The 288358-nt window shown below is 43.0% G+C and overlaps 1 protein-coding gene across 1 annotated transcript; it reads right to left on the reverse strand.

Annotated features, from left to right (window-relative positions):
- Positions 1–60959: 60959 nt before the first annotated feature.
- On the reverse strand, positions 60960–209361 carry LOC126355535 (translation initiation factor IF-2-like). The gene is made up of 4 exons (XM_050005881.1): positions 209266–209361; positions 123087–123480; positions 62265–62273; positions 60960–61417 (listed from the first exon to the last, which is right to left on the reverse strand). The coding sequence occupies exons 1-4, from the start codon at positions 209359–209361 to the stop codon at positions 60960–60962; spliced, it is 957 nt and encodes a 318-aa protein (XP_049861838.1).
- Positions 209362–288358: the final 78997 nt, after the last annotated feature.

Below are 288358 nucleotides of genomic sequence, written 5' to 3' on the forward strand. Positions count from 1 at the left end.
CGTCGGTTATCTATTGCCAAAGCCCATTAAAGCCAAATTTCGCCCCACTATTCTAACGGACACGTTGGTCGTTCGTCCTACATTGATTTCTGTCGGTATTTGACGCATTGTTGCTTGCCTGTTAGCACTGAGAACTCTACGCATACGCCGTTGCTCTCAGTTGTAAAGTGAAGGCCGTCGGCCATTGCGTTACCCGTGGTGAGAGATAATGCATGAAATTTGGTATTCTCGGTAAACTCTCAACACCGTGGATCTAGGAATACTGAATTCACGAACGATTTCCGAAATGGACTGTCCAATGAGTCTACCACACCGCGTTCAAAGTCTGGTAATTCACGTCGTGCGGCCATAATCACACTGGAAAGCCTTTAACGTGAGTCACCTGAGTACGAACGACAGATTCTCCAATGCATTTCCCATGTACCTCTTGTGTGCGCGATACCACCGCCATCTGTATATGTGTATATCACTATCCCATGTCTTTTATCACCTCAGCGTTTTTTTCTCTAAGCTTGTAGCTTACGGATGATCAAGCAAAATTACTGGCAGGTTCCATTAACCGGCCAGTAAGTTAAGATTCTTAATAAAACGACGGAAATGGACATCTTGGCCGAATGATTTAAATTGATACTCGAATATATTCGTGCCTATGTGAATAATGGTGTGAGTTCATTTGGCTATTGGGTGTGTCTAAGGCTACTGGAAGTTTTCGAGTGGAGGTCGGAACACGCCATGCACGTGCAACTTATCGAAGTACTTTAAGAAAGATTGGATCATTTGCGACGTGAGTGACGTGGTGCATCGTACCAAAAAATCACACTAATAGTACCCTGTAACGCAATGACTAGAGACAAATGATCCTGAGACGGACTCAAGACAACAGTGGGCAAGAAAAAGGAAGAAGAAAGGAAGATTAGAGTTGAACGTCGACAGCAAGGTCATTAGAGAAGGAGCACAAGGGAAGGGAATCGGCAGTGCCCTTTCCAAAGGACGTGGCAAGAAGAGATCGTCGGATGATGCTAGAAGGGCCACACCACTAGATGATACTAAGATTGTGCGATTGGCTTGTGGCCGTTAACGTTGCGGTTACCTGCTCTGGCCGTTTACGTAAATTCAAGCAGTGTATTTTCCTAATCGTGTAGTAGCTGTCCAGCACGGTGTGTAGTTTGACAGCTCAATGTATAATTGGTTGTGGGCGCCAATACTTTCTATGCTGCTCCATTGAACTGCCTGTTGTGTGCTGGTCGGGCGGAGTGGTAGTTATCTTGTCGGTGGGTCCGTTGACTGTCTGTCGGTTGGGTTGTCGACGGATCGAGAATGGTTGGGCTGACTGCCTGTCTCACCTAAGCAAGCGTTTTCTTATTTGTTCATGTTCTTTGTATTACTATGGATTCTAGCAGATTTTTAAATTAAGATTGTTTTTCCCTTAAGGCGTAAAATTGTTTTGGCCTTCAAAAAAATGTTAAGATATGTGTGATATCTTATGGAGCGTAACTGCTAAGGTCATCAGTCCCTGAGCTTACACACTACTTAACCTAAAGTATCCTAAGGACAAACATACACACCCATACCCAAGGGAGGACTCGAACGCCCGCCGGGACCAGCCGCACAGTCCATGACTGCAGCGCCTGAGACCACTCGGCTAATCTCACACGGATTTGGGCCTTCAACCTAATTTACTGAACTGTTTTAAGGTAAGGCCTTGGCTGTTTAAAAATTTATTTTGGTTTGAATCTTAAGTGACGGGCCTTCAGCCGATTTTTAAATTAAAGTTGTTTCGCTCTTAATGTGTCCGATTGTTTGGGCCTTCAGCCTAATTGAAAGAACTGATTTATGATAAGGCCTTCTGCCTTTTACATTTCTGATTTTGGTTTGAGTCTTTAGTTACTAGATTTTAGCCGATTTTAAATTAAAGTGGTCTTGCCCTAAACGCATGAGATTGTGTTGCAACTTTCAGCTGGTAATTAAGTTCCAAAATTTAATGCTGTGGGTTTTTTTAATTCTTGGCTATTGTAATGTTTGGTCAAATAAATAAAGTTGTATGTTCAAGTGTACCTGACAGCCGCTTATTTTGGCCCCTTTCCACAGTTTAGACTACCTGTCCTGGCCTGCGGGTTTAGCAGGGCGTCTCATCGACTACTATTTCTTCTACTGTCGTATCATAAGACAAGTCCTCCCCTCGTACAGACTTTAGTGTGCTCAGTCAACCTGCCCACTTACTCATATACGTGTAACAAAACTTGAAACACGAGAAATCACTTGGGAATTAGATACATTTATGGTTAATGCGAAGCTTTGCTGTTCTAACACGTGCCTCAGGGAGAATAGTTAACTATTTTGCAACATTTCAGTGTTGTTGTTGTTGTGGTCTTCAGTCCTGAGACTTGTTTGGTGCAGCTCCATCTGTGCAAGAGTCTTCATCTCCCAGTACCTACTGCAGCCTACATCCTTCTTAATCTGCTTAGTGTATTCATCTCTTGGTCTCCCTCTACGATTTTTACCCTCCACACTGGCCTCCAGTACTAAATTGGTGATCCTTTGATGCCTCAGAACATGTCCTACCAGCCGATCGCTTCTTCTGGTCAAGTTGTGCCACAAACACCTCTTCTCCCCTATTCTATTAAATACCTCCTCATTAGTTATGTGATCTACCCATCTAATTTTCAGCATTCTTCTGTAGCAGCACATCTCTAAAGCTCCTATTCCCTTCTTCTCTAAACTATATATCGTGCATGTTTCACTTCCATACATGGTTACACTCCATACAAATACTTTCAGAAACGGCTTCCTGACACAAAAATCAATGCTCGAAGTTAACAAAATTCTCTTCTTCAGAAACGCTTTCCTTGGCATTGCCAGTCTATATTTTATATCCTCTCTACTTCGACCATCATCAATTATTTTTCTCTACAAATAGCAAAACTCCTTTACTACTTTAAGTGTCTCATTTGCTAATATAATTCCCTCTGCATCCCCCGACTTAATCCGACTACATTCCATTGTCCTTTCAAGACACTGTCCATTACGCTCAACTGCTCTTCCAAGTCATTTGCTGTCTCTGACAGAATTACAATGCCATCGGTGAACCTCAAAGTTTTTATTTCTTCTATGCTTGCTCAATATACAGATTGAATAGCATCCGGGAGAGGCTACAACCCTGTCTCACTCCCTTCCCAACCACTGCTTCCCTTTCATGTCCCTCGACTCTTATAACTGCCATCTGGTTTCTGTACAAATTGTAAATAGCTATTTCGCTCCCTGTATTTTACCCCTGCCACCTACAGAATATGAAAGAGAGTATTCCTGTCAACATTGTCAAAAGCTTTCTCTAAGTCTACAAATGCTAGAAACGTAGGTTTGCCTTTCCTTAATCTTTCTTCTAAGATAAGTCGTAAGGTCAGTATTGTCTCACGTGATCCAACATTTCAACAGAATCAGAACAGATCTTCCCCGAGGTCGGCTTCTTCCAGTTTTTGCATTCGTCTGTAAAGAATTCGCGTTAGTATTTTGCAGCTGTGACTTATTAAACTGATAGTTCGGTAAATTTCACATCTGTCAACACCTGCTTTCTTTGGGGTTGGAATTATTATTTTCTTCTTGAAGTCTGAGGGTATTTCGCCAGTCTCATACATTTTGCTCACCAGATGGTAGAGTTTTGTCAGGACTGGCTCTCTCAAGGCTATCACTACTTCTAATGGAATTTTGTCTACTCGCGGGGCTTTGTTTCGACTTAGGTCTTTCAGTGCTTTGTCAAACTCTTCACGCAGTATCATATCTCCTATTTCATCTTCATCTTCCATTTCCATAATATTGTCCGCAAGAACATCGCTTCTATATCGACTCTCTGTATCCTTCTTCCTCCTTTCTGCTTTCCCTTCTTTTCTTCGAACTGGGTTTCCATCTGAGCTCTTGATATTCATGCAAGTGGTTCTTTTTTCTCCAAAGGTCCCTCTAATTTTCATGTAGGCAGTATCTATCTTACCCCTCGTGAGATAAGCCCCTACATCCTTACATTTGTCTTCTAGCCATCACTGCTTAGCCATTTTGCACTTCCTGTCGATCTCATTTTTGAGACGTTTGTATTCCTTTTTGCCTGCTTCATTTACTGCATTTTTGTATTTTCTCCTTTCATCAATTAAATTCAGTATCTCTTCTGTTACCCAAGGATTTCTACCTACTTGATCCTCTGCTGCCTTCACTATTTAATTCCTCAAAGCTACCCATTCTTCTTCTACTGTATTTCTTTCCCCCGTTCCTGTCAATTCTTCCCTTATGCTCTCCCTGAAACTCTCTACAATTTCTGGTTCTTTCAGACTATCCAGGTCCCATCTCCTTAATTTAGCACCTTTTTGTAGTTTCTTCAGTTTTAATCTACAGTTCATAACCAATAGATTGTGGTCAGAATCCACATCTGCCCCCGGAAATGTCTTACAATTTAAAATCTGGTTCCTAAATCTCTGTCTTACCGTTATATAATCTATCTGATACCTTCTAGTATCTCCATGGTTCTTCCATGTATACAACCTTCTTTCATGATTCTTGAACCAAGTGTTAGCTATGATTAAGTTATGCTCTGTGCAAAATTGTACCAGGCGGCTTCCTCTTGCATTTCTTACCCCCAATCCATATTCACCTACTACGTTTCCTTCTCTTCCTTTTCCTACTGTCGAATTCCAGTCACCCATGACTATTAAATTTTCGTCTCCCTTCACTACCTGAATAATTCCTTTTATATCATCATACATTTCATCAATTTCGTCATCATCTGCAGAGCTAGTTAGCATGTAAGCTACTATTACTGTAGTAGGCGTAGGCTTCATGTTATCTTGGCCACAATAATGCGTTCACTATGCTGTTTGTCTCCCCATGAACCATGGACCTTGCCGTTGGTGGAGAGTCTTGCGTGCCTCAGCGATAGAGATGGCCGTACCGCAGGTGCAACCACAACGGAGGGGTTATCTGTTGAGAGGCCAGACAAACATGTGGTTCCTCAAGAGGGGCAGCAGCCTTTTCAGTAGTTGCAGGGGCAACAGTCTGCATGATTGACTGATCTGGCCTTGCAACATTAACCAAAACGGCCTTGCTGTGCTGGTACTGCGAACGGCTGAAAGCAAGGGGAAACTACAGCCGTAATTTTTCCCGAGGACATGCAGCTTTACTGTATGATTAAATGATGATGGCGTCCTCGCGGGTAAAATATTCCGGAGGTAAAATAGTCCCCCATTCGGATCTCCGGGCGGGGACTACTCAGGAGGACGTCGTTATCAGGAGAAAGAAAACTGGCGTTCTACGGATCGGAGCGTGGAATGTCAGACCCCTTAATCGGGCAGGTAGGTTAGAAAATTTAAAAAAAGGAAATGGATAGGTTAAAGTTAGATATAGTGGGAATTAGTGAAGTTCGGTGGCGAGATGAACAAGACTTTTGGTCAGGTGAATACAGGGATATAAATACAAAATCAAATAGGGGTAATGCAGGAGTAGGTTTAATAATGAATAAAAAAATAGGAGTGCGGGTAAGCTACTACAAACAGCATAGTGAACGCATTATTGTGGCCAAGATAGACACAAAGCCCATGGCTACTACAGTAGTACAAGTTTATGCGCCAACTAGCTCTGCAGATGATGAGGAAATGATGAAATGTATGATGATATAAAAGGAATTATTCAGGTAGTGAAGGGAGACGAAAATTTAATAGTCATGGGTGACTGGAATTCGTCAGTAGGAAAAGGGAGAGAAGGAAACATAGTAGGTGATTATAGATTGGGGGTAAGAAATGAAAGAGGAAGCCGCCTGGTAGAATTTTGCACAGAGCATAACTTAATCATAGCTAACACTTGGTTCAAGAATCATGAAAGAAGGTTGTATACATGGAAGAATCCTGGAGATATTAAAAGGTATCAGATAGATCATATAATGGTAAGACAGAGATTTAGAAATCAGGTTTTAAATTGTAGGAAATTTCCAGGGGCAGATGTGGACTCTGACCACAATCTATTGGTTATGACCTGTAGGTTAAAACTGAAGAAACTGCAAAAAGGTGGGAATTTAAGGACATGGGATCTGGATAAGCTGAAAGAACCAGAGGTTGTACAGAGTTTGAAGGAGAGTATAAGGGAACAATTGACAGGAATGGGGGAAAGAAACACAGTAGAAAAAGAATGGGTAGCTCTGAGGGATGAAGTAGTGAAGGCAGCAGAGGATAAAGTAGGTAAAAATAGGAGGGCTGCTAGAAATCCTCAGGTAACAGAAGAAATATTGATTTTAATTGATGAAAGGAGAAAATATAAAAATGCAGTAAATGAAGCAGGCAAAAAGGAATACAAACGTCTCAAAAATGAGATCGACAGGAAGTGCAAAATGGCTAAGCAGGGATAGCTAGAGGACAAATGTAAGGATGTAGAAGCTTATTTTACTAGGGGTAAGATAGATACTGCCTACAGGAACATTAAAGAGACCTTTGGAGAGAAGAGAACCACGTGTATGACTATCAAGAGCTCAGATGGCAACCCAGTTCCAAGCAAAGAAGGGAAGGCAGAAAGGTGGAAGGAGTATATAGAAGGTTTATACAAGGGCGATGTACTTGAGGACAATATTATGGAAATGGAAGAGGATGTAGATGAAGACGAAATGAGAGATGTGATACTGCGTGAAGAGTTTGACAGAGCACTGAAAGACCTGAGTTGAAACAGGGCCCCCGGAGTAGACAACATTCCATTAGAGCTAGTGACGGCCTTGGGAGAGCCAGTCCTGACAAAACTCTACCATCTGGTGAGTAAGATGTATGAGACAGGCGAAATACCCTCAGACTTCAAGACGAATATAATAATTCCAATCCCAAAGAAAGCAGGTGCTGACAGATGTGAAATTTACCAAACTATCAGTTTAATAAGTCACAGCTGCAAAATACTAACGCGAATTCTTTACAGACGAATGGAAAAACTGGTAGATGCGGACCTTGGGGAGGATGAGTTTGGATTCCGTAGTAATATTGGAACACGTGAGGCAATACTGACCTTACGACTTATCTTAGAAGAAAGATTAAGAAAAGGCAAACCTACGTTTCTAGCATTTGTAGACTTAGAGAAAGCTTTTGACAATGTTGACTGGAATACTCTCTTTCAAATTCTGAAGGTGGCAGGGGTAAAATACAGGGAGCGAAACGCTATTTACAATTTGTACAGAAACCAGATGGCAGTCATAAGAGTCGAGGGGCATGAGAGGGAAGCAGTGGTTGGGAAAGGAGTGAGACAGGGTTGTAGCCTCTCCCCGATGTTATTCAATCTGTATATTGAGCAAGCAGTAAAGGAAACAAAAGAAAAATTTGGAGTAGGTATTAAAGTTCATGGAGAAGAAGTAAAAACTTTGAGGTTCGCCGATGACATTGTAATTCTGTCAGAGACCTCAAAGGACTTGGAAGAGCAGTTGAACGGAATGGACAGTGTCTTGAAAGAAGGATATAAGATGAACATCAACAACAGCAAAACGAGGATAATGGAATGTAGTCAAATTAAATCAGGTGATGCTGAGGGAAATAGATCAGCAAATGAGACACTTAAAGTAGTAAAGGAGTTTTGCTATTTGGGGAGCAAAATAACTGATGATGGTCGAAGTACAGAGAATATAAAATGTAGACTGGCAATGACAAGAAAAACGTTTATGAAGAAGAGAAATTTGTTAACATCGAATATAGATTTATGTATCAGGAAAGTCGTTTCTGAAAGTATTTGTATGGAGTGTAGCCATGTATGGAAGTGAAACATGGACGATAACTAGTTTGGACAAGAAGAGAATAGAAGCTTTCGAAATGTGGTGCTACAGAAGAATGCCAAGATTAGATGGGTAGATCACACAACTAACGAGGAGGTATTGAACAGGATTGGGGAGAAGAGAAGTTTGTGGCACAACTTGACTAGAAGAAGGTATCGGTTGGTGGGACATGTTCTGAGGCATCAAGGGATCACAAATTTAGCATTGGAGGGCAGCGTGGAGGGTAAAAGTCGTAGAGGGAGACCAAGAGATGAATACACTATCTAAACATTCATGGTGGTTTCTGATTGTTCTATATCGTGTCTCCCTACCACTTTCGCGCAACGACGCTCTGAGCGTGTTTTTTAGGGAATTAACTAGTTTGAACCTGGGACCTGTTGCTGGTAAGGAGACGCCAGACCACACATGACATGAAGAATTCAGAAGAGTTCAGTGAGACTAGCGATGATATAACCAAATACTAAATGATCTCAGCGTCAGCTCCACTGCACTCCCTGTAAAAGAATCTTAATACTAACTAAATTTAGTGGAAAGGGTTCAAGGCTTTCCTGTTTTTAGTTAGCTGGTAAAATAACGTCGAAAAAGCAGTTAAGTTTACCATTGGAAATTTTACTCTACTCACAAAACATCGTTTATAAATTGCACTATTGATAAAAGGAAATGTTTTAATACTGGATGGTAATAACCAACTGCGTTCAACAAAAATGTGAACGAATATCCCCTAAATGGGTTTCCAAGTTCTACAATCGATCGAAGGATGACCTATGGCATATCACATCTATAATCTTGGTTTAATTTAAGTTTCACAAAAGAGAAAACTATCAAAATGGTCTACAGTGACCCTCAATTATCTTTAATTACTTATCTAACTTGTAGTAAATTACAGTGGCTGATGTGGCTTCTCAATAACTATAAAATAGAAAAATCATCGCGTTTCACATCTTTACTTCAAGTGGCAAATGTGAACACCATGAGTTTTAATTAACGATCGACACTAGTATTACGCAAAAAGGGGTTGTAACAGATGAGACTTCTGCAGTTCTGAGTGAAGCCTTATGCGCTCAAAAATGCGGCATCGCGTGCGTTCATTACCTTGTCGGTGTTTAGGCAGCGTCAGGGCGGCAGCGGCCGGCGCAGCAGCCATCCAGCTCGCCGTCTCGGAACCAACTCTCTCTAACTTCTCCTTACCGAATTTGGTTTAAAAAAACTATCTGGCTGTGTTTTCATCTGACCAATCAGGGTCTCAATGTTAACCTTAAGCTCCGCCTACAAAAATTCTGTCTATCCAATGAGAAACGTTATACTTTTCGTGGTGGGGCAATGTTTTTAAAGTTTGCAACGTAACAGAGACGCTAAAAAGTCTCACGCTAAAACCTGCAGCTAGCGTGGTCCTTTTAGCGTTATCGTAAGATCTATACTGCTCTTCTGGTGGACTCTATCTTTTAACATGGGCTGGGGAGTGATCCTAATGTAACAGACACTCGAAAAGGCTCACGCTAAAACTTGCGGGTGGTAGTGGCCCTTTTGTGTTATCGTAAGATCTATACTGTTTTTCTGGAGGGCTCTAGCTTTTAACATGGGCTGGGGGTTGTCATTGACATACCTGAGACGCGAAAAAAGCCTCACGCTAAAACGTGCGGGTTGTATAGTCGTACAGGTAGGCTCGCGGCGTAGGTGGCCAGCCCCTCCCTTATCTAGCTTAACACGGTTCTGCTCTCGGCTTCTGTCCTCGTTTCTTCCCTCGGAACTACGTCTGCCTCAGGGTGGGAAGGTACGACATGCATTTAGGCATTCTTGTGTTAGGCTGTGGTATTCCATTTGCTCACTCGTTACTCGTATTACTTTGGTTAATTTAATGTCACGATTTATTCCGAGCTATGTGACATACTACTGGATTTGCTTATCATGTCAGGGTTTTCATGTAAGGTGTTGGATTTGCCTGACACCTTACATATCACCACCCTTCGAACTTAATTTTAGCACTGAATTTGGCAATGATTGAATCGTTGTCTAAGTCAGTCAAAAATTTTCTAATTTATCTAAATTTTGTTGCGTATTGTTCAGCCACGTTATTCTGTTCTATGCTAGTTTGTATTACTAATTTATATCTTTATATTCTTCCACATTATAATTAAAAATGACAAGAGAAGAATATTTTAATGCTATTATTAATGTTTAATTAATTTCTTTCTTTATTTAAGTGTGAAGTTTTTTTTAAGAAGTTTGTTTTCGAAAGTGAGGAGTCTTTCACATCGATTTTCTTAGAAATTTTTTTTATAAATGTAGTAATTGAGTAAAATCTATTCCTAACACATTTTCTAAATATCATGTGCAAGTAAAATGTTTTTGTTTCGAGACACTCATTTCAACATTGTTACACTAACAAATAAGAATTATTTCCTAGAATTGCTTTGACAAAGAAATACATGCACAAGTATTCAAATATTATCCTAACAAATGGTACAAATGTTAAAAAAAATTGCTTTGACAAAGAAATATACATACACACGTATTGAGGTATTATCCTAATAAATGGTACAAATGTTAAAGAAAGGGAAAACATCCAACAAGATAATTTTTTATTCTTTGTTTTTATAAGGAGAAACTAAGTAAAATATAGTTATTCTTTCATTTTTATGAGGAGAAAATAAGTGGAATATTGTTTCTTTATATACTGTCCATTTCAGAACTAATGACTTGTTTTTATCGACAGTCTATTTTTTACTTAAGTCCATAGTCAATGACTGTTATTTTGTAGTTTATTAGCTGTCTGGTGTGCTTAACGTATTTAGTTTTTCACACGTTTCTTTTGCACAATTCCTACATCATATAATTTGATTTCACACGTTCACACAATCCTATGAATGTTCAAGCATGAGGTTGGCGAATGTTTTTGCACGAAGGTGATGGACTTGAGCGGGATGGATCTAGGCAAGTATTTGATGTACAGCTTCGTTCGTCGTTCCTTGTTGGCATTGCAAGTGTGTGTTGCTGTTGTGGAGGTCCCACAATGGAATGGAGCTGTGAGTGCAGAATCTCGTGGTTTACTGGCTTTGTATGCGTGAAAGTCATCGTTATGTGTCGCTGAATGCGGTCGTTTTTCGTTGTAATACTTCGCAGACGACTAGTTTACAATAGGATAGGGATTTGGGAAGGTATGTCGTCTATTCTTCACCCATCTTCTTTCTTGGTCTCAATCTTGCGAATCTTCAACTTCTGTTCTTCCTGCTTTTTCTCTGCTTCTTACTTGCTTCTTGGTTCTTCTCTGGGCAGGATATGGAAATATTTGTTGATAACTAGTCGCTTTGAAGCTCTCCTCCTAGTAAAAGTTTGATAAATTGTTTGGGCGCGTCATTTTTACATTGTGGAAGTTCTTCTTCAGTTTCGTGCATCAGCGTGCTGTTTAATAGCAGTAGTGTGAATTTTACGCATATTTTTTTCCACCGGTGGCTTGCCCAAGCGGTCTTCTCGTCGGGCCGTTTTTTGCTCGCTCCGCTGTATCTGGGCTCGGAGACCCTTGCGGCGTTCGCCGTCCAAGCGCCGCCCCGCCGCGTCTCAGCAGGGGTCTGTCACTGTGCGGCTCGGTGTTCCCTCCGAGCAGGGTTCCTCCTAGCGGGCATATTTATTGCCCACTTTCGCTACAAGGGCATTCTATTACTTTCGCTGTCCTTTTCCTTCTCTCGACGCTCCTGCTATGTAGGAATCGTGTCTTGCTAATTACGTCCTTTTCTTTCTTGATACATCTCGCGTTGCAACTTGTGGGTCGTTGCATCTCTTCCTTGCTGGAGTTTTTACAATGGTTCTTACAAAAAGTTTTACTTATAATCATCTAACATATATCTACTATCTACTTGTTTTGCGCCTACTTAAAAAGCTTTACAAATTTCGGCGCCCTTTCCATGTTACAATTCTAAGATATTCGGAGTCTTAACGTCTACTCAAGAATCCTCAAATTCGTTTTTTATTTTGTGTAGTGTCGTGGTGTATAGCATTTTAGTATTTCATGCTGTTAGACTACCTACGCTTTATCCCTTCACCTTAATCTATGGTACTATTGGTGTTATTATTGAAACTACTGTCTTTTTCCCACCTTCCTCTCTCTTCATTCTTCTTTCTCCTGACGATCTTATCTGCAACATAATCTTGAAATATTGTGCTGATTATTTACCAGTAATAAAATTAATCTTCAAACTTTTTTATATGGCTCACATGGTGAAATCCTAAGGTTTTGCCCGTTTTTGGGTTCATTAGTTCCACAGCATTATCATGAGCAATTCGGCTAATTATGACAGGTCCTTTGTATGCAGCGTAAAACTTATGTATTTTGTGTTTCTGTTTGCTGGAGAGATGGTGTGTTTTTACAAATACTTTCTGGCCTACTGAGAATGTTCTTTTAATTGCTGTTCTACCTCCTCTTTCTTTTCTTTTAACGGCTGACTTTCTGATGTTGGAGAGTGCTGTTGCTATGATTTGTTTGTGCTGTCTACGTGGTACAATAGGAAATCTAACATTTTCTCTGGTTATGTTTGGGGGTTCAATATTTTTAAGTACAGTAACTGCCACCCATGAACCATGGACCTTGCCGTTGGTGGGGAGGCTTGCATGCCTCAGCAATACAGATGGCCGTACCGTAGGTGCAACCACAACGGAGGGGTATCTGTTGAGAGGCCAGACAAACATGTGGTTCCTCAAGAGGGGCAGCAGCCTTTTCAGTAGTTGCAGGGGCAACAGTCTGCATGATTGACTGATCTGGCCTTGCAACATTAACCAAAACGGCCTAGCTGTGCTGGTACTGCGAACGGCTGAAAGCAAGGGGAAACTACAGCCGTAATTTATCCCGAGGACATGCAGCTTTACTGTATGATTAAATGATGATGACGTCCTCTTGGGTAAAATATTCCGGAGGTAAAACAGTCCCCCATTCGGATCTCCGGGCGGGGACTACTCAGGAGGACGTCGTTATCAGGAGAAAGAATGAAGCAGATTGCACAGGATAGAGTAGCATGGAGAGCTGCATCAAACCAGTCTCAGGACTGAAGACAACAACAACAACTGGAGGTAGTAGTGTAGTGCTATGTGGCATTTAATTTATTACTTCTTGAAAATCTTGAAGGTATATAATCCAAGTGTTGTGTCTTTTGCCTGCATATAAGCGACATAAAGTGCCTATGTCCTTCATAGATCGTTCTGCTGGATTTACGCTAGGTTTGTACTTAGATATGTAGACGGGTTTTATTTTGTGTTGTTTTAACGTGTTCTGCCATTGCACTGATTTGTATTGTGGGCCATTATCGGAAATTATTCGTTCCACTCGACCTACTTGTCTGAGAAAATCTTGTCTAAATGCTTTACTTATTGCAAGACCTGTTGCCCGTTTTAATGGTGTCAAGGTAACATATTTAGAAGTAAGTTCCAAAACGACAAATATGAAAATATATCCATTTTTGTGCGTGGGAGGGGCCCCATCAGATATGTTGCAGCTATTTGTTTTAATCTTTTAGGAATTATTGGAAACATAGGTGGTTTGGTTTGGAAAGTGACGTGTTTAGCCCTCATACATTTTTTGCATTTGACTAATACTGTTCTAATTCGTCTTTCCATATTAGGAAAATGGCTTGTTTGTTTTATTTTTAAAAAGCATTTCTTTGGTCCAAAGTGGCCATTACTTAAATATGTATACCATATGTACTTATTAATTAGTTCATCTGGGATATAAATTAGCCATTCATTCGTTGCAACATTTCGTCTAAAAAATAAAACATTGTTTTTTACGAGATAATGCTGTCGAATGTCTGGAAAATCCTTACTTCTCCCCTTGTGTTTGATTCCTAGTATTTCGGGATCCTTGTCCTGTTCTTTGCCCATGTTTTTCAATGCTGTCGTAATGTAGTTTTCGAAAGGTATTTGTTTCATATAGTACATTGTAAACTGGTCTTCTGCTGCTTCCAAACCTATGTTTTTGGATGCACCCTGTGGACATCGTGATAAAGCATCTGCTAATACATTCGCTGGACCTGGTATGTGTGTAATAGTGAAGTCAAATTCTTGTAGTATTAACATCCATCTGGCTAACCTCCCATGAGTTAGTTTGGCGGATAACAGATATTCTAATGCTTTGTGGTCAGTATATACTGTTGTTTTTCTTCCGAATAGGAAATATCGAAAACGTTGGAAGCCCCATACAATGGCCAATGCTTCCAGCTCCGTGACTGAATAGTTTTTCTCGCTTTTTGTGAGTACCCGACTGGCAAAGGCAATTGTTTTATATGATCTTAGCCCTGCCTGTTCGTATTCTTGGAATAACACAACTCCTAACCCTGTTTTCCCGCTATCAGTGGCCATACAAAAATTTTGTGTTAGATCAGGATGTGCTAAAATCGGTGCTGTTGTTAGTGCGTTTTTCACTTTTAAAAATTCTTCATTGGCCTGTTGATCCCATACCCATGGCGTGTTTTTTCCAGTCAGTGCACAAAGGCGTGGTGTTGCGAGAGAGTCGATCCAAATAAATTTTTTATAGAATCCGGTGAGACCTAGAAATCCTCTGAGAGTTTTCTTATTATATGGAGTACAGAATTCTTTGATTGCCGTTAGTTTTTCTGGGTCAGGCATTATCCCTTTCTCGGAAATTATGTGTCCTAGAAATTTGACCTCTCGCCTTCCAAATTTGGATTTTGTTATATTTACTGTGACCCCATGCTCTTTCATGACCTGTAAAAACTGATTTAATGTGTCGTTGTGATGTTCCCAAGAGGGTTCTGCTATAATCACATCATCAACATAACAAGTAATTTTTTGTAAAATTTCAGGACTGAGTATAGTATTAAATCCCCTAATAAACGCTGCTGATGATATGTTTAAACCAAATGGCAATCGTTTAAACTGGTAACATCTACCGAATACGATGAATGCTGTAAATTTTCTACATTCTGGGGCCAATTCTATTTGCCAGAAACTACTCCGTAAATCAATTGATGAAAATATCTTAGCACCGTGGAAGTTTTGTATCAATTCCTCTAATTTTTTTGGGCGATCTGTCTCAGTGATTATGATTGTGTTGATCTGTCTGGAATCAAGCACTAACCTGATGCTCCCATCTGGTTTTTGTACAATATGGAGCTGGCTGTTATATGTGGAGATTGTATAGGGTGGCACTCTAAATGGTTTGTGCTGTTTTACTTCAAACTTGTACTGAAAGTGTTTAATACTGCCAGTCTTAGGTAAAAATACCTCTGCTTTATCTTGTAAAATATCCTCTAATTCTCTTTTACTGTGTTCCGAAATACCTTGGACTTCTTGCAATTTTTCGTCGATTTCTTTATGGACTTCTAACATGAGTTGAGGCGATTCCCCCTTTTGTGCATACCATTCTAATTCTTCATCCTCTTTATCTCGCATCATTCTTAATTGTTTGTTTATAACTGTTATTTCTTCTAATTTTAGCTTTTGCTCAAAGAGAAGTGTGACATTCCCGAATGTTACGCTACCTTTCCCAATATCTATAATCGCTCGTCTCTCATTTAAAAAATCTGCACCTATAATCAAATCTACATTTAGTTTAGGTATAATGACGAAGTTGGCTTCGATCTTTTGACCTTGGCACGAAAGAGTTAACCTTGTTTGTCTCGTAACTTCCGCAGCATTGTTTCTAATAGGACCTCTTACTTTAATCTTACGTGTTTTCAGAACTGGCAATTTCTCATTGGCATTACACTGCATGAATAAATTTTCTGAGATCGCAGTCAGTTCACTTCCGCTATCAATTACAATATTGACTGGGATATGCTTTACCATGGCCTTCACAATTGGTTGAATTTGTAAGGGTTGGTTCTGTTCTTCTTCCTCTTGCATCAACGAATCCTCCACTGAATCATACATGAGTCTTTTTAGGAATTTCCCTTGTGAATTCGAACTTTCTGTAGGATAAGCTTTGATTTCTACTTCTCTCTCTTTTATTTCCTCTTCTCTATTTCTTCCTTCATTTACGCTATCTTCTACATCCTCTACTTTTTCCTCATCCTCGTCTACCTTCTCCTTCTTCGTCGCTACTTCCACATAATCGCATCTAAATGCACTAATTATCGCTTCATAACTTCCTTCATTATATACGTTGGGTTGTGTGCCCACTCGTAACTTATTTTCAACTTCTGTCGACTGCGCATTATCCTCATTGAATTCGCTTTCCCTGGTTTTCATCTCAAATAGCTCTGCAATACTCATTACTTCGTCCTTTCCTCCTACATTCGTTGTGCATGCCTCTGGTAATTCATCTTCCTCGTCAGTATTCTCCCAATTAATTTCGTCCCAACACGATATTGTTGTTTTCTTGTCTTCGTTTTCATCTGGTCCCTGCGGATTTGTTTCTTCCTTCTCATCTTCTCGTGATAAGATTTTTTCTTCTCTGTTCAAGGTGCTGCAATTGTCCTGGGTCGGTGCGTCATTCTCTTTGGCGTGGGCGCTTAGTTGTCATTCCGAACGTTTATCGAGTTTTGGTGGTCTTACCTCAACCTCTTCTATCTGTATTCGCTTTTCTTGTTCAGCTTGTTGATAGTGGTTTCTTTGTTGATAATTTGTCGGTCTATTTGTTCTCCAGTACCTGTTCCGGTTGTCGTAATTCTATCTGTAATAGTTGTTGCCGTTCCTGGGTGAATTATAGTTATTGCCATATTCTCTTCTAAATCCATAACCGGTTCTTTGTTGAAATCTATTGTCGTTTCTTGGTGCGAAGTTATCACGTGGTTCGTAATTGTTATTTCTTCGTACTGTGTCTTGTGGATTCCACTGCTTTTTGCTTTCGTTTTCACGTGCGCTTCGTCTTTTTCTTGCGTCATCTTCCGAAAATATGAACTCTAGTTCCCTAAGAATACCTTTAAATTCTTCGACGTCATCGCCTCCGCGACCTACTAATGATTGCTGGTATTTCAATGGTAGCTTCATCGCGCATAATTTAATCAACTCTCCGTCACTGTATGGTACATCTAAGCATTGATTTTTGTTTGCCATTACTTCGAAAAATTTCACGGGACTCTTCTCTCCTGAATTTTCAAAATATGGGTTCTGTAATAATTCGTACTTCACTCTGTTCTGTGCTTCGCTGGACCAATATCGTGAGAGAAACTTCTCTCTGAAATCTTCGTACGATCGGCATGTCGCTGCAACATTCTGCATGGTTTCTGCGACTGTTCCTGACATGTGTGCACATATAAAGTCTAATTTGTGTGCTAGCGTCCAGTGTTCTGGTAATCCTACTCGTAATTGATCAATGAAAGTTCGTGGATGTAATGAGTTTCCTTCTCGAAAGTGTTGAAATTTTCTGACTGTGAGGAAATGGTCGTTGTCGTACTTCGTCATAGTTCCGTATGAAATTCGCGATTCTTCGCCACTTTTGTTTCTGATCATTTCTCTCGTCTTTCCTTCCGGTTGTGGTAAATCCATTGGATATTGTCCACTGTAACTTTCGCCTACCCGCGGTGCTGTCTGTCTGATTTCACATATGCTACTTTCCGCTTGTGATTGGAATCGCAAATGCATAATGTCTTCCTTAATTACTTGTTTTTCCTGTGCTGTTACAGATATGGATGTGTTTGCAGACTCTGTACTTGTTCGATCCTGTTCACTACGCTCTTCAATGGTTTGCAACTCTGTTCGCAATTTCTGAAATTGTCGCTTCGTTTGCGCTTCTATTTTGACTATGCGGTTATCATATCTTTTCAGCGCTGCTTTTGTGATATGTTTGTGTAACACACTGTTTTCAACAATTTCACGCGCTGTACCAGATGCTTGTCTAGTAATTACGTTTATCTGTTTCTTTAGTTTCTTGACTTCTCCGTGGGTGTTGTTACGTAATGTTTTGATCTCGTCCTCAGTGTCATTACGCAATGTTTGTACGTCCGCTTGTACCTTGTCAATGTCTGTTCTCAATTGATTATGACCTGTTATTAAGTTTCCTATCACTTCTCGAGATTCTTTTGCCTCGTCTTCAATATGACTTAGGTGTAACTGATTTTTTTTGTTTTGTTCTTTAATCTCACGCATTTGTCTCGTGGTTTCTGCATTGTGAATTTGAATTTGGTTCGCTATGTCTTTATTTTGCCTTGTCATGGTTTCCGTAATTTGTTGTAATAATTCAGTCAGATTGGTGGGTCCTATTGCCTTTTCTTCCGACGTCCTACGCTCTGTGTTTTCGCCCAAGTGTTGGTTCGCAACCGATTGCATTGACCTCTGCTGTGACACGTTTCTACTCGCATTCCTTCTACTCTGTGGTGAGGGAGCTCTGATTACTTGTACTATGGGTTCTACGTATTCAAGACGCAAGTTAGAATCCACATCGCCTGTCTCTCTACTTTCCTGCTCCTCTGTCGTATGCTGACCTAGATTTTCTGTGCCTTGGCGTACATTATCCTCGTTATGGTTCGTTATCTGTCCTACTTCTCGCGATACTGCATCGTCTGTTGTACTGTCCTCTATTCTCTGTCGATTTTCATACTGGGTCTCTACCTCAATTCGGTCAAGGTCTCGATTTGCCATTGCTAATCTTTCCGAATCCCTTATCTTCTGTTTTAAAAGCAGTTCACGCGCCCTACTTCGCGTCAACATGCGCTCATACGATCTCACACGTTTCATAACCTTTTTGTTCACACGACTTGACACTCCATTCACTTACTTGTTGGGTCAGAACCAACTTGTCAACGATGTATCCGCCACCTGTGCGCTTGCATTGGAGAGAAAACTTAATTCTAACAATTTTCAAAATTCATAACTTAATTATGCTATTGTCTCTGCTAGACTAATTTCTGTTTAATACTTTTACTATGTATCGCTGCAGCACCTGTTTTCGACTATGTATAACTCTAGGATTTTTTTTTTACGAAAATTTTTCAGCAGGATATTTTTCTGACCTAGTTAGGCATGTGGCCGACCTTCAACCATGGTATTTTACCATCCTGGAAGGGTCGCCATTTTCTAAACATTCATGGTGGTGTCTGTTTGTACTATATCGTGTCTCCCTACCACTTTCGGGCAACGACGCTCTGAGCGTGTTTTTTAGGGAATTAACTAGTTTGAACCTGGGACCTGTTGCTGGTAAGGAGACGCCAGACCACACATGACATGTAGAATTCAGAAGAGTTCAGTGAGACTAGCGATGATATAACCAAATACTAAATGATCTCAGCGTCAGCTCCACTGCACTCCCTGTAAAAGAATCTTAATACTAACTAAATTTAGTGGAAAGGGTTCAAGGCTTTCCTATTTTTAGTTAGCTGGTAAAATAACGTCGAAAAAGCAGTTAAGTTTACCATTGGAAATTTTACTCTACTCACAAAACATCGTTTATAAATTGCACTATTGATAAAAGGAAATGTTTTAATACTGGATGGTAAAAACCAACTGCGTTCAACAAAAATGTGAACGAATATTCCCTAAATGGGTTTCCAAGGTCTACAATCGATCGAAGGATGACCTATGCCATATCACATCTATAATCTTGGTTTAATTTAAGTTTCACAAAAGAGAAAACTATCAAAATGGTCTACAGTGACCCTCAATTATCTTTAATTACTTATCTAACTTGTAGTAAATTACAGTGGCTGATGTGGCTTCTCAATAACTATAAAATAGAAAAATCATCGCGTTTCACATCTTTACTTCAAGTGGCAAATGTGAACACCATGAGTTTTAATTAACGATCGACACTAGTATTACGCAAAAAGGGGTTGTAACAGATGAGACTTCTGCAGTTCTGAGTGAAGCCTTATGCGCTCAAAAATACGGCATCGCGTGCGTTCATTACCTTGTCGGTGTTTAGGCAGCGTCAGGGCGGCAGCGGCCGGCGCAGCAGCCATCCAGCTCGCCGTCTCGGAACCAACTCTCTCTAACTTCTCCTTACTACAATTTACCGAATTTGGTTTAAAAAAACTATCTGGCTGTGTTTTCATCTGACCAATCAGGGTCTCAATGTTAACCTTAAGCTCCGCCTACAAAAATTCTGTCTATCCAATGAGAAACGTTATACTTTTCGTGGTGGGGCAATGTTTTTAAAGTTTGCAACGTAACAGAGACGCTAAAAAGTCTCACGCTAAAACCTGCAGCTAGCGTGGTCCTTTTAGCGTTATCGTAAGATCTATACTGCTCTTCTGGTGGACTCTATCTTTTAACATGGGCTGGGGAGTGATCCTAATGTAACAGACACGCGAAAAGGCTCACGCTAAAACTTGCGGGTGGTAGTGGCCCTTTTTGTGTTATCGTAAGATCTATACTGTTTTTCTGGAGGGCTCTACCGACAACTTACAACTAAGCAGATTCAGAAGGATGTAGGTTGCAGTAGGTACTGGGAGATGAAGAGGCTTGCACAGTATAGAGTGGCATGGAGAGCTGCATCAAACCAGTCTCAGGACTGAAGACAACAACAACAACATGCTGTTTGTAGTAGCTTACCCGCACTGCCTTTTTTTTTATTCATTGTTAAGCCTACTCCTGCATTACCCCCATTTGATTTTGTATTTATAACCCTGTATTCACCCGACCAAAAGTTTTGTTCCTCTCGCCACCGAACTTCACTAATTCCCACTATATCTAACTTTAACCTATCCATTTTTCTTTTGAAATTTTCTAACCTACCTGCCCGATTAAGGGATCTGACACTCCACGCTCAGATCCGTAAAACGCCAGTTTTCATTCTCCTGATAACGACATCCTCTTGAGTAGTACCCGCCCGGAGATCCGAATGGGGGACTATTTTACCTCCGGAATATTTTACCTAAGAGGACGCCATCATCATTTAATCATACAGTAAAGCTGCATGCCCTCGGGAAAATTTACGGCCGTAGTTTCCCCTTGCTTTCAGCCGTTCGCAGTACCAGCACAGCAAGGCCGTTTTGGTTATAGTTACGAGGCCAGGTCAGTCAATCATCCAGACTGTTGCCCCTGCAGCTACTGAAAAGGCTGCTGCCCCTCTTCAGGAACGACACGTTTGTGTGGCCTCTCAACAGATACCCCTCTGCTGTGGTTGCACCTACGTTTCGGCTATCTGTATCGTTGAGGCACGCAAGCCTCCCCACCAATGGCAAGGTCCATGGTTCATGGGGGGGGGGGGGGGGGGGGGGAACATTTCAGTACCAAGCAATATTGCTTGTTTTAAGGAGAACCTTAGAACACAAAATTGGCGGAAAGTAGCCAGGTAAATTCAATCTTGGACTATCTGAAGTTCCTGGTTCGAGTGTGTGCTAGATTTCAGGGTGTGTTATACCATTTGTGCTCGACTGTACCGCTGTACGTGGCGATGACAGGGTTATTTCAGTAAGGGCACTTACTTTGAGTAGGATGACATGGGACATTTAAAGAAGGATGGAAGGAAGGAAAAAGGAAGGAAGGAAGGATGGGTGTCAGGGAGGACGGAAGTAAGGCAGGATGGATGTAATAGAGTATGGAAACAAGAAAGGGTGAAAGTAAGGAATGGGGATTTGAGATTAGGCGTTAATGTCATTAGAGTTAGTCATTAGAGAAAGTGCGCAAACTTGTGTTTCTAAGAGAGGGGAAGGAAACCAATCGTGTCCTTTTCAAATGACACATCCGATCATTTGCCTTTAGAGATTTAGGTAAAACAAGAAAAATCTTGTAAAATACAAACTCGGACTCGCTGTGTGATCTACTCTTGCCTGCTGGGGATGCATTATGTGGAAATAGACTGGTCAGCCTGGAACTGATGGCTTGGTCTTTTCCTAATATGTCTAAAATTGTTAATGATCGGAGCCTACGCAGATATTTTCCAGCACCTATTGTTATACGCTTCTGAAAAGTTATGGCAAGAAGCAGCATATTAGTGGGAGCAGGAACTGGCAAATGAAAATGCCAGCAGTCTTTTCCAGGGACTAAATGGGCTGAATGACTTGAGACTTTCAGAAGATAGAAATCAAGGGGAGCTGGAAACCGAGGAGTTCGTCGGGAACTCTCCGGGGTGTACGAGGCAAGTCGTGAGTCCTCAAGCACTATATTTAAAGTCAATGTTGTGAACAGCTGATTTCTGTATACTGTGTTTTTATGGGACACCTCCAAAAACATATGTTTTTCATATTAGGTGCATTATGCTGCCACCTACTGTCAGGTACTCAGTAGTCATTAAACATTGTGAGAGAGCAGAATGGGGCGCTCCGCTGAACTCACGGACTTCCAACGTGGTCATGTGATTGGGTATCACTTGTGATACGTCTGTACGCGAGATTTCCACACTGCTAAACATCACTAGGCCCAGTGTTTCCGATGTGATAGTGAATTGGAAACGTGAAGGGACACGTACAGCACAAACGCGTACAAGCCGATCTCGTCTGTTGACTGACCCAGACCGCCGAAAGTTGAAGAGGGTCGTAATCTGTAATAGGCAGACATCTATCCACACCATCACACAGGAATTCCTAACTGGATCAGGATCCACTGCAAGTACTACGACAGTTATGCGGGAGGTGAGAAAACTTGGATCTCATGGTCGAGCGGGTGTTCATAACCCGCACACCACGCCGGTAAATGCCAAACGACGCCTCGCTTAGTGTAAGGAGTATAAACATTGGACGATTGAACAGAGTAAAAAAGTTGTGTGGATTGACGAAACACGGTATACAATGTGGCGATCAGATGTCAGGGTGTGGGTATGGCGAATGCCCGGTGAACGTCATCTGCCAGCCTGTGTAGTGCCAACAGTAAAATTCGGAGGCGGTGGTGTTATGTTTTTCATGGTGGGAGCTTGCACCTGTTGTTTTGCGTGGCACTACCATAGCACAGGCCTACATTGGTGTTTTAAGCGCCTTCGTGCATCCCAGTGCTGAAGAGCAATTCGGGGATGGCGATTGCGTCTTTCAACACGATCGAGCACCTGCTCATAATGCACGGCCTGTGGCGGAGTGGTTACACGACAGTAACATACCTCTAATGGAGTGACCTGCACAGAGTCCTGACCTGAATGCTACACAATACCTTTGTGATGTTTTCAAACGCCGACTTCGTGGCAGGCCTCACCGACCGACATCGATGCCTCTTCTCATTGCAGCACTCCGTGAAGAATGGGCTGCCATTCCTCAAGAAACCTTCCAAAACCTGATTGAACGTATGCCTGTGAGAGTGGAAGCTGTCGTCAAGGCTAAAGGTGGGCCAACACCATACTGAATTCCAGCACTGGCGATGGAGGGTGCCACGAACTTGTAAGTACATTTTCAGTCAGGTGTCCGGATACTTTTGATTCCATAGTGTATGTCACATCGCTATGATAGAATTACTAATGGTTTCTTAAACATACTGTCTCTTTGTAACACACGAGTAAAGGATTACGTGGACGATTAATGAGAAGAATGACAGACCGCGCTCACGACTCGAACATGCTCTTTTGCAATTGTGTTCCAAACGATAACATGACATTATAAGGGCTGTGCTGAGACATATATTTCGTAAGTTAAGCAAATTCAGCATTTAGATATAAATGTAACTTGATTTCCTCCCTGGCAGTCTAACTTCCATTTAATGTATATGGATGAAATCTTTAAACAATTACTTAACAAGACAATGCTAAAAAAAGTATTGAAATTAAATTTAAACACGCGTTATCTCTGAATAAAATACTCTGTAAGACGAAAAACACGTACTACGGTGGAAGCATTCGAATGGGACGGAAATCAGTACATGTAATATACATCTACAGGTAAACAAACAATTACAATTAGAGAAAAATTGGATGTTTTATTCACGAGAAAGATCTTCACAAATTCAGCAAGTAAACAACCTAGTCCACCTCTGGCCCTTACGCAAGCAGTTTTTCAGCTTGGCATTGACTGACAGAGTTGTTGGATGTCCTCCTGAGAGATATCGTGCCAAATTCTATCCAACTGGTGCGTTATATTGTCAGAATCCCGAGATGGTTGGAGGGCCCTGCCTATAATGCTCCAAATGTTTTCAACTGGGGACAGACCCGGCGACCTTGCTGGCCAATGTAGGATTCGCCAAGCATGAAGACGAGCAGTAGAAGCTCTGTCATTACGTGGGAGAGCATTATCTTGCTGAAATGTAAGCCCAGGTTGGCTTGCCACGAAGGGCAACAAAAGGGGGCGTAGAATATCGTCGACGTACTTCTGTGCTCTAAGTGTGCCGCCGATGACAGGCGAAAGGGCCTTGCTACGAAAAGAAGTGCCCCCCCCCCCCCCCAGACCCTCACTCCTGGATGTCGGGCCATAGGACGGGCGGGACTCGGGTTGGTATCGCACTGCTATCCGGGGTGGCTCCACACACGTCTTCACTACTCTTCGGGGCTGCGTTCGAAGTGGGATCGTCAGTGAAGACAATTAGACTCTAGTCAATGAGATTCCAAGCCGAAGACGAATCTGGAGACACCCAGGACAATGGTGGAATACCAACTTGACTGTCGCCCGCCATACGGCCATGCAGCCATGCTGAATGCTGCTCATCGGCGACGGAGGCTCGTATTTGCATGCCAGTAGCGCTACTGGATGTCCAGTCAGTGGCGACAGCTGTTATTTCCAGATGAATCATGTCTTATGTTTTATCAGACAGATGGCTGTTGACGTGTACGGCGTCAAACGTCTAAAAACAAACACCCTGGGACCAAGAGGGAGCGTCAGGAGCCGTGGCAATCTCTGGGTGATCTTGTAATTCTCGAAGGCCCAATGGATCAAAACAAGTAGGTATCTATACTTGGGGACCATGTTTACTCCTACATCAGTTTGTTTTTTCCTCTCCGCCATTGCATCTAGCAGCAGGACAAAGCAATGTGTCACATAGCTCGCAGTGTACGTACGTGGTTCATATAGCACTTGATGAGTTTATTATCTCCCTTGGTGATTAAGGTCCGCGGATTTAAACCCAAACGAGAATCGGTGGGACCACTAAGAACGGACTGTCGGCGTCATTGATCCTCAATCGAAAAACGTTAACGCATCTAGCCATGACACTGGATCGACATGACTCCACATTCCTCTCGGCACCTTCCAGAACATCATTGACTCTTCCTGCACGTCAACACTGCAAAATGCGCTTATTCAGGCTTCACAGGTGGTTACATACACTAATGGCCACTGAAATTGCTACTCCAAGAAGAAATGCAGATGATAAGCGGGTATTCATTGGACAAATATATTATACTAGAACTGACATGTGATTACATTTTCACGCAGTTTGGGTCCATAGATCCTAAGAAATCAGTACCCAGAACAACCACCTCTGGCCGTAATAAAGGCCTTGATTCGCCTTTGCATTGAGTCAAACAGAGCTTGGATGGTGTGTACAGGAAGAGCTGTCCATGCAGCTTCAACACGATACCACAGTTCATCAAGAGTAGTGACTGGCGTATTGTAACGAGCCAGTTGCTCGGCCACCATTGACCAGACGTTTTCAATTGGTGAGAGATCTAGAAAATGTGCCGGCCAGGGCAGCAGTCAAACATTTTCTGTACCCAGAAAAGCCGGTACAGGACCTGCAATATACGGTCGTGCATTATCCTGCTGAAATGTAGGGTTTCGCAGGGATCGAATGAAGGGTAGAGCCACGGGTCGCAACACACCAGAAATGTAGCGTCCACTGTTCAATGTGCCGTCAATACGAACAAGAGGTGACTGAGACGTGTAACCAATGACACCCCATACCGTAGCGCCGGGTGATCCGCCAGTATGGCGATGACGAATACACGCTTCCAATGTGCGTTCACCACTATGTCGCCAAACGCGGATGCGACCATCATGATGCTGCAAACAGAACCTGGATTTATCTGAAAAAATGACGTTTTGCCATTCGTGCACCCAGGTTCGTCGTTGAATACACCATCGCAGGCGTTCCTGTCTGTGATGCAGCGTCAAGGGTAACCGCAGCCACGGTCTCCGAGCTGATAATCCATGCTGCTGCAAACGTCGTCGAACTGTTCGTGCAAATGGTTGTTGTGTTGCAAACGTCCCCATCTGTTGACTCAGGGATCGAGAAGTGGCTGCACGACCCGTTACAGCCATGCAGGTAAGATGCCTGTCATCTCGACTGATAGTGATACGAGGCCGTTGGGATCCAGCACGGCGTTCCGTATTACCCTCTTAAACCCACCGATTCCATGTTCTGCTAACAGTCATTGGATCTCGACCAACGCGAGCAACAATGTCGCGATACTATAAACCGGAATTGCGATAGGCTACCATCCGACCTTAATCAAAGTCGGAAACGTGATGGTACGCATTTCTCCTCCTTACACGACGCATCACAACAACGTTTCACCAGGCAACGCCGGTCAACTGCTGTTCGTGTATGAGAAATCGGTTGGAAACTTTCCTCATGTCAGCACGTTGTAGGTGTCGCCACCGGCGCGCACCATATTTGAATGCTCTGAAAAACTAATCATTTGCATATCACAGCATCTTCTTCGCGTCTGTAGCTCGTCATCTTTTTGGTGTAGCAATTTTAATGGCCATTAGTGTAAATGTGACTGGACAGTTTATTTGTTTCAACATTGTGGCTGACCAAGAGTCTTTTCTACATTCCATGGTGAGATTGCTGTGGACACTCCAGAGACGATAAGAGCCGTGTTCACGGGGTTCCACTCTTGCCTTTCTCGCTAAACAAACAGCCGGGGCTCCCTGTCGCACCTCAGCCGCTACGTTAAATCACTCGGTCTGAATCCCAGAGAAAATGTGTGGAACATTTTGGAACAGCCGATGAAAAGTACTAATCATCGTCTCCGCTACCTCGTAGCCGTACGGGATGTATCATTACTGAGTAGCTTCAGCTGGATAAGACATACCTGAAGAAACTCGTTGACTTTCTCCCCGAATTATCGAGACTCGAGGCTGTGTTATACGGTATTAATGTGTTGTTACATACTGGTGGCCAATTTTTTGTCCTGTATATAAGTTAATTGGCAAGTCTAGTCAATGTAATAAACTACTGCTGTTGAACAAAAGAATTTAATGTACAGTATTCTGGTGGACTGTTTAAAACACACTGAGGTAACAAAAGTCATGCATACCTCCTAATATCGTGTCGGACGTGCTTTTGCTCGGCGTCTTGCAGCAACTCGACATGGCTTGGACACAACAAGTTGCTGGAAATCCGCGCAGAAATATTAAGCCACGTTGCGTTTATAGCCGTCCATAACTGCGAAAGCATTGCCGGTGGCGGATTTTGTCACAAACTGACCTCTCAATTATATCCCATAAACGTTCGATGAAGTTCATGTCGGGCGATCTGGGTTGTCAAATCATTCGCTCGAACAGTCCAAAATGCTCTTCAAACCAGTCGCGAGTAGTTCTAGCCCGGTGACATGGCACACTGTCATCTAAAAGAATTTCGTCGTTGTTTGGGAACATGAAGCCTACGGCAAGAAAGGAAGAATGAATTGACTGTTGGTGTTATTAACGATCATCCTCCTTTACCTCCTGTGAATTGCTGCAGATGACGTGTCACTGAGCACATTTGTTCTGTGCATGCAGTACACATGAGGTGCCTAGTTGTTTCCACTGCACTGTGTGGAATACGAAGGTTCTGTTATAGTTCACTAACATGCTGTCTTCAAGTTGATATCGCTAGCATAGAAAACAGCACTCAGGTCGTAGGTCCTGTATCTTGAGGCTGAAACTGACTTTTAGCGAGGTTCTGTTCTGAAATAATGTATCACTTCTTTGGGATGCCACTCGTGTATTTTAATATAGGCACACGAGAAGACTACATGATCTTAATACAACACCTTCTGGTACAGTAAAGTACATGATCAAACACAATGTTTACGAAAATGTATCTTTACACCATTTGTGGCACGTGTCTGTGCCTCATGGCTACCAGAGTTAATCTTTTAATACTGAATACTGACAAACACACCTTGCGACAGACAACATGTCTGTTCTTCTCGGCTGCCTAATCCAGAGTGACGAACAATAACTTAAATAAAAATTAGAAACACATCCTACGAAATACAACATGTCTTTTCTTCTCGACTGCCTTATCCAAAGTGATGAACAGCAAGAAACACTTCCCGCGCCATACCAGAAAAGGCGTGACCCGAAGCGCTTCGTCTGCAATTTCTTCAGTCTTTTGTTTTTGATTTATATTTTTTAAATAACTCTAAAATGACTGATTGATAGTCAGCTGTTGCGAGATATTTATATTAAAAAGTATTTTATATTAAAAAGTAGTTTAACTACTAATAATAACTATACTTTAACGTTTTGGCGCCCTTGCTCCGAACACAGCAGCCAATCACAGAGCAGTGGCATTATGCAGGCGGTCTTTCTCACGGGAATGGTACTGAATCTAACAACCGAATCCAACAACTGCCACAGGTACTTCACACCACATTTCATCATTGAGAACCTCGAGAGAGACAGTCCTGCCAAACTTTACCATTTGGCGAGGAAGATGTATGAGACAGGCGAAATACCCTCAGACTTCAGGAAGAATATAATAATACCAATCCCAAAGGAAGCAGGTGTTGACAGATGTGAAAATTACCGAACTATCAGTTCAACAACCCACAGCTGCAAAATACTAAAGCGAATTCCTTACAGACGAATGGAAAAACTAGTAGAAGCCGACCTCGGGGAAGATCAGTTTGAATTACTTAGAAATATTGGAAACGTGAGGCAATACTGACTCTACGACTTATCTTAGAAGCTAGAAAAGACAAACTTGCGTTTCTAGCATTTGTAGACTTAGAGAAAGCTTTTGACAATGTTGACTGGAATACTCTCCTTCAAATTCTGAAGGTGTCAGCGGTAAAATACAGGGAGCGAAAGGCTATTTACAATTTGTACAGAAACCAGATGGCAGTTATAAGAGTCGACGGACATGAAAGGGAAGCAGTGGTTGGGAAGGGAGTGAGACAGGGTTGTAGGCTCTCTCCGATGCTATTCAATCTGTATATTGAGCAAGCAGTGAAGGAAACAAAAGAAAAATTCGGAGTAGGTATTAAAATCCATGGAGAAGAAGTAAAAACTTTGAGGTTAGCCGATGACATTATAATTCGGTCAGAGACACCAAAGGACTTGGAAGAGCAGTTGAACGGAATGGATAGTGTCTTGAAAGGAGGACATAAGATGAACATCAACAAAAGCAAAAAGAGCGTAATAGAATGTAGTCGAATTAAGTCGGGTGATGCTGAGGGAATTAGATTAGGAAATGAGACACTTAAAGTAGTAAAGGAGTTTTGTTATTTGGGGAGGAAAATAACTGATGATGGTCGAAGTAGAGAGGATATAAAATGTAGACTGCAATGGCAAGAAAAGCGTTTCTGAAGAAGAGAAATTTGCTAACATCGAGTATAGACTTAAGTGTCAGGAAGTCGTTTCTGAAAGTATTTGTATGGAGTGTAGCCATGTATGGAAGTGAAACATGGACGATAGTTTGGTCAAGAAGAGAATAGAAGCTTTCAAAATGTGGTGCTACAGAAGAATGCTGAAGATTAGATGGCTAGATCACATAACTAATGACGAGGTATTGAATAGGATTGGGGAGACGTTTGTGGCGCAACTTGACTAGAAGAAGGGATCGGTTGGTAGGACATGTTCTGAGGCATCAAGGGATCACCAATTTAGTGCTGGAGGGCAGCGTGGAGGGTAAAAATCGTAGAGAGAGACCAAGCGATGAATACACAAAGCAGATTCAAAAGGATGTAGGTTGCAGTAGGCACTGGGAGATGAAGAAGCTTGCACAGGATAGAGTAGCATGGAGAGCTGCATCAAACCAGTCTCAGGACTGAAGACCACAACAACAACAACAACAACAAATTACTTCTTGGATCTCCACTGCTCTGGGAACAACTTCCTGGAGTCTAGTATGATGGCTGACTAATTCAGAAATATTACAACCCATCAATGGCTGCAAAAGCTGTCCACGTAGCCTAGCATAACCATTTCCAGGTTAGGTTAGGTTAGTGTTGTTTAACGTTCCGTCGACAACGAGGTCATTAGAGACGAATCACAAGCTCGGGTTAGGGAAGGATGGGGAAGGAAATCGGCCGTGCCCTTTCAAAGGAACCATCCCAGCATTTGCCTGAAACGATTCAGGAAAATAACGGAAAACCTAAATCAGGATGGCTGGAGACGGGATTGAACCGTCGTCCTCCCGAATGCGAGTCCAGTGTGCTAACCAATGCGCCACCTCGCTCGGTGACCATTTCCCGTCAGTCACCGGTTCAGTTGGACCAGAGGACACAGCGCATTTCATGTAAACATAGCCCACACAATTATGGAGCTACCACCAGTTTTCAGAGTATCTGGTTGACAGATTGAGTCCATGGCTCTAACCCTACCATTAGCTCTTAGCAAATGAAATCGGGACTCGTCGGACCAGACCGCGGTCGTCTAGGGTCAAATCGGCATGGTCACGAGGCAAAGGCACTTGCGTCGATCGTCCTCTGCCATAGCCCGTTAACGCCAAATTTCGCCGCATCGTCCAAAGGGATACTTTCGTCGTACGTCTGAATATGATTTCTGCTGTTATTTCGCTCAGTTAGCGCTGAGAACTCTACGCAAACGCCGCTGCGCTCGGTCGTTACGTGAAGGCCGTCGGCCACTTTGTTATCCGTGGTGAGATGTGATGCCTGAAATTTAGTTTTCTCGGCACACTCTTGACACTGTTATTACCTTGTGTTCTGCCTTACGGCAGGTCTTCTCGTGGGAGAGGCCTCGACAGAGAGCTCCACTGCATGAGCGTCTAGGGAAGTGATTCGAGTGGTGGTTTCCCGTTGCCTTCCACTGGTGATGATGAAATGATAGTGAGGACAACACAACACCCAGTCCCTGAGCGGAGAAAATCTCCGACCCAGCCGGGAATCGAACCCGCGCCCCTTGACGTGACAGACCGCCGCGCTGAACGCTCAGCTATCGGGGCGGCCTCTCGACACTGCAGATCCCGGAAAAATGAACTGCCTGACATCTTCCGAAATGGAATATCTCAAGCGTCTAGCTCCAACTACTATTCGGCCTTCAAAGTTCGTTAATTCCCATCGTGCGCCCATAATCACGTCGGAAATCTTTGTACACGAATAACCTGGGTACAAATGACGGCTCCACCAAAGCAGTGCCCTCTTATATGTTGTGGGAGCGACACTACCGCCATTTGTTTACGTGCCTATCGCTGTCCCATGACTTCAGGGTAGTTCTGTAGTGCGTGTTTGAATGGGACGTCGGAAGACTCCCAGGTGTGAGCAGACGGACGCGGGCGTTGCCGCGGAGCGGCTGCCGGCCCAGACTGCCTGCTTTTTGCCGGCCGGTGACTCACGCATCTTCTCGCGAACGGATTGCGCAGTGCCTTGCCCCGCCACTCCTTCCCCGCCACGCCCCCTTCGCCTCCAGCAGCGGCCGAGCACGTGCGTTGGCGGTGGCGGCGTTGCGTGATGCCAGACACGCGCGCCGCTTCCGACCGTCTTTCCTAACCTTCCCGCTGACTGACGGCGCCAACACGTCGCTTGTAGTTGTGCCGTGTTTACAAGAAAACAGCACCACTTGGCAGCTACTCAATCATTCTTGGTTCACTCGAATCTTCCACTGTCATATCTGTAGAAGTAACAGAAATCCATTTTCCTTGCACTATCCTCAATCAAGAACAGCGGTAAGATGTAACTGGATTCTTTTGTATTTCAAAAATAGCTATAGATAAGATCAGAGGATGGAAGCTACTGCGCCGCGCGGGATTAGCCGAGCGGTCTTAGGCGCTGCAGGCCCATATAAACAAGTACTCATCAGCGTTTAATTTCTTCTTCTTTCTAGTACTCAAAACAAATGGCATGCTTGGAACTAGAGTACCATAAGGCTGTTTAGCCAACAGGCCTGTAGTCTCCGATATACTCCATGTCTTCCAAGTCATAATATTGGCATCTGGAAAAGCTTCAAGGCCACCATAATCTGCTTGATTGCCCCAGACAACAGCAAGTGTAAGCCAAGTACTACCTCCAAACACTGCCTGTACATCACAGGTAAAGTTCAGATGCAGTCCACGAAATACATTGGGGCCTCCTATTAACTGCTGCTTATTAAATTGACCATCAAGGTCAATATCAATAGCCTTCAAGCTGCGATACACAGCTACACTGCATGGGTGTGTGTGGTTCTCCTTAGGATAATTTAGGTTAAGTACTGTGTAAGCTTAGAGACTGATGACTGAAAGTATCATTGATAAGATTGTTCTAAATTAATTATTCAGCTAACCTGCATCTGACTGCGTCTGTGAACTTGTTTCTTGCACTCCTCCATTTTGCCAGAAATGCAACATGTATTTGACTCAGCAATAAAATTTAAGAGAATAATGCCGTTTGTGCAATGGCATTAAGATGGTACTGGAAGATTAACTTTTGGCCCTGATGTTTACTTGGTGCTTTCACTGGTGGGTAAGTTTACTCTACTACTCATTTTCATATTAAATTTAAGCAAAAGATTTAGATTATGATTCAGGCTGTTAGATTTAAACACAATGTTGATCTCAATATATATATTTGTTCATAACAAAACTTACCGCAGCACGAAACACTCTTACAAAAAATTTTACCAAACGCTTACTGTGTCAAACTTTGGACATACAAATCCTAACTCTGAATATTATCTAACAAAACAAATTTGAAATCATTATATACCTTCTCTTACTTACGTGCTAAAGTTTGGTCTGGGGCAGCGATCGCGACCTACCTTACAGCTGTCACAACACGTCTGCTTCCTACGGGCACCTAGCTGCGACTCCTCGGTTTTTTTTTACTGCAAGCGCCCGGCTCTCTTAACCATCAAAGAACCTGCTACTCAAAGATATTATACTTGTTCCACCTTACGGTTGGCAACTACCCACTATATTCTGGAGCTGCCCTGATCAGTCCTTAGCACATACGTCTCATGACCTTAGCAGTTATGTCCCATAAGATTTCACACACATTTGAACATTTGGAAGCTACTGGTCTTTCAGTTAAATTAATTGGATAAATATTTCATGTCTCTGTGTATCCAGCAACCTTTAGTTTAGGACAGAATAATGAATCAATGAAATATTTTTAAGGCGACTGCCAACAGATGTGAAGTGTTTCACAGAATTCATGACACGCAGCTGTATTGACGTTCTTTATCATCACTACTCTTTCTGTTGTTAACCATCCTCACACTTTTGTAAACTTCTAGCCTGACGGTGAACTTGCCTACAGTGCACGTAGAACGCCGACCAACACAGACAGGTATCAAGCCGATTTTTCGAAGCAGCAATAGAATAAAAGATGCTCTTGGCTCAACGAAAGATACAGCTGACAAGCAACATGTTGCTGGAGATTACGAAATTGGGTGCTTGTGTGGTCTAGCGTGTATTGACAAGATGGTGCGGTCAGCATATGGCTATCTGAACATGAAAGGTGTATTTGACTAAGACAACACACCAAGTCAGCGGTAGCAGAACACGAGAAGTCAGTGTACTGGCGGAACAGCCTTTTACCGTCAGGAGGAAGATTAGAGACGCGGTAGAAATAGCCAAGCGGCCCTCCAAAGTGAACAGAGAGGACGGGTACACACTTCTGGCGTCTTGCCTGCCAGCAGTAACACCACTACTAAACTGCAACTCATGCGATGCAAGACACACAGGCACTCGGGAGACCACAGCGGCTGCAGGTACACAGAGTACCGGCATGCCTCAGCCGGCACTAGGCAGCAAGTAAACAGCTCTACGTCGCAGTTGCCACACGTTTCTCATTCACCTATTTCCACCAGTGGCAAGTAATTAAGAAAACAGCAACCAAGAACGTCTGTTTCCACCAATGAAAAGAAATAATGCAAACAGCAACAAAGGACGACGAACACCCCTCGTCAATACCCTATCAGATTACAAAAACAGCTTCTTCCTCCAGTACATTGGGTGAATCACCTAAAACTTGCACCGGAGAGCCGGCCGGTGTGGCCGAGAGGTTCTAGCCGCTACAGTCTGGAACCGCGCGACCGCTCCGGTCGCAGGTTCGAATACTGCCTCGGGCATAGATGTGTGTGATGTCCTTAGGTTAGTTAGGTTTAAGTAGTTCTAAGTTCTAGTGGAATGATGACCTTAGAAGTTAAGTCCCATAGTGCTCAGAACCATTTGAACCATTTTTTTTTTTCCACCGGAGATATTGCGGAATTGGGTAGTGCTGCGGATGTGCGGTTCACGTGAATGAGTTGGTAGTCAGAGACAGATTGTGATAATACTGGGCGGATGTATTTTTTGTGCAAAAGTACACTTTTCTTTTCTAAACAGAGCAATGCCTGTTAGAAGTATGGTAAATTAGAATGTCAGTGACGTTTGTTGCATTTTTCTAGTGCGAGTCGTTTACGAGATTTCGCATTTTGAAACGTTTTCCACATCGGCAGCTGTTTACTCCAATCAACCTGCGTAGTTGCTAGATACGATGTTATGTTTGCTTACAGTGTGCTTGTGCGTTCCTTGAGTGCATTGCTACTCGCTGGTCAGTTGGTGTGTGACATTCAAAGCAATAGCTCGTGAGTAAACGAGGGGATTTACCAATGCAGAAAAAGCCGCCATGCTCATGGTGTAGGGTGAGTGTAGGACGAACGCAGATCGTTGTTGTACGACATATGTGGCAAGATATCCCAATAGACGTCAACCATATCGGCAATTGTTTATCAACGTCTTCAACCAGTTGCCTGAAAGTGATGGTGTCACACCTAGACAACGTAACAGAAGGAAACAAGTGACTACAGAAGAGGAGGAAAATAATGTTATTGCAACTGTTGCAGTTCATCCGCACGTGAGCGCATACGAAATCGCAAAAGGAAGTGGCATGAGTCAGGCAAGCGTCCCACGCATTCTCCATCGACAAAGGTTCCATCCTTATCATATCTCTCTCCATCAACAGCTACGTGGAAACGATTGTGGGAATCGTGTTGATTTCTTACATGGGCATTAAGACAGGATACTCCGGATGTATCATGTATCTTGTTTAGTGATGAAGCCACACTTTTCAATCACGGCCAGGTAAACCGCCGAAACGTACAACTGTTGGCTTGTTGACGATCCCTGTCGGGTTCATCAGGTGGAACTTCAGCGTTCAAGGAGTGTAAACGTTTGGTGTGGGATAGTGAACCATCAGTTCATAGGTCCATTTTTCATAGGAGGAACACTGAGTGCCCACGAATGTCGCAATCTCCTAACAGACCGTCTTCCATGGAAACTACAAGAAATTCCTTTTCAGTCTAAGAGGAACCTGTGGTACCTATATGATTGCTGTCTACTCTATGCTGCTTGTCTTCACGAATTGTTTGCAAATCGTCGCATTGAACGCAGAGGACCTGTATCTTGGGCGACCGCTTTCTCCGGATTTGACGCTTGAAGAATTTTTTTCTGTGGGTAAAGCTGAAAGACGCTGTCTACAAGGACATACGAAGTACACCTGACGATACTCAACGATGTATTATAGCAGCCTGTGCGGATATCTCCGCTGAAATGCTAGTACGCGTGCAGCAAGCGTTGCATATCAGACTTGAAGTGCGTATTGCCGTTGCCGGTGGTTATTTTGAACAGAACCTGTAATGGTGAACCGTCTCGTTAACAGTCAGAATCCACATAACTAGTGTTCTTTAGTTTATGTTATCACAGGTACTGTACAAGTGGCGACGGGGAAACTTTTCAGAATACGGTAGCTCGTAAACGACTCGCACTAGAATTCAGTAACACACCACTGACTTTCTAATTTACCATAATTTTACTTTGTTAATGTCAATAGGTATTGTTCCATTTTAAAAAGTGGTTGCTTGCACAAAAATATACTTTCTAAGTATTATTACAATCTGTTTATTGGGTAACAGTACGAGTCCCTAACTACCAGTCTATTCTGTGAAAACTGCACGTCAATAGTACTTTCATTTCCGCATTAATTGCGGTGCAAGTTTTAGATGATTCACTCGGCATACGAACGAAAGTTTCTGTCATTCAGCAATTAGCAAAGACACAGCAAGGAAGGTTATTTGCAACAGTGGAGAATTTACATATAGGCAGTGAGGTCGCATACCTAGAAGAATTTTATTGACTGCGACAACTCGAATTTAGGTTTGAACACTACAGTGCCTCATTAGGCAATGTACAGTAGGAGGTGTTACGCCACTGCGTTCCCCCAAGCTTCGCTTTCTGAACTGGTTTTCTACGTGGCCAGTTACAAGAGGACCTACTACTTAACATGGACTCCATAACAACTAAGTTATACACTGCTGGCCGCCCAAAATACGACACCCTGGAGGAAGCATCCAAATCAGGTAAAATTAGCAGCATGCGTTTGCTGCGCCGAGAGATGCGTCTGATTAGCATTTCAGCGTAGGCACACATCACGGCAGCCAACAGCGCCATTGCCAAACACTCTATAAAGGAGGAACGGACGGCCGTGTGGACGTACTGGAATTGTTCTTCCGTGCGGTTGTTTCCCGTAATCAGCTTCAGTATGCCTCGTAGAAGACAGCGAGCGTCTTTCGAGTACGTTTCGGAGTTCGACCGAGGGAGAGTGGTTGCCTATAGAGATTGCGGAATATCCTGCAGAGAAAACTGGTGATCGTGTCGGATGGCATCAAGCAACTGTTATGCGGATCTTTAATCGCTGGATGCAGAAGGGAAAGATGGACCAACGAGACCGACTGCACCACCTCGTTGTATCACCACAAGTGACGACGGAAATATTGTGCGCATGGCAGTAATGGATTTCTCTGCCAGATCACAATCCATACCACAAAAAAATCGGTCTGTTGCGCAACAAGCAGTGTCCGCACTTGCCAGGAGAGTAGACCGTCGGCAAGGCGTCCATTGTTGTTACCGCTGAGTCAACCCCATAGGCTTTCGCACCGGCAATGGTCTGATGAACGACGGACATGGACAAGCAAATGGAACGAAATTGTTCTTACCGATGAATCCCGATTCCGCCTGCGCCGCGACGATGATCGGGTTAGGATCTGGGGACATCGTGTTGAGAGACTGTTGAACTGTTGCCTCATACATCGCCATAGTGGTCCTGCGCCTGGTATTATGATTTGGGGTGGTATTGGATTCCCCTCCTGAATCCTTCCTAGTACGATTTGTTGGTGTACTAACCTAACCAACCAGCGTGAAATGTTGAAGCCTGTTGTCTTCACTCATCTTCGGAGCCTGCTGACGGCCACATTTGCAACGGGATAATGCGCGTCCTCACGTGGCACGCAGTACCTAAGACTTCTTCGTCACCCATCGAGTTGCATTGGTGCCTTCGCCTCCCTGTTCTTTCAGTATCTCGCATGTCCCAAACGTCCGGTCGATGATTACGGGACTAGGACACACACTCGTTGCTACATCCGATTAACTTTGGCATATGGTTCAAATGGCTCTGAGCACTATGGGACTTAACATCTGAGGTCATCAGTTTCCTAGAATTATAACTAATTAAACCTAACTAACCTAAGGACATTACACACATCCATGCCCGAGGCAGGATTCGAACCTGCGACCTTAGCAGCAGGGTGTTTCCAGACTGAAGCTCCTAGAACCGCTCGTCCACAGCGGCTAGCCAACTTTGGCAATACGAGGAAGCAGCATGGAGTGCTATAACCCAGCAACGCATCCAGTTGGTTCAAATGGTTCAAATGGCTCTGAGCACTATGGAACTTAACATCTATGGTCATCAGTCGTCTAGAACTTAGAACTACTTAAACCTAACTAACCTAAGGACATCACACAACACCCAGCCATCATGAGGCAGAGAAAATCCCTGACCCCGCCGAGAATCGAACCCGGGAACCCGGGCGTGGGAAGCGAGAACGCTACCGCACGACCACGAACTGCGGACAAGGCATCCAGTACCTCTGTGATTCAATGACGAGGTGCCTAGCAGCCGTTATACCCGGCAATGGCGGAAACACTCATTACTGACTTCGTCATCGTCCTCATTCCACAAGGAGCTGTATTTTCAGTCATGTGATCTTTATACAACGTGTTATATCCCGAATCAGTTCGGCTGTGATACCTCCGGTACTTCTTGGTGTTGCATTTTGGATGGCCAGCAGCATATAACATATAAGCCATTCATTTTAAAGTGACCACCGTGTAAGTTCGACATCAACGTGGAACAACCAATCACAGACTGTTGGTGGCAGCACTGGTAATGCAGGGTGAAAAAGGCGGCTCGGGGGCTACGCGGAAAACAACGCAGTCGTAATGCGGAAATTTATCTGACGTCTAAAAGGACATGACCAATGGCTATCCGGCCAAAGGTGGAAGCTAAGTTTGTAAACTGCTCGCGTGCAGCCGTGGTCAAAGTAAACTGTCTGTTGCAAAATAGCGTTATCCAAAAGCGTCGCCGAGGCAATTGTGTTGCACCGCGGGCTATGGACAGCATTAGTGGAAGACGGCTGCGGAGATGTGCACAGGCGAATAGTCATGCAACAGTTACGCAAATAACCGCCTAGATGAACCAAGAGGCTACCAACAGTGTCTCCCCAACGACCGTTCAGCGAACGTCATGTGCCCGGATTGTGCGCCTGTGCTGACTGCTGTTCATCGACGACGAAGGCTGTAATTTGCACGCCAGTACCAAAACTGGACGTCCACTGAGTGGTGACAGGTGGCCTTTGCAGATGAGTCGTGTTTTATGTTCCATCGGACAGATGGTCATTGACGTGCGCCGTGTGAAACGTCAGAAAGCAAATACCCAGCAACAATCGCCGCAAGGATTCAGGCCGTAGGAGGAAGCATTATAGGAATGTTTTCGTGACATTCCCTTGGTGGTCTAGCGGTTATGGAAGGTCGACTGACACAATTGAGCATCCATCTTTGTGGACAACATCCAGTTCTACAAGTATTTTGCTATTCCTCGGCGGATAGCATCTGCCAGCAGGAGAAAGCAATGTGTCACACACCTCACAGTATATGTGCTTGGTTCGAAGCGCATGTGGATGAGTTAACCGTACTCTCCAAGCCACCGAACTCCCCAGATTAAAACTCAATCGAGAATCTGTAGGATCACCTCGATCGGGGTGTTCGTGCCATGGGTCCTTAACTGAGAAACCTAGTGCAGCTGGCCATGGCGCTGGAGTCAGCTTGTATCCACTTCCCTATCGCTACCTTCCAGAACTTCACTGATTCTTCTGCTGCACTCCTCGCAGCGGTCAGCGCTGCAAAAGGAGGTTATTCAGGCTTCTGACGGGTGGTCACATTAATGTGACTGGATAGAAGGCCCTAAATGACTTCCAATTTTGACTGTCCCGCCTAATTTGTTTAACAAGATAATTAACTACATTACTGCACTGTTCGGGTACCATCACCAGTGAGCTGAATACGATAAGGCAAATGCGCCGTTTGCCTGACACTTGTCGGCTCCATGTAGAGTCTGGAAGAGGTGCGGCGTGGAACGGCAGCCTGGGTGGAGTTGGGATTCCAGGCTGCGCTCGCGTGCTTTGTTACGGTAAGGCTAAACTGGTTCCCGGTTTGTAAACACGGCTCGGAAGGCGGGCCGACCGCCAGCGTGGCTGCCGCTGGGACCTGATTATCGCCGTAGCGTGTCCATCTCTATTGGGAGCGACGCGGGGCGCACACGGAAGTGATAACGGCGCATACCCTCAGCAGCGACCGGGCGCGCTTCTCCTGAGGAATTTCAGTGGCCCGTCCGTCGTCCAAACGTACTGCAGGGACGCAACTCTACTAACTTGAGATTTGTTTTCGTGCGAGTTTCTAACTTACCGCGTATCTCTTCATATCGTAAAATACGACCCATTAAACATTCTTCGCATTATCCATCTTTTTGATTTGGAGCTCCTTGATTTGTCCTTGACTGCAATTAAAATTTTTGGATGTGAGGTGCGCCATTTATGCAGAACACCTTTTTTCTCAGTACCCAAAAATGTTTCGGCACCACTGTGCCATCATCAGTGGGTTTTCGTTTTTATTTATTCTTTGCATTTGGTGTGCATGAATTTTCTGGATCACTTTTGTGTTAATTACTACACGTAGCTTGTCATTTTTCGCGTGGCGAGCACTTCCATTCTCCACATCATGCTGAGATGTTGTGACGTATACGTAACTATAACAAGTATTATCCACAAATAACGTAGTAAAACACTTTTTCACTACACCAGGACACAGTGTGATGGTGGTTTTATTTATTTATTTATTTTTTTAAACCACTATCACACTGTGTTCTAGTGTAGTGAAAAAGTGTTTTACTACGTTATTTGTGGAAAATACTTGTTATAGTTACGTATACATCGCAACATCTCAGCATGATGCGGAGAATGGAAGTGCTTGCCACACGAAAACATGACAAGCTACGTGTACTAATTAATACAAAAGTGATACAGAAAATTCATGCACACCAAATGTAAAGAATAAATAAAAACTAAAACCCACTGATGATGGCGCAGTGGTGCCGAAACATGTTTGGGTACTGAGAAAAACGGTGTTTTCCATAACTGGCGGACCTCACATCCAAAAATTCTACACATTGTTACATTTGATCAATTACAAGCTCTGATGGCTACTTAAGAAAAGTATTCCTTTCGTGAAACTTCCTGACAGATTAAAACTGTGTGCAGGACCGAGACTCGAACTCGGGACCTTTCCCTTTCGCGGGAAAGTGCTATACCATCTGAGCTACACAGGAACGACTTACGCCCCGTCCTCACAGCTTTACTTCTGCCAGTACCTCGTCTCGTACCTTACAATCTTTACAGAAGCTCTCCTGCGAGTCTCGCTCCGGCACACAGCTTTAATCTGCCAGGAAGTTTCACATCAGCGCACACTCCGCTGCAGAGTGGAAATCTCATTCCATTCCTATCGTTGTTGCCTGTTCTTCAGTCCGAAGATTGGTTTACGTACCTCTTTACGGTACTCCATACCATGCAAACCATTTCATCTCTGCATAAATACTGCAACCTACATCCATTTGAGCCTGCTTACTATATTCAAGCCTCAGTCATACTCTACAATTTTTCTCCCCCAATTTCCTTCCATTATCACACTCACAGTTGGCCTTAGGATGTCTTCTATCAACCGATCTCTTTTTTTAGCCATGTTGTGCCGTAATTTGTTTCGCCACTGTTCGACTCAGTAGCTCCTCATTAGTTATCCGTTCTATCCATCTAATCTTCAGCAATGTTCTGTAGAACCACATATCAAAAGCTTATACACTGAGGGAACGAAAGTCAAGGGACAGCGATATGTACTTTAATTTTCTTTTGTCTTGGTTCTCGCGCTATAACGCAGCTCTTTTTAAGTCAGTGTTAGCTGAAATCTTTTTTTCAAAAATTTCGTTTACTGTAACTGTTTTTCTTTGCAACATTATCAGAAAAATGAGTCTCTGACTCCCTATAAAGAGGATACAGCTTTGGTTTGTGATTTATTGGAATCTCATCACAGCATTAACTTCAGTTCCGAAGGTCCATTTAAAACGCAAAGCACTTCGATGAAGACGAGAAATAGCAGATGATTGTGGTAACTGAAAAGTCTGACATAATGAACTGTTTCCAAAAATGAGATTCAAGTCAACTTTCTGTGAACGGAACATCAATGCCACTCGGCGACTTTATGAGGTACGAAAACATTCCTTCCTTTATAGCCCAGATCGATATTGCAATCTACAGATGTGGCAGGTGGTTGGCCGGTTTGATTCCTGGAGAAGAAAGAAACTTTATCCCTGCTTATTGGCCCAGCGGAAGTGAGGCGGTAAACCTTCCTGTCATCCTGCCTTGTGCCAAGTTCCTGTCCTAATTACAAAGTTCTCTGCAGTATATCGTAGCGTGAGGGCACGTGGCACTGTTGATCGTGACTTGTACTTCGGATGGGGACTTTCAAAGTACCACGAACCCTGCACGTCTGGCGTATACTGTGGATCAGTACCGAGCTTCAATATCTCCCTTTCCGTCATCCTCATAACCCTAGTGTGTAGTCGAGTGATTTACAAACTTTTGTTTTTTTAAATTTTATTTTATTTATTCATTTAATTTTTTTGACAAGGGGCACATTGATTTCTTTGTTGTTAGCACGGACCGCAATGTTCAAGAAAAATAAACTGTCAATCTAAAAACAAACTTTAATCAAAACTTTTGATGTCAAAAAGTAAAGTGCGTTAACAATACTATACTATACTACTATATAAGACAACAAGTGTCTGGCGCAGTTGTTATATTGGTTAATGCTGCTACGATGGCAGGTTATCAAGATATAAGTGAGATTGAACGTGGTGTTATGCACGACGCACGACGATAGCACAAAGCATGTCCGAGGTAGTGATGAAATGGGGATGCCGGCCGCTAAGTCCCCTAGTGCTTAGAGCCATGTGAACCATTTGAAATGGGGATTTTCCCGTACGACCATTTCACGAGTGTACCGTGAATATCAGGAATCCGGTAAAACATCAAATCTGCGACATCGCTGCGGCCGGAAAAAGTTACTGCAAGAACGGGACCAACGACGACTGAAGAGAATCCTTCAAACGTCGCAGAAGTGCAACTCTTCCACAAATTGCTGCAGATTTCAATGCTGAGCCATCAACAAGTGTTAGCGTGCGAACCATTCAACGAAACACCATAGATATGGGCTTTCGGAACCGAAGCCCCCACTGGTTTAAACTTGATGACTGCACGACACAAAGTTTTATACCTCGCCTGGGAGCATCGACAACGACATTGGACTGTTGATGACTGGAAACATGTTGCCTGGTCGGACTAATCTGGTATTAAATTGTATTGTACGGATGGACGTGTAAGCAAGGGACTGTTCAAGCTGGTGGATGTTCTGTAATGGTATGGGGCGTGTGCAGTTGGAGTGATATGGGACCCCTGATACGTCTAGATAGGACTTTGACAGGTGACACATACGTAAGCATCCTGTCTGATCACCTGCATCAATTCATGTCCATTGTGCATTCCGTCGGATTTGGGCAATTCAAGCAGGACAATGCAACACCCCGCACGTACAGAATTGCTACATAGTGGCTCCAGAAACGCTCCCCAGACAAGAACATTATTGGGCATATCCATGATGCCTCGCAGCGTGCTGTTCAGAAGAGACCACCACCCCCTTGTACTCTTACGGAGTTATGGACAGCCGTGCAGTGCTCGTGTTGTCAATTCCCTCCAGCACTGCTTCGGACAGTAGTCGAGTCCGTGGCTCGTAGTGTTGCGGCACTTCTGCGTGCTCGCGGGGCCCCTACACGATATTACGTAGGTATATCAGTTTCTTTGGCTCGTTAATGTACATTTGCAACGTATTCTATTTTTAAGAAACACACCGCCTTTTCACTATTTAATTGTTTAGAACCTGGGTTTCGGCCTTTCGGCCTTTTATGCCATTTTCGAGTATTTGGTGAAAGCAAAAGTTCCGTACAGTAAGACCACATAAAATTTTAAAAGATGTAAAATATCTCAAACTGTGAATGAAAATTTTTGTATAATTACGAAATACACTCCCGGAAATGGAAAAAAGAACACATTGACACCGGTGTGTCAGACCCACCATACTTGCTCCGGACACTGCGAGAGGGCTGTACAAGCAATGATCACACGCACGGCACAGCGGACACACCAAGAACCGCGGTGTTGGCCGTCGAATGGCGCTAGCTGCGCAGCATTTGTGCACCGCCGCCGTCAGTGTCAGCCAGTTTGCCTTGGCATACGCAGCTCCATCGCAGTCTTTAACACTGGTAGCATGCCCGGACAGCGTGGACGTGAACCGTATGTGCAGTTGACGGACTTTGAGCGAGGGTGTATAGTGGGCATGCGGGAGGCCGGGTGGACGTACCGCCGAATTGCTCAACACGTGCGGCGTGAGGTCTCCACAGTACATCGATGTTGTCGCCAGTGGTCGGCGGAAGGTGCACGTGCCCGTCGACCTGGGACTGGACCGCAGCGACGCACGGATGCACGCCAAGACCGTAGGATCCTACGCAGTGCCGTAGGGGACCGCACCGCCACTTCCCAGCAAATTAGGGACACTGTTGCTCCTGGGGTATCGGCGAGGACCATTCGCAACCGTCTCCATGAAGCTGGGCTACGGTCCCGCACACCGTTAGGCCGTCTTCCGCTCACGCCCCAACATCGTGCAGCCCGCCTCCAGTGGTGTCGCGACAGGCGTGAATGGAGGGACGAATGGAGACGTGTCGTCTTCAGCGATGAGAGTCGCTTCTGCCTTGGTGCCAATGATGGTCGTATGCGTGTTTGGCGCCGTGCAGGTGAGCGCCAAAATCAGGACTGCATACGACCGAGGCACACAGGGCCAACACCCGGCATCATGGTGTGGGGAGCGATCTCCTACACTGGCCGTTCACCTCTGGTGATCGTCGAGGGGACACTGAATAGTGCACGATACATCCAAACCGTCATCGAACCCATCGTTCTACCATTCCTAGACCGGCAAGGGAACTTGCTGTTCCAACAGGACAATGTACGTCCGCATGTATCCCGTGCCACCCAACGTGCTTTAGAAGGTGTAAGTCAACTACCCTGTCCAGCAAGATCTCCGCATCTGTCCCCCACTGAGCATGTTTGGGACTGGATGAAGCGTCGTCTCACGCGGTCTGCACGTCCAGCACGAACGCTGGTCCAACTGAGGCGCCAGGTGGAAATGTCATGGCAAGCCATTCCACAGGACTACATCCAGCATCTCTACGATCGTCTCCATGGGAGAATAGCAGCCTGCATTGCTGCGAAAGGTGGATATACACTGTACTAGTGCCGACATCGTGCATGCTCTGTTGCCTGTGTCTATGTGCCTGTGGTTCTGTCAGTGTGATCATGTGATGTATCTGACCCCAGGAATGTGTCAATAAAGTTTCCCCTTCCTGGGACAATGAATTCACGGTGTTCTTATTTCAATTTCCAGGAGTGTATGTACTTACATTTTATGTGTTTAACGTATATTGCAGAACACTTAACATGCTGTCAAGCTCAAAGTTTGTCATAAATTAAGAAAAATATTGGGTACCTACGAAATTCCTGACGTAAAATTACCATTAGTAAATAATCGTGGGAACACGTGTTATTTAGTAAAAACAGGCTTGTGTTGGTGAACAAAAGATGAACATATGTTCTTAAAACGTAATGATAATGAAATCAGAGAGTATGAGTAATAGAACAGCTGAATATTACAATGACGAAGTGTCATAGATGTATGACTGTTGATGTTAAATATCTTTGGACTATATATAATTATTTTTGGGGTGGCACTGTGCACCATCATCTCTGCAAGAAACATGTGTACATCAGGTCGTCAACAACTACAAGTGAACCTACATGGGGAACTAAAGTCTAAAAGGAACAAAACCAAATCAAAGACAGAGAATCACATAAAGAATATAGTAAGTGCCATTAATAATACAAAATACGAAACTTGACAATAGGAGTTGAAAACATCTGGGCGGAGAGATAAATGGATGCTGGCTGAAGGGGGTGGGAGAGATACAGGAATACACATTGTTAAGCCAAGACTTACGGAATTAAGATAATTAAGACGGTTAACGGTGTAATTAAGAGAGAGAGATGGGTTTGGAATCAAATAGAGGGAGGCGGGAGGCGGCAATGTCAAAGAACAATAGTGAGATGGAGAAGGGGGAAAGCAGCATTAGAAGTGGGTGTATGTAGGGGATGGGGAAGGAGGCTGAATAAAGTGAAAGCAATGTTATGAGTACATATTTGATTAAATGTTGAAGCAGATAAAATCAAAATGAGAGTTTGAGGTGTGAGAAAGTTGGAATGGGGGATGCTGGGGGTGGGGGAGCAGAAAACTTCAACAGACCTACCCATTGGCGAGTGGCTGAAGACTCAAAGTTGGGAGGTGAGGTGAGGGATGGGGGGATGGTGACAAGAGACTGTGATATATAAAGACAAAGAAAGCATTGAGGAACATGGGGGTGGGAGGGCTGCTAGATGGGGAAAGATATCGCTCCATTAGATTAGGTTGATATACTATTGTTGGCAATGAGGAGAACAGAGTATGAGAGAGTAGGAGAAAGACCAGAAGACCAGGTATGGTGGGAGGGGGATTTGGGAGGGGGTTAGGGTGTGGGATGGGTGGGGGTCTAAGGTGGGTAGAGAAGATGAGACTGCAGTCACAATCCAGCATTTATGAAATATAGTAAAAGTAGGAAGATATATAGTAATCATCATATGCTTCTGGAAATATGAAATTGTACTATACTTGTATAAAATAGAGTAGTTACCCCTTAGTAGGAAAATGCACTAATGAAAGTCGCTTTGGTGTTACACAGCATAAATAGATAAGTGTATGTGTACAACATAGCTTAATCACAATAGATACAGATCTTATTTATTACAAGGATGTTATCTAATCACCAGGGGATGACAGGGTTTCCAGAATGTTCAACAAACCTTGACTTCACTTAGAGACTATTTATATACAACTTGTTGCATGTTTGGGCTATGGATGTAAGAATTATAGTGAATTGGAGGGCTAGGAAACATAATATTAGAAGTAGGTATTAGAGGAGGGGGTACTGAATAGGGGGTAAAAAAAATTGTGGGGAATATGACACATGGGGGACGAAGGAAGGCGCGGGGAGCGGGGGGGGGGGGGGGGGGGGGGGGGGGAAAGGATAAACAGGAATAGAGGAATTGGTACTGTAACTGCACCACAGCTCATTGGTAATTTACCAGGTGAGTAGTGGAGCACCGCTCTCGTTAACAATGGATTACAAATTTAAATCGGATAAAACTTTGAAATTTTAAAACTTCCACAGACCGTATTTTAACTCTTACGGACCACTGGTGGTGAGCGGACGATTGATGTAGACATTCAGTAACACTGTTGTGCGTACTTGACTGGCAAACTGGTAAACTATACTTTCACGAGTGTGCTGCACTTCGATACTTAGGGGAACAAGTCGGCGCCGGAGATTTAAAATAGTACACATTTATTCAGTCGTGACATGACTACATTAACTTGCCGCTGCGCCAGCACCTGTGAACGTGACAATGTGCGAGCAGCGTGACGCAATGGGCTGGGGTATGGTATGCAGCGACGTTCTGTTTAAGTAGAATAAAATGTTAGTCGATGAAATATTACAGTCAGAAAATTTAAGTTTCCAGAAAATTCATGGTGAGCTTTCCAAAAACTTAGGAATACAAGTATACAACCGGAAACTTCTGCTCCGCCGAGCAGCCAGCGCACACTCCGCTTCAGAGTGAAAATCTCATTCTGGAAACATCCCCCAGGCTGCGGCTAAGCCATGTCGCCGCAATATCCTTTCTTTCGGGAGTGCTAGTTCTGCATGGTTCGCAGGAGAGCTTCTGTAAAGTTTGGAAGGTAGGAGACGAGGTACTGGCAGAAGTAAAGCTGTGAGTAGCGGGCGTGAGTCGTGCTTCGGTACCTCAGATGGTAGAGCATTTGCCCGCGAAAGGCAAAGGTCCCGAGTTCGAGTCTCGGTCGGGCACACAGTTTTAATCTGCCAGGAAGTTTCATATCAGCGCACACTCCGCTGCAGAGTGAAAATCTCATTCTGTATAGTGCAACTGTTTGAACGTTGCAGTTGATAACAGCTGAAGACATGACGTCACGAAGGCTACCGACTTGTGTCGATATGTATCGAGCGGGATCAAGGAGTAAAAGTAGCACGTCCACCCGGGACAGACGTTAGCTCCAGTTTTTTTATATTAACTCTTGTTGTTTTCTTGTTTTGATTGTAAGAAATTGTATATTCAATTTCAGAACAGTATTTTGTAAAAAAAGAAAGTCTTATCATTTCAGGTCTTATCACAAGTTGTCAAAAATGCTTCTTGTGATATTTACGGCTGTGGAAAGGGGGGCGAATGGGGATTGCATATTTGGATAGATGCGTTTAGGTTCAAATGGCTCTGAGCACTATGGGACTTACCTTCTGAGGTCATCAGTCCCCTACAACTTAGAACTACTTAAACCTAACTAACCTACGGACATCAGACACATCCCTGCCCGAGGCAGGATTCGAACCTGCGACCGTAGCGGTCGCGTGGTTCCAGACTGTAACGCCTAGAACTGCACGGCCACCTCGGTCGGCGGTGCGTTTAGGCACCTAGTACGTAAGCACTGCACAAAATTTTCGTACGCTTTCCGATCCATGCTATAAAAACCGCTTGGCAGCACTAACGCATTTCGGTCAGTTTACTATCGTTGTTGTTTTAAGTCGACAAAACATTTTAAAAACTTTTACTAGTTTTCGTTCTTCAACAGATGGGATGTTAGGATTTTTGTAGGCTTCTATTGGGTTGTTTTACTATTAGAATATATCAGCTACTGATCATAAACTTCATGTGCAATTACAACATTGCGTCACTATCCGCAGCTTGAACAATTTTCAATGCAGGTGTTTTGCCGTTTCCTCCCGTGGCCTTGTCGTTAGTTAGCAGACTATCTCGCGCGTTTATGGGGTAGATTTAAAGTAACCGAGAGAGAGCAAGAAACATAAAAAAATAACAAAAAATAATGATTTGCACTCCTCCAAAAATGTTAAGTACCGTTTGCCGTGCATGTCACAATGGCTCTGCAGACTATTTATACAGATACGTGTCGGCAAAAATACCCTGGATTTTATAACTTTTTTGTTGTTAGTAGAGGTTATTCACGCGCAAACGAGTAGCATGCAGCTTACATTTTTCGTTTTCTTTATCAATACCCTGCTTCTATTTTCGCCCATTTATTTTCTTTCATTTTCACTGAATGGGCCTCGTCAGATAACTGCCACTGTAAAGTCGCGTTGCGATATGACACCTTCCCGCAACCGCAGCTCGTGAAAATTCGGGAACAGGAGCAGTACAGTATAATTACGCGTTGGACAAAAACCATACGGTCTCGTACAGAGGGCCTGAGTTTAGTTTATGCCTTGGGTTGGCTTTTAGCCCGGCCGCCTCACGCCATCAGGACTGGATTGTTACGTGGTCCTGCCTTTAATGACTGCCTGTGAGCGCTCCAACAGACCAAAATAAGCAGTTACAGGGATGTACCAGAACACTTTGCGGACAATTCGGAAGCTTAACGGCTAAACCACGTCTCCCACTGATGAAGATACGTCCCTTGTGCAGTAAGAGAGTAGTTAGGTCCTAATTAACACAATTATTTTTAGCTATCTGTAGATACCACTGGGTAAAGAAGAGTTACTGGTGGTCATTACATAGGTTTTTGTAGTGATCGCCAACAAAGAGAGAGGCGAGAAAAGTAGTGTAGTGAAATTGACTTACCTGTTAATTAAAAAGTCGGATATATTGTTGATTATTCGCTGTTAGTCTGATATTTACTACGTATTTTGAGATATTTATTTGTTTGTTGTTTCTGAGTTACAGTCATCGAGACGGAAACATTCTTTTGACTGTGTTTTTGACAATAAGACAAGAAAGCTCATTACATTTTCTAATTCACCTAAAGTACAGCACAATTTCTTTCTTTTGTTTCCGTCATCCTCCCAATGCCATATCCTAAATCTTACGTATCCATAGTTAAGCCTGGAGAAGAATACTGTACAGCACAGAAATCACCAAGTTTCGCCCAGCAAGTCTTTTATAGACAGAAGCGAAGGTACTGAAAAAAAGTTTAATAAACCGAATAATGCATTTCATCTACTCCAGAGATCTTGTACATAAAAATCAATGCCATTTCGCCACACAAACCTGAACGACTGATACGTTAATGCCACTCAAAAAATTCGCAAATAGCAGTCTCACAGCCAAAATATGCGCAATCATGCTGAGTTTCGATGTACAAGGAACCTCGACGCAACTTAGTGGTCCAGTATTTTAAAAAAAACTTTACGAATCTGGAAATCTATACAACTTATCACGCAGCTATTTTAGCTACAGAACCACAACATTAACGGTCAACCACCTTCTAAAATAGAGAATAGCAACCAAACAATGATCACAGCGATCTTGTTACCTTACTCAGGGAATTACCTCTCGTAATTGCTTTTGCGGACGATTTAATTCTTCTAACTAAAGGAAAAAGAAAACACTCTTGAAATTGAGAACATCTGCAAAATAGAAAAAAATGCAACAAATCGCGACTGAGGACGCTAAGAAAAAACTCAGATTCGACAGAAATAAAAAGTTACTCCCATGACAAGGAAAAGGCGATACTACTCATCAAGGTTTAGCATTTACCTTAGGAACAAATAACTTGTACAGACAGATAATCTAAAATTTCTTGGAAGAACCACTGGAACGACAATACAACCGCACTAAAATTAACAGAGAACAACGTTAATCAATGTAAAGACTGTGAAAGCTTACAGTAGGACCTCAGATGAAGGGCTATGTCTTTTATCGAGCCTCACGTCCACTACTACTAAGGCACATGAAATGGCTACAGTCAAATTTAAAGACTTCAGACAGACGATAGATACCGCCCTAGAGTCACACGCAGCAGACTTTTCAAGAACAACTGAGAAGGATTAAAATAAGAACCAGTGTTTTGAGGTACACACACACGGAAACAAATCAGGCTGCAGGATGGGTGCAGGATTAGCATTAACAATCAATTACAGCTCAGATTGGATAACGAATGCTCAAATAATTAAGTAGAACCATTTGCCATTCTAAATGGGATTGATTAAATGAACAATCTACCGAATGTTGATAGACTTGCAGCAATCCGCAGTGACAAGAGGATAAAATCAGAAGAATCATAAACTATTGATTGAAGAAAGGCGATACACAACTGGCAAGTAGATTTCAGATGGCTTAAAGCTCATACAAGGGTGTAGGGCAGTGAACTTGCTGATGACTTAGCTAAGAGAGCACCTTGCGGAAAACACTAAGGCAGGAAATTGAATGGTAACGAAATGAAAACGAGGGAAATACAAAACCGAATATTCCTGCGATCCGCCAGCATTTAACGTTGAGGCTATCACTATCATCCAACTTTACAGCCACCTAACAGGCCATGGAAAACCGAAAGCCCAATCTAAAAGGCTCAAAACTACTGAAGACGCGCTGTGGACGTGTAATGTAGGAGATTAAACAATTGACCACTTGCTTTGAGCCTGCAGAAAGTTAAGGAAGGGGACTTTCTCAGACAGGAAATGATTGAAAAAGAAGGACGATAGCTCATCAATAAATGAGACTTAGCTCATAAATTCACAACAGATTTTTACAACTTTTATAACTCAATAAGTTTCAAAGTCTTATTACAAAGTTTGGTATCAGTTATAGCTTTACACACCCTGAAAAACCTGGATGTATGAGAGAAGGCCAAAATATTTGTAATCATAAATATGAACGTGACATTTCGGTAAATTGTTAAGTCCTGGTACATTCTAATTTAATATTGGCTAAGAATTATACCTGATGTAAACAATGAGTTCTATTATCTTCATTAATCTAAAATACTACGTATTGTATTTTGAGTTGGCCTTCGCACACGTAACACAGTGACGTGGGGCATATTAAATAAATGTATAAATAAGAAACGTACTACAACCGATGTCCTCTGCAAGGTAATCTACTCTTCGTATACCTTTTTCTACCCAAAATTTTGCCACCATGTAACTCCCGTACGAATTCCTCTCAGATATTCCCGGCATTCGCCAGTTCAATTTTTTTCTTCTGCACGTATTTATGGCTTATCCTAGGAAAACGACTCACGCATAAACCATAAAACTACGCACCACGAGCACCTACGTCAGCACAGTTTCCTCAGTTTTGAAATCGAAACCGAATGACTAAAAAAGGGCTTCAGCTCCATTAAGATATATCCAGGTCCAATGCCGACTTACGCTTTTGGTCACAATAACCGGACAAGAACAGACCTGGAAGAAATACAGCGGGAACCGATATGGTATCCCTCATCCGAAATCACCTGTTGAAACATAGATTGAAACTTGAAAATTGAGTCAGTGGGCTAGCAGATATTGAGCACCGGCAAGAAAATCAACTTTGTAATCTGAATCGGAATTTTCCCAACAGCAACAGATTACTCGCTAAAGGAATAGTAGCCGCAGACATTAATTACATACCACTCACATTGGCAGGAAGATCTGGAAAGGTCCACAAGTCTCAGACAAAATTAATTGACAGTAAGGTAATAGGGGTGGATTATAAAAGAACTGAAATCAAAATATGCGAACGATTTTACCCCGGATTATGACGACTCGCAAACATCGAAGAACAGATCGACGCACGCAAGTTTGCATGCATAAAATGAGGGATTTCTGGCAGCGTTACAAGGTCAAGTCATCGCGACTAGGACCCAGGAAGCGTGCTGATCGAAAGTATATGACAGCAATCTTTACAAGTAGATGGAAAACTCTGAAAAACATAGATTAGTTTGAAAAGGTACGATGCGCCCGTTAAAATAATTCGATTCCGTGACTATTGTAGGAAGTGAAAACAAAATTTACTGTAATCGCGGCGTAATACCGATGAAACAATCCGCTATAATGGACCTGCCATAGCGAGGATCAGTGACCTGAGCAGGTCATCTTTCTCAAAGCCATCACTGTATACAACAACAAGAATTTGAAAACGAGCTTCCATAAGAAGATGGTCAAATGCAGGGATCTGGCAGATGAGGTAAAAGTCACAGGGAAACACAAGTCTGCACAGATCGTTCCAGTGACAGTATTGTTTACCAGTATTATACCAAAACGCACTATGATGACCCTTCAGGACCTAAGGTAGCCTTCTCTCCGTGGACAACTGCAGAAGGCAGCAGTGTTGAACACGTGAAAATCAGTTGGTCGGGTTCTCTGGGAACGTAGTTAACTTTGCGAAAACTTGCTGCTTAGGCCGTTATCATCACACCAGTACCGGGTAAAAATGAGTTTGCCCTTGAGTAATGATAACACTAGCAGTTCGAATAATAATTGTATCCCCGGTACGTCCAACCACGGTAATAATTTTAAAAATTAGAGAAAATGCGTGTCTTAGTTGCAGCGCGACCTTCTCCGTTCCCGCCGTGCTTGAGGCCATACGCGACATTACCTACTAATAATAACACTAGAGGGCTTAGCAGCCTGCCCGTAGCGCCCAAACGTGTAGACATCCAGACGCCGTATTAACAGTCATGGTCCGGTTACCTCGCCGAAGGCCGAATTGTTTATCAGCTGGAAACAGGCGCGCGCGCGCGCGCGCGCGCGCGCGCTCACACACACACACACACACACACACACACACACACACACACACACACACAAATTTAAACGTAAAAAAAAATACACACAGGCGCAGAATGAGACGTGGCTGAAAGGTTCCGTAAGGGACGTCTGGACGTCCCTTTCCTTAAATTGACCCCTTATTTATTGTAATTGTAAAAAGTATAAAATCAGGGTTCAAAATGTTTACTTTAAAACTTGATTAACTCTTATTGAATTAATAGCAAATTATTCCATTTAAAAACGATACAAGTCATTAAAATGCATAGAATGCTCAGAGGACTGGTTCAGTGGCGACATGATCGTTACAGGCGAAGTACATTAACGGACGGAGGAGTCTCAAACAAATTATATGGCTAGTATGGTTTATTCTGGTGATACCTGTAAAAAAACTGTTCTTTTTTCCCTAACAAACAAAAAAATATTACGCTCTGAATACTCTGAATTGGGCCTACATTCCAACTTTGTGAATGAGTTAAGTTCCCTTCTGCCTCTTGACTTCACAAATGTTGGCCAGTAAGATCCTGCATTCTGAAAAAAAATACGTCGTTTAGTAGCGAAAATAGTGACTTTTGATCCTTTTTTGGGCCTTTCCCGGTTTTTGGGCGTTTGTTGTCCAAGCCTGAGTATATGAAATGTGGTTCTATAAAATCAGTCAATGGAAGTATTCATTTTAGTCACAGTATGAAATATAGGAATTCGTAGGGACAGTCTCTATCGATGCTTTTATGACTCTCTGTTTCATAAGGAGACCTGATCATGTGAGATGTACCTAAGACACCTATCTGTTCATTATAATCTTGTACAGCTTCCAGTGCCCTCGCTTCAATGTTTGTTTCATATATGTGGGTCTTGCATACACTGCACACTTCATTTCCATGATAATTGAAAGAAAGAGAACTGCGCAATTGTCCACCCATATTCCATTACCTGAAGAGATGCAGTTTGAACATTTTCATCATTGTCCTCCTCTTCCTTATCAGCAATTAGGTCAGGCTCTGAAACATTTTGCAAAGTACTAGCCTAGCACACGTCTGAAGAGTTGGTGCATTATTATTCGGCAGGGTACTACGCATCATTTCATCTTACAAAGTTCACTAATGTTTTGCAAGTCATACATCAGTTCTGTTGTTTCGTTATAAAATAAAATGCCGTATTATCCTCAGCAAAGATACGTTTTTATTTGTAAAAGATACTGCAAGCAGAAAAAACTATAAATATCAGAGTAAAGCAACCACAGGTCTACGTAATATCAATTTATGGGGTCACTGCGCTATAAAGCCTGACGGTCCTGCTAAGTCTCAATCATATTTTACCTTGTAACTGAATACTACAAGGTTGTATTGTATTGTATGTTAACAGGGGACCCTTGTGTTAACGTGCCACAGCAATGCCTCTGCGACGTGCATGGCGTCGTCGCTGGCGGCGCAGTGTACCTGTGTATCGCAGCTTGAAGGCTATTGATATTGACCTTGCTGGTCAATTTAATAAGCAGCAGTTAATTGGAGGCCCCAATGTGTTTCGTGGACTGCATCTGAACTTTACCTGTGATGTACAGGCAGTGTTTGGAGGTAGTACATGGCTCACACTTGCTGTTGTGTGGGGTAATCAAGCAGATTATGGTGGCCTTGAAGCTTTTCCTGATGCAAACATTCTCACTTGGAAGACACCGCCGTGCAGTGATCCATAACCCTGCGACGACTAGTGCAGTCCACGTTATCCCATCGCCGCCCCATACCGAACCACTCTTTGAGGGTTATTGTGCGGTTCGGCCCCCGGTGAACCCCCCCCCCCCCCCCCAGGGAACATCCCACACCAGACGAGTGTAACCCCTCTGTTTGCGTGATAGAGTAATGGTGGTGTACGCGGACATGGAGAACTTGTTTGCGCAGCAATCGCCGACATAGTGTAGCTGAGGCGGAATAAGGGGAACCGGCCCGCATTCGCCGAAGAAGATGGAATACTGCCTAAAAACCATCGACAGACTAGCCGGCTCACCGGACCTCGACACAAGTCCAGGCGCTCCTTTCTAGTCCGGAAAGCCGTGCGTTAGACCGTACGGCTAACCAGGCGGGCTATATTACAAGGTTACTCTATTGATATTTTATCAAAATTAATAATTATCACTCACCTCATTTCAGATATGAGTCTTACTTTTATTTACTTAACCTTGCAGCGCTGTTTCACACACCGAGTAGCTACCTGCAGTAGAGCTGTTCAAATGTCAGGCTGATACACACGCTTCGGAGAGGCTCGCAAGCTCTATTGACATCCAGCATAGGAAGCACAGACTGTATGAAATGTGACCATTCGGCCCTTACACGACTACTGTGCTTTTGAGTTGCATAATTCCACACACAATCTACGGCGAATCCGAAGTCTCCCACGTAAATACAGAGTTAAAAGGGCCCTACGGAGTGCATCTGATGAAGAAGTGCCAAAAAAGACTCATCAAATTGTCGGAGGTAGCAAAATAAAGAGTGTAAGGTACTGAATGTTCTATTTAAGATGGTTTATTGCACATAAATCTTTCAACAGAATGATGTCACGGACCTGTTTCTCAGTGCAACAACATAGTGTGAAATAAGTATTCATGTATTTGTGACACTGGTGACGCTTCATGACTCAGAGATTTCATTGTGTATCAGAAGTGTGTTTGGAGCGCTTGGATTTGTAGGCTGAGCAGAAAAAAGAATGTGGTAAAGCGCCAGAATACAGGTTCAGAGGTCTCAAGGTCGATCTTTGATCAAACATATGATTTTTTTAGTCTGCTAGTTATCACTTCTTTACTTATGGCAATGTTCGTTAATGACAAAGGAACGAGCTACACCGTGCTACCGAGTCCACATCAAACTGCAGGGCTCCTATAGCCAACTGGGTAAGCAAATTCGAAGGCCGGAGGAAAGCAAAAGTGGAGTATCGTCCAGAGATCGCGGTGCCACATCAGAGTCGACAACACATATCGATACCACGGGCATTAGCGAGGTCTCGTTGCAATCTACAACGACGTATGAGAGGCACTCCTGAAGGACACGCTTCCCTTCTCAGCAACAACAGCGCCCTCACACAGAGGTCGATATAGTGTCGAGTTATCAAGAGCTCAGCCCCAGTCAGTTACTTCAGTTTCAGCAGTCAACATCATCTAATAGGACATTGTTAGTAGCAATCTCAGTGGAACATATAGTTGTGTTAATGTCGAACATTGTACTTCAATAAACAGTCTCTGATTGTATTCATCAAGTGATACTTTCATAGTCACTGACAGTTGAAAATATTCTATGCTGTCCTATGGCAAAGAAGTGTCTCAGATTAATTAAATCTTTTTATTTATTTAAATAATTTGGTAAACTAATATTGCATATGTTGTAGTTACAATGATCCATCTCCTAGAGGAATCAATCAACCGGCAGTTGTGGCCTAACGATTATAGCACAAAAAGCATACAGCCTTAATTAGGATAATGCCTAGGTATGCACAGCCATGCTGAAACCAACAACCGAGATTATGACAGTTTTAATCTTTTAGCGTTTCTCCAGTCGTGTAACTGTAATATTGTACTGCTGACGCAGTTTGTGATTTGCTACATCTGCTAGTGCTTAATCGTATTTGTCCACGCGCAACATGTTTCAAACGTATCCTTTCTTGAAAACACTAAAAAACGTATTTTCAGCGTACCGTTAAGAAAGAATTGAGTGGCGAACCTCACACAGTTTAAGGTATGGCGTATGCTGGAGGAAACGTGGTCAACTTTAGAATTTCAAATGCAAGCATAGGCCAAGCTTTGTACTGTGGAATAGGACTTCCGAAACAGTTTGGAAGATAGTTGTGCTGGATCGTGGAATCATCGGAACAATATTCCTGGTGTCGACTTCTTAGAAAACGCCTAATGAGAAGAGCATAAATGTGAGATAATGAGTATGCTCAAAAATTCGTTTTCCAATTAGCAGCGAGGGAGAAAGGTTCATCTCGCAGGCGCTATGACGTTTCCAAAGGGATTATTAAACGCGCTTTATCAGAGATAGCTTGGGCCTCCGTTATAATTGAAAAATGTCTGCATCAGTAGGTCTGCAACACTAGTTGCAACTTATGGTAACCGGAAAACTTCAAAGGCCACTTTATTGCTTTTTTTTAGCGATCTTCGCTTGTAAAGTTTTCTTCAGTTACCATACATTGCATACCGGCCCATGTCAGGAATATATGTAGTTATAACTTTGTACTGGACGGCTGAAGCTGGAATGAGGAATTGAATACAGTACGGCGTTTCTTAATAAGGAAACACAGCCGATAGGAAAGAGGAAATAAAAGTAGGGAAAGAGTTTTTATGGAATTTCCAGTTCGTTCTTCTTGGTTTGTATTAAAAACTGAAATGCACAGTAATAAAATTCCGTGGTCGTATTAATTTTTGTTTTGTTGTGAGCCAGTTTCGGCTTTCTCCTTTCTAGGTCTTTGTCAGACAAAAAGAGAGACCGAACAAACAGTCCACACAAAAGAAGCGAGAGCTTTCAGTGGCTCAAAGACTATTATTTCCAAAAGTATGTTATATTTACAGACGGAAATGGGACTGAATGTGGGGCGCTGCCTCAAATGGCTCTGAGCACTATGGGACTTAACATCTGGGGTCATCAGTCCCCTAGAACTTAGAACTACTTAAACCTAACTAACCTAAGGACATCACACAACACCCAGGCATCACGAGGCAGAGAAAATCTCTGACCACGCCAGGAATAGAACCCGGGAACCCGGGCGTGGGAAGCGAGAACGCTACCGCACGACCACGAGATGCGCTGTTGACCTGCAAACCCCCTCTGCAACCGACCGGCAGCCTGGCGCTAGTATTTCCTTTTGTCTCCACTTCGGCGACTTGTGCGTCTTAGTGATGAACATGAATTGATGGTGGTGGTGGTTAGTGTTTAACGTCCCGTCGACAACGAGGTCATTAGAGACGGAGCGCAAGCTCGGGTTAGGCAAGAATTGGGAAGGAAATCGTCCGTGCCATCTCAAAGGAACCATCCCGGCATTTGCCTGAAACGATTTAGGGAAATCACGGAAAACCTAAATCAGGATGGCCGGAGACGGGATTGAACCGTCGTCCTCCCGAATGCGAGTCCAGTGTGCCAACCACTGCGCCACCTCGCTCGGTAACATGAATTGAAATTATATATTAGGATATTTCAATTTGGCCTGTGTGATAAACAGTAAACACTACGTAATGATACAATGAATGTTTTACTCTAAATATATGAATATAAATCCGTACATCCAATGTGTGATTGACCTTAAATCGCTAAACTATGCCCGAACTAATGTTTAAACATACACAAAAAGGTACTACCACCATATTCAAAGATTAAAACAGTATGAATGACAACGGAGGAACAGTACCCGATGTGAGTACTGCCCCAGGCTACTTAAAGTACTTGGACAAAAGGTTGGTGAATGCGATGGTCTGGGAAAGAGGGAGGGGTGTGGAGGCAGAAGGGGGGAGAAGAAGGCTACGCAGAGTGACGAGCGAGAAACACGTAATTTACGACAAGGATATCACCTGAATGTAAACCGCGGCTTCAGTTATTGTGATCGTTTCTCAGTTTTGGCTACTGGTAAATTGATACCAGTACCTATGAGTTTAATTTGTACACCACAGGTATGTTCTTTCAAACAGTTGGTTTATACTCAGGTGTATTTGTGGTTTTTGTTTTCTATTCACTGATCGCTATGTGAAATTATTAACTTCCAGCACCACAGTTGATCACTATGTGACTGAAAATCGATTTTGCTATCAATAAAGCATCAATATTACGGCCAACGCTGACCTTCCTTTTAATTTTCCTAGAATAGTCAACCAAATTGTTGCTTCCTCCTACACATATCTTGCGAAAAGACCATCAAGATACAATTAGAGACATTCGAGTCCACACGGAGGCTTCGCAACAGTTCTTCTTGCGAACCATACGCGACTGTAACAGGGAAAGGCGGAAGTGATACTGGTGCAGAATGTACCCTCCGCCATACATCGAAAGCTGGCTTGTGCAGTACAGACGTAGATGTAGAAGCATTGCTCCGTCGAAAGTAGCCAATTTGTGTCAAGGTGTACTATACAACTTGATGGCATTTCAGCAGCTTGCTTATTTCCAGGAGCATTTCCTCATTTTTACAGACGGAACATCGACTCTGACAACTACAAGTCAGGAAAATTGTCATCAGTACATTATGACTAGAGGACAAATGTAAGGATGTAGAGGCTTACCTCACTAGGGGTAAGATAGATACTGCCTACAGGAAAATTAAAGAGACCTTTGGAGAACAGAGAACCACTTGCATGAATATCAAGAACTCAGATGGAAACCCAGTTCTAAGCAAAGAAGGGAAAGCAGAAAGGCGGAAGGAGTATATAGAGGGTCTATACAAGGGCGATGTACTTGAGGGCAATATTATGGAAATGGAAGAGGATGTAGATGAAGACGAAATGGGAGATACGATACTGCGTGAAGAGTTTGACAGAGCACTGAAAGACCTGAGTCGAAACAAGGCCCCCCAGAGTAGACAACATTCCATTAGAACTACTGATAGCCTTGGAAGAGCCAGTCCTGACAAAACTCTACCATCTGGTGAGCAAGATGTATGAGACAGGCGAAATACCATCAGACTTCAAGAAGAATATGATAATTCCAATCCCAAAGAAAGCAGGTGTTGACAGATGTGAAAATTACAGAATTATCAGTTTAATAAGTCACAGCTGCAAACACTAACGCGAATTCTTTACAGACGTATAAAAAAGATAGTAGAAGCCGACCTCGAGGAAGATCAGTTTGGATTCCATAGAAATGATGGAAGACAGGAGGCAATACTGACCCTACGGCTTATCTCAGAAGAAAGATTAAGGAAAGGCAAACCTACGTTTCTAGAATTTGTAGACTTAGAGAAAGCTTTTGACAATGTTGATTTGAATACTCTCTTTGAAATTCTGAAGGTGGCAGGGGTAAAATACAGGGAGCGAAAGGCTATTTACAACTTGTACAGAAAGCAGATGGCAGTTATAAGAGTCGAGGGGCACGAAAGGGAAGCAGTGGTTGGGAAGGGAGTGAGACAGAGTTGTAGCGTATCCCCAATGTTATTCAATCTGTATATTGAGCAAGAAATAAAGGAAACAAAAGAGAAGTTCGGAGTAGGTACTAAAATCCATGGAGAAGAAATAAAAACTTTGAGGGTCGCCGATGACATTGTAATTCTGTCAGAGACAGGAAAGGACTTGGAAGAGCAGTTGAACGGAATGGACAGTGTCTTGAGAGGAGTATATAAGATGAACATCAACAAAAGCAAAACGAGGATAATGGAATGTAGTCAAATTAAATCGGGTGATGCTGAGGGAATTAGATTAAGAAATGAGACACTTAAAGTAGTAAAGGAATTTTGCTACTTGGGGAGCAAAATAACTGATGATGGTCGAAGTAGAGAGGATATAAAATGTAGACTGGCAATGGCAAGGAAAGCGTTTCTGAAGAAGAAAAATTTGTTAACATCGAGTATAGATTTAAATGTCAGGAAGTCGTTTCTGAAAGTATTTGTATGGAGTGTAGCCATGTATGGAAGTGAAACGTGGGTGATAAATAGTTTGGACGAAAAGAGAATAGAAGCTTTCGAAATGAGATGCTACAGATGGATGCTGAAAATTAGATCGGTAGATCACATAACTAATGAAGAGGTATTGAATAGAATTGGGGAAAAGAGGAGCTTGTGGCACAACGTCACTAGAAGAAAGGATCGGTTGGTAGGACATGTTCTGAGGCATCGAGGGATCACCGAGGGTTCCCCAATTTAGTTTTGGAGGGCAGCGTGGAGGGTAAAAATCGTAGAGGGAGACCAAGAGATGAATACACTAAGCAGATTTAGAAGGATGTAGGCTGCAGTAGGTACTAGGAGATGAAGAAGCTTGCACAGGGTAGAGTAGCATGGAGAGCTGCATCAAACCAGTCTCAGGACTGAAAACTACAACAATAAAAACATTATGGTGAAGCTCAATTTGGTTTCGTCGGTAAGCGGTGATTACTAATCCTGTGGATGCGCTCTGGTAAACATAGCGTCGCATTACGGGATGTTGCGCGCGGCAGCTGGAAGCGACCCGCCGCGTACTGCGCCGGCTGGCCGTCAACAGTCGAAGCGCGCGCCAGCTGCCGGCAGCTCGGGACCGGCGTAGGCGGCGCTCTGCGCATGCGCGTGACGTCGGTCGCCGCCTGCTGGTGGGGATACGCCGCGCTCTCGGCGGGGGGGAGGGGAGAAGCCAGCCGGGGTCGTCGACCCCGGCGCGCTCGCGTCCTTTGGAACTGGGTCACCGCAGCTGCGGCCCGCTGACGTCAGCGGACGTTGACCCCGCGGCCGCAGCCGATGTGGGTCAAGATTTGCCATTGAACCGGGCGGCCGTCGACCCCGGCGAGCCGAGGCGAGCAGCGGCGCTCGCCTCTGCAGGCGCAGGCCGCGCCGCAGCGCCAGCGCCGAGCCTCGCGGCCGCGGCGGCGCATCGCGGTCACGCATCTGCCGCAGACCCACATCGCCGACCCGGGCCGCCGGAAGCAAGTGTCGCCGTGCACTACGGCGAGAATGTGCTCCTGTAAAAACAGTCCATACCCACACACCCTAGGATTACAGCGTCAGTGCAGACATCAATATTTCGAAAAACTCATCTAACCATAAACTTCTCTTTCCTCGTTATTTTGTTACACGAGTAGATCGCAGTTCGCAGTTACATAACATGTTTCAACTAGACCTATAATACAGTAGGTTCTAGATATTAACCCTGAAATACTACGCCTGCGCACACTACCTGAGAAAACAATACTTGGGAACTGAATACTCTAAGTGTCAAAATAATTAAAATAATTACTCCAATGGTCGAAATTCATATTTTATTGCTATGAAATTATTGATAACAATTCAACGAATCGTGAAGTAAGTTTTCACATGATTTACATACAATTAGCGCATAAAGGTACTTTACCTGCACTGTACTTAACTCTGTTATGCTTTTCACTCTTCACTGTTGTCTTCCGTACTTCTCCCTCAGACAAACAAAAAAGAAAAAAAAAGAAAAACATCCTGCACTAACAGTGTTTTCATTTTGGATGGTTTGTTTGGGTTGTAACTTGAGGCTGTTTTCCCAAGATATTCCATTACCAACTATTACATCCCATTCAACATGATCATCATAATGTTACCTATCTTCTTTTCCTTTATTATGTCCACATTCCTCTCCGCCTTAATTATCACTTTCATCTTCAAAGTAACGTAGTCTGAGATTCTCCTTGTCCCATAATTTTTCCTTGTGATTTTCAACAAATTTACGATCTCGTAGTACACTCCAGGTGAAAAATAGACCCACAACTTGTTTCATTATTGAAAAAAATGGTTCCAGGTCAACAAATTTGCTCTATAAATTACAGAGAACCTATTACTCACCTTTTTGACCTGTATAATTTACAATTATTACACCTATTATTAGTGACATTTTTTTTTATTTTCGTACCGAGCAACTGGTATCACGTAATAACTTCAGTTTTTCTGCTTTCTTTGTTGCTGTTTTCTGTTTTACCGGTGGTCCCCCATTTTCTCCCAAGTTAGCTTTTATTTTCTTCTGCCCATGTTGTTCTCCATTTCTTATTTTTTCTGCTTTTAAGCCTTCTAAATTTAATATGCTGTTATTATTGTTTTAATTACAATTGCAACTCGAGCAGCGTTTTATATTTCTATAAAACTTCATGAAAACAGAAATATGGAAAAAATCTAGTAACATTATACTGTGGCAGGTGGTGTCGCAACAAAGCTGATATTGTAAAACACAATCTATTTTACCTTCTACTGGATATGTCTCTACCTCCTCAAACATAAGCTGAAAGATCAAATCACAAAATGCTGCCACCTATTAGGAATATTTAAAAGGAAAATTAGTGCCACCGTATTCCCGGGTTACAACTTCGAAGACTGCCTTAAGAACTACACACCTATTCAAGTTTATAAACATGTGCCATGTAAGTTCGTGCCTTGCTCTCGTAGTCAGTGACACGTTACTTTTGTAACATACGGAAATACAGATCTGAATACGACTATATCTAGCCAAAACCGGCAATCATATGGTACTGGTTAGTGATCAACACAGCGAATAATGGTAGCGCCAAAACTTAAAAGTCGGCCGCTTTGGCCGAGCGGTTCTAGACGCTCGAGTCCGGAACCTCGCTGCTACTTCGGTCGTAGGTTCGAATCCTGCCTTGTGCATGGATGTGTGTGATGTCCTTAGGTTAGTTAGGTTTAAGTAGTTCTAAGTTCTAGGGGACCGATGACCTCAGATGTTAAGTCCTATAGCGCTTAGAGCCATTTGAACCATTTTAGAAAACTTAAAAAGTGGTTGAGGTTTGTCTCTAAAAGCCATTATGTCATTGTTCACGGATTGCAAAGATGTTGTTCGTGGCACGCTATTAATCCAGCGTAGATCAGTGTCATTTTTTCATAGAAAAGAACGCTCAGGTAAAACAACGTATTTTCGCTGACATGAACTAATTGGTTGCGGAGAAACTACAAGTTTTTTCTTGATGTGCAACTGAAATATTCCATATGCTAGTTCAACCACCCAAGTTTAGAGGTGTAAGTGCATTCTGAGTAGGTCTACTATATACAAGAAGTATACGGGGACCGGAAATCTGTGGAAAGGTCGGGACATTCAGTATGAAGTGGTGATGTAAACAAGAGGACGATGGTGACATAGGATACGAAAGATTTGCTACCATGGAGTGCCAAATAGACGAGTGGTGGTCTGTACATGGTACCAAATAAATTATGAAGTAGTTTCACAATTTACGTCACAGTTTCCCGTGATTTCGAGAAATTTGTGACTCGAATATTGGGATGGTTCCTTCAGACCGTACTCGATAACCTGAGGTAGTGCTTCGCCTCTGGCGACGCAGCTGTGGATGTGAGGACACACGTCGACAGGAAATACAGACGAAATGTCGCTTGAGTGTTGATAACAAAATTACAAAGGAATTAGACAATATCCACTCATATTCATGAGAATGGTGGATTAACGTAGGCCCGTTGTAAGTAGGCTCTTTAGGTTTTCTTATTGGTAACGCAATGTAGCGCTCTATATGATAAATCACTTGCTGTGCTGTGCGCAGTCTGTGGGTAGTTTGCTTTGTTGTCTGCCATTGTAGTGTTGGGCAGATGGATGTGAACAGCGCGTAGCGTTGCGCAGTTGGAGGTGAGCCGCCAGCAGTGGTGGATGTGGGGAGAGAAATGGCGGAGTTTTGAAATTTGTAAGACGGGATGTCATGAACTGCTATAAATATTATGACTTTTGATGATATTAAGGTAAATACATTGTTTGTTCTCTATTAAAATCTTTCATTTTCTAACTATCCCTATCAGTAGTTAGTGCCTTCCGTAGTTTGAATCTTTTATTTAGCTGGCAGTAGTGGCGCTCGCTGTATTGCAGTAGTTCGAGTAACCAAGATTTTTGTGAGGTAAGTGATTTGTGAAACGTATAGGTTAATGTTAGTCAGGGCCATTTTTTTGTAGGGATTTTTGAAAGTCAGATTGCGTTGCGCTAAAAATATTGTGTGTCAGTTTAAGCACAGTCATGTATAATTTTTCTAAGGGGACGTTTTACCGTTATCTTACCAAGGTGGTAGTCTCTGCACAAGACTGTCGTCATATAAGGACAATGCTTCGAAGCTGACAATTGGAGCCCGAATAAGAGTCAAAAAATAAAATAAAATTGTTGCGAAAGATTTTTTAATGTTGCAAGACATACGCGTAATTTCAGAAAATAAGCGGAAGTAACATTAGGGTTTCACGTTCCGTACATCATTAGAAACGGAAAAGAATTATTGATTGGTCAAGGTATGATAGAAGTCGACAGTCGCCTTTTTTTTAAAAAAAACTATTCTTACTCAGCTCAAAATAATTTGCGGAATATACCTAAATTTCAGTTTGGATGGTCGGATGGTCATTAGAAACCCACACCCCCACGTATGCAGGCCAAGTGCACTAAAAACGCGCTTTCGAAACCGTGGACGCTACAGATGGAGAACGTGACTAAATGAACGTGCCCTTACTAAAGAAATCAAATTAGCATACTCTGCAGTGACTGATTTTAGTGACGGGCTTCTGTGTTTGGATGACCGCACCTGGACTTGAACAGGGTTACTCTCCAACAGGACTACAGCCTTTTGAATGGTACCACATCACATGGTACTAACGAGTACTGGTGTAAAAGTACGGATGTTTCTCCGAAGTTAGTGAGTTAACTGTATTGGCTGTTCTTAGTTTGTTCGAAGAATAAGTTATGTAACCGAAGCAAAGGTAAACTTGATACCACCACTTTAAACTGAACAGGAACACCCAGAAGGAAAGATGATGTCAGTATGAATATGTTAACAGCCTTCTCCATATACACAATTAAAACCTGATACCCGTCAGAAGACTGTACAAAGTCTGTCTTGTGTACATACAAAAGGATCTGCAATGGCAGGCGGAATTGCAGGTACAGGAGTAGACAGCCAACTCTTTCACTTCTACCATAATTTGAAAGTTATTACAGCAACTCTAATGATGCTTAGGTCACAAATGTTTCCCTACACCAACTTCGTGTTTTGAGAAACGAGTTTCAGAAGTTAATGATGCTGAGTGATTTAGTGTCAGCTTCTCAAGCTATGTCTTCTTGCTATCACCTAAATATGCTGGCCGTCGCCAAAATTACATCTACTTCATAACTATTAACGAAAGACGGAAAAGAAGTAATTTTTAATCACTATTGTCCGATGTTGAAATTCATCGCAGTTTGGCTACAGACCAAATAGTCTCAAAGATACTTCACTATAAGTACCAAAAACTTTCAGCAGCGTCATACTGCTCTATACATGAAAATTTTCGTAAAAATTGTAGCGAATGTGTTAACGCTGCAGAAGGAAAATAAGAAGTGGAAGGACTTGTTACATAACAGGTAAATCATTCCAGCGCATTTTCGGTAGAAAAGAGCGACAGCTGAATCCTGGCATCGAAGTAGTCTGTACTCGTTATCGAAACGTGTAACATATCATAAAAAAGACACTCTTATGAACATTCATCATTTGACAAATTGTGAAAAATTACAGCAGTACAAAACAACTTAGACTGGAATATTGTTCAGGAAAACTCGGGAAAATGAGAGCATTAAGTAAACAAAGAAATAATATTTAAGAAACAACTGCAAGCTGCTCCGTAACAAACTGGATGATGGAATTATTCACAAAACATTTTCGCCGTTAGATACTGAACTCTTATACGTACGATGGCGATGTAGTGCATTACATTCAAAATGTCTCTCAAAGGATGATATTGATGTCGAGTGTTTCAAGTCTGTGGCTTCCTTGATTCTGCACGTTCAGGCATCGGATTTCATTCTCTTACTTCTTTTGATTTTTGTATCTGTATGCAATGGCAAACATACAATGTTACATGTAACGTGTAATCGTCATATTCATATCGCTTCTAGTGTCAGTTGTATTTACCGAATCCCACGGACGCGTCGAGGAATCACTGTAATTACGGCACTATCATGTGAACAATATAGCCGAAAACCTGTGTCCTCATAACATTATATTTTGAAGAAATGGACATTAATCTCTATTCCAAGATAGGAAGACACTGATCCATAGCAACGGCATTACTTGATTGACTCTGCAGTTGCAGACCGGTCAGCTGGTGCCAGGAGAAGAAACATTCTGCACCCGTTATTAATCAGTTTGTTGTTGGTTCACAGTGTTAATCCCTAGTCTCTGTTGTTTGCTTGTATCTAATAATGAGCCCTATAAAACTTGTAACACCATAGCTCTAGTACTCCAATGATTTATTTTGGTTTTTGTTTAATTTAATATTGCATCGTTAAGCTTCTGTAAATGTTTTTGATTGAATAGATGTCACAAAATTGTATACTCTTTTCTTTGTTTAAAACTTTGATGTCATGATTCGATTCTATGCAATATAGTGTATCTGTCATTTGAATTCTTTGTTTCATTTGGAGGGAACAAAACTTACTGTATATGATTGTATTTTTGTGTGAATAATTTTTGATAGAAATGTCAATATGTGCAAATGTTTTGTTTTATTTAATGTATTTGATTATTGTTATGTATACTGCTGATCCTCACTTAGGGTTCTTAGTTCTTTAGTATATAAAAGCTGTAGTGGTTCCCCTCGGGAACGGAACTGTGTAGCGCGGGCAAATTGTGGTTGGCCCATGTAGAAAAGGTGGAACAAGAGTCAGTCGTGGACGAGCCACCAGTCGGGGACGAGCTACCAAATTGTGCACTGCCATGTAAATGTTACATATTGTGCTGGTTCCGAGAGAGGTTTTTTTCTGCTACTTTCCAATGCCTCGGATGGATGGATAAATAGCTGGAACTATTCTGGAATTTGCATCTATCATCGCCACCAAGAAATGACTGAGTCCAGCAATTCTACCTGTAATTCCACCTACCGACATGCAATCGCCACCACATTGCGCAATCACTGTAATGGAGCACTATAGCAATGTACAGTGAAGGATCAGCTTAATGGGTGTGTTAGTGTGCTCAAATATAGGGTCATTTATAACTGCGTTTATGTACCTACCTTGATTTTTCTCCTTATCATAACACCTCTCAGGTTCCTCTCCGTTTGAACTAAAGTGATTTCCGAGTGTCCCTAATGAAAGAACATTACAGACCAGTGTTTTTGCTAATTAATGCCTCTTGAACATAAAAAAGAAAGTTAATGAAAGTAATTTTTCTAATAAAACTGCTTATTAATGTGTTGTTGCCAACTTCAAATTAAAAGTTCTGAAGACTGAGGCTTATAAAGTTTTCTTTAGTAAATGATCACATTACTGCCTGTTGTAAATCGCAGAAGGTGAGTTAGTATCTTACGTATATGTTAATTTTGTGTCTCAATGTAGTAAAAGTGGAAAACTGCAGTGTGGAACGTTATATACTCAAGTTTGCTAAGTGTTTGTCTCTCCTGTGTTTTAGAAGTGCTTATTAATAATGTAACAGGATCCACAGTTTGTCTATTGGTTTAATGCTGGGTAACAAATAACGGAAAGACCACTAATTAAGAAAACCTTAATTTCTTTAATCAAATGATAGTGAGGAGCAACCTTTAAGTGGATTAAAATTAACTTTCATTTTAAATAGTAACGTACTTAACTGAGAGAGACTTAACCTATATCCAGTTAATGATTCTGCAGTTAATAGTAATAATAACGTTATAAAGACCATTCAGTTTGTGTAAGCCCTGAAAGTAATAGTGTGTTTCGGTATCTGTTATAATTTTGCAAATAGTTTGTGCTGCTTTAACTGTTAGTTTCAATCTTACCGTACACATATGTATGTGTCAAGAGTTCACTGCACTCGCTTGTGACAAAGTATAGGTTGCATTTATCCATTCAAGTTACTAATAAGTATTTTCTTGAACGAGAATGTTAATCATTCTCTTGCCTAGTTAGGCTGGCGACCGTTTTCTTTACCTGTTAAACAGTGCAGATAGGCAAAATTTTGTTTGTTACTGTTCAAATATTTCCGTAATTCTGACTTTCATTTCCGATAAGCCACCTCCGTTAGTTACAACACGGTCAACACAACAAAATTCCTCCCAGAGGGTAATACTGCTCTGTTGCGTTATACCATAATTGCTTTAATAATATTGTTTTATTTCACAACCTGCTTTAAGGTTATGGTACAGCAGTGACAGACGGTAGTGTTATAAACTCACTACGATTGCTATGCAATGGACAGTCAACATTCTCAGAAAAAGATTGTCATAGCCCCTGTTAAAGAGAGAAAAAACCAAAGTTGATATGTTTGTGTTACTTGGATTGACAATACGTAATTATGAACAAAGAATATATGTAACGAAACCTCACAGTAAACATATCACATCATTATGTAATTTGTAACCATATCACATAAAAATATAGTTTGACTAAATAGTTGGGCTGCTAAAGGTCGTGGGAAAAATATATATATTTTTTAAAAGGATGTAGAGTGGGACTTTTACTGCAGTACATTTAGGATCATCTGTTCTTTGCATTTATGAAATATGAAGCATGGTATGTCATCTGAATCCCATAAACGTCCAGTTTAGCATACACTGATCTCCCAGAACACTATAACGACCAATCTACTGCCAATGTAAACCCGTCCACGCGATAGCAGTGTCACTGGCAAGGACTGACTGCCACTCAGACACACGCACGGTGCATGTAGTATCAGTGGGCACCCTGTCCGTGTGTGGAATGAGGAAGGCGCGCGGTCTATCTGAGCTTGACCGAGGGCAGGTTGTGATGGTAATGAGGCTCGAAACGACCATTTCGGAAACTGCACGACACGCCGGGTGTCCGAGGACTGCTGTCGTGAGTGTCTTCAGCACATGATTATGGCTTTGGGGGGGGGGGGGGGGGGGGGAGGGGGGGAGGGGGGGTCACACCTCGTTTCATAAATGGTTCAAATGGCTCTGAGCACTATGGGACTTAACATCTATGGTCATCAGTCCCCTACAACTCAGAACTACTTAAACCCAACTAACCGAAGGACAGCACACAACACCAAGTCATCACGAGGCAGAGAAACTCCCTGACCCCGCCGGGAATCGAACCCGGGCGCGGGAAGCGAGAACGCTACCGCACGACCACGAGATGCGGGCAGAGACAAGGGTATCGTCAGGAGCGCCCTAGGGAAGTGTGATAGGACCGCTGTTATTTTCTATTTACATAAATGATTCGGCGGACAGGGTGGGCAGCAATTTGCGGCTGTTTGCTGATGATACTTTTGTGTACGGTAGGATGTCGAAGTTGAGTGGGTGTTTGAGGATACAAGATGACTTGGACAAAATTGGAAATTTGTGGTAAGGTCTTATGGGACCAAACATCGGTCCCTAAGCCTACACACTACTTAAGCTAACTTAAACTAACTTATGCTATGGACAACACACACACCCATGCGAGAGGGAGGGCTCGAACCTCCGACGGGGGGAACCGCACGGACCGTGACAAGGCGGCTCATACCGCGCGGCTACCCCGCGCGGCTGACTTAGACAAAATTTCTAGTTGGTGTGATGAATGGCAGCTAGCTCTATGACTGAAATGGGCACGTAACCATCAGCACCGGACGTTGGCGCTGTGGCAGAGCGTGGCGTGGTCTGATGAATCTCGATACCTTCTTCATCACGCCAGTGGGAGCGCGCGAATCCGTCCTTTTCCGGTGGAACAGCTCTTTGACATATGAACTGCGGGACGGAGACAAGCTGGCAATGGCTTCATTAAGCTCTGGGGAACACTCACCTGGGTACCTGTGGCTCCAGTTGAGCTCGTGCAAGGACCATGATGGCCAAGGAGTATCGTACACATTTTAAAGGTCACGTACACCTCTTCATGATGGTCATGTTTCCCGTGGGCAATGGCATTTTTCAGCAAGATAATGCGCCATGTCACAAGGTCATGAATGTTATGGAGTGGTCTCAGGAACACAGTAGCGTGTTCTAGTTTATGTGCTCGCGCCACAACTCGCCAGATATAAACCCGATCGAAGTCGTCTGCGATGTGATTGAACGTGGAGTCAGAGTTCATCGCCCTCCTCCTTGGAATTTACGGGAATTAGATGACTTGTGTCAGCAGTCGTGCTAGCTCCCTCCGGCGACACACCAAAACCTCTTAGCTTCCATGCCGTTGTTATCCGTGCCAAAGGTGGACATACAGCTATTACGCAAGTGGTCAGTGTAAGACTAAGTTTATTTTCCCCTATTTTGTTGCTTACTGTTTCGGCTCCATTCATTCAATCTTTCCTTCCTGTTTTCATATGGAATACTTAAAAGGGACAAAGACTAGTCTCAAGGAGTATGACATTGTGCTGAATACCAAGTACACGAAAACCTTTCGTCATAAAATGTGATCTGATGGTTCAAATGGTTCTGAGCACTATGGGACTTAACATCTGAGGTCATCAGTCCCCTAGAACTTTGAACTACTTAAACCTAAGTACTTTTTTTTTTGGAGAAATTTTGGAGAAAATACTTCCGCGGGAAAGTTTTGGGGAAGAAAATTTCGGCACCTCGGAAATTGTGGAGGTATTTTATCTGCCCAGCCTTAGCACTATTGCCATCTATGATAATTTAGTTCAGACAACAGGTAGGCCAACTAAGTTTTTTAGACAGTCATTATATGCCCTTGAGATCAGTCAGTACACCTTTCCTTTTGTAGGAGACGCTAGGCTCACCAGGGTGGTACCTATCTGTCACGTCACTGTGACGTGTACGTGCCCAGTTTCTACCATTTGGGATGTCTATCTAGTTTTGTGGTCATATCGAGTTTTGAGGAGACGCCATATTGGATTTCATCGTTTTAGTTGAAGCTTTATTTGAAGGGATTTATAACGTATGTCTTATAAAGATAACTATGTTGTCTCCATTATTCAGGATATCTACATCTACATCTACATCCATACTCCGCAAGCCACCTGACGGTGTGTGGCGGAGGGTGATATCTTGGAAACAAGTCAGTATTGGTATTATTGGTTACAATTGAGTGTAAAGCAATGATAGATCGGCGGTTAAGAGCCATCAGGAGATGTAAGTAAAAACCACAGGCAACGATTTTAAGTGTTCGCCGTAGCTAGTGGGTAAATGTGTCGAGTCGCGAAGTGAGATGTAGTTGGTGACCTAATAATAAATCAATAGAACTATGTAAAGCGCATGAAGAAAGCAAATCTTGCTCCCCTGGAACAGGTTTTATTCTTTTTCTTTTAGACTGTTGTTTTTATGTACAAATTAAAAAATTTAGTTTATCTGCTATAATTTTTCATATATACTTTAGTTTCCGGCACTGAACACGTAATTTCTCCTCTTCAAGCTGCAAACACTGATAAATAATAATTTAAAGGGATAAGTAGGTTCAAGATATTTGGGGAAAAGGTGCCGAAATGGTATCATCTTGGGAAATTTCTTTGTGTGTTATAAGGGAATTTCAAAAACTCAGTCATGAAATGCTGTACCTTGGTTACATTCTTAGTAGTTGCGTAACACTGCCCTTTAACAGCGGCCCTCCAGGCGCGATCTGAACGCCGGGAATTGTTGAGTAATGCTTGATACGTGGGCGGGAGCTCCGTGGAGGCAGACGGCGTGACGTCGGCAGGTTTTAGATTGCGTCCTCCTAGCTCTGCCTCTGTGGCATCAGCTATTTGAGAGGCTAGCAGCACTTCCTTGTAGTGGCTATACCGGTCAGTACGAACGCTACTGCAACTGTAGGAGAATGCAAGTGCCTTTGGGTAGAACGCCTCCTTTCACAGTACTTTGCAAAGTTTCTGCCGTGAAAATGTATGGGTGACGTGACTTAGATACGTCAAGTTTGGAAACGGCAGTTCGCTCACCCCTGAGGCAGGAAGTGGCTATCGCAGCGAGCTCGGCCGTTCTGTCGCAAGCGATATAGTCAGCTAGGGGGCCGACTCCGAGTCGATGAGTCGACGGGAAAGCTGCTGCATCGAACAGTGGCCTCGAACGGACCTTTGGAATCTAAGCTGGGCGTTCGAAGAAATCACAAAATAAAGCAACCCGAAAGCAGTGGAAGAAACGGGCGAAATGCTCTATTGAACATGAGCGCCTCGGGCGGATTTTTTTTCAGAGAGTCATGCCACTACCGAGATTGCCTGGCGAGGAGGAAGTAAAAGTTGAGAGCGGCTGATTTGCCACGGCTAGGGAAAGGCCATTGTCCCGATACGACAAATTACCAGACGGCCGGCCCGCAAACGGCACCGAAAAACGCCTCGGGCTACTTTGTTTCATCTCCGTCTGGCAAAGCGTCGGTGTTCACCGGACCCGCTAAGAGACTTAGCGACCGCATTCCAAATATTCCCAGTGATAGTTCTTTATGCTGATCAACGGTATTGCACTGCTGCGCTATTGTCCGAGAAACGCTATGCGAGCTGTCCATTGTTAAGTTCATTGCACTATGCACATCGGCACTTACACAGGTCGTCCGTCGCACAGGTAACCTGTTATGCCAGCACCTTTCTGCATTACACGAGACTTAGGGTGCTTTTATTCGCGAGGAATCAGTTCATCAGAATTTGTCAGTGTTAGTCTGCACGCAGTGGCATCCCATATGAAACCATGTGAACGTTTTCGAAATGTTTGTGAAACATGTACTGAGGTGGGACATGAATACCATCCTGCTACTCTCCTAGTCGGTTGTGGGAAACCGCCTAAAAACCACAGCGAGGCTGGAAACCATATCGGCCGTCACCGTTAATACGCACTCCGGATTCTATCCGGGGCTGCCGCATCCCTCCGAAGCTATAATTCGCACTGAGTCAAAGAGAGGAAGCAAATGTTTTCCTCCTTTCAGTCTGAGCTAATGCTACGCGTTTCACCGTTGTAAGTTTCAAATCTCCATCACTGCAATAAGACAAAAAAGCACCGTAAGAGTTGCTAAATCTTTCGGTATCGGTGCCTCGGTGGTGTATCGTCGTGACTTACAAGAAAATCATCTCAAATACACTGTCGCATCGTCTTTTCATTACTGAGGTGACTCAGCGACCACGAACTGTAAGACAATAGATTGAATTGATTGGCGACTCCATGGAGCACTGAGTGCACAACGACCGTATACGTAAAATTAGAGGGAAGGTCAGCATTGGCCGTAATATTGATGGTTTATTGGTAGCAAAATCGATTTTCAATCACATAGTGATCATCTTCAGTGCTGTGGTGTACAAATTAAACTCACAAGGACTGGTATCAAGTTGTTATCAGAAACTTTATACTGTAGTTACTGTGATCGTTTCTTAGCTTTGGTTACTGATAATAGCTTGATACCAGTGCCTATGAGTTTAATTTGTACACCACAGCACTGAAGATGATCACTACCTGATTGAAAATCGATTTTGCTATCAATAAACCATCAATATTACGCCCAAAGCTGACTTTCCTTATAATTTCAATAAATTGAAATGTAAAAAAAATCTTTCGGTGACTGATCTCATAGTTCTCATTATGTCCTGCTGACGATAACCTTAGATGCTTCTGTCGTCGAAAGGTTTTGAGAAACAATAACTTTCTAAGTTGATTCGACATATTATATCAATGGCGGTAGTCACTATACATCGAAGCTAAGTAACCGCACCGATATAATTGTAGTTTATCCTTTTAAAAGATCACACTGGTCGCTTTGGAGCGCTGTTCATCCAAACAATGCTAGGACTGACTTTATTCCTGGCGCACGAGCTACGTCACCACAGTAACTGCGATGGTAGCTTGAATTAACAACTGTAAACAACACACGTGCATTCCACCAGTCCGCTGTGAGCAGACAGTGTTATGCAGTGGACGTGCGAATGTAGAGTGGCAACGCTGTTGTGTCAGAAACCGTACTGTAGCAGCAGTTCTAATTCAAGAGTTCAAGACATTCTCCAGAATGAATAAAACAATTTTCGGGAATAGGCCTCGTCATTATAATACACTGGGACCGAACAAGAAAACTATAGCTGAACACCACCAGGAATGTGGCCGTTCCATCAGTTTTCTGGAACTTCGCTCGCTTGCTAGGCAGCCGTGGGTACAGCAGGGAAAATAACATCGGCTGTTGAAATAATCAAACACCCTAACAGAATGAACAGCGAGGATGGCTTACGTCCTGACTGCCAGCAATTCATGCCTGGCAGACCACGTGTGATCTCTATGCAGAATACCAACATGCTTAACAACATAAACAGTGGCCACCAGAGGACTATAGTTATGAGTCAAATCCGATAGAACAGACACCGCTCGTCATTGTCTAGAATTCTGTGGGCGCGACGGCTATCTTATGAAGAAGTTTCAGTGCGTATGCACAACCAGCGTCCCAACTTCTACAGGAATCAGGAACCTTCAATTAGGAGGTTAATGGACAGGGAGCGTTGCAGTGTGGGGCGCGGGAATTTGGAGCTGACAGAAAGCGTGTCTGGATGGCCGGAGCGATTAAGGTAATCGTCCTAGAGAAACGGCGTATCCGAGTTCGAGCCTCCATCAGGCACAAATTTTCAACTCTTGCCCTGGCATTGCCGCAGTGCCCTGCGCGGCTGCAAGTCATTATCTCCTTTCTATCTGTTTCCCTTCCATTCATTTCACCCCAAATATTCATGTATACGACAGACTGCCTTGCACCCTTAACCATTCGCTGCAGCGATAGACTGTCGATAAGCTAATTCGATAAGTTTTAAAGAATGTGGTAGGAGAAGGACTGAGTTGTTTAATAAATTTGAGCTAATAATAGCGAATACTCTCTTCAAGAATCACAAGAATAGGCGGTACATTTGGAAAAGGACGGGTGTTACGGGATTATTTCAGTCAGATTACATCATACTCACATAGAGATTCCGAAATCAGATACTGTATTGTAAGGCGTGCCCAGGAACAGATGTAGACTCACATCAGAATGTAGTAGTGATGAAGAATCGGCTGAAGTGTAAGAAATTAGTAAGAATCAGTACACAAAGAAGGGGGTTTGGAAGTGTTAAGGAATGACGAGATACGCTTAAAGTTCTCTAAGGCTATAGATGGAGTAGTAAGGAATAGCTCAGTAGGCATTACGGTTGAAGAGGAATGGACGTCTCTAAAAATGGCACCATGGAAGTTGGAAGTAAAAACACAAGTACAAAGAAGGTAACTGAGAAGGAACCACGGGTAACAGAAAAAATAGTTAAGATGGTCAATGAAAGAGGGAAGTACAAAAATCTTCAGGGAAATTCAGGAATACAGAAATACAAGTCGCTGAGGAATGAAATGAACAGGAAGCGCAGGGAAGCTAAGACGAAATGGCTGCGTGAAAGATCTGAAGAAATCGAAAAAGAAATGATTGTTGGAAGGACTGACTCACCATATAGGAAAATCAAAAGTCTATTCTCGGAAGGTCCCCTTCTAATCCATTGTAATTATTTGTTAACCACAAAGCAGTGTTTCTTGTTTGAAGTGCTCGCAGAACTGAAATCGGAATTCTTGGCGAAATGTTTGTGCGGAACAAAGTTGTCTGGACTACAACTTCATTTAGTGCTGTTAATCCAGTATGTATGCTAGTGAAGCAATTCTTATAGATCCAAAACGATGTCAGCACACCAAAAATTTGTTTAAATTCGTTTAAAAAACGTTGACGCGAGTTTTTTGCGCACTTTTCCCTTTGTAGAGAAAGAAGCAAATGAAAAGAAAAAGAGATTGTTCCTGTTTTTACGCTTCTGATGTCTTTTACGACAGCATACTAAACTGTACTTCCGTTTTTCTGAGCTCTTTAGAAGCAATAGTGTAATCCCACAATTTATCATCGTAGCACCTGGCAAGAGCACCTGGTCACTATCACTGCTGATATGCGTCTGAGGGATGCAGCCAGCAGACACCGGCTTGGAAATGAAGTATGGAATGATTCTAATAGTGTGGCAAGGGTTGTGGGTCCGGATGTGGATACCACCGGTCGCATGCATAAGTAAATCACCCCACACAATGTCAGCAGCAACAGAAAGCCCAGTCCTCCACGCCATCTGCTGCAGCGAACAAGTGCAAACCCACAGTCATAACCGTAGAACACGTAAGCCTTTTTTTGTATCATGGATGCAGAAGGGAGGATTCGATGAACCCACTGGTATTTAAATAGTCTACTGGTAAAAAATTGCAACTTTCGAAAAGGTTTATGTATTATAACTAAGGCAGCAACTTATAAATGTTGTTATAGTTATAACTATTAGGCTGAGTCAATAAAAACAAACATATCACAGTAAAAAATACAAAGGCGTTTGAAAATTCCCGCTACAAACTTGTAGAGATGAGTGATTACATACAGGAAGCGTCAAAAAAATGTGTACACGCTTTGAAGCGTCATAGAAAATTTATTTCCCGTTCTACAGTGTTAAATTTCTGGAAATGAAAAACTTAAAGTCCAGTTGGAAAAATAAATGTACTTTACAAATGTGATTAATGTTCAAACTGGTGGCCTTCAGCATCAACACATTTCTGAGTACGAGTCTCCACTGATTCCATACATCGTACCAAAGTGTCCAATGAGATTTCTGCGCACACCGCCTGAATCTCATTCCAAAATGTGTCCAGGTTAGGTGATTTACGTTTGTACACCTCATCTTTCACTGTGCCCCATAAGAAGAAATACAGCGGCGTGAGGTCCGGAGAGCGTGCAGGAAACTCGATTCGTCCCTGCGTCCTATCCACTGGCCTGGCACATTGTGATCCAGGTATGCTCGTACGTCCCTATCATAGTAGGGCGGGGCGCCATCTTGTTTGAAATAAAACTCATCATTACCGTATAATGCACAAATGGCAGGGAATATGGAGTCAGCAAGCATTGTTAGGTACGTTTCTCCAGTAACAGTACCTTCAAAGCGGGAAGGCCCAGTGTGTCCCCTTGCAGACAAACCACACCACACATTTACACCAGGCAAATTCACAGCCCTTCACAGTGCCCAGTACACACAATTGTGCCTATTGACAGTTCCATTGAGTTTGAATTGGGCTTCATCCGACCAATTTATGCTACCCATAAATCCCGGTTCACGCCTCACCCTCTCCTGAACCCATTCACAAAATTCTAACGTTCGATCTGGATCGTCACTTAGCTGTTGCACCAGCCTTGTAATGTACACACAAAACTTGCCTTTCTTCAGAGTGCGTAGCACACTGCTACACTTACATTACTCTCACGTGCCGCTTGCCTTGAAGATTTTTGAGGTGAACGCTGAAACACTTCCAAGACCGCAGTTGTGGAATCATCACTTGTAGCTGTACGAGGTCGCCCTGATGAATTTCAAATTTGACTCGTAGACGTGTAATTGTTAACCTTGAAGGTGGTTCTGAACCATACTCACTTCTCCACTGTCTTCTAACCGCAGCTACATTCTCAAACTTCCAGTACTACTTAATTATCTGGTTCCGCACTTCAAAGCTCAAACGCACGTCCGCCATGTTGCAGTTACTTCCTTGCCACTGCTGCCACCTGTTGAATAAACATAACATTACTTTCTCACAGATATTTAACCTTGTAGAAGGGGAAATAAATTGTCTATGACAGTTCAAAGTGTGTATACATTTTTTTGACGCACCCTGTAGTATTCTGAATAGGAGCCAATGTCCTGACGACGGTTTCAGTTTAGATGTGTAACGCGTCCACGCCTGCTGACGGAAAGAGAAAAGTCTCAGAGCTGCTTGTCCTGGCGTGCATTAGGGTGGAGAGGATGACGGGTACTGAACGTCCATCAGGAAATGTGGTTTCAGCATGTCGGTGCAACACCTCACTTCACACGTACAGTTCGGAGATATGTCAGCTGACGGTATGGTGAAATTTGGATGGACCGAGGTGGTCCAACCGTGTGGACGCCGCGATGGCCGAATTTAGCTCCTATGGGGTACTTCTTATGAGATCGTGTGTAAAGTCTAATTTACGAGAGACAGAGGAAACCTGCTAGCACGAGTTCTGGCCGCTGCAGTAGCAATGGAAGAGACAGCAGGTGGGAAAGAAAGTGTGTACCCGAACTTGTTTCGTAGGTACAGCGTCTGTAACAACGTTGGTGGTCGCCACATCGAGCAGCTGTTGTAATGCATCAGTACTGTTCTGTATGTACAGTATGTGAGACGTGCTAAACCAGCAGGACATGACAGGTAGTTTAAATTGTGGAAAGGGACCAAAATAAGTGGCTGTTAGTTACACTCGAACATACAACTTAATTATTTGTTCAAAAATTACAAGAGCCCCAAAAATTTATTTAAACACACAGCTGTAATCTTTGATACTTAATTACTGGCTGAAAGCTACTTTAATTTAAAAACGGCTGAAGGCCAATAACTTAAGACGCAAGCATAATCAGAAATTTAAAAGGCAACCTTATCTTACAACAGTTCTTTATTTAGGCTGAAGGACCAAAGAATCAGAAACTTCAAGAGCAAAAAAGTTACATTCAAATCGCCTGAAGGTTCAAATGGCTCTGAGCATTATGGGACTTAACTTCAAAGATCATCAGTCCCCTAGAACTTAGTACTACTTAAACCTAACTAACCTAAGGACATAACGCACATCCATGCCCGAGGCAGGATTCGAACCTACGACCTTAGCGGTCGCGCGGTTCCAGACTGTAGCGCCTAGAACCGCTCGGCCACTCTAGCCGGCTCAGTTGAAGGCCTAACGCTTAAAACTCCATAACATTTTTTTTAAATACCAAAGGCTTTATGTGAAAAGTTCTTTAATTTAGGCTGAAGGTCTTAAGAGCAAAACAATTCAAACTCAAAATCGGCTGAAGGACCAACACTTAAAATTCAACAACATTAAAACTTTTAAAACACCAAAGATCTTACGTGAAATAGTTCTTTATATTAGGCTGAAGGCCTAAAGAATCTGACGCCTTAAGGGCAAATCAACCTTAATTTAAAATTTAAAAAAATCGGCTAGAAGCCTTACAACTATTAACAACAAGAACAAATAAAAGAAAAAGCAGTACACCCAAGGGGGCTCAGATGTTAGAGGGTCGGCCTGGAATTCAAACACTAATGCTGGTTTAGGGGAGACAGGCAGTCGGGCCAACCATTCACCTTCCGACGACAACCCAACCGACCTGAGGGAGTTCAACGGAACAACGTAGAAGATGTTGGCGCCCACAACCAATCACACCTGGAGCTGTCAAACTACACACCGTGTTGGACAGCAACAACGATGACGAAATACACTGCCTGAAATTTACGTCAACGGTCAGGGCACGTAACCGGAACGTTAACGGCCGCAACGCAGAAGATTCCGCCGGTGCACTTCAGTTCAAATAAACCAAATACAGTGAAACTCAAGGAGAGGGTGGCTAGAATTTTCCACCTTGAAAACCACTTTGTTGCTCGCGGGAATATCCCAACAGCCGACAACGAACTCCAAACGACACAATGTGAAGAGTCTTGACATGCTGGTAGATTAAATCAAAACTCAACTTTCGTGTCCAGGGTCAGTGAGCCACGAACCTCGTAGTAATGGGAACAGCCCCACACACTCCGACAGCGCGTAGAGACCGACACCGGCTCCGGCCAAACTGCGTCGCGCATAGAATTCCTCGCTGTCCATGGTAACCGACCGACTGCCCAGGCCCGGAAACGGTGAAAAAAGGACCAAATGTCGTCGGCCGATGAGACGACCAACCGAACGACCGACCAACCAACGGTCGTCCCGCTCCGATCTCCCCCCATCGGACAGTTTCATGTGTGTCGCCAGCGGTCGGCGAGCACTGGCTGTCGGCGCCTCACCGGCGCTCCGTCCCCGACTTCACTGCTGCTGCGCCCCGACTGCACTGCTGGTCCGTCTCGAACCCACTGCCAGACACACGACGACCCGGAAATACTATCGGTCGCTCCAGAGATGGTACGACAGTGCACTCATCGATACGCGCTGCTGCTGCCGCTAACGGGCAAGTAGGGCAGGAAGTTAGTAATGCCAGTAAATGGAATAAGAAAACGAGGCGGCAGTACCATAATAGAAGATGACAAACAAGAAGTGGCGTAAAAGCGAGCCGTGCACGGCTCAGTATGCTGGGTCCTTTGTTATTTAGGAATAATTTAAACACCTAGTGTTCAAGTGTTAAGGCAAACAAATGTGAATAAGTGATAAATAGATGTTTCGATATGTATCCTTTCGAATTGTTACCTGATGATTTTCACGACTAATTCAATTCCTCAAGCTGAAATTGATGACCAAAACATCTGAATTGAAACCATCATAGAAATTGAACCCATCGTAGAACGGAAAGGATACGTTTCCTGAACATAGGTTACTATTCAAAATATTATGTACTCACTCCCCTATGCAAGTCCTAGAAGTTTGTAACGGGAATTTCCGAACACCCTGTCCTCAGCTTCTAGTCAGGGGATACTACTCACTATTCTTTCTGAATCTACTCACTATTCTTTCTGAATGTGTTACGCATAGGACACCATCCACAATACAGGTGGGTTGACTTAGATTACTGTGCTTCTGCTACTTTGTTTTAGCTCCTTTCACACAAACGTGGAATCGCCCTTCAGGATCTCGGAGATGTGTTCTATGAGCTTTTTTTCGTTCCGAATTTGATTTTAGGACAAATGCTACTGTCTCAATAGCCGGCCGGAGTGGCCGTGCGGATCTAGGCGTTATAGTCTGGAGCCGAGCGATCGCTACGGTCGCAGGTTCGAATCCTGCCTCGGGCATGGATGTGTGTGATGTCCTTAGGTTAGTTAGGTTTAATTAGTTCTAAGTTCTAGGCGACTGATGACCTCAGAAGTTAAGTCGCATAGTGCTCAGAGCCATTTGAACCATTTATTACTGCCTCAATACTATCTTACCCTCTCTTCCGCGTTAGCCGACTTAGTAAACGGCTGGAATAAAACGTGGTGTCTTATGGTGTTATTTTAAATAAGCTCTGAATTACCCTAATGTGAATATTTACGTTATTCATCTGTATTATCTAATTTACTCCTTGTCCTCATCTGATAATTTTAATATTCTTCAGCAAATATTGTCGCATTTTGAAGTGTTCACACTACGTTCCAGAAAACGAAGCCGTCTTCATTCAACTGCATGATATGAAGTCCGATGTCGATGTATGAGTGTCATTTTATGGCAAAGCCAATTCTGATGCACAAAACTGATTATCATCTTTCCACGGTAACGCACCATCGTGTTAAAGACGGGCCTACAGCACAGGTTTCACCGATTTTCGTCGTTCATCTCAGCATTGTAATCGCCCTTTCTCTCTTTTGCATTTTATATTCAATAGAACCAATATTAACCCATTAATCGGAAGGAATGATTATAGCAGACAAATCCAAAAACAATTACTGTGCTAGTGTGGTTTAGTATCCCTACTTATATATATATATAAAACAGGGCTGTGAATTAACGTAGTGCTTCCCCTTCAACATGGATCTTTTATTTCCTGTGAACATGCACGTCTTGGCCCTGTAAGTCCCTTAGTAAACTTAAGATACGCAGTGTAGTAGCACATTTTATTATTCTGTGACTGATACACTGGTTTTCATTTTTTTCCCGCTTGAAAACTTGTGTTCATTGCCAAATATTCCATTCCAAATGCAAGCGCATCCTCCATTTTTTTTCAGGCAACACAGAAAAAGTTTAGGGAAGTTGGCGAATCTTTTTGATTGATTGTGTTTCTTAAGTTCAGTAGCGTGAATTTATATACTTCTTCGTAAATTATTTTACGGTAACAGAAAGTCCAATAGATTTCATCAACAGTTATACTAAAAATCGATTTTTAGGATGTTTTGTGACCGTGAATCACCTGAACATTAACGTTATTTACTTATTAATTTGCCGTGCGCTGATTTCAGTTTCATTTGATTCTTGTTGCTACCAGTGTCACGAATTTTACCAACATCATCCATGAAGGGCGACTTTGATTTGTAACGCAATTTTCTGTTAATTATTGGGCAAAGTTCCTGTGTTCTTCTTTCCATTCACAGCAGTCTTAAACAGCCTGTGTCTGTCACTCCACACACTGCTTCTGAAACAGTCTTAAACGGTCAGAGTTTCTTGCTACGGGCTAGGCACACTGCTTTCTTCACGTCCTGTTTACGGGCTGATGCATTGCTGGAAACAATTTATGAGTCTTTTCTTACCCCAAAGTTTCTCGTCTGCATTGCATTTCTCTGCAACATCCTTGTTCTGTCGTTTTTCGGCGCTGGTCTGTTGGATTTGGTTGGCCGTGGTGTATTCTATCTCATGGTTTGACTATACTTTATCCAACTAATCCATTTCGTTTTATTACCAGAACACTTAGAAGATATAACAAATCTGCTAACGGGAGACTGCATCCACTGTGCTTACCATTGTATTGTCTCTTGTTACGTACGTGGTACCATTAAGAGAGCAATTTTTTTTCTACTGCTATAGAATAATTAAGTTACAACAGTAACGCTACCTATGTGTTCTTAACAAAATCGTTATTAGGGGATGGTTCAAATCTGTTCGACACATTAGTTTATTTTCTTAAGACATACAGAATAACATCATTTGTGTCCTAATTTGGTAGTGCCTATAGTTGACGGTTTTGTGGTGAACCATGCTCTGTTTCTCCTGCTCTAACACTGTGCTGGAGTCTTTATTAAGAATCTCCACGTAGTTTGTAGGCAAATGGTGACTGCAGCCACGAAATCAAAAGACGCTTCTTACTTGAGAAAGACGATGTCCAACCTTGACAATGTTTTAAGGAGTGCAGACACAACTTTGTACAACGTCAAAGGTCCATATAGTAAGGGCTGTGGTGTTTCTAGTTGTGATGTGCAGGTGTGAAACCTGGATCATGAGAAAGGCTAAACGGCGTAGAATAGATGCATTTGGACGGTGGTGATGGCGAAAAATCCTTACAATTTCGTGGACCACAAAGAGAGAGAAAAGAAAACCGGGTCAGTATTACAGCAAATAAAACCAGATTGCTCCTTGGAAGTTGTGATGCAACAAAAACTGATCTACTTTGCGCACATAATGAGAAGAAATGATTCGCTGGAAAAAGTCGAAGGCCCAAGCAGAGGAGGGTAGAAAAACATCCATTGCATCGCCGAAGTAACGGATAACAACCAGGAAAGCCTGCGAGCGAAGCCGGCCGGAGTGGCAGAGCGGTTCTAGGCGCTACAGTCTGGAACCGCGCGACCGCTACGGCCGCAGGTTCGAATCCTGCCTCGGACATGGATGTGTGTCATGTCCTTAGGTTAGTTAGGATTAAGTAGTTCTAAGTTCTAGGGGACTGATGACCTCAGCAGTTAAGTCCCATAGTGCTCAGAGCAATTTGAACCTGCGAGTGAAAGTGGAGGACAGAAGAAATTAGTGGGCTTAAGTTAACAGGGTTGCAGAGAGTCGAAATCAGCTAAACAAAAGAAACTGAGACAGGGGGGGGGGGGGGGGCGGCAGGGAGGGATAATTGAAACTATAGGCAGATAGAACACAGTTTATAATCTTTACCTCAGTCTTGATTGTCTGGACGTTTCACTTGGACGCCAGTCAATTTCCATGTATTTTTATTGCTCCAGTGCGCTAACTGTAGAATGCTGTTAAATACAGTACAGCAGCTGTTATGTAAGCGAGCATCGAACACGCACAAACCATTCCACGATTATAGATCACAGCTTGTAATCTGAAATTACTATGTTCTTTAGTCAGGGAAGACGTAAATGTTTCTAGTAGACGCATATCAGAGCACTTTATAAAATTAATAAAATTGTGTATGATAACTTTATTCACTCGTGAGCTTGTGGTCTGACGTATAAATTTGTTATATATCTTTACTCTAGTAGTAGAGCTCGGCCACATTAAAAAGTCTTATCACAGTTTACAATAACAATACCGACTCACTCGTAGTCTTCGTCTTGCACATAGAAGTAAGTCATGGTTCGATGTTAGGTAGTCAGACATCTCTATTTAGATAATAACCCTAGGAAAATCTTGCGTTATATCAAGATCCATAAACCGAAAGTTGTCTACATGAAGATGAAGTCCAGGCAGCTACTTCATTAGCGCATCGCTTTTAACGTTGGAAAATTCCTACTTTTGTATACTGCAGCCATAAGATTTTTATAGTTTCCAAAATGGTTTTCATTGCCTCTTTGCCAATTTTTTCCAGTTTGCCTCTAGCTTCTGCAGCAATGCTCTCAAGCAGGACAAATGGTAGTTTCATCTTGACATTATGCCTCTGGTACCGTCTGTGAGTTATACTTTCTAATACTAACATCATTGTACCTCAACGCTCTCCAGTTTTCTCGAAGGAAATGTTAAAGATCAGGTTGTAACCTTAGCTACCATATGAAGAATTGACATATGTAGACATTATCTGTCTGTATGTAGATTGCCGATGTGTGGTGTCTCAGTTTAAGAAAAATAACGACATCCTTTGGACATAAATAATTGTGCAGCATTTTATGCCAACCCACTGTAGGATCTGTAACTGTGTATCTCTAATGCAGTGTAATCTACACAAAAAATGAAAATGTCTCCTTATCTTCTCTGTCTCTCACACCCAAAGTATCATGTAAACTAATGTGCATGTAGTAAACCCATCATTTCGCAAGTACTCCAATATTTGGTCACTTTTCCGTTAGTATTTACAGTTAATATGAATATGTTATATCGCCTTCAAATCCAGATTTTTTCAACATAATCTGTTTAAAGAGACATGCTTACAGATGGGCAATGGCGTGTTCTTTTTTTGAATATCAGTTTTCAGTTTTACTTCATGGTAAAATTTCCCTCACTACCTGCTCATAAAGTAGAAATTTCTTAAATTGGGCCCGAACTTCCTCTATTTGCTACATTGCCTTATTTTCTTAAGATCTGTGTAATAACTGTATTTGTGGGAGCAGTAGTAGATTATGATGCTTTTTTTATAAGATCTATGGATGACAAGGTACACATCGAAAAGTCCACCATATGCAGATACAATATTACATTAATTTTACAGATACAGTTAGAAAAACTGTGCTGTAGAGGAAGTAATATGAATTCGTAGCAGAAACTGTGAGCACTAGATATAAGAGAGGGATGACACCGTGTATCTATAGTGGCTGAAAGATGATGCAATCTAGAGACATAGTGTCAACACATGAATGTAATACTGCATCAGAAAGAGGTAAATTGGGAAAAAAATTGGCAAGGAGACATTGGAAACCATTTCAAGGAAATATGAATATCTCATAGCTATAAAATATGAAGAGGAAATGGCCAATCTGAAAATGAATGTATGTCCGAAACAACAGATGCCAGTTTGATCCCGCAGCCATCATGAATCAAGACACATACGAATTAATGACATTTACCTTCTAGTGGGCATTGATTTATATAAATGCGGCAATTTGGACGAGCTCCAATTGTAGAGTGAAGATATATGACAATTTATATGCAAAATCATAAAACCAAGGGTGGACAAACGGATAATGCTCCAAATTCGGTCCAGTTGGCACGTTAGATCGTCAAAATCCAGCACTGAGAGAGTCCTGCCCATAATGCTCCAAACGTTCTCAATCGGGGTGAGATCTGGGAATGTTGCCATGAAGGGTAAGGTAGAATGCCGTCGACATTCCGGTGTAATGTAAGGATTTCGTAGATGACAACTAAAGGAGTCCGGCTATGAAATGAAATGCCACCGCAGACCATTGCTCCTGCTTGTAGGGACATATAGTGGGTGAGAGTCAGCTTGATAATCCACCACTGTACGGGGCGTCTCTAGTCACATCTTTGCTAGTCATGGGAGCCTGGAATTTCAGTTACTGGAGTAGAACTGTCGTCAGTGATGAGTCCTGCTTCTAACTGAGAATATTACGGAAAGCATAGAATAGCATTTTGATGGAGAGATGAGAAACCAGCCCTGGGTAGTGCACAAGTGGATGTCAAAACGGCGGAAGGCTATAGCGAACTGCAGAGGGTAGGTGATTGGTACACGGACTTCGAGGCAGGTAAATGTAACTTCCTGCATACAAAGAGGTTGAGAGAAGCACGATTGTTTTATTATACTGTTTGTGATAAATCACTTGTGGCATTAGTGTGTGTGGTCTTCAGTCCAGAGACTGGTTTGAAACGGCTCTCCGTGCTACTCTAGCCTGTGCAACCTACATCCTTCCCAATCTGTTTAGTGTATTCATCTCTCGGTCTCCCTCTACGACTTTTACCCTCCACGCTGCCCTCCAATACTACATTGGTAATCCCTTGATGCCTCAGAATATGTCCTACCAACCGATCCCTGCTTATAGTCAAGTTGTGCCACAAATCTCTCTTCTCCCCAATTCTTTTCAGAACCTCCTCATTAGTTATGTGATCTACCCATCTAATCTTCAGCATTCTTCTGTAGCACCACATTTAAAAAGCTTCTATTCTCTTCTTGTCTAAACTGTTTATCGTCCACGTTTCACTTCCATACATGGCTACACTCCATACAAATACTTTCAGAAACGACTTCGTGACACTTAAATCTATACTCGATGTTAACAAATTTCTCTTCCTCAGAAACGCTTTCCTTGGCATTGCCAGTCTATATTTTATATCCTCTCTACTTCGACCATCATCAGTTATTTTGCTCCCCAAATAGCAAAACTCATTTACTACTCTAAGCGTCTCATTTCCTAATCTAATTCCCGCAGCATCACCCGATTTAATTCTACTACATTCCATTATTCTCGTTTTGCTTTTGTTGGTGTTCATTTTATATGCCCCTCATGAACCATGGACCTTGCCGTTGGTGGGGAGGCTTGCGTGCCTCAGCGATACAGATGGCCGTACCGTAGTTGCTACCACAACGGAGGGGTATCTGTTGAGAGGCCAGACAAACATGTGGTTCCTGAAGAGGGGCAGCAGCCTTTTCAGAAGTTACAGGGGCAACAGTCAGGATGATTGACTGATCTGGTCTTGTAACAATAACCAAAACGGCCTTGTTGTGCTGGTACTGCGAACGACTGAAAGCAAGGGGAAACTACAGCCGTAATTTTTCCCGAGGACATGCAGCTTTACTGTATGATTAAATGATGATGGCGTCCTCTTGGGTAAAATATTCCTGAGGTAAAATAGTCCCCCATTCGGATCTCCGGGCGGGGTCTACTCAGGAGGACGTCGTTATCAGGAGAAAGAAAACTGGCGTTCTACGTATCGGAGTGTGGAATGTCAGATCCCTTAATCGGGCAGGTAGGTTCGAAAATTTAAAAAGGGAAATGGATAGCTTAAAGTTAGATATAGTGGGAATTAGTGAAGTTCGGTGGCAGGAGCAACAAGACTTCTGGTCAGGTGAATACAGGGTTATAAATACAAAATCAGATAGGGGTAATACAGGAGTAGGTTTAATAATGAATAAAAAAAATAGGAGTGCGGGTAAGCTACTACAAACAGCATAGTGAACGCATTATTGTGACCAAGATAGACACAAAGCCCACGCCTACTACAGTAGTACAAGTTTATATGCCAACTAGCTCTGCAGATGACGAAGAAATTGATGAAATGTATGATGAGATAAAAGAAATTATTCAGGTAGTGAAGGGAGACGAAAATTTAATAGTCATGGGTGACTGGAATTCGAGTGTAGGAAAAGGGAGAGAAGTAAACATAGTGGGTGAATATGGTTTGGGGCTAAGAAATGAAAGAGGAAGCCGTCTGGTAGAATTTTGCACAGAGCATAACTTAATCATAGCTAACACTTGGTTCAAGAATCATAAAAGAAGGTTGTACACATGGAAGAATCCTGGAGATACTAAAAGGTATCAGATAGATTATATTATGGTAAGACAGAGATTTAGGAATCCGGTTTTAAATTGTAGGATATTTCCAGGGGCAGATGTGACCACAATCTATTGGTTATGACCTGTGGATTAAACCTGAAGAAACTGCAAGAAGGTGGGAATTTAAGGACATGGGATCTGGATGAGCTGAAAGAACCAGAGGTTGTACAGAGTTTCAAGGAGAGCATAAGGGAACAATTGACAGGAATGGGGGAAAGAAATACAGTAGAAGAAGAATGGGTTGCTCTGAGGGATGACGTACTGAAGGCAGCAGAGGATCAAGAAGGTAAAAAGACGAGGGCTGCTAGAAATCCTTGGGTAACAGAAGAAATATTGAATTTAATCGATGAAAGGAGAAAACATAAAAATGCAGTAAATGAAGCAGGCAAGAAGGAATACAAACGTCTCAAAAATGAGATCGACAGGAAATGCAAAATGGCTAAGCAGGGATGGCTAGAGGACAAATATAAAGACGTAGAAGTTTATCTCAATAGGAGTAAGATAGATACTGCCTACAGGAAAATTAAAGAGACCTTTGGAGAGAAGAGAACCACTTGTATGAATATCAAGAACTCAGATCGCAACCCAGTTCTAAGCAAAGAAGGGAAGGCAGAAAGGTAGAAGGAGTATATAGAGGGTTTATACAAGGGCGATGTACTTGAGGACAATATTATGGAAATGGAAGAGGATGTAGATGAAGACGAAATGGGAGATAAGATACTGCGTGAAGAGTTTGACAGAGCACTGAAAGACCTGAGTCGAAACAAGGCCCCGGGAGTAGACAACATTCCATTAGAACTACTGACGGCCTTAGGAGAACCAGTCATGACAAAACTCTACCAGCTGGTGAGCAAGATGTATGAGACAGGCGAAATACCCTCAGACTTCAAGAAGAATATAATAATTCCAATCCCAAAGAAAGCTGGGGCTGACAGATGTGAAAATTACCAAACTATCAGTTTAATAAGTCACAGCTTCAAAATACTAACGCGAATTCTTCGTTCGCTCCGACAATGAATGCTTCACAGCAAAATTTAAACATACTAATTTAATTAAAGGTTGTTCGAACACGTGAGGCAATACTGACCTTACGCCTTATCTTAGAAGAAAGATTAAGGAAAGGCAAGCCTACGTTTCTAGCATTTGTAGGCTTAGAGAAAGGCTAATTACAATTTGTTCAGAAACAAGATGGCAGTTATAAGAGTAGAGAGGCATGAAAGGGAAGCAGTGGTTGGGAAAGGAGTGAGACAGGGTTGTAGCGTCTCCCCGATGTTATTCAATCTGTATATTGAGCAAGCAGTAAAGGAAACAAAAGAGAAGTTCTGAGTAGGTATTAAAATTCATGGAGAAGAAGTAAAAACTTTGAGGTTCGCCGATGACATTGTAATTCTGTCAGAGACAACAAAGGACCTGGAAGAGCAGTTGAACGGAATGGACAGTGTCTTGAAAGGAGGATATAAGATGAACATCAACAAAAGCAAAACGAAGTTAATGGAATGTAGTCGGGTGATGCTGAGGGAATTAGATTAAGAAATGAGAAGCTTAAAGTAGTAAATGAGTTTTACAATTTGCGGAGCAAAATAACTGATGTAGGTCGAAGTAGAGAAGATATAAAATGTAGACTGGTAATGGCAAGGAAAGCTTTTCTGAAGAAGAGAAATTTGCTAACGCCGAGTATAGATTTAAGTGTCAGGAAGTCGTTTCTGAAAGTATTTGTGTGGAGTGTTGCCATGTATGGAAGTGAAACATGGACGATAAATAGTTTGGACAAGAGGAGAATTGAAGCTTTCAAAATGTGGTGCTACATAAGAATGCTGAAGATTAGATAGGTAGATCACATAACTAATGAGGAAGTATTGAATAGGATTGGGGAGACGAGAAGTTTGTGGCACAACTTGACTGGAAGAAGCGATAGGTTGGTAGGACATGTTCTGAGGCATCACGGGATCACCAGTTTAGTATTGGAGGGCAGCGTGAAGGGTAAAAATCGTAAAAATCGTAGAGGGAGACCAAGAGATGAATACACTAAGCAGACTCAAAAGGATGTAGGTTGCAGTAGGTACCGGGAGATGAAGAAGCTTGCACAGGATAGAGTAGCATGGAGAGCTGCATTAAATCAGTCTCTTGACTGAAGACCACAACAACATTGCGCCAGTTGGACAGAATATGGCACGATGTCTCTCAGGAGAACATCAGACAACTCTATCAATCATTACCAAGCACAATAACTGCATGTATAAGGAGCAAAGATGGACTAACGCGTCATTAACTTCCTCAATTTGTGAAGCTCTTTCTCTTGAAAAAAATCATCCAGTTTTTCTCTTTATTTGTATATGTACAACACGTCTACCGATTTCCGCTACGTTAGCATAATTCCTTCGTAGTCCGTCGTTTGTTTGTTTAGAGTATATTTTGAATACATATAACATCACTAAACCTAAATCTACACAGCAAATGATGTTTAAGTGTCTCGCAGAGGGTTCATTGAACCACCTTCACAGTTCTCTATTTTTCCAATCTCGTATAGCGCGCGGAAACAACCAACATATATGTCTTTCCGTACGAGCTCTGATTTCTCTTGTTTATCATGGTGATCGTTTCTCCTTATGTATAAGATCGGTGCCAACAAAATATTTTCGCATTCGGGGGAGAAAGTTGATCATTGGAAATTCGTGAGAAGGTTTCTCCGCAACAAAAAACGCCTTTGTTTTAATGATGTCCATTCCAAACCCTGTATTACTTCAGTGACGCTCTCTCCCCTACTTCGCGATAATACTAAACGTGCTGCCCTTCTTTGAACTTTTTCGATGTACTCCGTCAGTTCTATCTGGTAAAGATCCCACACCGCGCAGCAGTATTCTAAAAGAGGACGGACAAGCGTAGTGTAGGTAGCTTTCTTAGTAGATCTGTCACATTTCCTAAGTGTTCTAACAATAAAACGCAGTCTTTGTCTTCCCCACAACATTTTATATCTGTTCCCTCCAATTTAAGTTGTTCGTAATTGTAATTTCTAGGTATTTAGTTGTATTTAAAACCTTTAGATTTGACTGATTAATTGTGTAACCGAAGATTAACGGATTCCTTTTAGCATTTTCGTTAATGACCTTGCTCTTTTCGTTATTTAGGGTCAATTGGCAATTTTCGCACCACAGAGAAATCTTGCGTTAATCGAGTTGCAATTTATTTTGGTCTTCTGGTGACTTTACTAGTCGACAAACGACAGTGTCATCTGCGAACAACCTAAGACGGCTACTCTCCCAAATCGTTTATGTAGATAAGGAACAGTAAAGACCTTATAACTCTACCTTGGGGAACGCCAGAAATCATTTCTGTTTTACACGATGACTTTCCGTCAGTTACTACGAACTATGACCTCTCTGATAGGAAATCACGAATTCAGTCATATATCTGACACGATATTCCATAAGCACGCAATTTCACTACAAGGTGCTTGTGTGGTACAGCGTCAAAAGCTTTTCGGAAATCCAGAAATACGGAGTCAATCTGAAAGCCCTTGTCAATAGCACTCAACACTTCATGTGAGTAAAGAGCTGTGTTTCACATGAAACAATGTTTTCTAAACCCGTGTTGACTGTAAGGAAACACACCTTTTTCTTCGAGGTAGTTCATAGCGTTCGAACACAATATATGTTCTAAAATCCTGCTGCATGTTGACGTTAATGATATGGGCCTGTAATTTAGTGGATTACTCCTTACTTTTCTTGAATATTGGTGTGACCTGTGCAACTTTCCAGTCTGGGTACGGATCTTTCGGTGAGTGAATGGTGGTATATGATTGTTAAATCTGGAGCTATTCCATCAGCATACTCTGAAAAGTACCTAACTGGTTTACAGTCTGGACCAGAAGACTTACTTTTATTAAGTGATTTTAGTTGCTTCACTACTCCGGGAATATCTACTTTTACGTTCCTCATGTTGACAGCTTTACTTGATTAGAATTCTGGAATATTTACTTCGTCGTTTTTGTGTAGGAATTTCAGAAGGCTGTGTATAGTAACTCTGCTTTGGCAGCACTGCCTTCGATAGTATTTCCATTGCTATCGCCCAGAGAAGGCATTGATTGTGTCTTTCCGCTTGCTTACTACACATGCGACCAGAACCTCTTTGAATGCGCTAAATTACGAGCTTCTGTAAAAGATCGCCAGTTTTGGAGATTTTGCCTCTGTTTAAATTTGGCACGTCTTTTCGTTTTTTTCTGTAACAGTGTCCTGACCCTTTTTGTGCACCAAAGAGGATCAGCTCCGTCGTTTGTTAATTTATTTGATATACATCTCGCAATTGCTGCCGACACTGTTTCAGTCCAAGCCACATCAGGCTATACTTATACTGTTAATTTGGAAGGAGTGGAGATTGTGTCTCAGGAAGGCATCAAGTGAATTTTTATCTGCTTTTTTGAATAGGTATATTTTTCATTTATTTTTGGAGGACTTGGGGGTTACAATATTCAGTCTAGCTACGAGAACCCTGTATTCACTAATTCCTGTATGCGTTTTGATGCTCATTATTAACTGAGGTTTACTTGTTGCTAAAGAGGTCAAGTGTATTTTCACAACCGTTTACCATTCGCGTGGGCTCATGAACTAACAGCTCGAAATAATTTTCAGAGAATGCGTTTAGCATAATTTCGGATACTTTTTTATGCGTTCCTCCGGAATCAAACAAATTTATTCACCAACATATCGAGGGCAAATTAAAGTCCCCACCAGCTACAATCGTATGAGTCGGGAAAGTGTTTGACCTCAAACTCGTTTTCTCTGAACCTTTCAGTAATCATCTGAATTTGAAGGTCGGTAAAAGAATCCAATTACTTTTTCTTTCCGGTTGCCAACAATGACTTCTGCCCATACTAACTCACAGGAACTATCTACTTCAATTTCGTGACAAGATAAACTGCTTCTAACAGTAACAAACACGCCACCACCAACCATGTTTAGCCTATCCTTTCGGAACACCGTCAGGTTCTTCGCAAAAATTTCGGCTGAGATTATCTCTGGCTTTAGCCAGATTTCGGTGCTTACAACGATTTGAGATTCAGTGCTTTCCATTAGCGCTTGGAGCTCTAGTACTTTCCCAACACAGCTACGACAATTTACAACTGTTGTGCCTATGGCTCCTGCATCTACGTTCTTCCTGTGTTTGGCCTGCACCCTTTGTGACTGTAACCCTTTCTGTGTTTTCCGGAGACCCTCTATCGTAAAAAACCTCCCACTCCACTCCATACAATCCCTGCTACCCGTATAGCCGCCTCCTGTGTGTAGTGGACTCCTGACGAATTCAGCGGAACCCAAAACCCAACCACCCTATGGCGCAAGTCGAGGAATCTGCAGCCTACATGGTCACCGAACCGTGTGAGCCTCTGATTTAGATACTCCATTCGGCTCTGTACCAGAGGTCCGCCATCGAACCTGTCGACTGTGCTGCTCTGTTTCCATCTTGCAAGCAAGACTGGCAGCCTTTACCACTTATGTTAGCAGCTCGAAACCAGAGAGAATCTCTTCTGGTCCAAAACGACACACATTATTTGTATCGACGTGAGCCACCGCCTGCAGTTGGCTGCACCCTATGCTCTTCATGGCATCCGGAAGGACCTGTTGCAAGTCTGGAATGACTCCACCCGGTATGCACATGGAGTGCACATTGGCTTTCTTGCTCTTCTTGGCAGCCATGTCCCTAAGGGGCCCCATGACGAGCCTAACCTTGGAGCTCAAATGGCTCTGAGCACTATGGGACATCTGAGGTCATCAGTTCCCTAGAACTTAGGACTACTTAAACCTAACTAACCTAAGGACATCACACACATCGATGTCCGAGGCAGGATTCGAACCTGCTACCGTAGGAGTCGCGCGGTTCGGGACTGAAGCACCTAGAACCTCTCGGTCACAGCGGCCGGCCCTTGGAGCTCCTATCAGTAATCCCAGCTTCTGTGGTTGTCTGGATCTTTGAGAGGTCTCCTCCGAAGCAGGACAGGTGTCGTCATCTGGCTCAGCGACAGTGTCAGCCACAGACAGCACCTGAGACCTGTTTGTGAGACAAACTGGGGAGGCCTTACGTGCTGCCGCCTTGGAAGTCTTTCGCCGCCTGCTACGCCGCGGTGTGACCTCCCATTGGACCACAGGTGAGGGGTCAGCCTCAGTACCAGCAGTAACTGGGCAGGCCACCAGTCAGCACCGATCGGAGGACTCGGAGGTGCTGGATGTCCGCTGGAGCCCCACGGCCCGCACACAACAGTGGTACCCATCCACTGCAGCCTCAAGCTGTGTAACTGAAACCATCATAGTCTGGAGCTGAGAGTGAAGTGTCACCAACTCGGCTCGCATCTGCACACAACAATCACAGTCCCTAACCATACTAAAGACCGTGGAAAACTAAACTACCCAGATAAACGGACCTCCGGCACGTGGTGCAGAACTCTACTGTAAACGCTGACGAAAACGCAGGAATTGTGCCTCACAAATTAGATTAATACACAGAGATTCAGAAACGTCACTACCGATGCACTCAAGTGAAACTAAATAATTCGCCGTAATTTGGAACTTGCAATGTGTCACAAAATCGATTTACTTTCCGATGCAAACGAAAACGCCAGAACTGTGGCTATTAGATATTAAATTAACATGTAGAAACTCGAGAAACTAAAATATTAAAGCATGCAGATGATGTTATAAAATTCGCTCCTGGTTAGGAATTTGTAAAAGTCACAAAGTCAGTTATATCCCTGTTGCTGCGTGTTACTCGGCCGGCTGTTGGCGCCTGAATCAAGTTGTAATGGTTGTAATAGAATCAACGAAGTTTGTGTCTCGCACACGGCATTTTTTCTTGTGGTTCTTTCAAGTTTGTTATTGTCATTCTTATGTGAGCAGAGCTTTTCGTATTTTCCTAACTTCCTGACCTATCGTCTATGGTTGGATACTGCAAGCTCCGGTTCTCTCCCGGTGTAGCGCGTCGTCGCTCTCTACTACAAATAGCTGCATACGTGAACGCAAACTACATTACTGGCCTTTTAATTTTCAGCACATAAATGATATCAAATAACGAAATTGTTGAGCATTTACAGTATAGTAGGAAGGGAACATAATTATATTTGTAGGTGATTTGAGGGTGCGAAATTTACTACACACACCACCTTGGCAGGAACAATAGATGTATTCCAAGCAGAACAATGAATGGAACTGAGCTTTGGTGATAGATATGGGTATTTCATTCCATGTTGCTTCTAGTATAGTCCAAAATTCATCAATTGTATTGGCTGCTGAACGGTGGTGCTACGGGTTCTCGGTGCTTCCAGTAGGCTGACTAGCGCTGCTGGTAAAACATCGATACATCGATATACACATGGTTTTACAAAGAGGTATCGTTAAATAATGGCGTTGTTTCTTTCACCCATATATCGACATATCGATTACGAAAAGGCAGTATCGAGAGCCGATATTTTTAATTTATAATTTCTTCGCAATTTTCGGCAAATATTTGAAATTGTTCTTTCATCACGCCCAATCTTTCTCTTTGACTGTGTGAAGGAAGTATACATGACACACAAAGTCCGATTGTACTCCGGGGGTTGGAGAGGGAGGTGGGTGGGGGGGAGGGTGAGTGGAATAAGAAGACTTCCGATGTGAAAAAGCAGTACACTAGTAAAAAAACGATTATTAACGCAACTAGTGTGATATTTCTTCGCATTAGTATTCTTCAAAAGCAGTTGCTGAAGATAGTGAACAAATACGTAAATGACAAGACTGGCCTTTGTGGTGGGCGGAGACGTGTGAGTGAAAACGCTGACGTAAATCGACGCTCGGCGGTACCAACAGAAACTGCGACGTTTAACTTCACCATGCAATTTTGACACTACAACTGCTAGTTCGCTGACGTTTGCAGAAATGTAAAAACGCCAACGTTGGCGAGAAGTGTTCTGGGCATATCCGATATGCGACGAAATCGATCGACGGACCCAGCTGTCACCTTTTATTGTGCCACTTACATGGAGTTACCGCAGTTAGCAAAGTGATTATTGCCAAGCGCGAACGTGCATCGTTTTCCATCCAATTCTAGCTGTAAGGGGGATAAGCCGGCTGTTTGTTTATTGATGTACTGAACACCTAATGATAAGTCAATACAGCCCTGAAACTGGCTGCCGCGCGTCGTCGCCGCCGCGCGGTCTAGCGGCGTCTCGCCACGGATCGCGCGACTCCCTCCGTCGGAGGTTCGAGTCGTCCCTCAGGCAATGGGTATGTGTGTGTTGTCCTTAGCGTAAGTTAGTTTAAGTTAGGTTAAGTAGTGTGCAAGCCTAGGTACCGATGATCTCAGCAATTTGATCCCGTAGGAACTAATCAACAGAGTTAACACTCGCAGCCTATTTACAGTGTGCAGCCGATATTTTTATAGGCCGAAATGTCGATAACTTTTCCAACGATGTAACGATATATCGTTACTTTTTTTCCGCTGTACCGAGGGCCGATAATGCTATTTTTTATATATCGATATTTCGGATTCACGGTATTTTTGAAAATATCAACAATCTTACTGCTAACGAGGGAAACTGTTGAACATTCTCTGTATCGAAGTAGATCAGGACAGCACAGATAAGATACCGTCTTGTGTGATCTTTTTGAAAAGCCCCAAAGACCTCGAAGATAGAGCACAGCTACCAGTCTCAACAGATCATAACTGTTTGCCAGCTGTCCAAATTACTCGTTATCCAAACCAGAAATGATCGTGTTGCGAGTCTAATGGTATCGCATACTATCACGACAGGTACTGTGTCCATACCTGGTAGCGTTCATTCTACTCCGAGCCTCCACACACGGATAAGTCCATAGTGATGCTGTACTCAGAACCAGCCCTCGTCTGAAGAGACGATGTGTTGCCATTCTTGCGTTCAACTTGGTCGTTTACTTTTTAAGCTTATATTGTCATTAGTCGGAAGTAGCTTTTGCGACAAGTTTATGTAAACATTCGTTAATTTTCTTGTCACTTTTTAATTTAATATAGTTTCATAGTATGAATCATCCTTGCAGATCTATATATCACACTGCATTTATCTTGAGAATCACTTTTCATCAAGTCATGTGATTTCCATTCCATGTCACTGAGCGTTTCGTCATTGTGATCCAGACGCGAAGTTAAACCATGAACGACAAACTGAACTAAAAGCTACTTGTTGGAACTCAATAAAAACCAAATATCGGCAAGCGATAAGAGAGTTCAACCAAACGATAATGATTTAATAATGCCATAGTAATCGAATGTTTCCGCCCAGAAGTATATGCGCCAGACTGTTTTCATTCGGTTGCTCCCGCAGACTGATTCCATTCAGAATAAATAATTCATCGTATACGTGAAAAGTACAAGCGAATGGGTCGATTGTTTTCCAACAACCGAATGAATCGATTGTCTTCATTCGGCTTTTCCCGTCACTGTCTACAGAAGCCGTCGCACAGTCCATGTGTGAACTTGTATAACTGCAAACAATCCCACTTACTGACTCAAAGTACGTGGTGCGGCTCCACGATCCCCCGTAGCCGAGCGAGCAATATGCCTGGTCTCTCAGGTGCTAGTCGTATGGGGTTCGTTGGGAGGGGGAGAAGGAGATTATACACTGAAGAGCCAAAGAAACTGGTACACCCGCCTAATATCGTGCAGGGTCCCCGCAACCACGCGAAAGCGCCGCAACACATCGTGGTATGGATCCGACTAATGTCTGAAGCAATACTGGAGGGATTGACACAATGTATCCTGCAGAACTGTCCATAAATCCATAGGAGTACGAGGAGGTGGATATCTCTTCTGAACAGCACATTGCAAGGCATCCCAGACTTCCTCACGTTCATGTCTGGGGAGTTTGGTGGCCAGCGGAAATGTTTAACTCAGAAGCGCGTTCCTGCAGCCACTCTGTAGTAATTCTGGACATGTGGGGTGTCACATTGTACTGCTGGAATGTCCCAAGCCCGGTGGAATGCACAATGAGCATGAATGGATGCACATGATCAGACACGTCGCTTACATACATGTCACCCGTCAGGGTCGTATCTAGACGCATCAGGGTTTCCGTTCAATTGCACACGCCTCACTCGATTACAGAGCCTCCACCTGCTTGAAGAGTCCGCTGCTGATATGCAAGATACACGGCTTCATGATGTTGTCTCCATACCTGTACACGTCCATCTGCTCGATACGATTTGAAACGACACTCGTCCCACCAGGCAACATGTTTCCAGTCATCAAGAGTCCAAGGTCGGTGTTGACGGGCCCAGGCGAGGAGTAAAGCTTTGTGTCGTACAGTCATCGAGGGTACACGAGTGGAGCTTTCAGAGCCCATATCGATGATGTTTCGTTGAATGGTTCGCAAACTGACACTTTTTGATGGCTCAGCATTGAAACCTGCAGGAATCTGCGGAAGGGTTGCACCTCTGTAACGTTGAACGATTCTCCTCAGTTGGCATTGGTCCATTTCTTGCAGGATCTTTTCCCGGCCGCAGCGATGTCGGAGATTTGATGTTTTACCACATTTCCGTTATACACTGTACACTAGTGAAATGGTCATACGGGAAAATCCCCACTTCATCGCTACCTCGGAGATGCTGTGTCCCATCGCTCGTGTGCCGACTGTAACACCACATTCGAACTCACTAAATCTTGATAAGCTGCTATTGCAGCAGCAGTGACCGATCTAACAACTGCGCCAGACACTTGTGTTACACAGGCGTTACCGGTCGCAGAGCCGTATTCTCCCTATTTACAAATCTCTCTATTTGAATACATTTTCCTATACCTGTTTCTTTGGCACTTCAGTGTAGTTTAACTTCCCATCAAGAGCGAAGTCATTAGAGACGGGAGCGCAGCTCGTGGTCTAGTGGCTAGCGTTGCTGCTTCTCGATCACGGGGTCCCAGGTTCGGTTCTAGGCCGGATTGGGGATTTTCTCTGGCCGGGGACTGGTTGTTTGTGTTGCCTTCACCATTTCATCGTTATCATCATCTTCATCATTCGTGACAATGGCTAGATTGGACTGTGTAACAATTGGACTGTGTGAAAATTGGGACTTTGTACGGGCGCTGATGACCCCGCAGTTGAGCGCCCCAGAAACCGAACATCATGATTAGAGACGGAGCAGAAGCTCGGACTACGGAAGGATGGCTGAAGGAAATCGGCCGTGCTCTTTCTAAAGGTACCGTCATAGGATTTTCCTGGAGCGATTAACGGAAATATGCATGGCCGAACGGAGATATGAACCGTTGTCCTTCCGAATGCGAGTCCAGTGTGCTGACCACTGCTCCACCTCTTTCGGTGGGATCCCTTTTGACCCCGCATAGCGTCGAGTATGGTCCTCTTGATTTCAGGTTCAATATACCCTCTTCCATGCACCGTACGGTGGCTTGCCGAGTATCTATGTAGCTGTAGAAGCGTATGTAGATGTAGATGCATTCCATATGCGTACTGTAGTCGTTTAATGTCGACCACTTCGAGCAGTAATATCCCAAAAGTATAAACCACTATCTCTACGGTACGCCACCCTGGCACTGTGGAATTCCCACATGTGATGGAGGGCGTTTCTCCTTCTTACACGAGGCATGACACGGTCTCCCCACAAACAACGAGCATAATTTCTGTTTTAGAAATCTGTTGTGTAATCTTTTGTTGTATTTCGAATGTAGAGGGCATTACTTCTCTCTTCTTTGTTCAGTTGTATTGAAATGCAAATCATTTGCATATCGAAGAATGTAGTACACTTCACAACAGTTTGACGCTTGTTGCATGACGTTCTCGTGGTGTTATTAAAATTTTAGCATCCTGCCGCGTAATTATTGTCAGAGAAATGAAGGATAAAGCTGAACGTGTCGCCAGCGACGGCACTGATGTAACTCTAACACAGCACTGGGTCATTTGCAGTAGACTTGGAGAAGAAACTTGCTGTTGTCTCTGGTGCTAGAACTAATTGGCCTCCGCGTTCGGAAGCTCTTCCCGTTACGTTAGAATTTGTTAAATCCTCAAGTTAGGTGCAATTTTAATACTGACGCATTTAGGTAGCCCCATGTTTCGAGCTAATTGAAGAGAGGAAGTGGGAAAGTTCGATCATACCACATTTGGAGATCTCACACTCCTGCACTGACAACAATGCTTCCGCAGTATCTGTAAAATCAAAGAAATCAGTTGCATGCATTGGAATTAACAAGGAATTCATTTTAACTTTTCGTATTTTGGAGGAACTCTTGAGGGAAACACTGCCTGGTACAAAGGCCATGCACCTTTTAGTAACGAGTGTTTAAAACATTTGCTCCACAATTTGACACTTGCGTCAAGGCGAGGGACTTGCAACAGAGCACCGAGAACACAATAGCACTGATAAAACGTGTTTGGAAAAAATAGTGCTTAGGCAGTTTTCCAAGTCCTCTCACCAATTAAAATAATTCAGCTTGAGTGCGACAGTTTGCAATTAAATGCAGTAGCCGCAGGACGTCCATCGTATGACTGCCACACTTATATTCTAGAGGACTGGTTCTTCAATTGGTTACAGCCATTAAGACATCAGCAAACAGAAACTCTCTATATAAATTTTTATTGCAACTACAGCATAGCTACAAGACGATTTTTTTTCTGAGATCAATCGTTACAGAGCTGAAGCGATGAATGAAATATACAAATGTTCCGTTGGAGCTGGGAGCCGGGGTGCAAAGCTTTTTTGCTTTAGGCTGGACCAGCGGCCATTTGTATTGCCATTCGAACACTTGTCTTACCGTAGCTACGTAACAGTGTATTAAGAAAGGTTTTAAAAGGCGAACCGGTGGTGGTGCTCAGGTAAATTTTGCTAATCGATTAATTCTTTTCCAACGATTTTAATTAGGCTGAAATTAATGCTCAGCTAATGGCACAATATGTATGTGCAGCGTTCGGATTTTACGTGCAAAAACAGTTATCATTAACTAACTCCACATTGGAGAGAGACTGATGGTATATCGTATCTTGGTTTAAGGCAAGTTTTAATCGTTTAAAAAAATTTTGTTTCGTTTGAAAAAAGAAAATTTTCTGGGAGGTTTTTGAAGCGCACTACTACTATACTTTAAACTTGTAAGAATCGATTCAAACTTACACGAATGCAGATAAATGAATTAAGTTAAAACGTTTTTTTTTAAATTCATTTACCTTTACCCGTTGTCGAAATTAGACGATTTAAAGTCGAACTAAATTCCTTCTTACGTGAATGGAATGCCAGGATCGCTTCAAGTTGAATCAAATTAATAAAATAATGGATTCTTAAGGTAAAATTGATAATTGGCTTTCAAAAATCTTGCTTCGATCAGTTTTTACGTGCAAAAGAGACGCTTTTCTACGAGTACTTTTAAGCACGCCACTTCCATGTTTCAGACTTGCTGGAATCTGTTCAAATTTTGTAAACAGGAAGACAAATACACGTAATTAATGGTAGTTCTGTTGTTACCACGATATAGCATTCTACTGTTGTACACAAAATGCATGCAAAATCCGATATTACTGCATTTCACGTGCTGAGACGGGGGAAGTGATACAGATGAAAATAAAAAAAAAACTTATAAGAAGCGTTTTCAAAAATTTTTCACCTTTCGGGTTTTACGTATGAAAAATTACGCGTTTGTCACCGAACTGTGTTTCGTAGAAATGCGTTGCATTTTAAATTCTGTATTTGGATATGATTAAAAAACTGGTAATTACCGTTGATTATCGTTTTGTTGTTTATATGTTAAAGATCCTCCCCCCATGAACCATGGACCTTGCCGTTGGTGGGGAGGCTTGCGTGCCTCAGCGATACAGATGGCCGTACCGTAGGTGCAACCACAACGGAGGGGTATCTGTTGAGAGGCCAGACAAACGTGTGGTTCCTGAAGAGGGGCAGCAGCCTTTTCAGTAGTTGCAGGGGCAACAGTCTGGATGATTGACTGATCTGGCCTTGCAACATTAACCAAAACGGCTTTGCTGTGCTGGTACTGCGAACGGCTGAAAGCAAGGGGAAACTACAGCCGTAATTTTTCCCGAGGACATGCAGCTTTACTGTATGATTAAATGATGATGGCATCCTCTTGGGTAAAATATTCCGGAGGTAAAATAGTCCCCCATTCGGATCTCCGGGCGGGGACTACTCAGGAGGATGTCGTTATCAGGAGAAAGAAAACTGGCGTTCTACGGATCGGAGCGTGGAATGTCAGATCCCTTAATCGGGCAGGTAGGTTAGAAAATTTAAAAAGGGAAATGGATAGGTTAAAGTTAGATATAGTGGGAATTAGTGAAGTTCGGTGGCAGGAGGAACAAGACTTCTGGTCAGGTGACTACAGGGTTATAAACACAAAATCAAATAGGGGTAATGCAGGAGTAGGTTTAATAATGAATAGGAAAATAGGAATGCGGGTAAGCTACTACAAACAGCATAGTGAACGCATTATTGTGGCCAAGATAGATACGAAGCCCACACCTACTACAGTAGTACAAGTTTATATGCCAACTAGCTCTGCAGATGATGAAGAAATTGAAGAAATGTACGATGAAATAAAAGAAATTATTCAGATAGTGAAGGGAGACGAAAATTTAATAGTAATGGGTGACTGGAATTCGAGAGTAGGAAAAGGGAGAGAAGGAAACATAGTAGGTGAATATGGATTGGGGCTAAGAAATGAAAGAGGAAGCCGCCTAGTAGAATTTTGCACAGAGCACAACTTAATCATAGCTAACACTTGGTTTAAGAATCACGAAAGAAGGTTGTATACGTGGAAGAACCCTGGAGATACTAAAAGGTATCAGATAGATTATATAATGGTAAGACAGAGATTTAGGAACCAGGTTTTAAGTTGTAAGACATTTCCAGGGGCAGATGTGGACTCTGACCACAATCTATTGGTTATGACCTGTAGATTAAAACTGAAGAAACTGCAAAAATGTGGGAAATTAAGGAGATGGGACCTGGATAAACTGAAAGAACCAGAGGTTGTACAGTGTTTCAGAGAGAGCATAAGGGAACAATTGACAGGAATAGGGGAAAGAAATACAGTAGAAGAAGAATGGGTAGCTCTGAGGGATGTAGTAGTGAAGGCAGCAGAGGATAAAGTAGGTACAAAGACGAGGGCTGCTAGAAATCCTTGGGTAACAGAAGAAATATTGAATATAATTGATGAAAGGAGAAAATATAAAAATGCAGTAAATGAAGCAGGCAAAAAGGAATACAAACGTCTCAAAAATGAGATCGACAGGAAGTGCAAAATGGCTAAACAGGGATGGCTAGAGGACAAATGTAAGGATGTAGAAGCTTATCTCACTAGGGGTAAGATAGATATTGCCTACAGGAAAATTAAAGAGACCTTTGGAGAGAAGAGAACCACGTGTATGAATATCAAGAGCTCAGATGGCAGCCCAGTTCTAAGCAAAGAAGGGAAGGCAGAAAGGTGGAAGGAGTATATAGAAGGTTTATACAAGAGCGATGTACTTGAGGACAATATTATGGAAATAGAAGAGGATGTAGATGAAGACGAAATGGGAGATACGATACTGCGTGAAGAGTTTGACAGAGCACTGAAAGACCTGAGTCGAAACAAGGCCCCCGGAGTAGACAACATTCCATTAGAACTACTGACGGCCTTGGGAGAGCCAGTAATGACAAAACTCTACCAGCTGGGAGCAAGATGTATGAGACAGGCGAAATACCCTCAGACTTCAAGAAGAATATAATAATTCCAATCCCAAAGAAAGCAGGTGCTGACAGATGTGAAAATTACCGAACTATCAGTTTAATAAGCCACGGCTGCAAAATACTAACGCGAATTCTTTACAGACGAATGGAAAAACTGATAGATGCAGACCTCGGGGAAGATCAGTTTGGATTCCGTAGAAATGTTGGAACACGTGAGGCAATACTGACCTTACGACTTATCTTAGAAGAAAGATTAAGAAAAGGCAAACCTACGTTTCTAGCATTTGTAGACTTAGAGAAAGCTTTTGACAATGTTGACTGGAATACTCTTTTTCAAATTCTAAAGGTGGCAGGGGTAAAATACAGGGAGCGAAAGGCTATTTATAATTTGTACAGAAACCAGATGGCAGTCATAAGAGTCGAGGGGCATGAAAGGGAAGCAGTGGTTGGGAAAGGAGTGAGACAGGGTTGTAGCCTCTCCCCGATGTTATTCAATCTGTATATTGAGCAAGCAGTAAAGGAAACAAAAGAAAAATTCGGGATAGGTATTAAAATTCATGGAGACGAAGTAAAAACTTTGAGGTTCGCCGATGACATTGTAATTCTGTCAGAGACGGCAAAGGACTTGGAAGAGCAGTTGAACGGAATGGACAGTGTCTTGAAAGGAGGATATAAGATGAACATTAACAAAAGCAAAACGAGGATAATGGAATGTAGTCAAATTAAATCGGGTGATGCTGAGGGAATTAGATTAGGAAATGAGACACTTAAAGTAGTAAAGGAGTTTTGCTATTTAGGAAGTAAAATAACTGATGATGGTCGAAGTAGAGAGGATATAAAATGTAGACTGGCAATGGCAAGGAAAGCGTTTCTGAAGAAGAGAAATTTGTTAACATCGAATATAGATTTATGTATCAGGAAGTCGTTTCTGAAAGTATTTGTTTGGAGTGTAGCCATGTATGGAAGTGAAACATGGACGATAACTAGTTTGGACAAGAAGAGAATAGAAGCTTTCGAAATGTGGTGCTACAGAAGAATACTGAAGATAAGGTGGATAGATCACGTAACTAATGAGGAGGTATTGAATAGGATTGGGGAGAAGAGAAGTTTGTGGCACAACTTGACTAGAAGAAGGGATCGGTTGGTAGGACATGTTTTGAGGCATCAAGGGATCACCAATTTAGCATTGGAGGGCAGCGTGGAGGGTAAAAATCGTAGAGGGAGACCGAGAGATGAGTACACTAAGCAGATTCAGAAGGATGTAGGTTGCAGTAGGTACTGGGAGATGAAGCAGCTTGCACAGGATAGAGTAGCATGGAGAGCTGCATCAAACCAGTCTCAGGACTGAAGACAACAACAACAACAACATGTTAAAGATTTTATTCACCAGTCGGTTACAATCATTGAAAACTCTTTGGACATGCGAAACAATGCTTGTACCAAACCATACTTTTGGCCCAACCCTACACAAAATGGTATACTGTTTTCTAGAGGAATTGAAGCTTTATCTGCGACCATGTAGAAAATTTAACAAACTCGAGAACTGGAATAAAAATTATTATGAGAAACAGGCCACCTTATTTCTAATCAATATAAAATGTTTTACAGCGGTTTCTTCAAAAACTACTATCCTACTTCGTCGAAAATTTATTTTCCGACATGACAAGAATGAAAAGTTGATAGTATTTTGTCGTGCATACACTGTTTCGTAGTTCTGATTATCTCAGCAAATCTTAGTCGTACCTAATTCGGATCTTTTGTTATGACATTTCGGGCCAAAATAATTCACGTGTGTTTTTCTAGCGGCGGCTTTCAGTTTTTATTATTGTATACTTTAAATAAACAATGATAAGCTTTTTAAGATAAGAGATAATAACAAGATGTATGCTTTTCAATAGTATATTAACTGTCGCGCGAATCGTTTAGCTCGCGATACAGTAAGCGCACAAGTAAAAAAAAAAAAAAAAATAAAAATAAAAAAAAAAAAAAAAAATAGCAACAAAGTATGGAAAATGTTTTAAAAATGGCGTGGTGGCGAGGCTTGTGTCCTCTGAGGACACAGTGTCTATACCGGACAGGTTCAACCACATCAGGCAGGTAACGGTGGAGAGACAGACTAATGACGCCCAACTCAAGTAACATTGCTGGAAAGACAATAAAAAAAACCTATACTGGATCAGTCGTCGCCAGAGTCAGCAAACATCTACATCGATTGTTAAACCAATGTCAAAAGTATGATAGGGTAAAAGTTGGAAACTGGAATCTGAAATGTAGCTTGCAGAGCCCAAAAAAGTCGAACATATCCTGGGCAAAGTGAGATATGTAAAAGAAGGGAACTAGCTTCTCGACTTATCAGCTTCAAAGACATTTAAATCAAAACATCTCGATACATTCACCATTTTTTACAAGTTAACCCTACGAACCAAAGCGAAGTGAGCTCTCTAGCTATGAGGTGTTGGCGCATCTGTATCTTGCAATTTATAGGCTAAGGTCCTTATAATCTCCTGAAAATCCAGAGGATGCGCCAGCCATAGTAAACAATACACAATATCAAATGAGTGAAGGGAATATACATTATGTGATCAAAAGTATCCGTTCACCTGGCTGAAAATGACTTACAAGTTCGTGGCGCCCTCCATCGGTAATGCTGGAATTCAGTATGGTGTGGAACCCCCTTAGCCTTGCTAAGAGCTTTCACACTCTCAGAGGCATATGTCCAGTTAGGTCCCGGAAGGTTTCTTGGGGAATGTCAGCCATTCTTCACGGAGTGCTGCACTGAGGAAGGGTATCGATGTCGGTCGGTGTGGCCTGGCACGAAGTCGGCGTTCCAAAACATCCCAAAGGTGTTGTAAGTAGGATGTTTAGGTTTTTTTTATTGGTAACGCCGCCGCCACGTAGCGCTCTGTATGAAAATCACTGGCTGTGCTGTGTGCAGTCTGTGGCTGGTTTGCATTGTTGTTTGCCATTATAGTGTTGGGCAGCGGCAGCTGGCTGTTAGCGGCGCGTAGCGTTGCGCAGTTGGAGGTGAGCCACCAGCAGTGGTGGACTTGGAGAGAGAGATGGCGGAGTTTTAAAATTTGTAAGAATTGATGTCATGAACTGATATATATATATATTATGACTATTAAGGTAAATACATTGTTTGTTCTCTATTAAAATCTTTCATTTGCTAACTGTGCCTATCAGTAGTTAGTGACTTCCGTTTGAATCTGTTATTTAGCTGGCAGTAGTGGCGCTCGTTGTATTGCAGTAGTTCGAGTAACGAAGATTTTTGGTGAGGTAAGTGATTTGTAAAACATATAGGTTAATGTTAGTCAGGGCCATTCTCTTGTAGGGATTATTGAAAGTCAGATTGCGTTGCGCCAAAAATATTGTGTGTCAGTTTAAGCACAGTCGTGTATAATTTTTCTAAGGGGAAGTTTCAGTGTTCTATAGTATTCAGGTCAGGACTCTGTGCAGGACAGTCCTTTACAGGTATGTTATTGTCATGTAACCAGTCCGCCGCGTGCATTATGGTGCTCGATCGTGTTGAAGGATGCAGTCGCCATTCCCGAATTGCTCTTCAACAGTGGAAGCAAGAAGGTCCTTAAAACATCAACGTAGGCCTGTGCTGTGATAGTGCCACACAATACAACAATGGGTGCAAGCCCCTTCCATGGAAAACACACGACCATACCATAAGACCACCGCCTCCGAATTTTACTGTTGGCATTACGCACGATGGCAGAAGACGTTCACTGTGCATTTGCGATACCCACAAGTAGTAGAGCTACCTTCGTACGAGGAAAGTCTGCATTGTTGCCAGATGTATCAAAGATGGCGGTGATGACATCATCCAAGATAGGGGCATGCAGAATTGGCAACAGCTCATGACATCATCATATATAGCGGCTGGAACATCAGTTAGTGAAGCAAATGTCACACCTCTATGCCATGAGCCCCAGGCGAGAAGTTTGATTTTTGACAGGAAGATAGGACAATTGGGCCACCTCCACTAACTTAACGCCCACCACAGAAAAATGGCGGGAAGTTCAAATTCCAACAGGAAAATGCGTCACACCACAGTTATCTTTACTAACCAAAGAAAATGGCGGGACAGAAAGGGCACTTGGACTACCCCCACTAACCTAAGTCACATCACCCTAGGAGCTGGTGTGAAGTTTGAATTTTGGAGTATCTCTACTACTAACCTAAGAAAATGGTGGGGAAGAAAGGGCACTTGCGCTACCTCCACTAACCTGTCAGCTGACCGCCACCTCTTCCTAGAGATTGGTGAGAAAAGGACTCAGCCTGCACTGGGCTGGTGGAGAGAGGAAGGAGTGTACTTTATTTATTTTGTAATAATTTATATAGGGATCGAGTATATTTATTACACTGATACAAAACACACACTCTGACATGCTTGGGGGAACGTCACAAATGACACAGACATGCAAACTACTAAAACTCTGCAAACAAGCTTGCTAATAGTCAACTGTCGAAATCATGCACCAGCATTTATTTAAACAATTTTAGTCACTACTGCAATCCAGTGTGTTCACCACGAGGTCCAGAGTCGAACTGACCTAGTAGACAGTACCACCACTAGAGGGTCCGTCGTCTGTTCCATGACGTATTCCAAGATGGCAACCATGTCATCAGTTGATGATGCAAGTACCGTTATCCAAGAGGGTGGCAAACAGTGTGTTCATCACAAGGTCTGGACCTAGTACACAGTACCACCACCAGAGTGTGTTGTCGTCTGTTCTGTGATGTAATCCAAGATGGTGGGGAGAAATGGCGGGAAATCATTCTACCTGTGCTGGGCATAAGTCTTTACTGCACAGGCAGTTTCTCCACCATGAGAAATAGAGCCCAACTGATCTAGTATGAAGTACTGCCACGAGAGAGTGCTCTCATGCGTCCTGTGATGTAATCCAAGATGGTAATCTGGAGGGGGAAAATCGCATGAAAATGACTCAGCCTGCGCTGTGCTGCTGGGAAGAGTGAGGAGGAAGAGTTCTTTATTTATTTTGGATTTTATTTAGGGATGGAGTATATTTATCACACAGTCACAAAACACTCGCCCTGATGTGCTTGGGGTCACAATACACAGTCTGCATACCTGTAAACTACTTATAAATAACGCTTCTCAGACATGTAAATGACTCCTAATTTAGTGAAATAATTTCAAAACACTCATGCAAACTGCTCCTAAGTAGTGTACTGCAGTGATGTGCAGGCACGAAATCGTAAACTGTCCAAATAACGCATAGCACAGCCTACAGGCCTGCTTGCAAAATAATGTAACAGACACGCAATCAACGCACGCAAGCACCGCCCCCTACACCCTGTCCAGTGGACTGCACAAGAGGTTAGCTTCAGCCCCCGCTAAGTGACGCAGCCATCAGCTGTGAAACCACACACAGACGCCCGTTATGGTCCTGCACACATGAGGCGGTGTCATCCCTTTCGTATTTGTCACCTGAGAGATTCTTCTCGAAATACGTGTTCACCTATGCACCGTTGCTGACGCAACTGGGTAGGGGCGCAGACGCTCCAGGGGCAAGGCTGCAATTTTACTGTAGCAGACAGGTTTGTTGAAGGTGTCTCATTGCGAAATATGAGAGTGCCAGAAATACGATTCACCTATGGCTGTGAGCCGGCACTATTATGTGGTTGAATTGGAGGACTTAATTCCAAATCACAGACAGCATTTCTAGCGGACAGCGTAACACTAGAGATCTGAAAAGTTAGTTCACATTTCTTACGACCTCAATAAGCATACAATTTACTACTGCCATGGTATCGAGACAGAATACATTACACATACTGGATAAATATCTAGTGGAGTGAGGGTGTCTCAAATACCTATTTTGTACCATGTTCCTTAGCCAAATAACTTTGAAAATTCAGCGATTTTTTTTACGAGGTTTTTGTCGTGGGATACGTGTAAGCATGCTGCTGGTCTGATAATATACTCTCCAGGAATCACTGTCTCGGTATTTGTCCGGATAGAAAAACCACTTCATTCAGAGGTAGTGTCGTACCTCGATTTTAGCCTGTATAGCTTTTAACATGGATACTTGTGTGCACCTGAAGAACCATGACCGCTTGTGACAGAAATATACAGTAGTTTTTATGGATAGAGTTTTTTTAACGTCGAGCCGATTACGTCTCTCTTTCTAGGACACGCAAGAAAAACTTATGTGACGTGTTCAACCATGGTTGATTTGCTCTCAGTATTATTTCATATCACCAATAACTAGTTATCACTGAAGTGTTATACTTAGTAGTAGGGGCTGCATGAAATGTTCGCGTTGAGTATCAGGCTTATAAAGTATATGTTTGTGTTCTGACATGTGCAAATGAAATGACTGTCCAGTCGTAAGGAATGTATGGATCTGTGGAGAAGTGTGATAGCATGGGAACAGTATGTCAAGTCATAAGAATGGAACAGATATTTATATTTCCAGAGCAACAACTGTCAACAGAGTGTATTTCCAACAGTTCATTCATTGTCAAATGTTGTTCGACTGAGACCATGATTGTAACATTTAGTTGCAAGTACAGGGATTATATATAAGACCGATTTCTTAGGATAAACATTCTACCTGTGCATGCTCGGCCTGCAGCGCCAGCGACCTGTGTGGGGGTGATTCACGTTTCCTGCTAACGGTAGGAGCTGTCAGACTGGAGATGCCCGTTGGTGATGGCGTGGAAATTTGAGAAGATTGAATATGGAGGTGCATTTGCGCTGGATCGTTATTCCCTCCCATGTAAATTGTTCAGTTGACTGCTTCTTCACATTTCGCACCTTTATTTAGTTGAGGGAAGATCGATTGTGGTGTGTCCATCGAGCATGTGGAAGACACATTTGTCAGTTCTCTAGACATGAGAAACACTTTAGTAGACCATGTAAATTAAAGGGATGATTTGGAATCTACTACATCACCGACATCAGTATTCGAGAGTGGAAATATCAGTTTCCTCTATTTGTTTCGAGTTGCCAAGTAAATGTCTTTACAGACGTGACAAGTTTTTAGTTAGTCAGTGGCTTACAGAATGCCCCACGTAGCTAAAGTTTGGAGTTTGTAGAGAAATAATTTCCAGTCTATGTCTTGGGAATTATGTTGCACTAGCGATCGGTAGGATGCTGCCTAGTGCTTGATATCGAGAAGTACCGGGAAATGGTATAATATTACGACGAATCATGCGAAAATACATGTGTTCTTGTAATCCCTGAGTCTGGAGATGTGTGTAGGAAAGCGAGCAAGCAAGGAAACAGGTTCTGAGAAGAAACAGTAACGTGTTTGTGCCGACGCGAAATGAGTCCCAATTTGTAGAACTATTCTGAGAGCGACTTCATTCCATTGACTGTGCTCTGGTCACGCGTTCGGGGTGGATGACTTGTGATGCGGGAAAATATCTAGTACTGTGAGGAGTATATATGGTACTGTATGTCTACATTTACATCTACATTCATACTCCGCAAGCCACCCAACGGTGTGTGGCGGAGGGCACTTTACGTGCCACTGTCATTACCTCCCTTTTCTGTTCCAGTCGCGTATGGTTCGCGGGAAGAACGACTGTCTGAAAGCCTCCGTGCGCGCTCGAATCTCTCTAATTTTACATTCGTGATCTCCACGGGAGGTATAAGTAGGAGGCAGCAGTATATTCGATACCTCATCCAGAAACGCACCCTCTCGAAACCTGGCGAGCAAGCTACACCGCGATGCAGAGCGCCTCTCTTGCAGAGTATGCCACTTGAGTTTGCTAAACATCTCCGTAACGCTATCACGGTTACCAAGTAACCCTGTGACGAAACGCGCTGCTCTTCTTTGGATCTTCTCTATCTCCTCCGTCAACCCGATCTGGTACGGATCCCACACTGATGAGCAATACTCAAGTATAGGTCGAATGAGTGTTTTGTAAGGCACCTCCTTTGTTGATGGACTACATCTTCATGGTATCTGGTACGGATCCCACACTGATGAGCAATACTCAAGTATAGGTCGAATGAGTGTTTTGTAAGGCACCTCCTTTGTTGATGGACTACATCTTCATGGTATATGTACAAATGAAGTAAAAGGGATGATTTTGTTTGCCGCAGGATACGAATTGTATATATACTACATCGACATGGTATGTGGTGATATACTGCTGGGTTGGAAATCAGTTTCGGGCACTAATATTCAAGCTCCTGTCCTCGGTGGGATAGCAGTGTAAATGAGTAAGAGTCTTTCCATATTTGACTATACGTATGGTAGTTTGTAAAATTTAATCGCCATTGCAATATGGCGATGTATCTAAAATGACCACTGAAATTCTTGTCTGTAGAAGGAAAAAGGAGGATGGTGTTTCGATACCGGTGGAAACAGTAATTCGGAGGGTAAATTCGATAAGAGCAAATCACAATGCTCGATTCATTCACATCCCTTGTGCTGGGATATAGGAGCTTCTACATTGCGGAGGGAACGTTTGTGTGTGTTGAAAGCAGGAAGGGTAACACATGTAGGACTAGGTAGCACGTTAGGTCTGCGAGGAAGACTGCATTCGACGTTATTGTGCGTTATTTTCCTAAACGGGTTCTTTTAGGGCAAGAATTTTAGTGCATACAAGCTGAAACATCAAGAAAGCGAGCGTTAACAGTAATGTGTTTGTGCCGAGGCGAAATGAGTCCGAATTTGTTGAACTGTTCTGAGAGTGACTTCATTCCGTTGACGGGGCTCTGGTCGGGACACTATACAATTTCTGCGAGGTAGACTCGTTTCTTACTTTTAACATAGTCATGTGACATCTGTATGAGATTGAGAACCTTGTTAGACGCGCTTGCAAAGGTTTGTAGCTTTGCACACGCATTTGATGGTGTCGTGTCAATCATGCTGGGCAGTTAAGCAGGGTTAGATGCTTATCTCATGTTGTGCTAGGGACAATGCACCCTGTGCTACTCCGTCCTCAATGGTAAAGACATGTGCTACCCAGAGGCGTCACTTGTATGAGACCGACGTGAGCGTGCTTTGGAGTTCTGTGACGCCAATATAACACTGACTGTATACTCGAAAATAGAAACAACTTTCACCTGCATACAGTGGCGGCTCACGGCTGTGATGGCTCGCACGCACCTGGAGCATCTGCGGCCCTGCCTGGTCGCGTCAGCAATGGTGCCTAAGTGAGCACATATTTGAGAGGAATTTCTCAGGTGTCATGTATGAAAGGGATGCCACCACCTCATGCGTCCAGTACCCTAACGGGCGTCTGTGTGTGTGGTTTGACAGCTGACAGCCGAGCCACTTCACAGGGGCTGCTGCTAACCTACTGTGTGGTCCACTGGACGGGGTGTGGGGGAGCGGTGCTTGCGTGCATTATTTGCACAGCTTATGATTTTGTGGCTGCACATCAGTGTACTACATTATTTAGGAGCAGTTTGCATATTTGCGTTGAAATTATTTTGGTAAATTAGGAGCTATTTACATGTCTGAGAAGTGTTATTTATAAGTAGTTTACAGGTCTGCAGACTGTGTATTGTGACTCCAAGCACGTCAGGGCGAGTGTTTTGTGACTGTGTGATAAATATACTCCATCCCTAAATAAAATCCAAAATAAATAAAGAACTCTTCCTCCTCACTCTCCCCAGCAACACAGCGCAGGCTGAGTCATTTTCACGCCATTTTCCCCCACCAGATTACCATCTTGGATTACATCACAGGAGGTATGAGAGCACCCTCTCGTGGCAGTACTGCATACTAGATCAGTTGGGCTCTATTTCTCATGGTGGAGAAACTGCCTGTGCAGTAAAGACTTATGCCCAGCACAGGTAGAATGATTTCCCGCCATTTCTCCCCACCATCTTGGATTACATCACAGAACAGACGACAACACACTCTGGTGGTGGTACTGTGTACTAGGTCCAGACCTTGTGATGAACACACTGTTTGCCACCCTCTTGGATAACGGTACTTGCATCATCAACTGATGACATGGTTGCCATCTTGGAATACGTCATGGAACAGACGACGGACCCTCTAGTGGTGGTACTGTCTACTAGGTCAGTTCGACTCTGGACCTCGTGGTGAACACACTGGATTGCAGTAGTGACTAAAATTGTTTAAATAAATGCTGGTGCATGATTTCGACAGTTGACTATTAGCAAGCTTGTTTGCAGAGTTTTAGTAGTTTGCATGTCTGTGTCATTTGTGACGTTCCCCCAAGCATGTCAGAGTGTGTGTTTTGTATCAGTGTAATAAATATACTCGATCCCTATATAAATTATTACAAAATAAATAAAGTACACTCCTTCTTCTCTCCACCAGCCCTGTGCAGGCTGAGTCCTTTTCTCACCAATCACTAGGAAGAGGTGGCGGTCAGATGACAGGTTAGTGGAGGTAGCGCAATTGCCCTTTCTTCCCCACCATTTTCTTAGGTTAGTAGTAGAGATACTCCAAAATTCAAACTTCACATCAGCTCCTAGGGTGATGTGACTTAGGTTAGTGGGGGTAGCCCAAGTGCCCTTTCTGTCCCGCTGTTTTCTTAGGTTAGTAAAGATAACTGTGGTGTGATGCATTATCCTGTTGGAATTTGAACTTCCCACCATTTTTCTGTGATGGGCGTTAAGTTAGTGGAGGTGGCCCAATTGTCCTATCCTCCTATCAAAATTCAAACTTCTCGCCTGGGGCGCGTGGCAGGGGGGTGTGACACTTGCTTCATCAATTGATGTCACGGCCGCTATCTATGATGACGTCATGAGCTGTTGCCAATTCTGCACGCCCCTATCTTGGATGGTACGTCACCACCGCCATTTTGATACATCTGGCAACAATGCAGACTGTCCTCGTACGAAGGTAGCTCTACGACTCCCACACCCTTCCATATTGTGTACTGTGATATGTCACTCCACATAATGTTTTTCCACTGTTCAATCGTCCACTGTTTACGTTCCTTACACCAAGCGAGGCGTCGTTTGGCATTTACCAGCGTGATGTGGTGTGGCTTATGAGCAGCTGCCCGAAGAAGAAATTCAAGTTTTTCCAGCTCCTACCTAACTGTCATAGTACTAGCAGTGGATCCCGATGCAGTTTGGAATTGCTGTGTGATGGTCTGGATAGATGTCTACCTATTACACATTACGACCCTCTTCGACTGTAGCAGTGTCTCTCAGTCAACAGTCGAGGTCGGCCTGTACGCTTTTGTGCTGAACGTGTCGCTTCAGGTTTCCACTTCACTATCACATCGGAAACAGTGGACCTATGGATATTTAGGATAGTGGAAATCTCACGTACAGATGTATGACACAAGTTCCAATCACCTGACCACGATCGAATTTAAGTATTAACTGTATTTTACTTACTTGTCACTTCTTCTTCCGTGTGTTTTTGCTTTTAGGAAGCTTTAATTGTCGAGTGCTATTAATAGTGTTCCATAGATTTCGTGTTTGTTTTGAATACAGGCAGAGAGAGTCCCTTTAGTCAGCCATAGTGCGAGTAGTCCACAGACAGGTAGTGCTATTTTCATTGTTTTCTACAAGAAGTGGTTAGCAATCACAGTTCAGTCAATAATCAGCCGCCTTAAGTGAATTAGCAGTCTAGTTAAAAGTTGATTAAGTCTCTTCAGTAAATTGATTCCTTAGGATGGATAGGATGTGTGACTGCTGTGTACGGACGCAGGAGGAGCTGACCACTCTTCGCGAAAAGCTGAGCGTGTTGATGGCCGCGGTCAGCCGTCTTCAGGCTGCTGTCTCGGAGTGTAGCGGCAGTGGGGAGTCTGGTGCGTCGCAAGGTACACCCCAGGTGTTACATGCTTCACCCACTGTCCCTGCTGTCGAGATATCTTCGCGGGTACCGGGCGCGGTTGGGCCACCCTCTCCCCAAGGGGAGTGGCAGGTTCAGCGGCGTTCGCGGCGCACGAGGCGGAGAGTAAATCTGGAGGCTGGCCGTGTGGCAACGCCCGCTCTGCATGTGAGTGGACATGTGGCTGCTCCTTCATCAAGGTCCGAGCAGGCACACGGAGGGAGGGGTTTATTAGTTTTTGGGAGCTCCAACGTTAGGCGGGTGATGGAGCCCCTTAGAGAAATAGCGGAAAGGTCGGGGAAGAAGGCCAGTGTTCACTCTGTCTGCTTGCCGGGGGGTCCCATCCGAGATGTGGAGAAGGCTCTACCGGCGGCGATAGAGAGCACTGGGTGCACCCGACTGCAAATTGTTGCTCATGTCGGCACCAATGACTCCTGCCGTCTGGGTTCAGAGGTCATCCTCAGTTCGTACAGGCGGTTGGCGGAATTGGTGAAGGCGGAAAGCCTCGCTCGCGGGGTGGTATCAGAGCTAACTATTTGTAGTATCGTTCCCAGAACCGATCGCGGTCCTCTGGTTTGGAGCCGAGTGGAAGGCTTAAACCAGAGGCTCAGACGATTCTGCGGAGATCTGGGGTGCAAATTTCTCGACCTCCGCTATCGGGTGGAGAATTGTAGGGTCCCCTTGAATAGGTCAGGCGTGCACTACACCCCGGAAGCGGCTACAAGGGTAGCGGAGTACGTGTGTAGTGCACATGCGGGTTTTTTAGGTTAGAGAATTCCCTCCCTAGGCCCGACAAGACGCCTCCTGAGACGTGGCAAGGTAGGAGTAGGCAAAATGCAACAGGGAATAACAAAATTAATGTGCTAATAGTAAACTGTAGGAGCGTCTATAGAAAGATCCCAGAACTGCTCTCATTAATAAACGGTCACAACGCCCATATAGTACTAGGGACAGAAAGTTGGCTGAAACCAGACGTAAACAGTAATGAAATCCTAAACTCAGATTGGAATGTATACGACAGAGACAGGCTGGACAGTGAAGGGGGAGGCGTGTTTATAGCGATAAGAAGTGCAATAGTATCGAAGGAAATTAACGGAGATCCGAATTGTGAAATCATTTGGGTGAAGGTCACGGTTAAAGCAGGCTCAGACATGGTAATTGTATGTCTCTATAGGCCCCCGGGTCCAGCAGCTGTTGTGGCTGAGCACCTGAAGAATATTTTGGAAAATATTTCGAGTAGATTTCCCCACCATGTTATAGTTCTGGGTGGAGATTTTAATTTGCCGGATATAGACTGGGAGACTCAAACGTTCATAACGGGTGGCAGGGACAAAGAATCCAGTGAAATTTTTTTAAGTGCTTTATCTGAAAACTACCTTGAGCAGTTAAAGAGAGAACGACTCGTGGCGATAACATATTAGACCTTCTGGTGACAAACAGACCCGAACTATTTGAATCAGTTAATGCAGAACAGGGAATTAGCGATCATAAAGCGGTTACTGCATCGATTATTTCAGCTGTAAATAGAAATATTAATAAAGGTAAGAAGATTTTTGTTTAGAAATGTGACAAAAAGCAGATTACAGAGTACCTGACGGCTCAACACAAAAGTTTTGTCTCAAGTACAGATAGTGTTGAGCATCAGTGGGCAAAGTTCAAAACCATCGTACAATATGCGTTAGATCTGTATGTGCCAAGCAAGATCGTAAGAGGTGGAAAAGAGCCACCGTGGTACAACAACCGAGTTAGAAAACTGCTGCGGAAGCAAAGGGAACTTCACAGCAAACATAAACATAGCCAAAGCCTTGCAGACAAACAAAAATTACGCGAAGCGAAATGTAGTGCGAGAAGGGCTATGCGAGAGGCGTTCAATGAATTCGAAAGTAAAGTTCTATGTACTGACTTGGCAGAAAATCCTAAGAAATTTTGGTCCTATGTCAAAGCGGTAGGTGGATCAAAACAAAATGTCCAGACACTCTGTGACCAAAATGGTAGTGAAACAGAGGATGACAGACTAAAGGCCGAAATACTAAATGTCTTCTTCCAAAGCTGTTTCACAGAGGAAGACTGCACTGTTGTTCCTTCTCTAGATTGTCGCACAGATGACAAAATGGTAGATATCGAAATAGACGACAGAGGGATAGAGAAACAATTAAAATCGCTCAAAAGAGGAAAGGCCACTGGACCTGATGGGATACCAGTTCGATTTTACACAGAGTACGCGAAGGAACTTGCCCCCCTTCTTGCAGCGGTGTACCGTAGGTCTCTAGAAGAGCGAAGCGTTCCAAAGGATTGGAAATGGGCACAGGTCATCCCCGTTTTCAAGATGGGACGTCGAACAGATGTGCAGAACTATAGACCTATATCTCTAACGTCGATCAGATGTAGAATTTTGGAACACGTTTTATGTTCGAGTATAATGTCTTTTCTGGAGACTAGAAATCTACTCTGTAGGAATCAGCATGGGCATCGAAAAAGACGGTCATGTGAAACCCAGCTCGCGCTATTCGTCCACGAGACTCAGAGGGCCATAGACACGGGTTCACAGGTAGATGCCGTGTTTCTTGACTTCCGCAAGGCGTTTAACACAGTTCCCCACAGTAGTTTAATGAACAAAGTAAGAGCATACGGACTATCAGACCAGTTGTGTGATTGGATTGAAGAGTTCCTAGATACCAGAACGCAGCATGTCAATCTCAATGGAGAGAAGTCTTCCAAAGTAAGAGTGATTTCAGGTGTGCCGCAGGGGAGTGTCATAGGACCGTTGCTATTCACAATATACATAAATGACCTGGTGGATGACATCGGAATTTCACTGAGGCTTTTTGCAGATGATGCTGTGGTGTATCGAGAGGTTGCAACAATGGAAAATTGTACTGAAATACAGGAGGATTTGCAGCGAATTGACCCATGGTGCAGGGAATGGCAATTGAATCTCAATGTAGACAAGTGTAATGTGCTGCGAATACATAGAAAGATAGGTCCCTTATCATTTAGCTACAAAATAGCAGGTCATCAACTGGAAGCAGTTAATTCCATAAATTATCTGGGAGTACGCATTAGGAGTGATTTAAAATGGAATGATCATGTAAAGTTGATTGTCGGTAAAGCAGATGCCAGACTGAGATTCATTGGAAGAATCCTAAGGAAATGCAATCCGAAAACAAAGGAAGTAGGTTACTGTACGCTTGTTCGCCCACTGCTTGAATACTGCTCAGCAGCGTGGGATCCGTACCAGATAGGGTTGATAGAAGAGATAGAGAAGATCCAACGGAGAGCAGCGCGCTTCGTTACAGGATCATTTAGTAATCGTGAAAGCGTTACGGAATAGATAAACTCCAGTGGAAGACTCTGAAGGAGAGACACTCAGTAGCTCGGTACGGGCTTTTGTTAAAGTTTTGAGAACATACCTTCACCGAAGAGTCAAGCAGTATATAGCTCCCTCCTACGTATATATCGCGAAGAGACCATGAGGATAAAATCAGAGAGATTAGAGCCCACACATAAGCATACCGACAATCCTTCTTTCCACGTACAATACGAGACTGGAATACAAGGGAGAACCGATGGAGGTACTCAGGGTACCCTCCGCCATACACCGTCAGGTGGCTTGCGGATTATGGATGTAGATGTAGAAGTCCGTGAGTTCCACGGAGCGCCCCATTCTGCTGCCTCCCGATGTGTAATACTTTTGAGGTCGCTGATATGGAGTACTTGGCAGCAGATGGTAGCAAAATGTACCTAATATGAAAAACGTATGTTTTTGTGCGTGGCTGAATACTTTTGATCACATAGTGTATTTCATAGCTTAAAAGTTTTTCTGGGGGATAAAATTTGTTCGTGGGAGGACGCAAACAATTTTTCCATTTCTGGGTGGTGGTTCCGGCGCAGGGGGGGGGGGGGGGGAGGGGGAGGCACAATTTTTCCCCAAAGAGACAATTTTTCCGCCAAATCCGCTCCACGTTACATGTATGATAGAGCTGTTAGAACAAATAGACAGTAATTTATATGATTCTAGAGAGTGCGATGGATTTACCGATGGAAGAAGCCGAGAGTTTGGTAGCAACTATAATACTAAGTATCCCAGACTGGGGATGCATACTTCTAAACTTTAATGAAACGTTGTCATACATCACGACTTCACAAGTGCCATGTTGGGTGACGTGATGGCAGGCATGTGTCATGTTTTTCGACATGACATCATGTATTATGTTAACTTTAATATAGACGGTGCATTATATTACATGACATGGGAACTAATAGTAACAAGTAAAAAAGTATGTAATTGTGCAGGCTTTCGTGGCCTTTGTCACTGAAGTTAAAATCTTCTGGGTTATTAGGCTGCGTCATATTTCTAGTAAAATGATCGACGGTATGACCCCTCTGCTGGGATCTTCCTCAGGATCTTCTGGTGTCCACTACTGCTAGAACATTGTCAGAGACGAGTGTCCCACGAACGCGAGAAACTCCCCTTTATAAGAGGACGCGACACTCGTCTTTGACAATGTTCTAGCAGTAGTGGACACCAGAAGATCCTGAGGAACATCCCAACAGAGGGGTCGAAGCGTCGACCATTTTAGAAGAAATATGACGCAGCCTAATAACCCAGAAGTTTTTAACTTCAAGTAAAAACGTGTGAATATCTCAAGATGTTTTGATTTAAATGTCTTTGAAGCTGCCATATAAGTCGAAAAGCTAATTCCCTTCTTTTACTTCCCCAACTCTGCCCAGGAGAAATTCGTCTTTTTTGTGCTACATCTACATGACTATTCTGCAATTAACACTTACACGTTTGGCAAAGGGTTCGTCAAAACATTTTCAGACTATTTCTCTACCATCAACTCTTGAATAACACGTGGAAAAAACGAACACTTAAATCCTTTCGGGCGAGCTCTGATTTCTGTTATTTTATTCCGATGGTGATTTCTCCCTATGGAAGTGAAAGTCAAAATATTTTTGCATATAAAGAAGACAGCTGGTGATCAACACTTCGTGAATAAAATCTCGCTTCAACAAAAACCGCCTTTGATTTTATAATTGCTAACGAAAGTCGCTTATCTTATCCGTGACACTCTTTTCCCCAATTTTGTTATAACAGAAAATGAGATACCTTTCTTTGAACTTTTTCGATTTTCTCCGTCAATCCTGTCTGGTGAGGATCCCATACCGTGCAGAAATACTCCAGGAGCGTAGTGTAGTCAGTCGCCTTAGTGGATTTGTTACATTTTTAAGTGTTTTATCATTAAAACACAGTTTGTGGTTTGCCTTCCCCTCAACATTTTATATGCAGTGGTTTAATTTAAGTTGTTCGCACTTGTGATCCCCAGATATTTAGCTGGGTCAACAAGCTTTAAATTTTTGTGAGTTATCGTGTAACCGAGATATAACTTATTCATTTTCAGTACCCAGACTCTTTTTTGTTTAGAGCCAATTGTTTCTTTTCTCACTGTACAGGAATCTTGTTTAAATAATTTTGCTATTGGTTTTTGTCTTCTGATAATTTTACTGGCTGGTAAACGACAATGTCATCTGCAAACAATCTATGAGAGCTGCTCAGATTCTCTCCTAAATCGATCGAAAGAGTAGAGGGCCTATAATACTTGGTTGGGGATGCCAGACATCAGTTTTGGTTCTCTCGATGACGAATTATGACTTTTGTGACAAGAAATCATGTATACAGGGTGTTACAAAAAGGTACGGCCAGACTTTCAGGAAACATTCCTCACACACAAATGAAGAAAAGGTGTTATGTGGACGTGTGTCCGGAAACGCTTAATTTCCATGTTAGAGCTCATTTTAGTTTCGTCTGTATGTACTGTACTTTCTCGATTCACCGCCAGTTGGCTCAATTGAAGAAAGATAATGTTGACTTCAGTGCTTGCGTTGACATGCTACTCATTGCTCTACAGTACTAGCATCAAGCACATCAGTACGTAGCATCAACAGGTTAGTGTTCATCACGAACGTGGTTTTGCAGTCAGTGCAATGTTTACAAATGCGGAGTTGGCAGATGCCCATTTGATGTATGGATTAGCACGGGACAATAGCCGTGGCGCGGTACGTTTGTATCGAGACAGATTTCCAGAACGAAGGTGTCCCGACAGGAATACGTTCGAAGCAATTGATCGGCGTCTTAGGGAGCACGGAACATTCCAGCCTATGACTCGCGACTGGGGAAGACCTAGAAGGACGAGGACGCCTGCAATGGACGAGGCAATTATTCGTGCAGTTGACGATAAACATAATGTCAGCGTCAGAGAAGTTGCTGGTGTACAATTTAACGTTGACCACGCCACTGTATGGAGAGTGCTACGGGAGAACCAGTTGTTTCCGTACCATGTACAGCGTGTGCAGGCGCTATCAGCAGCTGATTGGCCTCCGCGGGGACACTTCTGCGAATGGTTCATCCAACAATGTGTCAATCCTCATTTCAGTGCAAATGTTCTCTTTACGGATGAGGCTTCATTCCAGCGTGATCAAATTGTAAATTTTCACAATCAACATGTGTGGGCTGACGAGAATCCGCACCCAATTATGCAATCACGTCATCAACACAGATTTTCTGTGAACGTTTGGGCATGCATTGTTGGTGATGTGTTGATTGGGCCCCATGTTCTTTCGCCTACGCTCAATGGAGCACTTTATCATGATTTCATACGGAATACTATACCTGTGCTGCTAGAACATGTGCCTTTAAAAGTACGACACAACATGTGGTTCATGCACGATGGAGCTCCTGCACATTTCAGTAGTAGTGTTCGTACGCTTCTCAAGAACAGATTCGGTGACCGATGGATTGGTAGAGGCGGACCAGTTCCATGGCCTCCACGGTCTCCTGACCTCAACGCTCTTGACTTTCATTTATGGGGCATTTGAAAGCTCTTGTCTATGCAACCCCGGTACCAAATGTAGAGACTCTTCGTGCTCATACTGCTGGGATACAATACGCCATTCTCCAGGGCTGTATCAGCGCATCAGGGATTCCATCTGACGGAGGGTGGATATATGTTTCCTCGCTAACGGAGGACATTTTGAACATTTCCTGTAACAAAGTGTTTGAAGTCACGCTGGTACGTTCTGTTGCTGTGTGTTTCCATTCCACAATTAATGTGATTTGAAGAGAAGTAATAAAATGAGCTCTTACATGGAAAGAAAGAGTTTCCGGACACATGTCCACATAACATATTTTCTTTCTTTGTGTGTGTGGAATGTTTCCTGAAAGTTTGGCCGTACCTTTTTATAACACTCTGTAAAGTCGCTCAACTGTTACGATACTGCACAGCCACGCAATCTGATTGGAAGCCGCTTGTTAGGAACGGTGTTAGAAACCTTATGGAGAGCTAGAAATATAATATGAAATAAAAAAAATGGGGGTTCATCTTTTAAAAAACGCTGTTGATATCCGTTTGACCTATGGCAGCGCCATCTAGCGAGCCAACCGTAGCGCCATCTGGTTTCCCCCTTCAAGCTAGACGAGTTTCGTTCTTTGTGGTTATTTCGTTTGATGCTTATTTCGTGAGATATTTGGCCCGGTCGCTATCAATGGAGCAGAGTACAGGGGAGTGACGAAGACTGCGGCTGCTGTGCAGCGTAGAGACGCCTGTGAGTGGGCCAGTGAGGCGCGGTGTCCCTCTCCGTTGCCCGAGCGCTGGTCGGCGACGGCGACACGGCGGCGGCGAGATGAGAAGCGCCGGCCTGGCAGGGCAGGGCAGGGCAGGGCAGCACGCGGTAGGCCGGACGCGGCGCGAGCCCCGGGGTCAGTAGCCGGCAGCCTCGTGGCGCAGGGCGGCTTGGCCTGGCCTGGCGTGGCCCAGGCCCGGGAGGCCGCCGCAACGCGGGCCGCCTTGAGGGGCAGCCGCCGCCGCCGCCGCCGCCCCCGCGCACCAAGGTCAGCCACGCCCACCGCCCGGCCACGCAGCAAGGGCCGGGGAACGACGCACAATCGTCCGACTTCTCACCCGCAGAAACAAGTAGCGGGAAATAATAACCGGCACAACCCTGACGCAACAGCTGAGTAGTAGAGTTGGGCAAACTTGTTCACCCTCGGGAACCAGCTCACTGCTAATCGCTCCTTTTTGGGAACTTCATTTTTACTCGTCCACCGTTCATTTGTGCTTGGTATATGGTTCTTATGAAAAACTGAAAACTAGTAGTGTAGGTGACTGAAGGATGGAGGGCACCAAGAGGGGGCACTTGCCTCCCCACTGGAGTATAGAGTTTTTATTCGTTACAGAATTCTTACACACTTTCAGAAGTAATTTCTGTGATTCTTCAGAAACGCTCGTTTAGCCAACCGTAGCCTTGTGTGGCTGATCGCAGGGAAATAATATAGGGTGGCGCACCGAAAACCGGCCCCGAGTCCAGACTGCTCACCAATTACGGACCATGTGTTGCCCGTTACGAGCAGATACATCAAACAGACAAACATGTAATAATTAGGCAGTGAAGAAACAACAGGCTAATGCAAAGCAACAGTTGCGAAACAATCGATGACGATGTGTAGAGAGCTGGAGAAGAGAACATGAAAATGTCACGCGACGCGCACGGGCTGTAGCTCATGTAGTCTTGTAAACCTGTTGGTCGCTGTTTCCCAACTTAATAAAATTCTTCGTTTCGACTTCCACTACATAGCTATGCTACGTTGTAAACAATAATCGTTTACTTCCTATATATACTTCACGTTGTCTCTGAGTTCGTAGGCGAAGTAGAGACTTAATGGAACCATAAAATAAAATGTGGTTTTCTCATACTTGCGTCAAATGCTTATTAAAAATTAGGTTATGTTGCATTATTAAAGTTAATTCACCAATAATAATAATAATAATAAAGTTCGCAGTAATAAAGTTTTTGGTTTCAACGTTCCTTCTGAACAAATGTTTTTGAGATAATAAGTAAATACGATTTTATGGCAATCTATGTTTTTTCAAATAGAGAGACGCCGCTTTTCCTTCTGAGTCAAAATGACCCACAAGCCACTTTTTTTTTTTTTTCAAAGAAACCAAACCAGCAGGTAATGCAAATTGGAAAGAACCAAACTTAAAAATAATTACAGCCTTCCTAAATGTAACTTTTTGTATATGAAATATACAAGAAAATCGTTTTATATGAATTTTCTTACATTAAAAATTAAGCAAATTATTGAAAGTTAGCTGCTATATCAAGCCGATGAAACCAAAAAATATACGAATAACAAAACAAACTTGCCTTGTTCTTCTGCTGTTCATCGATATAATGAAGTGAGCTGAGATACCCTTTTGTTACCTGAAAAGACGTACCTATTACATACAACGTAATTTTTATGTAATTTACGTAACTATAAAATACTTCTTGATTACCGGTCGTGGATGCTGAATAGCCAGAGCCAAGTGCAAGAACAGTTTGGAACACATGTAAAAAAGGCGAGCGCAGTGAACGAAACGAACAACTGGATACTGAACTAACTAGGAGCAGTCGGCAGTGGAACTGAGACAGGTGGTCATGCGAAGAACGACGTGTGCGGCCGAGGGAGACCGAGACTGAGACGAGCACGCGACCGAGGCTGGAACGAGAACTGGCGAAGTGACCCGCCGCGACAGAAGTGAACTAGTGAACTATGAACCTAAGTAGACCGCCGCGACCGAAGTGACCTATGAACCGATCGTTCCTCGTTCCCAGGAACTGTAAGTAGACCGCCGCGACCGAAGTGAACTATGAACCGATCGTTCTCTGTCCTTTCGTTCATCTTGGTGTATCGTTCCTTTGCACCCGTTCGTTCGCGAACTACCCATCTCTACTGAGTAGACCACACACTGATTGGCACAGTGACGTGACAAATGTCATGGCACAGCGATATGCACATACACATACAGCAGTAGTATCGCTTACACAAGGGATCTGGCAGGGTAGGCAAATGATCGACTTCGGTATATTGGGAGAAATCTAGGACAGTGTGGTTCATCTGTAAAAGAGATCGCATATACACTAAATACCCAAAGAAACTGGTACACTTGCCTAATATCTAGCAGGGCCCCCGCGAGCACGCAGAAGTGCCGCAACACGACGTGTCATAGACTCTATTAATGTCTGAAGTAGTGCCGGACGGAACTGACAACATTAATCGTACAGAGCAGTCCGTAAGAGTACGAGCGGGGTGGACATCTCTTCTGAACAGCACGTTGCAAGGCATCCCGGATATGCTCAATAATCTTTATTTCTGGGGAATCTGTTGGCCAGCGTAAGTGTTTATACTCAGAAGAGTGTTCCTGGAGCCACTTTGTAGCAGTTCTTGACGTGTGCGGTGACTCATTGTCCTGCTTGGATTGCCCGGAATGCACAATCGACTTGAATGTATGCGAGTGATTAGACTGGATGCTCACGTGCGTGTCATCTGTGAGAGTCATATCTAGGCGTATCAGGGGTTCCATATTATTCCAACTGCACACGTCCCAAACCATTACAGAGGCTTCACTAGCTTGAACAGTCCCCTGCTGACATGCAGGGTCCATAGATTAATGAGGTTGTCTCCATATCCATACAAGTCCGCCCGCTCCATACAATCTGAAACGAGACTCGTCCGACCAGGCAACATGTTTCCAGTCATCAAGAGTCCAATGTCGGTGGTGACGGGCCCAGGCAAGGCGTAAAGCTTCGTGTTGTGCAGTCATCAAGGGTACGTATTTGGGCCTTTGGCTCCGAAAGCCCATATCGACGATGTTTGGTTGAATGGTTCGTACGCTGACAGCTGTTGACTGCCCAGCATTCAAATCTGTGGCAGTCTGCGGAAGGATTGCACTTCTGTCACGTTGAACGATCTCTTCAGTCATCGTTGGTCCCGTTCTTGCAGGATCTTTTTCCGGCTGCAGCGATGTCCGAGATTTGATGTTTTATTGGATTCCTGATATTTAAGGTACACTCGTGAAATGTTGTTTTGTAGGGCGGGCAAGCATAGCCAAACTTCGACATTTATTTCAAAGAAAATTCCGCACTGGCTGTATGAATGATTTTTATTAAATCTCCGAGCGGTTTCGCGCCACTTATCGGTGCATCCTCAGACAATATGCGCTATTTATAACATAGTAGTGTCCCATTGCTCGTGCGCCGACTATAACACCACGTTCAAACTCACTAAAATCTTGATAACCTTACTTTGTAGCAGAGCTACCGATCTAACAACTGCGCCAGACACTTGTCTTATATGCGCTTTGCCGACCGCAGCGCAGTATGCTGTCTGTTTATATACCGCTGTATTTGAATACGCGTTCCTAACACCAATTTCTTTGGCGCTGCAGTGTAGGAGTCTAATTCGTATTCTTCAGAACTACTCGAGTGTTTGGGATCCGTACCGGTTGGAGTAAAGGAAGACAGCGAAGCAATTCGGAGGCGAGCTGCTAGATTTGTTGTTGGTTGGTTCAAAAATGGTTCAAATGGCTTTGAGCACTACGGGACTTAGCATCTATGGTCATCAGTCCCCTAGAACTTAGAACTACTTAAACCTAATTAACCTAAGGACAACAGACAACACCCAGTCATCACGAGGCAGAGAAAATCCCTGACCCCGCCGGGAATCGAACCCAGGAACCCGGGCGCGGGAAGCGAGAACGCTACCGCACGACCACGAGCTTGGTTGGTTCCAACAATAAGCAGGCGTTACGGACATTCTTCGAAAACACAAACAGGAATCACAGGAGGGAAGGCGACATTGTTTTCGAGGAAGACTATTGAGAAAATTTAGAGATCTGGCATTTGAAGCCGACCGTAGAACTGTTTCACTGCCTGCAATATACGCTTCTCATGACCGCGAAGATAAGATGCGACAAATTAGGGCTCGTAAGGAGGAATATAGCGATAGTTTTCCCTCGCTATGTTTGCGAGTGGAAGGAAAAGAAATTGCTTGTAGTTGTAGGGGGGTACCTTCTGCAACACGCCGTAAGATGGACTGCTGAGCATCTACATAGATGTAGATATAAAATGGCAGCGCATTTTCGGAGCTGTTATATGTACTCATTTGATTTCTGTGGAAAGATTTCCGCCGTGACTGTGGAAGCACGAAGGGATTTAACAGACTTTTAAGGCGGAGTGGTAGTTGGAGCCAAACGCATGTTGTTGTTGTTGTCTTCAGTCCTGAGACTGGTTTGATGCAGCTCTCCATGCTACTCTATCCTGTGCAAGCTGCTTCATCTCCCAGTACCTACTGCAACCTACATCCTTCTGAATCTGCTTAGTGTACTCATCTCTCGGTCTCCCTCTACGATTTTTACCCTCCACGCTGCCCTCCAATGCTAAGTTTGTGATCCCTTGATGCCTCAAAACATGTCCTACGAACCGATCCCTTCTTCTAGTCAAGTTGTGCCACAAACTTCTCTTCTCCCCAATCCTATTCAATACCTCCTCATTAGTTACGTGATCTATCCACCTTATCTTCAGTATTCTTCTGTAGCACCACATTTCGAAAGCTTCTATCCTCTTCTTGTCCAAACTAGTTATCGTCCATGTTTCACTTCCATACATGGCTACACTCCAAACAAATACTTTCAGAAACGACTTCCTGATACATAAATCTATATTCGATGTTAACAAATTTCTCTTGTTCAGAAACGCTTTCCTTGCCATTGCCAGTCTACATTTTATACCCTCTCTACTTCGACCATCATCAGTTATTTTACTTCCTAAATAGCAAAACTCCTTTACTACTTTAAGTGTCTCATTTCCTAATCTAATTCCCTCAGCATCACCCGATTTAATTTGACTACATTTCATTATCCTCGTTTTGCTTTTGTTAATGTTCATCTTATATCCTCCTTTCAAGACACTGTCCATTCCGTTCAACTGCTCTTCCAAGTCCTTTGCCGTCTCTGACAGAATTACAATGTCATCGGCGAACCTCAAAGTTTTTACTTCTTCTCCATGAATTTTAATACCTACTCCAAATTTTTCTTTTGTTTCCTTTACTGCTTGCTCAATATACAGATTGAATAACATCGGGGAGAGGCAACAACCCTGTCTCACTCCTTTCCCAACCACTGCTTCCCTTTCATGCCCCTCGACTCTTATGACTGCCATCTGGTTTCTGTACAAATTGTAAATAGCCTTTCGCTCCCTGTATTTTAGCCCTGCCACCTATAGAATTTGAAAAAGAGTATTCCAGTCAACATTGTCAAAAGCTTTCTCTAAGTCTACAAATGCTAGAAACGTAGGTTTGCCTTTTCTTAATCTTTCTTCTAAGATAAGTCGTAAGGTCAGTATTGCCTCACGTGTTCCAACATTTCGACGGAATCCAAACTGATCCTCCCCGAGGTCTGCATCTACCAGTTTTTCCATTCGTCTGTAAAGAATTCGCGTTAGTATTTTGCAGCCGTGGCTTATTAAACTGATAGTTCGGTAATTTTCACATCTGTCAGCACCTGCTTTCTTTGGGATTGGAATTATTATATTCTTCTTGAAGTCTGAGGGTATTTCGCCTGTCTCATATATCTTGCTCACCAGCTGGTAGAGTTTTGTCAGGACTGGTTGTCCCAAGGCCGTCAGTAGTTCTAGTGGAATGTTGTCTACTCCGGGGGCCTTGTTTCGGCTCAGGTCTTTCAGTGCTCTGTCAAACTCTTCACGCAGTATCGTATCTCCCATTTCGTCTTCATCTACATCCTCTTCCATTTCCATAATATTGTCCTCAAGTACATCGCCCTTGTATAGACCTTCTATATACTCCTTCCACCTTTCTGCCTTCCCTTCTTTGCTTAGAACTGGGCTGCCATCTGAGCTCTTGATATTCATACACATGGTTCTCTTCTCTCCAAAGGTCTCTTTAATTTTCCTGTAGGCAGTATCTATCTTACCCCTAGTGAGATAAGCTTCTACATCCTTACATTTGTCCTCTAGCCATCCCTGTTTAGCCATTTTGCACTTCCTGTCGATCTCATTTTTGAGACGTTTGTATTCCTTTTTGCCTGCTTCATTTACTGCATTTTTATATTTTCTCCTTTCATCAATTAAATTCAATATTTCTTCTGTTACCCAAGGATTTCTAGCAGCCCTCGTCTTTGTACCTACTTTATCCTCTGCTGCCTTCACTACTACATCCCTCAGAGCTACCCATTCTTCTTCTACTTTATTTCTTTCCCCTATTCCTGTCAATTTTTCCCTTATGCTCTCCCTGAAACTTTGTACAACCTCTGGTTCTTTCAGTTTATCCATGTCCCATCTCCTTAATTTCCCACATTTTTGCAGTTTCTTCAGTTTTAATCTACAGGTCATAACCAATAGATTGTGGTCAGAGTCCACATCTGCCCCTGGAAATGTCTTACAACTTAAAACCTGGTTCCTAAATCTCTGTCTTACCATTATATAATCTATCTGATACCTTTTAGTATCTCCAGGGTTCTTCCACGTATACAACCTTCTTTCATGATTCTTAAACCAAGTGTTAGCTATGATTAAGTCAAACGCATAGGATATTAAATTTCGAAAATCGTTAGGGAATTCAGAATTTCGAGACCCACACTGTCAAGAGTGAAACCTTCCCGCCTCCTGTATATCTCTTTTGTTACGCAACCTTCTCTCCTACAATAACCTATGAAACCTTCCCTTAGGATTTGTATGTCTTGCTTAATAATAACAAATGAAATCATCCCTTTGAAATTAATTCTCTTTCTCAATCTTAGCATACAAATTTAACTGCTGCGTATTAAAAGTGATTTTCTGATTATTTCGACGAAACATAGAATGTGTCGTAGTCGTGGCCCTCAGTCGTTATCTGCAAAAACCCAAAACTGTCCCTTACCTTTTTTTACTGTTACTGGATCGACATCTGACTGCTACATCGAACTGCGACATGAATATACTTTATTAGCTGCTGGTGGGCTGTCAGAATAAGTGGCTGTATTTATTACCAAAGCTGACGTTACTCTTTAATAGCAAAGCTGGCGTTATTCTTTAATTAATTTGACTGACGTTACGTAATTCATAGTTAAACTTTCTCTTGACAACAATAAAATCTTGCAAAGTTTTACGTTGATGGTTTTTGGGATGGATTACAATCAGTAACGCAATATTGCTGGCAAAAAATTAATTATATTCTGAATGAAACGATTTTACGAATGTTCAAATGGGACTTACTTTTTACAATAATCTTACAACTAGCATTGCGCAAACATAACTTCAGTTTCTCAACAACAACAAAATAACTCAATAATATTAGTTTCTCTTACAATAATAGTTAGCTGATATCTCTGTACATCCGTTTATAATCTGTTGTAAATCATAGCTAGTGGCTGGCAGGCACACCGCTCCTCTCAACCTCTCGCTTCAGACCTGCTACCGACTCGCTTCATTTTTCGCTTACTACTGACTTCCTACGAACGCTAAAGCGCGGTCTCTCCCGCCAACAATGCTTTTTGGCGCAGACAATCCCTGCTACCACAATTATTTCCAACATGACGAATATTAATTATTCCTACTTAATCCTATTAATAAAATATAAACATATTTCATAAATTGTGGTTTGACAATAGTCAATAGAAATATACACGTCTTACAAGATTACCACATTTCAGACATTACCTCTCGCCGCGGGCAAGGCAGAGGCTGACAGCACTCTCTTAACGACCGAGAGCAGAGGCGTCTGCATAGAGTTGTCAGCGCTAACAGACGAGTAGCATTGCGTAAAATAACAGCAGCAATTTCTGTGGGAGTTACGATGAACGTAGCCGTTAGGACAGTGCGGCGAAGTTTGGCGTTAATGGGCTGTGGCAGCAGGCGATCGACGCGAGTGCATCAGCTAACAACACGACATCGGCTACGCCTCTTCTGGGCTCTTGACCATGTTGGATGGACCGTAGACGACGGGAGAACCGTGACCTGGGCAGATGGGTCCCGGCTTCAGTTGCCAGGAGCTGATGGTAGGGTTCGTGTGTGGTGCAGACCCCCCGAAACTATGGACCCAGGTTGTCAACAAGGCACTGTGCAAGCTGGTGGTGGTTCCATAATAATTGATTGGAAATGGTTATGTTCATCTATTTGGGGGCTATTTGGAACCATTCAAGGGTGACATTTTTGTAGATGGCAATGCGTCATGTCAGCAGGCGACAACTAGTTTCAAGGACATTATGGGCAGTTAGAGCGAACGACATGGCTACTCTGATCGCCCGACATGTACGCCATTGAACATTTATGGGACATAATCGAGAGGTCAGTTTGTGCACAAAATCCTGCAACGGCAACAATTTCGCAATTATGGACAGCTGTGAGGCAAAATGGTTCAGTATTTCTGCAGGGGTCTTCCATCAACTTGTTGAGACCATGCCGTATCGAGTTGCTGCGCTGTGCCGGACAGTAGGATGTCAGAGACGACATTAGGAGATATCACATCATTTTTGCTATCTCAGTTGCGCTACTTGACCAAAAGCACCCGGACCCAACCACGTAGTGCGTTATTTATAATGCTACAACCCATTGCTTCAGTTGATTTCTCAATTTGTATTCATTTTTTGTAAACATTTGTATTAATGAATTTCGTCAGTAATTAGTGTTTAAGAAAACATAATGCATGTTGATAGGATAAATAACACTTATTTACGTCAAATGATTGTAGCAAATACGTTGCCAAATTAGGAAAGTTTTCACTGTATAAAGCACAGAGAATATCTTTCGTATAACAGTAACATCGCTGGCACGCGTGCGTTAGTCCTCGATGTGCAGGCAGAGATGTAATCGCGAAGCATCTGTGGTGTGGAACAGACGTTAGTGTTGGCGCTCAAATGCCAGACTGTTTTGCCGCGAAAATGTTTTTTTATAGTATGCGGCCAACCAAATTACGAGGACTATACGGAAAGTGTGGTTCGATCGGGCACGAAATGCAAATCACAGTGAATATTGGATGTAGCTTTCCATAGGTGCGTTGGACAGTGCCTCTAGTATTCCCGTGGATCGCGTCAGCGCGCTCTTTTCAGTTCTGAGCGCAAAGTGAACACGTAAAGATGCCTAGAAAATAGTGTCTCCCGCCAAGAACGAGGGCCTAGTGAGAGCTTCTGCCTGATGCCATGCAGCCCATGTAACATAGCTGTTATATAAAAAGAAAGAAGACCTAAACTGATTAGCTTACAGCACCTATCTGGAATTAATGTTATTAGCACATCCAGCACAGATCCCATTATTCCATGATATCCTTGGAAACATAATAAAAAACACATACAATAAAATAAACAGCACTCATCAAAAAAAGCTAGACAATTTGAGAAAGAAAAACAAGCTGACTATCGATAAATATGTAAATAAGAATAGTAATCCCCACAAATGTTTCCCAAGAGTTGTAATTTCTACCAACATTGAGTTCAGTCAGACAGAAATGACACTACTAGATACAGGTTTGAAGTATAATATAAATCCAAGTATCAATCACCAAAACATAAAAGATACCATATGCTCACTAAAGATAGCCAGTGACTTTGCAAAACTTAGTGACACTGAACAAACGGTAATAGGCCACAAGGCTAGTAAAATTATACAGAAACACATAACCACAAAAGCAACAAAAACAAACAACTTTGAAATAAATGTACTCCAGTCAATCAATAAGAAACTACAAAACCATAATGCACTGGCAGTAAATCTAATAAAGGTTCCACAACAGTTATCATTTTAAGGATGATTATATACACAGAACACTCAAATTCTTTGCAAACAACCACATACTGGAAGTCCACATTGACCCCACACCAAAGTTTCAAGCTAAAATAAGAAAATGCCTCAACAACAGTAACTTTCTTTTCACTAAGAACGAAGTACGAGACCTCATTGTGATGAATCCAACAACCCCCAAACAGACCACAACCAAAAGTCCATAAAATCAACACACCCATCACGCCTATTGTGAACTCAATTAATAGACCAGCCTGCAAATTAATGAGAGAACTAAATATACTTGTAGAAAAATACACATTTGAAAAATCATATTCCATAAAGAACATCAATGAACTTATTAACAGTTTGAAAGACTTGGCGGTACCACCTCAAGCTAAGCTTCTATTCCTAGATATTGTTAACCTTTACAGCAGTATACCTGTAGATGAAACAGTTGAGATAAAAACAATGAACCTATTGAGAAACAATGAGCTAACCAGAAATCATAGAACTTGTAGATGTACTTAATCTAGTACTCTCACATAATTAGTTCTCTTTTAACAACAAAATTTACAAGCAGGACCAAGGACTAGCAATGGGAAGCCCTCTCAGTGGCCTATTAACTGAAATATTTATCAACCATATAGAAAATAAAATTCTAACACTAAATGATAACATCACAAGCAAAGTTAAATTCTATAAGAGATATGTAGATGACACCCTCATTCTATTTGATGGCACAGAATATGAAGTGACAAACCTCTTTAACAAATTCAATAGCCTACATAAAAATATTCAATTCACCGTTGAACAGGAAGAAGACAACACCATACCTTTTCTTGACATAAAAATACCAAAACAGGACCAAAAAGTAACTTTCAATGTTTGCAGAAAACCTATTGACACTGACACCACTACACCAAACTCCTCAACACATTCCTCCTACCACAAAAAAGCTGCTTATAGATCAGTGCTGTACAGAGCACACAAATTTCCACTTCAACATACAGAACTCCAACAAGAAATAGAAACCATAACATATACTGCAATAAGCAATGGATATGGCCCTGCTCTAATTAATACAATGTCACAACAGATAAAAAATAAACTGAACAAACAACATCAAACTACACTCACAACTGACAGTGTCCCAGCAGTCAAATATGTAAAAATGCCATATCTTGGAATAGTATCTGACAAATTAACCAGACTATTCAAAAACACAGAAGTAAAACTTAGCTGCAGCACCAACAACAACCTAAGTAGGAAGCTTATTCACAATATAAAACCACCAGATACAAGTCTTGATGCATCTGGTTTTTACAAAATTACCTGCAGCCAATGCATTAAATATTATATCGGCCAAACAGGCAGAAATTTCAGAACACAATTCAAAGAACATTTAGACTGTTACAGGCTTGATAAATCTAACAAATCAGCAGTAGCAACTCACATTAAAGACACAGGCCACCCTTTGAAAATCGAAGAGAATTTCGAAATTTTACATAAAATAGGAAAAAGTAAAAGGATGGATATCATGGAAGAAATGGAAATTTTCATACACAGCAATTAACCGTATTCAAAAACTCAAAATTCTTCAACAGTCTTAAGCCAGTTCTAACTCAATAGATTCAAGAAATGTCAACGTAAATAATTGATTAGAACCAAGAATATCGATACAAAACCTCGATAATCGATACAAACTCACGTGCTACAGTCCGCCATCTTGTGTTGTGTGTATAACATCCAAAGACCTTGTAAAAAATAACTAGACTTACTGATGGCGCTGCAGTCGCGGGATAATTTGAACCTTCGGCTGGACGCCATTATAGTGGTTGTAGTCTGATGTCTTGCGTAGTATTGTTGTTTATGAAGACCCTGATTTAACGTATATTTGTTGGGGCGTACATACAGTATTTGTTACTCGTAATTCTACTGTCTGTACGTTCCAATCAAAAGAAGGACAGTGGTCAAGAGCAGTGCAGCGATTAATTGTACGAATAAATTCGAGAAAGGAACGAATATTACGTTTCACAGGTATGTGAATATTTTAAGTTGTTTTGTATGTCAGTGCACTTGCTTAATAAATGTTTTTGTAACATGGTATTAGCATAATGTCTGTGCATCTATTTTCAGGTTTCCTTTCTCAAACCCACAGCTGTTACAAAAATGGTTACACGCTGTCAGGAGGTAAAATTTCTGACCGACAGAATACCATTTTATATGTTTTAATCATTTTAAAGAAAGTTGGCTGATCGGTAACGTTTTCATGGTCTAGGTTAGGTTGAAACTTGATAATTTGGTCGTGAGTTGCCAAAGCACTGTGCCATATATAACGCACTTCTCGTCATAAAATCTAAAGCAAGGTAGAGTCAGAAAATATCTATTAATATAGTGGGGAAGTCTTCAAGTATTTTGATGCATTTTGCGTACATCTATCGTAAATGAACTACGAAAAATGCTAGGGGTCCAGTACATAACTTTTAGCTACGGCAGATTCCATGTAGTACAACAAGTGTCTGGTGCAGTTTTTAAATCGGTTAGTGCTCTTAGAACGGCAGGTTATCAAGATTTTAGTGGGTTTGAACGTGGTTTTATAGTCAGCGCACGAGAGACGGGACACAGCATCTCTGAGGTAGCGATGAAATGGGGATTTTCCCTTACGACCATTTCACGAATGTACCGTGAATATCAGGAATGAGGTAAAACATCAAATCTCCGACATTGCTGCGGTCGGGAAAAGATCCTGCGAGAACGGGACCAACGACTACTGAAGAGAATCATTCAACGTGACAGAAGTGCAATCCTTCCCCAAACTGCTGCAGATTTCGATGCTGGACCCTCAACAAGTGTCAGCGTGCGAGCCATTCAACGAAACATCATCGACAAGGACTTTCGGAGCCGAAGGCCCAGTCGTGTACCCTTGATGACTGCGCGACAGAAAGCTTTACGACTCTCCTGGGCCGTTAACACCGACTGTTGATGACTAGAAACATGTTGCCTGGCGGGACGAGTTCGTTTCAGACTGTATCAAGCAGATACGTGTGTACTGTTATGGAGACTACCTCATGAATCCATGCACCCTGCGTGTCGACAGGTCGGCGGGAGACTGTTCAAGCTGATCGAGGCTCTGTAATGGTGTGGTGGTGTGCAGTTGGAGCGATATGGGATCCCGATATGTCTAGATACGACGCGGACAGATGACACGTACGTAAGCATCCTGTCTGATCATCTGCATCCATTCGTGTCCACTGTACATTCCAACGGATTTGGGCAACTCCAGCAGGACAATGTGACGCCCCAGACGACCAGAATTGCTACATAGTGGGTACAGGAAGACTGTTCTGAGTTTAAATACTTCCGCTGGCCACCAAACTCCCCAGACATGACCATATTGAGCGTATCTGGGACGCCTTGCAACGTGCTGTACAGAAGAGATCTCCACCCGCTCTTACTCTTGCGGATTTATGGACAGCCCTGCAGTATTCATGGTGTCGATTCCCTCCAACACTACTTCAGACATTAGTCGAGGGCATGCCACGTCGTGTTGCGGTATTTCTGCACGCTCGCGGGGATCGTACACGATATTAGGCAAGTGTACCAGAATCTTCGGCTCTTCAGCGTATATTTTGTCAGCAAGCATTGACGTTCTGATTCGACGCCCTGTTTCCACTGACAGAGGAACGTTAGGTACACGCGTCACATTAAAACTTTACATACACCGGTAGAGTATGAACGCTACATGTCACTGAATGCTAGATGTCATGGGATGCGAGCCCGTTAGTAAAAAGGAGGCGGGAGTACTGAGTTGTCTGCAGAGAAGGGATAACAGCGGAATGGGTCGCTCAGGAGAGCTCAGTTACTTCGAACGTAGACTCGTTATTGGATGTTATCTGAGTAAAAATCCACCAGAAATATTTCAGCCGTTCGATAGTTGTCCAAGTCGACAGCTGGCTGGGTAACTGTGAAGTTACTGGTGGCAGGCAGACATCGTGTGCTGGGAGACAGGGACCGTCGGGCACTGTGGAGGGTGGTCCTAAAAATCATGTAAAATCAGTGGAAGCAATCAACCGCGAGTTCCAAAGTGTTATCAGCAGTCCAGGTAGCTTAATAACTGTGTGTACAGATTAAAAAGAATGGGGTCAAGAGGTCGAGCAGTTCCCAATGAGACACACATTTCTGTACTCAGTGCTAAGCGACATCTGAAGTGGTCTACATCTACATGGATACTCTGCAAATCACATTCAAGTGCCTGGCAGAGGGTTCATCAAACCACCTTCGCAATTCTCTATTATTTCAATCTCGCATAGCGCGTGGAAAGAATGAACGCCTATATCTTTCCGTACGAGCTCTGATTTCCCTTATTTTATCGTGGTGATCGTTCCTCCCTATTTAGGTCGGTGTCAACAAAATATTTTTTCATTCGGAGGAGAAGGTTAGTGACTGGAATTTCGTGAGAAGATTCCGTCCCAACGAAAAACGCCTTTCTTTTAATGATTTCCAGCCTAAATCCTGTATCATTTCTGTGACACTCTCTCGCATATTTCGCGATAATACAAAACGTGCTACCGTTCTTTGAACTTTTTCGATGTACTCCGTCAGTCCTATCTGGTAAGGATCCCACACCGTGCAGCAGTATTCTGAAAGAGGACGGACCAGCGTAGTGTAGACAGTTCCTTTAGTAGGTCTGTTACATTTCCTAAGTGATCTGCCAATAAAACGCAGTCTTTGGTTAGCCTTCCCCACAACATTTTCAATGTGTTCCTTCCAATTTAAGTTGTTCGTGATTGTAATACCTAGGTATTTAGTTTAATTTACGGCTCTTAGATTAGACTGATTTATTGTGCAACCGAAGTTTAGCGAATTCCTTTTAGCACTCGTGTGGATGACCTCACACTTCTCGTTATTTAGGGTCAATTGTCACTTCAGATATCTTTTCTCAATAGTGTTGCAGTTTGTTTTGATCTTCTGATGACTTGATTAGTCGATAAACGACAGCGTCATCTGCAAAACAACCGAAGACGGCTGCTCAGATTGTCTCCAAAATCGTTTATACAGATAAGGAACAGCAAGGGCAACACTACCTTGGGGAACGCCAGAAATCACTTCTGTTTTACTCGATGACTTTTCGTCAATTACTGCGAACTGTGACCTCTCTGACAGGAAATCACAAATCTACTCACATAACTGAGCACGCAATTTCACTACGAGCCGCTTGTGTGGTACAATGCCAAAAGCCTTCCGGAAATCCAGAAATACGGAATCGATCTGAAATCCCTTGTCAATAGCACTCAACACTTCATATGAGTATAGAGTTTGCTGTGTTTCACATGAAACGATGTTTTCTAAATCCGTGTTAACTGTTTGTAAACATACCTTTTTCGAGGTAATTCATAATGTTCGAACACAATGTATGTTCTAAAATCCTGCTACATGTCGACGTTAACGATATGGGCCTGTAATTTATTGGATTACTCCTGTTAAGGAAGAAGTCGCCGGACAATGGATGACTGGGACGGAGTGGTTTGCAGTGAGCAGTCACGCTGTATCCTGTGGCAAACCGATGGAACGTGGAACTATTGGACACTGGGCTAGCAGTCCGCCCTGATAGATGAGTAGTCAACGTGACGGATTGCCGTCCTACGGGCCCGGATTCGATTCCCGGCTGGGTCGGGGATTTTCTCCGCTCAGGAACTGTCTGTTGTGTTGTCTTCATCTTCATTTCACCCCCATCTGGCGCGCAGGTCGCCCAATGTGGAGTCGAATGTAATAAAACCTGCACCAAGGCGGCCGGATCTGGCCCACGAGGGGCCTCCCGGCCAATGACGTCAAACGCTCATTTCATTTCCATTCAGGCACAAGTCCGATTGTCCATATCTGGATATTTCGTGATTTTTACCTGAACTGTTTAAGGAGCATGCCGAGATGTTTTGCTTCGAAAAGGACGGGGACAATTTATTTCCCCATCCTTTAAAATACGAGCCCGTACTGCGGTTCTAATGACTTCGTCGTTGGGATGACAAACTCTAATCCTCTGTAACCTGATGATGACTAGCTCCTGGAACACGTAGCACAAGACAGTAAAAGTCTTTACTAAACAAACACAAACACAAATTATTACCTAAATCCATTCATTTAGCTTTGAGGTTTCTGGTATACATGTAATGTATGCTCTCTGTCAACATCACAAACTAAGACGAGACGTATGTTAACAATTAATAGTAGTATAGCTTTGAGTAGGATACGTGTGAATTATCGGAAAATAAATAATGCATTTCATTTAATTACTTAACGTCTCTCAGCGCAGATTTCTACAAATACACAGAATATTCATAAATTTTCTATATAATTTTCGACTTTAATAACTTTAAGACTATACTAGATAATAAGTAACAAATGATTTGGAAAACTTCACAAGAAAACTCGTTATATGTTGTTTCTTCATTCATACACGTCAGTGTGTTCACGCCTTAGTGGCACGGAAGACGTCAAGTCGGTGTTCATTTTCCCTCCATGCGAGTTGCAGGAACGCTACGACGACATCTTTAGAAACATTGCGAGTGAGCGTCTTCAGGTCCTGCAGGTTTGTAACTTTGGTTTCCTTTACAAACAGCCACAAGAGGAGCACAAGTGAAACCAAGTGATTGGGGCGCCCACACACTTGTACTATCTCGTTTAATGCATCTCCCAGAAATCTTTCGTACAGAAATTGATAGACATTTGGGGATCAATTGGTTCGAATAAGACAACAGTGTGCATATCCACTGTTGATCGTATACTCTTTAAAAAGGAATGGACCTATGATGAAACTGTGCCTAATCCCACACCACACCTCTGAATTTCACATTTAACATGAGGACACAGTGATCCCAACACACGAAGTTTATGTACGTAATGATCAGCTGATTCAACGAGAAAAAAAAATCTTTTAAAAAATTTAGTCTATCGACTGCAAACTCTTCGCACTGATGTTTGTAAGCTGACTTTCTTCTAATGCAGGTGCACCTTCCTGTTTGTCGTACGCACTAATCTGGTCGAATATCTTGCAGTCGCCACAAATACATTATCCACTTCAGATGGGCGACCCGCCCCCTTTTAATGGAGAACACTACCTGTTTCCATAAATGACATATGTTGAGCTCTAATAGATGCTGACGACAGTTGTTCCCTGCCATGTTGTGCTCGAAAGTTTCGTTACTCTTAGGTAAAGGATTTCGTCTCTATGGACCAAGGATATCAACGACATCTAATAGTCGCTCACGCATGGTTGTATATATATATATATATATATATATATATATATATATATATATATATATATATATACAACCATGCGTGAGCGGCGACTATTAGACGGAAGGGGTCCGACAGCAGATCAGCTCTTGATTCCACCAGGGAGGAGGTACACGGCTCGTATTGTCTCTAGTTCAACCACGCCTAGACGGTCAATACTGCTGTTCAATCACGTCCCCATTGTTACTTTGTGCCAGGAAGGGCTCTAAACAAGGGAAGTGTCCACGCGTCTCGGAGTGAACCAAAGCGATGTTGTTCAGAGATGGAGGAGATACAGAGAGACAGGAACTGTCGATGGCATACCTCGCTGAGGCCGCCGAACGGCTACTACTAGAGTGGATGACCGCTACCTACGGATTATGGTTCGGAGGTACCCCGACAGCAATGCCACCATGTTGAATAACGCTTTTCCTGTCGCCACAGAATGTCTTGTTACGACTCAAACTGTGCGCAATAGGCTGCAAGATGCGCGACTTCACTCCCGACGTCCATGGCGAGGTCCATCTTTGCAACCACGACACCATGCAGCGCGGTACAGATGGGACCAACAACATGCCAAATGGACCGCTCCGGATTGGCATCACGTTCTCCTTCAATCCAGACAATAGTCGGAGACGTGTTTGGAGGCAACCCGGTCAGACTGAACGCCTTAGACGCCTTGTACGATATGTGAATGCCATCACCCGATCGATAGTGCAACCGTATCGGCAGCACATTGGCGAGGCATTCGTCTGGCGTGTGGAGCAAGGTGGAGGTTCTCTGGTGTTTTGGGGTGGTATTATGTGAGGCCGACGTACGCCACTGGTGGTCATGGAAGGCGCCGTAACGATTGTACGATACGTGAATGCCATCCCCCGATCGATAGTGCAACCATATCGGCAGCATATTGGCGAGGAATCCGTCTTCATGGACGACATTTCGGTTCCCCTTCTTGCACATCTTGTGAATGACTTTCTCCAGGATAACGACATCGCTCGACTAGAGTGGCCAGGCCAGCATGTTCTCCAGACATCAACCGTATCAAACATGCCTGGGATAGATTGAAAATGGCTGTTTATGGACGACGTGTCCAGCAATCACTCCGAGGGATCTACGCCGAATCGCCGTTGGGGAGTGGGACAATCTGGACCAATAGTGCCTTGATGAACTTGTGGAAAGTATGCGACGACGAATACGGGCGTGCATTAATGCAAGAGGAAGTGCTACTGGGGAATTAGAGTTACCGGTGTGTACAGCAATCTGGACCACCACCTCTGAAGGTCTCGGTGTATGGTGGTACAACACGCAATGCGTGGTTTTCATGAGTAATAAAAAGGACGGAAATGATGTTTATGTTGATCTCTATTCCAATTTTCTGTACAGCTTCCGGAACTCTCGTAACCGAGGCGATGCAAAACTTTTTTTGATGTGTGTTTATATGAGTTATCTTGTCACATGTTGAAAATCAGTTTAGTTTTAAAGTTATTAAAATCCCAACTTGTAAAACTAATTTACAGACTCCCTACACTTCCGCAGGCACATTCTGGTGATTATCTTAAATTAAGGACGGCTAACAGGACGAAATGTTTTGAAGTTGATACGCGGTTCCCTCTCCTGCTAGGACTTGGCAGCAAGCGCCTGCGGAATTCAAGGTCTCTTAAAAGTTCCTCGGAGAGGCAGAGCAGCGAATCTAGATTGGCGAGCATCCAGAGCAGTGCTGGCGTGGCCGGAAGAGCGTAGGCCAGCACACGCGTTACGGGAGCGGCCGCTGGCTGCTCCGTCGTAAGGAAGAGTAGGGTAGGGACGCCTCACCTGACAGCGCCCCGCTATGGAGACCATAGAAGGGGACCAAGTCTTCTTTCTAACTGTAACTCCACTCCTGTTCGTCCTTAACGCTATGCTGAAGGTCATTTGTTGAAGTTTCGAAAGGCTCTAGTAGTGCAGTGAAAAGACAGCTCACGTCATAAATAGCTTTATTTCTATTCTTCTTCTACTACCAACTCTTCTCCATTTACTATTGCATGTCAGCAGTCATGAATATCTCAGGATTTACGTACACATAGCTGACAGAACAACCTAGCTTCAATTTGTGGTATCTTTGAATGTCTGTGACGTATGAAGTATGAGAATGCAACTTATTTACACTGTGCAATGACGTTAATGTGACTACCTGTAGAAAGCCTGAATAACCCCATTTTGCAGAGCAGACTGCTGCGAGACGTTGAGGAATAGTTTCAGTGAGGTTCTGGAAGGGACCGACGGGGATGTGAAGCCGTGCCAACTCTAGTCCCACGGCCATCTGCCCTAGGTTTCTCGGTTGGGGATCCATTGCAAGAAGAGCCAGATCGAGTTGGTTCCACAGATTCCCGATTGGGTTTGAAACCTGGGAGTTTGGTGGCCAGGGGAGTACGGTAAGTCATACTGATGCTCTTCGAACCACCCACACACACTGTGAGCTGTGCCACACGTTGTATTGTCCTGCCGGTGCCAAAGAAAAGCAAACTGCATGTAGGACTGGATATGGTCCTCAAGGATAGATTCACATTCGTGCCAACTTGTTGTGCCTTCCAACGTGACGAGATGTACAAAGGGACACCACGAAAACATCCCCCCCGGCTCCTGCTTGGAATCTGCCGACGACTGTTTCGAGCTTTATGTAAACATTGCTCCACAACATCGTAGCCAAAACTTCTAGTGTCTGTGACGTATGAATTACGTGAATGCAACTTTAAACCGGTTCAGATGGCTCTGAGCACTATGGGACTTAACACCTGCGGTCATCAGTCCCCAAGACTTAGAACAACGTAAACATAACTAACCTAAGGACATCACACGCATCCATGCTCGAGGCAGGATTCGAACCTGCGACCGCAGCAGCAGCACGGTTCAGGACTAAAGCGCCTAGAATCGCTCGGTTACAGCGGCTGGCGAATGCAGCTTTCATACAACGATGTGTATAGATGTCGTTTGTTACATTACTACGAGAGGTCATAAAGATTTAATCATCACCTCAAAAAAAATGAAGCTACCGCCATGAAACTTGGTGTTAGCCCTTCAGTACGTCTTTACCCTTCCACAAGGATGTGTTACTTGGCGTAGTTCTTGGCTATAAAATTGTGTATTCGGTTGTTAAGGAGAAGATTTACCTACAAAATCACAGCGCCGTCGTTGTGGAAATACCTTCCAAGAAATAGCTTCTTCATCTGTGGAAAGAGGAAGAAATCGCAGACTACGGCGTCACGAAAGTACACGGACAATGTTGACAGTGTTATGTGCAGATGGAGGTGGAGTGTTGTTGTGGAGCAATCAAACGACTTTCACGCTGAGGTTCGTGTTGACAGTCCGCTTTAACCCTGTCAAAAGATGTCGGTAGCTTGCACCTGTGGCTGTTTGCTCCTTCAAGGCATAATACACTGATAAGCCAAAACGTCGAGGCCACCTGCTAATAGCTTGTTTTTTCTCTGCCTCGTGATGACTGGGTGTTGTGTGACGTACTTAGGTTAGTTCTAGGGGACTGATGACCATATCCGTTAACTCTCATAGTGCTCAGAGCCATTTGAACCATTTGAACAGCTTGTTTGTGCGTTTTTGGAACGACATACATCACTGATTCTGCGTGTCAGGGATCCGAAAGTTTGTTGGTACGTTGGTAACGGCATGTGGCATTAGATGTCTACGCACAGGTCATGTAATTCGCGTAAATAACGAACCACTGATGTGCGTACGCGGTGATAGCGCATGGGTTCCATACAATTTGCATCAGGCGAATTTGGTAGCCGAGGCATTAACCTGAGCTCACTGTAATGCTTCTCAAACGAGTGTAAGTCGATTCTGGCTCCGAGACACTGACAATCACAGTGCCGAAAGATGACATCGCTGTCGGGAAAGACATCAAGCATGAAGAGTTGCAGGTAGTTCACAGGTGTCAGTGGGCCTGCGATTACTACCACAGGACCCGTGGAAGCGCAGGAGAATGTCTCCCGTAGAATAATGCTGCTCTCACCAGTCTGCATTCTTGGCGCGCTGCACGTTTCGAGCCGCCATTCACACCGATGACGGCGTTTGTGGAGACGACCATCGACATAGTGTAGCAAAAATGAGATTCACCCGTAGGACCGACACGTTTCCTTCGATCGAAGGTCAAATCCCGATGGTGCCGTGCCCACTGCAATCGTAAATTGCGATGTCGTTGTATCAAGAAGTGAACACGTAGGGGTGGTCTGCTGCGGAGCTCCGTGCTCAACAATGAACGATGAACAGTGTGTGCACCAGCATAGTGCTCTTTCGGTAGACATGCCACAGATCACCATCTGTCCTACTTTACAGAGCAGACAAGCCTCCGAATCCCATGTTCTGTGAAGAGTCGCGGACGTCCTAACATTTAGTGCCTAGTGGTAGTTTCACTGTCCTTCTATCTCTTTCCGTAGATCATAGCGGCAGTAGTATTTGAACTTTCGACCAGCTTCGCCGTTTTCGAGATATTCGTTCATAGGTTCTACTTAATAATAATCTGACCTTTGTCAAAGTATTTTGTTGTTGTTGTTGTCGTCTTCAGTCCTGAGACTGGTTTGATGCAGCTCTCCATGCTACTCTATCCTGTGCAAGCTTCTTCATCTCCCACTACCTACTGCAACCTAAATCCTTCTGAATCTGCTTGGTGTATTCATCTCTTGGTCTCCCTCTACGATTTTTACCCTCCACGCTGCCCTCCAATACTGAATTGGTGATCCCTTGATGCCTCAGAACATGTCCTACCAAACCGATCCCTTCTTCTAGTCAAGTTGTGCCACAAACGTCTCTTCTCCCCAATCCTATTCAACAAGTCCTCTTTAGTTATGTGATCTACCCAAGTAATCTTCAGAATTCTTCTGTAGCACCACATTTCGAAAGCTTCTATTCTTTTCTTGTCTAAACTATTTATCGTCCATGTTTCACTTCCATACATGGCTACACTATTACAAAACTTTCAGAAACGACTTCCTGACACTTAAATCTATACTCGATGTTAACAAATTTCTCTTCTTCAGAAAAGCTTTCCTTCTCATTGCCAGTCTACATTTTATATCCTCTCTACTTCGACCATCATCAGTTATTTTGCTCCCCAAATAGCCAAACTCCTTTACTACTATAAGTGTCTCATTTCCTAATCTAATACCCTCAGCATCACCCGACTTAATTCGACTACATTCCATTATCCTCGTTTTGCTTTTGTTGATGTTCATCTTACATCCTCCTTTCAAGACACTATCCATACCGTTCAACTGCTCTTCCAAGTCCTTTGCTGTCTCTGACAGAATTACAATGTCATCGCCGAACCTCAAAGTTTTTATTTCTTCTCCATGGATTTTAATACCTACTCCGAATTTTTGTTTTCTTTACTGCTTGTTCAATATACAGATTGAATAACATCGGGGACAGGCTACAACCCTCTCTCACTCCCTTCCCAACCACTGCTTCCCTTTCATGCCCCTCAACTCTTATAACTGCCATTTGGTTTCTATACAAATTGTAAATAGCCTTTCGCTCCCTGTATTTTAGCCTTGCCACCTTCATAATTTGGAAGAGAGTATTCCAGTCAACATTGTCAAGTGTTACATTATCTCAGTGGATTTCCAAAGTTGCGCTCCATATTTTCGATAGGGTGAACCTCAGTCGTGTCTTCTCCGCTTACATAGTTTTGTTACAGCGTCACGTGACCGCAACACCACCATGTGGCATCCAAGGTCGCGGTGGGCAATGGTCCTAATGTTTGCCTTATCAGTGTATATCAGCCCTGCATCACGGCTGTTCCAAAAAAAACACATCACCTTGCTCGATGATGCTGGGCCTTCACTTTATTCGGCGGCGATTTGCAAACCGAGCACTGGTGATTAGGCGGCTAAATAAGTCAAGTGAATTGGCTTGACACTACTGCAACATTTTCGCTGCTGCCTCAGTTTGGCAAGTGTTTTGAATGGGAGCGAGAGGCGGAATCCAGGGGGTTCAAAATATCGCACAAAATGTTAGAAACTGATTCAGGGGTGGTATATATTCGCTGAGTCTCCTGCTCACTAGATCAAGGCCGGGGTTCGAACACAGGGCTCCTGCTCGGTAGACCGAGGAGCTAACCTCTACGCCACTCTGGCACAACGGCTGCACGGACTACGCTAGCACGCCTCCTCCTCTTGGTGTTCTCCCTAAAGTGGAACATCACTGTAGAGGCTTTGGAACTATATTGCATGTATAAGTCGTAGATGGGTGGGACTTGAAAAAATCTCTGGAACCATATTGAGTTATTTGATTCATGGATATTTTTCGTTTTTTTTCCGCTATCGTGCGCAGTGTAATATTCCGGCTGCCTCTTCTATTCCAATCTCCGGTTCGTCGCAGAGAGATGTTCTGTCACTCCGTCCTTCATGGCTCACACTTTCTGAGTTGTAACGGTGCAGCAGCAATTGCCCCACATTGGGTACTAAAAAGTAGCGCGCCCAAGAAGATGCTTAGGAAAAAGAATGAAACGCAAACAGTTCTTGCTTCTCAGGATGCGCCCTAGTCTCTCTTGGCTGTTGTGAAGTTCGTAGATGCCTCAGGAGACGGTTATGATGTGGGGAAACTGCAGAAAAACCGGCGTTGAACATACAACTCTTCTTTATTATTCAGCCTGGACTGTCAAACCGTTGCGTCCTCATCTTTGATGCGGATTAGCGTCGGCTCGTGAAATTACAACTTGTAGTCGCGGGTGAGACAGCTCAGAACATGTGGTGGACACGTGTGGCTCTGTAGGGAGTGCACCAGGGATGGCGGCTATGGCTGAAACAACTGGTTTTCGGTTACACCGGTTGTTTTAGTCTGCAGTCTAACGTGACTGTTAAAACCGTCCGAAACAAAAGTTTTTATTTCTTCTCCATGAATTTTAATAACTACTCCGAATTTTTCTTTTCTTTCCTTTACTGCTTGTTCAATATACAGATTGAATAACATCGGGGACAGGCTACAACCCTGTCTCACTCCCTGATTCCCTTCCATGCCCCTCGACTCTTATAACTGCCATCTGGTTTCTGTACAAATTGTAAATAGCCTTTCGCTCCCTGTATTTTACCCCTGTCACCTTCAGAATTTGAAAGAGAGTATTCCAGTTAATATTGCCAAAAGATTTCTATAAGTCTACAAATGCTAGAAACGTAGGTTTGCCTTTTCTTAATGTTTCTTCTAAGGTAAGTCGTAGGGTCAGTATTGCCTCACGTGTTGCAACATTTCTACGAAATCCAAACTGATCTACCGTGAGGTCCGCTTCTACCAGTTTTTCGATTCGTCTGTAAAGAATTCGCGTTAGTGTTTTGCAGCTGTGACTTATTAAACTGATAATTCTGTAATTTTCACATGTGTCAACACCTGCTTTCTTTGGGATTGGAATTATTATATTCTTCCTGAAGTCTGAGGGTATTTCGCCTGTCTCATACATCTTACTCACCAGATGGTACAGTTTTGTCAGGACTGGCTCTCGCAAGGCTGTCACTAGTTGTAATGGAATGTAGTCTACTCCCGGGCCTTGTTTCGACTCAGGTCTTTCAGTGCCCGGTCAAACTCTTCATGCAGTATCGTATCTCCCATTTCGTCTTCATCTACATCCTCTTCCAATTCCATAATATTGTCCTCAAGTACATCGCCCATGTATAAACCCTCTATATACTCCTTCCACCTTTCCGCCTTCCCTTCTTTGCTTAGAACTGGGTTTCCATCTGAGCTCTTGGTGTTCATACAAGTGGTTCTCTTATCTCCAAAGGTCTCTTTAATTTTCCTGTAGGCAGTATCTATCTTACCCCTAGTGAGATAAGCCTCTACATCCTCATATTTGTCCTCTAGCCATCCCTGCTTAGCCATTTTGCACTTCCTTTCGATCTCATTTTTGAGACGTCTGTATCCCTTTTTACCTGCTTCATTTACTGCATTTTTATATTTTCTCCTTTCATCAATTAAATTAAATATTTCTTCTGTTACCCAAGGATTTTTTTTATCCTCGTCTTTTTACTTACTTGATCGTCTGATGCCTTCACTACTTCTTCCCTCAAAGCTGCCCATTCTTCTTCTACTGTATTTCTTTCCCCTATTTCTGTCAATTGTTCCCTTATGCTCTCCCTGAAACTCTCTACAACCTCTGGTTCTTTCAGTCTATCCAGGACCCATCTCCTTAATTTAGCACCTTTTTGTAGTTTGTTCAGTTTGAATCTACAGGTCATAACCAATAGATTGTGGGCAGAGTCCACATCTGCCCCTGGAAATGTCTTATAATTTAAAACTTGATTCCTAAATCTCTGTCTTACCATTATATAATCTATCTATCCAGGATTCTTCCATGTATACAACCTTCTTTTATGATTCTTGAACCAAGTATTAGCTGTGATTAAGTTATGCTCTGTGCAAAATTCTACAAGACGGCTTCCTCTTTCATTTCATCCCCCCAATCCATATTCACCTACTATGTTTCCTTCTCTCCCTTTTCCTACTGACGAATTCCAGTCACCCATGACTATTAAATTTTCGTCTCCCTTCACTATCTGAATAATTTCTTTGATTTGATCATACATTTCTTCAGTTTCTTCGTCATCTGCAGAGCTAGTTGGCATATAAACTTGTACTACTGTAGTAGGTGTGGGCTTCGTTTCTATCTTGGCCACAATAATGCGTTCACTATGCTGTTTGTAGTAGCTTACCCGCATTCCTATTTTCCTATTCATTATTAAACCTACTCCTGCATTACCCCTATTTGATTTTCTGTTTATAACCCTGTAGTCACCTGACCAGAAGTCTTGTTCCTCCTGCCACCAAACTTCACTAATTCCCACTATATCTAACTTTAACCTATCCATTTCCCTTTTTAAATTTTCTAACCTACCTGCCCGATTAAGGGATCTGACATTCCATGCTCCGATCCGTAAAACGCCAGTTTTCTTTCTCCTGATAACCACGTCCTCCTGAGTAGTCCCCGCCCGGAGATCCGAATGGGAGACTATTTTACCTCCGGAATATTTTACCCAAGACGACGCCATCATCATTTAATCATACAGTAAAGCTGCATGCCCTCGGGAAAAATTACGGCTGTAGTTTCCCCTTGCTTTCAGCCGTTCGTAGTACCAGCACAGCAAGGCCGTTTTGGTTAGTGTTCACAAGGCCAGGTCAGTCAATCATCCAGACTGTTGCCCCTGCAATTACTGAAAAGGCTGCTGCCCCTCTTCAGGAACCACACGTTTGTCTGGCCTCTCAACAGATACCCCTCCGTTGTGGTTGCACCTACGGTACGGCCATCTATATCGCTGAAGCACGCAAGCCTCCCCACCAACGGTAAGGTCCATGGTTCATGGGGGGGGGGGGGGGGGGGTTAGAAGAATATAATAATTCCAATCCCAAAGAAAGCAGGTGTTGACGGATGTAAAAATTACCGAACTATCAGTTTAATAAGTCACAGCTGCGAAATACTAACGCGAATTCTTAACAGACGAATGGAAAAACTACTAGAAGCCGACCTCGGGGAAGATCAGTTTGGATTCCGTAGAAATGTTGCAACACGTGAGGCAATACTGACCTTACGACTTATCTTAGAAGCTAAGTTAAGGAAGGGCAAACGTACGTTTCTGGCATTTGTGGACTTAGAGAAAGCTTTTGACAATGTTGACTGGAATACTCTCTTCCAAATTATGAAGGTGGCAAGGCTAAAATACAGGGAGCGAAAGGCTATTTACAATTTGTACAGAAACCAGATGGCAGTTATAAGAGTCCAGGGGCATGGAAGGGAATCAGGGAGTGAGACAGGGTTGTAGCCTGTCCCCGATGTTATTCATTCTGTATACTGAACAAGCAGTAAAGGAAAGAAAAGTAAAATTTGGAGTAGGTATTAAAATTCATGGAGAAGAAATGAAAACTTTGAGGTTCGCCGATGACATTGTAATTCTGCCAGAGACAGCAAAGGACTTGGAAGAGCAGTTGAACGGAATGGACAGTGTCTTGAAAGGAGGATATGAGATGAACATCAACAAAAGCAAAACAAGGATAACGGAATGCAGTCAAATTAAATCGGGTGATAATGAGGGAATTAGATTAGGAAATGAGACACTTAAAGTAGTAAAGGAGTTTTGCTATTTAGGGAGTAAAATAACTGATGATGGTCGAAGTAGAGAGGATATAAAATGTAGACTGGCAATGGCAAGGAGATCGTTTCTGAAGAAGAGAAATTTGTTAACATCGAGTATAGATTTAAGTGTCAGGAAGTCGTTTCTGAAAGCATTTGTATGTAGTGTAGCCATGTATGGAAGTGAAACATGGACGATAAATAGTTTGGACAAAAGGAGGATAGAAGCTTTCGAAATGTGGTGCTAGAGAAGAATGCTGAAGATTAGATGGGTTGATCACATAACTAAAGAGGACTTGCTGAATAGGATTGGGGAGAAGATAAGTTTGCGTCACAACTTGACCAGAACAAGGGATCGGTTGGTAGGACATGTTCTGAGGCATCACTGGATCACCAATTTAGTATTGGAGGGCAGCGTGTAGGGTAGAAATCGTAGAGGGAGACCAAGAGATGACTACACTAAGCAGATTCAGAAGGATGTAGGTTGCAGTAGGTACTGGGAGATGAAGAAGCTTGCACAGGATAGAGTAGCATGGAGAGCTGCATCAAACCAGTCTCAGGACTGAAGACCACAACAACAACAATGGTAGATATCAATTCTCTTGAAGGTGAGTCAGCAGGAGACGACGGTCGGTATGGGACTGAGGCTGTGAGAGAAATCGGTCACATAGTCTCCAGCAGAGAAGGTGAAGGTGAAGGAGAGACGTGTGCGGGCGACGGCGTGAGCTAAAGGTCAGAAATTGATGACTTACCTGCATCACTTTTCGGATAATATCAATTTTCCCACCCTGAAGCAACCACAAAATTAAGGGTTCAGCTATTATGTCAAGTTTATACCACGTCAATACGTTTTTTATCTTTTAAAGCAAATGGGATGTTTTACTTCATTGCTAGCCCGCTTCGTACAATACTAGGGACGGTGCCATACTGCAACGCAGCCGATGTCTGAAGACGACAGCGAGAAACTACCATACAGACCAGGTGGGGGCAAGTCTCACACACGGTCGTGTATTCGTATGGTCCACTAGACGACGCCACGCGGCAACAGGTACATTGTTGTCTTTACAATGCTGAACCTATTCTTATGTCATGTTTAGTTTCTGACTGTAGGCGCTATATTGGTTATTCAGAAGTAAAATACCGGTATCGGTTTTAACCAGTTGGTTTCTCCCATCTCTTCAGCAAGCTTAATTGGCGTCGAAGCCACTGCGAGCCGGGACGTCAGCCTTGACCAACGCAGCGCGTGGCCTCGCAACGGACACGGGTCGGCCAGCAGCGTATTCTCTGCTGCGGCAGGTCGCGGCGCTGCCTAGAATCGAACTCTGAACCGACGGCTGAAGAGCGGAGCCGGCAGGGTGGCGAACTACGTCGTTGGCGAGTGGTCTGGCAGAGGCGTGGACAGAGTGCTGGCTACCAGGGAACGACCAGTCGGTCACAGGTCCGTAGATCGCGGCCCAGAGGCGGCAGCGGCGACATACACTGTTGTTGTTGTCTTCAGTCCTGAAACTGGTTTGATGCAGCTCTCCATGCTACTCTATCCTGTGCAAGCTGTTTCATCTCCCAGTACCTACTACAACCTACATCCTTCTGAATCTGCTTAGTGTACTCATCTCTCGGTCTCCCTCTACGATTTTTACCCTCCACACTGCCCTCCAATGCTAAATTTGTGATCCCTAGATGCCTCAAAACATGTCCTACCAACCGATCCCTTCTTCTAGTCAAGTTGTGCCACAAACTTCTCTTCTCCCCAATCCTATTCAATACCTCCTCATTAGTTACGTGATCTATCCACCTTATCTTCAGTATTCTTCTGTAGCACCACATTTCGAAAGCTTCTATTCTCTTCTTGTCCAAACTAGTTATCGTCCATGTTTCACTTCCATACATGGCTACACTCCAAACAAATATTTTCAGAAATGTTTTCCTGACACTTAAATCTATATTCGATGTTAATAAATTTCTCTTCTTCAGAAACGCTTTCCTTGCCATTGCCAGTCTACATTTTATATCCTCTCTACTTCGACCATCAACAGTTATTTTACTTCCTAAATAGCAAAACTCCTTTACTACTTTAAGTGTCTCATTTCCTAATCTAATTCCCTCAGCATCACCCGATTTAATTTGACTACATTCCATTATCCTCGTTTTGCTTTTGTTGATGTTCATCTTATATCCTCCTTTCAAGACACTGTCCATTCCGTTCAACTGCTCTTCCAAGTCCTTTGCCGTCTCTGACAGAATTACAATGTCATCGGCGAACCTCAAAGTTTTTACTTCTTCTCCATGAATTTTAATACCTACTCCAAATTTTTCTTTTGTTTCCTTTACTGCTTGCTCAATATACAGATTGAATAACATCGGGGAGAGGCTACAACCCTGTCTCACTCCTTTCCCAACCACTGCTTCCCTTTCATGCCCCTCCACTCTTATAACTGCCATCTGGTTTCTGTACAAATTGTAAATAGCCTTTCGCTCCCTGTATTTTACCCCTGCCACCTTTAGAATTTGAAAAAGAGTATTCCAGTCAACATTGTCAAAAGCTTTCTCTAAGTCTACAAATGCTAGTAGCGTCGGTTCTCCTTTCCTTAATCTAGCTTCTAAGATAAGCCGTAGGGTCAGTATTGCCTCACGTGTTCCAACATTTCAACGGAATCCAAACTGATCCTCCCCGAGGTTCGCATCTACCGGTTTTTCCATTCGTCTGTAAAGAATTCGCGTTAGTATTTCGCAGCCGTGGCTTATTAAACTGACAGTTCGGTAATTTTCACATCTGTCAGCACCTGCTTTCTTTGGGATTGGAATTATTATATTCTTCTTGAAGTCTGATGGTATTTCGCCTGTCTCATACATCTTGCTCACCAGCTGGTAGAGTTTTGTCATGACTGGCTCTCCCAAGGCCGTCAGTAGTTCCAATGGAATGTTGTCTACTCCGGGGGCCTTGTTTCGACTCAGGTCTTTCAGTGCTCTGTCAAACTCTTTACGCAGTATCGTATCTCCCATTTCGTCTTCATCTACATCCTCTTCCATTTCCATAATATTGTCCTCAAGTACATCACCCTTGTATAAACCTTCTATATACTCCTTCCACCTTTCTGCCTTCCCTTCTTTGCTTAGAACTGGGTTGCCATCTGAGCTCTTGATATTCATACACGTAGTTCTCTTCTCTCCAAAGGCCTCTTTAATTTTCCTGTAGGCAGTATCTATCTTACCCCTAGTGAGATAAGCTTCTACATCCTTACATTTGTCCTCTAGCCATCCCTGTTTAGCCATTTTGCACTTCCTGTCGATCTCATTTTTGAGACGTTTGTTTTTGGGACGACATACACTATGTGATCAAAAGTATCCTGGCACCACCAGAAACATGTGTTTTTCATATTAGTCGCATTGTGCTGCCACCTACTGCCAGGTACTCCGTATCAGCGACCTCAGTAGTCATTATACATCGTGAGAGAGCACAATGGGGCGCTCTGCGGAACTCACATACTGCGAATGTGGTCAGGTGATTGGGTGTCACTTGTGCCATACGTCTGTACGCGAGATTTTCACTCTTATACCCCTAGATCCACTGTTTCGGATGTGGTAGTGATGTGGAATAGTGAAGGGGCACATACAGTGCAAAAGCGGGCCGGCCGACCTCGTCTGTTGACTGACAGACACCGCCGACAGATGAAGAGGGTCGTAATGTGTAATAGGCAGACATCTATCCAGCACAGGAATTCCAAACTGCATCAGAATCCACTGCAAATACTATGACAGGTGGGATGTGAGAAAACTTGAATATCATGTTCGAGCACCTGCTCCTAAGCCATACATCACGCTGTGCAAATGCTCGCTTGGTGTAAGGAGCGTAAACATTGGACGATTGAACAGTGGAAAAACGTTGTGTGGAGTGATGAATCACGTTCACAATCTGGCAGGGTCTGGGTATGGCAAATGCCCGGTGAACGTCATCTGCCAGAGCGTGTAGTGCCAATAGTAAAATTCGAAGGCGGTGGTTCTATGGGGTAGTCATGTTTTTCATGGAGGGGGCTTGCACTCCTTGTTCTGCGTGGCACTATCACAGCACAGGCCTACATTGATGTTTTAAGCAACTTATTGCATCCCACTGCTGAAGAGCATTCGGGGATGTCGATTGCATCTTTCAACACGATCGAGCACCTGTTCATAATGCACGTGGCGGAGTGGTTACACGACAATAACACACCTGTAATGGACTGTCCTGCACAGAGTCCTGACCTGAATCCTGTAGAACACCTTTGGGATGATTTGGAAAGCCGACTTCGTGCCAGGCCTCACCGATCGACATCGATACTCCTCCTCAGTGCAGCACTCCGTGAAGAATGGGCTGCCATTTCCCAAGAAACCTTCCAGCACCTGATTGCACGTATGCCTGCAAGAGTGGAAGCTCTCATCAAGGCTAAGAGTTGGCCAACACTATACTGAATTCCAGCATTACCGATGGAGGGCACCACGAACTTGTACGTAATTGTCAGCCAGGTGTCCGGATACCTTTGATCACATAGTGTAGTTACGGCAGAGACTCCAAGGCTGCGGCTTGACGCAGACTGGGTGCAGTTACCAGACGGCCGTACCGTGACCAGCTGGTTCGGGAAGGCTCAAATGCTGCTGCTCACTTCGCGTTACTACCTGCCGTTGTACGAGAGCCGTTCAATAACTGGTGCAATATTTTTTTTTCTCAGCCGATTTCGGTTGAAAAGATATGGAATTTTCCTTGGAACATCTTGGAATATTTCCACTTCACCTCCAATAGTTTCAGGAAGTTCCGGTAGCTGGTGGCACTATACGCACCCTTCGAAACGGCGTCTGTAGCGGAAGTGCGTTCCAAGCAGAGCGCTGTCATTGAGTTTCTTTCGGCGAAAGAACCAAACCGTCTCAGATACTCCTAGGCGTGCCCAACGGATTGCGTCTTCTGAGTTGACGCAGTCCCCTCTTCTGCAGCCTTCGTTGGTGGATGTGGTCTCGTCACCGTTTCTTTAGCCCCATCGAGGTCCAGCGTAGAAATAAATGGTGAGCGCTTTGCTCTGTGCATTATTAAGTGTTGGATGTAATTCGCGAAAACCCATGCTCTTTTGGTGAACGCTCGTCACTGAAATGTGTTTTGGGTTCTCACTTTTAGCTTTGTTTAACTTTTGCTGGTGGCCATTATTTAGGGCCTGTGTTTTTAATATGTATTAGTATCCCTGGCAATCGGAACATGTACTAGTTATTTTTAAGGCCGATGTAAAAGGGCTTACAAAAATGTGTGTGAAATCTTATGGGACTTAACTGCTAAGTTCATCAGTCCCTATGCTTACACACTACTTAACCTAAATTATCCTAAGGACAAACACACACACCCATGCCCGAGGGAGGATTCGAACGGGCTTACATTTTGGCCGGTTATAGTTATATTATTACCTGATTAAGCACAGAAGTTGATTCTCTAAAACTGTATGTGTCTTATTTTGGATGATCAGTATATCCATTACAGATGTCGAACTGTAACTATATTTTTAATGGCCGATTTATTTAGGTACAAACATACAACGAGACTTTTTTTGGATTTTTGACAAGATTAATTTTCCTACCACGAACTAGTTTACGAGCCAGTGCAGGCTCACCATATGGAGGTGTCACTAGTACATCATGTCCTTGATCCATATGCAGCCAGACGCTGTGGTCGTGGTGAGTGCACTGGCTCGTGATACCATGACAAATCCTTCCCCACAATGTACATTTTCAGGTGACACACACGCACACACATTATTTAGCTGGCACTTGGTTTTGCATTTCTTCGCAGTACGTAAACATTGAAAGTTTCGATAATGGTGAGCATCTACTTGCATATTCATATCCAACTGAATTAGCAAATTTTATAAAAATCTTTTTTATTTGAAGCACTCGTGTGTTTATTCTTTAAAATTGGGTGTACGCTTTTTGTGCACGATCACTTGTTGAAAGTGTTTTAAATCATTTGTACCTTCAGTTCTCCGTTCAACTTGAAACTTTTGTTGGTTCAATGGGCACATTTCTCTTGCTTTACGTTTAATGTTGTTGAAAGGAGGGCGGAGAAAGGATTGGAAAGGAAAGGGAAGGAACTACTGATATGCCAGACCGGTATTCTAGCTCGTGGAACAGTGTTTATCGCAGTTGGGTGGACCATCTCACCACGCCTCTCAGTGCACTCACATTCTCACCTTGCACCACCTGGCCACAGATCCCATCCATGTCCTCTATGCTCGCCACAGGATGTCGGATGGAACTGTGCATCCGCACTGAAGGTGTTGGATTCATTGCCAATCGAGACGAATGAATTATATGAATGCGTGGAGTCTGGTCTTTCGGACACGCCAAGGCCAGAGACCCGAGTAATGAACAGTTTCTTCCTATTGTATAATTTTAATGTGTGTTATGTGTGTTTTAGAACCCGAGGTGCACCACGCAATTGTGCGATGCGTTCGCTAATGCTTTCATTCTCAGCTCCTTGTAATTCTGTTTCAAAACTGTTAAACAGCGCATCTGTTTTTAGTTCTTTTGTACATTGTCATTTTAAATATTAAATTTCTTATCGGTTACGCATGTTAAAAGATTGAGTTAATTAGATTCGGAATGTTGAATCTTCCTTAACTGTGTTTCTAATGGTGGTTATTTTAAAACATTACTACAAATTACTGTGAATAGACATCTGAGAGCCACTGGGGCAAGATCTTAAGCTTTTGTGACATTTAAGATCTGCTGAAGGTTGACAAAAAATATATTAAATGTTTGTATTTGGTACATCCCAGTACCTTACCACTTCTACATCCAGACTCTCTACGATTTCACACTGTAATATGTTTAGGGAGTATTGAAAAAGAAGCCGCAATTAAATCTGTTTCTGAGTTAGCTGTCCTCTCTAAGAACGGATTGAATCTACTTTTGGGAAAAAGTGAGAGAAAGTGTACCACTGTACCGCTGAATGTTTGTTCGCGAAGTTTGATGTACAACATACATCACAAATAATGTTACACAGCGGAGGCTGGTCTGGATATTTAAAGTAACATCTTTTAGGTTTCGTACGGTAATGAAACGTAAAACGATGCCGCAATGCTGTCATTCCCCGTCGACTTCCCAGTAGTCTATTTGTGTTTAAACAGCATTCTCGACGCGCCTTAAGTGAAGATGCTTGGCAGTTCTTGGCGCTAATGTTTTCCGCGGTGTTTTGCAATTCAACACAGCCACAGATGAGCCGCCTGACAAAACGACCCCCTCCCAACGTTCTCCCGCGGGCAGAGGAGCCTCTGAGGTCAGCGCCATATTTCCCGCTGACCTGCCGAACGTGCGGAACAGTCGAGAAGGCGCTGGACAGCTGCTCTTTTGGAAGGCCCTCGATGGCTGCTGGAGGGGTCAGCCGTGACTCACTTCCGTAGTAAAACCAGGGAAGCACGTGGAATTATCTGCAGCTAATGCCCTAACAAAGATTCCTTGAGAGCTAGCTCTTGGATGTTGGGCTCTGTGTAAATTGCCTTAGACTCTCTGCTAGAGAGCCGTGCTGAGGTGTGGTTTCCTCTACTGGAGATCACAAAATATTGCCAATGGAAATTCTTTCTCTTCTTCCTGAAGTTGTTCTTCTGCTCTCGGTGTTCACTCTAGTTAATCGCCTGAGAATTGTTTTTATTTTAAATTTGTGTGGCAAAATCGCCCACAGTCGCCAGTTATCTAAGGGTGGAAAGTCGTACGGGCCTTCTGTCCGAGAATCGATGAAATTTTTATGTTGTTGTTTTCTAACTGTTGATGTTTCGTGTTTTTCGGTGTAAAGATTTGGAATCAACCAGGCATTTACCCAAACGTAGGTGAGAAACAGCTAAAAACCAACCTCAGGTGCGTACCAAACAGAGGGTCGTTAACCCGGCACTGAGATTTTATCCAGACATGACGCAACTACTTGTAAGTTGGCACGCTAAGATTTAAGCTATACGATCGTGGAAATGATGCAACTGACTGGACACACGACATGAGGTAGCCATACTAGAAGGTATAATTTGATTCTTAGAGATATCAACTTAAATATACTCATCTGCTTTGATCAGTCAGTGGCTTGATACAGAGAAAGCTTTAGAGAGTGTTGACTAGAATACAATCCTTGAAATGTTGAAGGTAGTAAGGATGCAGAACAGGGAAAGGTTATTTATAAGTTGTACAGCAACAGCACTGCAGTTCTAGCAGCCGCAGAGCAGGATGGGAAGCAGTAGCTGAAAAGAGAGGGCAACAGTTTTGTTGCCTATCTCCGAAGTCTTTACATTTAGCAAGGAAGCCAAGAAGAAATTTGGATAGGAAATAAAAGTTAAAAGAAAATGAGTAAGAACTTTGAGGTTTGCCAAGGACATTGTAATTCTGTCAGACACATAAGGATTAGGAAGAGCATCAACAAAAGTAAAACGAACGCAATGAAATGTAGTCGAATTAAATCAGCTGATGCTGTATAAATTAGATTAGAAAAATAAGACACTGAAAGTAGCACATGAGTTTTGCCTTTGGGCAGCAAAATAACTGACAAAGGGGAGAGGACTTAAAATGCAGCTTGGCAATAGCAAGCGAAGCGTTTCTGAAAAAGAGAAAATTTTTAATATCGAATACAAATTTAAGTGTTAAGAAGTTATTTATGAATATGTTTGTCAGGAGTTAAGTCTTGTACGGAAGTGAAACGCGAATAAGAAACAGTACAGACACAATGATGATAGAACGTTTTAAAGTGCAGTGCTACAAAAGAATACCGCAGATGAGGCAGGGAGATCTGATAACCAAACGGAGATTTTCATCATTTAAATTCATTTAGTATCTTTTGTTTATGATTTCAATGCAGGTTGACATTTAAGATGTATTTTATTTTTTATGTGAACAAATCCTAAGAAAATATTACCTGCTAGTATAATTTTTTTGTGTTCCATGTAAATTCATATGTAAAATCTATGTAATATCAACGTAGTAGAAAGTGACATGGCCTGATGGCTTAAAAACTGTCGCAATAGTTTTGTCGAGGAAGGAGATAGCGAGAGTCGGAAGACGAAATATGGACAAAAAGGACATGACAGTTTGTTAGCAGAGAAATGAGTTGCGTTTTGTGGAAGGGAAGTTGTATTTTGTGGTAATGGGACGGAAGGCAAAGTGTGCGAGGAGAAGTTTAAAGTTAGAATTGGGAGTGAGAGGTGCGTTATTTGGTCGCTTTCGGGTTCGCAGGAGTTTGCGTTCACAACACTGTTGTGAGCAGGATGTATCCAAACACGCAGGAGGTCTGTCTAACACATACTGCTATTGTTTACTACACACAAAACAAGTGAGTGTTTTCACTCTGCATGCTTAACTAACATTGATCGCGTATCTAAAGGGTCAGTGCAGTCGGACTGAAAACTTTGGTTCCTGACACAGCCTTGTATTAAAAGGATGGACTAATAATGGGATTCGAACCAGGTGCCTCAGGTAATAGTAACAGCATGTAGCAAAGTAAATGAAAAAGGTTGGCAGTCTAAATCGGACAAATAATTTCACAATAATAATTTATAATTTCCAGACTTCATAAATGGAATCTATAATTTCAACTTTCAGAATGCAAAATGAAAATGAAAACGGACGAGAAGATGCTTGGGCACTGTCAGTCATTTACTACTTGCATAAAGTTGTCTATCACCAATAACGAATAAAGCAACAAGCTTCCTACGCAATAACGTATACTAGCTGATTAGTTTAGTATATACAGTGTTTTTTAATGAGAATTAATTGACTATTGGACAGCGCAGTGTCTGGCGTACGGGACCTTAAACCGATTATGACGCTCAAAGCATAATTTTATAAGCACTTCTCCTACTCACCATCATACAAACTGTATACACAATACTTTTGAATGGAAGCTGATTAATGACTGGCGTACACAATGTCTGGGAAGTGGGGACCCTAAAATTCCTCTGGTATACAACGCATTTTTAAAGTACTTTTCAGACCCAAAATTGTATAGCATACAAAGTACACTTTGCGGCACGTAGTTAATCAAAAGAATGCAAATTTAAACCAGTTTGTATGTGCAGTGGTTTGACTCTCAGGTCGTACATAATAATTTAATTACTGCAGAATCACTGAGATTTAAAGAATAATTTCAGTCAAGGATTTGAAAACTTAACCAAGTAATGTAATTAACTGTTCAAATGGCTATATCCACTTTTGTGATCGCTCCGAAATATTTGTGGATTAGAAACAGAACACTAACAAAGGTAAAGTAACATAGGTAAATATTATTCTACTAATACATTTAAATTAGATCACCAGATCTCTTAAACAAATGCAATAAAACCACCGATTCGTGCTTTACTAGAATTTTGAAGTTATTTACATTGCCTCGACGTGTTAAAGAGCTGAACTGCTGTGGTTGTGACGCTGCACAGTATTACGCAGCGGTGGCTCTTCGTACAGTTTGCTCTAGAAATATTTTCATGGTGACGTCAAAATAATTTAGGGCATTCCATAATAAGCCACGTTGCAGTATACAAATATGATTTCTGTTCGGGCCCGTTTAAGATAGTTAACAGATATAATCATTTCGTGAATGTTGCATATCTTCCAAAACACGTTCTTGCAAAGAAAACCGGACTTGGAAGACACCTTCGTAGTTTTGTTTTCACCCAGATGTGTTTCAGCCCTTTTTTGTGCTATCTTCAGTGGGTTTATGTGTTAATTTTCCTTCTCAAGTGATGTGGATGTTATTTTTATGTTTACAGCTTTAGGTATACTACGCAATCTACAGGTTGTCATAGTTTTTGATGATGGTGGTGTTTTTACTTTGTTTGCGTTGAGCTAACACGCTCATTGCTTTCTATCTCGTCGTTACACACACATTTTCTACGAAACAAGAAGTAGGGAAAGCAGGCTGCAGACTGAGATTCATAGGAGTAATCTTAAGGAAATGCAAACACCCACGAAAGAAGTAGTTTCCTGGAAGTTTGTTAGACCTGTTATCTATCGAGTTGTTCATCAGTCTGGGACGCTCACCGCTAAAGACTGATAGAAGAGATAGTGGATATCCAAAGAAGAGCGGCGCTTTTCGTCACAGGATCGGTTAGTCGGCGCTACGGCATTGCAGGCATGGTCAAGAAACTCCAGAGGCAGACGCAAGAGATGCGTTGTGCAACCACGGAGAGGTTTACTATTAACACTACGCGAGGGTACTTTCCGAGAAGAGGCGGATGACATATTACGTCTTACCACATACACAACCGTCAGGTTACTTGCGGAATATTGATGTTGATGTAGATGTAGGCTGCAGTAGTTATACAGAGATGAGAGACTTGGACATTATAGACTACTGTGGAGCACTGAGTCCGACTGTTCTTCGACTAAAGTCCTTAACAACAACGAACGTCTGGACAGATAACGCCTGCCTACAACGAGGTGACATAGCTACGAAATTGTTACAAAATGCAGACTATCAGCGTCTGGCGCAGAGATTGACAGCTGATCTTCGACGCAAACAAACTAATTTAATGCACGTAAAATAGACCTGATGCCACGCCATCGGCGACAAGTCGCTATAATCACTAAAGACCGTCAAGTATCTGTCTTGCGTGATTTAAGGTGACACTACTGCGTAAATCTAGTGAGTGATTGTTCTGTAAGAATCCTAACAATGTTCAGTTACTAACTAGAAAAGTTACTCACTTAGCTACTGAGTTAAATTGTCGGAAAAGATAGAGAAGATTACAAGAAGAGCTTCACGCTTCGTCACGGCTTCATTTACTCACCGTTGAGTGTAACTAAAGTCAGAGACTACATGGTGCCTGGTAAGTAACTCCTTACTTTTGAGCAGTTACAATTTCTTTATTTACCAACCAATTTTCTTAGAACTACTTTTCTTGGAAACAGCGCTCGTTGTTTCAGTTGCAAAGTGCCACCTGCGTTGACTGTGGAAGAATGGTCCAAAATAGGCGTAAATGCCAATACTGGACAGCCGAAAACCTACAGGAATATGCTGAAAAAGCACAGGGGCGTCCGAGGCCATAGTATGGTGTGGTATCATGTCATCCGAAGTTGTTGGTCCTTTCTTTCTGCGGAACACGATGAATGGCGAAAGATAGCTAAAAATGCCGCAAGATCGTGTATGTCCAGTAATTTAGCAATGGAACAGCCCACAACATCACTTCATGCAGGACGGAGCAACCGCACATTTTGCACATAATGTCCGCGAATGGCGCATCATCATTTCCCAGGTGGTTGTATTGGCAAGCGTCGAGCACGTGAATGGTCTGCCCGCAGCCCTGCCGTTTTCTTCTGTGGGGGTGGGGTAAGGAGGAGGTTTACGATAGAAAGCTATCGAACTTGTATGAACAGGTAGAAGTATTGGATGATGTGTTACCCAATGATCCACGTAACATGCAGTAGCGCATTTACCTGTTCGTATAAGACAATCGTCGTGGAGAATGCTTGAGTTTATGAGGACGTTTAAAATGATGTCAAGCACAACCTCAAGGAGCACTGTTTCTAACAAAAGTAGTTGTAAGAAAACTGGTTCATACATAAAGAAATTATACCTGTTTAAAAATAGGGAGTGACTTGTCACACACCCTGTATAAGAAAGGCGTCGTGCACAGTACTGCGTCTAACACATACCTCGCGTAGTGACTGCGATGGTATAATTAGAGAGATTAGGGCTCTTACAGCGAAGTGTCGTCAATGTTTCTTCCAGCAAACTGTCTTAGAATAGAAGAGAGTTGGGGGGAAAATGACTGCAGTAGACTACTTGCCCTCCGCCCTCCGCTTGTGATGCTCTTTAACTGTTATCTACAGATGGTTTTCCCATAGTTTCAAGGCAAACTGGTGAAAACTAATAGACGGATAAATGGTTCAAATGGCTCTGAGCACTATGGGACTTAACTGCTGCGGTCATCAGTCCCCTAGAACAACTTAAACCTAACTAACCTAAGGACATCTCACACAACCATGCCCGAGGCAGGATTCGAACCTGCGACCGCAGCGGTCACGCGGTTCCAGACTGTAGCGCCAGAACCGCACGGCCACCTCGGCCGGCAAACTAATAGACGGCTAAGTGGAGACAGTCGCCTTTTACCTTTCTGCAATGTGGTCGGTTTTCTGAGAAACAGAATATTACGGAAGTGATGTTAGTGGACGGTGAGTTGTAACTACTTCAGTTCATCTCGCTAGTCAATATGAGACTAGCTGCCGCTGGGAAACCCATTCCACAAGTACTGGAATGTAGGAACTCGATCCGGATCGGCAGACTAATGCTCCCTTTACCAGCGATGGCGTAATTGCATCGAATGGGGAATTCGAACTTGTCGTACGTAGCCTGGAGCACGCGCATAGTGACAACTGGCCTTCGATCAGGCGGAAGAAAGGAGCATTCCAAGACAATGCGCAGCTGGTGAAAAGACGCAACATTCCATCGTAGCGTGGATGATTTCTGCACGGTGTCGCAGGAGGCGCCGTGTTTTGTGATGTGCTCTAACGGGGAGGACTGCAGAGCCTGAGAGTCGGGGTCAACGCTTGCTGCCCCGGGGTACTCTCCAGAGGTGGTCGCCCTGAGAACTGCCGACACGGCATACTTCCTTAGCTATGGCCATTGTCGTTGGAGATTCTTGCCACACCAAGACTCCTGATCCTGCAAGCTGACTGCAAACTCTAAATATATGAATCCTATGGCCCAGGGGTCCGCAACAAAATAGTCTCGAGGATCCCCTCATCGAGCATGATTGGTACCTTGTCGTATCACAGTATCAAGTACCTAAAAAAGCCAAATTAAGAGTCTATCAAATTCTAGTTTTGCACTAGAGTGTGCTAGTGTCAGCCCGCTCTAGGGATACGCTAGACGCAGAAGTTAGCGTTCGATAAAGCTCTGCTCATGCAGGAAGCGTCCAAAACAAAAAAATCTGTTATCATACGAAATATAGTTAATATATTTTTTATTATAATAGCGGACCCCTCTGGCATAGCTCGCAGACCCCTGGGGGTCCGCGGACCACCTGTTGGGAACCACTGCTATAGCCTAATTAAAACTGTAACTAACTAACAAAACATTATTTCTTCGACATTTCTGTCTAGAAAGGCAACGCCTTTGTTGACTGTTGAAGTGGGACATTAAAAAAAATCGTTTTCTTAATTTTATTGGTTTCGTAGAAATTGGCTCAGCTCTTTGTCCTGTAAGATAAAAGGGTTATCCTATCTGCAAGAGATCAAGGTAGTCACACGTTTCACAAATAAAATCTTTTTCTGAAACTGATGATTTGATGTAACGCCTTCTTTCCATAATACTGTCGATAGCTGAGTTCTATTCACTTTCGTAATAATGCGCCTGAAGAAAGTAAATAATATTCTTGAATAAAACATTTTTTTTAAATTCGCACTTCTTGTATTTCATCACACTCAAAATCAAAACATTACTGAATATAAACATTTTCCACGTAAGGTTGACTTATTTCATTTTCATATTACGTTATTGTAACTGTGCTGGTACTGCGAACGGCTGAAAGCAAGGGGAAACTACAGCCGTAATTTTTCGCGAGGGCATTCGGTTTTACTGTATGGTTAAATGATGATGGCGTCCTCTTGGGTAAAATATTCCGGAGGTAAAATAGTCCCCCATTCGGATCTCCGGGCGGGGACTACTCAAAAAGACGTTGTTATCAGGAGAAAGAAAAATGGCGTTCTACGGATCGGAGCGTGGAATGTCAGATCCCTTAATCGGGCAGGTAGGTTACAAAATTTAAAAAGGGAAATGGATAGGTTAAAGTTAGATATAGTGGGAATTAGTGACGTTCGGTGGCGAGAGGAACAAGACTTTTGGTCGGGTGAATACAGGGTTATAAATACAAAATCAAATGGGGGTAATGCAGGAGTAGGTTTAATAATGAATAGGAAAATAGGAATTCGGGTAAGCTACTACAAACAGCATTGAGAACGCATTATTGTGGCCAAGATAGACACGAATCCCATGCCTACTACAGTAGTACAAGTTTATATGCCAACTAGCTCTGCAGATGAAATGTATGATGAGATAAAAGAAATTATCCAGGTAGTGAAGGGAGATGAAAATTTAATAGTCATGGGTGACTAATTCGAGCGTAGGAAAAGGGAGAGAAGGAAACGTAGTGGGTGAATATGGATTGGGGGCAGAAATGAAAGAGGAAGCCGCCTGGTAGAATTTTGCACAGAGCATAACTTAATCATAGCTAACACATGGTTCAAGAATCATGAAAGAACGTTGTATACGTGGAAGAATCCTGGAGATACTAGAAGGTATCAGACAGATTATATAATGGTAAGACAGAGATTTAGGAACCAGGTTTTAAATTCTAAAACATTTCTAGGGGCAGGTGTAGACTCTGACCACACTCTATTGGTTATGAACTATAGATTAAAACTAAAGAAACTGCAAAAAGGTGGGAATTTAAGGAGATGGGACCTGGATAAACTGAAAGAACGAGAGGTTCTAGAGAGCTTCAACGACAGCATAAGGGAACAATTGACAGGAATGGGGGAAAGAAATGCAGTAGAAGAAAAATGGGTAGCTTTGAGGGATGAAACAGTGAAGGCAGCAGAGGATCAAGTAGGTAAAACGACGAGGGCTAATAGAAATCCTTGGGTAACAGAAGGAATATTGAATTTAATTGATGAAAGGAGAAAATATAAAACTGCAGTAAATGAAGCAGGCAAAAAGGAATACAAACGTCTCAAATATGAGATCAACACGAAGTGCAAAGTGGCTAAGCAGGGATGGGTAGAGGAAAAATGTAAGGCTTATGTCACTAGGGGTAAGATAGATACTGCCTACAGGAAAATTAAAGAGACGTTTGGAGAAAACAGAGCCACTTGTATGAATATCAAGAGCTCAGATGGAAACCCAATTCTAAGCAAGGAAGGGAAAACAGAAAGGTGGAAGGAGTATATAGAGGGTCTACACAAGGGCGATGTACTTGGGTACAATATTATGGAAATGTAAGAAGATGTAGATAAAGATGAAATGGGAGATATGATTCTGCGTGAAGAGTTTGACAGAGCACTGAAAGTCCTGAGTCGAAACAAGGCCCCGGGAGTAGACAGCATTCCATTGGAACTACTGATGGCCTTGGGAGAGCCAGTCCTGACAAAACTCTGCAATCTGATGAGCAAGATGATTGAGACAGGCGAAATACCTTCAGACTTCAAGAAGAATATAATAATTCCAATCCCAAAGAAAGCAGGTGTTGACAGATGTGAAAATTACCGAACTATCAGTTTAATAAGTCACAGCTGCAAAATACTAAAGCGAATTCTTTACAGAAGAATGGAAAAACTGGTAGAAGCCAACCTCGGCGAAGATCAGTTTGGATTCCGCAGAAATGTTGGAACACGTGAGGCAATACTGACCCTACGAGTTATCTTAGAAAATATATTAAGGAAAGGCAAACCTAAATTTCTAGCATTTGTAGACTTAGAGAGAGCTTTTGACAATGTTGACTGGAATACTCTCTTTCAAATTCTAAAGGTGGCATGGGTAAAATACAGGGAGCGAAAGGCTATTTACAATTTGTACAGAAACCAGTTGGCTGTTATAAGAGTCGAGGAGCATGAAAGGGAAGTAGCAGTTGGGAAGGGAGTGAGACAGGGTTGTAGCCTGTTCCCGACGTTATTGAATCTGTATATAGAGCAAGCAGTAAAGGAAAAAAAAGAAAAATTCGGAAAAGGTGTTAAAGCCCATGGAGAAGAAATAAAAACGTCGAGGTTCGCCGATGACATTGTAATTCTGTCAGAGACAGCAAAGGACTTGGAAGGGCAGTTGAACGGAATGGACAGTGTCTTGAAAGGAGGATATAAGATGAACATCAACAAAAGCAAAACGAGGATAATGGAATGTAGTCGAATTAAGTCGGGTGATGCTGGGGGAATTAGATTAGGAAATGAGAAGTAGTAACGGAGTTTTGCTATTTAGGGAGCAAAATAATTGATGATGGTCGAAGTAGAGAGGATATAAAATGTAGACTGGCAATGGCAAGGAAAACGTTTCTGAAGAAGAGAAATTTGTTAACATCGAGTATAGATTTAAGTTTCAGGAAGTCGTTTCTGAAAGTATTTGTATGGAGTTTAGCCATGTATGGAAGTGAAACATGGACGATAAATAGTTTGGAGAAGAAGAAAATAAAAGTTTTCGAAATGTGGTGCTACAGAAGAATGCTGAAGATTAGATGGGAAGATCACATAACTAATGAGGAGGTATTGAATAGAATTGGGGAGAAGAGGAGTTTGTGGCACCACTTGACAAGAAGTAGTGATCGGGTGGTAGGACATGTTCTGAGGCATCAAGGGATCACAAATTTAGCATTGGAGAGCAGTGTGGAGGGTAAAAATCATAGAGGGAGACCAAGAGATGAATACACTAAGCAGATTCAGAAGGATGTAGGTTGCAGTAAGTTCTGGGAGATGAAGAAGCTTGCACAGGATAGAGTAGCATGGAGAGCTGCATCAAACCAGTCTCAGGACTGAAGACAACAACAACAAACAGAGACAATTACCAATACTTACTTCCCCACGTCTGTGTACCATCAACGCTTCATACGACTCTCTCTCAACTTACTAACCTCAGTAACACAAAGATATTACATTTCAACGACACACAGTGTGTTACTGATATCGATAGAGTCCAACTGCAATAACTGTTATGTAGTAAATATTATTCTATGAACAAGTACATTTTGTAATAATAACATGTACATTTTGTAAAATATAAATTGTTCAGTAACATTTAAATGTAGCTTTTATACTGGATTTTCAATACTTTATGTTTGTCACGAATAAGTTTATCTGCAGATCGCTAGTATAGAAAGCAAGACTGATCACAAAGCATAATTAAAGGTTTCCGAGGAAAGGCGAAAATATGAAGAAACGGATTTTCTAAATATAATGGAAAAAATATAATGTGAAAAATTTAATTAAACTCATACAGAGAAATTAATTTTTCAGATGCCGAAAAATAGCGTTAGAATGAGAAAGGCATCGGGAGGTTCAAAAGACACAGCTGTATTGTCATCTGCTACTGCGCAAATATCATGAAGTACCGATTCACTTCAGTGCGTTCACATATAACACGTAGTTCAAGATGACTAATTCCCGATACTGCAGTGGCGAGTTGCACTTTGCGCTATTGTCAAATTCTGATTACATGGTCTGTTACGCAGTCTGCTAGAAAGTGATCGACCCAAATCCACAGGAAGGGTTACGCCTTATGAAGCAAAGGAGGAACATTATGGTATAACTTCCCGCTGACAGTACGTTAATGAGATACAAAACACAGGTTCAGATTCAGGAAGAATGGGGAAGGAACTCAGCCGTGCCCTTTTCTAGGAACAATCCCAGAATCTGACATAAGCAATTTAGGAAAATAAGGGAACACCTAAATGTGGACGGCTGGGGGGCGGATGGGGGTAGGGGGGAAGAGGGGGGTTTGAACCATCGTCCTGTCAAATGCGAGTCTAGCTTCTATCCATTGTGTTACATGCTGTTTATGATATAAGAATATTGTGCCTAGACACGGACTTTTAGCCACAATATCTACGATGTCTCTTACATATAGGTGGGTACTGAACATGCAGCACATCGCCTGTTGCCCTACGTCAGTGCAAAATGATCCTCAGCGCAAGTCGCATGGGACACAGCGTATCGCATATTACACAAGAATTCCCGATAGTGTCTACTGTGGCTCTTCAGTATCGCACAGACAGTACCCCACACGCTTAAGGCACCACAGAAGACTGTCACAGTGTGTGATGAATGCACGCCAGGCTGCCTGCCCAGAGCAATTGACGATCTAATATGAACGCCACTCGAATGGGTGGCCTCTGAACACATTTCTATCAGGACTGTAAAGAGACGAACATACGCTATGTGATCAAAAGTATCAAGACATCTGGCTCAAAATAACTTATAAGTTCGTGGCGCCCTTCATCGGTAATGTTGGAATTCAGTATGGTGTTGATCAGAGCTTCCACTCCCGCAGGCATATGTTCAATGAGGTGCTGAAAGGTTTCCTGGGGAATGGCATTCCATTCTTCACGGAGCGCTGCACTCAGGAGAGGTATCGATGTCGATCGGTGTGGCTTGGCACGTAGTCGACTTTCAAAACATCCCAGGTCAGGATTCTGTGCAGGCCAGTCCATTACAGGGATGTTATTGTGTAACCACTCCGCCAAAAAACTGCATTACGAACAGGTGCTCGATCGTGTTGAAAGATGCAATCGATATCCCCGAATTACTTTTCAACAATGGGCAGCAAAACGGTGCTTCAAACATCAGTGTAGGCCTGCGCCACCCAGCCGGCCGGTGTGACCGAGCGGTTCTAGGCACTTCAGTCTGAAACCGCGCGACCGCTACGGTCGCAGGTTCGAATCCTGCCTCGGGCATGGATGTGTGTGATGTCCTTAGGTTAGTTAGGTTTAAGTAGTTTTAAGTTCTAGGGGACTGATGGCCTCAGAAATTAAGTCCCACAGTGTTCAGAGCCATTTGAACCTTTTTTGTGCCAGTCAATACAACAAGGGGTGCAAGCCCCCTCCGTGAAAAACACGACCATACCTCGACACCACCGCCTCCGAATTTTACTGTTGGTGCTACACACGCTGGCAGATGACGTCCACCGGGCATTCGCCATACCCACAAGCTGCCATCGGATCGCCACATTGTGTACCGCGATTCGTCACTCAACACAACGTTTTCCTACTGTTCAATTGTCCACTTCCTTCACCAAGCGAGACGTCGTTTAGGATTTACCGGAGTGATGTGTGGCTTATGAGCAGCCGCTCGACCATGAAATCCAAGTTTTCTCACCTCCCGCCTAACTGTCATAGTACTTGCAGTGGATCCTGATGCAGTCTGGAATTCCTGTGTGATGGTCTGGATAGATGTCTGCCTATTACACATTACGACCCTCTTCAACTGTCGGCGGTCTCTGCCAGTCAACAGACGATGTCGGCCTGTAAGTTTCTGTGCTGTACGTGTCCCTTCACTTTTCCACTTCACTGTCACATCGGAAATTGTGGACCTAGGGATGTTTAGGAGTGTGGAAATCTCGCGTACAGACGTATGACAAAAGTGACACCCAATGACCAGATCACGTTCGAAGTCCTTGAGTTCCGAGGAGCGCTCCATTCTGCTCTCTCGCGATATTTAATGTCTACTTAGGTTGCGGAAATGGAATACCTGGCAGTAGGTGGCAGCACAATTCACTTAATATGAGAAACGTATGTTTTTAGGGTGCCCGGATACTTATGATCACGTAGTGTAGCGCGCAGGCTGCATCAGCCGAATACCGTCATCACGTCCAGTGCCTTCCCTCGACTTTTGGCCTCTCAACAATTAACGCTTTACAGTTACTTTCCTATTCCGTTATTCTACTATACTGCAAAGATTTTTTCCCAACAATGAACATGCTACGCGAGTAAAAGTATCTGGACACCTATTAGTAGATGCTAGTATGGAGCGGATCCACCCATCGGCTTTATGACGGCTCCTACTCTGCTGTGAACACTTTCAGCGAGAATGATGAATGGCACCCCGTCCTTCCCCAAAAGCCGACACCAGAGGAAGTAGCGTAGTTTTACGCTGGATTCTCGAGCGGTGTCGACTTTCCAGCGCACACCGAGATGTTCCACTGGATTTAAGTCGGGACTCCGTGCAGGAAATGTATTTCGTCAATATAGCTCTACACAAACTATTATTCCAAAGATGCTACTTGATGACAGGGTGCGTTATCATGCTGAGACAAACAGTCATGGTCTCCGAAATGTTCTCACACTGTACGCAGTACAGAATTCTGTAAAACGTACTCATGTCTTCCCGCATTTAGCGATTTCTTAAACATAATAAGTGGACCACATCGATACTATAACACCGCCTCCTTCGTACGTCGCTGTTGACATTACACATGATGGCAGTTGGCGTTCTCGAGGCATTCGTCAAGCCCAAACCCTTCCATCCGAGTGCCTCAGGATACAGCGTAATTCATCGTTCCACTCAGTCACTGTACAGTGGGATCACTCTTCTCACCACATCCCAATCGTGTGTGTGGCATATGAGGAACTATTCGACGATTATACCCCATTTCTTTTAACTCCTCACGTGCAGTCACTGCCCTGGCTCAACTGCTGGTAGCACTCCTGATCATTTCATTCGATTCTTATAGACACTCTTCGCAACGCGTAACGCTCCGTGTCCATTAATAGATAAGGTAAGCTCAGTCCTGGGTTATATGTGGTTGTTACTTCGCGTTTCCTATTTACAGTCACCAACAGTCGACTTGGTCAGCTTTAGAAATGGTTCAAATGGCTCTGAGCACTATGAGACTTCTGAGGTCATCTGTCCCCTAGAACTTAGAACTACTTGAACCTAACTAACCTAAGGACATCACACACATCCATGCCCGAGGCAGGATTCGAACCTGGGACCGTAGTGGTCACGCGGTTCCAGACTGAAGCGCATAGAACCGCTCGGCCACAACGTCCGGCAGCTTTAAAAGGGTTGCAATTTCCCTGATACACTGTTTACTCACGTGAAATCCAATTACTAGTCCACGTGAGAAGCTCTGAGCTCTCCTAATCGATCCATTCTGTTGTTTCTGCTTGCCTGCTGACAACAAGAGACTTTCTGTCTCGTTTTGTACCGGTAGGTCCGACTCTAGTGACATCTAGCGATCAATTCCGCATTATACAGGGCTGTCCGAATACTTTTGATCAGATAGTGCAGATAGTGTAAGTCTTAAATGTTGTTTTATGTAAGCGGCCATTGAATTGTTTGTCGTTTTCGCCTAAAGGAGAAGGACGGCTACATTTTTAATTTGTTAGAGAACTTTCACGGCTTCTACTTAATATGGTAAAGTAGGAGCTTCAGCAGAAATAAACGGTGTGATGATTACGTGACACTCCAGTAGGGCCACGACGCTTTGTTGTGAATACGTAGCAATTGCGGTCGGTACGCCATTGTTATGTAGGACAGAAGTGCCTCGCACGGCTACCTTATTTTGAAGACATTGGTCTCAATAGGTATTAAATTGATAGAAAGAAATGTATCGTAACGATTATTGCATGCTACGATCGCAGGTTCGAATCATGCCTCGGGCATGGATGTGTGTGATGTCCTTAGGTTAGTTGGGTTTAAATAGTTCTAAGTTCTAGGGGACTGATGACCTCAGATGTTAAGTCCCATAGTGCTCAGAGTCATTTGAACCATTTGATTATTGCCTTATACGATTTCATCATCTCGCGGTTGGAACATTAAAAATGCAATGGTAGGAAAAGTACCTTCCGCAACACACCATAAAGTAGACTGTGGCGTAAATATGAAGAACGAACGCTCCCCGGGTTACGGAGGGGCGTGGCAGCAGCAAGTGGTTCCCACTTCATCCCTGGAAGCAAGCCGAGAGCGGGGCGGGGGTCCCGTAACCAGCAAGGACGCGGGCCGCGGCCAAGCTGGCTGGCCCGCGGTGTGTAAAAAGGGGAAAAAAAGGGCTGGCCAGCTTTCAAATGCGACACGCCGCCTTGGCTCCAGCTGCTGAGTGCTGAGCCGCCTCTGCACTGCCAAGTGGTCCCACTTTCTTCCTGGAAGCCATTAGTCCTTCACACAAGTGTGCCGCCGCTTTCTATACGTTGCCTACAATAGGAAGCTTGGAATCACAGGATTTCATTAGAGATGTATGCATTAACCGCTCCTCGCGTAACCCTCGTGTAGCGGACGCTGGCTTCCCGCCCATTCAATGTCCAGCTCCAGTACGTCGATCATAGCCCACGAATGCCGAGAATTCTCACTGTGGCTCTGTTAGCCAACGTGACAATAAAACTGTATCCGGTAAGAGATTATCTATTCACATCAGCCCAGCTCATTGGTGCTTAAAACAGTCGCGTTGTCCTACTGATAAGTGATGCCCGTACACCTCGAAGTGGCAGAGTGAGCTGGCGCCGTATTAGACATTAGACTCGTATACTGAAGGACGGTGGTTCGAATCCATCCGGCCACCCTAACTTGGGTTTTCTGGGATTTCCCTTAAGCGAATGTTGGGATGAATCCTTTGAAGGACAGAGTTCATTTCCTATTTGACTTCCCTCAAAGCGACCTTATTCTCCGCCTCTAAAGACGCCCTTAATGGAACACTGTCCGCAGCTCGTGGTCGTGCGGTAGCGTTCTCGCTTCCCACGCCCGGGTTCGATTCCCGGCGCGGTCAGGGATTTTCTCTGCTTCGTGATGACTGGGTGCTTTGTGGTGTCCTTAGGTTAGTTAGGTTTAAGTAGTTCTAAGTTCTAGGGGACTGATGACCATAGATGTTAAGTCCCATAGTGTTCAGAGCCATTTGAATCATTTTTTGGAACATTAATCCTCCAAGCTCGGAATATTTTCCAATTTTTCTGTTCGATAATTCAAATAGTTGTAAGGATAGTATTACAGGAATGTAACAAGAAAATCAAAAACTGAAATTAGAAGAGAGTTTTAATTAAAATTTAACTTACATGCTCGGTAAACGAGAAAATGACGGTCAACGTTGTAAGTACCGGAGAAACGTATTGAAAATGTTTTTGAAGGGCATGCAGTCACAGAGTCACATATGCGACGTGGAAGACAGCACAAAGGACTTTCGTTGGCAAATAAGCTTAGTGCACGTCTTTCTAAACTGGCACCAAGAAAGTTAGGTTTTTTATTTTTTATTTTTATTGTTTTTTTTTGGAGAGGGGAATGCACTTAAAAAGTGGCTTAACTCAGAATCAGCAAGTCGCTACATACATGGGATCGAAAAACTACCTGCACATCATCAGGCGGTATTCGATGACGAGGTGTAATATATTACTCAAAGTTCCATTGATTTTTGTCTCTATTTTCTTCAATAACATGACGCAAAACGCTATTCATATGCGGTAAAGTGATACAACTGGTGTCTAATCATACTACGATGTAACGAATAGCTCCTTAATTAAAAGTGAAGTCTTTTGTCATACTCAAGTAGCTTTACCGGAGTACATCTTAAATACGGCAAAGTGGGTGTGAGATTAGTTCCTGAATGAAACACAGTTAACAGAGTATTCAGCGATACGATTTCATTAAGGGGGGGGGGGGGGTAGGACGTCAAACAGGCTGACTTGGAGCAGGAGAGGCACTTCCACTGCTATGAGTGTGAATCCTAAATCCTTCCTGGTCATGCTGACAAAGTTTTATGAACTTATTTGTGAAAGTATAGACAGTAGAAAATAAAATGTCCTGTGGTGCCTCTCCTGCTCCAAGTCAGCCCGTTTGACGTCATACCCCCTTAATGAAATCACTGAATACTCTGTTAATTGTGTTTCATTCAGCAACTATTCTCACACCCACTTTGCCGTATTTACGTTGTGCTCCGGTAAAGCTACTTGCGTATGGCAAAAGACTTCACTTTTAATTAAGGAGCTTTTCGTTGTATCATAGTATGATGAGACACCAGTTGTATCACTTTACCGCATATGAATGGCGTTTTGCGTCATGTTATTGAAGAACGTCCTACCCCCCTTAACAGATTTATTTATTTTCAGTAGCAGTTCCGCAGTGTTTTATGTTTCTCACCTTTAGATCTATTGGTTACTGAGCGTAGCGAGATGTCTTCTGATCACAAAATTTCAAAAAAATGTCGTTCTGGTTTCGATATAGCGGTTTGTAACTCCATCACAGAGGAGGTAATAATTATGTTACTCTCGCTCCAGTTTTGAACTGTGAGCTAGTGTCTCTTACTGTTTACAGTCGGTCGACATTTTCATGGAGCAAGTGACCAACTGCAGCGTTCATCGCCTCCTCATTGCCCTTGTGATGGGTGATACAGATAATTCGCAATGTAGACAACGAGATTAGCTGTAGCTGCTTCGTGAAAGTAATCTCGCCTGTCCGTATACATATATTTGATAATTCACTGACACACCAAAGTGGAATTCATTCAGAATCTTTGATTGGTATACCACTAATATATCACGTGAACCTTGCAAGATAATTCTCTGTTATTCCTGGAAGTAACAAAACTATCACATCGTCACCAGACCTGTTGCACGACGTTCTCATGACCCTGCCATTGTCGCAGCGGGACGATTATGTACAGGCAATGTCTTTCTTGATTGGGCTAACAATTTAGGAATGCATGTTGTGCATCAACGATGCAGCTGCTTAATTAATTTTACTGCGACGTAATGAGGAGTATTCTAGTATTTATGGTGAGGGGTAAGCGTGGAAAGTTGCACAGACCGCCGCAATACATACAACAGAAAATAAATGTAGTCCGCTGAGTTACAGATCCATTTCGTTGATATCGAAAATGTAGCACCATATGTGAACAAATATTTTGTTCCATCGTTATGAAATACCCCGAAATTTATTACCTAATGACGTCAAATCAGTATGGAATTGCTGTGCGTCAGTCTTGTGAGACACAGCTAGTACTTTATTCGCACGACGTACTGCTTGCAGGGGCACTCGTAATGATTCCTTATTTTTGATATAATTTCTCATTTTGATGCTTTCTTTTGGTCTGTCATCTCAGTTGTGTGATTGGATTCTATGTTCTGTCTGAAAGTTCACTATTCGCAATAATTGACAGAAGGTCACGTAGAGAAGCTCAAGTGATGAGTGTTATTCCGTAAGTAAAGTGATGTAGACCTTTTGCTATTTATAATGTATATATAAACTATTTAACAGGCAATCAGATCATTTCTCAGATTTGTGGCAGGTAGTTGTGCCGTCTAGTAAACTCCTCAGAAGAGTACAGCGAATTGTTCAAAATGGTTCAAATGGCTCTGAGCACTATGCGACTTAACATCTGACGTCATCAGTCGCCTAGAACTTAGAACTAATTAAACCTAACTAACCTAAGGACACCACACACATCCATGGCCGAGGCAGGATTCGAACCTGCGACCGTAGCAGTCGCGCGTTTCCTGCCTGCGAGCCTAGAACCGCTAGACCAACGCGGCTGGCTCAGCGAATTGTGATATGTTGTTAAAAATATGTCTTCATGGTCCAAAACGTAACAATTGACCCTAAACAATAAAATGTGTAAGGCTTTCCACATGATTACTAAAAATGTTTCGTCAAGCTTCGAGAAATAGGTAAGTAAAAAAAAAAAAAATGAATTTTTTATATATGTATCGAAAGTTCTAGCACTTACAAATATAAACAACGTAACTAGGAAACATCACATGTTGTGGCGAAGGTGAAACAAATGTCGGATATTGGCACAACCCTTAGAAGACCCAGGAAGTCTACTAAGGAGAGTGCGACTGCTACGGTCGCAGGTTCGAATCCTGCCTCGGGCATGGATGTGTGTGATGTCCTTAGGTTAGTTAGGTTTAAGTAGTTCTAAGTTCTAGGGGACTGATGACCACAGCAGTTGTGTCCCATAGTGCTCAGAGCCATTTTTTTCTACTAAGGAGACTGCCAGCACTACGATTGTTCGATTTCTTCAGGAATACTGATAAGCAGTGGCCGATCATTACCTGGAGGAATTAACAGAGGCCACTGAAGGCAGCTGATGTAGCAGTGTTGCGAAATACTGGAGAGAGATTCGCAGATGTTTTTCTTTTTTCTGCTTTAGGTTGGTTGGGGGAGGGACCAGGGGGACGAGTTGGGGACGCAACGTGAAAACAAACGCTTTTTCACTGCGGCACCTGATTTCCCCGACATTTCAAACACCATCTTTCTCCTCCGAATGCAAACAATTTTTGTTGCCACCGCTGTCCAACTGATGATTTTACAATTTTAATAACATAAGTGAAATTAGATAAAGATTTTGGCGTTCGGTTTTCACGTGCTTCGTATGTGAGTGGAATGATCGAGAAGTTGAAGTGATTCTGTTAACCGTATACGAAATACTTAACTGTGAATTACAGAGTAATCGCGTGTAATTGCGATGTAAATGGAGTGCCTCAGCAGAACGTAATTTCCGTCTTGCACCACTTATTGTTGCACAGTCATTGGTTACACTTTATAAGTGCTCAAAATGTGAATGATTTATTAGGTATACACAATTATTTGGCAAGGTTTCCACCAAAACTGCTTACTTTCACAATCCGCTTAGTTGTCTTGGTAGAATATACATTTTCTTAAGACGAGATCTAATACAAAGCGCTTACAAGAAAGAATAGTTTCGTGCATCGTGTTACCTGCTGGTGATGAATTTCTGCGAGACGAGCAGCAATTCTTCACAGGATAGAAGGAAATCTCAACAGCGAGCAGTACACCCACATATTGGAAAATGTGATGCTTCCATAAGTGCAAATGCTGCACGGATAAAGGGACTCCACATTGCGAGAGAACTATTCTCCTGTTCACACGTCTGCATTCGCTCAGCAGCATCTCTGCACGATTGACGTCAACGTCATGGACTGGCCGCCACTGACTGCTGATATGAACCCTATGCAAAACATGTGAGCTGAGGTAGCCAGAACGTTAACAGAGAACTGGCCTCGAAACCAGACAACTGCAACTGAGGCTCTGTTAGACTGCGTTCTTAAAATCTGAGAGGAAGTTGTTTCTTCTGACTGTTACGACGGCTTGTAGATTCTATGCCAAGACGCATGACAGAAGTACAAAATAATGTGGGAGTCGGAATAAAGTATTAGAGTCGTTAAAACGCTTTGTTAAGTAGTCTTTTTCTTCTTTTTTCCTTACTGAGAGCCAGTGGAAGATCACTTGGCAACAGATAAAGTAAAATTTGAGTTGGTTTTCCTTTGAGCTGCCTTTTTAATAGAAGTGAGTTTCTCTTTAATATACAGTTTGTTAAATATTCTATTTTTATTTCATTTATAGCCCATCTAGATACTTACAAAGTAATCAGTTTAGATGGACGCGTTAAAAGTATTTTGTGTTATTTCAAATACATGTCTCTCTTCCTCTCCATTCATTAATACGCCATCCTTTCTCAAAAAATTCTTCAAACGATTCATTGTTAATTTCTATTCCACTCTCTCTCTCTCGCTCTCTGTCGCCTCTCTTACCTTATCACACGAATTGACCTTCTATTATGTGTGTGTGAAATCTTATAGGACTTAACTGCTACGGTCATCAGTCCCTAAGCTTACACACTACTTAACCTAAATTATCCTAAGGACAAACACACACACCCATGCCCGAGGGAGGACTCGAATCTCCGTCGGGACCAGCCGCACAGTCCATGACTGCAGCGCCCAAGACCGCTCGGCTAATCCCGCGCGGCTGGCTTTCTACTCCATTCTCGCAAAACATTATAAACAAATCTAGCGGTTTCCATTGAAACTATACATTCTCGTTTAATTTCTACTTTCTTCACTGTCTTCTAAAATTCCTATCAAAACCTATGAAACGTATTTTGTTTTAGCCCGATACATATAATCTATACTTCGTTCTGAAAACGTTCCTTCCTTTTCTGTCTGTCCTATGATAATACGAACTGTGGTATACGTCAAAGTAAGGAATACTTTGCGAGCATTTTACCCTTTTATTTTGCACTTCTGCACGTCTGTCAATTCCTATATCTCTCCCCCCTTCGTGCTACACCTCCCCTGATATCAGTTCGCAGCTTGTGGTCTCGTGGTCGCGTTCTCGTTTTCCGAGCACGGGCTCCTGGGTTCGATTCCCAGCGGTGTCAGGGATTTTCATCTGCCTCGAGATCACCGGGTGTTTGTGTTGTCCTTATCATTTCATCTTCATTCATGAAAGTGGCGAGATTGGACTGAGCAAAGGTTGGGAATTTGTACGGGCGCTGATAACCACGCAGTTGAGCGCCCCACAAACCAAACATCATCATCATCATCATCACCCTTGACATCTGCATCCACATACACATGAATACCCAGAAATTCGCAGTTAACTGCTTGCAAGGGATTCTTTGATCCACTGTTAAATTATTTTTCTACCGTTCAAAAAGCGCGTGGAATTAATGAACAACTAAGCCTTACCGGGCAACCACTGATGTCTTTTATTACAATAGTCACCTCTCCTCTGTATATTGGGGTGAACAAAACATCGTGGCATTTAGCGGAGGAGGTTGGCGGTTGGAATTTAGAGAAATGTAAAACGCCTACGTTTCAATGATTTCCATCCTAACTCGTTTATCATATTCGTGGCACAATCCCCCATCTTCCGTGATAATACACAATGAGCTGTCCTTTGTTTGAATATTTTCGATGTCTACCGCCAGTCCTTCCTCGTAGGGATCCCATACCATGCAGGAATACTCAGAAAGAAGGACAAGTGTGTTGTGGGCGGTAACTTTAATTGATTTGTAGCATCTTCTACGTATTCTGCCAGTAAAACGCTGTCTTTGGGTTTCCTCCGCCACAATATTTTCCCTATAACTGTTCCAACTTAAGTTGTTCCTGATGGTAGCTCCTAGATACTTCAGTGAACCGACAACCTTCAAATTTGGTAGATTTATCATGTAAACGTACTTTAAAGGAATTCTTTGAATATTCGTGTGGAGAACCTCACACATTTTATTACTTAGGGTCAATTACACGTTTCTTACCGTGAAAATATATTTTCAATATCATTTCACAATTCTCTTAGCTCTTCTGAGGAACTTACTATACGGCAGAGTTACCTGCCACACATCTAAGAGAAATATTCTGATTGACTGCTAAATAGTTTGTCGACATCACTTTATTTGTAGAATCACACTCATCACTTCCGATTCACTAGGTAATGTTTTGTCAGTTTCAGACAGAATATCACGAATCCAGCCACACAACTGAGATGATGATCCATAGGAAAGCATTTTGGTTGGAAACCGCAATGAGAAATGATATCAAAAGCCGTTTTAGAATTCTGTAAATACAGAATCATCTTGAGAGCCCCGGTATGCAGTACGTCGTGCGAATAAAGTGCCAGCTGTGTTTCACAAGACTGACGCATAGCAAATCCATGCTGGTTTGACGTCAGTAGGTCATATATATCGGGGTATTTCGTAGCGTTGGAACAAAGTATTTTTCACATGTCTTGCTAGATGTCGATGTCAAAGAACTCAACTTTCCATGTTTGGCTCAAATGGCTCTGAGCACTATGGGACTTAACATCTATGGTTATCAGTCCCCTAGAGCTTAGAACTACTTAAACCTAACTAACCTAAGGACATCACACAACACCCAGTCATCTTTCCATGTTTCTCCCTCACCATAAATACTATAAGTCCCCTCACGACGTCGCAGGAAAAGTATTTAAGCAGGTGTATCGTGGATGCACAACATGCATTCCTAAATAGTTAGACCACTGAAGAAAGACATTGCCTGTAGAAATATAATCGTCCAGGTACGACTATGATAGGGTCTTGGGAACGTAGTGGAACAGGTCTGGCGACGCTGTTATAGTTTTGTTACTTCCTGGAATGACAAAGAATCATATTACAAGATTCACTTGACATATACGTGGTATACCAGTCAAAGATTCTGAATAAATTCCATTTTGGTGTGTCAGTGAATTATCAAATATATGTTTATGGACAGGGGAGATTACTTTCACGAAGCAGCTACAGCTAATCTCGTTGTCTACATGTGAATTATCTGTATCACCCATCACAAGGGCAATGAGGAGGCGATGAACGCTGCAGTTGGTTACTTGCTCCATGAAAATGTCGACTCACCGTAAAGCGTAAGAAGCAGTACTCTCAGTTCCAAACGGGTGCGAGAGTTACATTTCACCTCCTCTGAGACAGGGCTACGCACATCTATATCGAACTCAGAACGAAGTCTTTAGAAATTTTGTCATCAGAAGACGTCTCGCTACATTCAGTAAACAGTGTGTCTAGAAGTTAGAAACATAAAATGCTGCTCTTGAAAATGCATAAATCTGTTAATGAAATCGGATCACTGAATACCCAGTTAACTGTTTTTTCCGAAACTACTCTCACACCCACTTTGGCGTATTACGTTGTAGTCCGGTAGAACTACTTGAGTATGACCAAAATATCACTTTTAATAAAGATAGCCATTCGTTGTAAGGTGTTATGATGAGACACCAGTCGTATTAATGTAGTGCATATGAATAGCGTTTTGCGCCAGGTTATTGAAGAAAATATACACAAAAAACAGAGAAATAGTCAACAATGTATTCCACCATGTAATGTAAGACTGTCTGGTGATGCGCAGGTAGTTTTTCGATCCGATGCATGGGGCGACTTGCTATTTGGGTTAAGCCACTTTTTAAGCGCAATCCCCAAAACAAAACAAACAAAAGAAAACAAAACAAACTTTCTTGGGGGCCAGTTTAGAAGAGGTGCACCAGGCGTGTTTGCCAACGAAGTTCCTTGGTGCTGTGTTCCAGATCGCATTTGTTACTCTGTGACTGCATGCCATCTCATATGATGGCAACAAATGTCAACTGCGATGGACACGTCCCCTTCTTTGTGCCACCAGACGTATATAAAAAACAATACATTTTGTGGACGTATACAGGCCATCGTCTGGGATAATTTTTATGTATTTCCCATTATTTTCTCCTTACGAAAATAACATACAGTACTTCAGATCGCCATCTGGTCGCACTGAGTTAGGTTTACGGTGACCATCTTAAATGTATTACGACAAATTTGAGGATCAATTCTTTGTAAGGGCGCCGACGACTTTCTTCCCCATTCTTCCCACCATGAGATTCTGCTTCACGTCTAATCTTGCTTTCGACGGAAAGTTGTACTGTAATCCTTCTTCCTTTCTTTTAACCTCAATATGACTACTGAAGGCAGTTGCCATACGGAAGGCAACTGGTCGTCACACTCGCCGATTGTCGGGTACAGTGCCATTGACCACAGCAAAAATCACAGGAACGTCACTGATCAATGGCGGTTTCACCTGTTTGTCTTCCTGAATGTGATGATTAATTTATCTCGGAACGATCGTACTTGAAATGACTCGACATTCTCGTTAGCAGTCACTCACACAGGGCAAAGGTGTTTCGAATTGCCCCCACTGCTTTCACCCTTTTATTAAACACAAACAGAACACAATGTTACAAATGTTAGTCGTTAGTTTCTTTTAGTTTCCGTTTTCTACTCTTCTCAAAACGTCAAAAATGAGAAATATTCAAGTAGTCATGGCACGAGTTATACTCCAAACTTAACAAAATAACACCATGGTTAATACGCTTCTGCAGCATGCCATGCGAAATTGCCTAAGAGCCTTCTGAAACGTAGTATTATATCAAAGGAAACATTACATGATGTTATACATGTTATTTCGAGAGCAGAAATGTCCACTGTAGATCATAGGCTCTATACTAGAACGTTTTAGATAGATTATATAATGGTAAGACAGAGATTTAGGAACCAGGTTTTAAATTATAAGACATTTCCAGGGGCAGATGTGGACTCTGACCACAATCTATTGCTTATGAACTGTAGATTAAAACTGAAGAAACTGCAAAAAGCTGGGAATTTAAGGAGATGGGAACTGGATAAACTAAAAGAACCAGAGGTTGTACAGAGTTTCAGGGAGAGCATATGGGAGCAATTAACAGGAATGGGAGAAAGAAATACAGTAGAAGAAGAATGGGTAGCTCTGAGGGATGAAGTAGTGAAGGCAGTAGAGGATCAAGTAGGTAAAACGACGAGGGCTAGTAGAAATCCTTGGGTAACAGAAGAAATATTGAACTTAATTGATGAAAGGAGAAAAAATGCATTAAATGAAGCAGGCAAAAAGGAATACAAACGTCTCAAAAATGAGATCGACAGAAAGTGCAAAATGTCTAAGCAGGGATGGCTAGAGGACAAATGTAAGGATGTAGAGGCTTAGGGGTAAGGATGTAGAGGCTAGGGGTAAGATAGGTACTGCCTACAGGAAAATTAAAGAGACTTTTGGAGAAAGGAGAACCACTTGCATGAATATCAAGAGCTTTGATGGAAACCTAGTTCTAAACAAACAAGGGAAAGCACAAAGGTGGAAGGAGTATATAGAGGGCCTAAACAAGGGTGATGTACTTGAGGACAATATTATGGAAATGGAAGAGGATGTAGATGAAGATGAAATGGGAGATATGATATTGTGTGAAGAGTTTGACAGAGCACTGAAAGACCTGAGTCGAAACAAGGCCCCTGGAGTAGACAAGATTCCATTAGAGCTACTGACAGCCTTGGGAGAGCCAGTCCTGACAAAACTCTATCATCTGGTGAGCAAGATGTATGAGACAGGCGAAATACCCTCAGACTTCAAGAAGAATATAACAATTCCAATCCCAAAGAAAGCAGGTGTTGACAGATGTGAAAATTACCGAACTATCAGTTTAATAAGTCACAGCTGCAAAATACTAACGTGAATTCTTTACAGAGGAGTGGAAAACTGGTCGAAGTCAACCTCGGCGAAGATCAGTTTGGATTCCGTAGAAATGTTGGAATGTTGGAACACGTGAGGCAATACTAACCTTACGACTTATCTTAGAAGAAAGATTAAGAAAAGGCAAACCTACGTTTCTAGCATTTGTAGACTTAGAGAAAGCTTTTGACAATGTTGACTGGAATACTCTCTTTCAAATTCTAAAGGTGGTAGGAGTAAAATACAGGGAGCGAAAGGCTACTTACAATTTGTACAGAAACCAGATGGCAGTTATAAGAGTTGAGGGGCATGAAAGGGAAGCAGTGGTTGGGAAGGGAGTGAGACGGGGTTGTAGCCTCTCCCCAATGTTATTCAATCTGTATATTGTGCAAACAGTGAAGGAAACAAAAGAAAAAGTCGGAGTAGGTATTAAAATCAATGGAGAAGAACTTTGAAGTTCTTCGATGACATTGTGATTCTATCAGATACAGCAAAGGACTTGGAAGAGCAGTTGAACGGAATGGACAGTGACTTGAAAGGAGGATATAAGATGAACATCAACAAAAGCAAAATGAGGATAATGGAATGAAGTTGAACATAGTCGGGTGATGCTGAGGGAGTTAAATTAAGAAATGAGACACTTAAAGTAGTAAAGGAGTTTTGCTATTTGGGGAGCAAAATATCTGATGATGGTCGAAGTAGAGAAGATATAAAATGTAGACTGGCAATGGCAAGGAAAGCGTTTCTGAAGAAGAGAAATTTGTTAACAGCGAGTATAGATTTAAGTGTCAGGAAGTCGTTTCTGAAAGTATTTGTATGGAGTGTAGCCATGTATGGAAGTGAAACATGGACGATAAATAGTTTGGACAAGAAGAGAAAAGAAGCTTTCGATATGTGGTGCTACAGAAGAATGCTGAAGTTTAGATGGGTAGATCACATAACTAATGAGGAAGTATTGAAAAGAATTGGGGAGAAGAGGAGTATGTGGCACAACTTGAGAAAAAGAAGCGACCGGTTAGTAGGACATGTTCTGAGGCATCAAGGTATCACAAATTTAGCATTGTAGGGCAGCGTTGAGAGTAAAAATTGTTGAGGGAGACTAAGAGATGAATACACTAAGCAGATTCAGATGGATGTAGGTTGCTGTAAGTACTGGGAGATGAAGAAGCTTGCACAGGATAGGGTAGCATGGAGAGCAGCATCAAACCACTCTCAGGACTGAAGACCACAACAACAACAACATGGCCGATGCGTCACAATGACTTGGGCGGACGCTGATCTGTATCAGGCTGTCGCTGGCTGGTGGAGCTGAAATTAGTCTTAACATGACAGACATCCACTAGGTGTTTCACAAACATGCTTCCGCAAGATTTTTCAGTTACTGATTGGTTAGAAAATGAACGAAAATATCTCTGATCTTCTGTCAGACTGATGTTCTTAGTAGACATGCGCATTACGGCTTAAAAAAGAAAGGAAAATGAAGGGTTCAATCTTACGGTTTTGCTTTCGTATTGTTCGACGTTCGCTACCCAGAGTACGAATTGGCTATTCACAGCAACAGCTCAATTGGTAGTGAACACTTCTCCTACCGTTTGCTGCGTACCCCATTATGACAAAACATGATGCTAACAAATGTGATATTTGGTGGTTGGTTGGACTCAGGTTAGCTTTTAATGCCATAGATTCCCGCTGGAAGTACTAGTTTTTAGAGCCGCAATCATAACCTCTTCTCCTCCAGTAACGCCAAGTAAAGAACGCAGTTCCAACTCAATATGAAACATTTTAATTTTTAATTTCACTCTCGGATTATGTTGCGATACTTTGTTTGCCAAGCACAGACGCATTATGATGGTGTGGCGCCGGTAGTAATAAAGCGGGTTACGTCCCGGCAGTCACTCGACATGTATCTCTCTCAATGATACAGCGCTTGTTACACCATAAAGGAAGCGTTGTTGTGGTCTAGGGAGTGTTTTCATGGCATTCCATGGGTGATATCGTCATTGTGGAAGGCACAATGGATCAACACAAATATGCATCTATTCTTGGGGACCGTGTACAGGTATACATGCAGTTTGTTTTTCCCCAGAACGATGGCTCCTACCTGCAGGATAATGGCACGTCTCACACAGCTTGTAGTGTATGTACATGGTTCTAAGAGCATCAAGATGAGTTCACCATGCTTACTGGCCTCCAAACTGCCTGGACTTAAACCCAATTCAGAGTCTGTGGTACCACCTCGATACGTCTGAATACTCAATCGAGATACCTAGCCAAGATGGCCACAACACTTGAGTTAGCATTGCTCTGCATTCCCTTTGGTATCTTCCGGAACCTCATTGATTCTCTCCCTGCACATCTTGCAGCCGTCCGCGGTGCAAAATTTGTTTATTCAGGCTTTTGATAAGTGGTTATATTAATCTGACAGGTCAGAGCATTTAGTCGAGCCATCTTTTTTTAGATTATGTTCTAAGCTACACCTACAACATCAGGGGCGGAAAAAGCCCGAGGAATAGGACTGACTCGATTCACTAGATCTATCCGTGGATGGGTTACAAGGTTTAAAAGGAGACACCATCTTTTATCACGGACAATAACAACCACTATAACCTGGAATACCGATGGTGACGTGAATGGAAGATTTGACGAGTTTCCCAAGGAGGTAATGTCCTTAATGAACACGTTGGAACGTGTACAGAATTATAATACCGATTAAAGTCGTATACGGAAAGAACCTCACTCATCGCAGACTCTGCATTTTAAGCGAGGGACGGCGATAAGAAGTACAGTGCGGAGTGATCGTGTAACAACTCATTTTTACACCATCCAATCCGTTTCGTCGGCAAGTGGGTACGTGTTTCCAAAGATGCTGGTAATTTACCAGGAACGCAGGGGTCAGTTTGGAATGCGAGTTGTGAAACACATGCTGAAACCGCAAAATCTGATCCAAGTTGCCTCGAAATCCGGCCTAAACACGAAACAAATCCTGGCGCAATTATTTCAAGATGTCTTCTTTCCCATATACAGCGAAGGAATCCCTTGTCAGGTTGTTTCGCTCGGGATATATTGCAGGGCTCACATCGATGCTATCCGATCGCTAAAAGTTGTGTATACAGTACAGACAATCCCTCTTGGGAGCACACCTTACATTCAGTTGCCTGATGTGCTATTCTACCGACAGTTGAAGGCGGTGTTGAGCCAGATTGAAGACCAGAGAAGCCATAACGACTATCAGTTCACACCATCGTCGAGGGATTCAGTTTTGTTGTTAATGTGTATTCTACACCATCAGCCCTAAACTCCACTCTTCGCAGACTTCGATGCTCCTGGACTGTAGCTGGACTTGATAACTTCAGACCAGGGAGATTTTGAGTACCACCCTAACGTACTTTTGATGTTCGAATGCAGTGCTGCTCGACAGACTGCATCATGCAGACATTCATGAAGTGTAACAAGCAACTATGTTTCCGCCACTTTATACTCAAAAAAATGTGTGTGAAATGTTATGGGACTTAACTGCTTAAGTCATCAGTCCCTAAGCTTACACACTACTTAACCTAAATTATCCTGAGGACGAACACACACACTCATGCCCGAGGAAGGACTCGAACCTCCCCCGGGACCAGCCGCACAGTCCATGACTGCAGCGCCTGAGACGGCTCGGCTGCACTTTATACTCTTTGGTCATATTCATCCTCATAATTTTTTGCCAAGAGCTACCATCAACCGATTTCTTGAACCAGGTCACTGAACATGCTTATAACTGTCAAGTGCAGTGTAACTGTCGATGCCAAATATTGTGCTCATGTTTGTAATGTACATGGTAACTCTCACGGGAAAACCAAAAGTTTATTGCAGTTGCCGTAGCAGCTTGCGCTAACTCCATTGCCAGACCAATTTAGTGTATGGTGTGCAGATGAAGCATGAAGAGTGCAGCTGTATTAATATCCATGCATCAAAGTTATTGACAATAAGCGATGGCAGATACGGGAGAGTGACAAAGGTGCTGTTAATAATTCAAAGAAAGTTCATTTCGTAAAGCAGCTGATGCACAAAATTTTATTTAACGAATTTTGTACAGTTTTGTCACAATAACAAAAATAAAAGTCAATTTGCAAATAATTGTGTACCTAATAAGACATTCACACTCCCATACGAAACTTGTTGGAACACAGCTTATGCTTGTTATACAATTTGTTTATGAGCACAAGACCTTATGCATTCGAAGGAAAGATTCTAGCACTTTTCTTCTGTCTGCTAGTTTTGTTCTCCAAAACGAAGAACGGCTAGTTACTGACTATAGATACAGGTAACTGTGACCACTCTCTTAGGAAGTATTTGCAATAGCTTTCTAACGCTTTCTAACATTCAGATCAGACGTGCAAAAGTTCCATTTTAATGCTTGTGTCCTGCTTCACGCTGTAAGCATGAATGTAACAGTTAATGTACAGTCACGGTGTTCCTATAAGGCCCATGAGGTTAAAACACCTAGATGGTTCTTGAATATTATGTAGTAATTTCTCACCGTCACAGTCTTTTGAGTTTCTGTTTGATGTAGGTCGGGAAGCCTTTGATGATTACTTATTTGTCTTTTATAGTTTCGAAACGCGCGGTATTTGCTTTCAGCCACTTTATTTTCATCACTTCAGCTGCTACGATAAAACTTATCTTTTGGTTTTAACGCCATCTGTGTCTGAAAATTGGGAGAATCTATTTTTGCGTTACTGCTATTTATTGTAAGTGCAAAGCCAGTTCTTCAACTTTTGTCCACATTAAAAACTTGTGTGCCAAGCTATATACCGCTTTACAAGTTCGATATTGATTACTGAGCGTGAACTGCATTCTGGCGTGATTCTCTCACTGACAATTTTGTACCTAGAGATCTTCTTGTCGCTTGTGAGGAAGTGAGGGTGTAAATAGCTCAAAATGTTGTCAAATTTAAGATTTGGATATTTTTGGTGCATTTTCTTTGGTCTTAGTTCCTGAAGCGTGGAACTTCTGTTATCGAAGTGGTGAAAATGATTTTACTTTTGTTGATTCAGAAGGAAAACTGCGGTGGCGCGACAGTTTCCCCAACTCCCCGTCCCCGACCTTTAAAATTGAAATCTTTGTCTTAAATTTGCTCAGTTAGTTGTTTTTTTTTTAGTGTTACTGAATAATTCAGTCGAACTGAAGAAGTGAAATTATATCACATTTAGCAGTTCTTTGGAATACATGTTACGAAAATACCTGGAATTCAAATAAACAGGAAAGCAATCGACAAGAGCTATAACATCATAGAAGAATATCAGGGATACCTAGACAAAACATTATGGCATTGCAACCGTTAGCTCTTACACCACTGAATGCGTAAATAGGGAGTGATGGATGACGACTGCGATGGTTAAAGAAGACGAGCAACACAGCGACAAAAACGAGTCACAACACCAAACTACAGACGCCACATCGATTCTTGTATAACTGGGGCTTCTTTGGCGGACCGCTTTTGTCAGCAGTGTAGCCTCTGCAATCAGCTCGCTTAGTCAGTGCCTCACTGCTCGCCATACTGGAGCTCGTAACAAATATATTAGGTGGCTTATGCTTTGAGCGAACGAAATTTCTTGTTTCTTCACCCATTTATGTTTCTGTGATGTTTCACTATCACAACTGAACTTCTGTTTATTTTACTTAGCAGCAAATGCCTCTGTTGGAATTCTGAAGCAAGTAATGTACAGTTACCAGGCTCCTGGCCGAATGCAGATATAGCGAGACCTTCTTCGTCGAGACACTAGAAAGGGGGGGGGGGGGGGCGGGTGGCGGCCCCATCGCCCTGGCAACGTTTCTCCGCCAGGAAACATTTTTGAGCCTTCGTGGAGGGACTGTAACGAGAAAAAAAATCTACTCTCCTATCCGAGATTGCATGTCCGCAGGAATATATTGCACGGTTCTTCTTAACAATGCAGGCACTGCAACACTGTATTTATCAGCCGATACCGGGCAGCGATTTTCAGTTAAAATGCCCTTTCCTGTAAGGGAATTAGATAGCGCGTGTACGGGTACAGATTGTGACGCAGTAAAGACGAGACTTGGAAATCTGAGTCGACCCGTGGGTCGTGCACCATAGTCAAGGCGGCTAAGGCGACGGCTCGCGTAAAGAGGGAAATGCGAGATTGAGTCCCGGTCCGGCATAAATTTTCGCTGCGACATTCGTTTGTACAGCTGACGGTCATTTGTATTCCGAGCTGCGCAAACTTGTCATGTATCGTCACGGGTGTTCTATATTATAACTGATATTTCGGTAGCTAGTGGTTTCCAAGTTGTCAAAACTCTATGAAATTCAACTCGGAAGTCACTGTTTCATTGTTTGTGATACATTCAATATTTACGAAGCATTTAATGATCTGAACTTTAAAAAATGTAACAAAGGTCGATGAAAGTGATAGCTAATGTATCCGAGGAAAACTATAGATGGCCGAGCGATTCTAGGCGCTACAGTCTGGAACCGCGCGACTGCTACGGTCGCAGGTTCGAATCCTGCCTCGGGCATGGATGTGTGTGATGTCCTTAGGTTAGTTGGCTTTAAGTAGTTCTAAGCTCTAGGGGACTGATGACGTCAGAAATTAAGTCCCACAGTGCTCAGAGCCATTTGAGCCAAAACTAGAGAAAATGTCGTATATGATTTGATGTCGACTGATCTGTAATGTAGGAACGAAATATCAAATATCCAAAAATGCTTCCGCATATTACCGTAGAAGGCATCAGTACACTAATATAAGGTCGTTTGTACGATCTACCTGACCTCTAAAATATATAAATCATTCGCAAATTTAACAAATAAGAAAAGAATGAATGGTTAAAGAGGGGATGAACGAATGTCATATCACGTTATGAAAGATTCAAGAGTCAAAGAAAATTTTGATTTGAACGCTTTATGATGGGAGGAAGATTATAATTTCATGTCATTTGTGGATCTAGAGAAAACTTTTATCGACACAATTTTATATTCATTGTCCTGAGATGAAAAGATATGACTGACGATCTGTCTACAATATTCACATCAACAAAATAAGGTGAATAATATCGAACTTAAAATCCTAGTGTTAAAAGCATGTAAGACACTCTCAAGTTTCTGCCGACGTATAAAATGTTCGAACAATTTACGGGAATCCAGCAACCGAAGTCAGAAGTTATCGCTAGTGAATATTAGTTACCAACAGGTGAGCAAGTAGCATTAACTCCGTCACTTTGTTGCATGACCAAGTAGGGAACAGGGTGGAAAGCAGAATTTAAGCAAAACTCTGTCTGTCTATATTCCTAAGCGCACTTGCTATTTTAATCTCAACTGCTTCCAAACGACAGTATCTGAATAGCTGGAAGTGCACGCCGCAATCTCTGTGTCGGATATTCCATTCGATGATCTGTACCAAAGCAGCGTTCTGCAATAGTAGATTTGCTCGTCTGTTGTAAACGTGTGTGACACTTGTGTTCTGTACACAGGTCCTCCTCGGCCCTGGTCATTAGACGCTTGTACGAAGTGTCAAAATTCCAGGTGAAGCGGTAGACACACCCCTAATGCAAATTAAGTTTATTCTTTCTCTTTTATTCAATTTTTTCTTTGAATCATCAGTATTGTGACGGGTTTCATGCGACCCGCCACGATTTCCTCTCCTGTGTCAGACTTTTCATCTCAGAATGGCACATGCAACCTACGTCCTCAACTATTTGCGCGATGTATTCCAGTCTGTCTACTTGTACAATTCCTTGATGTCTTAACAGATGTCCTGTCATCCTGTCCCTTCTTTTCGGTGTTTTCCACATATTCCTTTCCTCGCCAATTCTGCGGAGCTCCTCCTCATTCCTTATCTTATCAGCCCACCTAATGTTCAAGAATCAGTTGTGGCACCAGATGTTAAACGCTTCGTTTCTCTTCTGGTCCGGTTTTCCCGCTGTCCAGGTGCCACCCCACTGTACAATGCCGTTCTCCAAACACACATACTCAGAGATTTCTACCTCAAATTAAGGCCTATGCTAAATATTAGTAGACTTCTCTGGAATGCCCTTTTTGTCAGTGCTAATCTGCTCTTGCTCCGTCCATCATGGGCTGTTTTGCTACCTAGGCAGTAGAAGTCCTTAACTTCATCTGCTTCGTGATCCCTTTAGACTGTTCATTCCACTCAGCACACCCTGTAATTTTCTCCACTGTCACTAAGTATAGCATTGTCATCAGTGTATCTTATCATTGATGTCCTTTCACCTTAAATTTTAATCCCACTCTTGAACTGTTCTTTTGTTTCCGTCATTGCTCTTTCCGTGTATAGACTGATCAACAGGGGCGAAAGCCTACATCCCTGACTTACACCCTTCTTAATCCGAGTACTTCGTTCTTGGTCTTCCAAAGGTACTGTTCTGTCTTGGGTCTCGTACATATTGTTTATTACCCGCCTTTCCCTATACCTAATCCCATCCTTGCTCAGAATTTCGAACATCTTGCACCATTTTACACTGTCGAAAACTGTTTTCATATAGACAAATCCTATGAACGTATCTTGATTTTTCTTTCAGTTTTGCTTCCATTATCAACCGCAACGTCACAACAGCCTCTCTTGTGCTTTTACCTCTCCCAAACCCAAACCAGTCTTCATCTAACAGATCCTCAATTTTCTTTTCCATTCTTGTGTGTGTTATTTTGCCAGCAAGTTGGATGCATGAGCTGTTAAGCTGGTTGTGCTATAATTCTCGTAGTAGTCGACTCTTTCTATCTTCGGAATTATGTAGATGATGTTCTCCCGAAAGCCTGATATAATATTGCCAGCTTCCGACATTCTACACACCAACGTGAATAGTAGTTTTGTTGCACTTCGCCCACTGATTTTAGAAATTCCGAGGGAATGGCATGTGTCCCTTGTGCCTTATTTAATCTTAACTCAAAACTCTTTTAAATTCTGATTCTAATGCTGGATCTCCTCTCTCTTTCCCAACTTCTTCTTACAGTTTCATCTTCCGTCACGTCATCAGACAAGTCGTCAGCCGTATATAAGCCTTCAGGGTACTCTTTCCCCATATCCGCTCTCTCCACTGCATTTAACAATAGAATTCCCATTGCACTCTTAATGTTACCACTCCCGCTTCTAATTTCACCGAAGGTTGTTTTGATTTTTCTATATGGTGTGCCAGTCTTTCCGGCAGTCATTTCTTTTAGGATTTCTTCACTTTTTTTATGCAACAATTTCGCCTTAGCTTCCCTGAACCTCCATATGTTTTTCATTCCTAGGTGATTTGTACTTGTGTATTCCTGATTGTCCCTGAATATCTTTTGCAGAGCCCAAAAGTGCCTTATTCCCAGATGGTGATTGAAGAACACACTTCACGCCGTGTTTCCGCAGAATATGACAAATCCTGCCGGGAATGCTTCTTGTGTAAGACAGAAATATTGTGTTATTAAGAAGCAGTTGAGTTCAAATTGGCAAATGACCTTATAAATAAAGCCCCGCCTGCCGAACTTGCAAAGCACTGTCTCGTCGCATTGTGTCTCGAAAATCACGGGGTGGTCATGTGTCGTAGAAGCCAACCCTCAGCACTTCCATAAGCTGTTTGAACATGTATGCCACAACTGTTGCTTATGTTCACTAGTGTTTAAATTGTGTGTCGAAGAAGTAATAACTGAATTAACTGAAAATTTAGAACACGAATAATTACCAGAGCGACAGTGGAAGATCTGAATTTGGCATAGTCCTTCTAGTAGAACGGAAGAAAGGCTAAAGAATTGTTAAACGGAATTTCCCGTCTGTTGTTGTTGTCTTCAGTCCTGAGACTGGTTTGATACAGCTCTCCATGCTACTCTATACTGTGCAAGCTTCTTCATCTCCCAGTGTTTACTGCAACCTACATCCTTCTGAATCTGCTTAGTGTATTCATCTCTTGGTCTACCTCTACAATTTTTACCATCCACGCTGCCCTCCAATGCTAAATTTGTGATCTCTTGATGCCTCAGAACATGTCCTACCATCCGATCCCTTCTTCTTGTCAAGTTGTGTCACAAACTCCTCTTCTCCCCAATTCTATTCAATACCTCCTCATAAGTTATGTGATCTACCCATCTAATCTTCAGCATTCTTCTGTAGCACCACATTTCGAAAGCTTCTATTCTCTTCTTGTCCAAACTGTACATCGTCCATGTTTCACTCCATACAATACTTTCAGAAACGGCTTCCTGACACTTAAATCTATACTCGATGTTAACAAATTTCTCTTCTTCAGAAACGCTTTCCTTGCCACTGCCAGTCTACATTTTATATCTTCTCTACTTCGACCATCATCAGTTATTTTACTCCATAAATAGCAAAACTCCTTTACTACTTTAAGTGTCTCAATTCCTAATCTAATTCCCCCAGCATCACCCGAGTTAATTCGACTACATTCCATTATCCCCGTTTTGCATTTGTTGATGTTCATCTTATATCCTCCAGTCAAGACACTGTCCATTCCGTTCAACTGCTCTTCCGTCCTTTGCTGTCTCTGACAGAATTACAATGACATCGGCGAACCTCAAAGTTGTTATTTCTTTTCCATGGATTTTAATACCTAATCCGAATTTTTCTTTTGTTTCTTTTACTGCTTGCTCAATATACAGATTGAATAACATTGGGGACAGGCTACAACCCTGTCTCACTCCCTGCTTCCCTTTCATGCCCCTCGACTCTTATAACTGCCATCTGGTTTCTGTATAAATTGTAAATAGCCTATCACTCCCTGTATTTTACCCCTGCCACCTTTAGAATTTGATAGAGAGTATTCCAGTCAACATTGTCAAAAGCTTTCTCTAAGTCTACAAATGCTAGAAAGGTAGGTTTGTCTTTCCTTAATCTATTGTCTAAGATAAGTCGTAGGGTCAGTATTGCCTCACGTGTTCCAACATTTCTGCGGAATCCAAACTGATCTTCGCCAAGGTCGGCTTCAACCAGTTTTTCCATTCGTCTGTAAAGAATTCGCGTTAGTATTTTGCAGCTTTGACTTATTAAACTGATAGTTCGGTAATGTTTACATCTGTCAACACCTGCTTTCTTTGGGATTGGAATTATTATATTCTTCGTGAAGTCTGAGGGTATTTCGCCTGTCTCATACATCTTGCTCACCAGATAGTAGAGTTTTGTCAGGACTGGCTCTCCCAAGGCCGTCAGTAGTTCCAATGAAATGTTGTCTACTCCCGGGGCCTTGTTTTGACTCAGGTCTTTCAGTGATCCGTCAAACTCTTTACGCAGTATCATATCTCCCATTTCATCTTCATCTACATCCTCTTCCATTTCCATAATATTGTCCTTAAGTACACCGCCCTTGTATAGACCCTCTATATACTCCTTCCACATTTCTGCTTTCCCTTCTTTGCTTAGAACTGGGTTTCCATCTGAGCTCTTGATATTCATACAAGGGGCTCTCTTTTCTCCAAAGGTCTCTTTACTTTTCCTGTAGGCAGTATCTACCTTACCCTTAGTCAGATAAGCCTCTACATCCTTACATTTGTGCTCTAGCCATCCCTGCTTAGCCATTTTGCACTTGCTGTCGATCTCATTTTTGAGACGTTTGTATTCCCTTTTGCCTGCTTCATTTACTGCGTTTTTATTTTTTCTCGTTTCATCAATTAAAATTAATATTTCTTCTGTTACCTAAGGGTTTCTACTAGCCCTCGTCTTTTTACCTACTTGATCCTCTGCTGCCTTCACTACTTCATCCCTCAGAGCTACCCATTCTTCTTCTACTGTACTTCTTTCTCCCATTCCTGTTAATTGCTCCCTTATGCTCTCCCTGAAACTCTGTACAACCTCTGGTTCTTTTAGTTTATCCAGGTCCCATCTCTTTAGATTCCCAGCTTTTTGCAGTTTCTTCAGTTTTAATCTACAGTTCATAAGCAATAGATTGTGGTCAGAGTCCACATCTGCCCCTGGAAATGTCTTACAATTTAAAACCTCGTTCCTAAATCTCTGTCTTACCATTATATAATCTATCTGATACCTTGTAGTATCTCCAGGATTCTCCCATGTATACAACCTTCTTTTATGATTCTTGAACCAAGTGTTAGCTATGATTAAGTTAAGCTCTGTGCAAAATTTCTCCCCCCCCCCCCCCCCAATCCATATTCTCCCTTTTCCTACTCTCGAATTCCAGTCACCCATGACTATTAAATTTTCGTCTCCCTTCACTATCTGAATAATTTTTTTTTATCTCATCACACATTTAATCAATTTCTTCATCATCTGCAGAGCTAGTTGGCATATAAACTTGTACTACAGTAGCTGGCATGGGCTTCGTGTCTATCGTGGCCAAAATAATGCGTTCACTATGCTGTTGGTAGCAGCTTACTCGCACTCCTATTTTTTTTATTCATTATTAAACCTTCTTCTGCAATACCCCTATTTGATTTTGTATTTATAACCCTGTATTCACCTGACCAAACGTCTTGTTCCTCCTGCCAACGAACTTCACTAATTCCCACTATATCTAACTTCAACCTATCCATTTCCCTTTTTAAATTTTCTAACCTACCTGCCCGATTAAGGGATCTGACATTCGACGCTCCGATCCGTAGAACGCCAGTTTTCTTTCTCCTGATAATGACGTCCTCTTGAGTAGTCCCCGCCCGGAAATCCGAATGGGGAACTATTTTACCTCTGGTATATTTTACCCAAGAGGACGCCATCGTCATTTTACCATACAGTAATGCTACATGCACTCGGGAAAAATTACGGCTGTAGTTTCCCCTTGCTTTCAGCCGTTCGCAGTACCAGCACAGCAAGGCCGTTTTGGTTACTGTTGCAAGTCCAGATCAGTCAATCATCCAGACTGTTGCCCCTGCAACTACTGAAAAGGCTGCTGCCCCTCTTCAGGAACCACACGTTTGTGTGGCCTCTCAACAGATACCCCTCCGTTGTGGTTGCATCTACGGTACGGCCATCTGTATCGGCTAGGTACGCTAGCCTCCCCACCAACGGCAAGGTCCATGGTTCATGGGGGTAGATTTTCCGTCTATTTAGCATAAAACTGGAGATAAACGAAATGTCAGCAGAAGCTGCAAGAGAAAGAAAGAACGACTCAGTAAATATAAAAATAAATTTGAAGAAGTGGAAGAAATCTGACATCTGGGACATGAGAGTATCCAATTTCACCACCAGCAGAACTTTGGGATCATATTGACACCGGAGGAGCACCCTTCTCCAAGAACATGAATTTACTGGTATTAAACATTGGCCGGGAATTGAGAAAAAAGTCCGTAGAACTGTAGATCGGTAATGCACTGAGGCAAAACGTAAAGAACAATTTGGAAGCATCTGAAATACCGAAGGATGTTTGAAAGCAATTGGTGAGATACGTGAGATACGGTGTGAAATAAGATCTCTTAAAAGAAAGAAAAATAAACCGATGAAAGATGCCCATGAAAATATAGTTACTAGAAAAAGGAACAGATTAGTGGAAGATGTGTTAAGACACCATTAAGTAATTAAATTTACACAGAGTCGAGTACTCCTCAAAGAAATGAACTGGATTGATGTATGTGGATGGCATGGGTGAAAACTACAGCACTTTTATTAACAACGTCCTTACCTTATTTGAACACTGTTTTTCCCCAAAACTAACCCAGATGAGACCAAAGTCTAGAAAGAAGTCGTGGGTTACTCAAGAAATAAAGGTATCCTGTAAAATGTAATGGAAACTGTATTGATCAGTCAGAAATAGCTTTGATGTTGATGTTACCGGTCATTTGAAGACATACTGCAAAATATTAAACATAGTAATAGTGACATCAAAGCAAATCCATTATGAGAAAAAGATAATCACATAAGATAACAAAGCAACATGGGTTATGTTGAAGGAGGAGACTGGTAAAGCCAGACATGAAGAGGAGTAGACAGCAGTAAGAGTAAATCACAGATCAATGATTACAAATATGTTCAGCAATATGAATCTTCCCTCACTACACGTGCTAGTAATGTACATCATAAAATCTTTAAAATTAAAAAAAATCTAGTGGTTACAATAAAAGATCATCAAAGTTAAACAAAGAGTGTACTTCATATCTTATTAACATATTATGCTACTTGTGTCACCAGTGATTTATAAGTGGAACAGTTCGTGAGTGATTGAAATATGCTCAAGTTAAGCCTTTGTTTGAAAATATTTCGACTTTCCGGCTGATTTCACTCTTGCCAGCCTCCTCAAAAATTTTAGAAACCTTTTTATACAGTTCGCTTCTTAAAACTATGACAGCAAATAATATGCTGTCACCCCTAGAGGATTCCCAATTGAGAAGGCTGTCTACAGTACAGTGAGAATGTAATTATCTCATTTTACAATAAATTGCGGGCAACTGTCATACTTTGTGATCTGTCAAAGTCATCTGACTATATAAATCACAGCAGTCTTTTAAATAAATTAGAATATTACGGTGTTACAGAAAATGCTGCACAATGATTCAAATCTTGTATCTCTGACAAGAAACAAAGGGTATCAATAGGGAACAGATGTGTACTAAGCTATCAGAAATCATCCGTTGGGAGCTAACTGCACGTGGCTTCCCACCAGATTCCATCTTATAACCCTTACTTATTCTAGTGTATTTCAATGACCTTTCACCTGTAACACTACCAGACGCAAAGTTTGTTTTGTTTTCACGTGATACAAACATTGAAAAAACAAGCAAATTAAGTATGGACATGAAATTCTTTATCACTAAACTTTATGTAGTATATGCAGATTAGAGCTTATAGTACCTTTCCTACCAGTAACGCCTAAAATATGACAGTAAGCAGATAAAATAAGCGTTCAATTCTTGGCATTACAGCTTGATAATAAATTTTACCGGGAGGAGCATTCCACAGAACTGCTGAAGCGTTTAAACAAAACTTACTTGTAACGTGAATGATGTCAGACATAGTTCATACAGAAATAAAAAGCTGGTGTACTATACTTACTTTCATTCCATAATGTACTACTGGATTATTTTTTAGGATGACTCATCAAGTGAAGCTAAGTCGGAAAACGTGTTGCAAGAATTATTTGTGGTACGATCTGAAGAGCATCGTGCAGAGACCTGTTCAGGGAAACACAGATATTAACTAGTGCTTCACGATATATTCATTAATGTACGTTGTCATTAAAAATACATCCCTTTTTCAAACCAACAGCTCAATTCCTGGAATCAATTCTAAAAACAAGAATAATCTTCACAGAGTCACTTCTTTAATCCAGAAGGGTATCCATTATTCAGTAACACATACGTTCAGTAACTTACCAGCAGGCATGAAAGGTTTAACTACTAATAAAGTACAGTGTAACAGAAGTATAACGATTTATTGGCGGCCAATTCTTCCTACTACATTGGTGAATTTCTTAGTAGAACCAACTGATGTGATCAAAAGTATCCGGACACCTGCCTGAAAACGACTTTGCCTTGATGACAGCTTCCACTCTCGCAGGCATACGTTCAATCAGGTGCTGGAAGGTTTCTTGGGGAATGGCAGACCGTTCTTCACAGAGTGCTGCACTGAGGAGAGGTATCGATGTCGGGCGGTGAGACCTGGCAAGAAGTCGGCGTTCCAAAACATCCCAAAGGTGTTCTATAGGACTGTGTGCAGGCCAGTCCATTACAGGGATGTTATTGTCGTGTAACCACTCCGCCACAGGCCGTGCAATATGAACTTCTGCTCGATCGTTTTGAAAGATGCAATCGCCATACCCGAATTGCTCTTCAACAGTGGGAAGCAAGAAGGTGTTTAAAACATCGATACTGGCCTGTGCTGTGGCAGTGCCACGCAAAACAACAAGGGGTACAAGCCCCCTCCATGAAAAACACCACCACACCACAACATCAACGCCTCCGAATTTTACTGTTGGCTCTGCACACGCAGGCAGATGTCGTTCACCGGACATTCGTCATACCCACATCGTGCCATCGGATCGCCACATTGTGTACCGTCATTCGTCACTCCACACAACGTTTTCCCACTGTTCAGTCATCCAATGTTTACTGTCCTTACACCTGCCGAGGCGTCGTTTGGCATTTACCGGCGTGATGTGTGGCTTATGAGCAGCCGCTCGACCATGAAATCCAAGTTTTCTCACCTCCCGCCTAACTGTCATAGTACTTACAGTGGATCCTGATGCCGTTTGGAATTCCTGTGTGATGGTCTGGATAGATGTCTGCCTGTTACACATTACGACCCTCTTCAACTGTCGGTGGTCTCTGTCAGTCAACAGACGAGGTCAGCCTGTACGCTTTTACGTTTTACGTGTCCTTTCACGTTTCCACTTAACTATCACATCGGAAACAGTGGACCTAGGGATGTGTAGGAGTGTTGAAATCTCGGACACAGACGTATGACACAAGTGACACCCAATCACCTGATCACTTTCGAAGTCCATGAGTTCCTCGGACCGCCCCATTCTGCTCTCTCACTATGCCTAATGACTACTGAGGTCGCTGATATGGAGTACCTGGCAGTAGGTGACAGCACATTGCACCTGATATGAAAAACTTATGTTTTTGGGAGTGTGCGGATACTTTTGATCACATAGTGTATATGATACTAACAATGTCAAATCATGCGAGTATTACATACAATCTGGGTTCTGTAAAAATTCAGTGCAGTAATGGGATCACAGTAAATAAGTACTGGAAAATGATGTTTCTCTTTATGATAATAATAATTATTATTAACTGTACGGCAAGTACTCATCACTTTATAAATGCAAATAAAATATGTAAATAATTTATACATTTATAGACACATTATTTATACAATTTATCACCTGTGCATTAGTGTCCAAGTAGTCCCACGGGTTTCCAGGGAACGGACTTTGACGGCAATGTTCAACAATGTGCCTGACAGTGTGTCAGGGAGAGGAACAGGTGCAGGTCACAGCGGTAGTCTTTCCCCCCATCTTTACAGTAAGTCACTGCGTCTCCCGCAGTTGGCCTCGACTCTGTTGAGTGTACTTCATGCACTCCAGGGCAAATCAAGTTCCCATGATTTGTTGTTAGACTGGAAAAGCTATGGAGCTATGGTGGAGTGTTACGCCCAAGCTTCTTCGAGACTGCAGTCACGGTTCACCAGCTTGCTAGCTGATCTTAGTGGGGGATTTCTAGAGCGGAGCCTCTTGATTGGCGTAGCGGGTATTGGCAGCTGCTACTTGTTCCTTCAGAAGATGAACCTTTCTCCACAGGTTCGGCGGTGGAATGCAGTTCGGGGCAGGTAGCCAGAGCATTGGAGTGGACTTGATGTGCCAGTAACGATCCGTAGTGTTTGATTTAGTTCCGTGTAGAGCAGCTTTGGCTGGATATTTTTTATCCATACAGGGCTGCAGTATTCTGCCACTGAATAGAAAGGCCAAGTGAAGATGATCGTAAGGTCTAAGCTGCAGAACCGCATATTGTACCACGTAATTTTCGAAGAATATTCTTTCCTGACCGTATTTTAGCTGCAGTATTTATTTCTGTTTAAGTGACAGCGATCTGTCAAGTACAATCAGAAGCTACCGAGGATTTTGTTATGGGAAAGGTGATTATCCTCGAAAAATATGTCCAATTGTCGGTTGATCAGATGAAAGCAAGTGGATTCAGGTTCATTTGGTTTCGGTTAAAGTCCCCCATTTACGAAAGTATCCTCGCATTGTACTTAGGTCTTCTGTTAATATATTTTCCGTGGCATCCATTTGTTTGTACTGTCTTGCTGTCACGTAGTGATCAGCATAACCAAATTTCGCGGACTGAGTAACTTGTAAATTTGCAATATACAAGCTAAACAGTAGCAGATATAGGACTGAGGACTGAGGTATGCCATTGTTGAGGGTCTTGTGGTCATTAATGGCGTTGACTGCAGTCTCCTGAAATAGTCTGTCAGTTAACGTGTCTCTAAGATACGCTTTATAGATGACATGTATTCTCAGATGTGAATACTGACAACCATCAGCTGTATAATGGAATGCTGATGAAAATATATGCCGGACGGGGCCTGGAACCCAGATTTAGCATTTTATGTGAATGGTCGCCTTAACAACTTTGGCTATCCGTGCACGACGCACGGGCAGACCCAAACTTCCACGTGACCTCGTTCATGCGTCACCACCTGGACTCGTACGATCTATGTAATTTCCACAGAGGGAGAAGACATTTTGATTGAAAGTCGCAGCCTGGTACTGCCAGGTAAATACAATATTACGGTGCCTGTGTTGTTAAAGGAGTAAGATCCTATGTTCCTTCGGACATGAATTTACTTGACTGGGTTGTATAGCTTTACTGATTACGCTTTGTGTATTAAAGAGTTAAGGTCATTGCTTTGCTTCTTTCCATAGATTTTATTTATATTCTTTGCTAGAAAAACGAATTTATTGAGTGTTCTGTGTGATTTACGTGTCTACTCATTACATTTTGATTTCATTTTGTTTGTGAATAAAAATGCCTAGAAAACAGTTGAGCCACGCGGGGTAGCCGCTCGGTCTCAGGCGTCTTGTCACGGTCCGTGCGGCTCCCCACGTCGGAGGTTCGAGTCCTCCCTAGGGCATGGATGTGTGTCTTGTCCTTAGCGTAAGTTAGTTTAAGTTAGATTAAGTATTTTGTAGGCTTAGGGACCGATGACCTCAGCAGTTTGGTCCCATAAGACCTTACCACAAGTTTGCAAATTTTCCAAAACAGTTGAGTCTTTCTGAAGGCACCAGCTAAAAGACTGACGACTACGGAGTCGCAAGAATCCAATGAAGATCGTGAGGTGAGACTTGCTGCAGATCGTGAACGTCAGGCTTTAACTCACTTTTTGGAAACTCCTTTCAAAAGCAAGGCGCAACATATCTCAGATCGAGAGCATCATGAATTATCTCGTTCCTCAGAACTCTTCACTCACAGAGGCATTAAATCACCGTCACTTCAACGTAACATCACAGAAACTGAAATATTGACTGGAGTGTCGCAGGTGAGAGAGATTTTATAGCCAAAGTCCCGCTTGTTCCTTATCATTTTCCTTCAGTGTGCACTGTTCCTGACCACTTTATGTTCTGGCATGACCACAAACAAAGGCCAAGGTGAGACGCTGCGTGTTGTAGGCATGGACCTTAGCGTCATTTTCGTTTGAGATGACCAGTGTGCATGTTTCTCTTCCGTGTTATTGAAGCTGATCTGTGTTGTTTTAAGAGTTCAAAATGTGTCTACATCTACATTTCTACATTTATACTCCGAAAGCCACCCAACGGTGCGTGGCGGAGGGCACTTTACGTACCACTGTCATTACCTCCCTTTTCTGTTCCAGTCGCGTATGTTTCGCGGGAAGAACGACTGTCTGAAAGCCTCCTTGCGCGCTCGAATCTCTCTAATTTTACATTCGTGATCTCCTCGGGAGGTATAAGTAGGGGGAAGCAATATATTCGATACCTCATCCTTTTGAAACCTGGACAGCAAGCTACACCGCAATGCAGAGCGCCTCTCTTGCAGAGTCTCCCACTTGAGTTTGCTAAACATCTCCGTAACGCTATCACGGTTACCAAATAACCCTGTGACGAAACGCGCCGTTCTTCTTTGGATCTTCTCTATCTCTTCCGTCAACTCGATCTGGTACGGATCCCACACTGATGAGCAATACTCAAGTATAGGTCGAACGAGTGTTTTGTAAGCCACCTACTTTGTTGATGGACTACATTATCTAAGGACTCTCCCAATGAATCTCAACCTGTTACCCGCCTTACCAACATTTTTTTTATACGATCATTCCACTTCAAATCGTTCCGCACGCATACTCCCAGATATTTAACAGAAGTAACTGCTACCAGTGTTTGTTCCGCTATCATATAATCATACAATAAGGGATCCTTCTTTCTGTATATTCGCAATACATTACATTTGTCTATGTTAAGGGTCAGTTGCCGCTCCCTGCACCAAGTGCGTATCCGCTGCAGATCTTCCTGCATTTCGCTACAATTTTCTAATGCTGCAACTTCTCTGTATACTGCACTGTCATCCGCGGAAAGCCGCCGTGACCTTCCGACACTATCTACTAGGTCATTTATATATATTGTGAAAAGCAATGGTCTCATAACACTCCCCTGTGTCACGCCAGAGGTTACTTTAACGTCTGTAGAAGTGTCTCCATTGACAACATGCTGTGTTCTGTTTGCTAAAATCTCTTCAATCCAGCCACACAGCTGGTCTGATATTCCGTAGGCTCTTACTTTGTTTATCAGGCGACAGTGCGGAACTGTATCGAACGCCTTCCGGAAGTCAAGGAAAATAGCATCTACCTGGGAGCCTGTATCTAATATTTTGTGGGTCTCATGAACAAATAAAGCGAGTTGGGTCTCACACGATCGCTGTTTCTGGAATCCATGCTCATTCCTACAGATTAGATTCCGGGTTTCCAAAAACGTCATGATACTCGAGCAAAAAACATGTTCTAAAATACTACAACAGATCGACGTCAGAGATATAGGTCTATAGTTCTGCGCATCTGCTCGACGACCCTTCTTGAAGACTGGGACTACCTGTGCTCTTTTCCAATCATTTGGAACCTTCCGTTCGTCTAGAGACTTGCGGTACAGGGCTGTTAGAAGGGGGGCAAGTTCTTTCGCGTACTTTGTGTAGAATCGAATTGGTATCCCGTCAGGTCCAGTGGACTTTCCTCTGTTAAGTGATTCCAGTTGCTTTTCTATTCCTTGGACACTTATTTCGATGTCTTCCTTTTCAGTTAAAATTCTCAGCCATAGGAACGCCCAAAATTTTTATAGTCTACACCCCAGTTCTCGTTTCCTCACCAATTGTCATTGGTACAGTACATTCAGATCTTCAGGAATTAGTAAGTTGCACATACTTAATAAAAGGAAAGAGAGGGAATCTAGTTTGAGCCGTGTGCAGCTCGCGTTCGTGCCGCTTGTTCTTTGGCATTTTGTCATATCGAGTGGCGTCTTGTTTCTTCCTTACTTGCCGGTGTAAAGAAGTTTCTGGCTTGGCGGCAGTAGCGCTTATCGATACTAGTACTGTTGTACTATCTTTGGTGTGATCGCTAGTATTTTCGGGTGTTGGTAGTGGTGTGTGTGGTGGTCAGTTGGTTGGGACGGAGCAGCGAGGAACTCTCCACGGCGCGGGGCCAGGCCGCGACCGCTGGCGGCGTGCATGCGCTGTCGGATCGTGAGGCGCTAGCTGCGAGAGCGACGAAGTTCGTTGCCCACCGAACCCGGATGCTGAAATTCAGTGATCAGTTAACCCGCTATGAAGCCTCAACTACTGTGACATCCCTTCTTTCATTTGTGAGTTTTTGCTCCCTGGGTCGTTTGGGCTTGCAGCAATGTATGATGTGTTGGGGTCGGCGGAATCTTGCAGCCATCTTCCTATATTGTGATTAATTATTAAATTGACTGTTACTTATCAGCGGTATTTTCTGCCCTGTGGCCGTTAACGCCCCAGTTACCCACCCTGGTCGATATGTACATTTCTGGCAGCTTGCCTTTCCTCGTCGTGTTGATGCTCTCTGGCACGGAGTGTAGTTCGACAACCTTTTAAGTATGAGATTTTCACTCTGCAGCGCAGTGTGCGCTGATATGAAACTTCATGGCAGATTAAAACTGTGTGCCGGGCCGAGAATCGAACTCGGGACCTTTGCCTTTCGCTGGCAAGTGCTTTACCAACTGAGCTACCCAAGCACGACTCATGCCCCGTCCTCATAGTTTTTCTTCTGCCAGTACTTCGTCTCCTACCTGCCAAACTTTACAGAAGCTCTCCTGTGAACCATGCACAACTAGCACTCCTGAAAGAAAGGATACTGCGGAGACATGGCTTAACCACAGCCTGGGAGATGTTTCCAGAATGAGATTTTCACTCTGCAGTGGAGTGTGCGCTGATATGAAACTTCCTGGCAGATTAAAACTGTGTGCCAGACCGAGACTCGAACTTGGGACCTTTGCCTTTCGCGGGCAAGTGCTCTACCATGAACTACCCAAGCACGACTCACGCCCCCTCCTCATAGCTTTACTTCTGCCAGTACCCTGTCTCCTACCTTCCAAACTTTACAGAAGCTCTCCTGCGAACCATGCACAACTCATTCTGGAAACATCCCCCAAGCTGTGGCTGAGCCATTTCTCCACAATATCCTTTCTTTCAGGAGTGCTAGTTGTGCATGGTTCGCAGGAGAGCTTCTGTAAAGTGTAGAAGGTAGGAGACGAGGTACTGGGAGAAGTAAAGCTCTGAGGACGGGGCGTGAGTCGTGCTTGGGTAGCTCAGTTGGTAGAGCACTTGCCCGCGAAAGACAAAGGTCCCGATTTCGAGTCTCGGTCCGGCACACAGTTTTAATCTTCCAGGAAGTTTCTTAACCTTTAAGTAGTTTGGTTGATATTTTGCTTAAAGTGGTTATTTTTCCCTTGGTTGTTTCTAAACGCAAATTTCTGAAAACGTAGTGCTCTTCGTATTCCCATGCCCCGCCGATATTTTCCATCGTTGTGCCGTTGGTTGGATGGAAGGAAATTTCTTAGTTGGAAAAATTGTTTATTGATGTATTCTAATTGTAGTTGTCCTTCAGACGTGTAGTGTAGGCATTCAGCAGCTAATTGTTTTCAATTGCATGTTTTTTTAAAGAAAAGAAAATTTTACTTTGTATTTTTATTTGCTTTTGATTTCTAAGCCAGGCCTTTAGCCATTCTTGTTTTTGGTGTGGTTTTGGGCCTTCAGCCCAGAAAGCATCTCAAGTTCTTTAACTAAGCCTTCAGGCGTATTGTTTAGTAGTGATCTTTTAAAGCAATGTAAAAATGAGGGTTCTTACAAAAATTAAGTTGTGTGTTTGATTGTGCAACTCACAGTAACTGTTTACGACCCCATCCACAATCATAACCTTATCCTGTGCGCTCTCTGAGTACCAGCCAACCTGGTTTCACAGTTGAAGAACATCACTGAAAACATCTGAGGACTGGCTGCTACTTAGATGGGTGACCATCCGGGTTCACCACATACTGTTCATATTTTGCTTTTGGCGGAGGAAACAGGAGGGGTGGTGGCATGAAGTCCCTACTCACCAGTCTTTGTACCGATCCCCTGGATCAAATTCCAGTGTCTCCCAGTGACTCATGACACATGTGATACTGTTGATGGTTATCCGTCCTTCGGATGGAGACTTTAAGCTTGGCGGACCTCTTGGTACTCTTCGAGCGGAGTAGTCTACGTGCTGACACTGGGTTTCACCCTCTCCCTTCTCTCATCATCCCCAGCACGAGCATGACACTACATCCCACGCACATCCATTACACTCACCTACACTTCGCGAAGGAAAGGCGCCTGTCGGGCTGATGGGTAGGAGAAACCTTTCCAATTAAGCTGGTTAACCTGCCATTTGGCGTCTCCCAGCCACTCACGCTATACTTTCCTTTACTCAATAATACTTTTAAGAATAATATTTACCATTTCTTCTGTTGCAGTACGTTTATTTGATTGATTGCCATACAGTGTTATCTGCAAAATAATTAATTCTACTTGTTTTGTTTTAGGTGGATGCTCGTTACATATGTGAACAACAATACTGGACGTAAGATTAAACTTTGTGGCATCCCATAAGCGATTCCTGTCCAGTCAAAAGCATCTCTCCTGATTACAATGGCTGAACAGTTAAGTAAAACTTTGTGCTTTCTTTGGTTAGATATAACATTATCCTCTGGCTTACTGTACCTTCAGTACTGTAAAACCTCAGTTTATCTAGGAGGATATCATGATTTACCAGGTGAAATACCTTTTTCTAAATCTACAAGTATAAATGCCGGTTTGCCTTTATTCAGTCTTCTAAGAAAGATCGTTCTTTCGTTTCTTAGATGTTGTTATTGTGGTCTTCAGTCCTGAGACTGGTTTGATGCAGCTCTCCATGCTACTCTATCCTGTACAAGCTTCTTCATCTCCCAGTACCTACTGCAACCTACATCCTTCTGTATCTGCTTAGTGTATTCAGCGCTTGGCCTCCCCCTATGAGTTTTACCCTCCACGCTCCCCTCCAATACTAAATTTGTGATCCCTTGACTCCACCGCTCGTGGTCGTGCGGTAGCGTTCTCGCTTCCCACGCCCGGGTTCCCGGGTTCGATTCCCGGCGGGGTCAGGGATTTTCTCTGCCTCGTGATGGCTGGGTGTTGTGTGATGTCGTTAGGTTAGGTTTAAGTAGTTCTAAGTTCTAGGGGACTGATGACCATAGATGTTAAGTCTCATAGTGCTCAGAGCCATTTGAACAATTTTTTTGTGATCCCTTGATGACTCAGAATATGCCCTACCAACCGATCCCTTCCTCTAGTCAAGGTGTGCCACAAATTTCTCTTCTCCCTAATTCTATTCATTACATCCTCATTAGTTATGTGATCTACCCACCTAATCTTAAGCATTCTTCTCTAGCACCACATTTCGAAAACTTCTATTCTCTTCTTGTCCAAACTACTTCTCGCCCACGTTTACTTCCATACATGGCCACACTCCATACAAATACTTTCAGAAACGACTTCGTGACACTTAAATCTATACTCGATGTTAACAAATTTCTCTTCTTCAGAAACGCTTTCTTTGCCATTGCCAATCTACATTTTATATCCTCTCTACTTCGACCATCATCAATTATTTTGATCCCCAAATAGCGAAACTCCTTTGTTACTTTAAGCCTCTCATTTCCTAATCTAATTCCGTCAGTAACACCCGACTTAATTCGAAAAAAAGAAAAAGTGGTTCAAATGGCTCTGAGCACTATGGGACTTAACTACTGTGGTCATCAGTCCCCTAGAACTTAGAACTACTTAAACCTAACTAACCTAAGGACATCACACACATCCATGCCCGAGGCAGGATTCGAACCTGCGACCGTAGCAGTCGCGCGGATCCGGACTGCGCGCCTAGAACCGCGAGACCACCACGGCCGGCTACTTAATTCGACTACATTCCACTATCCTCGTTTTGCTTTGGTTGATGTTCATCTTATATCCTCCTTCCAAGACACTGTCCATTCCGTTCAGTTGCTCCTCCAGGTCCTTCGCTGTCTCTGACAGAATTACAATGTCATCGGCGAACCTCAAAGTTTTTATTTCTTCTGTGTGGATTTTAATCCCTACTCCGAATTTTTCATTTGTTTCCTTTACTGCTTGCTCAATATACAGATTGAATAACATCGGGGGTAGGCTACAACTCTGTCAAATTCTGAAGGTGGCAGGGGTAAAATACAGGGAGCGAAGGGCTATTTACGTTTCTTGCATAATGTTGTGAAAATCAGCTTGCATGAAGTCTGTTTTGGTTACAGTATTGAAGTAAATTTTTGTATGTATCTTCTCTACAAATATATAGAAGCAAGAAAAGATAGGGGCCCCGCAGTTCATCACTGTTACAGGGTCCCCGCGACCTTAAACTGACCTTGACATAGTACACAGAACAAATTACGCGTCTGACTGGTCGGAAGACAGTTTCGTTACTGCACTGTAGCTTCTGCTTCCACTACACAGTTGTGTCGCTATGAAGCAGGAGTGAGGTGGAGTGTGATATTAGATGATTGAGGCGCGCCGACCGCGGCGGCAGTCGCCGCGTGGCGCAGGCGGGGGTACTGACCGGGCGACTGCGGTTGCCGAAATGCTCGACCTAGGCCACGCGGCCCGGCCGCCATAGTTCGCGGTCCTTCACCCTGCGCGCTGCTCGCTCCACGCCGGACCGCGCGCCCAGCTGCTCGAAGCGCACCCACCCCGCGCAGGGGGCTCGGATATCATCCGCTCTGCGCATGCGCTACTTGCTGCACAACACTGCCCTCTGCCCGCCATTCCACTCAAACTTTATTGCCCTTATCTGCAGAAATCCTTCGGCATTCCCGACGCCATAGCGTCACGAAGTACCATCACTGTTACCGCCCACCGTTGTCTAAGCCCTCCTCTTGCGTCTACAAAGCAATGAACGAGCAGCACTGGCCTGTTTTAAACCATTTACTTCCGTTCCTTACACTGTCCAGGATGAGAGGATGGATGACATGCCAAAGTCTCTTTGCATGGTTCTTCACCCATCTCTGCAACGAAACTGTATGTATGTATGGACATTCCACGTCTTCTCCTGCACAACTGAACCAGTTTCAACCAAACTTCGTACGCATATCGCTGTGTGCAAAGAATAGCTCTTGCGGTGGTAAAAACAACCTATCTATCAAAGGGGTGGGATGAAGGTGAAAAAGTAGTGTAGCTCACGACGCACAAATACCCAGATTTTACTTAGCCAGTTTTTGAGAATGAGAGCACTTAATGATTTGCAAGAAACCTTACACATAGTTTCAAACCTTTACGAAACTTCTTCTCACTGGCAACCCCCACGTAAAGGAAAAAAGTTTATCCCTTACTACGTTTTCACTGTTCGTGTGTTAAAACTGTCGCATCAGACATGACGTTCGAATTTATTACTTCTTTACTATTAACTGCATTCGTGTCACGCTTTGCAAATAGTACTCACATATCCCACTGAATGTAACTGCAAAATTAAATCATTGTACGACAAATAGATCCAAAGACATGGCATCATATACACTGAGACGCGTGAAAAACTACCACACTGTGCATGAACGTTTAAATTTGTATCGATTTTGCGTCCATTTTCCATTTTGTGTGGCTTTATGACGGATGAACTAAATATCCAGGTACTTTTACACGATCTGATGATGCCCAAAAAGGGTGAGACGCATCATTCTTATTAAAAAATTTCACTACCAATTCTGTTTTTATTCTGAAATAGGTTTAAATTTATCGCTTCTATACTATTAACTCTATTCGGAACACATTTCGCAGACAGTATCCACTTATTCCCTAGCGCACGTCCGTATGAAATATAATACAGTCGGGCGATATTTTTTCTCACAATGAGAAACAATGTTTTGAGTTGGCATCTATATGTATCACGTACTATACAGTCCTCGCTTCACGCTCGTCACTTTTTTAAGTTTCTCGCAGTAATAAAAAGGTGGCAGCACTTGAGAAAACCACAGTGCTTACGCGCTAACGACGACCCACGTGAAAGAAGAGGTAAGAAACAGAAACACTATTGTTTATTAGAAACAGTCATGATAACTACAAGCAAATAAGTCTAAATACTTAAGCTGTGTAACGTTCTCAGTGCACGTCTCAGGAACGTGTAAACGGATTGTATCAAATTTTATGAAATCGGACTTTATAACTATGCTTTGCACATTATCAGACCAGCTATATAATTGATGTAGAACAAATGTAGTTTGTCTGCTACATGTTATTTGCTACTAATGAGGAAATGAATAGTTTCCTGGGCTACAGACTGATGTTTAAGAATTTAACAGTGTTTGTATTGTATAAGTGTACGTGGTTATTAGGTCTGACGGATTCAGAAATTCTGGAGACGCTACTGGGGCCCACTGATCGCAATATTTCGGACGGAAGCAAATGATATGAAGCAAAGAAACGTAAACCAGTACAAGCCATCCAATCAGCATGGAAAAGATCTAGGAAAGCATTGCATTTGTCAGAAATTTATGCTTGGAGACAAATATGTAGAGCTAGATGCTTCAGTCATAAGACCGTAAAAAGCCAGACACGTGCTGTGTTCCTGTGTTTTGCTTCAAAAAGGAATTTGCTTCAAAACTTTCCACACAGTATGCAACAGTATGTGGAAGCAGAAATTCGAAGTTCAGTAAGCTACATACGTACTTAATCACGTATATTATTACATAAGAATATGTAATGAACAAAGCTTTGAAAAATTTATTCTTTGAAATGATTTTATCTTTGACAATTTTGCATATTGTACTTTTTAGTTTCATAAAGAGCCTTGAGAGACTAGTGCATATCATCTCTGATTTCTGTTAATTAATGTTTCCTAACTCAAAATTTCTTAACATTCCAATAAACAGCAATAAAGAAGCGTTTTAAACATTAGGCTATTTCTGCTTCATGGAGACCTAATGTGTCATATTTGATACATGGGCTTCGGTTACTTTTATTTGATTGAGTCCGGCTGTATCACATATGACATATGAACTGTCGGTCTTGTGTAGAATGTTTTTTTTTTCTTTTTACGAAATGTTGGCTGTTAAAAAGTGAAATATTACCAGTTTTATAATTCTTTCTCTAGAAGTTTGATTCTGTGGTCTCTAGAGGTTATTCTGCTAAATGTACATACAAAGTCATACCAATGTACAATCTATGGCACATAGTTCAGGAGACATGACGTGATAAACACTGAGTTGAGTGAAAAATTGCCATACCATTCATGTCGTTTAAATTTACTACTTCTTTAGACAGTGTCGACATATGCCCCTGAATGGTGGAGAAGGTGGACGGAGAGTGGGGGGAGGAGATGGCAGAGAAGGGTGCATAGGACACGTGAAGAGGGAGGGGAAGGAGGAGATTCTCTGATAGAATTGCAATAAACACATGCCCGGGCAACGCCAGGGACTCAAATAGTTCTTTCATTTAAAAAATCAAAATAAATATCGCGCCTGTTCAACGCTATCACGGGTGTGCCTCCATCTGAGCATAAGCACAGAGGGGGTGCAAAAATTGACCAAACGAAAGGTAGTTGATTTAAGAATTAACCGGGAGGCTGCTAGTATTACCTGATGCGTAAGAATAGATTTTCGCAGGGACCGCCATTATAAGAGCACGCAGTTGCCACCGTGATACTTCCAAAGTGACATTTTGACGAAGTGCAGTCTCACTATAAAGAAACGATTACAACCGAACACTCAACGATGACCAAAAATGGTCGAGTAGGAGAAAAATTGTTGTAGTCGACAATTTTTGTACAATAGTTAGAGGGAGTGCAATGAACAGAACAGTATACTAAAACTCCGACTGATGGGATGTGAGATTTGTTCGGGCCGGGGATGGGGTAGGGGTGGAGGGGGGGCGGTCCTTAAAGGCAACTTTTTTTGTTTTTCTTGAAGAACTCGAAAACCGTGGCTTCTAGCGAAAATTATTCCTGGTACAAAATTAAACTGCATTTAATTTCCTACAAAAAAGATCCCATTCATTTTTTTCTCTAGAACTAACAATTTCCGCGTTGCAGGGGATGGAAGTCGCAGGTAATTAAAATACCGTTTTAATGGTATAAATTTATGTTTATTGTTAATGGAATGGATTAGGACTACATATCAAATGAATATGGCACAACTAAGTGCAGTAGAGCCGTATTCTGGGGTGTAACTGGGCGGAGGGTGGGAGCGGAGAGTAGAAGCGTGAGGGAAGGTAGGTCGCGGGACTGTCGTTTTCACTTCCCTCCTTCATAGTTCTGCAAGCTGGAGAACGAGAGGGCGATTCTCCGCTCTACCTATCACACTACGTTACAAGAAGCAACTATGGGGTGTTTCAATAAGTTACACCCATACTTTCACATTGTGTCTTATGAATCACTGGTGATACAGCGCACATAAATGTTATTTTCAGTTTATTGAGTAAATATTTGCAATTTTTAAATGAGCTGCTATGTAGGAAACCTCCAAAGCTGTAGCTGTCAGTTGTCTACACATCCAAATGTACTATGCTGTCAGCGTGTATTCGACAGTGTCGATTTCATTATATCCACTGTCCACAGAATGAGTGATATCAAGTGCATCTCGGGAGGCCCAGAGGTTTAACTTGCCTCCCTCATCAACAGAAGTAGGCCGTAAAACAGAGATACGAACATGCGTAGGTCACCTAGGTGTTCAGATGCTTCAGCACAAGTCAAGCCATGCACTGCTGCAGATTACTGTTCCATACCTGAACACTGTCAGTCTCACTCCATCTGACATATCCATGCCCACTTTGCACGATGTATTGTCGATGCGTGGTAGATAGCTCCACTCAGTGCGGCCCACTCAAGAGCCTGCACTTCCTGAATGGAAGAGGTTTTTGCAGTCTATCAGTAACACAATGGTGAGAGGAACACAATAACTTTCTGGTCATTCATTAACTGCACCACAATTACGAGGCTTTTCAATACGCTATGAACTGCAGACAGCGGCAACTTTTGCGAATCCAATCTCTTTCTCGTTAATACTATAAATGTCACTGACAACATCACACTTACATATTTAACTCTTTCGAGCCATTTTTATAGGAACGTTCTTCACATAAAAGCTCACTTTATAACTTCAAATAAGTTACCACTTAATAAAGTGAATCCACTACATAAACACGAGGTCAGTGAAGCTGTTTTGTATACTCACATAAGAGGACAGGACAGAAATTGCTGTGGAGGTAGTCTGTCTGTAAACTGAAGAGTCAGTAGCTCTCAGGCTGGGGACGGTGGGAGGGGGAGTTTCCTTTCCAAAAAGAATGCTACAACTGGCGTACAGGACCTCAAAGAATCAATTTCCCCTCCAGCAGTGTAGAACAGTGTCCAGAGATTTACTTATAATTGGTCCATATACCTTTCTAGTATTAGTAATAAGCAGTAACTGTATTCCATGTAGTGTTAACGCACTTTGTGGGACATAAACACCCTTCGGTTGTGTCTGGGCACAGTGTGGCCAGTGATTCACAGGGCGAGTCGTGGAAGCATTGTTGTAACTGTGTTAGACACCCTGTAGTTGTCTCTTGTGACATAAAGTGGTAGACAAGGCGGACACTCCTTAGGCGGAACTAAGAAGCAGGAAAGTTCATGAGCACAATCTGGCGACCTACCTTCCTGGGTACCTTCCACCCTCCAGCCTCCCCTCCAGTCCGTTACCCCCTGCTAGCTCGCTCCCAGTATGGAGAATGCCTGCCACTTGGTTAACATACAGTCATGCCTGGGAGAAGACTTGTGTAGGGAACCAACAGTAACGATTTTATTTCAAAAATGGTTCAAATGGCTCTGAGCACGATGGGACTTAACTTCTGAGGTCATCAGTCCCCTAGAACTTAGAACTACTTAAACCTAACTAACCTAAGGACATTATACACATCCATGCCCGAGGCAGGATTCGAACCTGCGACCGTAGCGGTCGCGCGGTTCCAGACTGTAGCGCCTAGAACCGCTCGGCCACTCCGGCCGGCGATTTTATTTCCTTTTTATGTTTTAGTTTATCTTTAATCCTAACCACGCGCAACACTGTGATATATGAGTGTGTGAATGACTGGAAGTGCGTTAGTGGGGACAGAGTAGGTAACTTTCTTGGTTCTCCTTGCAGAGGCAGGGGAATGTCCGGACAGAGATAACAGATTGTTACACTATTTTCTAAAAAAAAAAATACGTCTCGCAATTGGGTAGGCAGACCAATGCGCAAGCTGTGCAAATTTCCACCGAACACGTGTTGAAATTTTGCACCTTAAACTGGTGGCAGGCTTCAGCAATGAGCGCTCGCTCTTTTAGCATCCGCCTGATTGGACAAAGTGCTTCGCGTCATGGTGTCGTTTCTTGGTAATTGGCTGTCCTTCGCGTCAACTCAGGAACACTGCACCACACCACAGCGTCTGGGAACTTCAGAAATGTTCTGGATTAGTCATTCGGGGTCTCACGGTGCAGTAAGTAGGTTGTGCTGCTTCTGAGAGCACTTAGGATAAAACATTTTTGGTTTGGATTCTGGTTAGTCATTTCGTTTCGTATTGTAGGTCATCTCCACAGTAATTAAATTCAGTTAACAAATAAGTTTTGTACCTAAAATATGCATGTGTCAGTTTAATCGATTTCAACTTTGACTTTGGAATGACAACTTGTTTTCACTATCCACGATTTGTCCCTTTCGAGCGTAATCCGTTTACACCACAATGGCGTTGCAAAAAAACTCATTATCACCTTTTTCGATGATGGTTCGGTCTTCGATTATTTTCGGCGCTGTTGAATCCACGCCTTTCCCTTCCTTTGCTGTTTTGCCTCCGGGTCATAACAAATACACCCAGCTGTCATCCATGATGAACAAGAGCCTATAGAATGCATCTGGATTGGCCTGGCACTGCTCTAACATTTCCGCTGCTGCTTCAGTTCGATGGGCTATTTAAATGGGTGTAAGCGGCCGCGGAAGCCAGCTGGCGCTGACTTCTTACGTTTAGAATGCCGTGCAAGATGTTGAAAACTCATCCACTATCGATTTTCACTTCCTGCACTAGCAAAAATGATAGATCGGCCTCTTGCAATTCGCGGTTCTTCTAAGTAAGAGGATCTGGCTCTTGGTTTTTCTAGATTTAGATTTGTTTGACCACACTGGAAGAGTTTGCCTCACCTATTCACTTAATCATACAATGATGTGTTGTTGCCTTCCACTTCGACCAACGCGACACTGATTGTTGCAGCGTTGTTCTCCTTTTGGAATGTACAGTACAAATTATTGCACGATGTAATACTTTATCAAAGATTTGTCATAATTCCTTCTTGGATATTTGAAGGTTTTACCGGGCTTTCACACATGTACCTGCAAAAAAAAAGTATATATATATATATATATATATATATATATATATATATATATATATATATATAAAATCATTGTGTGACTGTATTTTTTAAAATGATAATTAAAAATACCATCAAACTCATGTCATATAACGATTTTCGAAGTCTTGTTTTTGTGACAACATTATCCCAGAAGAGAAACAGTAGCTTAAGTTCTCCACTTACGGCCAAGGTTTGTAGGGGCTTTCTTAGATTATAAGCAAGAGTCGGAACTGGTAATCCCCTCTGACATATTCATTAATAATTGGGCAACCATCTGCCTTACAATCATCTCACTTGCTACTTAGTATAAAGCAACAGAGGCTCGTAACGTTACGAGTATTTCGGTGTTATTTGTCCATGTAGGGCTGATAATGAGGGGAACTGAATTTGTTTGCTTGGTTGGATGCAAGTCAGCGGGACGAAGACATGGTTCAGCCGTCCCAGGTGCGCTGAGGTATGGAGACGAGGAGTCCACCGTTGGAAATGGGTAAATTCAAAATCGACGACTGGTGCCTCGCTTACCGGAATATGGAATGAGCACCAGTTCAAAAAAATGTTCAATTGTGTGTAAAATCTTATTAGACTTAACTGCTAAGGTCGTCAGTCTCTAAGCTTATCCACTACCTAACCTAAATTATCCTAAGGACAATCACACACACCCATGCCCGAGGGAGGGCTCTAACCTCCGCCAGGACCAGCCGCACAGTCCATGAACACAGCGCCTCAGACCGCTGAGCACCACTGGCAGATGACTTCTTACAGCTCTTTGAGAATCTACGATGATTCACAGTCAAATATTAAAGCAAATTTGAACACATGCGGTCTCAAAAAAAGAATGCACATCCAATGAGACAGCAATATTTTTAATATCTTGAAAACTACAGAAGTTAGTAATTCACAGTGAAGAAACATTTTCGCAGTGAACCACTGAATTAACAACTTTCAAACGCTTTATGCGATTTCAACAAACTATGTATCAGATTGATAGTATTGCACTATAGCTATCATCCCTGAAAGCCACTCTTCTGGATCTATATTATTTATTGACTTATGACGTCCTTTATATAATTTTTATTACGCAAATTCTCCACAATTACACGGAAAATGAAAACAGCATGAATACCTCATATTTTGTCATAATGGATTTATTTAATGAACAATTTACTACTTTGTCAGTAACTAACTTTATTTAAGTATTAATTGCAGCTGATGATACAAAATCATGGTAATTTAATAAGTGCTCAGGCACATGAGTTAGCTCATACCATCTCTGTAAAAGAGTCCTGAAAGACACTTATTACAAGCAGCCTAAATAATTGTTTAAAAAATACTAATGACAAATGGTTCAAATCGCTCTGAGCACTATGACACTTAACATCTGAGGTCATCAGTCCTCTAGACTAACTAACCCAAGGACGACACACACATGTATGCCCGAGGCAGGATTCGAACCTGCGACCGTAGCAGCGGCGTGGTTCCGGACTGAAGCGCCTAGAACCGCTCGGCCACAGGGACCGGCTACTAATGACAATCTGATGTCATTAATTGAGGGGGCACTTGTGTAAGATAACTGGCTTATTTGTTAATGGACAAACCTTTTTTATATTAATTGTGAACGACTTTAATGTAACTGAATATTTATAACATTTCTTTATTTAAGTATTGTTGGAAATATGTTAGTTTAGTCTGGAAAGTGGTCAAGTAGAGTCAAATGATGTTTGTTGAACGCAAGAATGATGTGTTTTTTTGGGGTACTGGGGTCAAGTGGACTTTTTGAACGAAGAGCTCAAGGGAGTTTTAGAAATATTCAGACCTGCCTGTGGTACTGAGTGGTATTCGATGGTGGAGATGTTTGATTATGGGTGGTGAAAGGCCGCTACCATACTGTAACTTCTGAAGGGACTTTATATTTAGAGAGGTCTCAGTGTGTTCCCGAGTACGACTCTTAACTTTTTTCACTTGTATTACAGAACTGAGGATGGGCAGAGTATGGGTTATTATTCCTGGTATCGTGTGTATTAATTCGAACATTGAGCTCTTTTGAGTAGTGGATAGTTCATGTATTGTGATTACCAAGTGGAGTTATTTTTCTTGTATACTTGATTACAATTTACTACCGTCTTGTAACGCTCTCAATGTAGCTTTACTGCATTTGATAAGGGTATTTACTGTCTGTATTTTAACTTAATGTCGTAGGACCACTTCACGTTTATTTGAGATGTCCTTTCTTGAATAAACATGAATCAACACAGTTCTCTGTCATCTACAGGTACATCAATTGCAGACGCTAGAATAGAACCCTAGCGAATTGGCTGCAGGGTATGGAAGTAGACATGGGCCGCTAGACTATGACCACATCGAGGTATTCTTTTTAAGCAGAGCCGTGTACAGTCCAAGCACGTAAGGCGTGAGTAACCAAAGGTAGAGACGCAACTGATTTGGTGGTATAGTATGCTGTTTGGAAGAGCAACTACACTCAGCGGCAAATGTCAGCGACCGTCGCAATCGGGGTTTTATCATTCGGGGTAAGAATTTAATCTCTTTACTATGTGATACATTTCCAAAATCCACTGCATGATAGGCAGTTTGCGTGGGTCGTTCCGAGCCTTAGATTCTGGAGCAGTTGCTTGCGTGAGGGTCGGTAGCGAATGGTAGTGGTGACAGAAGAAGAAGGTTACGCACAGCCGCGCTGAGTTTGAGTCTGCAGCAGCCAGTAGCAGCGGAGACTGAGTGCCGCAGCGAAAGTGCAGGCCACCGGCGGCGATTTCGTTCATCAGCGTCGGCATCGGCAGAAATCTACACAATCTGCAGCAGCAGTACAGCAGAAACAGCCAGCATGAACATAAGTTAAGCACATGCGCCGACAGTACACTACTGGCCACTAAAATTGCTACACCAAGAAGAAATGCATATGATAAACAGGTATTCATTCGACAAATATATTATACTAGGACTGACATGTGATTACATTTTTACGTAATTTGGGTGCATAGATCCTGCGAAATCAGTACCCAGAACAACCACCTCTGGCCATAATAACGGCCTTGATACGCCTGGGCATTGAGTCAAACAATACTTGGATGGCGTGTACAGGTACAGCTGCTTATGTAGTTTCAACACGATACCACAGTTCGTCGAGAGTAGTGACTGGCGTATTGTGATTAGCCAATTGCTCGGCCACCATTCACCAGACGTTTTCAATTGGTGTGAAATCTGGAGAATGCGCTGGCCAGGGCAGCAGTCGAACATTTTCTGTATCCAGAAAGGCTCGTACAGGACCTGCAACATGCGGTCGTGCAATATCCTACTGAAATGTAAGGTTTCGCTGGGATCGAATGAAGGGTAGAGCCACGGGTCGTAACACATCTGATATGTAACGTCCTTTGTTCAAAGTGCGAACAAGAGGTCACCGAGATGTGTAACCAATAGCACCCCATACCATCACGCCGGGTGATACGCCAGTATGACGACGACGAATACACGTTCACCGCGATGTCGCCAAACACGGATGCGACCATCATGATGCTGTAAACAGAACCTGGATTCATCCGAAAAAATGACGTTTTGCCATTCGTGCACCCAGGTTCGTCGTTGAGTACACCATCGCTGGCTCTCCTGTCTGTGATACAGCGTCAAGGGTAACCGCAGCCGTGGTCTCCGAGCTGATAGTCCATGCTCCAGAAAATGTCGTCGAACTGTTCGTGCAGATGGTTGTTGTCTTGCAAATGTCCCCAATCTGTTGATTCAGGGATCGGGACGTGGCTGCACGAACCGTTACAGCCATGCGGATAAGGTGCCTGTCATCTCGTCTGCTAGTGATACGAGGCGGTTGGGATCTAGCATGGCGTTCCGTATTACCCTCCTGAATCCACCGATTCCATATTCTGCTAACAGTCATTGGATCTCAACCAACGCGAGCAGCAATGTAACGATACGATAAACCGCAATCGCGCTAGGCTACAATCCGACCTTTATGAAAGTCGGAAACGTGATGGTACGCATTTCTCTTCTTTACACGAGGCATCACAACAACGTTTCACCAGGCAACGCGGGTCAACTGCTATCTGTGTTTGAGAATTCGGTTGGAAACTTACTTCCACGTTGTAGGTGTCGCCACCGGCGCCAACCTTGTGTGAATGCTCTGAAAAGTTAATCATTTGCATATCACAGCATCTTCTTCCTGTCGGTTAAAAAATTTCGCGTCTTTAGCACGTCATCTTCGTGGTGTAGCAATTTTAATGGCCAATAGTGTATTTATATGTGTGAACCTACAGATCACCGTCAGCGATGGAGCCTGCAGTGAATGAACAACCACCTGGTCTTAATGGTTCATGTAATGATAGTGGGGCCAGTTAGTCCTAAATCTGAACGTGGTAGTGTCAAATTGAAATTACTGATGGGGCAGATAGTGCGAAATCAGAGGGAGGATATAAACTTTCAAACAATACATCGTCACGATTAATGCAAATTTTCCTAGAAATGGAATCAAGTACGGGGGCATTGACTATAAAGATGGAACAGGGAATTTTTGTTCTCAGTTCAAATACTAAAAGTATAGAAGCTCATGTGGAAAAAATTAATTCAAATATTGATGGAGTTACTCATACAAAATTAGAAGTCATAAGTGCTGACATGGGCAAATTTTCCGACGAGGATGACCTAGTTAACACCAGAAACGATATAGGAGACAAATGTTTCGGGGAAGAGTTGTTAAGGATATGGGACGAGCTGTGTACCAATGTTATGAATTGTATGCTGAGCCAAATACGCTTGTCGAAGTGACCTGACAATTTGTCAGGTAGAGCAGTAGAATGTGAGAAAGAAGTGCTTAAAAGCAAAGAATATTTTGAAACTGTGTTAATTAATGGAGGAGTGCTGCATGAACAGCAGTTTAAACACACGAGAGCAAAATTAAATTATTTAGCAGAAATTAAGGCTACTGCTCTGATATGTGTTCAATGAGATAATTCAGGAACGACAAATTGTTTTTCAGGAGATGGAAAATACCATCCACTTGATTTTGTTGCTGCATGTTAGATGGTTATGTGTGATTAATGCCGGAAGAGAAAAAAAAATCGCGAAAAGGCATCTTGAGCGCAGTGGACAGTCATGTACAAATTTAATGAATGCTTCGCCGGCCGATGTGGCCGAATGGTTCTAGGCGCTTCAGTCTCGAACCGCGCGACCGCTACGGTCACAGGTTCGAATCCTGCCACGGGCATGGATGTGTGTGATGTCCTTAGGTTAGTCAGGTTTAAGTACATCTCCATCTACATCTACATGACTACTCCGCAACTCACATTTAAGTGCTTGGCAGAGGATTCATCGGACCACAATCATACTATCTCTCTACCATTCCACTCCCGAACAGCGCGCAAGAAAAACGAGCACCTAAACCTTTCTGTTCGAGCTCTGATTTCTCTTATTTTATTTTGATGATCATTCCTACCTATGTAGGTTGGGCTCTACAAAATATTTTCGCATTCGGAAAAGAAAGTTGGTGACCGAAATTTCGTAAATAGATCTCGCCGCGACGAAAAACGTCTTTGCTTTAATGACTTCCATCCCAACTCGCGTATCATATCTGCCACACTCATTCCCCTATTGCGTGATAATACAAAACGAGCTGCCCTTTTTTGCACCCTTTCGATGTCCTCCGTCAGTCCCACCTGGTAAGGATCCCACACCACGCAGCAATATTCTAACAGAGGACGAACGAGTGGTGTGTAAGCTGTCTCTTTAGTGGACTTGTTGCATCTTCTAAGTCTCCTGCCAATGAAATGCAACCTTTGGCTCGCCTTCCCCACAATAATATCTATGTGGTCTTTCCAACTGATGTTGTTCGTAATTTTAACACCCAGTTACTTAGTTGAATTGAGAGCCTTGAGAATTGTACTATTTATCGAGTAATCGAATTCCAACGGATTTCTTTTGGAACTCATGTGGATCACCTCACACTTTTCGTTATTTAGCGTCAACTGCCACCTGCCACACCATACAGCAATCTTTTCTAAATCGCTTTGCAACTGATACTGGCCTTCGGATGACCTTACTAGACGATAAATTACAGCATCATCTACGAACAACCTAAGAAAACTGCTCAGTTTGTCACCCAAGTCATTTATATAGATCAGGAACAGCAGAGGTCCAGGACGCTTCCCTGGGGAACACCTGATATCACTTCAGTTTTACTCGATGATTTGCCGTCTATTACTACGAACTGCGACCTTCCTGACAGGAAATCACGAATCCAGTCGCACAACTGAGACGATACCCCATAGGCCCGCAGCTTGATTAGAAGTCGCTTGTAAGGAACGGTGTCAAAAGCTTTCCGGAAATCTAGAAATACGGAATCAACTTGATATTTCCTGTCGATAGCGGCCATTACTTCGTGAGAATAAAGAGCTAGCTGCGTTGCACAAGAACGATGTTTTCTGAAACCATGCTGATTACGTATCAGTAGATCGTTCCCTTCGAGGTGATTCATAATGTTTGAATACAGTATATGCTCCAAAACCCTACTGCAAACCGACGTCAATGATATAGGTCTGTAGTTCGATGGATTACCCCTAATACCCTTCTTAAACACTGGTGCGACCTGCGCAATTTTCTAGTCTGTAGGTACAGATCTATCGGTGAGCGAGCGGTTGTATATGATTGCTAAGTAGGGAGCTATTGTATCAGCGTAATCTGAAAGGAACCTAATCGGTAAACAATCTGGACCTGAAGACTTACCCGTATCAAGCGATTTGAGTTGTTCGCAACCCCTAATGTATCTACTTCTAAGAGACTCATGCTAGCAGCTGTTCGTGTTTCAAAATCATGGAATATTCCATTCGTCTTCCCTGGTGAAGGAATTTCGGAAAAATGCGTTCAATAACTCCGCTTTAGTAGTTCTAAGTTCTAGGGGACTGATGACCTCAGATGTTAAGTCAGTGCTCAGAGCCATTTGAACCACGAATGCTTCGTTTACTACCTATTTTACTACCTATAAGGTGTTTCAGAGTATTGGAATGAAGCAAACAAATGCAACTTTAGAATGAGTTCCTAAACGGACCAAATTTCAAACACGGAAGTGGGTCGATGCGGGACTATTGTATGCATGAACTGTCTACATTGACATTTATCTTCGTTCTCTGGGAGTGTTGATGGAGATTACAACGCCCTAGAGATACTTACCGGAGTTTTTACTATGGGATCTTGTCCACAGTCCAACAATTTCCATCGACGAGTTTTTAGATATTCAGACCTTGAACAGGCGTTGAAACTAAAGCCACATAATGGGAACAGCAGACAGGGAAATGGGTACCGGAACGGGAACAATAGTAATATCCACAGTAATTATAATGATCATAACAGAAGTAATTGCCAGTGTAATAATAATTTTCAAAAGGGAAATGGGAATTCTCACAACAGAAATCAAAACCAGGAACGAAGATTTGATGGGCAGGAGCCTCACGAAATGCAACGCCAGAGTACGATGTCGGGAAATTAGAGACCGTTACATATCAGGTTCACAGACGACGAAATTTACAGGAATTGAAAAAAAACACGTTATTTCAAAAGTTCTCTGGGTGTCGAAAATTCGGAGAACAAGCTACAGATATTGGAGATGGAGATTGTAAGAAATAAAAATAAAACTGAGGATAATTTTAAGCAATGCAATCATAATGAGGCGCTAGAAATACGTTGAAATGTGTTGAGAGATTCGATAATGAGGATATTGGGCTGAAAAATTTATTTTGTGATAGGGAAATGAAAGATGGAATGAACGTACTTTTCTTCACTTAAAACTTCCGAGTTGTTAGGCCGTGGGCGATGTATGAAACTCTCCCCTGACGTTTAGTCTCCGACTGCGGGAGACATCCTCCGAGGTAAAGCGGTGAACTGCCCGGAAGTTTTAAGTGAAGACAACACCGGCCGTGAAAGCCTACATTGAATGTACTTCTGTTGAAAAATTCTGTGATCAATAGAGAGGAACAGGTGGATCTGAATTTGGTGGAGAGACAGGGGGTAGCAATTTACGAGAGAGCTTTAATCAAGAATTTTCTTTGAGTTCGCAATTTGTAGAAGGAATAAGTAGCCTATCAAGAGAAGATATAATGAGAGCGTGAGTGGAGCAGGAATTTGTGTATGAACGCTTCCTCTCTGTTCACAAATTTCAAGTGTACAGAAACAACAGCAATACCTTACATCCTAAGGAGTGAATTGTGATATTCAAAACGTCGCTACCACCAACTTTGCCATTAAGGCATAAATTGAAATTTCTCTGCAGCTATGTCGAAGGCCACAGCGTGACAAGAAGAAGATCAGTTGTGTTAAAGTGTACATCAGACGAAATATTTAAAGACACATTCTCAACAAGTTTTCGTCAAAGGCAATGCAAGAATTAATTAAACAGATGATCATAACGAGTAGAAATTTAAAAACATCTGGATTCTGAAGTCTTCTTTGGACTGATGCTAAAGAAAAATCAGTTTCTTGATGTGTCATATGGTACATCTGAGACTATTAGTTTTTTTTATTTGCAACTGCCCACTTGTTAGCAGCAGGTACTTGCAGGACGTAGCATTGAGGACACTGATGCTTTTAAGGGTCTGTTGTAGAAATTAGAATTTGCCTTAAGAGAGAAAAACCTGAGTGGAAGAAGAAGAGTGTGCAGACGAATCAGTTGGTTGGGCCACAACGTCACTGTAATGAATTCAGGAATAGCAGATTCAGACCCCAACGATCAGAACAGTTTCTATCGAATCTTCCAATTCGAGGAGGCGGAACCGTTATAGCAACGACAATGGAAACAGATTCGGATAGAACTGAGATGAACCAGAGAGGAGTAAGCTGCAGGCCGAAATAACTGAAATTCGATCTACCAATCGAAGGAGGAATAGAAATCCAGGAAATGTCGCAGTAAATGGTCAAAAACAAGAATTGTGTGGAAATGACGAGTCAACATATGATAAATTTGTTTTGAAGACATAATGCTAGTATTACATCTGGTAGGTTTATTTTTCGTTATTTTGTGTTTGCTTGTAGTAATTACGTAAGAGCGTCAATTGTTGCTTGAATTAGTAGCGTCGTATGTTGTATTAGGTTCAAAGAGAGAGAACTGCTGTGGTGTGTGATAATTTTGACTGGTGACCCCGGCATTTTTCTCCTACAAGTAGTAGTTTGTGTTATGTAAATTAGAGGATAAGACCTAGTAATGTGTTCACCACCGATAATTATATTAAAAGATAATGAATAGAAATAGGAACAGTAGTGAGAGGAGTGTAGATTGTGCAGGATTTCGTTGTGCCAAATTTTTGCATCAAGTGAATAAGCAAGGTGAAGACACATACAGCAGCGTTGGGAAGAACGAAGTAATTGTGTAGTAACAGGTGGTTTTCACTCGAGTTATTTGGATCCTGAGGAAAATAGTTTCTTTTAAAAATCAATATAGTGATCGGTATTTGAATTGTGCTTGATTTTGTATTTGGACCTATCTGGTGGAAGGATTTATAGTGATATGGTTTTTCTCCAAGCAAGAATATCACGAGACCCAGTAGTGAAGGGAGAGCTTTATAGTTAACGTCCATACCCAGGGAGTGTCAAGACCTAGTACTAAGTGAAATATTGTGATCCAATGTCGAGAATACATGTGGGCCTCTGTGATAAGCTAGTTCGGGAAATTTATTTTTTATTATGGTTTGGAGGATGGAATGTGCGGGTATTGTAGTGTTAGTGAGCAAGTTTCTGGACTTACACAGTTCGAAAGGGCAGTTAGAATTGGGACGATCCAGTACCAATATTTTGTAATAACATTACCAAACGTCGACAACGAACCTTACAAATAACCTTGAAACTCATGACTTGAAACGTACTGTTTGTGTATTTTTCTGCTCAAGCGGTGGAAACTGATCTTATGGAGATGGAGAAAATAGGAGAAAAGGAAGCCTCCCATGGATTTGAGGAGAGCGCCAAGAGAAAACATCGGTTATAAACAGAAGTCTTCTATTGAAAGTTGAGAATGTACTGACACATAGTTTGCTGCAATGTGACCACATTTGAGTAAAACGATTAAGCAACAAAAGAAAAATTTTTTGCATGTCATAATTATATCATTTTTTTTTTTACTGCCGCATGTATCTACATTGAAAAGAGAAGGTGCTGTGTGTGTGAAATTTTGTGTAAAGTTAATGTTCACAGAACAACTATATACTCCATGTAAAAACGACAAAGCAATAATGAAGATCATCGATGAGATCTTGGCCAAGAAGAGAGATGACAGAGAACGGAAGGAGGAAAGAATGCGCAATGGAAATGCGCTTTCCCTCGCATTTTCTCCATCTCCATTAGAGCAATCGAGCTAGCTGGCCAAAGGGAAGGCAGTGTATGCCTGACCGTTACATGTTTCTATTCACTTGGTGGATTCCATTAGGTGGTGTCAGAAATAACAGAGAAAATGTTATTACTTTAAGGCATGTACATAAAATAATTTATCGATGAAAGTAGAAGAGATGGTTGTGTTTAGTAACGACTAATAAATCTAACAAACTAACCTAATAACTTGTATGCTATGTAAATACAGTATTACTTTAAATTGATGGAGGCTTGTTCAGTTATAAATAATTGACGAATAAGAGGACTATAGTAAATTAAATCTGAATAATTTGTGATTTTTTAATTAATGCATTTACACCACAGAAAATTGAAAGGGCAGCTAACTGTGAAGAGATAATCCATAAAAAAGAAACTTAAACAAATATGATTGTGTAAATAATATATTAATAAGTAAGTTACAATAACACTGTAGTTCCTGGACATTGACCAATGTCCAGAAGATTATCGGAAAATGTAAGCAGAAGACATGGGCACTGGTAGGCAACCGCAGTTGAACAGCTATTGCCCCACATGCTGATGCTACCTTTCCTGGAAAGCCAGCTGTAGCAGCCAAGTTCGAGGAGATGGAAGAGACAAAAAGAGAGCAGCATACGGGGCATGCGGCAACAACTTTCGCTCACACTTGTGATGGAGTGAGTGGGACGCCTCAGCACTGAGCGGCCTGGTGAGACGACCTTGAAGGCAAGTCGCTGGGTCGCCCCGCCCCACATCGGAGGATGAGCTGCTGCCGCGACCGTAGAAGGAGATTAGCAGGCGTCACACCTACGATCCGAGCTAGGCTCCGTCGACTCATGCAACTTCAACATGTAACTGGTTCACATTAGCACACCACAGCAGTGGAGAAGAGACATTCAAATGCCAAGCTGCACATGTTGATGGATAGAGACAACGCAAAATCAAACACCACACATGTTCCTTTTATCTGACGTCAACAATGGCCAACCCACCATACATGGCAGCACTGCTTCTTAAAGATTTACACATGTTTTTCTCCTTGAAAGAATTTCATTCGTGGGACTTAGGGAAGGCAGGAAAAGGTGTGGACGGGGCTTTACTCAGTTACCGTTGGTTGCTCAGTAAACACTTACACTTTATTTAAGGAAATAATTTTTTAAAACAATCATTTTACAAAAAATTGACTCTAACACAAGCTACACTGACCGCTGAAGGCCTTATTAAGAAAGAATTCAAAATTATTTGTCGGCTGAAGGCCACAAGCAATAGGAATAATTTAAACAAAACATTATTTTTTAAACAATTGATACAATCAGACCAAATAAAGAAGGGAGTGATCCACAGACAGTGCTCCAAGGATCGACCCGGGAAAGTCCCTCAAACGTAACTAAGGTGAGACACGAACCCCAGTGTTATACTCACTTAACAGGATGACAACTCAAACCAGTCACAGTTTAAACGCAAGACCAACATTCTCGCAAAATCTACCTAACGTCCGATGCCCGATAGAACGATGGAATAACCCATGGCAGGCACACGGGCGGAATACACTCTTGACATCGTAAAACGACAAACATTATACAAGAGAACATGTTCAAAAGCAATAATAATCCGAGGTAATCACAACAAGTTGCCTCCACGAACCCAATACGCAGACAGCGTTAAAATGACTGCTCATTCAAAACCACACCAGATACACACGGATCCGCGAAAACAATTCCGCCAACAACTCAAACAATACCAAAACCAGTCACTGTGGAGCAACAAGGACGAATTACATGCCGACACCATTCACGCTGCCCTTCTCTGCAGACGTTCAATATTGCCGTTAATCTTACTTGGTGAAACTTCCTGGCAGATTAAAACTGTGTGCCCGACCGAGACTCGAACTCGGGACCTTTGCCTTTCGCGGGCAAGTGCTCTACCATCTGAGCTACCGAAGCACGACTCACGCCCGGTACTCACAGCTTTACTCCTGCCAGTACCTCGTCTTCTACCTTCCAAACTTTACAGAAGCTCTCCTGCGAACCTTGCATAACTAGCACTCCTGAAAGAAAGGATATTGCGGAGACATGGCTTAGCCACAGCCTGGGGGATCTTTTTCGGGCTGCAGCGATGCCGGAGATATGATGTTTTACCAGATTCCTGATATTCACGGTACACTCGTGAAATGATCGTACGGGAAAATCCACACTTCATCGCTACCTCGGAGATGCTGTATCCCATCGCTCATGCGCCGTCTATAACACGACGTTCAGACTCACTTAAATGTTGATAACCTAGCACTGTAGCAGCAGCAACCGATCTAACATCTGTACCAGACCGGTGTTGTGATATACAGGAACTGCCTACCACAGTGGCATATTCTGCCAGTTTTCAAATCTCTGTATTTGAATACGCATGCCTATACCAAATTCTTTGGCGCTTCAGTGTATTTTTTCTTGTGATTTGTGAATGTGGATATGTGTAGCTATAACATTTTTCGCACTCACATTAGCTGCACCCTTTTCAGAACACATTCACCTTGATATAATGTAAATCTCTTTTTTAATGTAACTTGTGACATGAACCACGTAACCACACATATTTATTTATGAATAGTGACCCGCTTTTGACAGAAATACTTTTATGCTTGTGCATGGACAAGTTCAATTAATGACATATTGTTGAACAATTCTTGTGACGTGTTGATATTTGTGAACACTTTAGGGTATTCTTTAATAACGAAAATGACGTCATAATTTAATGGGGTACAGTCTGATTTCTGGTTTATCATATTTTGTTGGTGCATTTTAAGATATATCATTACAAAAATTAATGCCGTATTTTATTGTGTCGTACGATAGGGATCTATGCATGTATGTTTTATGGATGAGTGACAGAACATTAAATACGCAAATTATTGTGTAGACGTGAAGAAATGAATGAAAATCAGTACGAATTGATTTGTAATGAATGAGATTGCACGCTAGGTATATTCATGGAATCAATTTTTATTTTTGTCACTGTAGAAAGGGAGACAAGACAACTTTCAATAAAAGCTTCAGAAAAAAAGTACAAGCAAGAGGAATAACTGAGCATGAATGTTTCCCACAAGTGTTATGGAAGATTTCTATGTCTGGTCAAAAATGGTTCAAATGGCTCTGAGCACTATGAGACTTAACATCTGAGGTCGTCGGTCCCCTAGACTTAGAACTACTTAAACCTAACTAACCTAACACGTCCATGGCCGAGGTAGGAATCGAACCTGCGACTGTAGCAGCAGTGCGGTTTCGGACTGATGCACCTAGAACCGCTCGGCCACAACGACCGCCTTGTATGTCTGTGTAGGCTGGCCAAGGAACCATGTTTGTTTATCGCATCTCGTCCAACTTCAAGCTTATATGAAAAATTTGACTGATGTTCTAAACATTCATGGTGGTGTCTGTTTGTTCTATATCGTGTCTCCCTACCACTTTCGCGCAACGTCGCTCTGAGCGTGTTTTTTAGGGAATTGACTTATTTGAACCTGGGACCTGTTGCTGGTAAGGAGACGCCAGACCACACATGACATGTAGAATTCAGAAGAGTTCAGTGAGACTAGCGATGATATAACCAAATACCATATGATCTCAGCGTCAGCTGCACTGCACTCCCTGTAAAAGAATCTTAATACTAACTAAATATAGTGGAAAGGGTTCAAGGCTTTCCTATTTCTAGTTAGCTGGTAAAATGACGTCGAAAAAGCAGTTAAGTTTACCATTGGAAATTTTATTCTACTCACAAAACATCATTTATAAATTGCACTATTGATAAAAGGAAATGTTTTAATACAGGATGGTAAAAACCAACTGTGTTCAACAAAAATGTGAACGAATATTCCCTGAATGGATTTCCAAGTTCTACAATCGATCGAAGGATGACGTATGCCATATCACATCTATAATCTAGGTTTAATTTAAGTTTCACAAAAGAAAAAACTATCAAAATGGTCTACAGTGATCCTCAATCATCGCGTTTCAGATCTGTTCTTCAAGTGGCAAATGTGAACACCATGAGTTTTAATTAACGATCGACACTAGCATTAAGCAAAAAAGGGGGTGTAACAGATGAGACTTCTGCAGTTCTGAGTGAAGCCTTATGCACTCAAAAATGCGGCATCGCGTGCGTTCATTACCTTGTCGGTGTTTAGGCAGCGTCAGGGCAGTGGCGGGCAGCACAGCTCCGCCCACATTGCCATCTCGGAAGCAACTCTCTCTAACTTCTCCTTACTACAATTTACCGAAGTAGGTTTAAAAAAGATATCTGGTTGTGTTTTCATCTGACCAATCAGGGTCTCAATGTTAACCTTAAGCTCCGCCTACAAAAATTCTATCTATCCAATGAGAAACGTTATACTTTTCGTGGTGGGGCAATGTCTTTAAAGTTTGCAATGTAACAGAGACGCTAAAACGTCTCACGCTAAAACCTGCACCTGGTGTGGTCCTTTTAGCGTTATCGTAAGATCTATACTGTTCTTCAGGAGGGCTCTAGCTTTTAACATGGGCTGGGGGGTGGTCCTTGACGTACCTGAGACGCGAAAAAGTCTCACGCTAAAACTTGCGGGTGGTAGTGGCCCTTTTTGTGTTATCGTAAGATCTATACTGCTTTTCTGGAGGGCTCTAGCTTTTAACATGGGCTGGGGGTGGTCCTTGACGTACCTGAGACGCGAAAAAGTCTCACGCTAAAACGTGCGGGTTGTTTACTCGTACAGGTAGGCTGGCGGCGTGGGTGTCCAGACCGTCCCTTATCGTAGGGCCTTCTAGCTTAACACGGTTCTGCTCTCAGCTTCTGTCCTTGTTTCTCCCCTCGGAACTGATCTGCCTCACGGTGGGAAGGTACGACATGCATTTAGGCATTCTTGTGTTAGTCTGTGGTATTCCATTTGCTCACTCGTTACTCGTATTACTTTGGTTAATTTAACGTCACTATTTATTCGGAGCTACGTGACATACTACTGGATTTGCTTATCATGTCATGGTTTTAATGGAAGGTGTTGGATTTGCCTGACACCTTACAATGTCATCCCATATCATTCGTTAGTGTTACAGCAAATGCACAGATTTTTGTAAAGGTCTGGATATCATGAAAAATGTCAAGCCATTCTCTATCTGACACTTATCCGGTTTGAAAATAACGCCAGAAACAGATTAAAGTCATGCGTAGTCCTATCACCACGTTATTATTTGATTCAAAAGGCAAGGATAACGACAGTGATTGCATAGGTCAAGTTATCTTTATTCATTGATCCCTTTTCTGTTTGGTAATTGGGAATAGATGCATAATGTAGAAGTTTCATTTACAAGCTGAGGCTGTGAACAGCCAGAGTTCATAGGACGCAACGGTTAATGACTGGCGTAGCTATTGCTAAGCTGTCGAGTTTCGGGTAGGGATCTGCTATTCAGCAGACCCTCTCAAGCAGATCAAGCAGAGGACCCACACCAGGATTTCGGACAGATGAATTTTCAGCATTTACGTGACACTTCCCTACAGGCCAGGCCACTCGTGCTGCTCTTCTTTGTACACGCCCAGTATCCCCTGTTACTGGAATCTGGCGAGGGCCCCACTCACGGGAGCAGTGTTCTAGGAGACGTCCCACGCGTCTTTTGTAAGCAACCTCTTTGTAGACTTATTACATTTCTACGTTTTGAGTAGTGCACAATTTTACACTTGTGAATGTTAAAAGGACTAAAATGTTTTCATAATCTACTTGAATATTTCTACAACATTTTTCAGATAGTACTTCATTATAATATTGTAAGGTTGCTATGAGTCGGAAGACATGTAAACGGATTTCCAGGAGAATATCATCTGTGCAGTCCGGAAGATATCAAAGGCAGATAATTGCTAGGACTGTCGGACTGTGAACTTACAAGGTTATGCACTCAAGAAGTTGAAGTGAACAACGTGCAGAAGAATGGAAAAGAAAACTGATGATACAAAATTGTCAAGGCTTCGTGACCACTTGTTGACAAAGTGCCTATTGGCTTCTGTCTCGGTTTCCTCAGCCGAGCCGGCCGCGGTGGTCTCGCGGTTCTAGGCGCGCAGTCCGGAACCGTGCGACTGCTACGGTCGCAGGTTCGAATCCTGCCTCGGGCATGGATGTGTGTGATGTCCTTAGGTTAGTTAGGTTTAAGTAGTTCTAAGTTCTAGGGGACTAATGACCACAGCAGTTGAGTCCCATAGTGCTCAGAGCCATTTGAACCATTTTCCTCAGCCGACGTTCGTCTGATGATTTTACTGAAGCTTCGCCAGCACGAGTGGCTGGCATTGTCAAAGCTTCACCCTCCATTGCCGGTGGTGAACTGGAGCCGAGCGCGAGGCCGCAGACTATATGTACCTGGAGTGATCATTTCCGGTGCGGTTCTCCTCTTACTACCTGCGACGGTCGTTCGCTGCAGTAAATCCCGGTCCACACGCAACGATCTGTCTGCGCAGACATTGGCGCAGATGTCTGTACATGCAAAAGATCGCTGCAAATGTGGTGTGTTCACACGACACAAACCCCAATCTACTACTCGCCCGCCATCTGTCGGTGTAGAAAAGACATATCCGTGGCAAGCGACTACGCTCCCCGTAAACGTCAAAAATGTAATTCAGTTATTTTGAAATATAGAAATGGAGGAAGTTCTGTTGTGGTCTGTGTTCGCAACTTGTGTTTGCAAAAAACAGTCAGACTAACCGCAGGAAACAGAGAAGGCGGTCAAAATCGTGTTGACAGTGGTTGCTAAAGCGAAAGCAGGTTTCTCACGCACATTTACTGCGGGAGTTGCAGGGCGAACCTGTTTTGTTTTACACTACCTCGTGTTCCATTTCCTGGCACACTGACACTCCAATTTCATCTTCAATTGTACACCTGCTTCGTGTTGGCGTTTCTTGATCATTAAGAAAGCCAAGCAGATCAAAATACCATAACGTTGGCTGGTATACTTGATTTACTCTTACACCAGATCCTCTAGATTTCTGAACTTTGGATAACTCTTTTCGATAAACAGTTCGCTGACAGACTTAATTTACTTGATTTGCCTTCATGAACTCATCCTTCAGGACAGCGTAAATGCTTCACATGTGTTGGGTATTATTTTACTCAGCGCTTGTTTCGATATTGCAGTTGAAAAATCCAAATCCTTGTAGCTCCTTCCTGTTGCTAGGAATCTTAATGTTACCGCCAGCCGTTCATGAGGAGAAATTGCTCTTCTCATACGAGTATTTTTTCTCATAATATGAGGGGTTACAAGCTTTAAGAGATAATTATAAGTTTCGACATCCACCCGTAAATAATTTCGCCAGTTCGCAACGAATTTTTTTTTATTGCCATTTCTCTGTTTGCCGATGCGTCAACTGCCCGCAGTTTTTCAATTAGAGCATTGTATGCTGATGTCTTTTTGTCTCGGTCACTATATTCTTTACCTTTAATCTTCCACAAACGTGGGTGGTTTCTACATATTTCAATGAATTCAATTACAAACTCTCGAGAACACTGACGAGTATCAGCCATTTTAATGCCCTATGCGCACAAATATAAACACTAGACTGAGCAAACAGCTGTTTCGCGCCAGATTTGCTCCAGCTTGTCTGCGCAGATGTGGTTGGAACCCACATATTTGATAGGTTTCGATTAAACCTCCAACTCCAACTTCCAGGTTTGCACACACCTCAGGTTGGTGCAAGTCTTCTGTCCACACGCAACGATCTGTCTACGCAGATTTGATGTGCGCAGACATTTGCGCAGACAGATCGTTGCGTGTGGACCGGCCTTAAGGAAGTCAGGATCCGTTCATCTTAAGCCTTTCTCCTTTCTTGTTGAAACTGTTCGCGCACGTTTTTGTATTTCTGCAGCTACTCTGAACAAGCCAGAACATCAGTGTCGGCGAATTTTACTACGTGGTCGGTCTCAAACAGTGCGTGCTCTGCCACGGCCGATTTCTCCACCTGCCCCAGCCTGCAATGTCGGGTACGGCCTTTCTGGGACACATTCCCAGATTGACGGACAGAATCGGCCATATACTGCGCAGACAAGGCGTAAAGACGATTTTCAAACCACCAAGGATGATCAGGGAGTGTCTTAGATGGGCGAAGGAGAAAACGAACCCACTTGCAATGTCGGGGTATATCGCATACCATGCACATGCGGGAAAGTTTATGTCGGAATGACTGGACGATCAATCAACACCAGAATCAAAGAACATCAGCGATAGGCTAAATAAGCAATAAATAAAATAAATAAGTAGAAAAAGCGTTTGAAAACGTAAAATGGTTGAAGGCGTTCTCAGGAAACTAGGCATAAGCTGTAAGCAAAGAAGCATAACATACAGTATGTAGAAGAAGGAACTGCGACAACTGAGAAAGTCAAAAAAAGAGGTGCTCGAACTAAAAAGGGCGTAAGGCAGTCTTTCTCATCTTCTATTCAACCTGTGCGTCGAACAAGCAACCACGGAAATGAAAGTAAGGTTTAGGAGTAGAACTGAAATTCAAGGCTGAATGATAAGCCACAAAACTTGCTGATGACATTGATACCCTCATTGAAAGTAAATTGAAGGCCTCTTGAATGCAGTAACTGTCCACTGATCACTGAATATGGATTGAGAGTAAATCAAATGCTCGTTAAATACCATTGACACCTGCAGAAATTTTCCATTTTTTTTCTTTTAATGTCACTTTCTCTACATGTCATGCTCCAAGAACTAAATTTTGTAGTTCTTACAAAAAAAGTTATAATACTCTAGAGAATTGAGGGTTGTCCATTCATCACATCAATAAAAAACTCTTTGCCCCACATTCCAGATACGGGGAAGGGGGAAGGGGCGAGTGACTGTTTTGCTTTTCGCCCCTCTTGGGAACGCTTATGGTAGTACCAAAAACGGAAAGTTATTCTTGAGTCTACATAATCCACATAATGTCAGATCCACAAAAAAGGATATTTTACGTGCGAACAACTTTATTGGTACGTAATGACACTGATAGTAATCAGCAGTAGAAATATTAACGTTGAAGATCTCCAGGAAAAACCTCAAAAGCCTAGCTGACGGCATAAGCCGTTCGACAATGTCGTTATCCTTGGAAGCGCTTGTCATTTCACTTCTGCAGAGTCTTAAGAGAAGCTGGCTGCGTCTATTAAACGGCAATCCAAACATTTTATTTTATTCGCGACGTTAGTCTCTTCAAGGGCGCATGTCGACATAGCTCATGAATAACAACTTTTGTTTTGCATTTCTCAATTAAAGCGTTTAACCACTTTGAATATACGCGTGCTTTCTCACTACATCATTAAAAATGCTGTTTAGGAGTTGTTAATTCGTTTACCTTGTTTTGCATCAACAGTCGAAAAACGAAAGCAGCTCGTATTTCATAATGCCATGTGCCAATCATGTTAAATGTGCATCTGCAGCTAGGTGAACTACAATTTGTGATGTCCCATCTGCTGAAACAGTCACCACAGCTACCACTCAAATATTTTACTGAAAATGATATTGAAGATAGTTATGTAAGAGAAAGTATGAGGAGGGTGGGAGATGAACTTCCACGATAGTAAGCGCAAAAACGACAATGCCTACAAAGTAACCCTTATAATAATATTCCATCATCTGTATTTTACACGAAACTTTGTTTGTTTGAAATGTGGGTGCAGATGCGTCAAATTGTTGTCATACAGCTGACGTTATTGTGACAGCTGCACTTTTTCTTTTTATAATATTGATGAATAGCTCTAAATTTGAAATGCATCAGTTTACTGTACGAGGCTTTTGGAATCATATCTGACCGAGGTTTTAATGGCGTGTGAGTGCCAATGACGATTCAAAAAGATAAAAATTTGCTTACCATTATCGTTAGGTTTGCCAGCCAGCCTATGGTAGTGATGGTACACTTTACCACTTCTAATGGGGTTCTTTTCTCTCGTAAGTGTCATACATCTTATGTAGCATAACCGTCACATTATTTCTGCAGTTCGTGGATAGCAAATTTAGTAACTTTCTGCTATCAGTGGTTTGATGAAGAGTGTTTTCTACCAGTCGTGCAAATGGGTGAGAAACGTTTACCCAGCAAGTACAGAAAACTGAAACTGCCCAGTGTTGACGCATTGTCTTAGCACGTAAAATCATACAGAGTAACGTGATTTATATGAGCGGAGTTACTGGTTTATTTACAGAATTGTTGTCTTAATTTCGTAGGATGTTCCGAGTTTAAGATAACGTGAAAACCTGCAAGAAAGATGGACGTTAGTAAGGAAAGTGAATTTTACAATCTTTTCCTTTGTTTAGAGATTAATGTTGTCTTTTTCTCTTTTATGTTTTTTATGTAACGATTAAGTGTCAAATATACCTTTCGTTTTAATGATACCAGAAGATAACACTTTCATGGCCTAGCGCAGTAAGTTACACTGCGTCACTTACTATGCTACAACGAACTAGCAATTATTTAATGAAAGGTTTCCGGGTTACGGGAAAGCCATACACGTTGAAGACCTATAAATAAGGTTCGTAAATTTTTGACGATGCTATAAATAATACAAATTGCTGTTCTGAGCAATCTAGTCTGTGAATGTTACTTTTGGTAATGAAATAACTTCCTCATGAAGAAACATATGTTTTCAGGTACCGCGGACATCGTAGGCATTTTTTAAAATGGCCCTTACTTGTATCTGCCTTACGTTAATCAGGGAAAGTGTAAAGGAGAGCTTTCAAATAGAGATTAGAATCTAAGCGCCAGCGAAGCAATGCCTAGACCACAGCGCCATCTAGCCGAATGCAATGTTTATTCTGGATTCAACGGTAGACAGCTACACTCCTGGAAATGGAAAAAAGAACACATTGACACCGGTGTGTCAGACCCGCCATACTTGCTCCGGACACTGCGAGAGGGCTGTACAAGCAATGATCACACGCACGGCACAGCGGACACACCAGGAACCGCGGTGTTGGCCGTCGAATGGCGCTAGCTGCGTAGCATTTGTGCACCGCCGCCGTCAGTGTCAGCCAGTTTGCCGTGGCATACGGAGCTCCATCGCAGCCTTTAACACTGGTAGCATGCCGCCACAGCGTGGACGTGAACCGTATGTGCAGTTGACGGACTTTGAGCGAGGGCGTATAGTGGGCATGCGGGAGGCCGGGTGGACGTACCGCCGAATTGCTCAACACGTGGGGCGTGAGGTCTCCACAGTACATCGATGATGTCGCCAGTGGTCGGCGGAAGGTGCACGTGCCCGTCGACCTGGGACCGGACCGCAGCGACGCACGGATGCACGCCAAGACCGTAGGATCCTACGCAGTGCCGTAGGGGACAGCACCGCCACTTCCCAGCAAATTAGGGACACTGTTGCTCCTGGGGTATCGGCGAGGACCATTCGCAACCGTCTCCATGAAGCTGGGCTACGGTCCCGCACACCGTTAGGCCGTCTTCCGCTCACGCCGCAGCATCGTGCAGCTCGCCTCCAGTGGTCTCGCGACAGGCGTGAATGGAGGGACGAATGGAGACGTGTCGTCTTCAGCGATGAGAGTCGCTTCTGCCTTGGTGCCAATGATGGTCGTATGCGTGTTTAGCGCCGTGCAGGTGAGCGCCACAATCAGGACTGCATACGACCGAGGCACACAGGGCCAACACCCGGCATCATGGTGTGGGGAGCGATCTCCCACACTGGCCGTACACCTCTGGTGATCGTCGAGGGGAGACTGAATATTGCACGGTACATCCAAACCGTCATCGAACCCATCGTTCTACCATTCCTAGACCGGCAAGGGAACTTGCTGTTCCAACAGGACAATGCACGTCCGCATGTATCCCGTGCCACCCAACGTGCTCTAGAAGGTGTAAGTCAACTACCCTGGCCAGCAAGATCTCCGGATCTGTCCCCCATTGAGCATGTTTGGGACTGGATGAAGCGTCGTCTCACGCGGTCTGCACGTCCAGCACGAACGCTGGTCCAACTGAGGCGCCAGGTGGAAATGGCATGGCAAGCCGTTCCACAGGACTACATCCAGCATCTCTACGATCGTCTCCATGGGAGAATAGCAGCATGCATTGCTGCGAATGGTGGATATACACTGTACTAGTGCCGACATTGTGCATGCTCTGTTGCCTGTGTGTATGTGCCTGTGGTTCTGTCAGTGTGATCATGTGATGTATCTGACCCCAGGAATGTGTCAATAAAGTTTCCCCTTCCTGGGGCAATGAATTCAGTGTGTTCTTATTTCAATTTCCAGGAGTGTACTAGGCTACCAGATATCTCAGGAGACGGTTTCATGGACACTACCACGAAACTTTCAGTCTTTAGAAATAGACGAAGAAAATGATTGAAGATTCGATTGTACAGGATGTCAAGCGGTAAGTGTTCCTGATTCGAGGATATCTTGGTGGGAAGCATGCAGAATGTTATTTTAAATGGAGTTTCGTTGGCAGATGTAGAAGTAATTTCAGGAGTGCCCCAGGAAAGTGTATTGGGGTCATTTCTACTCATGTTGTGTGTTAATGACTTCGCAGACGATATTAATAGCAGCCTAAGAATTTTCATAGAGGATGCAGTAATTTATAGTGAAATAATGTTGCAAAAATATTCAGTCAGATCTTGATAAGATGTCAAAGCGGAGCAAAGATGTGCAGCTTGCTGTAGACGTTAATGATTGTCAAACTATGCACTTCACGAAACTAATAGAAGTAGTATCCTATGACTATCATATCAGTCACAGTTGGAATTAGTCAATTGATACAAATACCTGAATATAACAAGTTGCACTGGTATTGAACGCAACGGTCACTTAGTCCCAGCCGAAGGTAAAGCAAGTGGCAGGTCACTTCGGTTTATTGGTAGAGAGTAGAAAAACACAATCAGTCTACAAAGGAAATAGCTAACAAAATACCAGAGCGACCCACCCTAGAATACACTGATCAGCCATAACATTATAGTCACCTACATAATAGTCGGTATGCCACCTTTGGCACGGATATCAGCGGCGACGCATGGTGGCATGGAAGCTGGAGGGAGTTGGCACCACATCTGCAGACACTAGTCACCTAATCCCTTTGAATTGCTTAATATCCCGGGGGGGGGGGGGGGGGGGGGGGGGGGTTGCGTCGCCAACTCACGTAGGGCTGTGAAATAAAATTTGGACGTCGGTCGCCCGTACCTAATGTGACTTATCTCGGCCATTTCATGTGAACGTTCTGCGTAAAGCCGGTTTGACACAGCAGAGTCACCATTTAAGCGTTGAATCGTACACACGTTGACGTCGTTGGCACTGACGCCATGTTTCTTCAGTTTCGCATAAACAGCTCTCATCCCGCAGGTGAGTAACGCTGAGCTTCCATGGGCCCCCTACTGCGTCATGTCTTTTGTCATGGCAGAGCGATGGTGCAGATGTAAGCCTGGTGGTCTGTAAAGACCATAGGCCACACATTGGCTTCAATCGTCGCCTTGCATAGCCCACGTGAGACATACACCCTGTCGAGTCGACTTGCTGAGTGGCTTGTAAAGTTCGTATATCCGCGGCCGTCGCCGTGCGTCATTTCCCAGGTGTTATGCAGTGCAAGATCCCGGACCAGCGTCTGCAACGCCGGGCAAGGGACGAAGTGTGGGCGTTGGTCCTCGGGCCGCAGAACGCAGTCAAAGTCGCCGCCTGCAATATAATTAACCTGAAGTCCTCGAAACAGCGGTGACACTTCCTCTGTGTAAAAGGTTGTGCGTTTGTGTGTATTCCTTGAGCCTGGCGGTGCGTAAACATTCACCAAGTGGACATGTCCTCCAGTCCGGGCAACACCACGGGTCGATGGTAAGTATTCCACATCTTCCGCCATTATTCCTTCTCGTAACAGTATGGCTGTGTCACCGCTACCGTCGGAACCTGTTAACGATAGATGTTACAACCATAAAACTCAGCGTGGACATCGTTTCGTACCTCCTGCATAAAAACTATGTCGACGTCTGCTGCCCGCACCATATCTTGTAGAATTTGGATCATTACTGGGGTGCGAATACCAATGATGTCAACTGTACCAATACGGTACACGTGTGATATCGTAAGGTTGTGCACCGCTAGGAAGTCACGCACCAACGAATCGGCTGTCTACTGAGCATTCTTCCTGGAGCGGGACCATACGACACCGCCTCGTTGGCCGCCAAGGACTAGGTTCCCTCCCGACTCGTTGTCGGTGGGAGACATTGACTAAACATCGAACACTCATTGTTTTGGTCATTTCTAGTGCTCAGTCTCCTAATGAGCTGCCGAGGACTCTCGCTGTTGATGGGCATTCATCCGTAGATGGGGCGTCACCCTGCAGCATAATTGTATCCATCAGGTCGCTTTGATGTGGCTGCTCCTTCACGTCTGTAGCACGGTCTTGACGAAAGATACCACTATATTTCAACCGCACCGAAAGAAATAACTATGACGACTTGAAAATAGACGAGAGAGAATGTCAAACACCTTAAAACATATTCATGTACTTCAGATCACTGGAAATTAGAATGATCTCAGCGCATAACTCACATTCCAGACACATTGTTCAAAAATGGCTCTGAGCACTATGGGACTTAACATCTATGGTCATCAGTCCCCTAGAACTTAGAACTACTTAAACATATCTAACCTAAGGACATCACACAACACCCAGTCATCACGAGGCAGAGAAAATCCCCGACCCCGCCGGGAATCGAACCCAGGAACCCGGGCGAGAACGCTACCGCACGACCACGAGCTGCGGACCCAGACACATTATGAATTCAACAATCACAAGATGTCAGAACGAGATAGAATCAATAAACATTAGAAGAAATACTACAGATGGCCTCCTAAAAGCTGTATAAAATGTTACAGGCTTAGATAAAGTAAAAATTCTTTTGTTGAAATGTTTAACATCTTCATACGTAGCATTGGCGGAATGCTCCACGGAAGAACTACAATATTATTCCAAAACATCTTTACACCTAATGGAAGGTAATACTTATTAACTACAATGGAGCTACATACAACTTTAACAATTATAGCTGAGAGTTGCTTATGAGCTGTTCACATCTTTATTAAGTGATGTAATTTACAATTATAGTCAAAAAGTAACATATTAGAATAAAAATGTTCTATCAGACTGTTCACAGTTTTTCAGCATCATCTGATTATTGATTATTGCATCTTGAAACAGATGTAGGTTGTTGCTGTTGTTGTGGTCTTCAATCCAGAGACTGGGTTGATACAGCTCTCCATGCTACTCTATCCTGTGCAAGCTTCTTCATCTCGCAATACCTACTGCAACCTACATCCTTCTGAATCTGCTTCGTGTATTCATCTCTTGGTCTCCCTCTATGGTTTTTACCCTCCACGCTGCCCTCCAATGCTAAATTTGTGAGCCCTTGATGCCTCAGAACATGTCCTACCAACCGATTCCTTCTTCTAGTCAAGTTGTACCATAAATTTCTCTTCTCCCCAATTCTATTCAGTACCTCCTCATTAGTTATGTGATCTACCCATCTAATCTTCAGCATTCTTCTGTAGCACCACATTTCGAAAGCTTCTGTTCTCTTCTTGTTTATAATATTTATCGCCCACATTTCACTTCCATACATGGCTACATTCCATACTTTCAGAAACGACTTTCTGACACTTAAATCAATATTCGATGTTAACAAATTTCTCTTCTTCAGAAACTCTTTCTTTGCCATTTCCAGTCTAGATTTTATATCCTCTATACTTCGACCTTTATCAGTTACTTTGCTCCCCAAATAGCAAAACTCATTTACTATCTTAAGCCTCTCATTTCCTGATCTAATTCCCACAGCATCACCCAATTTAATTCGACTACATTCCATTATCCTCGTTTTGTTTCTGTTGATGTTCACCTTATATCCTCCTTTCAAGAGACTGTCCATTCCGATCAGATGGCTCTTCCAGGTCCTATGCTGTCTCTGACAGAATTGCAATGTCATCGGCAAACCTCAAAGTTTTCAACATGGTGAAGACATGGGAAACAAATCTACACATAAACATTGAGATTCTAGAAAAATTTTCTTTTGCCCTCCGTTTGAAAAGTTGGTTGCAATGCTCACCACACGTATACTTTCATTTACGACCTCTAGATGGAGTCACTGGTACTGCTGTGGTTCTGAGTGTGTATGAATTCCTGAGGGACTAAACTGCGGAAGTGATCGGCCCGTAGACCAACACACTACTTAAACTAATTTTTGGTAAGAACAACACACACACCCATCCCCGAGGGAGGACTCGAACCTCCGGCGGAGGGGCCGCGCAATCCGAGACATGACGCCTCAAACCGAGCAGCCACTCCGCGCGGTGCTGTGGTTCTGAATGACTGTTAGTGGCACTTACCTAGGTGCACTCCAGGCACCTTGATGAGGAAACATTTCCGGTCTCTCCGTTGGGATTTATTGCACTCCACCTTTCCGTGCTCGTTACTGGAGTGCTTTTAACCACACTAAATATTTCTAAACTCCTTTCCTGCTTTTTCACCAGTGCTGGAAGAGTCGTAAATATCAGATTCAAATATACCCACGCTACTGCACGACGCAGCCCTATGAATGCTACCACGGCCTATGTTCAACGTCAACGTGCAATAACCACTCACAGGCAGCAGGTGGCAGCACCATCAGCGGTGCAGTCTTTGCCTTTATGCGGAAATGAAGCGGTATATTTGACGTCCAAAAGGGCATAATCATTGGTTTTCTGGCCAAGAGCGGAAGCGTTTCCGAAAAGGCCAAGTTTGTAAACTGCTCACTTGCCGTGTTGGTCAAAAAATACGTCCATAGAAAAATATCGCTATCCAAAGGCACCAAGGCACCACGGGTCATAGATGTCAGGGTGAACGACGGCTTTGGAGACATGTAAGGGGGAATGGACGTGCAACTGTTCTAGCAGCTGACTGCCCAGGTAAACTGAGGGGTTACAACAGTCTATAAAATGCATATCTTTGAACTTCTACATCTACATCTACATCCATGCTCCGCAAGCCACCTGACGGTGTGTGACGGAGAGTACCTTGAGTACCTCTATCGGTTCTCCCTTCTATTCCAGTCTCGTATTGTTCGTGGAAAGAAGGATTATCGGTATGCCTCTGTGAGGGCTCTAATCTCTCTGATATTATCCTGATGGTCTCTTCGCAAGATATACGTAGGAGGGAGCAATATACTGCTTGACTCCTCGGTGAAGGTATGTTCTAGAAACTTCAACAACAGCCCGTACCGAGCTACTGAGCTTCTCTCCTGCAGAGTATTCCACTGGAGTTTATCTATCATCTCCGTAACGCTTTCGCGATTACTAAATGATCCTGTAACGAAGCACGCTGCTCTCCATTGGATCTTCTCTATTTTCTATCAACCCTATCTGGTACGGATCCCATACTGGTGAGCAATGTTCGAGCAGTGGGCGAACAAGTGTACTGTAACCTACTTCCTTTGTTTTCGGATTGCATTTCCTTAGGATTCTTCCAATGAATCTGTCTGGCATCTGCTTTACCGACGATCAACTTTATATGATCATTCCATTTTAAATCACTCCTAATGCCTACTCCCAGATAATTTATGGAATTAACTGCTTCCAGTTGCTGATCTGCTAAATTGTTGCTAAATGATAAAGGATCTTTCTTTCTGTGTATTCGCAGTACATTACACTTGTCTACATTGAGATTCAGTTGCCATTCCCTGCACCATGCGTCAATTCGTTGCAGATCCTCCTGCATTTCAGTACAATTTTTCATTGTTACAACCTCTCGACATACCACAGCATCATCGGCAAAAAGCCTCAGTGAACTTCCAATGTTATCCACAAGCCCATTTATGTATATTGTGAATAACAACGCTCTTAACTTTATACATTACGTAACGGCAGTTGGCAGTCACCTTCCAAAAATGGTTACAACAGTGTCTCTTCAACGACCGCTCATCGAATGTTGCAGCATATTGGTCTCTGCAACAGGTGCCTGGCCCATGCATCCATGCTGACGGCTGTTCCCTGGTGACGACGGCAGGAGTTTGACTGCCAGTACCGCAACTGCACGTCCACTGAATGGTATAGGTGCCGTTTTCAGATGACTCACTTTTTATGCTCCATGGGACAGATGGCCGTTGGCGTGTATGGCCTTACTACGATCTTCAGAACAGTTCAGGCTGCAGGAGGGGACGTTATGGTCTGTTCTCTGGATGATCTCCTCAATCTGGAAGGCACGATGGATCAACACAAGTGTGTTCACACCTAAATACAGTTTTCCATCGACTCAATGGAAACTACGAGCAGGACAATGCGCCGTGTCACACGGCTCCCAGAGTATGTGAGTGGTTCGAAGGGCACCAGGATGAGTCCACTGAACTCCCCTGCCCACCAGATTCCCCAGGTATAAAACCCAATCAAACTCAGTGGAATCGCCTCGATCGGCCAGTTCGCACAATGGATGCCCAACTGCAAAATCTAGTGCATACAGCCACGACCCGGGCTGACACGGCTCAACATCTCTGTCGGTATCTTCCAGAACTGCACTGACTCTCTTCCTGCACGTCCACGCTGCAAAAGGAGGTTTCAGGCACGTGGTCACATTAACGTGACTGGACGTGTATATCGTAATGTATTACTTCAACATTATCATAATTTCGAATGTAAATAACAGTTGTTGTTTTATGTCTGGACTAGTGGTATACTTGTACTGTATTACATTATATTGTATTTCAGATGTCCTCGTATGAACACGAAACCACTAGGTTCATGGATCTACTGCAAAAAATAGAGGAAGAGAAGGAGGCTGCTGAGAGTTTGGACGATGACCACGAGGAAGAACGGCTACCTGATGATGACAGAAATGAGGAGTTTGGTGGCCTAATTTCAGGGAGAAAACATAGAACTGACTCAAATGAAGATACCAACGACGGTGAAACCGACGGCTAAATCAGATGTGAAGACTTCTACATCGCAAACAATGGGGTTACCAAGTGGATGAAGAAACGATCAGCTCTGCAGAAGGGACAGACCAGGTCGTGGATGATCATCGGCGAGGCTCCCGGACCGAGGAGACAAGCAAAGAATGCAAAGACTACTGAGGAAACCCTCACTCTTTTCATTACCCCTGATATCGTCCAGATCATGGTCGACTGCACGAACAAGAAGGTCGAGAAGTGTGCTGAAAACTAAAGACCAAGACGTAAAGTGTGTATATAAAGACGGACAGACCTGAAGTCATGTCCCTCCTCAGACATCTCTGTCCAGCGGAATGAACGAATCTTGAGAACTATCGGACCACCGACGTGACTGTCTTGAGATCTTCTTCATGACTAGCACTCGATTCAGGTTACTCCTGCGTTGTCCCAGGTTTGACGATCTCAGTTCTCGACAGGTTTGGCGTTCACAGTGTAAATTCACTCCAATCTTCAAGCTGTTCAACAACAATTTCCTGGATAGTTACGTCCTCGGTAGCAACTTCACGATCAACAAGGAACAGGAGAGTTACTGTAGCTGGTGCTCTACGATTGAAATGGTTCAAATGGCTCTGAGCGCTATGCGACTTAACTTCTGAGGTCATCAGTCGCCTAGAACTTAGAATTAATTAAACCTAACTAACCTAAGGACATCACACACATCCATGCCCGAGGCAGGATTCGAACCTGCGACCGTAGCGGTCTCTCGGATCCAGATTGCAGCGCCTAGAGCCGCACGGCCACTCCGGCCGGCCTCTGCGATCCAATACATTTCGACAAAGCTGGTCAATTAGGGCATCAAGATCTTCGCCCCGTGCGACTCCGAGGTGTTCATCCAGTGTGGAGGTGTTAGTCGGAAGGCGATCTGACATTGCTTTCCAGGAGATCAAATCTCCAACATTTATCGAGTGGAATGAAACCGAACAACAGACAACTGGTACATCTGCGTCCCACTGGCCAATACGCTCCAACACAAGCAAAAGATGATCCTGGTTGGAACAATCAGGAAAAACAAAAAGGAACTGCTTGAGACCACTGTCCGCCCAGTCTACAGCAGTAAGTTCAGGTTCAGTAAACGAATCAACTTGGAGTCCTACGTCCCATAAAAGAATAAGGTTGTGTTTCTTCTCTCCACGTTTCACCTCGATGACCGTATCGACGAATCGACTGGGCACAAGAAGAAGCCTGAGGTTATTACCTACTACAATAAGACCAAAGGCGGAACTTTCGACGTGAGCCGAACCTGCAGAAGGTGGCACCTCAGGATCTTCTTCTCGCTTCTCAACGTGGCTGTTATCAATGAGCAAGCGATCTACATCTGCAGCTTGCCTGGGGCAACCTTGACACTCCACAATTCCTCGCCGTCACCCTCCTTCAATTTCAACTTCGCGGGCGGAGAAGGCATGCAGGTTCCTTTCCAGATTGTTAAGGCAGCGCCTCAAGCATTTCGCTCCTAGTTGCAGCAGCCAGGCCGTCATTTCTTCTCTGGCGAAAACCTGTGAGCCGCGTGGCTGCAAGGAGCACAGAAACACCACCTACTAAAGCAAAGCGTGCGTTCATAACATCGGTCTCTAAAAGCATGCGACCTTCCTTTGTCCCCCTTGTGTCCCTGAAGCAACTGCCAACTAAATCCGAGTATTTGGCGAAGGATGAACTAAGTTAAAAATATAGAACTTGCAGGTTTTAGTGTACGTTGGCTTTATTACGTAAGCAGTTATTTGTGACTTGTAAGAAGACATCGAAAAAGATATGATTGTCGGAAGGACAGACTCAGCATACAGGAAAGTCAAAACAACCTTTGGTGACATTAAAAGCAACGGAGGTAACATTAAGAGTGCAACGGGAATTCCACTGTTAAATGCAGAGGAGAGAGCAGATAGGTGGAAAGAATACATTGAAAGCCTCTATGAGGGGGAAGATTTGTCTGATGTGATAGAAGAAGATACAGGAGTCGATTTAGAAGAGATAGGAGATCCAGTATTAGAATCGGAATTTAAAGGAGCTTTGGAGGACTTACGGTCAAATAAGGCAGAAGGGATAGATAACATTCCATCAGAATTTCTAAAATCGTTAGGGGAAGTGGCAACAAAACGACTATTCACGTTGGTGTGTAGAATATATGAGTCTGGCGACATACCATCTGACTTTCGGAAAAGCATCATCCACACAATTCCGAAGACGGCAAGAGCTGACAAGTGTGAGAATTATCGCACAATCAGCTTAACAGCTCATGCATCGAAGCTGCTTACAAGAATAATATACAGAAGAATGGAAAAGAAAATTAAGAATGCGCTAGGTGACGATCAGTTTGGCTTTAGGAAAAATAAAGGCACGAGAGAAGCAATTCTGACGTTACGGCTAATAATGGAAGCAAGGCTAAAGAAAAATCAAGACACGTTCATAGGATTTGTCGACCTGGAAAAAGCGTTCGACAATATAAAATGGTGCAAGCTGTTCGAGATTCTGAAAAAAGTAGGGGTAAGCTATAGTGAGAGACGGGTCATATACAATATGTACAACAACCAAGAGGGAATAATAAGAGTGGACGATCAAGAACGAAGTGCTCGTATTAAGAAGGGTGTAAGACAAGGCTGTAGCCTTTCGCCCCTACTCTTCAATCTGTACGTCGAGGAAGCAATGACGGAAATAAAAGAAAGGTTCAGGAGTGGAATTAAAATACAAGGTGAAAGGATATCAATGATACGATTCGCTGATGACATTGCTATCCTGAATGAAAGTGAAGAAGAATTAAATGATCTGCTGAACGGAATGAGCAGTCTAATGAGTACACAGTATGGTTTGAGAGTAAATCGGAGAAAGACGAAGGTAATGAGAAGTAGTAGAAATGAGAACAGCGAGAAACTTAACATCAGGATTGATGGTCACGAAGTCAATGAAGTTAAGGAATTCTGCTACCTAGGCAGTAAAAAACCAATGATGGACGGAGCAAGGAGGACATCAAAAGCAGACTCGCTATGGCAAAAAAGGCATTTCTGGCCAAGAGAAGTCTACTAATATCAAATACCGGCCTTAATTTGAGGAAGAAATTTCTGAGGCTGTACGTCTGGAGTACAGCATTGTATGGTAGTGAAACATGGACTGTGAGAAAACCGGAACAGAAGAGAATCGAAGCATTTGAGCTGTGGTGCTATAGACGAATGTTGAAAATTAGGTGGACTGATAAGGTAAGGAATGAGGAGGTTCTACGCAGAATCGGAGAGGAAAGGAATATGTGGAAAACACTGATAAAGAGGAGGGACAGGATGATAGGACATCTGCTAAGACATGAGGGAATGACTTCCATGGTACTAGAGGGAGCTGTAGAGGGCAAAAACTGTAGAGGTAGACAGAGATTGGAATACGTCAAGCAAATAATTGAGGACGTAGGTTGCAAGTGCTACTCTGAGATGAAGAGGTTAGCACAGGAAAGGAATTCGTGGCGGGCCGCATCAAACCAGTCAGTAGACTGAAGAAGAAGAAGAAAGAAAAAAAAAAAAAGACTTGGAGACCATTTGCAGCCATTCGTGGTCTTCATGTACGCAAACGATGGTGCGCCATGTCACAGGGCCAAGTGTTCGCGATTGGTTTGAAGAACATTCTGGACGACTGGACCGAACGGTTTTGCCACCCAGATCGCACTGCGGCAATCTCATCGAATTTTTATGGGACATAATCAAGAGGTCAGTCTGATACTGCACCGGCAATTCTGTCGCAATTATGTCATGCTGTAGAGGCAGCATGGCTCAGTATTTCTGCAGTTTACTCCCATGCCACGTCGAGTTGTTGTACTACACCGGGCAAAAGGAAGTTCGACACGATACTAGGAAGCATCCTTATGGCTTTTCGTCACCTCAGTATACGTGAATGTTTTTGTATAGGGTTAAATTTCGGTATGTATCTCGTGCTTCGGTAGCTCAGATGGTAGAGCATTTGCCAGCGAAAGGCAAAGGTCCCGAGTTCGAGTCTCGGTGGGGCACACAGTTTTAATCTGCCAGGAAGTTTCATATCAGCGCACACTCCGCTGCAGAGTGAAAATCTCATTTTGGAAACATCCCCCAGGCTGTGGCTAAGCCATATCTCCACGGCATCCTTTCTTTCAGGAGTGCTAGTTCTGCCAGGTTCGCAGAAGAGCTTCTGTAAAGTTTGGAAGGTAGGAGACGGATACTGGCAGAAGTAAAGCTGTGAGTACCGGGCGTGAGTCCTGATTCGGTAGCTCAGATGGTAGAGCACTTGCCCGCGAAAGGCAAAGGTCCCGAGTTCTAGTCTCTGTTGGGCACACAGTTTTAATCTGCCAGGAAGTTTCATATGAGCGCACACTCCGTGCAGAGTGAGAAGCTCATTCTGGTTCCTAAATAATGTAATTCGTTGTCTTTGGGTGGCAATATAAACAGAAGAATACGGATGGATCACGCAGATTTGTGGCGGTCTGATCTAATTTTTTACTAAATGTATAAAAACGTATTACGTCTAAGTTTGAGTGAAGTGTAAAAAGAATAACTGTTATAACTTATCGTGCCGACGCATGAGCGACTCAAGACGACAATGGCTGTATAAAAGAGCGCTAAATGGACGTGAGACGGACGTAAAAATCTACCGTCATTGTAGTACTGAGCATACGGTAGGATATAAGTTTTAGTTATAATAAATATTTGTTCTGGAAATATTGAATGATTTAGAAGTGCTCATTCCTATCATCTCCTCAGTATTATTTTCATTTTAATTATGCATTTTGCTGAAGATTACAGACACCAAGATCAGCAGTCCAATGTGCGTGTTACAGTGACAAAAAGACAACTGTTTTATCGTCTTCTTGCATCAGCTTTAATATTGAATTTCCCTTTTGTGTGATGTTACAGTTGTTTTTGTGTCCTTAAGAACGTTCTGGTCCCTTAGGAAATTGCTTTGTCATAACAATAACTTCACGACCAGGTATGATCGTATCTACGGTCATGAAGTAATTTCTTAACCAATAGCACGCTAACTGTAACTTCTTCAAGCCCCGCGAAGCTCCAAGTAAAGACTATTCACATTTCATAATGCAGTATTTTATGACAATGGTCAATCCACAATTCTTACGCCAGTTGTGATTGATAAAACAGTAAGCAGAATCTCAAAGTCCAACTTTTCCATTGAATAACAATATCACTTTTATTTTGTAACATCACACCCCATCGGTGTCCTCTTCGTAACTCCAAAAGTTGTATCTTCTCTCCCGTTTAGTGTCGTCTTTGTATCTCCGAAAGTTACAACTTCTGACTACTATACTTTGAGACCAGAGGTCCGTAATTTCGGTTTCTTCTAGATAACTGAATGGGAAGCCAATATTGAAAAATATGTATAAAATATAGTCGTCAACTAACTGTGTCTCTACAATTTTGACGAATATACACGTAATTGTTAGAAAAATATTTTCTGCCAATTTAAAACTGTGTCCCACTGTGTGCGAAAGGCGGGGTTCAAAAATTGGTTCTGAGTACTATGGGACTCAACTGCTGTGGTCATCAGTCCCAATAGAACTTAGAACTACTTAAACCTAACTAACCTAAGGACATCACACACATCCATGCCCGAGGCAGGATTCGAACCTGCGACCGTGGCAGTCGCACGGTTCCGGACTGCGCGCCTAGAACCGCGAGACCACCGCGGCCGGCTGGGCGGGGTTCCAGGTTTGAGCTCCGGCCAGGCTCGTGGTTTTAAATTGCTACGAAGTTTCTTAGGAGCGCACATTCCACTTAAAACAATAAATTTATTCGGGGATTGTTAGTTTATAGATATCAGAAATATTTACTTTATGCTGTAACAGAACGTGCAACTCAAGTTAAATGCACATTAAGAGTTCTACTGAGTTCTTTTACTAATTTTAAGTATTTTGTAGATTGTGCTTCCAGAAAGCCGTTCTACTTGAATATCTATCGAATATTAATGGTCAGCTTTCTTAATCATTCTTAGTACTCTGCAGGGGGATAGAAGGTCTTGTGCATCGTAATCAAGGTTGCGACTTCTTTATTTTAACGTTCAGATAAAACAGAAGTAATCTGAATTTTTCCTCTAATAGAACACACAATTCTCTATTCTCTCCCTCTTCGGTACCTATAATTAGATTTCTTGTAATTCTACTATATAGAAAAGAAGGCTGCTCCTGAAACCGACACAGTCTGTTAGATAATCTGGCTAATACTACGTTGAATCAGGAACTACTTCACTGATCTTCCGATAACGAGAGTAAGCGAGAGACCTTTCAATTGGTCGGCCACCTTTCTAAGTACTGCCTTGTGCCGTTTCCCTGAACACCTGACCTACGTGACGACAAGATTCCTTTATTGAAGGCCACGGCCAGTGCCTTCCGAGAACCTCAACACGTGTGTGGATACGAACTCCTATTTGGAACTTTTTAATGTCAAGGAGATATGGAAGAAAACAGAAAAATGGCTGTTGACATAAGTTTGATGAAGTGATATTCGAGAAAGATAACGGTGAGTTTTCAATACTGTGAAAACACTAAGGTTTCCTTCGTGTTGGTGGTCTCCAAAGTCTGCTATTCAGCGTCTATGGCTTTCGTTTTTTAAGACAGTGAGAGAGCAGCATTTATTTATTGTTTGGTTTATTGATGTGCTTTTGTACGCGTGTCACCGTTGCTCGGGCCTTGAAACGAATCAGCGATATCCGTGTCTGCTGATAACAATAGCTCCTATTTTAAGCATCCAACAATGATGGCTGCAGAGAGTGCATCCTGGTGCAACTCGACACACACAGGGCGACTGCGGCTGCTGCCGAGCTAGCGGGCGGTTAGGACAGCTCTCGCATTTGTGAACGTAATTAAAGTTCATTAACTAATCAATTATTATGACACGCGGTATTGTTTTTCATTATATTTTGTAAAAGGACGACTTTTATTGACGTTCGTCGCTTGCGTAGATGGTTAAGATTAGTTTGTGTTCGCCATTTAAGTGTCAACCTTTACTAATCACGGAGATCCATAAGCTTCAACTAATACTAATTAGGGTGGACACGGATATTTCGTAAAAACAGTGACGTTAGCCGCAGTTTTTGAATACAAGGAAAATTACAGCTAAGTGGAAGAGCTACAAATTACATGGACTTGGAACAATATGTCTTTGTTATGTCCTATAGCTGTTTTAACAGATTCACATTAATTCAGCAAACACTTAACGCTATGTACGACAGAAGTCTATGACGGTGAAATTGATACGCTATTATATCGTCTTTTCTAGGTAGGATCTTCTAAAACTGGCCAAATTTTCGTTTAACGCTTTTAAGTAAATCCTCTGTCTGATTAAAGAAAGGTTGAGCTATTAGACACGCTGAATTTCATGGCATTGGAACTTCAAAATAATGACAGAACAGAAGGACAGTCTTACTTCCAAGCTACACTAGCCAATTCACTTAAGTTTCTAGTGTGTGCCTACTGGCAAGTGCCCTACCTAAATCTCCACTCTTTTCTTTTCATCAGCTCATAAAAAAATACTAAGCTCATCAGTTCGCACAAAAATAAGGATCAAAAGGTTTACGTCAGTGCTATAGCTTATAAAGAAATGCTTCAGTTCATTGTTCTTTACGCACAAGCAATATGCCTCTACTTGGATAATCACACTCGTTAGATAGTTAAAATTACTCGCTTTTCACAGTTCTGTTTGAGTTTTTCACTGCTGCTCGGAACCTTTCGATCGCCTGTTAACTATGTATGCTTTCATCCGTTTCAAAAGTAAGCTCGTTCTTCAAATTGTGCAGTTTTATGCACGATCTCTCATAGCGCCCAGACCTGCGAACTGCTCGCTGTATTATATTTATATATATATATATATATATATATATATATATATATATATATATATATATAAGAGCCAAATAAACTATTACACTTGCCTAATATCGAGTAGGGCCCCCGCGAGCACGCAGAAGTGCCGCAACACGACGTCCCATGGACTCGACTAATGTCGGAAGTAGTGCTGGAGGGAATTGACAACATGAATCCTGCAGAACTGACCATAAATCCGTAAGAGTACTAGAGGGGTGGAGATCGCTTCTGAACAGCACGTTGCAAGGCTTCCAAGATATGCTCAATAATGTTCATACCCGGGGAGTATGGTGGCCAGCGGAGCTGTTTAAACTCAGAAGAGACTTGCTGGAGCCACTCTGTAGCAATTCTGGACGTGTGGGGTACTGATGGAATTGCCCAAGTCCGTCGAAACGCACAATGGACATGAAAGGATGCAGGTGGTCAGACAGAATACGTACGTGTCACCTGTCAGAGTTGTATCTAGACGTGTGAGGGTCCCATATCACTCCAAAAGCACACGCCCCATACCATTACAGAACTTCCACCAGCTTGAACAGTCCCCTGCTGACATGTAGCCTCCCTGGATTCATGAGACTGTCTTCAAACCCGTATACGTCCATCCGCTCGATACACTCTGAAACGAGACTCGCCCGACCAGGTAACGTGTTTTCAGTCATCAAAAGTCCAACGTCGGTGTTGACGGACGCAGGCCAGGCGTAAAGCTTTGTGTCGTGCTGTTATCAAGTGTACACGAGCGTACCTTCGGCACCGAAGGCCCATATCGGTGATGCTTCGTCGAATGGTTCGCACGCTGACACTTGCTGATGGCCAAGCACTGGAATCTACAGCAATTTATGGAAGGGCTGCACTTCCGTCACGTTGAACGTTTCTCTTCAGTCATCGTTGGTACTGTTCTTGCAAGATCTTTTTCCGGCCGCGTCTCTTTCGTGATCACCGGTTTTGATGTTAAGCTCCTCGTAGTTCTCATGTCTGCAACGTCTGATTACCTTCGTCTTCCTCCGGTTTATTCTCAAACCATATTCGGTACTCATTAGACTGTTCATTCCGTTCAACACATTCTGTGATTCTTCTTCATCTTCACTGAGGACAGCAATGTCATCAGTGAATGTTTCACCCCGAAATTTAATCCTGCGTCACCAGCATTAGTCTTTCCACGAATATAATTCACGTTCGCTTGCGATCACGCGGACAGTGAGCAACCAGGACCAGCCCTGCAGGCTTGCTCAGGCTAGCTCGACTAATTGTCTAGCGCCAAATATCGTAAAGCGCCAAATTGCGCTCTGCTTGTAGAATGGAGCATCGCAGTCACTGAGTCTACTCCTCTGGAGCGAAGGTCAGTAAGGATAGGTTCCATTTCTCAGGAACTTAATTTCATCCGTCATAACTGATGTTTTATGAAAGCCTGAAACTGTGCCTTCTACGATTTGAATAATGAAAACTGCACCAGCAACTTATCTTTTCATACCTAGCACAACACGTTTCGAGAGTTTATTCTCTTTTTCGAGTGCATTTGTTTACATGCATGTTTTTCGTGGTATCTGCATGTATAACTTTCTGCTGCACTTGCACTGTAGATGGCTTTTTGATGTTATGCAGCAATCGGAAAACTGGATGAAATGAATCTTAGAGTGTTTTTATATGGTAATGTTAGAAGTGGTGTTTTTGTTTATCTACTTACAAGTATTTTGCTTCCTATTTTACACAGAATGTCACAAACACAAAAATAATTAGTTAAACTGTTTGTTTTTGCAATCAAAATATGCTAAAAGTATATTACGTCACTGTGGTTTCACAAAGAGTTTCTACTTTGTCAGAGGTGTTACAACGCTTTTGAATTATGTTTTTTTAAGGACGATTCCTGGATGTTGAATATTTTCTGTTGTAAGAGGTGTATGAAAATGTCTGTTGTGCCAGAGACAAGCTGAGGTGACAAAATTTATCTGATACCTCCTAATATTTTGTCGGACCTTCTTTTGTCCGGCGTAGTGCAGCAATTCGACGTGGCATGGACTCAACAAACCAATGGAAGTCCCCTGTAGAAATACTGTTCCATGGGTAGCCAAATCACTCGCTCCAGAGTGTTCTTCTAACCAACTGCGAACGCTTGTGGCCTGGTGACGTGGCGCATTGAAATTCATGGAAATTCCTCTATTTTTTGGAACAGGAAATGCTTGTCCGGCTGAAAATGGTCTCCAAGTACCTGAACACAACCATTTCCAGTGAATGATTGGTTCAATTGGACCTGAGCACTCGGTCCTCCACGTAAAAACAGCCCACACCACTATGGAGCCACCAGCAACTTGCACAGTGCCATCAGCTTGCAAGTGCCATGTTGACAGTTTGGGTCCATGCCTTTGTGGGGTCTGCGCCGTAGCCGAACCTTACCATCACTTCTTACTAACTGAAAACTGGACTCATCTTATCAGGCCACAGTTTACCAATCGTCTAGGATTCAGCCGATATGGTCATGAGCCTAGGCGAAGCGCTGCAGGCGATGTCATGCTTTTAGCAGAGGTACTCGCGTCGGTCGGCTGCTGCCATAAGCCTCTAACGCAAAATTTCTCCGCATTGTCCTAAAGGGTACGTTCGTTGTACGATCCACAATTAGTTCTGCTGTTATTTCACGCCGTGTTGCTTGTTTGTTAGCACTGACAACCGTAAGCAAACGTTGTTACCCTCATTCGTTAAGCGAAAGCTGTCGGTCACTGCGTTGTCCGTGGTGAAAGGTAATGTCTGAAATTCGGTATTCTCGGGACACACTTTGCACTGTGGATCTCGTTATATTGAATTCCTTAACTATATCTGAAATGGAATTGCCCATGTGCCTAGCACCAACTACTGTTCCGCGTTCAAAGTCTGTTGATTCCCGTCGTGCGGCCATAATCATTTCGGAAACATCTTCACACGAATCACCAGAGTACAAGTGACAGCTCCGCCAATGAACTGCCCTTTTATACCTTGTGTGTGTGGTACTGCCTCCATCTGTATACTTTGTGTATATCACTCTCCCACAACTTTTGTCACCTTAATGTAGATGAAGCCATGGCCAATCCACCTGGTTGTTGATACACATTACCACTGAACACAAAGTATTTGTGGTTGCGAATTATAAGATCTATTTTTACAACTATTGACAACAGAAAAATCGATTACATTTCATTTATATGAGAAAAGGTACGTATTTATGAAATTTAATAGATATTTATGAAAATTACAGCAGTTGTCATATGCAGGAAAAACATTCGAAGACCTTAAATGATTCACTATCTCGTTTATCATTGGCAACTTTTTCTCCTTGCTTTTTATGCTGTACAAATATTTCAAGCTTCTCCATTAAAACCATTTTATGTAATTTTGGATGTGGTGGAGTATCTGAAGATCTACGTTTTCGAATGGGTGTCCTACGTTTTTATGTGTGTTGCTATTGCTGATTTTTAAATTGCTCAAGTGTGTAGCAGTTGTGTTCAGTAGTTCTAATTTGAAAGTTCCAGCCAGTCTGTACTATGTAATAGCTTGAGGAAGTTTACGTGTGATTTTGTGTGTTCCTGAGACTGAATATATCTCTCTTATTGTTTAACGTGTGGAATAACTTCTGTTGTAGTTTGTTTGTGAGACAGCTACTTTCATTTTACGTGACCTACGTAGGTTTGCAGTTTTTTTGACAAATGTTACCTAGTTGACTGTATTATTCCTTCTTTTTAAAGAGCCAGTATTTTTGTCCTTTTTGTTATTTGCTTCTGCAAATTGTCTATCGTTGAGATGGGGTTGTCACAGTCCCCTGCAATTTGCTTAATGGCGTCTAATTCTTTCTCTCTGTTCTCTTCGTACATTGGGATTTTGTTTGCTCTGTGTACCGCCGTATTGTATGCAGCTTTCTCACATACATCTTTGTATCATAAATTGGCAACACTGTGTTGTTGGAAGTTGTCTTTTTTCTGTATATTTTGAAATTGTGTCCTTTTTATTCGTATATATATGCACAAATTTTAAAATTAATTCTGTTTCTTTCGTGAAATTTATTTTCTTTTGTTCATTATCAAACAAATTTATGATGTTATTGATGTCACCTTTCGTAGTACAGTATGTTTTTTAAGCAGGGTTCCTGGCTGCTGAATTTTCTGTTCTAAGTAGACTACGAAAAGTCTGCTATTATGCTAGATATGGATTAGCCCATTTGGTTGTTGATAAACATTAACGCTGAGTACAAAGTAACTGCAGTTGAGGATTATTTCTAATAACTCTACAAATTCAGTAATTTCAGATTGTGAACACTTCTTGCGCTTTAGTAAGCTGTTCTTTAATACTGCAGTGGCTTCATTAGCGGGTATTTTCGAATATAGGTTTGTGATGTCATCACCACATCAAAAAAAGTTTTGCATCACCCCCGTTTCCAGATCTCCTGAAGATAGACGTTGACTGTGGACCACAGATACAGCCCCTTTGACTGTTCACAAATGTCACTAAACCTGCCCAAAGATGTAAACAACCATGCAAGGCCAGCGCCCGCCCATTAGACGGAGGGGGTCCGACAACCGATCAGTTCCAGTCGTCCCATGCCTAGACGAACGGAAGTAGCCAGGCGTCTCTAGTAAACCAAAGCGATGTAGTTCGGACATGAAGGAGATACAGAGAGACAGGGACTGTCGGTAATATGCCTCGCTCAAGCCCCCCAAGAGCTACTACTGCAGTGGATGACCGCTGCCTACGAATTATGGCTCGGAGGAACACTGACAGCAACGTCACCATGTTGAATAATGCTTTTCGTGCAGCGAGTGGAGCAAGGTGGAGGTTCCCTGCTGTTTTGGGGTGACATTATGTGGGGTCGACGTACGCCGCTGGTGGTCATGGAAGGCGCCGTAACGACTGCACGATACGTGAATGCCATCCTCCGACCAGTAGTGCAACCGTATCGGCAGCATATTGGCGAGGCATTCGTCTTCATGGACGACAATTTGCGCCTCCATTGTGCACATATTGTGACTTTCTTCAAAATGGTACAAATAGCTCTGAGCGCTATGGGACATCTGAGGTCATCAGTCCCCTAAAACTTAGAATAACGTAAACCTAACCAACCTAAGAACACCACACACATCCATTCCCGAGGCAAGATTCGAACCTGCGACCGTAGCGGTCGCGCGGTTCCAGACTGAAGCGCCTAGAACCGCTCGGCCACGACGGCCGGTAATGACTTTCTTCAGGATAACGACATCGCTCGGCTAGAGTGGCCAGCATGTTCTCCAGACATGAACCCTATCGAACATGCCTGGGATAGATTGAAAAGGGCTGCTTATGGACGACGTGACGCACCTACCACTCTAAGGGATCACTGTTGAGGAGTGGGACAATCTGGACCAACAGTGCCTTGATGAACTTGTGGATAGTATGCCAGAAGTGTCGCAACGCGACGTGTCATCAACTCGGCCAAAGTCTGAAGGCCGCGCGGAAGTAGCCGAGCGGTCTGAGGCGCTGCGGTCATGGACTGTGCGGCTTGTCCTGGCGGAGGCTCGAGTCCTCCCTCGGCCATGGATGTGTGTGTTTGTCCTTAGGATAATTTAGGATAAGTAGCGTGTAAGCTTAGGGACTGATGACCTTAGCAGTTAAGTACCGTAAGATATCACACATATTTGAACATTTGAACAAAGTCTGAAGTAGTGCTGGAGGGAATTGATACCATGAATCCTGCAGAGCTGTTCATAAATCCATAAGAGTACGAGGGGGTACAGATCTCTTCTGATCATCACGTTGCGAGGTATCCCAGATATGCTCAACAATGTTCGTGTCTGGAGAGTTTGGTGGCCAGCGGAAGTGTTTAAACTCAGAAGAGTGTTCCTGAAGCCACTCTGTAGCAATTCTGGACTTGTGGGGTGTCGCATTGTTCTGCTGGACTTGCCCAAGTTCGTTTGAATGCACAATGGACATGAATGGATGTTGATGATCAGACATGATGTTTAGTATGTGTCAGGCGAGACCTAAAGCCTTATGTCATTCAGTCGTCAAGGGTGCACTAGTGGGCCTTCGGTTCCGAAAGGGCATATAGATGATCTTTCGTTTAATGGTTAGCGCACTGACACTTGTTGAAATCTGCAGCAATTCGCGGAAGGGTTGAACGATTCTCTTCAGTAATCGTTGGTCCTGTTCTTGCAGGATCTTTGTCTGGCCGTATCTCTGTCGGAGATTTGATGTTTTGCCAGATTCCTGATATTTACGTACACTCGTTAAATGGTCGTACGGGGAAATACTCACTTCTTCGCTACCTCGGAGATGCTATGTCCCATCGCTCGTGCGCCGACTATAACACGACGTTAAAACTCACTTAACTCTTGATAACCTGCCTTTGTAGCAGCGGTAACAGATCTAAGAACTGCGCCAGACGCTTTGCTTATATAGGCGTTTCCGACGGCAGCGCCGTATTCTGCTTGTTTGCCTATCTCTGTAGCTGAATACGCATGCCTCTGTCAGAGTCTTTGGCGCTTCAGTGTATGTTCTGTCGCGTTATTTGTGTAAATGAGCCAGATAGAGATGACCATTTGTGCAAAACAGTCTCACTTATTTGACGTATGTTACAATTGCTGCAATATTAGAAAGACCTATTGAGTTTTCTCTAGCAGACAATGCAAAATATGCGTAATCAAATCCAGAAACTACACCACTCTTAGGTACTATTCGTATAAGTAGCTTTTACAGTATTATTCGGTCTTTAGATTTTTAATGTAGAAAAATGTTTGACGAACTTTGATGATGTAACAATTTCTTTCGCAGAGAGTAAAGAACGCCACGTTAAGCGGTAGCAAAATCAGAGAGAAAAAATACTGAGACTTAATGATAGAAGAAATGTTTACTATCTTGTTTGTCACTTGTCTTTGCTGGTTTTATATTTATTATGTTTACTTTCATGTCACACAAAAGAGAAAGTTAGTAGTTAGTAGGCAATAAAGAGTGGACATTTCTTGAAGAGTTCTTATTCTCCCGGTCACAGATAATCCTACCCAATATAGGCTTGATGGCTTCCTTTACAAAATATATGTTTGAATTCGACAGTGACGTGCGATAGAAGGATGCTGTGTGAAGAGGCGTGGCACTGCACTTTGATACACTTAAGACCAAATAACATGTCTTACATTTCCTCGAACATATATGTTATGTATATCAAACTCTTCTTCAAGATGTGTTCGCCAAAATGAACATTTTTTGGAAAAATCGATTTTTGATATTTCTGACGTCATGATCGAGGGGGGGGGGGGGGATGGCACATGTACCAAGATTTTGCCCCGGTTCGGAAATGTCGTAGATCCAGGGCTGGTCTTATCTATTCCATGCCTGAAAGCTACCTATTGTGTTCTTGTACCATGTTTCGGTCAAAAGTAGACTAATGCTCCTTTTGAAACTGTCACCAAGTCCTGGTTCTTTCAACTTATGCTATGAATTATGTTCAGAGTACACATCTGCTGCTGGAAATGCTTTGCGATTCACAAGGTTGACTGCCACGGAGGTGTCGATGGCCACGGCAGAGCCTCAGGCCTGGCACCGTGAGCTTGCAGTATTATCAGTAAAGACGGAAGTTCCATGCAAATTCATTCTTACAGGATCTTTGGACATAGCTCAAAGTTAGTACTTATCCATTTCATTACTTTCCTATTACAAATATGTGTATTTTTTCGGTGCATATTTTGACCTTTCTGGGGATGGAAATACGCGCAATGCATATATAAGGCGCTTTTATTTGATTAGTCATGCAATACACATTATTTTCAGTTTAGGTTAAAATCAACAGTCGAGATCGCAAAACATTTATTTATCGGTTTCGGCTTATGTTAGAGTCATCTTCAAAATTCTTGGCCCCATACGGCTGGTGCTGGCATATATCACGAGCCGCCAGTAGCAGCCATAGGGGGCCATCAGCCTAAAACGGTAAATAAACAAATGTTATTGCGATCTCGACTGTTGATTTTAAGCTAAATATAGAATCAGGTTGCTGCAGTCCAGAGACAATGGCCGGCCGGAGTGACGGAGCGGTTGTAGGCGCTTCAGTCTGGAACCGCGTGACCGCTACGGTCGCAGGTTAGAATCCTGCCTCGGGAATGGATGTGTGTGATGTCCTTAGGTTCGTTAGGTTTAAGTAGTTCTAACTTCTAGGGGACTGATGTCCTCAGATGTTAAGTCCCATAGTGCTCAGAAGCATTCGAACCATTTGAGCCAGAGACAATGTAGTTCAAACTAATGATTTGAAGTTTAGATGAATATTTGAATGACTTTTAGCAGACACCTCAGTTATAAGGTTTTTATCATTGTTATTTTTGTTTCAGGTATAAGGACTAAAAAAAGGGAAGGGGGGGGGGGGGGGAATAACAGGAACAGAAATTTAACAGTTCGCAATAGGATGACTTTCCTAGAATTGTATCGACAGCCCTCTGCAGAGCGCGTGTCACAGACATGTTTATTTCTCCGCATCGACCACAGGCAAGCCTCTGATCTCGCGACAATGAAAATTCAGCCTTTTACATCAGGTACCGCAGCTGAAGCAACAATAACACAGCTGAAGAGCGGTCTTGTGGAATTTGAGCAAACCTCAGTAGCAATTTCGATTCTTCTAAAACTGAAATCGTTCCGTAAACTGTCTTCGCGCTGTGTGTTTGAACCTCGTAAGTTTGTATAATTCTGTTTGTTTGTATCAATGTGCTTTTGATAACCCTCCAACTAAAAGTTCCAGATGTGTATTCATTACACAGTGGATAAGAGGAAAGGATTTTATTGGACCAGATGGCGATGTATGCTTTGATTGTTGTAGTAAACAGATAAGCTGTTCTTTTTCGGAAAATTTTCTATGTCACTTATTTTTTTTCGAAAACAATACAAAATTTATTTTAGAGAATTAATTAGATGAGAATGTCAGTTTTAAAAAAGTCATGTTCAGTGTAACCTGGGTCGTGGCTGTGGCTTCCTGGTGTTCTACTTGCTGTAGATTTCATGAAGTTCATACCATCATCACTCCCACCACAGCTGTCGCTATGAGTTGTGTCCAAAAACGCATCTTCTTCGTCAGAAAGCTTAACCCTGGATCACCGACATCAAAATCCTATACATCTAACATCCTCAGTGACTGTTGATCAGCGAAACCAGTTGTTTCTCGACGTTGTCGTACGGTCCCACTGGTTGACGGAACGTAATCTATTTGAGCTAAGACCATTTATGCCCGTATGATATCGAAAAGCAGATCACACTGTCGTATAAATCAGCAGTCAACTTTACAATGGGGCAGCGCGACTTTGAAATTTCTTAAGAACTAGTAATAAAAACTGTAAAGTAGTAAAACACAAAATTAAGAACGTTGAGCAAGACGCTTTACATGATTACCTGTTCACCGGCATCAACTCAATCAGGAATCCAAATGAATACACAGTACTGCACGAGTGGAGCGTGTGACCGGTGTCTGGGACAGGCAGTCATGCGCGAACATCTGCCGGCTCCACTGCAGCCGTGTGGCAGTCAACGTGTTAAAAATCTGTGTCTCGCAGGTGCATAAGGGGCGATCAAAAAGTTTCCGTTTGAGGGCGTTGCTGGAGCGTGTATGCAACGCAGAGTGACTCCGATGTTCGAATGTAAGCACCGGTATCTAAGCAAGGGATTAGTGTGGTATTCATGTCTTTCCTAAATGCGTGCGATAAATGTGGAAATGTGAACTGTGGCTACGTTTTACCAAATGCCTCCAAACAGGAATAATGTGCTGTTATTCTTTTCTTGGCTGCTGAAGGACAAACATTGGTAGATGTCTATCGGAGAATGAAGACTGTGCGTGAGGCAACATACCTGACGAGAACCACCGTTGTGAAATGGTGCGCCAAGTTCCGTGCTGATTTTGAAGTTTACCAGACCGATATCTTCAACCTGGTGTGCCGGTGGGATGATTGCCTCAGTGCTCACGGCGATTCTGCCTGATTGGCATACTGGTACTAGGCTGTACGGCCTTCGAATGGAATATTTTTGCTTTCCCCTTATACAGGGTAAGTCAGGAGGAAAGATACATGCTTAGAGGAATGATAATATTGGTGATTCTGAACAGGAAACTTCGTGTGGACGTATGTCCAATCGCGAATGATTTACTAGATAACACACCTCTAACGTCAGTTTTGTTGTTCTTCTTGAATAACAGGAAAACCGCGGCGTATAGAGAAAACGTGTCGCGGTAAAAAATCAAACTAAATTAAATTTCCTACAGAAAAGGTCCTATTCTTTTCTTTCCCTTGGACAACTAGTCCACTTGAAGAGATCGTGACAATATTGGAAATATCGCGCGACGCTCATGTGCTCTAGCTTAGATAGTTCCCGCAGGCTCATTTGAGGTACTCCCTGACTTGACAGACCACAAGTGCCCCGTATTAAATTGTTCGTCTCAGCTTCCTCTACACTAATGCGGTACATTGTAAACAGTGGCGATATACTGAAAAAAAAGGAAATAAATAACAATACACATCAAGCGCGTTATCTCGGAAATCATTCGAAAGAGAGCGTATATGTGAAATTTTTTGTTCAGAATCAGTAATACTATCACTACTCAAAGCTTGTACCTTTCCTCCTGATTCACCATGTATAGCCTATTTGAAGCATTCCTGTGTCTGCAAGTGTCTTCCACGTACAAAATCTTTCTCCATGAATCTTAAACGAAATGTTAGCAATGATAAATCTGTGCTGTATGCAGATTTCTACTGGCGGCTTCGCTTTCTCTTCATTTCCCCATGTTCATGTCCCGCTACTACTTTTCCTTTCAATATGCAATTATAGTCCCTTATCCGAATTAAATTTTCGTCTTCCTAAAAATTGTAAATACACTGATGGAAAAAATGGAACACCAAAAAATAGTTAACGCAGGATAATGTAATTTTGGGAACACTTTAGTCATGAAATTTTATTGTAATCAAGTAGGAAACTTACAAGAACATCATTTCTCGACATAGTCTGCTTGCGTTTGAACGCACTTGGTCCATCGCTGTACAAGCTTCCTGATGCCCTCATAAAAGAAGGTTCTCGGTTGAGCTGCGAGCCAGGAATGCACCGCTTTTTTCACTGCTTCGTCCGAGGCAGTCGACGGCTCCTTAATGCCTGTTTGAGTGGACCAAACAAGTGATAGTCAGAAGGGGCCAAATCGAGGCCTAATGGAGGATGATCCAGTACTTCAGATTTGAGTTTCTGGAGCGTTTCAGCAGTGTGGGCAGTAGTATGCGGACGGGCATTGTTTTGCAACCACCTTTTTACAGGCACTTGCTTCGAATTTCAGGCTTTAGCAATACGTTACAGTAAGTATCACACTGTAACGTACACTATCTATTGTTGTGCCCCTTTCCCCATAATGTTCCAGTACTGGACCTTGAGCGTCCCAAAAAACTGTAAGCATCAATTTCCCTGGAGACGGTTGGGTCTTGAACTTTTTCTTGTACGGTGAATTTGGATGTTTCCATTCCATACTCTGCCGTTTACTCTCCGGCTCGTAATGATGGACCCATGTTTTGTCACCAGTGATGATTCTGTCTAAGAAGTGGTCCCCTTCGTTACCATAGCGATCAAAATGTTTTTGCAGATGTCATAGGTCATTTGTTTATGCAACCGCGTGAGTTGTTTTGGGACTCATCTTGCACAAACTTTATGAAACCCAACTCTGTTGTGGATGATTTCGTAGGCAGAACCGTGACTAATTTGTAGATCATGTGCAACTTCGTCAATAGTTAATCGTCTGTCGAATCATTCCACGTGAACGCTCAACGGTTTCTTCATTTGTGGCGGTAAACGATCGTCCGACTCCTTCATCGTGCGTAACGCTAGTGAGACCGTTTAGGAATTTTTCGATCGATCCGTAGACACTCCATTGAGGCAAAACACTGTTCCCGTACTGCACCGAAAGTCTTCGATGAATTTCGGCCCCTGATACGCCTTCCAACCACAAAAAACGGATCATTGAACGTTACTCTTCTTTGGTACAAATAGACAGCCGAGGTTAACAGCACGGCAGCGATAACGAAATAACCTACCATCTTGAAAATTGCGAAGATTTAACAACAAATGAACAAAACATGCGTCATCAAGGTAAAACGACAGTACTACCAAAATAAAAATAAATATAACCGAATTGCTGATAATAATTGACATACCCTCGTATTTAAGTGATTAACATTGCAAGATCACAAGTTAATCTTGTGTTTATGCAAGTGGTTTTGTGAGGTGCTGCGGCTGTGAAGACGGTGGGTTTGTTTATAAATAACTTCTCTGCTACGAATCGTGACTTGTAGCAGGAAACTTATTTATAAGGAAACTCATCACAGATTAATGTCAGCGCCGCATAAGCCGTTGCAAATGTGAAATTCTGGTACATTAATAACCAGTGTAACCGCCAGAATGTTGAATATAAGCATGCAGATGTGTATGCTTTGTGTTGTACAGGGGCAGCATGTTAGATCGTGGGTTGGAGTTCCTTGTCTGAGCACTTGGTCGGCCAATACAGGGACGGATAGTTCTGTTAGTGGAAGACGTTGGAGTTGTTGTCCGATGATGTCTCATATGTACTCCATCGGAGTGAGGTCTGCTGATTGTGCAGACGAAGGCACAATGGCGACGTCGTAGAGCATGATGGATCACAAAAGCGATATATATATATATATATATATATATATATATATATATATATATATATAATCGGAAGTTCGATGCGGCTTTTAGTGGCTGATGCTGTAGTATACAGAGGAGTTGCAGCATTAGAAAATTGTAGCGAAACGCAGGAAGATCTGCAGCGGATAGGCACTTGGTGCAGGAAGTGGCAACTGACCTTTAACATAGACAAATGTAATGTATTGCGAATACATAGAAAGAAGGATCCCTTATTGTATGATTATATGATAGCGGAACAAACACTGGTAGCAGTTACTTCTGTGAAATATCTGGGAGTATGCGTGCGGAACGATTTGAAGTGGAATGATCATATAAAATTAATTGTTGGTAAGGCGGGTACCAGGTTGAGATTCATTGGGAGAGTCCTTAGAAAATGTAGTCCATCAACAATGTAGGTGGCTTACAAAACACTCGTTCGGCCTATACTTGAGTATTGCTCATCAGTTTGGGATCCGTACCAGGTCGGGTTGACAGAGGAGATAGAGAAGATCCAAAGAAGAGCGGCGCGTTTCGTCACAGGGTTATTTGATAGGCGTGATAGCATTACGGAGATGTTTAACAGACTTAAGTGGCAGACTCTGCAAGAGAGGCGCTCTGCATCGCGGTGTAGCTTGCTGTCCAGGTCTCGAGAAGGTGCGTTTCTGGATGAGGTAGCGAATATGTTGCTTCCCCCTACGTATACCTCCCGAGGAGATCAGGAATGTAAAAATAGAGAGATTCGAGAGCGCACGGAGGCTTTTCGGCAGTCATTCTTCCCGCGAACCACAATCAACTGGAATAGGAAAGGGAAGTAATGACAGTGGCACGTAAAGTGCTCTCCGCCACACACCGTTGGGTGTCTTGCGGATTATAAATGTAGATGTATATGGGCGAGCGTTATCCTGTTGGAAAACACCCCCTGGTGCGCTGCTCTTGAATGACAGCACAACAGGCCGAATCAACAGACTGACGTACAGTCTTGCAGTCAGGGTGCTTGGGATAACCAGGAGATTGCTCCTGCTGTCATACGAAATCGCGTCCCATACTACAACTCCATATGTAGTCCGCAATGCCTTTCAATGAGTTCTCCCTTGACGCCACTGAAATTGCAAATGGTGGTGGTTTGGGGTGAGTTGTCACGCTACAGGACGTCTGGTTCGGAGCTGTCCTTGAAATAATCGGTCTGTAACAGTTCGTTGTATCACTGTGGTGCCAACTACTGCTGAAATTGGTGCTGGACATGCAGTTCAATGCGCCAAACGCCGAACACGATAGTCCTTCCTCCCGGTAGAGCCACCTGGCCGTCCGGAGCACACTCTTGTTGCCACGGTACATTCTAGTGAACACCGCTGCCAGCAGTCATGTACAGTGGCAACATTCCTGTAAAGTCTACCTGCAGTATCGTAGGAGGAACATCCAGCTTCTAATAGCCCTTTTACACAACTTCCTTCAAACTCAGTGAGGTGATGATAAGGGTGTCTTTGACGGCTTAAAAGCTTTATTGACTAATATCCACTCACCAATTCCAGCCTCAAATCTAACTAACGCTTACGACCGTTACAGAGTGTATTTAACGCAAAGATCATTTACATCTTCATGGTAGAGCTACTAACCCACCTATTATGTGGCTGGCGCATATTTCAAATATAGGAAGACTCCTGCCAACTTTCTTTTATGTCGGATAACTCTTCCTGGCATTAAAGAATTTTTTTCGTCAGCGTAATTCCTTTTATATCATCGTTCATTCCTTCTGTCTCCTCGTCACCTGCGGAGTTAGAAGACATATAAAATAATATTTTCATTACGGGTGTGTCCTGTTATTAATGTTCCGTAGTTCCATCAGCAAAAACGGAACCCAAAACAGGATCGCTTTGCTGTCCGTCTGACTGTCTTTCCATCCTACTGTCAAAAACCTTTTTCTCAGGAACAGGTAGATGTATGCAGTTGACATTCATGCCACAAATCGAGGTCTACAATCCCCTGAAGCTGTAGAAACTTAACTCCTCTGAGTCAATTCAGTCAAAAGGTAGGTCAAGTACGTCACATATTTTGATAATCGAAAACTCACTCATCTAAACCTACACGGTACTTCCTGTTGACCTAGAATCATGAACTTTGGCATGAAGAAATGTTTCACAGTACAGGAAAAGGAAAACACGAGAAAAGTGTTGATTTTTAATCATATCACACAAAAAAGTCTTCTCTTGACATTTGTTATTCTTCTTCGAGCTTGAAATTACACTACTGGCCATTAAAATTGCTACACCACGAAGACGACGTGCTACACACGCGAAATTTAACCGACAGGAAGAAGATGCTGTGATACGCAAATGATTAGCTTTTCAGAGCATTCACACAAGGTTTGCGCCGGTGGCGACACCGACAACGTGCTGACGTGAGGAAAGTTCCCAACCGAATTCTCATACACAAACAGCAGATGATGCCTGGTGAAACGTTGTTGTGGCGCCTCGTGTAAGGAGGGGGAATGAGTACCATCACATTTCCGACTTTGTTAAAGGTCGGATTGTAGTCTATCGCGATTGTGGTTTATCTTTTCGCGACATTGTTGTTCGCGTTGATAGAGATCCAATGATTGTTTATCAGAATATGGAATCGGTGGGTTCAGGAGGGTAATACGGAACGCCGTGCTGGATCCCAACAGCCTCGTATCACTAGCAGTATGGATGACAGGCATCTTATCCGCATGGCTGTAACGGATCGTGCAGCCACGTCTCGATCCCTGAGTCAACAGATGGGGACGTTAGAAAGACAACAACCATGTGCACGAACAGTTCGACGACATTTTCTGGAGCATGGACTATAAGCTTGGAGACCATGGCTGCGGTTACCCTTGACGATGCATCACGGACAGGAGCGCCTGCGATGGCGTACTCAACGACGAACCTGGGTGCACGAATGGCAAAATGTCATTTTTTTCGGATGAATCCAGGTTCTGTTTACAGAATAATGATGGTCGCATCCGTGTTTGGCGACATCGCGGTGAACGCACATTGGAAGCGTGTATTCCTCGTCGCCATACTGGCGTACCGCCCGGCGTGATGGTATGGGGTGCCATTGGTTACACGTCTCGGTCACCTCTTGTTCACATTGACGGCAGTTTGAACAGTGGACGTTACATTTCAGATGTGTTACGACCCGTGGCTCTAGCCTTCATTCGATCCCTGCGAAACCCTACAATTCAGCAGGATCATGCACTACCGCATGTTGCAGGTCCTGTACGGGCCTTTCTGGATGCAGAAAATGTTCGACTACTGCCCTGACCAGCACATTCTCCAGATCTCTCACCAATTAAAAACGTCTGGTCAATGGTGGGCGAGCAACTGGCTCGTCACAATATGCCAGTCACTACTCTTTGTGAACTGTGGTATCGTGTTGAAGCTGGATGGGCAGCTGTACCTGTACACACCAACCAAGCTCTGTTCCACTCAATGTTGAGACGTATCAAGGCCATTGCTACGGCCAGAGGTGGTTGTTCTGGGTACTGATTTCTCAGAATCTATACACCCAAATTGCTTGAAAATGTAATCAAATGTCTGTTCTAGTATAATATATTTGTCCAATGAATACCCGTTTATCATCTACATTTCTTCTTGGTGTAGAAATTTTAATGGTTAGTAGAGTAAATAGTTATCAAAAGTTTTGGAATCCCTTGAACCGGTAATGTGCCAGTAGCAATGCCAATAACAGGCAAAAATCGTCCATATTTTCGATTCTTAGTATGGACGAACTGTTTGTAAACGTAATTAAGTTTGTACTGAATCCTCTGAGGGCGAGTCCTTCTCGCAACTGGACAATTTTGTACTGCTTTGCTATTCGCATGCGGCTGGAGTAACACACGGCGTTGACTGCCATACATGTTACTTAAGTAGAAAGTTAACGTGTAAGAATGTCCCTGCGCAGAGACGCGTTCATGCACAAGTGCGATAGTGTGTGTGTGTGTGTGTGTGTGTGTGTGTGTGTGTTTTTGTGTGTGTGTGTGCAGTCGGTGTGTGTCGCGCTGTAAGACAGCACGGCACGGCTGCGGCCAGGCCGGCACGGCGCGGAGAGCCGGCGTGATTTCCGCGCGGATGACAGGGGCCGTGGGACGGCGCGCAGGTCAGTACCCCCGCGGGCCGCGGGCCCTCTCATCTCGGCTTCTCACGGCGTGTGCCCCGCAAAGCCACCGACCGGCAGCCTCGGCTGCCCGTCATCTCGCCACTGCCAATGAGCGCCGCAGCTGTGCGACAGGCGCCAAGAGGACCACGCGAGGTACAGTGCTTTACTAGCCGTGACACACTCACCGACGTCACACGTTTCCATTCCGCTGGCTCTTAAAAGCCTATTCCCAGCATTGTAGTGAAACACATCCCTCAAGAAGAGAGAGGGGTGATTTTTTTAAAAAGTATATCCACATACATACAGGGAGTAGTACTTGTCAATAGCACGAAGTAGAGTTGTATAAACGTTTGTCCGGGAATAAATACTTATTGAGAACGCGTCATTTTGCAAGGGGCTTTCAATAAGTGATGCAATACTTTTTTCTGAGAGCAGCTTGGTTTCTTTCAGGATTACAGTACACCATATTGTTCCCCATTCTTTTGGCTGCAAATCCCAATTTTTCAACATAATTTCCGTTCAATGTGACGGCCTTACGCCACCGTACTGGGAGCGCCTGTATGCCTGTCGGACCCAACGTCTTGCTGTCTCAGTAACCTGCCCATCATCCACGTACTTCAATGTATCCTTCATTGGCCACAGATGGTCCTTCGCCTCTCTTTGTTGTCTTCTGTTAGGTGGCGAGGAGCCCAGCGGGCACACAGCTTTGAGTACCCCAACTGGTGGACGAATGTGTCAGCACTATAAAAAAAGACGTCCAGTTAACCTGCGAGGTGTGACTCGTCGATTACCCCGAATAAGAGTGTCCGCACGTTCCAACATTGCAAGAGCCACAGGATAGATGCCTCGCCCAACGACTCATCGTGCTTTTGTTCACTACCAGATCTCTACGACATTCGGGAAGTGTCTATGAATATCTGGGCTGCTCTACTTTTCCTCCAAAACAAATGCAGTGACAGCTCTCTGTTTGGAACAGACCACCATTACAGACACTATTTTTAAGGAAGCTTATAGCGCCGCCACCGATCGGAATTTATTGAAACTACAGGTGCTGGAGCGCAAATATTCCAGGATGTCCCGCAACACATTCTGCATTTTTCAACCGAAATTGTCTGAGAGGAAAAATGTGTTGCGTTACTTATTGAGAGTCCACCGTGCTTGTGTTGAATACAGTCAGTACTCAGTGGTGTAGGCCATCTTATTTTTGTTGTTCGTTGCTCAAACTTACTGACAACATATCTCTACTGAGTACTCTGATTTTGACGCCATTGTCAGACATAGCGCTTACAACTGTCCCCTGCAGTAACAATTCAGTAACATTCTGAGAGCGCACTGGCATCAGAACAAGGTTAGAGATTCTGTGGAGTGTGAACAGTGTAAACGGGGAACTGAAGAGCCCTCGCGGACATAATATTCTGCTGTGGTTTAGTCAAAGGTGTTAACTAACAGGCTTCTGTTATGTAGACCAAACGGCATCCTGAACACTTCACTCCATTTGAAAATAAAAACTGGCCAAATGCGAGTAGGATTCGAGCAATAAGCATTCCATCCAACTTCAATTATATATAAAATCTCAATGATTTTTGCCTGTTACCGGCATCGGTACTGGCAAGATATTGTCCCGGGAATCCCAAAATGCTATCAAAATCTCTACAGTAGTTCCTCAGTCTAGCCCGGACATACAAAAAGAAGCGAGTAGGGAACTTCAGTTTATATATGTACAGATAGAAGATTTAATTAAACTTTTTTTTATTTTCTCACTATATCATGACTGCAAGTTACATTTTGTGTTTCCATGCAGTAACATTCGTCTGTTGCACTTTTCACGGACGATGAATGAAATTTATGTTCAATTGGCAGAAAGGTATTTTTTATGTGATACAATTAAAGTTTAACAAATTTCAGATTGAAACTTCCTGGCAGATTGAATCTGCGTGCCTGATCGAGACCCGAACTCGGGACGTTTGCCTTTCGCAGGCAAGTGCTCTACTAAGTTCTTCAAGTTTAGCAGGACAGGTTCTTTTGGAAAGTAGGAGACGAGATAATGGCAGAAATAAAGCTGCGAGGAGGGAGCGTGAGGCGTGCTTGGAGAGCTCAGACGGTAGAGCACTTGCTGGCGAAAGGCAAAGGTCCCCAGTTCGAGTCTCGATGCGGCACACAGATTTAATCTGCCAGGACGTCTTAGCTGCAGAGCGAAAATGCCATTCAAGTTTCAGATTCTTTGCTTTATTTCTACAGTAAAACCTTGCATACTGCCGAGTTTCATGATTCTACGCGAAGTGGAAGAGTGCTATAAATTCCAATGAGTGCGCAGGTAACGATCCAAATGTATGACATAAATGGCCACATCTTTTGATTGCACTGACTTCCAAAATTAACATTTTGTACACCACCAAAAGAGAATGGACCTCAGTAAGCTATACAAATTTCAACTTGGTACGTCTATCCATTCCTGAGAAAAAGGGGTCTTAAGAGCCGGTAGACAGACTAAAAGAGAGACCAAGAGACGGACAACAAGACGCTCACACAGCGGTTCCGTTTTTACAGACTGAGGCACGGAAACCCACAAAAATGCTCAGGTAACACGAGGACAATGCACAGTAGCAGATATCAGAGGAGTCAAGCACTATATTGCTCCCTCCTACGTATATCTCGAGAAGAGACCATGAGGATAAAATCAGAGAGATTAGAGCCCACATAGAGGCATACCGACCATCTTTCTTTCCACGAACAATACGAGACTGGAATAGAATGGAGAACCGATAGAGGTACTCAAGGTATGGATGTAGATGTGGATCTCGCACACCTTCGATGTCCGATATAGAGGTGCAAGTGTTGCAACGAGTAGAAGGTAATGCTGAGACAAGTGAGTGAAGAACCAGAGCTACCGGAGTTATAAACCACGCTATTCCTCGGTCAGTTTTCAGCAGGCAGTAACTTAGGGCATGTCAGTTACATCATGTGCAAGCTGTGAGATCACAAGGTAACAAATGGTTCAAATGGCTCTGAGCACTATGGGACTCAACTGCTGTGGTCATTAGTCCCCTAGAACTTAGAACTACTTAAACCTAACTAACCTAAGGACATGACACACATCCATGCCCGAGGCAGGATTCGAACCTGCGACCGTAGCAGTCGCACGGTTCCGGACTGCGCGCCTAGAACCGCGAGACCACCGCGGCCGGCCAACAAGGTAACCATTACAGTTATGTACTCATTCTTGAGCACTGCTCGAGTGTTTTGATTCTCACCAGGTCAGATTAAAGGAAGACATAAAAGCAACTAAGAGATGCATTTTTAGCGGTGGGTTCGATCAAGACCTGGGTATTATGGAAAAGCTTGGTGAATTCAAACTGTAATCCCTGGAAGGAAGAAAATTTTTTTCATGAAACACTAGTGAGAAAATTTAGAGAACTGCCATTGCAGAATGATCCTGCTGCCACTAACATCAATCTCTCGTAAGAACTACATACATCAAAAAAAGTTCTGCATCACTCCGGTTACCAGAACTCCCGAAGATAGACGTTGACTGCGGATACTGTATAACAGACACAGTCCCTTTGACTGTTCAGAGATGTCACTAAACCCCCCAAAGATGTAACCAACCATGTATGAGCAGCGCCTATTAGACGGAGAGGGTCCGACAGCCGATGAGTTCCACTCATTCCACCAGGAAGGACGTACATGGCTCGCGTTGCCTGTAGGTCAGCCATGCCTAGACGGTCAACACCGCGGTTCGATCGCGTCCGCATTGTTACTTTGTGCCAGGAAGGGCTCTCAACAAGGGAAGTGTCCAGGCGTACCGGAGTGAATCAAAGCGACGTTGTTCGGACATGGATGAGATACATAGAGACAGGAACTGTCGATGACATGCCTCGCTTACGCGGCGCAAGGGCTACTACTGCAGTGGGTGACCGTTAACTACGGATTATGGCTTTGAGAAACACTGACAGCAACGCCACTGTGTTGAATAATGCTTTTCGTGCAGCCACAGGACGTCGTGTTACGACTCAAACTGTGTGCAATAGGCTGCATGATGCGCAACTTCACTCCCGACGCCCATGGCGAGGTCCATCTTTGCAATCACGACACCATGCTGCGCAGTACAGATGGGCCCAACAACATGACGAATGGACCACTCAGGATTGACATCACTTTCTCTTCACCGATGAGTGTCGCATATGGCTTCAACCAGACAATCGTCGGAGACGTCTTTGGAGGCAACCTTGTCACGCTGATTTCCTTAGACACACTGTCCAGCCAGTGTAGCAAGGTGGAAGTTCCATGATGTTTTGGGTTGGTATTATGTGGGTCCGACGTACTCCGCTGCTGGTCATGGAAGGCGCCGTAACGGCTGTACGATATGTGAATGCCATCCTCCGACCGACAGTGCAACCACATCGGGAGCATATTCGCGAAGCATTCGTCTTCATGGACGATAATTCGTGTCCCCAACTTGCACATCTTGTGAATGACTTCCTTCAGGATCACGAGATCGCTCGACTAGAGTGGCCAGCATGTTCTCCATACATGAACCCTGTCGACCATGTCTGGGATAGATTGAAAAGTGCTGTTTATGGACGACGTGACCCACCCAGCACTCAGAGAGATTTACGCCCAATCGCCGATGAGGAGTGGGTCAATCCGGACCAACAGTGCCTTGATGAACTTGTGGATAGTATGCGACGACGAATACAGACATGCATCAATGCAAGAGGACGTTCTACTTGGTATAAGAGGTACCGGTATGTACAGTAATCTGGACCACCACCTCTGAAGGTCTCGCTGTATGGTGGTACAATACGCAATGTTGGTTTTCCTGAGCAATAAAAAGGGCGGAAATGATGTTTATGTTGATCTCTATTCCAATTTTCTGTACAGATTCCGGAAATCTCGGAACCGAGTTGATGCAAAACTTTTTGTGATGTGTGCATAAAGACAAGGGAAGAGAAATGGGGGCTCGTACATTGTCAGTCGATTTCCTTTCGCTGCATTTGGGACTGGAACAGGAAACGCAATGACTAGCAGTGGTACACAGTACTCTACGTCGTGCACCCCTATGGTAGCTTGGAGAGTATATATGTAGCTATAGAACATAGAATGCGAAGCAAGACATAATTAGTTATTTTCCATGTATACGCATAATTGCCAGAGGTGAAATGAGTGATTTCTTTTGGTTGTTGATGATGGTGGTGGAGGCAGGGTGGGGGGAAGAGGTGAGGGAGTGTCGTTCTTATGAAATCTCATGTGGCCCGCCACAACCGCGTTGCCTTTGCTAACCTCTTACAGCCAAAGTCCTCATCATATATTCGAACCTCTGTCTTCCCCTGCAGTTATTGCCTTGTACAACCCTCTCTAGTTCCGTGAAAGCTATTATATGATGTTTCAACATATGTCCTACCACCGTCTCCCCTCTGATTAGTGTTTTACAGATTTTCTCTTCCTCGGCGATTCTACAGAGACGCTATAAATGACTTATAAATGCTCATAATTCTGAGCAGCTTTCTGGAACATCATACACTGAAGCGAAGAGAGTCATGGGATAGCGACATGCACATATACAGATTGCTGTTCTATCGGATATACAAGGTATAAAAGATAAAAGGGTAATGCATTGGCGGAGCTGTCATTTGTACTCCAGTGATTCATGTGAAATGGTTTTTGACGCGATTATGGCCACACCACGGAATTAACAGACCTTGACGAGATATGGTACTTGGAGATAGTTGTATAGGACATTCGAAAAGCTTAGGGAGTTCAGTTTTCCGAGATCCACAAAGTCAAGAGTGTGCAAAATTTCAGGCATTACGTCTCATCACGAGCAACATAGTAGCCGACGACATTCTATTAACGACGACAGCAGCGCCGTTTCCGTAGAGTGGCGTTCATGGGCTATGGCTGCAGACGAACGACGAGAGTGTCTCTGCTAACAGCACGATATCGCTTGCCACGCTTCTCCGCGAGTGGAACAGACGGGGGTAAATATGACTTTGGCGGGTATAGTGCCCTCCGCCACACACCACATGGTGGCTAGGGAGTATATTTGTAGATGTTGACTCGTGACTATGTCGTTGGACCTCAGACGACCGGAAAACTGTGGCCTTGTCAGATGAGTTCTGATTTCAGTTGGTAAGAGCTGCAGTGTAGCTTTCGAGTGTTTACATAGAACGGACTAGGTCCTATGGTCAAACTGAACAGATCATTGACTGGAATTGGTAGTGGTCGACTATAATGGTCGGCTTCTTGGAGACCATTTGCATCCATTTGTGGACTTTATGTTCCCAAACGACTATGGAATTTTTATGGATGACAGTGCACCTTGTCACTGGGCCACAATTGTTCGCGATTTGTTTGAAGAACATTCTGGACAGTTCGAGCGCTCGGCATGAATCCCATTGAACATTTACGTGACATAATGGAGAGGTCAGTTGGTGCACAAAATCCTGCAGCGGCAACACTTTCGCAATTATGGACGGCTACAGAGGCAATTCAGTATTCGAGCAGGGGAGTTCCAGCGAGCTGTTGAGCCCATACCACGTGGAGTTGCTGCACTTAGTCAGGCTAAAGACGGGCCGACGCGATATTGGGAGGTTCTAATGACTTTTGTGACCTCATTGTATTTCAAAGCATCGATTATCTTTTTCGATGTTGTGGCAGTGATTAACTTCCATACAATACTATGCTCACAAGTCCGCATCAAGTCATAATTGACACAAAATGTTCTGAGTGAAGACTTAACACTTGAATTCTCCTCTGGCATTGATCCGGTTAGCTACATTAGAATGGTACTGGCGATAAGCGGAAAATTATTAGAATGTTTGGGTTGTTTTATAAGAATTTTACTCCTACGTAAATTTGAATGGCTGTCAAACTAAAGTAAATGTTTGGAGTTTTACTCGAACACCATAAAATATTAATTGAGGCTATATGAGAATTCGCAAGTCGTACATCTCAAGTAGAAAGCGGTCATGTACGTGTTTGAGAACGTATTTCACAGAGAGAAAATGTTTCAGCAATAGGCGTAGCTAATACGGTTGGCGATAGAATGTCAGGACGCACATTACTTTTTGCTAAACCTGAGTCTTCGTATATTTCGAATAATACTTGCAGACAAAAATTTTTCAACTATCTTTACAATCGATGAGAGGAGGCACTTCATACAATTGTGTGAAAAAGAAAATTATAAGATATTGGCAATATCCTTTAACTGACATATAGCACGGATCTCTACGCCTACCCAGACTTGTACGCGCTAAGTAACTGTTACTGCGGTTACGTAAATCGTTGCAGACTTCTGACAATGTCTCGACAGAGAAAGCAATTCCTTGCTGGGTTTGAAGAACTTACGCGCGTGAGACTGCGATGGCACTTACTCGGCACATGCAGTGCACTTGTTGGAAGCAGACTTAAGTCCTTCAGCGCATCGTCTGGAAGTGACTTCGCAGGAAGTCAAAACGAGAACTGGATCCTTGTGTGTCAAGGTGATTGTATATTACATGTTTTTTCAATGTTGTGAATGTATTTTTGGAGAAAAAAGTTAATCAGGATAACAAACCCAAAAAATCACGGTTATATTTTAGTCTGTGTAGAACTAACGGATTCCTGAATACCCTTTGAAATTTTAGAAACTGTAGTTTGTAATCCTCTTGAAGCTGGAATGAGAAATATCCTATATTTGCGGTGACTATAGTTGGGATCACGAACGATGGCAGACGAGTTTCGAGTTGCTCTGCGCGTCTACGACACGCTTTCTCAGACAACCAATGAGCTTTCAGTAGAGTTCTCTGCGTTCTTCTGGCAATGTCTTAGCCAATGCGAGTAGTTAACGTGATTGCAGCGAGTTATTTAGTAAATTTTTATTCCAATAGTTGCGAGTTGTCACTGCTGATGCTGCAAAAAATTCTGCAGAAGCAAGTGAGAGACATAATTTGCAGTATACACGCTTCCTTCAAGCGCAGAGCACGTGTATGCACTTATCGTAACAGTGGCTAGCAGCCGACAACGATCCAATATCCGCCCGTCTCTCGAGCTACGCGAAACGCTATCGTTCGTGGATAGGACTATAGTTTCAGATATTCCGTCCATTATCAAACCATCTCCTGCGACGTAATTACTGAAACGAAATACAACTAGTTGCTGTTGTTGCTGTGGTCTTCAATCCAGAGACTGGTTTGATGCAGCTCTCCATGCTACCCTATCCTGTGCAAGCCTCTTCATCTCCGAGTAACTACTGCAACCTACATCCTTCTGAATCTGCTTAGAGTATTCATCTCTTAGTCTCCCTCTACGACTTTTAACCTCCACGCTTCCCTCAAATACTAAATTGGTGATTCCTTGATGCCTCAGAACGTGTCCTACCAGCCGATCTCTTCTTATAGTCAGATTGTGGCAAAAAAATCCTCTTCTCCCCAGTTCTGTTTAGTAGCTCCTCATTATTTATGTGATCTACCCGTCTAATCTTCAGGATTCTTCTGTAGCGTCCCATTTCGAAAGATTCTATTCTCTTCCGTCCAAACTGTTTATCGCCCATGTTTCATTTCCACACATGGCTACACTCCACATAAATTCTTTCAGAAAAGAATTACTGACACTTAAACTTATATTCGATGCTAACAAATTTCTCTTCTTCAGATACGCTTTCCTTGCCATTGCAAACCTACATTTTATGTTCTCTCTACTCTGACCATCATCAGTTATTTTGCTCCCCAAATAGCAAAACTCATCTACTATCTTAAGTGTCTCATTTCCTAATGTAATTCCCTCAGCATCACCTGATTTAATTTGACTACATTCCATTCTGAATAACATCGGAGGTAAACTACAACCCTGTCTTACTCCCTTTCTCCACCACTGCTTCCCTTTCATGCCCCTCGACTCTTATACCTGCACTATGGTTTCTGTACATATTGTAAATAGTCTCTCGCTCCCTATATTTTACCCCTAACATATTCATATTTTGAAAGACAGTATTCCAGTCAACATTGTCAAAAGCTTTCTCCAAGTCTACAAATGCTAGAAATGAAGGTTTGCCTTTTCTTAATCTGTCTTCTAAGATAAGTCGTATGGTCTGTGTTGCCTCGCGTGTTTCTACATTTCTATGGAATCCAAACAGATCTTCCCCGAGGTCAGCTTCTGCCAGTTTTTCCATTAATTAGTCTGTAATTAATTCGTGTTAGTATTTTGTAGCCATGACTTATTAAACTGACAGTTCGATAATTTTCACACCTGTCGACACCTGCTTCCTTTCGGATTTGAATACAACTAGTCCATTTGCAAATAGCCGTAAGCGGCAGTCACGAGTACACGTACAAAATCATCCATAGCGTATTAACAGTGTTTCTTTCCAAACACCATCAGGATAAAAAGCATTGTTATTTCTCTATACATGGTTTTGTACATGCCTCTCCTGATTGCCGATTGTGACTATTTGCAAAAGTAGTAGTTGTATTAAGTTTCAGTACTTAAGATGCAGTAGATGGTTCGACAATGTACACCATGTCCGAAGCTAGCCACTGCAAATAAAGGATCCTTCTCATTGCTATTTCGAGAACATTACAAGTAACAGTTTTGACAAAAATGAGTTACCGACCCATTTTTCCTTCATCATGCTGGAGGTTCATATATAAATTTTGAAATTTTGTCTGCAGACTTAGGCTTAACCCTGTCTACTGAAAAACATGCTCACTTTATTCATATTAATTGATTGCTCCATCGCTGATTGGTAGAACAACTTCATAGTTATAAACTAGAAGTTCAGAAATGTGAATGTTCTACAGTATTTAATAATTTAGCTAACATGTTTTCAGATTATTTGATAATCATCAGACAATAATCGTTGTCCAATAATGACCTCTTACGCCAAAACCACTTAACTACAATAAATAAATCATACTGTACAATATCCACAATTTTCTGTTTTTTATGTGTTATATTACTCATTTGGTTTTACTGATAAGACGATGGGATCTATATGCGAGAAGAGAGTATATTATGAAATTATTTCAGGAACAACTGCTGAAAGCCTTTTTGATAGATGGAGAATAGAAAGGATATAATGGCGAATCGGAGTGTTTTTATGTTATTCAGGCTTTTCAGTTACTGTCTATATGGAGCATGATAGTAGCAGCACAGAACAAGGTCGAATAACTGTCTGTTATTAACAGGCATGCATTTTGGTCTTCCCATACCACACTTCTGTTACTTATGAACGCCGCACTGAAGAACAAAAGGACATGAAACGCTGGACCGGAATTAAAATACATGCACTTTATAGTCGCTTTTGGTACTAGTAAAGTACTCTAGAAATTGAAATGATTTCTTTTACGTCATTTGCTCGCGAAAGAAACACCTTTCAGATTTGAATATCGTTTGTGGCAGCCCTGAAGATTTTACCTTCGCCAGGGTTTCTGCTTCATTCGTTATAGTGGAGCATCATTGACAGCTGGGTTTTACCCAGTGTTATTGTGCGCTTTTCAATTGAATTTTGGCATGCTTCCTGTTTGCACACCAAACTTCCTCGAAAATCCCCTGACTCGCGGTCCGCTGATTCCATTCATCCTGCAAGCTAGCGTCACACCCCACGTTATGAAGAGACGTGATGTGGATACATTCAGCTGTTAAGAGACAGAGCGCATGAATACCACGGCGCGTCCTTGCTGTCTCCATTCGAGGACCGATCACGGAAGATATTAGAAACAGTTCAGATATTTTCCACCGAATGTATATTTAATGACATCTGTCATCGCACAAATCTGTGGCGCAGGTCCTCAACAATTTATCGACAAACTTTGATTATTTTGTAGGAGCTGGAGTGTTCAGTAGCATTATGCAAAAATTTGTAGTTCCTGTGGCGGCTGTTGCTGGGCTGGCAGGAATATTTTTGCACAGTACTTCAATAAATTTTGTACTGTCACTGCAATGTAGCTCAGCAGTAGACGGTTACTTTTTGAACGTTTTTTTAAACATTAATAATATCTACTACTTTGGACCAGAAACAATTTGTTACCTTTAACAAGGTGATTAGATTTGGAACAGCTTTGGACCCTTGGTTCATCAGGCACATGATAGTTTTGTTACTTATAAAAAGGATCTATATTCCTACTGTAACAAGATTCACACTGTAAACTCTTTTCTATGCAGTTTTATTTCGTCAAATAGAACATACCGTTTCCTCCTCGTACAGCAAGAAGATGCATTCTCAGCAACAACCCTGACTCAGCTGATAAAAGCCAAAACTCTTCTCCATATTCTTTCCACCATGAGGCCTATTGGGATTATGTAATTGGTCACTGTTCGTCTCACAGAATTAACTCGTCACGTACAATAAATGTAGCAAATTCGTTCTCAGTCAACTAAAATTTACTTTTCAATGCATCTACATCAACATGGATACTCTGCAAATCACATTTAAGTGTCTGGCAGAGGGTTCATCGAACCACCTTCACAATTATCTATTATTCCAATCTCGTTTAGCGCCGGAAAGAACCAACACCTGTATCTTTCCGTACAGCTCTGATTTCCCTTATTTTATCGTGGTGATCGTTTCTCCCTATGTAGGTCGGTGTCAACAAGATATTTTCGCGTTCGGAGGAGAAAGTTGGTGATTGAAATTTCGTGAGAAGATTCAGTCGCAACGAAAAACGCCCTTCTTTTAATGACGTCCAGCGCAAATCCTGCATCATTTCAGTGACGCTCTCTCCCATATTTCGCGATAATACAAAACGTGCTGCCCTTCTTTGAACTTTTTCGATGTAGTCCGTCAGTCCTATCTCGTAAGAATCCGAAAGCTACACAGCAGTATTCTAAAAGAGGACGGACAAGCGTAGTTTAGGCAATCTCCTTAGTAGATCTGCCACATTTTCTAAATGTCCTGCCAATAAAAAGCAGTCTTTGGTTAGCCTTGCCCACAACATTTTCTATGTGTTCTTTCCAATTTAAGTTGTTCGTAATTTTAATTCCTAGTTATTTAGTTGAATTTATGGCCTTTATATTTGACTGATTTATCGTGCAACCGAAGTTTAACGAATTCCTTTTAGCACCCATGTGGATGACCTCACACTTTTCGTTATTTAGGGTTAACTTCCAATTTTCGCACCATTCAGATATCTTCTGTTTTGATCTTCTGATGACTTTATTAGTCGATAAACGACAGCTTCATCTGCAGACAAACTAAGACGGCTGCTCAGATTGTTTCCCAAGTTGTTTAGATAAGGAACAGCAAAGGGATTTGTTTCGCAAGTAAATGATACTACTAAAATTCACAGTTTGCCTCTCCGAGATAATTAATAATTTGAACACACAGACGCAAAAATATCGTGTATATTCTGCTTAAAATTGAAGATTCTAATATCAAATTTGATGGTGTACGTACTTATGGTACATGAGTTCCCTACTTGTGATGGAGATTTACAAAACGATTGTTGTGAATGAATACTATATCACGGATTCTTGCGGGAAGTATAAGGGCTAGATGTAGTATACTATAGTACTGAATTGAAAATTAGCGGAATAAATTCACATTTCGATCGACACTTTTCTTGCCGTATCTTGGGCTAACCATTTACAGAAATTTACAGCGATGTCAATGTGATGTAAATGCAAATAGTTTGGTCTTTACTCTGATACGACATTTCTGCATTTTATAACTTGCACTGTAGTTGCATGACTATGTATTTCTTATAGTTATCTGCAAATCTGCTGTTTCAAGTAGCTCTGTCATATCTGTTTTCCTGCATTGATTTTTATGGTTTTTATTCGAATGATATCTCAAAATTAGTCCCCATTTTTGGCAGTGCACTCGCATTTGAGAAAAGGGGTTTTTAAAAATCCCACCCAGCGAACCACACCTATCTTTTTTCTAGTATACTTCAATCAGATGACGTGAATTCCGGATTATTCCTTTGAAAACGACACTTCCTAGATTCTGCCGTACCGTTGTTGGAACGGGGCTTGTCCTCTCTAATAACATCATTGCCGGGATGTTCAATCTTAGTTTTACTTCCTTCGCTCCACATTTATAGATTACTGTTACCCCAGATTTCTACCTCAGCACTTTCTTATGGCGTGTAAACCTTTCCGTCGAACGGCCTATCTAGATACATTTGTAGACTGATGCGTCGAATCAGATGAAGGTGTGCGACAGGGACTCATTTATTATCTTCATTTGTGCAGACCATCGAAACAGCAATTACATTTTACACTTCTGTCTCTTCCATTTGCAATGTTGCAGATGCAGTTCACAGCTACATTCTAGCTTCTAGCTATCCGGTTCCTGTGTGTGTGTGTGTGTGTGTGTGTGTGTGTGTGTGTGTGTGTTTGTCTGATTTGTGACACTCTATATCTGCATATATACTCCGCTATCCACCAAGCGGTGTGTGGCGAAGGGTACAACTCGCGCCAGTCGTATTTCCCCCCTCTGTTCCACTCGCGGAACACATCACCAGATCTTCATTTTCTGTTATATGGTCGGAACTGTAGTAGAAGATGACACGGAGCTGTATTGGAGTGTTCATCATTATACAGCCTGTAAAGAAAGGCATCAGGAATACTTCGGCAATTTTGTTCAGTCTGTCATTGTAACACTTTTCGAAGAAAGTATCACACAGGTAGACAAAGATCCAACCAACAAATTTCAAACTGATATTAAAGCTGTCCCAGACATAAGACTCTCTTGCTCACTGAAAAAGAAAAACGTCACTGTAAATGCATATATCCACTACCTCCATGGCTACGTTCACAGGTAAAAGCTCACAAAAAGATCTCATCTCAAACTCAATGTATTATCCAGGGTATAAGATTCTACAGAAGTCAACAAGACCCTAATGGACAATTTCGGGTTTAATTAATCAGTAAATAATAACCACACACCTGCCAATGACCTGAAACACATGCACATTACTAAAATAATAAACAAATTCTCTAAGTTGGCTGATTTGGGGGAGGAGACCAAACAGCAAGGTCATCGATCCCATCGGATTAGGGAAGGAAGGGGAAGGAAGTCGGCCGTGCCCTTTCAACGGAACGATCCTGGCGTTTGCCTGAAATCACGGTAAACCTAACTCAGGATGGCCGGACACAGGTTTGAACTGTCGTCCTCCCGAATGCGAGTCCAGTGTGCTAACCACTGCGCTACCTCGCTCGGTCAGATTCTCTAGATGCCATCAGCTGCACACTATCATCCCCTATTGATGATGCAGTAAGTGATACTATGTTGTTGTTGTTGTTGTCTTCAGTCCTGAGACTGGTTCGATGCAGCTATCCTGTGCAAGCTGCTTCATCTCCCAGTACTTACTGCAACCTACATCCTTCTGAATCCGCTTAGTGTATTCATCTCTTGGTCTGCCTCTACGATTTTTACCCTCCACGCTGCCCGCCAATGCTAAATTTGTGATCCCTTAATGCTTCAAAACATGTCCTACCAACCGATCCCTTCTTCTAGTCAAGTTGTGCCACAAACTTCTCTTCTCCCCAATCCTATTCAATATCTCCTCATTAGTTACGTGATCTACCCATCTAATCTTCAGCATTCTTCTGTAGCACCACATTTCGAAAGCTTCTATTCTCTTCTTGTCCAAACTAGTTATCGTCCATGTTTCACTTCCATACATGGCTACATTACTATAGGGAACCTAATAATGGAGTAATAAATAGTGATTGACGCAGCAAACTATTTTACTTGTATTGAAGAGCTCGTCTTCCTGAAAGAAAAAACCCTCCCATTTCAGTCCTCATAAGCCTAAGTCGTCGTTTCTTTGTGTGACTACAATCTTTGAGTAATACTTGGTGTTGTGGCACACTGGTTATCCTGACCACTATTTTCTCAAGGTTTTCACATGCATTAATACATTATTAGACGGGTTGTAATTTTCCATTTCAAATACATGGTTTTCAAAAGCTCAGGGGGAACCTGTTGGCGTTCAGCTGGAGTGATTTCAAGCAATCATGAAAAAGCAGAGAGCGGGATGGAACTTTGCGATAAACTGGTATTGTGTAGTGAACCGAAATTGAAAACTCTGAGGCTCGTCCGTCAAGCACATTTCTCTTACAGGCTCATCCATTCGAACAAGACTGCTACAGTGCGGTCGAATTATCATCTCTCACAGCCCCAGGAAGCTGAGTTTAAGGAAAATGAGGGAGCAGAAATACCGGGTGTAGTTTATAGTATCTGTACGGCTATGAAATCGATTTAGAGAATCACACAGTGGAATTATGATCATAATGACTTTTGCCTCACTTCATACTACGAGCGAACTACTGAATTAGATAACACAAAAAATACTCTAATTCTCGACTGTAATTTAACTTAACCTCACCTACCATCTACACAATCGAAACTCCTCACCTTGCGACAGAAAACCCACAATATTCTTGTACTATTTAAACTACTAGCAGGCCTACATAGAAATTTCACTCCTACGTCATACTCTACAGCTAAAAGACCTTGATTCGACCTAGCCTCTCCATTGCCGATTCGGTATGGATTTTCGTGCCACCAAAATTCACTCACCGCCTCCAAATCCACGTCAAGCTGTCTGCCTCGCTTCAGCACGTGCCTGAATGTCCTCCGCGTGTTACATCGCATCTGTTTATCCACAGTGAAAACCTCCGGACCTTCTACAATTACCGTATAGTTGATTATACACTCCTGGAAATTGAAATAAGAACACCGTGAATACATTGTCCCAGGAAGGGGAAACTTTATTGACACATTCCTGGTGTCAGATACATCACATGATCACACTGACAGAACCACAGGCACATAGACACAGGCAACAGAGCATGCACAATGTCGGCACTAGTACAGTGTATATCCACCTTTCGCAGCAATGCAGGCTGCTATTTTCCCATGGAGACGATCGTAGAGATGCTGGATGTAGTCCTGTGGAACGGCTTGCCATGCCATTTCCACCTGGTGCCTCAGTTGGTCCAGCGTTCGTGCTGGACGTGCAGACCGCGTGAGACGACACTTCATCCAGACCCAAACATGCTCAATGGGGGACAGATCCGGAGATCTTGCTGGCCAGGGTAGTTGACTTACACCTTCTAGAGCACGTTGGGTGGCACGGGATACATGCTGACGTGCATTGTCCTGTTGGAACAGCAAGTTCCCTTGCCGGTCTAGGAATGGTAGAACGATGGGTTCGATGACGGTTTGGATGTACTGTGCACTATTCAGTGTCCCCTCGACGATCACCAGAGGTGTACGGCCAGTGTAGGAAATCGCTCACCACACCATGATGCTGGGTGTTGGCCCTGTGTGCCTCGGTCGTATGCAGTCCTGATTGTGGCGCTCACCTGCACGGCGCCAAACACGCATACGACCATCATTGGCACCAAGGCAGAAGCGACTCTCATCGCTGAAGACAACACGTCTCCATTCGTCCCTCCATTCACGCCTGTCGCGACACCACTGGAGGCGGGCTGCACGATGTTGGGGCTTGAGCGGAAGACAGCCTAACGGTGTGCGGGACCGTAGTCTAGCTTCATGGAGACGGTTGCGAATGGTCGTTGCCGATACCCCAGTAGCAAGAGTGTCCCTAATTTGCTGGGAAGTGGCGGTGCGGTCCCCTACGGCACTGCGTAGGATCCTACGGTCGTGGCGTGCATCCGTGCGTCGCTGCGGTCCGGTCCCAGGTCGACGGGCACGTGCACCTTCCGCCGACCACTGGCGACAACATCGATGTACTGTGGAGACCTCACGCCCCACGTGTTGAGCATTTCTGCGGTACGTCCACCTGGCCTCCCGCATGCCCACTATACGCCCTCGCTCAAAGTCCGTCAACTGCACATATGGTTCACGTCCACGCTGTCGCGGCATGCTACCAGTGTTAAAGACTGCGATGGAGCTCCGTATGACACGGCAAACTGGCTGACACTGACGGCGGCGGTGCACAAATGCTGCGCAGCTAGCGCCATTCGACGGCCAACACCGCGGTTCCTGGTGTGTCCGCTGTGCCGTGCGTGTGATCATTGCTTGTACAGCCCTCTCGCAGTGTCCGGAGCAAGTATGGTGGGTCTGACACACCGGTGTCAATGTGTTCTTTTTTCCATTTCCAGGAGTGTAGTTGATGCCAATCACACATCATATCCCAACGAAACTTTGACCATCTCATTCTAACTGACGATGAAATTCTTCAAAGAGGTAACCATCCTTCCATCTTTAAGAGAATACTCCTCCTCTATACGTCAGGTCTCCTCTCATTCCCATCCCCTCCCCCCACTCTCTAAGAACTTGGATCAATGTCTTCATCACTTCGTTCCCAAAACACTCAACCAGAGAAGCCGCGTACTTCCTTCTCACTTAATTTTGAAAATCAACATTCCCCCTCTCATCCATCTCCACTCCACATCCCTCCTCATCGATGGTCACAAAACCATGCATCATCGCAATCACCAACAATGTAAAAACGTCGTTGTAAAACGTCAGTTTCTATAAACGTACTCATCATGGCAATAGGCCTATTTACTTTACAAAAATCTCATAGAAAGCCAACTGCATATTAATTTATGATCAACATGTAATGTTAACACTTTTAATTGTTTTTAACACTTTATTGTTTAAACATTTTTGGCTGAAGAGTGTGTTTAAGTGCTATTGCTGTCAGCCAATCTTTCGCCCGTGGATGACAGGGAAGAAATAACAATGAAGAAAAACAAAACTTGAAATACTAACGCGTCACATTTCGAAATTCAAGAGTATCTAATACAAAGCTGTCCAATTCTGAATGACTATTAGTAGAATAAATTAAATTCTCAAACCTCTCGAGCCGACGGTACTTCCTTGAGACTTTCAGGAGGAAACAGATAAATATTGCTTTTGTCATGTTAGCTAAGTTAATATACGTTGTTCTGTGGCTGAGTAACTGGTTGTTTAGCTGTCTTCTAAATAAGTAAACACCATGCTGGAATTTTATGTTAATGTGAGTTATCACAGATTCCCTCTCTTTCAAGGTACTTCAGATGAAAATCAAGTGGCTCTTCGGGAAAGACGTTCTCAGTTTCTTACGTCACCCTTCTCCAAACAGAGAGTGGGTGTAAAGGGATGAAAACTGAAATTAACGCTTAAATTGAATTCTTGTGAGCATTCATTTTAAACCATTTAGGATCGAGAACATGTCTGTAAATGCCTACGAACTACTCGTCAACACAGGAAGGAAACGCAGTGGCTCTTCGAACTGTTATTATCTTTTACGATACTGTAGTTGGTGCAAAGCTCAAAAGCTGTCGTCGGGAGCGTTTATCAGAGTGAAAAGTTCGTTAAGGAGCATGCCGTAAACAGGACGCTCACCTGCCTTCATTACTAAGCGGTTATGAGTAACAAGGAATGAGCAACAGCCGGCGGTGAGCCACGGCAGATAACCAAACTGACCGCCTTCATTAGTTGTGCTTTAGCAGTCGTTTGTCCGCAGCGAAAGTCTGCATCATCCCAGCTGTCGTACTAGGCACTACACAACC

The sequence above is a fragment of the Schistocerca gregaria genome, chromosome 3, assembly GCF_023897955.1.
Source record: "Schistocerca gregaria isolate iqSchGreg1 chromosome 3, iqSchGreg1.2, whole genome shotgun sequence".
Taxonomy (NCBI): Eukaryota; Metazoa; Arthropoda; class Insecta; order Orthoptera; family Acrididae; genus Schistocerca; species Schistocerca gregaria.

What these genes read in the sequence shown, in the direction of transcription:
- LOC126355535 (XM_050005881.1), bottom strand. Translation starts at nt 209,361, where the DNA reads ATGGCGGCCGGGCCGCGTGGCCTAGGTCGAGCATTTCGGCAACCGCAG. An exon ending in ACGCGGCGACTGCCGCCGCG is followed by an intron (nt 123,481 to 209,265) that starts GTCGGCGCGCCT and finishes GCGGGTGAGAAG; the next exon opens with TCGGACGATTGTGCGTCGTT.